The sequence below is a fragment of the Panthera leo genome, chromosome E1 (genome assembly GCF_018350215.1).
Source record: "Panthera leo isolate Ple1 chromosome E1, P.leo_Ple1_pat1.1, whole genome shotgun sequence".
Taxonomy (NCBI): domain Eukaryota; kingdom Metazoa; phylum Chordata; class Mammalia; order Carnivora; family Felidae; genus Panthera; species Panthera leo.
In genome coordinates this window covers 12,957,743-13,201,535 of record NC_056692.1, presented here as the reverse complement: position 1 = coordinate 13,201,535, position 243,793 = coordinate 12,957,743, and the positions used below count along the sequence as shown (strand labels likewise).

Below are 243,793 nucleotides of genomic sequence, written 5' to 3'. Positions count from 1 at the left end.
CAGTTTTAAAGATAACTTCAGGTGCCAGAACTTGGAAATAGAATAAATACCAACGTATCACTTCTGAAGTGATAATAAACAACAGGACCCCATCTCTGATGGATGGATTTTTTTTTCCTACAGTGGCCAAAAAACAAGTTGAATTCTATATACAACAGACAGACTATACAATTAGGATCATTTAAAAATAATGAGACTCCTCTCTTTGCCTTCTTCCAAAGTATATAATATATATTTAACAGCACACATAAGACACCACTTGAGCTTCCCTTGTAGCCAACAGGAAGTATTTTCACATATAAAAATTAAAAATTTTAACTTTTAAATCATTAATATTTTTAAACATAATACAGACTTAAAAATTGTTCAACATTAACCCATGACCCCACCCCTAGCACAAAAGTCCACCCCAAATCCAGAAGTCACAGTTTTTTGTTCCTAAAAATCCCACAGCACTGAACTTGATCTTCACTTCAAGCTGATTGCTACGAAGAGGCCCCTAACAGAAATCCCCAGGAAGGAATGGAAGCACGATCGACGCTGCATCTCTTATCTACCTGGGCGGCACTGGTGCACCTCTGTAGTCAGGTCCATGAGATTCGGCCCCGACACTAGGGTCCTGGAAGGGTGAGCTGGCAGCTTCCCTCATCTTCCCCCTCGAAGGCTGTCCAATAAGCACCTGGGAATTGACTTTTCTTGGGAAAAGGGTGCTGGTAACAGCTGTCAGGGCCAAGGCAATAGTGAGAAGTTCAGTTCTCTGCTCTTTGGATGAACTGTGTAAAACATTTCTTTAAAAGACACAATGTTAAAAATATTAAGAAAAACGTCTACAAAATCTGGAGGGCTGCCTTTCCTCAAAGGGTAAAGCTTGTGGGATAGTGGGAAAAAAGTTGAGGGCCCAGAACTCTAACTCTGCAGCAAAAGATAGATGCCCTTCAAAACACGTCACATTCTTAATATGTCTTGCTGAAGTAGCAAGAGCTGAGGGTGACTGTGTAAGAGCAGGAGAGGTGCCAACTCCTGCAGGGGGAGGGAGGGAAGGTTCCTACTGTGCACCCCACCCTGCACGAGAATGTCAGACTTTAGGGCAGCTGCCATTGGCCCCAAGGGCATCAGGACTCTGCCTCTGAACCAGAGCTGCTTTCCCGACTAACTTCAATCTGGAGAGATGGTAAGTTATCTAACCGGCTCTTCTTTTGGCGAGACTGTTCTTTCTCCTTTATCAGAGCCCCCCATGCCCTTTGCAGCTCAGAGTCGTCTTCCTCAGTGCCCGGTGTTCTGTGATCCACCTTCTTCGTGTTCTTTTCTTTGGTCTTGGGTGCAGATCCTAAGCGAGTCCATAAACTACCTGTTTGGGTGAGAAGGCATTTCAGTTTTGGTGGTCAATGCTGAGAAGCAGGGGCACTGCCAACAACCTAATGTGCAAGAAACACGGGGGAGGGGGTCTGTGGCTCTTGGAACCTTTGTGCAGTGCTGGGAAGGTTATCTCCTTTCCCTGGCTATAGTCCCCTGCCTGCAAAGTGAGGGATCTGGACCCAATGGGAGACTCTCACAGCTAGGGACATGTGCCTCCCATATGCGTATCAGAATCACCTGCAAGGCTACTTATGCTACATCTCCCCTCCCTGGTGAGACTCACCATTCAGTGTAGAGCTTCATTCTGCCGGGAGCGGGCCATTCCCAGATCATTCCCAGCTATAAATTCTGCAAAGTGAGGGACCTGCTACACTGTAAACTTTCAGAGATTTGGCCCAATATCTATTCATTTTTAAAATATACTTTATTAATATCTCACAATAGAGAAATATGCGTTTAGAATTTCATAGCATACTATAAGGCAATTAAACATTTTATTTATAAAGAATTTTAACAACATGTGGGGCACCGGGGTGGCTCGGTCAGTTAAGCCTCTGACTTCGGCTCAGGTCGTGATCTCACGGTTCATGAGTTCCAGCCCCGCATCAGGCTCTCTGCTGTCAGCACAGCTGTCCCCCTCTCTCTGTCCCTCCCCTGCTCACGCTCTCTCTCAAAAATGAACATTAAAAATATTAAAAAAAAAAAAAAAAAAGAACTTAACAATGTGGAAAAATGATCACAATAAAATGAAGAAAGCAGGTTATGTATATGGACAAAGACTTTAATGGAGACTTAAGACTAAAAAGTATTTGTGCTAAACAGAAAGAACCAAGGCTGGTTTTGTTTTTTTCTATTTTCTACATTTCCTATACTGTTATTATTACAATTATGACAATGACTATAACAGAAGAGGAAAAATAATTTAATTTTGACATATGCTATTTCCTGCCTTCAACTAAAAAAGTATTTCTATGCTATAGTCTGCTCTTACCCAATTCCTATCTCCTTCAGTTTTAAGTGTTACCAACCTGATTTCTTCTCCCGAGTATCAGAGTAGAGGCCTTTAACATCTTGCCTGGGAACACCCAGTCTACTATGTACATCAGAAAAAGGCTCTCTCCGAAAGACTGGGTTACTACTAAAAGCCTTTTCTGGAGAATATGGTCTTTTTCCTAACCGCTGGCGTATATCTAGAAGAAGAAAAAAAAGTATTACTGTGACCAAGCTTGTGTGCTTTGTTATTCATACTGTCAACCTGAGATCTCGACAGGACCTAGTGCCAAATCTCCCCAAAGGAGGACAAAGAGCCTGACAAAATCAAGCTTCTAAAATTCTTCTGTGTAATCAGTCTGGATTCCCCTAGGAAAGTGCAGACATAGGGGCTTTCAATGGAAAAAAAGCCTCTCAGCTGACTGCTCCAGAAAGGAATTTCTGAGGCAGAATCAGCTGTTTGGTTTTTTTGTTTTTGTTTTTTTGCTTTTAGTAGAACCAAGTATACCAAAGAATTTCCAAACATCTCAGCTAACAATACTATAAGTTCCCTGAGGGCAGAAGCCAGTCTTTGAACATATAAGGAATTTTTAATAAACTTATTACATTTAACAATAAATGTAACAAGATGGCTAAAAGCCAAAGGATCAAGAGAAGATATTCCAAATCAAATTTGCTTTTCCTCCCTCCCATCCCTCCGAAGTCTGTCCTGTTGAGTTCCCTCTAACAATACGCAGCAGCAGCAGCAGCAGCAGCAGCAGCAGCAGCAGCAGCAACAATAGGTTTATTCGCAAGTCATTGGGGTTTTTACCCATCCTGCTAATTGTCTCACAGAGCAGCATTCCCAACTTTCTGGTTCCTCAGGGCTGAGCCCTTTGGCTCCTTTCCCTTTGCTCCCTTCTTCCCAATGCTGAGTCTTCTATCTTCACAAAGTTTGATGTTCTCATCCATTCCGTCTCTACTTTCCCTGATCTAGTTCAGGTCCTTGTTACTTATTTAAATCTCTACCCTACCCTACCTGGCCACAAAATTATCTTTCTAAAATAGATATAAGATTAGGTTATCTCCCACATCAAAAAACTAGGTTTGCCAACTGAGATCCCACACCACCGCTACCAAGGCCTTGCACTAAAGCCACTTCCTCTGAGAAGCCTTCCACAATTCCCTCAGTAGACTCCCTCCCTCCGTGTGCCCACTGCCCACTGCTTACAGACCTATGAGAATACTTACACTCTGCTGTGGGGTGGGATTACCTGAATATGCACACTCACGTTACTACATCTGAGTCCTAGGATGACTCGGCAGACCCTCCAAAGATTCTAACACTCCCAGCACCTACCCCTGGCACACAGCAGGCATGCCCAAGTACCCACTCTATGTGTATTTGCACATACATACTATCTAGTTCAAATTCTTAACCATTTACACAACAACCCAATTTCTATTATCCTTATGTATGAAGTATATCAATGACATTCAGAGCAAAATAATTGTTTGGGACAAAAATATTGAAAGCCAGTATTGTAAAAGTATGATTATGTTCCATGTCTTAAGGTTCCAATGCCTAACCAAAAATTTAGAAGTGATGAAGCAGGATAACTAAATCAGTTCACTAATGGCAATGTTTTAACCAAGGACTTATCTCTGCCTGAATTCACTTTCTGGAGCTCAGAATGAAGCTGAGAAATGCAAATGAATACTACCTGATTTAGTATTGCTGCCTGGTGGCCGTGGACGTGTGTGCTGACGTTTTTCATCTAACAGATGTCGGACATCTACAAATTTCTCAGTCGGTAACTTGTTACCGATTCGGTTTTTGATATTGCTTGTGGATACAGTATCTGCCCTCATGGAGTTCCTTAAAAAAAAAAAAAAGGCACAATTAACCAACTTCAACTGTGGGACAACGCCTATGCAACAATCTCATATACTTTGGAGAAAACTTAAGATACCCAATTTAATATACCAAATATTCACTCACAAATACCATACACCAATAATTATTTGCTTATAAAAATCATGATCAGCTTGCTACAGAGAGACTAGTCAGGGCAAATAGGTTCCTGAGTTTTCCAGGGTGGTTTCCACAAATGATACCTGTAAACTATCACAGAATGTATAATTACAAGTTCCCTCCCTTCTGAGACAAACATTAAGTAAGGCCTGCAAAGCGCTCAGGGATCTCTGTTCATGCAGGCTGTGATTTCACAGTAGTCAAGATACAAGAGGATCTATAATCTCTTTCTTTAAAGAGCAGACTTCTCTGTCAAAGACATCTGCTACCATGCACCAGCATTATTCTGACAGCATTCAACACTGGAAAGTTCTCTAAAAACTAAAAATAAGGATGTGAACAAAGTCATACAAACAAACCAGATTGAACTGTTTTTCCTTTCCCCAAACACACCACCAAGTACACTTAGGGAGAGCAACTCTAGACCCCAACCAACCCTTTGAGCTGTACATCTGCCCTCAGGAATCTGCTCATCCCCACTAGTCATCAAAGAAATACACATTAAAATAAATTTTTTTTTTTTTTTTTTTTTTGGCCCACAAAATTAGCAAAAAGTAAAGAGTGATAAGTTTGGCAAGTATATAAGTAATAGGTTATAAAGTGAGTAAAACCCTTCTGGAAAGATATTTAGCAACACCACATTTTTAAACACACATATTGTTTTGTACAATAACTGGAATTCAAGAAATTTAATTAGTGCAACAGTAAGAAAATAGAAACCTAAATGTCCATCAATAAGGGACCGGTTAAATAAATCATGCTCCTTTCAAACAATGGACTACATCTGGGTGAAAAATAACAGAGGTGTATATATAATATATGAAATGGAAAAAGCACCTGTAAAACAATATAAATCCAACTTCATTTTTGAAGAAATATATTTCTCCGTGTGTTATGTATACACATAAAATTATTCATTCAATTGCTTAGTCGCTATTTTAGGAGAGATTGAAACCATGGGTGATTTTCACTTAATATACTAACATTTTTATAACAAGGAATCAATTGTGTATTTAAAGAAACAAATCGATGCTTTTATTCAAATTCTTCATAAGACTGAAATTAGAACAGATAAAAGTGACTATAAAATTAAGAGGAGCTAAGAGGAAGTTAGGAATTAGTATTTAAAATCAAATTAAAAGCGAATGGCTCAGTCAGCTGAGTGTCTGACTTCAGCTCAGGTCATGATCTCGCGGTTTGTGAGTTCGAGCCCCACATCAGTCTCTGTGCTATCAGTGCAGAGCCTGTCTCAGATCCTCTGTCTCCCTCTCTCTCTGCCCCTCCTTCTCTCTCTCAAAAATAAATAAACATAAAAAAAAATTTTTAATTAAAAAAATCAAATTAAAAGCTCGCATTGATAAAAAGAAAAGGCTTTGGGGCGCCTGGGTGGCTCAGTCGGTTAAGCGTCTGACTTCAGCTAGGTCACGATCTCGCAGTCTGTGAGTTCGAGCCCCGCGTCGGGCTCTGGGCTGATGGCTCAGAGCCTGGAGCTTGCTTCCGATTCTGTGTCTCCCTCTCTCTCTGCCCCTCCCCCGTTCATGCTGTGTCTCTCTCTGTCTCAAAAATAAATAAAACGTTAAAAAAAAAAAAAAAAAAAAAAGAAAAGGCTTTTACCTAATATTTTTCAACTGAGATTCCACTTCATCAGCGTACATGGTCATTTTCATGCTTTTCTTTGGTGAAGGAGTGGAAATCATTTTCAGTTCTAGATCATAGTCCATTTCATCGGAGTCTGAACTGCTTGCACTGGACTGCCTCGATGTGCTCCGCTCCCGGGTCTGCTTGAGAGCTGGGAGCTCCTCGTGGTACTCTACCACCACTCTGTCATCTGCATCCATGTCCTGGTCTTCCTCCTCCTCCTCCTCCTCCTCTTCCTCCTCTTCAATGGGTTCCTCCGGAACATTTACTAGTCCTAAGAAATTTAACCAAGAAACATTAGGAAAAGTATTAAAACTAACAAATCTGATTTTCTGCTCTACACTGGTGGCCTTTTTTAAAAAGGTGGGGTTCCCACGCCTGAGATCTTACTGGAGCATTATCTACATTAGTGCCAACCCAGTTGCCATTCCGATATCTACAACAGAAAAATGGCTAGGTAAAGTATGATCTAGCAAGCTGACGGATATTATAAAATTACCTACAATCTAGTCGACTGTCGTTATTCATGAGTTCTATATTTGCAAATCTGCCAAATTTATTTGTAACTCCAAAATCCACACTCACAGTGCTTTCATGATCATTTGTGGACACATGCAGAATGGCAAAAAAACCAGACAGGCATATTCCCAGCTGAGGTCAAACGAGGCAACACTCTGCCTTCATGGTTCAGGTCTCATACTATACACAAGTATCCTTTTTGCAGACTATTAAGTGTCATGTTTTTCATATTTTTGAGGCTTTTGTTGGTGATTTCACTGTTGAAAAGGGCTTCCAAGTGTAGTTCCAAAGCTGTCTAGTGTTTCTAAGCTCAAGAAAGCTGTGATATGCCTTATAGAGAAAATACGTGTTAAATAAGCTTTGTTCAAGCATGAGTTAAAGTGCTGTTGGCTGTGAGCCCAATGTTAATGAATCAATAATATGTATTAAATGTCTTTAAACAGAAACACACATCAGACAAGGTTATATATTGATCAGCTGATGGAAATGGTGTGACCAGAGTCTCTGAATGGTTTAGTATTCACTATATCAATTGTCACAGTGACTTTATAGCACATAACCACTGTGAACAATGAAAATGAATTCTAACTTCAAAGTTCATGAGAAGATGCTCATAAGTGGAGGACTATAAAATATATGTTCGTAGCGATTATATTTATTATGAAGAGACAAATAGGAAAAATGTAAAATTAAATCAGTTGTTATATTAGAGTGCTAGAATTATGGGCAATTTGCTTTTTAATTTCTTTAGTAATATATACATAAAGATTATAAAAATATCTTAGAGTAACTGAAATTAGAAGCCTATAACTGTGTAATAGAAAAGTATGTGCATTTTTAAGATGCAGATTTCAAATATACAATTTTGGATATACACATAAAATAAAAACGATAGACTTCACCTCTCCTTGTCCCTGTCACAATGATAAACATGTATGCATGTTATCCCATGTTTGTATGCTAACTTAGTTCTCAAAGCATGTAGAAGATTTCACATCTTTAGATTCAAAATAAAAACAAATCTTTATAAAACATAATGAAAATGGTTCTTCTATAATAAGCACCAAAGAAAGAAAGGAAGGAACAAACGAACAAACGAAATGAAACCCAGGTCATGATATCTCATTTAGCTGAGGCATTCGTGTGCATGAGCCAATAAGCATAAAACACCAGACACAGCAGCCTATTTTCATCATCAGACAAAAAAATAAAATCAAGTCATCTGATAAATTTTTTTCATTCAGCTTTTGATATTAATAGTAGAAAAATTAGATTCTTACAAAAAATTTTCACTTTTTCCTATGTCACATTTGGCCTTTTTTTGTTAGAACAGCTTTCATAAAATCATTTGACCTCTTTTGTATGGGCAATTTAAAATTAATTGTGACTTGACTTACTTTCCTATATGTTGGCAGAGGGTGAGGGCAAGGAAGAGAGGATGATAAAGTTTGGAACCTTAAAAGACTGTATTAAGAATAAGAATATGATTTCGGGAGCCAAACATGTGTCTACCCAAGAGCTGAGCAGGCAACTACCGGAATGTCGGTGTTTATAGGACGTCAAGCCAACGTCATCCCCAATCAGGGCTCTCTTCTTGATCACATCCCGCTGAATGCGACGGGAATGATACCTTCGCTTCCTGCAACGTTCCAAAATAAGCACATGATCAAAAACCAACAAGAAGGACTCTGAAATCCACTAATTGAATTCAACTATACACTGATGAAATGTTAGGTACTGAAACAGAGACATTTTACATGAAACTGTAACTCAGCCTTTCATACCATTTACCACAGTTAAGAATCCTGACTCCTTCTTGTCTTCCTTCAAGTCCACACATGGCACTGACACTGCACTGCAGAAGACCAACTGAAGGATTAAGGAAACCTTAAGTACTATTTAAACTACTGTATTTTAAAGTTTTGGACTCACCAAGAATTACTAAGAATTCCTTTCATGCCTCCGTAATTTGGATTCCCGTATTTCATGTAATACTGACTTCTTCTGGCTGCTCCAAGTTCCTTTTTGTCATCTAAAAATTAATTACAACAGTTACCCAGGATTTCCCACTGGTGTGAAGACAATGTTGAATGGTTTAAAAAAATGTCTGCCGGGGAGCCTGGGTGGCTCAGTTGGTTGAGCGTCTGACTTCGGCTCAGGTCATGATCTCACGGTTTGTGAGTTCGGGCTCCACGTCTGGCTCTATGCTAACAGCTCAGAGCCTGGAGCCTGCTTTGGATTCTGTGTCTCCCTCTTCCACCCCTTCCCCCGCTCGCTCGCACTTGCTCTCTCTCTCTCAAAAATAAATAAAGGTAAAAAAAATGTTTTCTGTAGCTGGGATCACATCAGCACAATTTGCCAATAAAAGGGAAAGATGCACTACAAACATTCACTCTCAGTGCCTATAAAAGCACTGCAGTGTTCAGGGGGTGGGGCAAAAAACAGAGATGAATGAGGTTAAGCTGTTGTTAAGGAGCTGACTGACCTCACAGAGAAAATACTATTAAAAACAACAACACAGCATACAAGGTTCCAAGAAGCATAGGAGAACTTCAGTCACTAGAGCTGTTCAAAAACTAAAAGGCTTTCTAGATGAGGTAGCTTTTTTACTGGTCCCCTGAAAGGTATTTGTTTCTGAATGACAACACCATAACACAGAATCTAAGTATTAAAGAAACAGATTATACATAATTCCATATATTTGGTAAACCAGTTTTTCTAATTTATTGTTATGTTCCTCAAAATGGCTTAAAGAAAATAGCCTAGCACCATTTATCTAGAATGCACTCCAATAAGCCACTCAAATGAACACAGAAAAGATCACTTCTGTCAAGTTAAAATGCCAGTTAACAGAAAGAAAAAGTGGGCAGTGATCTTTCATAACATAAACATCTCTGATGGCTTTCATAACATAAACATTTCTGATGTTTTTACCATAAACATAACATAACATAACTTTCATAACATAAACATCTCTGATGGCTCCTAGGGCACTCACTGACTGCAAAGGATGAAAACCAGTGCGAATGTATCCATCCAGTACTACAAGTAAACAGTGGCACAAGCTAGTATGTACACCCTTCAGAAAGACATGCCCACCAGCTCCTTGGAGAAATGGCTGATTCCAGATCTGGGACAGGAAAAGTACAAGTTGAGTCTGGGAAAACAACATGTTTCACTGGGCCACAAAGTAAGAAATTGCTCAAAGAATCATGGAGGCATGTCAAAATAATGTAACTTGAAGGGACTCCTCTGGCCCAATTCAAGAACATTTGTAAATCAAACAAATGATACGAATGAATGATAAACCACTGAATAAGACTCATGAGTCTAACTGATGTAAGTAAATAAACAAATGGGTACAAAAAGAAAGTTCTTCCTTGTAGCAGAATGCCAACTCATAAAGAAATGTAGAATTAAAAAGTCCTCAATGGGTGATAATTGGAAGTATGACGAGCAGAAAGAAGTTCACATAATCTCAAAGTACCTCCCTACAAATTTTAGATTTACAAATGGAAAAACAGGAGAAACCTGACAATCATTACTTTAACCAAGTGAGAAAAGTTAACACCTCCAGAAATGGGACAAATAAATATCATGTGCCTCCTGACACGATGCACTGAAAATGATAACAGCAGCACTTCCGTGGTACTCTTGCGAACACGCACAACCTGATTTAATCATGAGGAGGTAACAGACAAATCAACACTGAGGCAGAGTCGATAAAATAATGAGCCAATACTTTTTTTTTTAATTTTTTTGTTTTTACATTTATTTTTTTTTTTTCAGAGACAGACAGAGACAGCGTGAGCAGGGGAGGGGCAGAGAGAGAGGGAGACACAGAATCAGAAGCAAGCTCCAGGCTCTGAGCTGTCAGCACAGAGCCCGATGCGGGGCTCAAACCCACAAACCGTGAGATCATGACCTGAGCCGAAGTCGGATGCTTAACCAACTGAGCCACCCAGGTGCCCCATTTTTTTTTTTTTTTTTAAACTAGGCTCCATGTCCAGTGCAGAGCCCAACATGGGGCTTGAACTCACGACCCTGAGATCAAGACCTGAGGTGAGATCAAGAGTCGGATTCTTAACTGACTGAGCCACCCAGGCACTCCAAGCCTATACTCTTAAAATATGTCTCAGTCAAGAAAAACAAACCAGAGTACTTCATATTCAAAATTCTTACATATTTTAATGTACACCAAAATCACTGTGCATAAAGAGACTTGCAAACTTAAAAGGCTTGGCGTGACTGAGTGGCTTAGTTGGTTAAGCACCTAACTTCGGCTGAGGTCATGATCTTGCAGTTGGTGAGTTCGAGTCCCACATCAGGTTCTCGGCTGTCCATGCAGAGCCCGCTTTGGATCCTCCATCTTCCTCTCTCTACCCCTCGCCCCCACATGCTCACATGCACACTCTCTTTCTCTCTCTCAAAAATAAATAAAAACATTAAAAAATTTACGAGGCTTTTAATTGGACTCCTTAGAGAATTAGAGCTGAATGGCACTATTAGCAATGTCCAGGAGGACACTGCTGTGATAAATTTAAAAGTATAATTTAAAAATGTTTTCAGGGGGGCGCCTGGGTGGCTCAGTTGGTTAAACCTCCAACTCCATCTCAGGTCATGATCTCACAGTTCATGAGTTCCAGCCCCACATCGGGCTCTGTGCTGACAGCTCGGAGCCTGGAGCCGGCTTCAGATTCTGTGTCTCCCTCTCTCTCTGCCCCTCACTCACTCACGCCCTGTCTCTGTCTCTGAGAAATGAATAAACCTTAAAAAATAAATAGATAGATAGATAGATAGATAGATAGATAGATAGATAGATAGATAATGTTTTCAGGGACGCCTGGGTGGCTCAGTCAGTTAAGCATCCGACTCTTCATTTTGGCTCAGGTCATGCATGATCTCATGGTTCATGAGTTCAAGCCCTACATTGGGCTCTGCACTGACAGCATGGAGCCTGCTTGGGATTCTCTTTCCCTCTCTTTCTGCCTCTCCCCTGCTCACTCTCTTTCTCTCTCAAAAATAAATAGAAACTTAAAAAAAATGTTTTCATAGTTCAGATGATAATTTGGCTGAAAAACACAGAGGGCAAAGTAGCTTTAACAGAAAATAACTTCCTTTAGGCAAAAATCACAAAAGTATACAAATAGCTAACATTCACTTTCAAAGTCTGAAATTTAACTTAGGCAGCAAGCCATCATTTTACAAGTACAGAATATTATACAGTTTGAATGGACTTTGAGATTACTTGACCGAACTTCCTATTCAAAAGAGAAGGATGTCACTGAAAAATAAATGACTTTGATTAAAACTAAAAATCAATGCCAAGAATCACATTTACCTTTTGTAGCAAATCTCATGAATAACCTATTTCCTTTAGCAAGTTTGTTAGCTGGACGAAGATCGTTTCTTAGCAGAGACTCTTCTTCTACTTGAGACAATGTGTCCAACTTAAGAAAAAAGAGCATTTTCAATATAAACATTAAAGCTTCTTTAATATTTATTCAACAGCAAAGTCACCATTGATTGAGAAAGCATTCTTCAACAATTCTCAAAGCATGACAGCACTGTTCCTCTGAAGCACTGCTAAGTCAGATGTTCTCCCTGAACATTCTAAGAGTCTCCATCATTCTCTATCTGCTCACCCTTCTTTACTTTCCTCCATAGCACTCCTCACTTCCTGACATTATATTACATATCTGTGTATCTGTGCATTCTCTGTCTTCTCCACTAGAATGTATGTTCCAACAGGGGAAGGACTTTGGCTTGATCTATATCCATAGCACCTAGAATTTGGTATATAGCAGGTACTCAATAAATGTTCTTTAAATGAATACACTTTGATATTTCCAACAAAATACATGCTCCATCAGGAAGTAGTCCATCACTTGCTTCTTCTTAATTTTACGGATTAGACAAGTAACACTTCAAAGTATTTGTCAATAAAACCATTTTCTTTTATACAGAAGTATGAGTACAATTCTATGATCTCAAGAAGAATCACTCATTACAGCCACATGAACTGAAAGGCCAGGCACCTGGTGCACCCTCCAAAGGTCTAAAAGTGAAAGCCAGAGGAAGAATGCAACGCACTAAGTCTTTAAGACTTATATAAAAAGACAGCTTTTGCTGTCATATAAAAAGACAGCCTTTTGCACTCAAACCTTTAATATATCTTTGCCCTATTACTAACCTCTATATCACTGGAGTTCTCATCTTCAACTTCTCCTTCTTCGGCCTCATCATCATCTGAACTGTCTTCCTGCTTGTCTAAAACATAATGCAAGCGACAAGATGAACCTTAACATAACTCCATCTCATGTAATTTAAAAGTTCAAGATTTTCTCCCTCTTTGGATTATCATAGCTTATTTTAGAAACAACTGACAATGAAATGCTATATAATGCTCTGCACAGAAACCCAAACTAACTGTGTAAATAACAGGACTTTTAGCCCAAAAGTCCCTCCTTTGTGTTACCTTTTTTACTTTTCTCAGATGACCTGTCCTCATTGGCATCCCTGCTTCTTATCTTATCCAGGGCTGGCAAAGAGCTCATATTGATAAGGGCTCGTGTGGCTGTCATTTCATCCAGCCAGACAACATTACCTGAAACAAAATGTAAAATAAAACCTGACATCGCATCTAAATGGTAAGTTTTTTAAAAACAAAGACTGCAACATGTTCCTTGCTATGGCCTCATCTAGCTACAGATCAGCATCAGTAAATGTACAAACCAACTAATGAAAGAAGTACAGAAAGTGGTAGTAAAACCTCCTTGATAAAATCAGCCTATAGCTGCATTCCCAAATGGGGTTCCACAAAATAACTGTCAAGTATTCGATGAAAATGGGTTCTGTGTATTAAACCTGCCTGGCTCAGCGAGTGTTACGTAGTGTTAGCAGTTCTGATGATGATGATGATGATGATGACGACAAGATGATAACATCAAAACAAATTTGGATTATCCTTCATACTACTGTCCCCTACAGGGAAGCCATCTGCTGTTCCTTATCACTCAAATGTGCTGAATGACTGTTTCCCACTGTAAAGTATGAGTGATGATGGCATCCACAGAATATACAATGGAGGCATGACAGTCACTTGGCTTTGTAGCAACTACTTTAATCTGCTTCTTTAAGCAAGAGAATTTAGCAAGAAAAAGGTGTTGAAAAGTCTTGTAGAAAAGAAATCTGTTTAATTTTGTTTAAAACAGCATTTCTCAAACTAAAGTTACCCTTACATCTTACTTACATCTCAGTTTGGGAAATGAAAGGCTACAGATTCTTTCTCACTTTTGTTATAAATATGCCATGTGGCCTTGGGTAAACAATTTCCCTTCTCTGTTTTTCAGTTCTGATGTACAACATGAGTTAGCAAAACTGTGTAAATCTAATAAGGGTCCCTCCAACTCTAATATCCCTTAGCTATAGTTTTAGTGACTTAGATCAGGAGTTAGCAAACTACAACCTGTAGGCCAAATCCAGTCCACCACCCGTTCATTTATTTATTTGTATTAGTACCAGCTTTATATAGGTATAATTAATGTAAAATAAAGTATACATCCCCCATGTTTTTGTAAAAAAAAATTTCTATGGAAAACAGCCAGGCTCGTTCAATAACATATTGTCTATGGCTGCTTTCATGCTACAATAGCAGAGCTGAACCAACACAACAAAACAAAGACTGTATGGCCTACAAAACCTAAAATATTTACTGTCTAGCCCTTTATAAAAAAAGGTGTGTCAACCTTTTATTTAGATGGTGTAAGTTAAGCAAACGGAAAAATGGAGAAAACTCTTCAATCATGTTTCTTCTTTCAATGAAAACACTGAATCAACATCTTTAAAAGCTTTTTTTTTTTTTTTTTAATGTTTTATTTATTTTGGAGAGAGAGAGAGGGGCACAGAGGATCCGAAGCAGGCTCTGTGCTGATAGCGGTGAGCTCAATGTGGGGTTTGATCCCAAAACTGGGAGATCATGACCTGAGCCAAAGTCAGACACTCAACCAACTGAGCCACCCAGGTGCCCCTGAATCAACATCTTCTAAAGAAAGCAGCTGGGAAACCCAGGCAGCTATCCAGGGTACAACCTAGCAGATCAGCAAGCTGATAGTTAAGTAAAGCCAGACTAGAAGTGAGTTAAGACAAGAAGCTGGCAGAGTGGTTACCACAGGTCCTGCCAGGCTTGGAGTGGGCAAGCAAGTAAAAATTACAGCTAGTTCACAAGTTAGAGCAAGCAGGTGAAGTTCCAAAGCAAGTACGGGTGAGAGGTCTGATACAGTGTCAGAAGGTTCTGGTTCAGTTCTAGCTCAGATACTAAGGCAGAACCAGACATGTGAGTAGCTACATGGGAAGGTGCACTGACAAAAGCTAAAGCCCTGAACACACAGCCCAAGTCTATACAGTTGGATCCACCCTTTTATTGGGAAATTGTGGGAGTTAAGGAGGCCTCGGTCATGTACATATGACTTAGATGCCAGCAAGTAGTCTGAACCATAATCATTCACCATCTGACATGGCAAGAACTCCTAAAATCATAAACAAAAGCATATTCAAAAAAAAACTTGCATGTACTTACAGGAGGTATCATCCAACCATTCAATGTGAGCTGGAGGATATTCTTTAAAATAGGAAAAGATATCCTGGGTACTCATCTCATCTACTCCGCAAATGTAGATTGTCTCCAATCTCACTTTGGGGATTGCTAGAAAAACAAGACACAAAAGAGATGATAGAATTTTCCCACCCACTATTGTACATCCCACAAGTAGTCATTTATGACAGTTCAGATAACATATATTTAGAAAAGAAATATGTTAAAAGAGATGACAATTATTTCAAAAGAAAGGAAATATGACAGAAAGGTAAACTATTTTAATTTTTATCACAAAGCAAGAGCATTAAACAAATGATCTAATTCAGAACAGGCATATTAGGCTGAAAAAGATGAAACAAATGGTGTTGGTAAAATACATGATACCGCTCCCCAGATTAACCTGTAATAATTAAAGCAATACCAAATTCAGCAGGATTACTCCTTGAACTTGACAAGCTGATTCTATAATTTTTAAATGCTTGTCAAAGAGAGATGTGCAATAATAAAGACAATTCCAAAGAGATGTTGCCTCTGAATATAAAGCAAAGTATCAAACTAAAGAAATCTTACAAACAATAATAAAATGACAGCCCAAGATAAACATGGACATGAACAGACATTTCACACAAAAGGAAATATAAGTGGTCAATAAACATATAAAAAGGTTGATCTCACTAATGATCAGGAAAATGCACATTAAAAGAATACACCAGCTTTCATGGCCCATCTATTGTTTGGTGTAGTCACCTTCATTAATTATCTTAGCTAGATCTTCTGGATTATCTGCTGCAGCTTCTACATGCTTGCTGCTTCACTTTGTGCTTTTAGATTACAGAATTGGATGGCTTCTTTCCTTAAACCTCATGACCCAACCGCTGCTGCCTTCGAACTTTTCTTCTGCAGTTTCCTCACCTCTCTCAGCTTCACAGAATAGAAGAGAGTCAGGGCCTTCCTTGCTCTGGATTAGGCCTTGGCTTAAGGGAATAGGCTGGTTTGATCTTCTATGCAGACCACAAAACTCTCTCCATATCAGCAATAAGGCTGTTTCACTTATCATTTGTGTGTTCCCTGGAGTAGTACTTTTAATTTCTTTGAGAACTTTTCCTTTGCATTCACAACTTGGCTGTTTGGCACAAGAGCTCTAGTTTTGGCCTGTCTTGGCTTTGGACATGCCTTCCTCACTAAGCTTAATCACATCTAGCTTTTGATTGAAAGTGAGGGAAGTGGATCCTCCTTTCACTTAGACACTTAGAGGCCATTGTAAGGGTCATTAATTGGCCTAATTTCAATACTGTTGTGTCTCAGGGAATGGGGACTCAAGGACAGGGAGAGAAACAAGAGACCAGCCAGTTGGTGGAGCACTCAGAATACACACAACACTTACCAAAGTTCTCCATCTTATAAGGGAGTGGTTCGTGGCATCCCCAAACAATTACGACAGTAACATCAAGATCACTGATCAGGGATCACCAAAACAAATACAATAATAATGAAAAAGTTTGAAATATTGCAAGAATTATCAAAATGTGACACAGAGATACAAAGTGAGAAACCACTATTGGAAAAATGGCACCAACAGACCTGCTCGACACAGGGTTGCTACAAACCTTTAATTTGTTTAAAAAAAAAAAAAAAAAAGAGCAACATCTGCAAAGTGCAATAAAGTGAAGTGCGATGAAACGAGGTATGCCTTGCAATGTGACGACATGAAAAAATTAAAATATAAACACCATCATACACTTTCTAAGGGTATGTATTTGTGAACACAAAGACCTAGAAAAAGGCTGGTATAATTCACACTGATAACAGCTGTTACTGCTGGGGAAGAAGAAAGGCTGACGGCTATAGTCAAGAAGGAACCTAAAGACCTGTATTCTGAAAACTGTAAAACACTAAGGAAAGAAATTCAAGATGGCATAAAGAAATGGAAAGACATTCCATGCTCATGAGTTGGAAGAACAAATACTGTTAAAATGTCTATTAGCCAAAGCAATCTACAAATTTAAAGCAATTCCTATCAAAATAACAACATAATTTTTCACAGAACTAGAACAAACAATCCTAAAATTTGTATGGAACCACAAAAGACCTCAAATACCCAGAGCAATCTTGAAAAGCTAAAAAACAAGAAGTATCACAATTCCAGATTCATTTACATTACAAAGCAGTAGTAATTAAAACAGTATAGTACCAGGCACCTGGGTGGCTCAGGCTCTTGATTTCCACTCAGGTCATGATTTCATGGTCGTGAGATCGAGCCCCACGTTGGGCTCCATGCTCGTTGGGGATTCTCTCTCTCCTTCTCTCTGCCCTTCCCCCGCTAGTGTGTGCACGCTCTCTCTCTCTCTCAAATAAACAAACATTTAAAAAAAAAAAAAAAAAGAGGGGTGCCTGCGTGGCTCAGTTGGTTAAACATTCAACTCTTGATTTTAGCTCAGGTCATGATCTCACAGTTCATGAGTCTGAGCTCTGCATCCAGCTCTGCACAGGCAGGGCAGAGCCTGCTTGGGATTCTTTCTCTCTTTCCCTCTCTCTCTGCCCCTCCCCTGCTCATGCGCTCTCTCTTCTCTCTCTCAAAATAAATAAACATTATAAAAAAAAAAAAGAGTACACGTATCATGATGAGATAAAATAAATTAAAAGCCAGAACCCCCTCCCCCCCCGCAAAAAGGAATCTCAGCTTTACCAGGATCATGTTAATTTTTTACTAAATACTTTAAACACTTAATCTTCATAGTTGTGAAATACACAAACATATCAATAAAAATTTTTTAAATACCTGTACATCTACCACCTAACCTTATGCTTAATTTCCTAAAAAGATGAGGCACATAAAACATTACATATAAAATTGGGGCCTGTGTAACTCCTCACCCTTCTCTCCCTCCCATCTTTGAAGTAATTCGTCAAGAATTCAATGTCCATTACTCCCAAGTACGTTTTCATGTCAATTTATTTATTTATTTATTTTTTTGAGAAAGAGAGGATGCAAGGGAGAGTGGCAGCGAGTGGGGGAGAGAATCCCAAGCAGGCTCCATGCTGCCAGCACAGGGCTGGATCTCATGAACCATGAGATCATGACCTGAGCAGAAATCAAAAGTAGGATACTTAATTGACTGAGCCACCAAAACCCCCCCCCATATGTCTGTTTAAAACAAATGAACTTAGGGGCACCTGGGTGGCTCAGTCGGTTAAGCGTCTGACTTCGGCTCAGGTCATGATCTCGCGGTCCGTGAGTTCAAGCCCCACGTCGGGCTCTGTGCTGACAGCTCAGAGCCTGGAGCCTGTTTCAGATTCTGTGTCTCCCTCTCTCTCTGACCCTCCCCCGTTCATGTTCTGTCTCTCTCTGTCTCAAAAGTAAATAAACGTTAAAAAAACAAAACAAAAAAAACAAAAAAAAAACAAATGAACTTAAATACTTAAAAGTAGGTGAACACTTTCAGATTAAAAAATAAAATGTTTAAATACTTGTTGTTCTGTCATTTTGGTCTTGTTTGTTTTTTAAATGTTTACTGATTTTTGAGAAAGAGAGACAGACAGAACATAAGCATGGAAGGGGTAGAGAGAGGAGACACAGAATCCGAAGCAGGCTCCAGGCTCTGAGCTGTCAGCATAGTGTCCGACGTGGGGCTCAAACTCACGAACCATGAGATCACGACCTGAGCGGAAGTCAGGCACTTAACCGACTGAGCCACCCAGGCGCTCCTATTGTTCTGTCCATTTGAAGAGTACAAGCCAGGTTTAACTAGAAATCATGTAGATATGGCCAAACTAAATCAGGTGAGTGCTTTCCTGCCAGCCAGATTCAGGAAGACAGAGATATCAAGACTTATAAACTCTGGCAAGTCCTTATTAGTGACCAGCAGTTCAACAGTAAACAGAGGCGCCAGGATTACCTTGATTCCAAAACCAAAGACCCCACAAAAAGGAGAATTACAGACCAATCTCCCTGATGAACATGGATGCAAAAATTCTCAACAAGATACCAGCAAACCAAATCCAACAATACATTAAAAGAATTATTCACCATGATCAAGTGGAATTTATTCCTGGGCTGCAGGGCTGGTTCAACATCCGCAAATCAATCAATGTGATATATCACATTAATAAAAGAAAGGGTAAGAACCACATGATCCTCTCAGTAGATGACAGAAAAAGCATTTGACAAAATACAGCATCCTTTCTTGATAAAAACCCTCAATAATGTAGGAACAGAAGGAACATACCTCAGGATCATAAACGTCATATACGAAAGATCCACAGCTAATATCCTCAATGGGGAAAAACTGAGAGCTTTCTCCCTAAGGTCAGGAACATGACAGGGATGTCTACACTCTCACCACTGTTGTTCAATGCTGTGTTAAGTCCTAGCCTCCGCAATCAGACAACAAAAAGAAATAAAAGGTATCCAAATCGCCAAGGAAGAAGTCAAACTTTCACTCTTCACAGACCACATGATAGTCTATGAGGAATACCTAAAAGACTACACCAAAAAACTGCTAAAACTGATATATGAATTCGCCAGAGTTGCAGGATATAAAATCAATGTACAGAAATCATTTCATTTCTATACACCAATAATGAAGTAGCAGAAAGAGAAATCAAGGAATCAATCCCATTTATAACTGCATCAAAAACCATAAAATACCTAGGAATAAATTTTAGCAAAGAGGCCAAAGATCTGTATGCTGAAAACTACAGAAAGTTTATGAAAGAAATTGAAGAAGATACAAAGAAATGGAAAAACGTTCCATGCTCATGGATTGGAAAAACAAATATTGACTTTTTTTTTAAGTTTACTTATTTTGAGAGAGAGAAAATGCATGAGCAGGGGAGGGGCAGAGAGAGAGAGAGAGAGAGAGAGAGAGAGACAGAATCCGGAGCAGGTTCCGTACTGTCAGCACAGAGTCCGATGCAGGGCTCTAACTCACAAAACACGAGATCATGACCTGAGCTGAAGTCAGACGCTTACCTGACTAAGCCACCCAGGCACCCCAGAACAAATACTGTTCAGTGTTGATACGACTCAAAGCAATCTATACATTCAATGTCAATCCCTATCAAAATAACACCAGCATTCTTCACAGAGCTAAACAACTCTAAAATGTGTATGAATCCAGAAAAGACCCTGAACAGCCAAAGCAATCCTGAAAAAGAAAACCAAAGCTGGAGGCATTACAATTCCAGACTTCAAGCTGCATTACAAAGCTGTAATCATCAAAACAGTACTGGCACAAAAACAGACCTACAGATCAATGGAACAGAATAGAGGACCCAGAAATGGACCCACAAATATATGGCCAACTAATCTTTGACAAAGCAGGAAAGAATATCCAATGGAAAAACGACAGTCTCTTTAACAAATGGTGTTGGGAAAACTGGACAGCAACATGCAGAAGAATGGAACAAGTCCACTTTCTTACACCATACACAAAAATAAATTCAAAATGGATGAAAGACCTAAACATAAGACAGAAAACCATCAAAATCCTACAGAAGAAAACAGGCAGCAACCTCTTTGACCTTGGCCAGAGCAACTTCTTACTAAACAAGTCTCCAGAGACAAGGAAAATAAAAACAAAAATGAACTATTGGGACCTCATCAAGATAAAAAGCTTCTGCACAGCAAAGGAAACAAACCCCAAACTAAAAGGCAACTGACAGGATGGGAGAAGATATTTGCAAATGATATATCAAATAAAGGGTTATATCCAAAATCTGTAAAGAACTTATCAAATTCAACATCCAAAACACAAATAATCCAGTGAAGAAATGGGCAACAGACATGAAAAAACACTTTTACAAGGAAGACATCCACATGACTAACAGACATGAAAAGATGCTCAACATCACTCACCATCAGGGAAATACAAATCAAAACCACAACGAGATACCACTTCACACCTGTCAGAATGGCTAAAATGAACAACTTGGAAAACAACAGATGTTGCCGAGGATGCAGAGATAGGGGAACACTTTTGCACTGCTGGTGGGAATGCAAACTGGTGCAGCCACTCTGGAAAACAGTATGGAGGTTCCTCAAAAAGTTAAAAATGCCCTATGACCCAGAATTGCACTACTAGATATTTATCCAAAGGATACAAAAATGCTGATTTTAAGGGGCACATGCACCCCAGTGTTTATAGTGGCTCTAGCAACAATAGCCAAATTATGGAAAAAGCCCAAATGTCCATTGACTGATGAATGGAGTAAGAAGATGTGGTATATATACACAATGGAATACTATTCAGTGACCAAAAAGAATGAAATCTTGCCATTTGCAATATGGATGGAACTAGAATGTATTAGGATAAGAGAAATAAGTCATTCAGAGAAAGATAAATACCTTATGATTTCACTCCTATGTGGAATTTAAGAAACAAAACAGATGAACATAGGGAAAGGGAAAAAAATATGATAAAGACAGAGAGGGAGACAAATCATAAGAGACTCAATACAGAGAACAAATACGGTTGCTGGAGGGGTGTTGTGTAGGGGGATGGGCTAAATGGATGATGGGTATTAAGGAGGGCACTTGTTGGGATGAGCACTGGTTTTATATGTAAGTGATGAATCACTAAATTCTACTTCTGAAACCATTATTACACTATATGTTAACTTTGATTTAAATAAAACATTTTTTTAATTAAAAAAATTAGTGAACAGCAGCCAAATGCAAATGAGATGGATGTGCACATTGGACAGGAGCCTTCTCAGTTCTTTAAGCTAAATCATGACTTTGAAGAAACAATCCTGAGAAACACAGACATGGTTCTGAAGAAGGTAATGAACAACCAGGAGATCTCCTGGTGATGACAGAGGGAAAAGCATTAAGATCAGGGAGAAAATACCTTGTAGGAGACTTGTTGATCTGGTAATAAGGATTTAATCACAAATGAGACAATCAGAAAAAATAAAGACCAAAAAAATGACAAAAATAAACATCAAGAGTATCACAGCACTGTTCTATCAAAACCTTAACATTAAAAAAAAAAAAAAAACAACCCTACATGTGAGGAGAAAATAGCTTAAAAATGAAAGGAAAAGAACATAAAGAACAAAGCTTCTAGCCTCAGATGTTTGTATTTTAAAAAAATTTTTTAACACTTTTTGTTTATTATTTTTGAGAGACAAAGAGAGACAGAGCATGAGTGGGGGAGGGGCAGAGAGAGAGGGAGACACAGTATCTGAGGCAGGCTCCAGTATCTGAAGCACGCTCCAGGCTCTGAGCCGTCCGCACAGATGCTACATGGGGCTCAAACCCACCAACTGTGAGATCATGACCTCAGCCAAAGTTGGACACTTAACCGAATGAACCCCCCAGGCACCCCCAGATATTTTAAAATAGAGAGAATGATATACAAATCTAGAAATGGACAGTGGACAATCTTGCTCAAAAGAAGCAGGTAAAGATGCAAAAAAAAAAAAAAAGATGCAAAGTCGTATCATTGCAGAGAAAAACTACTCTTAGTCATCTGGAGGATAAGAAAGGTTCATTCTCAAAAGAGAACCAAACTGACTGACAGTGGGAAGACCCACTGGAAATGGAAACCTTAAGCTCAAGAGTTGACGGAAGACTGCCAAAGGAGAATGCTCAATACTCCCTCACCTTGCTGACAAGGTCACTGCTTAAAATAAAACAACAAAAAGGCGCCTAGATTTATGCCCAACCTATGAGAAAGGGCTAACTGCTGAAGTGGCAGTGAACAGATGCACTGGGGAATGAGGACTGGACACGTGAGTGCTAACTATAAGCAAGGTGGCGAGGGGCATCACCTTGGATTTTCTAACAGGAAATAAGACAATGAATGACAGACAGTAGGACACAAAACTCAAGGAAAATCCAGAGAAAAAGTATCCAATTCTAAGACCTCAGATAAAAATGATTAAAAACTCTGGAAGACACTAAATACAGTAACTTGGGAGTATGAGAGAGGCAATCTCCAAAAAACAAAAGGCAGTGGAGCTTAGGTGAGCACAAGTTGCCAAACAACAAACATGGAAAACAGATAAAGAGTAAATTACTAATGATTAATGTAAGAGAATGAACATCAAAAATATAAAAATCTAGAAGACTAACATCAGGCATGGAAAATGTCGATGATCAGCTATCAAGCAAAAAGGAAAAAATCAATATGACTACAAAGGGAATAACAAAAATAAAGTCCCTACCCAGAAAGGATTAGAAGAAAATACACAAAATGTCAAAAATGACTGAGTTTAGGTGGTAGACTGTGGGCAACCTCTTTTCTTACTCTACTTTGCTAATTTTCTTTGGTGAATATAAATTGTATAAAATCTAATGAAGGAAAGGTTAAAGTCCAGAGTAAACGGGCTTATCAAAAATGCTAATGGCTTTGTTTTTAAGTGTTTGGAGCAACACTGCTTTGGGAAGAGAAGCAAGAAAAAGGACAGAACTGTTGCTCTTTTGTGCTATTCTAATAACTGACAGTAGAGCAGCTATTATTACATAAGAACTAAAACCCAAGAGGGCACCTGCGTGGCTCAGTCAGTTGACAGCTCAGAGCCTGGAGCCTGATTCAGATTCTGTGTCTCCCTGGCTCCCTGCCCCTCCCCCACTCACACTGTCTCTCTCAGTCTCTCAAAAATAAATACACATTAAAAAAAATTAAAAAAAACAAAAACAAAAACCTAAAACCTAAAACCCAAGATAGATGACAACAGCGAGAATCAGTTTTAATAGACTTAAATCTTCTAGTCCAAAATTACACCTGGTTGCACTGGACTCATACTCAGCTATGAGTTCACACTTAAACAATAATCTCTAAATCAGGTAAGCTCTAGAAAATTGCAGGGGAGTAAAGTTCCTTAAAGTCTTGAGAGGGACTAATCCTGTGCTGATTTTATAAGAGGAAAAGAGAATTTCCAAACCACAGATTAAAAAGATCAATGTTGGGGTGCCTGGGTGGTTCAGTCGTTAAGTGTCCAACTCTCGATTTCAGCTCAGGTCATGATCTCACAGTTCAATTCGTGAGATTGAGCCCTGCATCAGGCTCTGCACTGACAGCACAGAGCCTGCTTGGGATTCTCTCTCTCCTGCTCTCTCTGCCTCTTCCCAGCTTGCATGCACATGCTCTTTCTCTCTCTCTCAAAATATAAATAAACTAAAAAAAAAAAAAAAAAAAAAAAAAAGGAAAGAAAGAGGAAAAGATGATCAATGTCATTCTCTGAAATTAAAAACAAAAACCAAAAAACTTCTCAGAATCTATGATCTTTTAAGAAACTAAGTCTTTCCCATAAGAAATGACAAGAGCTTACACTAATCTCTTTCTTTTTTAATAGGGTCACCAGACCAAGAAATTCAAAGAATACCACAGACGGTGTTCTACCTCAAGTTTATTTATTAAAGCATATAATCTAGTTTCTCATGACAACAAAATTAAATGTGGACCTGAAAACAGAATAAGACTAATAATTCATGGATTTTAAGATTTACCAACAAGATAAGGATGCAGAAGCCATGCATACCGAAGTGAGGAGTATAGCTAAAATGTTTAAAGGCAGAGTTAAGATAAAATCAACTCAACAGGCTGAAATAGTCTTGAAACCAACAGGATGTAAACTGATAGGGACAAATAAAAAGGTAACTTCTTTAAAGTGCCTCAAGTACAAGATGAGAAAGATTGTTTTGACGGGTGCAGTTCGTAGGAAAAAGCCCCGGATAGTTAGGTTGACTAGAAGAGTAATACAATACTATGAAATAGCTAGAACAGAGACTAGAGTAACAGTCCTGCCATACTCTCCATCTGGAATCTACACCTCACCTTATGTAGGGCATTTTGAGACTGGAAAGAATCTAGAGGACGAAGACCAGAAAGTCATGACACATAAAGAAAGTGGGCATAGGCTGCCCATCCCTTCACCAGAAGGTTCACTGTGTGAATAAGGAAAGGACTTAATGTTGTTCTAAGAGGTACACAGTAACCAACAGAAATTACTAGAAAGCACTTTCTGCTCAACATGAGGAAATATTCAAACACAAGACCGACCACTTCATAAATAGTTCTTGTGCCATCACTAGGAAATGTTCAGGCAGAGCCAAATGACCATTGGAAACTTTGCCAAAAGGCCTGCAGCACTGGGCAGGAGGTTGGTCTAGATAACCTCTAAGGTCCTCCTTCCAACCACAAGAGCTTTGAACTTGGGAATAAGGAGACTGAAGCTGCTTACGCTGAATCACTCAAGAATAGCAAGAATTCTTACTGAAGAATGGTCTAGTACAGCATATCCCAAACTATGTTCTTGAATGCTGGCAGAGGGATTAGGAACACAGGCCTCAGTTAGACTGGCCTTCAAATCCCAGCCTTGCTGCTTACCTAGCTGTGGGACCCTGGGCAAGCTTCTCAACCTCTCAGCACCTTAGTTTCCTCATCAGTAAAACAAACGATGAATATTCTTCCCTCACAGCATTGTTCAAAGGGTAAACTGACTACCTAACAGAATGACCAGCACATAATAAGCATTTATCAAGTGATATCTTTTATTACTGTTGGTATTAAGAAGAAATAACTTGACACCTGGTATAGCTCCAGGAGTTAAGATGCTTATTACGATGTGCCCATTCTCCCAAGAGGCTAGGCCACTTAGATGACTACCTGGAATATGGAGAACACCAGATAATGATAACAACACATTTATTGGGCACTTAACTATATGTCAGTCATACCACTCTAAGAACTGTAACATTTTAATAAAGCTTCTCAATAACCCTGTAAGAAGTACTGTTATATGCCTTTCCAGAAGACGAAACGGAGGGTTAGAGGCTAAATAACTTGCCCAAGGTCACGCTTCAGAAAGTAACAGGTCAGGCTTCAGAACCCATGCTCTTAACCATGACTATAACAGCTCTCAATCCTGACTGTACATGTTTAGAATTACCTGCAGAGACACAAAAGAAAGAATGATCTCTGGGACCTTTATAACCCCCCCTCCCATTCTGACTTCAATTGATCTGGGATAGGCAGCAGGGTTCTCCAGAGTTCAGCAACACTATCCTAGGGCATGCCACCTCCTAGAGGAAAAACAAGTTGTAATGAACAACTTGCTCCGGCTGACATCCCAAGCAGATCGACTGCTTTTTAGAAATATCTTTAGAACCATGAGATCAGGACTGCTTTTCCAAAAACAAACAAACAAGACAAACAAAAAACAAAAAACAAAAACCACCCACGGGGCACCTGGGTGGCTTAGTCAGTTAAGTGTCCGACTTCAGCTCAGGTCATGATTTCACGTTCATGGTTCGAGCCCCACATCAGGCTCCGTGCTGACAGCTCAGAGCCTGGAGCCTGCTTCAGATTCTGTGTCTCCCTCTCTCTCTGCTCCTCCCCCACTCATGTTCTGTCCCTCTCTCTCTTTCTCTCTCTCTTTGTCTCAAAAATAAACATTAAAAAAATTAAAAAAAAAAAAAAAAAAAAAAAACTACCTACAACTTTTTATTTATTTATTTAAAACTTAACCCTGAAAGTGATCCTTTTCAGGTAGGTGTCATTTTCCTACTTTATAGACAAGGAGACAGACATAAAAAGATTCAGTAACTTGACCACATTCACAAGGAAATGAATACTGAATTCTAGGAGGGCTTAGGACCCTAAAGAGCTCCAACAGAGTTGGGAGAGAAATTTGAGTGGATGATTAGGGCTGCTTTACGGAGGAAGTGACATCTGAGCTGGACAAAGCATGGCATAAGAAAGGGTTAATCAGCAGAGTGAAAAGCATGAATAAGAGACAAGATATCACAAGAAATGTTCACAGGACTATAAGTAAACAGGTGGTGAAACTATGGTGCTTAAAGGTGGAATTGTGAGAGCAGCCGCAGAGCTCTACTTCAGCCCAGACTGTACATGCACATGAATTCCAGGCTGCACAGCTGTCCTTGGCCTTCAAAGGAGTTTTCCTAAAACAGAAATCCACTCAAGCGGATGCCTGGAAACCCAGTCGACAAGGGAAGCAAGGTCATATTTCCAACTTGAACTCATGATGCAGAAAAAGAGTAAAGCAGTATCCAAAGTTGAGCTCTGCATCCAAGCTACGGTGTCCACTGGGATGGACTCAGGAGGTTTGAGTTTATGGCATCATACATATTATAAGGCAACAGAGCAGAGTAATTAAGAGCAAGGCTTTAGAGTCAGAGAAACCTGGATTCATACCCTGATTCCACTTATCACTAGCTGCGTAAGCCTGGGAATTTATTAAATTTCTTTGAGCCTGTTACCTTCTTTGTAAAATAGGGATAAAAATATATTCCTTAGAAGGTTGTTGTGAGAAACAAATAAGAAAGGAGTATGTAATATGCTAATTAACATAGTGCCTGGTAAGAGAGCAAGCTCCCAAAAAATAGTAGCTATTCTTTCATTCATTCAACATGCTTTTATTAACCAAGTAAACCTAGAGAAACTCTCAGCAAAGTGGTGAACTTTAAAATGCATCCAGAGGGATGTCTATTAAGCCCTTCACAAATACCCAAATTTGCAAATACAAGAGAGGGAAACTTTCTGCATTGAGTGGAATAATACAGGTTGCGAACTAAAAAAGTAGTACTTTTTCCTGTTATTCATAAATTGCTTTGGAAGACTGGGGCAGATTACTATATATAATTCATGGTGAGTTTTAGGAAGCAAAATATTTACCCTAACAAAACATAAAAATAGAATTACAAGCCTGTATCAACAGATGTATTAATGGCTTTCCCTACCAATCCCAGTATCCCTCTGACTCCCCTAAAAAAAAAGTGGCACTGTGATACACTTCCACTACATTTACAGGCAAGGAGAAGTTAACACTTCTAGGATAAAAGCAGAAAATCAGTAAGAGTCTGTAGAAGTGTAGGTTTTAATCTCAGCTCTGCCATTAACTGGGTGACCTTCACTGGGCTTTCTCAAACAAGATCATCTTTTTTTTCCAGCTATAACATCTGAGACATAGCTAACAGCAACTCAACTTTAAACAGGTCACTTCAGACACGGAGCTTTCACAAGTCCCTTCCTTTGGGAGTGTTTGGATGAGGACTGGGCATGCAAGGCAAGGCCAGAAGCACAAGGCCATGACAGGGAAAGGTCATTCTCTGGGGAAATGCAGAAAAATGCCCCCCAAACACCGTGTACCTTTCTTCATCATGTCTCGGTCCAAGGCTACATTTCTTTGGGCAAGATTTACTTCTGATCGAAAATGGAAGCGCTTGGCTCGCTGTTCTTTCTTTTCAATTGCTTCCTACAAGGTACAGAAAAGGCCAAAAAAGTGACACGTGGAGAAGGAAAGTTAAATCACAAATGCAACATAACGATTCAGTGACAACCCTGAAGTAAATCAGAAGAAATAAGCAACATCATGCCTTTAATAATTTTTGCAGAGAACTGGTTATTGACAATGACTGGGAGAGTGTACGCTACCACTGCTATAATTTGCAATCACCTCCATGATTCAGTGCCTATCACTATGTCTGGGGCATAGTAGGAATTCAGTGAACATTTGACTCAATGAGTAATGAATGTTTTAGTTCTCTGACATTTTATTTATTATTTGGAATCATGCAAACAAATTACAACTGAACAATCTCCCTCCAATCTTCCAGGTGCAGAAACTGAGGTATAAAAAAGTCAAAAGGTTTGTTGGAGATACTTTGGCTAGTGGGGGGAATAGATCTGATGTTGGTTCTATTTCTAGAGGCCCCACAACCACCACCCCCATTTCACATCATCTGTGAGCATGGTAATCACACCTATCACATTATGTCTGCCTGAGCAGTGCACTCCCTAAAGCATTTTCCCTGTTTAAAAATAACACCAAAGCAAAGAAACTCTCTCCTCTATTCTAGGCTTGTGTCCATGGAATTGCCAGTTTTCATCTGTAAGTGACAAGCAGCACTGATACTTCACTGAAAAGCAAAATAATCAGCTTCATAAATTTTTCTCCAAGAGCTAAAATAAATCCAGATCCAGGAACTCTTCACTCATTGTATATTGACTTTGCCACCCTGGCTGAAGGTCTGACTACAAGAAAGCTTGTGGGGATTGGTGAAGCAGCAACACTTTGTTACTCCCCAATAGTTATGCTAATTTTCTTCAAGGGCTGCAAACAACTAACCTATCTTCCCTTAGTAACCTTAAGTACCAATTCTGGGGCTACCATCTTTTCCCCCACACGTTTCACATAATGGCAAACTGTACAGGAGCAAGAAGAGCACAGTCTACCGCTTTTTCAGTTACAGTAAGAAAACACTTTAGTCTATTTTCTTGCCTGTCTAAAAGATGATCAGTTCCTTCTTTTGGCCTTTAAGCAATCTGAAACAGATTGAGACCCAGATAAAATATAAAAAGGTGAGCATGACATATTTATTTTTATTTTTTGTTTTTATACAGCAAATATAGTTAAATAGTACTATTATTTAGAATTACAATTCAAAATTCTATTCTAAACTTAATTGCACACATTAAAATCAGAAAGAATGTCTAAGTTGGATGTCACTAATTAAAGTGACAGATGTGTACTGTTTATAATAAGGAAAATAATAGGTTTGGCTCGGTGAGGAGTTATAGGAAAGCTGGTAATCTAGTAATAGTAATCACCAGATAAAAGGCAATACTCCCAGGTACTGAGTAATTCGGCTGACTTGGCCTTCAAAATTTAGACAGCCACATAATCAGGAAATCCTATTTTTCTAAGCCTGCAACCAGTGAAAGAATAAAGACATTTACTAACGGCCTACTATATGCCAGGTACTTTTCATGTTTGTTTCATATAAAGTGGAATCAGTATACACATTTTTAAAGAGTGGACAAAACACAAAAAAAGCATTCCCAGAGCAGAACTTTTTCCAGACATGGTTAAGCATGGGCAACTAGGTACATGGATTTTATCTTGTCATAAATGCCAGAACACAAATGCTACCTGGATGTTTTCAGGAGGCATGAAGGCATCATTGTGCAACACAAAATTTAAGTTAAAGAAATGTTTTAATCCACCAACAAAAGAAAAAAGGAGGTAAAGAATAACTGCTGTTCTACAAGTCCTGGGGACCAAGCTCATGGAGTTCACTTGCTTAGCAAAATGAATAAATTATGGTCTGTCTTACCTTGGAGGTGACATCAATTCCAGTGATGAAGCTGCCAGCCTTGTTTTCGTATCTTCTGCTTGTGTCCTAACACGAGGGGGAAGGGTGAGAAATGCTAACAGCAATTGAGGAAAAACTCATGATAAAAGATAGTTCCGCGGGGCGCCTGGGTGGCTCAGTCGGTTGAATGTCTGACTTCGGCTCAGGTCACGATCTCGCGGTTCGTGAGTTCGAGCCCCACGTCAGGCTCTGTGCTGACAGCTCAGAGCCTGGAACCTGCTTCAGATTCTGTGTCTCCCTCTCTCTCTGCTCCTCCCCAGCTCACACTCTCTCTCAAAAATAAATAAAGATTTAAAAAAAATTTTTTTTAATTAAAAATTTTTTAAAAACACCAGTTCCGCAACAGATTCCTTTGGGATAGTCATTCCTTTCAGCAATCCTTCCTCACCCTGACAACCCTTTATTATGAGGAAGCCTGTCTCAGCGACTCTGGGTAGTAAGCAATCAACCCCTCTAACAAGAAGTCTTTTCTAGACCAGATCCTGTCCCAAACCTTAACTAAGTCTATCAGCTGAAGGTATTTAGGTTAAAAAAAAAAAAAAAATCTACAGGCTTCCATGAAAAATGTCCAAGATAAGTTAAGGCATACTCATTCATCTCCCCAACCCACACAGGACAAATTCATCATGTCATGCCACCAGGTGGAGCACAACTCCTCACCAAAATGCAGAAAGTCCAGACTCCCCTAGATGTCCTGGGAAAACAGTACAGTGCAATGAAAAGAGGATGGGACATCAAAGCCAAAGACTCAAGTCACAGCTCTGACATTCACTGATTACATGACACTGTACAACTCCTTTGGTCTCTCTGGGCTGGGTTTCCTCCATGGTATCTGCCAACCTTCCTGAACTCTTTAACTGCTCTCCCATTTGCTCTACAGAACTTAATGTTTCTCCAACAAAACAATCTTGTTCCCATCTCAGAGCCTTTGCACCTACTGTTGCCCCTGCTGGGAACACTTTCTTCCAAATCTGCACACGGTAGGTTCCTTTTTTGTCATTTAGGCTTCAGCTTAAATATCACTATCTCAGAGGAATTCCCTGACCATCCTGTCCCGTTGGCTTCCCACACTGCACACCCTCCCTGTCTTCTGTATACTCTGTCCCATTAATATGTTTTACTCTCTTCATAGCACTTACCACTGCTAGAAATTCTTTGTGTCCTCCAACTGAAACATAAAGTCCAGTAGAGAGTTTAATAGGGACACAAGAATTGCATGTTGCACTGAATGAGTAAAGGGATGATACCTACTTCACAACTGCAGTAATATTTAAACAATACGATATAGTAAATGGTAAAATGCCACTACGTTGTTACTAGAGTCATTATCATTTGCTGTCTTTAGTGATTTCTATCTTCACCTTTTTCCATAATTTCAGTTTAAAAGCCAGACTTGCTGACATGTGGTAAAAAGTAGTTCATGTTAGATGAGAAATTAAGTACAAGAGCCATGCAGGACTGAGACCAGCCCTAAGAACCAGACCCACCAAATCAAAAGCAAAACGCCTCTCACCAACCCCTTTGTGATAAAAGACGGACCACTGCTGGTTCGTTTACGTTTTGGTCTCACTAAGGGTCACATGCTGGGGCCACGGTGAAGGTGTTATACAGAGCAGCTGGAATGAGGACAAGATGCCTCTGAAGTCACAAAAGAAACACTGAGTTTCTGCTGCCGACAAGTCCAACCCTCCAAGAGAAACCGCGAGTGCTATGTTTAACAAATATCAGCTCCACCGGAGCTGAACTCAAGGGAGACCTGGACACCGGCGTCACTCGACAGTTCCTTCTGTTCCCGCCTGCCCGCCCCCCCCCCCCTTTATCTCAAGCCCTCAGACAACCCCAGCCCCTCCTCACTCACCCCTTTGCACAGCCTGCCTCAGAGAAGCAGCAAAGGGGGTGTCCTCAACTACCCCCCTCCGCTCCCCCATCTTCTCCAGCCCCCTCAACACCCATTTCCGGGCGCCCTGGGGTCCCTTCTCCCGCTGCCCGTCTCTCCTCGAGCTTGGCGCCTCCGTCCCCTGAGCGCTCGCTCCCGGTGACTCCCCCAGCCCAGGCGCCGGCCGCCTCCCCCGCGGGACACTAGCTTGGCGACCTCCTCCTCACCCCCGCCCCCCGCCCGTACCGGGATCAGTTCTTTCAGTGAGCGCCGCACCGGCACAATCTCCAGCTCGCCCTCCTCCACCTCCATGGGCTCCGGCTCGCCACGCTCCAAACTGGAGTCCGTCTCAGGCGACGGGAGGCCCAGGGCCGGCCCCGCTGGGGCCTCTGCTTTCACCGACACTCGCAGGCCCCGTACGGCCGCCATAGCCGCCCGCCGGCCGCACCACCGAGAGCCCGCCTCGCACACCCGCCGGCTAGAGCGCCGCCGCCACTGGCCATAGAGCAGCCGCTGCTGCTCCCTAGAGTGTCACCTGCCTCGGCTAGAAGCCCCCCCCACTTAGCGCTGCCGCCCCCTGGTGGCGGGAGAAACCCAGGACAGATGGAGCGGGACCTGGTGAAGAGAAGGCGGGCTCGAATGAAGACGTGGGCGGGGCCTGCTGCAGGGGGCGGGGCCTGAAGGAGATTGGTGTAGTCCGCTCTGAGAGAATAGCTATGCCTTGAGCAGTAAACCTGTTAGAAAAGGCAATTTTACTGAGAGAGCATTACATGTCAGTGTTCCAAGTGCTTGAAATCATACAACTCTGTTGAATAGGTGCTATTATTACCATTTCACATATGAGGAAAGTGAGGCATAGAAATTTACCCAAGGGTTTATTTAAGGAATAAAACCTGAACCTGAGCCTACCGAGTCTGGCTCCAGAGCCCAGAGTGAGCCTTGGTCTATCACTTCTGGGCAATATGTAGGTTTACAACATACTTGTCTTGAGAACTTTTGTCTCTTTCAAGTCTCCCAATAATTGGTCCATTTTACATGCATAAAAATTGAGACTCCAAGAGGGCAGTGAACTGCCCAAAGCCCAGAGCTTGACCCCCAATTTCTTGACTCCCCAGGGCTCAGTCCACTGTAAATTCCTGAGCATGGTTTCTTGCAACATTTCTAACAGCCTGGTCGGGAGACAGGGAGAGTCCTCTAGGCTTCCAGAGGGCACCACTGGTCAGTTTTTGCTTTGAGTCCTGATTTTTCACCTTTCTCCCTGTGTTACCTTGGTCTAGTTCTGGCCCCTAACTGGGCCCTATCTTCCCATCTGAAGAGGGCGTAGGTGGACTCCTACGGTCTCCCAGGCCCTACCAGCTCTGACGGTGGAGGAACAAATAATTATAAACCAAGGGAGAATATGATCAGCATCAGACACACCTGGGTTCCAAACTGACTGGCTCTGCCCCTTGCACCATGTGTGACTTTGGCCAAGCCACTTAACCCTTCAAAAATCTTCAGTAAAATGGGACAATATTTCTTACCTCCCCTCAAAGGAGATTGTGAGGGTTAAATGATGTATGTAGATGCAGGACCCAACGGAAGGGGTACACACATCAAAGTTTTTCTTAAATGTGGGCTGTATCGCAGCACAAACACAAGGTGGGGCTCTTTAGAGGGCTAGTTTTGCTTGGTGACAATAGTTACAACATTGGATTGAATGCATGGAATGCATATGCATGCATTTTTAAGAACATTTCAAAGACATTTTTTGCTTGGAGTGGCCAGCTTTGGATGACAGTTACAGACCCCACCGTTACACTTATTTTTAGGCCTGAAGGGGAGAGGGATGGGGAGAGGAGAAAGCAATCCTTCCTCAACTTTGGCCTCAGGAGGCCAGCACATAAAGCTGGGTAAGCCCTCCCCCCTCAGCATAGGAGTCTTCTTGCTTGAGGATCCAGGCATTGCAGTTCAGCACAGTTCAGAGGAAAACCAGTCCCCTGGCGGAGCTCTAGCTGGCAGGAGAATTAGGAATCCAGAGCAAGCCAGGACATCAGGTAAACATCAAGTTCCTAGACTCCTACCAGGAAAGCCCTTTGTGCCTATCCTTTTTGGGTTCACATAATTTATCCCCACCTCACCACCTTCACTTCTGTCCTCAGTGTTAGCCTGCTGTGGTGGAGCCACAGAATTAGGAGGGGTAAAGAATAATTTTCAAAACAGTCAAAAAACATGACTTACGTATAAAATGAACACATGTCAAAGTTTTTATTCACTGGTTAATGAATGAGGACATCAATAAGATATTAAAACTAGTTCAAAAGAGAATTTGAGAATGAATACAGAGTTGGTCAAAGGAATACTGAAATGAACTTAACAAGACAGGTTAATGCCCCACAAGGCAAGAAAGTGCAACCTTTGCGGTTCCATTTTCTACCAGGCAGAAAATATCTATATTGCTATTGGACAAGAATTATTTACTCATTATAAGTCTCCTATAAATTAGCCTCTACACTTACAGAGTTGTAAAATACCCTAATCAAAAGTAAGTCAGAAGTCAAGCAAAGATACACATCCCTAGAAAATCAGATGCTCGCCAGCTGGAACTGGCAGGTTGGACAACACCTGACACTACACTGAGAGGACATCAGCGTAGTTCTTTTTCCTATTCCTTTTTCCTATGTCCAAGTCTGGATGATTTTTTATTGACAGAGGAAACCAGGGAAGTGGGACATTGGGACAGACAGGATAGGGAGTTCCACGAAGGAAGTGATCAAGTGGCAAATGTGGTGGAACTTGGCTTGGGTCTAGAGGTTTGTTGACTGTTGGTGACCTTGAGGAGACCAATGTCCATGAAGGGGAAGGTAGATTAATGGCGCAATGTGAGAAGTTATGGACGACTCTTTTGAAAAGTTTGTCAAGATGGAGGCTAGGAGACAAGGGAGGATATTAACAGGGTCTTCTATGGAATTCACGTTCTTTTTTTTCTTTGACTGAAGTTGGCCACACCCTTTCCTTTCTTTCTCTCCCATTCAGGGATGAGGGGAATAAAAATAATAGAAGCATACCTCTCCTAGGGTAACAAAAGGAAGAGCCATTAAAAGGCAATATAAGCTTCTAAGGTGAAATCAAATGCTACCCGAGAACTGGTAACATGGCCCACTGACCTGATGTGATGCCTATTCAGAGATGTTCTTTAATGCTGTTTTAAATTGGGCAAACATAACCTCATGCTCCACACCCCCAAGTTCATGTCTATCCTTGGAACATGTACAGGTCGTTAGTTAAGGAAAAATTTCCACGGTTAAAAGAAAGGTCATGAGGCAGCTGACCCTGGTGACAGGGTTGTATCCATGTCCCCCAACCTGCTACACAGCTAAAGTCTTGAAAGGACTATCATCCCTCATTTTCTCCATCTGACTTGACCATTCAGCCTCATGGACACTGATGGCAACTCCCTAGTTCTTGAAACTGCACACACTCTTCCATTATAAAGCCACACTTGGTTTTTCTTTTTCACCTTCCCTGCCCCTCCTGCTCCAATGCCTTTTTGGGTTCTTCCTCTGTATCCAGTCCTCCATGGGTCAATCCTAGACCCTCTTTCTTCTCACCCCATGCTCACACTCTAGGCCATCTTATCACATCCATGGCTTCCAATTCCACTGCCAACCATACTCCAAGGACACCCACATCTCCATCTCTGGTTCTCCCCTCTCCTCCAAGCTCCAGATCCACGTGTCTAACTACCTACCGCACATCTTCCCTTGAATATCTTAAGGCACCTCTGCTTCCTACGTCTCCCTCACGTCCGTCTGCTTCTTTGCATCCTCTTGGCTACTGCTCCTCAGCTTATTTCCATCCCAGCTATCATTGTATCCTATCTTGTCTGGACACTGCAGTGGCCTTCCCCCCTCCCCCCCCCCTCGATTTCTCCGTTTTTCTGATTTCTTCACCCTCATGCCTCCTCTACACTGTAGCCAGACTGATCCTTTCGATACACATTATCCAGGTCTGCCTCCCCTCCAGCTTCACTTTGCACTGTTCTCCTCACTCCTAACATCTCCACTTCAGTTGGTAAGCACCATGCTCCCTCTTACCACAGGATTCTTGCACAACCGGATCTCTGTTTGGAGCTTTCTTTCCTCCCCCTTGGCCTAGTTAGTTCTTCCTCAACTTCAGATCTCAGCTGGAACCTCCTTTTCTCTGGGAAACCTCCCTAACTACTCTTAGAAAGCCACCACCACAAGCCTTTCCTATACAGCACTCATGTCAGTTCAAAATCATCCACACACATGCGTGGCAACTTGATTAATGTCTGTTGCCTGCAACAGACTGTGAGAGCCATGAGAGCAGGAATAGTGTTGATTTAGCTGAGTGTCTAAGTCAGTGTCTAGTTATAGAAGGCCCTGGACATATACTGAAACGATGGATGGATTGATGGATGGATGAATGGGTGAATGGATGGACATACCTAAAGAAAATGAGACTTTTGTCCACATTATATTTAGAAGCATGGAGCAACAGATCTACTACCCATCTTTACCAAATTCTAGACCAGGGCTATCCATGTGAACCATCACTGTTTGTTAAAATCACCTAGGTAAGGATAGATACTTGCAACTGGTAGATAAATAAGTGTTGGAGATGTAATACACGGTACAGTGATTATAGAAAACAAAACTATTATAAATATTAAACTTTCTAAGAGACTAGATCTTAATTGTTCCCACCACTAGAAGAAATGATAAGTATGTGAAGAGACAGAGGTGTCAGCTAATGCTACAATGGCAATCGTATTGTAGTACAAATGTATCAAATCAATACGTTGTACACCTTAAACATACTATATTAAATGGCAATTACATCTCAATTAAAACTGATGAAGAAACTTAAAAATCAACTGAAAAGATTGGAAGCTAGGAAGCTGAAAAGATTACATACTGTATGATTCCAACTCTCTGAAATTCTGGAAAAAGCAAAAGTATGGATACAGTAAAAAGACAGTGGTTGCCAGGGGTTGGGGATTTGTAAGGGGTGACGGTGGGGGGAGGGAGGGATAGACAGGTGGAACATGGGGGATTCTTAGGGCAGTGAAACTATTCTGTACCAAACTGTAAGGATGGAGACATGATATTATACATTTGTCAAAACTCATACAATGTACAACACAAAGAGTAAACTCTCAACTGTGGTCTTTAGTTAATGATGATGTGTCCGTACTGCCTCACCATTTGTAACAAATGTACCACACTAAAGCAAGATGTTACTAACAGGGGAAACTGGGAGGCCAGAGAGGAGGTTGAGAGGGTATAACAGGGGACTCTGTACTTTCCTTTCAAAGTTTCTGTAAGCCTAAAACTGTTCCAAAAAATAAAGTCTATTAATTAAAAAAAAAAAAAAAAATCGTGACTCCCAGACCAGTTAAATCAGATCTCTGAGGGTTGAGCCCAGGCATCAGGGTGTTTTCAAAGCTCCCTAGGAGATCCTGGCATGTAGGCATGTTGATAACTACTATCTAGACTGAATTGGGAATGGGAGGGGGAGACGGCAGCTGGGAGCCCTCTCTCAGCTCTGAGGCAGGTTTCCCAGGAAGGTGGGTGGATATTGGCACGCCTTGCCTAAAAGGAGATGGGAGCAGGGAGGGGATCCTCTTTTGTGAAGGCCCCAGAGCCTTAGGGATGGTCCCTGGACTCTGCGGGAGACCAAGTGTACAGGTTTAACCAGCTTCTTCCTGTGTTGCAGCTCCCCATTGTTCCCTTTCTGTTCCTTCAGCATAGAGCCCTGTCCAGGCCATGGGGGGTGGGGGGGGGGTGGCTCTTGAGGAGACCAAAGGTCTGCGGGCGGGGGGCAGGGAGGGGAATGTCACAAGATCCTCAATGCAGACAGCAGCAGCCAATTGCAAGGACCACGGCTAGGAAAGTGACTGATCTTGCAGGGGATGGGGCAGAGTGAGCCAGTCAGTAACAGGAAAGAAAGAGCCACAGCAGAGGGCATCTGAGAGAGAAAGCAGGAGGGGCTTCCTCCCACATGTCCTGGAGAGTGGGGCAGTAGCCTTTGGAAAGCCAAAGGGGTGGAAATCTGGGTTATAGCTACAGGGGAGTCCTGAGCTAGTTTGCTAGGCTGAGGAGCAGGAACAGGGAACTGGAAAAAGCCAGAGATATACAGGCCAGAGAAAGGCCTCATTACAGATCAGGTGGAGAGAATGGGGCTCCCAGAGGGAAGGCCCCATCTTGTGATTCAGCTGAGAGATGCTTTTTGAACGATCTTCATCATGGTGAAACAGTCAATGGGCAGATATAAGTTGAGAAAGTGACTCAGCCAGTGGGTGAGGTTGCAATTCCTGGGCCCTGATTCCAGTGTTGTGGGAGAAGGACTGGACACCAGACCACATACCAAGGGTGTCTCAGGGGCTATGGACCAGGGATGGATTCCTAGAGGAGGTGACTTGGAGATGGTGGGGGCCCAGGCAGTGGGGAAGGCAGGGAGGCTGACCACAAAGCTGGGATGGGCTAATGACAAACTGGTCAGCTTAACCTGGGAGGGGATTGGCAGCTGCCCTGGAGAATGAGAGGATACGGACTTTGTTGCCTGGGTTGTCCTAGCTGGAGAAATAAATGGGTCTGAGATCCCAGAGGGCAAAGCCAGGTCTGTGTATGTATGGGGGAGGGGACCTGGGAAGAAGATGGTCATTTAAGCCATGGCCACCCAGTCCACCAGGGGGCTGGAGTGGTGCAGGGAGTCCTTGCAGACCAGGGCTCTGTACTGCCGGTGAGATGGAGAACAAGCCTTTCTCCAGACCCTTCTGGGCCTCAGTTGATCCCCAGAGTCCAGTGCCACCCACTGCATGGCTCCCCTGGCCACTCTCGGCAGGGTCCCAATGGCCCAGGAAGCAGGCCTGCTTGTTTGCCCAAGGGGTGTGCAGGCATGTGTGTGTTTGTGTGTAAGAGACTCCATTATCTGTGGGGTGTTTATATGGGTCCCAGTATATGTCTGGGTGTCCCCCTGGGAAAATTGGAACCCGCAGTAGCCTTGAGCACCCCTCCCTCTTCTACCTTAGACTGAGACCACTTAGGATAATAAGTATTGGGGAGATCAGATACCAAACAAAGTGCCCATGGGTTCCAGAGCCCAAAGAGATTCTCTGCAAGTAATCAGGGCACTCCAAGGGCAAACCCCAGACTGGCCCCGAGCCTTCAGTTGGACACCACTGGCCTCAGCTCAGCTCCCCTGTGTTTAGGCTTGGAAGTACAGCCTCTGTCTCTGGTTTTCCTAGATGTCCTTACCCTGTGCAGCGTTCTCTATTTTCCTGGCAGCTGATGTGGGAAGACCTGGGTGGGGTAGGTGGGCTGGGGACCTGGGCTCTAGTCTGGCTCTTCCCTAGCTTGCCATGTGATGGAGCGAGACACTATTTCCTGAGCCTCAGTTTCCCTACCACGGTGTGCCTCCTAGAGTGGTTGTCCTTGTGGGGAAATGGTGTCATGCAACCTGTGGTCCTATTCAAAGCTCTTATGCATGATTTGGCCTGTCATACCCAGGCCCAGGGCTCGGTGACCAATGCCAGGGATGAACCAACCCCTTGAAGGTGGGACTGACTTTGACAAGCAAAGGCAGGGATGAGGGAAGGCAGTGTTCTAGAGGAGTGGGTGGGTCTGGAGAGCTGTGGGGAGTAAGGACTCAATGGAGTGTGGGGCATGGCTAGGAAACCATCCAGAGAGGGTAGCAGGGTTGATGGCAGGGGCCTCAAACTGGAGGAGCATGGTAGGGTTCTGAGAGGGAGGAGTATGGCCAGGTTGGTGCCTGAAGATTGCTCTGGCAGGCAGTGAGAGGATGGATTGGAGTCCTAAGGACCAAGGCCAGATCAGTGAGGAAGTGAGAGATGGTGGGGAAGAACTGGGAACAGATCTACTTACTGGTCTCGGCATTTGGGAAACTTCTGCCTGGCTACCAGTGTCCCTCTTGTAGAGGGCTTGGTACAGTCAGTCCCTCATGGGACCTTCACAGGATGACCAGGAAACATGCAGGAGAAACTTTGGTATCCATTTCTCAGACGGAAAAACTGATCCCCAGGCTGGGTAGCCTTTGGCTTGGTCTCCTGGTGGGGCTCGTTTTACCCAGCTGGGAACTCCACAGACGGGTAAATACCAATCATGCAGGATATGCTGAGCCCATAGTCATTAAGGCTGGTTCTGGGCAGCTCCAGAGACAGAAAGTTCTTTTTAAGACCCTCCCTTGCTGAGTCCTTACTAGATACACAGCACTGTATCAGATGCTTGGCACCAGGACTTCATTTAATGTCACAAGAACCCCCCGAGGAGGTGCAGCTGTTATCCACATTCTACCAATAAGACAACCGAGACTCCTCTCCTCCGATGGCTTGCCAAAGGTCACACAGAGCTATTAAAACAAAAGCTTGGATTCAAGCTCAAGGCTGTCTGGCCTCAATGATGACTGTTCATGATGGCCATGGGGGGCCTACTATGAGCAGGGGGCTGCAGGGTCCAGAGAGCCCATAGCAGTGCTCAAGGCCAAGGGGCCACAGTAAAGACACTAGGCTCATGCCACAGAGACTCCGTGATGCTCCACTGGGACTTTTGCCCTATGAGGAGTGGGATGGCTCCCAAGGACCCGACCTTGGGCTCCCTGGGCCCCTGTGAAACATGGGCAGCCCATTGGCTCCTAAACATGGTGTTCTTCCCAAGGAGGGGCCGCAGAACCTGCTCCAGAGCCTGAGCCACATCCTGGACTGTAGCTCCTCACCCTCCAGAGCCAGTCTTTCTCCCTCCCTCTCCCTCCTTTCCCCTTTCTCGCCTCCCTCCAGAGCTCCTCTCACCACTGTCCTGTTCAGACCCTTGCAGAAAAACTAGAAAGCCAGCGATCCAGCTGGTGAGAAAGAGCACACATCCCGATGTTGAAAATGTACACACAGTTTGTTGTTGTTTTTGTTGTTTAACTCAAGAAAGGGCTTTTATTGTTTTTAACTCACTTCCTGGGAAGTTAATTTTTTAAACACTCTTATGGAGTTTGTTCATCATTTGTGCTACATTCAAAAGCAGTAATGCCAACCCAAACCTTCAGTGATGCGGTAAGCACCCCATCCAGGCTCACGTGGGCAATGAAGCCAGGCCCACTTTTGAGGTCTGCGAGGGCAGGTCCAATCGATGTAGGCCCCTGAAACTCCCACCCTCCGGGCCCCAGTGTAGAGATGCTCAAGGAAACTTGTGGATCTGTGATTAGCCTCCCATGAACTCTGAAAAAGTGTTCTTAAAAACAGTATCGAATTATTGTTTAAGCCCTGGGTTACAATGCCTTAGTGCAGAGGGGCCAGGGAGAAATGTGGGCCCATTGACAATGGGCCACATTCTGCTCATAGCCTTAAAGACACATAGAAACTATATTACAGATGCACGTGCCAGTGCAAGACATGCAGGTGTGCTGTGTGCAGCAGATGGGCACGCACATGCGTGTGTGCGTGGAGGCGCGACACATACCCACAGGCACAAAGATGAACAGGACACAGACACTCCTCCAGCCCAGCCTCCCTTTCCTTCTCAGTGCCCGCCTTCCTGCAGTAGGAACCCCACAGAGGCAACTGAAATCCCGTGTTTAGCCCATGTTTTCAGGGGAGGTATCTGAGTCCTGCTTTATTTTCCTTTGGGGTCAATCTCTTGAGCCATTTGGTCAGTAAGTGCCAAGCCAACCAGGCACAGATCCCAGGGAGAAGATAAAGTCTGCCCCAGCATGGCCAGGTCCACACACATGCTCCAGCGCACCAGCTCTGAGCAGGCCGAATATCAACCGTCTTTGGGGTGAGGCAGTGGCAGGAGGCCCACCTCTCTGTGGCCACTTGCCAGCATGCACACCCCACCAGGGTCCCGCTTCCAGTGCTGCCTCCAACCTGGGCAGTTTGTCCTTCATTGTAGGAACGTGAGGGCAGCTTCTGGGGCCAGATGGGTAGGCCAGTGTAGGGTCGGAGATTGGATTCCAGTTACATCAGCATCTGCAAGGCCACAGCCCTGTGAGTCCAGGGCCTTTGGTCGGCCAGCCCCTGGTGTCTCTCCTACAGGGGAGCCACACGGGGAGGGAGTAAAGTGGGCAGGGAAGGTGGGTGCTCCTGGCTCAGGCCCCTGCCGGAAGCTTTCATTTAACCCATTCTCCCGGTGGCGCCGAGTGTGACAAAATCAAGGAAGGTCAGTCCATCCCACCTGGCTGCCAAATAATGAGGAGTGTGCCGGGAACCACCCAAAGCTGTAGGAGAGCTTTCTAGGTGTTCCCAAGCAGGCCTTTACACCACTCCACTCCTGACATTAAAAACAAAAGTAAAAGACAGCAAAAAAGGAATCTGAATTCTCCAATGCTGGCCCCTGCCTCCCTGAGGCCTAGGAATACCCACTGAGGGCTCAGAGCCTCCATGTCAGCATTCTCAGTAGACAAGAGCTCCGGCAGGACCCCCTCTGAGGTGGGCAAGGTACAGCTCTCCATGCGCATGAGGCAGTGAGCCAGGCCCGCCTGGCTCCCCGTGGGCAGTCTCTGCTATGGTGGTAAGCCAGGACTCCACCTGCTACCTTGGTTTCCTACCTCCTGCCTTGCCAAGCAGCCAGGTGGCGTTTCTAAGGCACCATGGGTACCTCTCTTTCCCATAGGATGGATCCCATCAGGGAGAGCCAGGACAAGGAGAAAGGCCTTATGGGAGCCCTGCCCCCCAAACCCCAGATGACAAACATTCCAGTCCTGTCCCTGGACTTGCGCGCTGAGGTCATGCAGCATGATAGAAGGAGGAGGGCCGGAAGAGGGGCCACAGTCCTCAGCCCCCTGCCCGCAGGGGCGACTGTCGGCATGAGGGCAGTGGGCCTTTGGAGGCGTGGGATGAGCGTGCTGCCGGCGGCCCTGGGCGCATGCAGGGGCTCAGGATGCAGCCTCATCTTCTTGAACGCCGGGGAGCTCCAGGCTCTTGCCCCCTTCGCCACACCTGTCTTTCCTGTTCAGGGGACACCACGGGCAGAGGGACCTCAGGGGTCAGAACACGCACTCAGGAAGACACTCTCACACATACTCACACAGCCATTCCTTTTCACAATTTCTCAGCCACGTCCCCCTACCCATTTCCCCAAGCTCACCTCAGCCTCACCCCACCCCCCCTGCCACCGCACTGTGGCCCCTTGCTAGTCTCCCTACCCCTAGCGTCGGCCCACAACCTTCCACCATTCCTTGTCGCCTGGAGATGAAGTCCACACTTCCCAGCCCGGCTTTCAGAGCTTCTCACAACCTGACCCGGCTGGCTCACAACCTGACCCAGGTCACAGGCTCTCCATGTTGACCTAGCTCAGCCCCCATGGTCCTGGGTAGAGGAGCTTTGGTTTTGAATTTCCTTTGCTTTGTTCACAGGGAAGAGTCTACCTACCAGTTTTGGAATTTTGTCATGTAGCGAATAGGTTCCTGTATCTGATTATTCCCCTAAGATCTTTCTTTTTAAACCACCAATGAATAGGTTCTGATATTAAAAAACAAAAAACAAAAAAAAACAATCCCATTTAACTCTACTATGGAGTTTCACCAGTTATCCCAAAGCATAAAAAACAGAGTCTGTCGGGGTGCCTGGGTGGTTCAGTTAGTTAAGCGTCTGACTTTGGCTCAGGTCATGATCTCACGGTTCAAGGTAAATTTAAGTCCTGCGTCGGGCTCTATGCTGACAGCTCAGAGCCTGGAGCCTGCTTTGGATTCTATATCTGCCTCTCTCTCTTAAAAATAAAAATAAAATAGGGGCACCTGGGTGGCTCAGTTGGTTGAGCGTCCAACTTCAGCTCAGGTCATGATCTCACAGTCCGTGGGTTAGAGCCCCGCATTGGGCTCTGTGCTGACAGCTCAGAGCCTGGAGCCTGCTTTGGATTCTGTGTCTCTATCTCTCTCTGCCCCTGCCCCGCTCATACTTGTGTCTCTCTCTCTGCCTCTCAAAAGGAATAAATGTTAAAAACATTTTTTTACATAAAATAAAACATTAAAAACAAAAACAAAAAAAACACAGAGTCGGGGCACCTGGGTGGCTCAGTCGGTTAAGCGTGCAACTCTTGATTTCAGCTCAGGTCATGATCTCACTCACAGTTAATGAGTTCGAGCCCCACATTGGGCTCTGCACTGACAGAGCCTGCTTGGGATTCAATCTCTCCCTTCTCTCTGACCCTACCCCACTTGCTCTCTCTCAAGATAAACTTAAAAATAAAAAAATAATAAACTTAAAAATTAAAAAAAAAAACAAACCAGAGTCTGTCAAGGATAAATGTTGGGACTCTATGATGAAGTAAAACCTACTTTTCAAAATTCAACTTGGGTCACAGAATTATAGAATTTTATAGCTGAAAAGGATTAAGCCCAATCCTCTCACAGTCCAGATGAGGAAACGGGCCTTTCTCCCCATTAACGTGTCCATAAAAGGACAATGATTAGTACAACGTTGCTCGGTTGTATTCCTGGGTCCCAGTTCTGTGCCAGATATAGACTAGATGTCTTTAGCCTGTGACTGCCTTTTCACACCCCTAGGGGGCACTGAATCACAGGCACTGAGCTAGAGTTACCAGACGTCCAGGTTTGTTCATTACGGTCGTACTTATGCCTTTTGTCCTGCCATAATTAGTAACAGATTCCTCTTTCACTCTCAAAAGTGGCTCCATTTAGATGTTAAATATGTGATCCCCTACACTAAACCCAATTCCAGCCTCGAGGCCTGCAGACCTAGAGAAACCCAGGGAACCCCTTCTTCCAGTCCTGCCCACCTCACTGAAGAGACAGGGAACTGAAAATAAGCTCAGTACCGTCAAGGCCTCTCCAAAGCCCCCCCAACCTCAACTTCCATTGGCCAGGAAATTTGTCAGCTGGAGGGCAGGAAGTTGGTATATGGACATTACTGAGTGCAAGCAACCTCTGGCTGGAGCAGACCCCAGTTCACCCACTGTGATGGGACTTGACACTTCTGAAGAGCCCACTTACAAAAGGGTGGCCTCACACAAAGCCAGCGTGTGGGCCCCTGCACAGCACAAGTGGTGCTACTCTTTCCGGACAGGCTGAGGTACGTAGACAACATCTGGCACTCACCTCTCTAGGGAGCACGCCTTTTCCACACAGCAGGTGGAAGGGGCGGAAGATGGGGGTGGGGGTGCACAACGTCTCCTCCCTGCAGCATCCTTCATGGGCCAGAGGAAAGCAACCAATGTCCCAGGACCACCTTCTGGTCTAGGACCCCTCAGGGTTTTCTCTGTGCAGGTCTGCGCACAAACTCCAGCAGGCCTTGTTGGCATCCCAAACTGACTTTTATTTTAATGGAAGAAGGCGGAAAAGCTGAGGACGAGGCTCACAGAGGTTTGGGGAATTGCTTCTCTGACCTCTCCTAGGAGGTGGTGAATGCACATGCCTGGGTCACAGTAGGGAGCCTTCAACAAACGGGAATCTCTTCCCTGGCCCTATCAGCCAACCCATCCATACTTGCTGGACAAGCATTTACAAAGTGATGACTGAGCACATGGCCTCAGCAATGGCTGGAGGTAGCATGAGCCACTCAGGAAGGCAGCTAACAATCCCCCCGGGGCCAGGAAGAGTCAGCAGAAGTGCCCCTCCTTCCACAGACAGGCAACCTTCTACAAGGAGCAGATACGAGGCCTATCCGCAAACCTCTACCAGGCTGCTATGGGCTGAGGACAGAGGTGTAAACAGGGCCCTCCTCTGAGACCTGGCGAGTCCCCAGGCTCCAGGCTCAGCCTGCACAGCCCAGTGACAGTGAGAATCTCGGGGATATAACACAGCCCCCACTCTACCCCAGGGAGCACCCTGCAGGCCTCAGCCCACAGATACTTACGACAGTAAGTTTCCTGGAGCAGACATAGATCGCTCTTCCCTCCGAGCTTGGGGCTCAAATGGGTTCCCAAAGGAACGCTTTCTCAGCATGGACTTAACCAGGATCTGGGGAGGACACACATGTCAGAGTGAGGAACACAGAAACCCGGCTCCCAGACACATTGGCAGCCTCTACTCTGATTCCCTAAGGGCACAGCTTCCAGGTGGCCCTGCTGAGGCTCCCTTTCAGTCAGCAGAGAAAGGAAGAGAATTCCAAGCAGAGGAAATGGCAAGAGCATGAGCGGTGATGTTGAAAGGTGAATTCTGGGAATGGTGAGGAGCTTGGCACAACTGGTGGGGGTGCCCAGAGGCCAGGAACAGACTACGAAGGGTCTGGAATGCCAGGCTGAAAGGGGGCTTTATCTTGAAGACATGGGGCGTGCAATCAGGAAATGCTTTACAGCTAAGGTGGGGAGCATGGAGTGAAGGAGAGGTTGTGCCAGGCAGAGCAGAGAGGAGGCACACAGCAGCCTGGGGGAGATGCCTGGACAGGTAGAGGCTGCTGCACCCCAGCTCTCTGACTTTGTCCCTCCTCCTGCAGCAAGGACAGTTCTAGGCTGCTGCCTACACACACACACACACACACACACACACACACTCACAAACACATGCCTGGCATGGGGGTGCATTCGTTTATTTCATTCATTCATTCATTCAATCAACAACTATTTATCAAGTGCCTAGCATATTCCAGACACTATTCTAGGTGCAGGGGCCACACTGAGGCAAAAATTCTTGCCCTTTATGGAGCTTATGTTCTAGTTAGGGGGACAAGCAGTAAATAAGACAAATCAGTAAAATACGTGAGTTAGTGATACAGGCTAAGGAGAAATCGGTAAAACAAGGCAGGAGGATATGGAAGGACAAAGAGGAGATAGGAACTTTTGATAAGGGGCCAGGGAAGGCCCACTTCTCACTGAGGTGACTTTGGAGTAAAGGTCTGAAGGGAGTGAGGAAGCGAGCCCTGCAGATTTCTGGGCAGGAGCACCCCCCAGGAGGAAAGGGAAGTGCAAAGGTTCTGGAGCAGCAGCTTATGCAGCACATGGTTGGAGCTGAGCAAATGGAGAGAGGAGAGGAGAGACGAGGTCCACAGGGAGATGGGGGCGGAAGGTACGCGGACTGTGCAGGCAGTCAAGGTTGTGGCTCCTACTCCGAGTGACATGGGAGCCTACGTGAGCAGGGTAGACATGAAAAGTGACATGAATAGTCACTGGGACCCACCCTGGCTGCTGAGCTGAGCACTAACTGTCATGCGGGTGATGGTGGAAGCAGGGGACAACTTGGGAGGCTATTCCAGTGGTTAATGGTGGCTAAGACAAAGGAAGAAACAGAGACCCTATGGAAGCTGACTGGTTCCAGAGACCACAGAGCCCTGGAGCTCTATGGAGCACAGGAATAAGCAGGACTCTGGCCACCTGTCCCTAGCCGGGCCTGGACCAAGCAGGGAGGGCTAATGCACACAGGCCTGATGTACCCACAGCACAGGTACCAGCTCTCTCTTTGCCTCGTGCTTACTCTGACTCGCTGTGATATCTCAATGCAGGGAAGGTCATGGTTCTCAGTGTCCTCCACAAAACCCCATGTGGCCACGAGGGGCTACATGAATAACTTCCAACAGTTAACATGGAAGATGTCCAGAGAAAGATGAGAAAAAGTAAAATGTGAGAGGAGAGTGGAGGGAGCACATGGGTGCGGTCCAAAGAGCTCAGGGCCACCTCTCCAATTCAAACGCTTCCTATGCCTTCTTAGCGTCATGTCCTTGACACAAAGTACAGTGCTTGGAAGCAAGGAGGGAAGGAGGGAGGGAGGGAGGGAGGGAGGGAGGAAAGGAAGGAAGGAAGGAAGGAAGGAAGGAAGGAAGGAAGGAAGGAAGGAAGGGGGAAGGAAGAAAATATTTCTTCTAGTCATGGTGAAAGATACTCGGTGAGGGCAGTATATTTCTTTAAATCAGTCACTCTCCTCACCAAGTCTCCTGTTCTCCCTACTGCGAGGCTGAATAACATGGCCTCTTTCCCCACTGCCTTTCAGCAGCGCCCCAGTAGATCAGCATTGGGGATGACTGACCAGATGGCCCTCTGTCCCCTGACAGGGCCCGCATAGAGCTAGTCTCAGGCAATGACCATGCCCTCCTCAGGCCCTCCCAGGATAAGGGAGTCTTTGGCCCATCACCCTCTTACCACCGTGGTCCAGCTGGGGATGAGCTTGACCGAGTTCTTCACTTCCTCCTCGGTCACCTCCACCACACTGCAGTGTTCCTCCTCTGAGGGAAGGGGCTCCTCCCCACTCTTGGTCACCCAGGGGTGCAACTGTGGTGTGGGAGGACAGAGAGAGGTCAGACAGACACCCAGTCAGCAAAGAATACCACGGGCATTCTATCAGCAATCGCCTTGAGGGGACCCAATGCCCATAAACCCCCAATCCAAACCCAATATATATATGACTTGGTGTAGGGCTCTCTAGAAGGAGATACTGAGGCCTGTTTGCTGTGTCCAAGGCCAGCCCAGCTCAAGACCTCTAGTTCCCCAACCTTGATGTCTGGCACCCCAATCCTTGTTTCAGGATTCTTGTCTAGCATCTTCAGAATTAGGTCCTTGAGCTCCTCACTGATGTTTGGCCTAAAAGTGGGGAAGGAAGGAGATGAGGGAGAGACAGTCAGTGAGGATTCTTTCTTGCCCACCTCTCCATCCCCACCTGCTCTGAGATTCCCTGAATAGTACATGCCAGGTCAGAGACACACCCAACCCTCACTTCTCAGAGAGCAGGAAGGTATTGAGGCAGAAGGAAGGAGTTTCAGAACAAGTAGATGGATATCCTTCTTTCCTGAATAGGAAGTAAAGCCATCTCCTCCAGAGGCAGGGGCCACAAATACAAATGCGGTCCAGGGGTACTGGAGACCCTCTCAGTGCAGAGATGGTGAGGATAGTGAGAAAAGTCATTTTATGGGACACCAGGGGCCTTCACCCCGCTCACCATCTTATCCTCTCCTCTGCCTGGGAGGTAGCCAGGAAATACTCTCATTTGACAGAGGAGGAAACTTAGGCCCAGAGAGGTTAGCGGGTTGGCACATTGCTACCCACAAGAGTGAGGGCAGGGATGAGAGATTCAGGGGAAGGGGGAGCAGGACACTCAGCCCCACATTAGCCTGACTGTTTCTGCCCAAACTCCAGGCTTCTTTGCTACCAACATTTTTGGGGAGCCCATCCATCCAAGCCTGCAGAGAAGGAACTCACTCTTGGGACTGTTGACCTTGGTTCCCTCTGCTGTCCTAGATATTTAATCCCATTTACAACTCTTGGGATGGGAAGAAAGAGGGAAGAAAGAGACCTCCGGCAGGGGGTACAGCAGGAGGAAAGGTACAGAGACAGGCAAAAAGGGGTGGAGTCTAGTTGGCTAGTGCTGTGGGGGAACAGGTGGCAGAACCCAGATGTCCTTGAATGCCAGGGTCAGGGAATGGCCTCTTCATGCAGGCTTTTGGGAAGCCTTGGAAAAACTTTAAGCAGGAGATATGGTGAGATTTGTTGTGCTTCATCAGGGTCACCCTGGCCTGACTGGCGGCTGGACTGGAGGGAGGCTGGCAGCAGGGAGACCAAAGAGAAGGTAGCTAGATAAATCCAAGGACAGAACCAGTCAGGGGCGCAGGTGGCAATGGAGTCAAGAGATACAGAAGAGGTGGACTCAACAGGGCTCGGGGACCAGACAGGGAGTGGGAACGAGGGAGCAGGAATCATTGAGGACAATGCCCAGTTTGGTTTCTGACCTTCCCAGGGCACTTTGATCAGATGGCAGAAGGGCCTGATAAATAAGGAGCCATGGTAGCCAATATCATAACCAGAAGAACCACAGATGAGCAGGGAGACCTCTCCAAATAGTCCCTCTCGGCTCAGAGACCCCAGTTACAAATGAATGGATGGGGAGGAGGGAGTGGCTTCAAATCCCAGACCCACTGATAACTCTCCTCTGGAGCCTCCACTTTTCCATCTATGAAATGGGGAAGCAAACTGGGATCTTGAAGGCCTCCTACCCCATGTGGGGAAGATAGGGGTTCCCCATGATTCCAGGGTCCGTGTAAAGTTGATGCCCATTGACCCCACACAGGCTTTTAGTGAAGGAGTAGTGTGAATGTGTGACCTGGCGTCATTCTTGCCCAACTCCCAGCCTCAGAGTTCCATTTGTACAGTGGAATCCGATTAGATGTCTCTGAGACAGTCCCACCCCTCCATCTGCTCAGGAGCCCCTCCCAGGGAACAGCACCCCCAGAAAGTTGGGGTGGGGCCTTCAAAAGGCAAATGCTCTGCTATAACTCAGACATGCCTCCCTGGGGGTGGGCAGGAGCCCCCTTTCATGGGCAACTCACTCCTCGGGAAACACCACGGCCTCATTCTTGATCTTCCTATGCAGGGCCAGGATGTAATCATCGATGAACGGGCACTGTGGGGTGTAAAAACAGACAAAGGATGCAGGCCCAGTGCCTCAACTTGCCGTGGGGGACTGACCCCATTTCTCGGTGTGGCCAGAAGTGGGGGGCAGCTCTGGGCTCCTTAGTAGAAGGGAAGAACCCTGTCTAACTTGTTCAGGGCTCAGCATACAGTAGGTGCTCAAGAAACACTAACTGAACAAATGAGTCATTGAGGGAACTATGAGGCTGGGTGTACCCACTGGCCATACAGCCACCTGCAGAAAGGCTTCCACTCCCAGGGCTTGGAGTTTGCGAACATGTTCACTGAGATTCCCTCCTGGCTCTCAGTGCAGTCACTAGAGTAGGAGCACCTGTGGACAGGGATTTTGGCTAAGTCAATGTTGAGTGTTCCCAAGGCCCATCCTGACCCAGAGCAAGAGTCAAGGACAATTTGCAGAATGAATGAATGAATGAATGAATGAGTGAACATGTGAATGAACAAAAGAATGAATGGCATCAGGGCCAGAAGGACAGGGAGCACTCTGGTGGGAAGATGGCAATACCGCCATCTACACCTCCCATTGGGATGTCTGCTGTCCGGGACTCCTTCATATGGATCTCCTTCCAAGGGTCAGGAGAAAAAAGAAAAAAGCCTCTTTTCCCTCAGTCTTCTCTGGGTCAGGTGGCTCCTTTCAAAAGTCACTTTACTTTAGGACACAAAGGAAATGACAGCCTGCAGCTATCATTCATCCTGGTTCAGCTTGGCCCCGCCCATGGCACCAAGGGGCTGGGCCCACCCAGCTCTGCCAGCCCACCCAACACTCACCTTGCCATAGACAAAGCAGTATAATGTGACCCCAGTGGCCCACACGTCCAAGGCCTAGGAAGAAACAGCTCGCATCAGTTCCCCAAAAGGAACCAACACCCCTTGCTCACCTAGCTCCCATGGGCTATGGGAGAGGGCATGCTGGGAACCTCCTTCCTCAGTCATACATTCACTCAACAAACACTCCCAGGCACTCGTTCCATGCCTGACCTGTGCTGAGCACTAGGGACACAGGGCTGACAAGAACAAGGTCCCGGCCTCTCAGGGTTTCCATGTCCCCTTGTCACAGACCCAAACCAGATACAGTTCCAACTCAATAGGTGCAAAACTTCCTTCACCTACAGGGTCACATTGCTATACCTGTGACACAGATGCACCCCAGAAACCATGCTATGTATTGACCTTATACTCACTAAATTAGCTCGTCATCCCTTTTCCCGATATTCCATTGGAGAAGCCACCATCCACCTTCCTTCTGACACCAGAAACAGCCCCTGCCCACCCCAAGGCCCTGGCCCTTGGCCACCTCCACAGCTCCTCACGGCTCCCCCATATCCTGGGTTCTAACATGTGCTCTCTCTACATCTTCCCCCTCTGGAACCCCACCTCCTCTCCTGGTTTCCACTTTCTCTCCTATGTGAATGATTCTCAAATGTCTACCTACATATTCCTGCCACAGATGATTCAATCTGAATCCAACCAGGGAACGCCAGACGAATGCAAACTGATATCATTCTGCAAAGTAACAGGACTGTTCTCTTCAAAAATGTCAAGGTCAGAATAGACAAAGAAAGGCTGAGGAACTCTTCCAGATGAAGGGACCCCAAAGAGATGTGACAAGTGAACGCAGTGACTAACTTTGAATCAGATCTTAGACCAGAAAAAAAAAAAAAAGGCATTAAAGAACAGTATCCAGACAACTGATGAAATCTGAATAAGGTCGATTAGATAACAGTCTTTTATCAATGATTAGTTTCCTAATTTTAATAATTGTACTGAGGTTATGTAAGAGAATGTCCTTGTTCTTAGAAAATACCTGCCAAACTATACTGTGATAAAGGAGGGTAAGGTCTCCAACTTAACTCTCGTGCAGTTCAGAAAAATGCAATACGTGTATAACAAATATAGGGAGAGACGGTGAAAAGGTAAATGGGATAAAATGTCAATAATTGGTGACATAGGTAAAAAGATACATGGGAGGGTTTTTTTTTTGTATTATTGTTGTAATTTTTTGTAAATTTGGAATTACATCAAAATTAGAAATTCTTGAAAACAATCTCTATCTACATCCCTGACCTCTCTTGAGCTCCACACCCACACACATGTCCAAATGCCTCCTGACCATCGGCTCCCTGGCAGAGGCACAGTGAGGCAGCCAGCACTCCACAGGTGGGAACAGGCATGTGGCCAGGGGAACAGACGGAACCGCAGCCCTCTGCTCAGAAAGCTTTGCCCACCGCCTCTGTCAGTTAGGAGGAAGCACAAACTTCCAGGCCTTCTAAACTCTGCCCAAGACCCATCATGCCCCCTTCCCAATGCTCCTCAGTGCTCTTGTACATTCTGTGGTCTCCATCTCATGCTCAAATCCTCCCCATTCTTCAAGGCCTAGTTCAAACCCTGCCGTCTCCAAAAAGTCTGAGAGGAAGCTCCAACTTCTTCCCAAACATGAGCTCTCCTGTTCTTTTCACCATCTCCAGAAGGACAGAGAACTGGGCCATCTGGGTTCTGTCTGTTCCACAGCCCAGCCCGGTGCTCCGTACAGAGAAGCTGGCAGGAAATATCTGCAGTGGAGACCCGGGGCCATCCTGCTGGAAAATGACAGGAAGCCAAAGATGGGGAGTTTCTCAGACTTCAGGAGGCAAACAGGAAGGAGAGGACTGTGTTCAGTGTTCGCGCCTGAGACATAAGGACTCTGATACCCTCAGGTTGGAAATGAGGCTCCACTGCAAACCATTCCACCCCTCCACCTGAATGCCAACTCAGCCTAGGTCCTAGAAGCCACCTTCCCACTGAAGCTCTGGCCGGAATCAGAAATGGCTTCGGGGGCCATGAACGCTGGAGTCCCAGCAGTGCTGGACAGCTGAGCGTCGTTCCCCTCAAACTGGTTGCTGACGCCAAAGTCGGCAATTTTCACATGCCCATCATCGCCCAGGAGCAGGTTGGACGGCTTGATGTCCCGGTGGATGATCTTCTGGCAGTGCACTGCAGAAAGAGGCAGCTTGAGTGCTGGCCTGGGGGGCCACTGCCTGGAACCCCCCCCACCTGCCCTCGCCTGGCCAGGGAAGCCCATCTTAAACTCTAGGTGAGAAGGAGCGGGGCTATCCTAGCCCATGCACACACTCATCTCGTGAGGACCTCAAAAGAATTCAGGGCCCTCTGCTCCACTATGCAGTAGTGACATCACAGCCAGTCCAGGCTGTCAGAAGCAGAGCTAGGACTGGAATCTTTGGACTCCAAGTGCAGTGCTCCCTGTGGCAATCAAGACACCTTGTTGCTGAAGGGGCTGTCAGAGGAAATTGGGAAGGGAGCCTCTCCAGAGGCCATCTCTGGCCCTCCCCATGTTGTCTGCAGTCCCAAAGCCTGTCAAAACCTTTTCTCAGTCTCTTCTCCCACCCAGCCAGGTCGGAAATGTTCCTCCTCCTCGGACTTAGGGTGGAATAGTGGGGTATCCTGCAGAAGTACTGCCTCGGGCTTAGGGATTCTGGGCTGAAGAGCATCAGGGGGAGAGGGCATCCCAAGCCTTGGGACTGCTGGGATGAACATGGCTGGGGTAAGGGTCAGCCTTCTCCAGTGGACTGAGAGCTCACCTTGCTTCCTGGGTTCAGCAGTGCCAGGAAAAGATGGGAAGCTCAGGCTGAGATGGCCAGAGACATCCCAGCTTAGAGAAGGCACTGACTCTACCCCACAGTCACCCACTTATGGGCTCTACCTCAGCAAATACTTTCCTCTGGATCAGCAGTCCCCAAGATGTTGGAGAGGAGGGAAGATGGAAAGGGCAGGAGGAAAGAAGAGAGGAGAGGCGGAGATGAAGGGCAAAGGGAGTGAGTGTCACACAACAATAACTACGAAACCAATGTTCCTCTAGTGACTGCCTCTTATGTGCCTGATGCACTCAAGAGATTTGACACATACCCATCAGAGTCCAGAGGCTCAAGAGACTGTGTATTTGACCACGGAAAGTGGTCTCAAATTCTTATCTCAAACCCTGGCCTCTCCCCTGAACTCCGGGATATTTATCCACATGGATATCCGGCAGACATCTAATATATTTCTCAAAATTTCTCAACAACACATCTAATTCAGAACTTGATTGCACTGTCTGCAACCCCCTCCCCATCCCTCACCAAACAAACAAAACAGAAGACCTCTGCTTCTCCTCTAGTCTTTCCTATCGGGTTAATGGCACATTACCAGTTGCTCAGGCCAAAAACCTCAGGATCATCTCCAACTCCTCTCTCTTTCAGACACCACATCCTATTCAATCAACAAGTCCTATGGGCTCAACTTCTAAGATATATTCCAGATGTGACTGCTTCTCATACCTGCATTGCTATACTTGCCCCATCTACAAGAATCAGGTCTGGGCCCCCTGACCATGGAGCCTTCCCCAGGCAGCCTTCATCTTCCCTTCTGAGGACCAGAATGACAAGGAAGGTCTTCAGCACCTGACGCCTCCATTCATCTGCCTGTCCAACCTGTGGTTCTGACCAGTGGGCTCTGGGAAGCCCTTCACTGTGATTAGCTGGGTCTTGACAAGACTTTACTCCAAAGCCAGATGGATTAGCTTGTTTTGGGATGGGGGAAACAGAGGATGGGAAACAAAAGGCACTGAGCTGAAGAGAAGGGCCCAGGACAGGAAGGGGTGGAAGCCAACCTGGTACAGGGTTGTGCCCACCACTCATCACACCCAGGGTGAAATGCCCCCTTCCCATAACTCTAAACCCTTGATAGAGAGTTTCTGCAAAGCCCTCCTCTCTGTGTGCCTCAGTTTCCCCATATGTGCAAAGAGAGTATTAGAGGGCAGTGGAGTGGCTCAAATGAGATAAAGACAATCCTGGTATCTGATACCTCAGATAGGTCCTCACCCTGTTCCCCTAGGAAGAGAATATGCTCCTGATAAATCCAGCTAAGATTTGAGAGAGATGGGCACCACTCCTGTTCCCCAAACCAGGCCAGAACCCTCAATGTCTGAGGAACCTCCCCTCCCCATGACCAGCCAGTCATCCAGTGCTGCCCCCCCTCACCTCCTTCATGTCTCCTCCCCACTGCCACTGCCCTAATCCAGGCCTCACCATCTGTCGCTTGGGCTGTAGAAAAAGCCTCCTTCCTCACCTCTTGCCCTTCATTCAGCCACTACACAGCTGCCGAGCTTTCTGAGATGCAAATCCTATCGTGCCCCTCCCTTCTCAAAGCCCTCATCGGTTTACAATGCTGACAGAATGAAGTCATGAAAGTCCTCTGTGGAGGTATTCCCAGCCCTCCTGGTATGGCCTGAGTAGCTTTCCAGCTTTGTGTTTCACCACTCTCCACCCCATGCTTCAACCAGATTTTACGTCTCCCCATTCTTAAATAGAACATGTCCACTCCCCTCTGTGCCCCTGCTATGCAGTTCTCTCTGCTTGACATACTCTCTCCCATCCATCCCTCAAGCCTGGCCGATGAACTCCTACTTATCCTTAAGGACCCTGGTCACAAATGGTCTCCTCTGGGAAGCCTCCCTTCAGTATCTGACAGCCCTGTGCCACCCCAGCCTTAGCCAGCACTGCACTGTATCTGCCTGCTTAGGTTCCTGTTCCTTCTGCTACACTGAGATTCTCGAGGTCACATTTGGGTCTTTGTCAATCTCCTGGCGTCTAGCTGGCGCTTAGTAGGTACTCATATATGAAAGAAGCAAGTGAAAAAAAAGAAGTAAATGAATGAGTAAATAAGTGAATTCCAGGGACAGAGGCTAAGCTAACATCCTCCCTCCTGAGCTCTCATCACCTTTGAGCCCTCACAGTAAACCCACCCTTCCTCATCTACAGGACGCATGACATGACAGACTATTCTTCAAGCAGCTGGACATAAATCTCTTCCTTCCTACATCTCTTGAGGCCCTGCGGAAAGGTTAAGCTTGACTAATAACTCAGCAGAAGAGATACAGAGAACACCCAAGGCGCAGCTCCACTTGAACAACCTGGTGCAAACCCAGCGAAACCGGCCACCACTCCGTTCCCTTTTCCAATCCGGGAGGTTCTGGCCCCTCCCACAGTCCACACCACGCCCCCAAACGAAGCTGATTGGTAGATCAGCGCTGACTGATAGGACTGCTAAGAGCTAGCTCAGCCCGGGCTCTACCCTTCCGGTGCCCGCCACCCCCCCGCCCCCAACCCCGTCCCCCGTTCCAAGGGGCAAGCAGACCCTCGCTCACAGTACTCAAGGCCCAAGATGACGTCCCGCAAGTAGAGGCGAGCTTGCTCTTCGGGGAAGGGCTTGTCGCTGGGCACCTCCATGACCGGCCTACAGAAAGGGAGGGGAGGAGGGGTGTTCAGCTGAATCATAACGAGTAAAAGCAGACAGCTGGTAGGACAGGGGCTGGGCCATTTAGGCCCCTCAGGACTTCCCGGGAGCCCTCTATGCTCAAACACCTCCCCAGAACTCAAGACATTAGCTTTTTCTCCCATATGATGAAACATTGAAAACACATAGACACAAATATCCCCTTACAATCATTATAATTTCAAATTAGCTTTATCTTAATTTCTGATTGGCTTGGTATTCCTTCTACTAAGTACTTCTCTATAACCAAACTGTTGCAAAGATGCCATTTACCGCAGTGTTTTTCAAACTGTAGGTCCAGACCTAATAGAGGGTCATGAAATTAATTTAGTGGTTGGCTAATGCTTTTTTAAAAATTTCTAATGAAGTAGAATTTATCAGAGTACATCATATGTGATAAAGACATGTAATGTTTTGTAAAACTTTGGTTTCAATTACAGAGATGGATGACAATGTGAAACTTATATTTCTTACTTCGATGAAGGTCAAAAACGTTTGAAAAGCTCTGAGTCTTAAAGGGATACTACTCCCAGCCCCCTCCTCCCCGCAGAGAGGCAATCACAAGCCATACCCTGTATTTAAGGTCTTGACAGTTAGGGCCTATGGTCCACCCAGGCCTATGCCCACTACCCCAAGTCTGCTGCTTTGCTAATACTGTGAGAAGGCCAAATAGAGCAGACATGAATTAGACTCAGTGTGTGACCTTGGACAAGCCACTTACCCCCTCTGAACCTCAGCTTCCCCTCTTGTAAATGGGAGCAAATGGAGTCCCACCCACCCAACTCATAAACTTGTAAAGCTGAAAGAACTCTTTGTGATTTGAATCCAGGTGAGAGCCCCATCTCTACATATTTGCTTGAGAAACACTCCTTTCTTCTCCCACTCCTCCCTCAAAATCTTTCCAGTTCTTCAAGGCCTGGCTCAAAACCCACCCCCTCTTCCAGAGAACTCTGAATATTCCAGCCTCACTGACCCCCAGCAGACTTCAAAGAATTGCCCTATTTGTCTCTCATTTCCCCCCAGATCAGAGCTCCCCAAGGGCAGGGCCTGGGTCTCCGCTTTCTCCTAGAGTAGCTGACCCTGGGACTAAGGGCACAGGGAGGGAAAAGAAGGCCTGGATTAGACTTGACCTGCCTGATTGGGATGGGGAACTCACCCCTTTCTCAGGAGGTCAAACACTGAAAGAAAAGAAAAGAAAAGTAAAGTAAGTAAGATGCAGCCAGGCTTGCAAAGCAGGTGATGCCAAGGTCCCTCCCTGTTCTGGAAAGTAGGAGAGGGTCAGGCATCCAGGCATACTTGCAGGATGGATGGGACAAGGGTCCCAGGGTATCAGAGGAAATAAATGGGTGAAAGTATGGTCTACTTTGGTCTACTATGGATCTGCCTCATCCTGATTCACCATGGATTCCTTTCTTGGGAAGGAGGTGGGTAACTGAGGCTTGCAGAAGGGGCAGGAATTTCCCTGAGGGTCACAGCAGATAGGCAAGTAGGACAGGGAGTGAAGACTAAAGCCTTGACCTTAATTTCTAAGCCCAGTGTTTTTTCTGTCCCGTTTCTGGAGGGCCTCTAAACTCATGAATCAGGCACCGTGAACTTAAATAATAACAACATTAATAACAATCTTGTATATAATGACTCATTTACTCCTCATATCAACCCTATGAGTTAGATATATTATCCCCCATTTTACAGGTGAGGAAACTGAGGCACAGAGCTATCATACAGGGCCTGGGAACCCATATCACATAGCCTGCTTCCTGCACGTACTTGATCCACTGTCTCTCTGATCAGTGGAGTGGGAGCTTGGGAATATTTATTGAATCTATGTGGGTATTCTAAGTTTGGATTGGCAGGGCTGGGCAAGGGAATCCAGGGCTTGAGAACATGCTCATACAGCCCATTTGAAGGTCACATGTGTCCCTGGGGAGCCCTTGGACTGACCCTAGGTAAGCTGCTTTGGGAAGAGCTGGGTCACTCACCTAAATAGAGATTGTCCTCAGCTGGGTCATCCAAAACCTAGTCAGAGGGAACAGACATGGTGGTAGGGCTTGAGGACCCCCAGTATGCTGTGCAGCCTCCCTGGACAATGGAGCAGGAACTATGTAGGCCCCAGACAGATGAGGCCTCGAAAATCACTGACCCCCAACCCTGGCCCACCAAGTGACATCCAGCTGTTCTCTCCTCCTGCCATGACTGGGGGCTCACTTCTTGCTTCTGGGCAGCCCCTTATCCTCACTGAGACCTTGAGAATATTGCAGACCAGCCTGAACTGAACCCTAAAGCCTCCCTATAGCTGCCACCCCAAGTCTAGCTCTGTCTTTGGAGGCCTTAGCCACAGATACTTTGGGAGGAGTATCTGGTGGGAACCCTAGGTCTGTGCTGAGTGTCCCCAAGCACCACAGGTTTCTTCACAGGACTTGAGTTCCCACCCACTCACCACTGCCTCCTACCTCAATCAGCTTGACCACATTCACATGGTCCAGCTTCTTCAAGATGGCAATCTCCTGGTACACTCGCTCCAGTGGCAGCAGCTGCTTGGCTGGTCCTCCTTGGGTAGCTTGGGACCCCCTTGGGGGAGGGCGACCTGTGACCAGGAAGGGGAGTCGAGCCTCTATTGCAGGAGGCTGGGCCTCACCTTGGCCCCACAACCAGCCTCAAGCAAGAATCTTGCAATGGTCTTGTCCCCAACCCACCAAACACATCCCCACTACCAAGCCTTTGCTCATGCTTTCCCCACCTCTACCCCCAGTCCTAACAAAAATAGTGAGGGACTGAAGTGTCCTCCTCTTCTGCCCCCAAGCAGGGAGCTCCCAAGCATAGGACCCAATAGATACATACGTGGAAAGCCATACTGCTTCAGTAACTTCTTTTTGGAAAGAACTTTCATTGCCTGAGGAGGGAGGGGTAGAAATGTCATTTGTGTGCAGCCACCAGGAGCTAGAACAGGCTGGTTACATGTGGATGGAGGTCCAATCACTAGTGGGTGACTGCCACCAGAACTGAAAGTATGGCCTAGGTGTGGTTAAGCTGGGTTAGGAGGTGGCCATATCTGAGTCTAAGCCTTACCCTATTTCCCCAACAAGCCTTTCTGGAGCTCTCCTCTCAGAAGGTCCAGCCTCTGCTTGCATATTCTCAAGAAGCTTACTCCGTTTTCATTCCCTCAGGGACAGGAGCCCACTCCCTCTAGAGGCAGCCTTGTCCTCTGTCTTCCCAGCACAGCCACTGCCCACCTCCCAGGCTTCTGGGGCCTGGCTGGGGCAACACCTCCCTCCCCTCCCCAGACTCACATAGTGCCTGTCTTCACTTTCGTTGTAGGCCAGTCTCACCACGCCGTAGGCACCCTGGAAATAGGCACCAGTCAGCCCTGCCTGGACAGGGCAACCTCCTCCAGGACTAGCTCAGGGAATGGGGAGCCTGAACAGCTCCGGCTCCCTCCCCCCTCATCCCATCTCCACCCCCACCAGCTGGCCACCAGCAGGCATACATTTCAGGCAGACAGAAAGAGGGCTGCTGTTCCTGGTAATTGCCTCTGCTTGGCTCAATGCAGCTCTATGCTGCCTCAGACCCTCTTTGTCTTCCATCAAAAACTAAGGAATCAGGAATGGAGAATCATTTCCCACCCCACCTTAGGTATTTCCTAGAGGACAAAACTTTCTTCATTTCTAAGCTGGGGCCTTCCCGGCTCTGCCTTACATTCCCAGGGGAGAAAGAACTGCCAAGCAGAGGATCCTGATAGGCTGCCTACCCAAAGCCTCAAAGGAACAGTCCCCACTGCCTGTCCCAGTCCTACCTTGCCAATCTCACTCTGTAGCTTGTATTGGTTCAGCTGCACACAGTCCTGGGGGGGGGGGGGGGGGCAGGGAGGGGAAAGGGAAGCATCAGATGAAGCTTAATCCAGAGGCAGTATTGATCCCACCTCAGCAGCCTGCTCAGGGTCCAATCCTGGCTCTGGGCCCCTCAATCCCAGACCCCCCCCCCCCCATCTCATCAAGCTTTCATGTTTGGATGGGGAAACTTGGTGGTCTCTATGCCACGAAAAAGGACAAGAGGCCTTGCACGCTCATGTCTGCAAACATGAATGGTGAGCCATGGCTGTACTTTACTCCCTAGGAAGTGGTGAAGGAAAAATACACTGATTCCTGCCTGGATGCTGGGGTCTGGGAGACCTAAATCTGTGAGAAATGCATAAGCAAGTATTTATAGAAGTAGCTGAATGCAAGGTCTTGGCTGCATGGACAAGAAAGATGAAGAGAGCCTTGGGGACAGGAGACCACAGCCCTGGCTCAGGCATAAGAAGCTCAGCCTGTGCAATCAGTAGATTGCTCGGTACTAGGGTTCACTGTCAGATCTAAGTGGAAAACAGAGCCAGTGGGATAGAGGCGCAGAAGTAAGAACAGAGACTGGAAGCGTGCTGGCAGCTTCTGAGTCAGAGGAGACTCTAAGAAGCAGGATTAGAAGTGGGGGCTAAAGCTAGGTTTGACTTGTTATGGGGAGGGTGGACATACTATCGATCTTCAAATTTCTAAGAGAACTTCTTGGGGGACAAGGGGAGGGCCTATTTCTGAGGCCTGGCCTAGGGACAGGAACGGAACTTAACAGTGATTGGCTCAGAAGGAGCTCCCTGGTGGGAAGAGCCATATTGTGAGGTAGCAGGCTCCTCAACTCTGGGGGTATGCAAAGCAAAGGCTAAACAGCTGTGCAGCAGGGGCACAGAAAGAAAAACATCTTCATTTAGGACTATTAAAAGCTTGTGAGCACCCCCTAGCTCTGCCCCACCAACCTCTGTATCTGAGATAGCCACATGGTGGGACTCAATGGTGGGCCTCCTCCAGACCCGTGGGGAGATGTGGCTGGCAGGCCCTGTGGCATAAGGCCCAGCCTGGGCCTCCAGGCAGCTTCCTGCTGGCCGCTCTTGCAGGGAGAACTTCCTGGCTGAAAGGCTGGGCCGGGCTAGTGGGGGTCTTGAAGCACCACCAGGGATCACAGAGGCAGCTCTGGTCCTTGGCGGAGGGTCCACGCCATTCCTGGCAGGCTCTGGACCACCACCTGCCTCCTCCAAGTGGGCCACATCAATGGCTGCCACTCGTTCCACCAACTCTGCCCGAGGGTCCTGGCAGCAGACTGCTGGGCCCCCTTCCATTGCCACAGTTAAGGGGGTCCTCTGTGCAGCCTTACTGGGAACCTGAAAAAAGAGGACAGAGAAGGCTTCAATCCTGAGCATGGACTAAGGAGGTCAGATTTCCAGGCCCTTTGGTCCCACCTTCATGACTTTGCCCTCCCTGTTTCCCCTGCCTGAGTTGCCAGCATCCGAAGTCAGGTCTGCCCCTGCTAACTGAAGGAGTTCCAGGAACTCATGTGGCTCTGCTGCACAGCAGCCCTCTAGACCTCAGTATCCCCATTGGTGAAATGGGCATAGTCACATCTGCCTTGCTGGCTTCACAGGGAAGCAGGGAGAATCCGAGATTCTGGAGTCAGGACAGACTGACATGGGCAGAATACTGGAGGCCCAGCAGCAATGGGAGAAACAGAGTCCAGGGTCAGCTCAGGCCCCTTCCAGCAGACAGTCCAGTGAGTCACCAGCCCCACCCTGGACTGCAGAGCATTCCAGTGCTGCTGCCTGGAAGCTGAGCTGGGCACTGGTAATGCACAGGCCTCCCTGATACTCCAAACCAGTCACTTACCCTCCAGGAAGGCCTCTCCAGGACCACAGAGCGAGTTTCCCATCCCCCATTACTCCCTTCCCTGCCTCAGCAGAGCCTGAAGCCTAGGAGAGGGTCCTTTAGGGGAGGGGCTGCTGCTTTGGTGGCTGTCAAGAGAGAATTCACTAAACTAAAAGGTCACTCCCGGGGTGCCTGGGTGGCTCAGTTGATTAAGTATCCAACTTTGGCTCAGGTCATAATCTCACAGTTTGTGAGTCCGAGCCCCACTTGGGGCTCTGTGCTAACAGTGAGGAGCCTACTTGGGATTCTCTCTCTCTGCCCCTTCCTTGCTCATGTGCACACACTCTCTTTTTCTCTCTCTCTCAAAAATAAATATTTAAAAGGTCACTCCTTATTTTTCCTGGTTTTTCCTTCCAGTTTATTTGTGTGCCCCAAATATTTGTCACAGCTACTCAGACTGAGATGTTCTCCATGGCCTGACCTTACACCCACCCTGACCCCACTACATTCTGAGCCCCAAACCAGGCTCGGGGCCAAAGGCTGACCCCAGCTTGAACCCCAAATTGACCTCTAACCCAGCCCTCACCTTCTACCACAACCCTGGGCTGAACCCTGACCCCAGGCTAAACCCTGACCCTCAGACTGGGCCTCCATCTCTGATCTGCTCTAGGCTGAGCAGTGGCCCCAATCCAGCCCAGTGCCCTTCCCCCTTCCTGGGCCAGACTCAGCATCTTCTCAGGAAAAGGAAGTGAGTGGACTCCTGACCCTCTGCCCTTCCTGTTTGGTGGTAACCTCCTCTCTACCCACACAGTGACTTTAAGAACATAAGTCACCCCTTGTGCCCCCATCATCTTGCTTTGAGAGATGTCAAGCAGGTAGGGCTCACTGGAGCCCACTGGCCACAGAGGAGCCTGGGCTGGGTTCTAATCCTGCCTGTCAGCCTACTGTGGCATCCTGGGTGGGCTCCTTCCTGAGTCTGAGCCTCAGCCTCTGCATCTGTACCATGGACGCAGGATCTTCCCAGATTCCCTAGGGCCAATGCAAGGCTTAGAGATGGACTGTGGGCAAGGGTGTCATCCAGAAGCCCTGTGCTTGGTACGGTGCGCTGAATGAGTGGAAACCCAGAGGTGGTATCACTGATGCTGACATGCAGAAAGGAAGGGGGAAGGGAATCCAGACTGGCAATAGGAAAAGACATGAAGGTTGGACCTAGAGGAATGAGGAAGCAGTTGGTGAGCCCAGAGAATCAAGGATGCCTCCCTGGAAGAAGTGAGAGAATGAGTAGGACTGGAACATCAGGGAGACTTCCCTGGAGGAGGTGAGGGAGGCAGGTAGCACTGGAACATCAGGAAGGCCTCTCTGAAGGAGGTGAGGAAGGTGAGTAGGGATGAAGCGTTAAGGGGTCCTCCCTGGAAAAGATGAGAGGGACAGTGTATGCAATTGAAGGAAGTATCAGGGAGGCTTCAGGAACCAGGCCACTTGTGGGAAGGAGGAAGCCAAGGATGAAAGGAGCCCTCCAAGCTTGGCTGGCCTAGCCCACTCCGTGTAGATGGCCCACTCTGTTGCCCGTCACCCTCACCCTGTAGGCCTCTTTCCTCCTACTAGAATATAAAGTCCATAGATGAGGGCTCTTGTCTGCCTCATCTCCATGAGATCATCGGGATCTGCAGCAGTGCCTGGCACATGGTAGAAGCTCAATAAATGTGTGTTGAATGAACGAGGGGTAGCCATAGGGATCATTAGAGCGCTGTCTCCAGTCGACACGGGAAAGCAGCGTCAGAAACGGGACCCCAACAAGCCCGGGGCCCCAGTCTGTCGTAGGGAATGAATCAATGTCAGGAGCTCAGGCTCTAGGTCTGCAGCCCCCTGAAGAGCAGCGGCCACAGGTGGCCAGGGCCCATAAAATTTGCATATGATTTCCCTGAGGCTGTTATCCCAGCAGGAAGCCAGCTTCCTCTAATGCCCTTCCTTTTCTTTTCTCGAGGGGAAAGTGAGGTCCAGCAAGGGCCAGGGAAGGGCTCACACAGAAAGCCAAGGCAGAAGTCTTTCTGCTCCACCCTGGGGCCCTATTACCTGGTTAAGGGTCCAGGCTCTGATGCCAGGCTGCTGGCCCCATCTCTTCCTGGTCTGGGTCCACAGGCAGGTGACTTCACCTCTGTGCCCCAGTTTTCCTCATCTACAGAATGGGGCTAATAGCAGTCTCACCTCCCTGGGTAGTTGTGAGGCATAAACGTGTGAATCCTGTCCGTACCGGTCTCAGAACTGAGCCTGTCACTGCGGAAGCTCCGTAAAAGTGAGTTGTTGTGCTGCTGTTGTTGTGATTGCCTAGGACACTCTGTGGCCCAGATGGATGTGCAGGCGGCACAAGGCGGCTATGAGGGCTGACGTCAGGCCCTCCACCCTCCCTCCTCCCTGGATCAAATTCAGGTGACTAAGCATGTCTGCGCAGGAGGCACTGGGGAGGCCCCAGGTTCCAGCCTCATGTCCGGGCAATGGCGCCTGGCACCTGAGGCTATGCATCTGAGGGCATGTGTCCACACGTGAGAGAATGTGCGGCCACATGTGAGAGAACTTGTACGGGCAGGGATGTGGGCTGGGGTCATGTGTATGTCTGGGGTGGGTGGGGAGGGAGTCCACACATAGAAGCACATCTGGATGGAGATAGAACTCTACACAGGTGGATAAATGTGTTAATGTGCACTGGGTGCCTTTAGGTCCTCGTGTACGCGTGCTCCAGAATTGGGGTGGGGGGCGGTGGCTGCACGGGGACCATGGGAACCTGATCTTAGAAGGTCAAGTCTGAACTTCCCACACGGTCACCTGTCCACCAGGCTGGGCTGTGTGTCCTGGGCAGGCACCACCCCTCTCTGAGGGGCCACCGAGAAGGTCTCTCAAGGCCCTCCCCAAGCTGAGGCCTCAGTAGTCACTTTATTGCAACTGACTGTGGAGGCAAATGGGGGCTATGTGGGCAAATAGAAGGACAGACATGGGCGCCTGGGTGTCTCAGTTGTTAAGTGTCTGACTTGGGCTCAGGTCATGATCTCCCAGTTCGTGAGTTTGAGCCCCATGTCGGTCTCTGTGCTGACAGTACAGAGCCTGCTTGGGATTCTCTCTCTCCCCCTCTCGCTCTCTGCCCCTCCCCCACTTCTGTGTGAGCACAAGCACACCCATGCTCGCTTGTCTCTCTGTCAAAATAAACTTAAAACAAAACAAAACAAAAGGACAGACAGGCTAGGACTGAGGTCCAAGGCCCAGCAAGGACTCTATGGGCATGGAGAGTCCCCCAGGAACCAGCTTAGTCTGGTAGCCAAGAGTGACTAAACTCAGGCCCTCTCTCACTGGGAAAAGCTACTGTAATCCTGTCCTCCCAGACTTGGGTCATGTTGCCTTGGAAAAGTCATTGAGACTCTTGGAGCCTCAGTTTCCTCATATGTGAATCAGACAAGAGGCTGCCATCCTGCCAACTCCCAGGGCTATAGAAATAGATGAGATTGTGGCTAGAGAAGCAATTTGTGCCTGAAGATGTATCTACATGTAGAAGCCGCTGAGAGAGAGCCTTGATGTACAATGTACAACCCCATATCTGCCCCCTGGCTCCAGGAGGGCCTGGCACATAAACCCCTCAGGGAATCCCCCCACCCCCAGGCATCTGGCTACTTCCAACATGCAGACCCTGGCCCCAGATGCCTACTTGGCCTGGCTTCCTCCTCAGGATGTTCCCCGTCCACCTGGGTCTCTCAGACGAGACCCAGAGTACCAGAGAACGGGCAGATCCCGCCTTTGTCCAAATGTTCGAGCAGCCCCTCTTGGGATGACTTCAGGCACCACTCAGACCTCACTGTGAGTTCTGGAAGGCTGCTGAGAATCTCAGGGCTAGGTTGAGCAGCCACCATGCAGGCAGAGAAGACACGGCCCTGGCCATCCAAACACTGCCCAGAAAGGAAAGCTGCAAGGAGGTGGTCAGGCCACCCAGGCCAGACTCAGAAGGTGGCCCTGACATCGCCAGGCTGCCTCACAGGAGCCGTGTTTATGCTCCTGACAAGTGTCTGGATGGCCCTGGCAACGGGTGCCCTCTGCAGTTCCTGCCTCCGCCCGGGATGACTCAGTCCTCCTTGAGGGAGGCCCAGGCATCTAGTGCCAAGTCATGCTTGAGGATGCCTACCGTGAGGATGCCCCCTCCCATCATCCCCGGAGAAGCCCCAAGCACTGAGGTGGGACCTGCACCCAATTTCGCACGGCAACCCTCAGTGCTTCCTCAGCACATCTTGGCTGATGGTCTCCAGGCATCACCTTCTATCTCTGCCCCTCCTCATCTTCCACACCAGGTCTGCACCTCCAGCCCCACTCTTTCCAGCCAGCTGCCTCCTTCCTGCAATGTTCTTGGGCGTTTCAGACCCACAGAGTCCCCATTGCACTTGGCACTTCCCCCAAGTCTGCTCTTCCTCTGTGCCTGTCGCAGAGGTGGATGCCATCATCCTCCCAATTCTCCAGAAACCCGGGAGCCCTCCGTATCACCCATCTTCTCCCTTTTGCTCATCCTTGCTCCCTTAGCCCCACACTTACTCTCTCCTCTGGCTTCACCACACCACTCGCGGCTTCCCAAACTGCAGACTCTGTTCCGCTGCCAGGGCTTTGTACAAGTTGTGCCTTCTGCCAGGAACACACCTCCCTCTATTTTGCTGCTGGAGGATAGCTCAGATATCTCCTCCTCCGGGAGCCCTCCTTCGTCTCCCCACTGCTGGGTGAGGTTACTAAGTCGGACCCCTTACAAAATCAGGATTTAGATCTCTGCTTTTCTTTCCCACTGCTTCTGCCACACAGTCTCCCCACCTCCAGGCTCATACCCTGAACCCACCCCAAGCCCTCCTCCACATCAGTCGCTAGAGGGAAGATTTCTAACATGCAAATATGGTCACAGTTCTCCCACACCTGGCCTTCCAGGAACTTGGAATCTGGAGGACAGAAGAGGAGGAGACCTAGCCTCATACTGGGGGCTCAAAGGCTAGGGAACAGCCAGAGACACAGACTTCTGGGATCCAAATCCAGAGTCACTCATTCATGCAACAAATATTCAATAAGTACCTGCTATATATGTGTCCAGGGACTGTGCTAGGTGTTGGGAGATAAAGCAGTGAACCATAAAGTCCATGCTTTCATGCAGTTTAATTTCTAGTTAGGACAAGAAGCAACAAACCAGAAAGGCAATAATTAACAGATGATATGTCAAGTGGTATGTGCAATGGAGAAAAATACAGTCATGTAAGGGGGATCAAGAGTGAGGGGCTGGGGGGGGTACTATTTACAGTGTGGTCAGAAAGGCCTTTCTGCAGGATTTGAGTAGAATCTGAAGAAAGTGAGGGAGCAAGCAGTGTGCACATCTGGGAAGGGCATTTCTGGCAGAGAAACCGGCCACTGCAAAGGCTGTGAGGTGGGATGGTGCTCGCACTGTCTGAGGAACAGCAAGAAGGCTAATGTTGCTGGACCGGGATTCTGCATGTGAGAGGTACCCAGGCGAGCAGAGTTACACCCAGGGGAGAGGGCCCAGCCATTTGCCGTGCCTGGTCCCAGGGATGGCTTCCTGGAGGAGGTGGCATGTAAGCTCTTTCATGACCACTGAGTAAGGATTTCAGAGGGGGAGTGGATGGAAGTTCTCACTATGCATGACAGAAAGCCATTTTCTGGCTGAGACTCAGGGCTTGGCCTTGGAGGGGTTCGTGGACAGAGACCAGGAGGCCTCAAAAACCGGAAGATGCTTTTGAGCAGGGGAATGACTCAGTTGGATGAGGTTTAAAATGATCCCCCTGCCTGCTGTGGGTACTGAGAGAGAGAGGCGAAGGAGGAGGCAGAGGTCCCCAGAGTCTGTGGGCCTAGGACACAGTCTGACACACAGTGGGTGTTCAATCTGTATCTGCTGAATGAGGAGTGAGGGCCGTGTGGGGGCCAGTGCATCCTCAAGGACACAAGCTGCGTGCTCCTCCCAACTCCCCAGCCCATTTGGCAGATACACAGCCGCATATGCACCCACCAAGACATAGTCCTGTGACCTGGGACACAACCTTTTCTACACACCTCTGTACCCTCAAGGCACACACAGACGCCTCCCCAGATAGGCGCACGCCGACGTCCACGTCCATGTGATCGGCCCTCACACACCACTCCATCCAGTCATGCACTCCCCTCACACACACAGGCACACTCGTGTCCACGTGACACACACACCCACCTCCAAACACCACACACAGGTCCCTGCGCACGTGTGCACCCTTCCAGCCACCAGTTCTGTGCCTATCAGGCCCCTGAGGCCGCAGCGCCCGCTTTCGCCGCTCCCCTCCACCCCGCTCCATCCAGGGGAGGACTGCGCAGCTAAAGCCACCCGCCACATCTGTCCCATTCATCCACCCCCTCTCCGCCTCTCCCCAGCTCTTGCAGGAAGACTCGGCGGAGGGCCGTGTAGGAGGAGCACTCAGCGCAGATCCACACGTGGGTGCACAGATCTGGGCCCACTCCGCATAGATACGGCCTCCCACCCACAGCTGGGGCGGGGGTGGGTAGTGCGCCGGGTTATGAACGCAGTCCCGCAGACTAGAGCTGGGGAAGGGACGCAGACGGCGGGGCGCCCGCATAGATGCGGTCCCGGCTGCCGGCGCCGACAGAAGCAGGCTCCGGAAAGCACCCAGTAGATCCGGCCCCCCAAAAGGGGGAAGGATCCCCGCACCGATGCGGTCCCAGCTGCCCTCGTTAGACGCGGCCTCACAGACCGTCCCTCTTCCCTGCAGGCTCCGCCGAGCAGACGTTCAGGTGTTCGTCCCCTCCCGCTCCCTGCCCCTGGTCCCCTCCCCACCGACCCCTACCTCGGCGCCCGGCGACAGTCTCCGCGGCCCGGCGGGCGACCAGGCTCGCTCCCGCGGCTCGCGCCCCGCCCCACCCGCCTCGCCAGGGCTGGGATCGCGGAGCTCAGACTGCCGGCGCCGCTCCTCCAGACAGCGCTCCCTCCCTCGCTCGCCGCCGCGCCCGGCCCTCGCTCATTGGTCCGGCTCCGCCGCCCGCGGCGCCGCCCAATCAGTGCCGGGGACTCCTGCCCGGCTCCTGGAGGGGAGGGGCCACGGCGGGCAAGGGCTCCGGAGGGGCCCCTCCCCCTGCGGCGGGGCTGGACCTCCTCACGCCCCCGTCGCCCCAATTAAGGCCGCCTGGGCTCCCCCCAAATCCCTCCAAGCTGCGGTCTGGGCCTCTCAGCCGGGCCTGCGAGGTCCGAGTGCTTACCTCCCCAAACCTTTTGTCTCCTCCCGTCTCGGCCTGGCTGGGGCATGGGCGCTTCGCGGGTGGGGAGTTGGGGGTGGAGATGCGCGGTGCTTACTAGGTGAGGGGCAAAGTGAGATCCGCGACTGAGGGATGCGGCAGAGGTTGGGCGCCAGGGAAAAAGGCCAAGAATGGGAGACTCAGGACTTGAGCCTTCTGCTGGGTGGGGGGTAGGGGAAACGCGAAGTGGTTTATCACAGAGTGTTGGGGTCATAGTTGGATTCATGTTTGGGGAAGGGCTCTATGAACAGGCGGCAGGAATGGCCTAGTTGAAGCAGACGGGATGGAAAGAACTCACCAGGACGTCCTGACCTTCACAGGGGCAATTCCTGGGGATTCCGTCCACCCCCATACCTCTCCTCGGGATTGCTCAACAATTCTTGGTTCAATTATGCAAAGTTCCCTTGTGAATCCTCTGGCACCTCACCCCACCACCTGCCCAAAACAGAGCCCCATGTCACTCCCCCAAACCTGGCCTCTTGTGTCCCTGCCTCAGTCGGGAGCCAGAAAGCTGGGAGTCCCCCTAGCCTACCCCTCCCCGCAACCAGTCCTGTTGAGGATACCTCTTAAACGTGGCTGGAAACCATCCACTTCTCACTGGCTCTCTGCCTCTATGTTAGCTCAGGCCACCATCTTGCTGCACCTGGATTGCTGCAGCAGCCTCTTTGGCCTCCGGTCTCACTCCTCCTACTAGCCTTTCTCCATTCAGCTCCTGCTTAGGAATCTTCTGTGGCTCACCGGTATTCTAAGAATAGGTCTCAACAAGACCTCCATGACCTCAGTCCTAACCACCTGCCTGTCTAACTCCTTTCAGGGCTTGGTTCAATGTCCCTTCTGCCAGGAGCTCTTCCCTATGACCTCCTCACTGCCCAGCATGGCTTAGCAGCCCCTCCTAGGGACTTCCCTGTACTCAGCATTCGTTTACCTGCCTATTCCCCCTCTGGACAGGGTCTGTGTCTGATTCACCCAGCATACAGTCTGACACATCGTGAGCATGTAGGTGCTCAAAAGATGTTTGTCTAATGAATAATTAGATATGGCACTTGGGTTGGATATGTGAGAGTAGCGTTTAGGAAAGAGGGCTGGACCAGAAAGACACTTTTGGAAGTTGTCAGAAAAGACCCCTCATGGTAAGTAGAGCCATGGAAAAGGGTGAGATAACTCAGAGCAAATAAAGCAGAGGCCAAGGATGGAATAGTTGCTTTTAAGGGGGAAAGATTTCTGTACCAAGTAGGATCAGTTTTGACTTAGGTAACAAAAATTCCCATATAAGCCTCAGAGAAGAGAGTCCAAGGCTAGTATGTCAGCTCTGTTCCACAAAGACCTTCCAGATGTGGCTCTTTCCACGCCCTTTCCACTCCAGCAACCCCTTGGTATGACTCTCGTCCTCATGGTTCAGGATAATGGCTAGAGCTCCAGTTGTCACATATGCATCCCTTGCAGTGGATGAAGACAAGGATGAAGAAGAGGGCAAAGGATCTGCACTAGCTCTCTTTTAAGGAAAGGTCCCAAAAGGTGTCACATGCTACTTCCACTTTTATCCCATTAGCTAAAACAGTCACATGGCCAGAGCCAGGTGCAAGAGGAGTCTGGGAAATGCAGTTTCCATTCTAGGCAGCCACATACCCAACTAAGAACCAAGGGTAGCATCACTGTAGACTAGATATCCAGGGACAACTAGTTGACCCCACTATTGAAAGAGAGGCTAGATGGAGAGGCAGAGCACTACTGGTGTGCGAGGCTCTGTGCTAGGCACCTTACATATCTTATCTTACCTCAACCTGAGTAGAGGCTATTATTATCCCTGCCTTGTAGAGGAGCTTGGAGAGTGAAGCAACTTGCCTAAGGACATACAGTGACCCTTGGCAAAGCTGCAATTGAAAACTGTCTTTTCTTTGTGTACTGGTCTGGCTGGAAATTCAGGAGAGGGTGGGTCCTAGGAGCTGTTGGAAGGAAATCTTTTAACAAAGGAGGGCTTGGTCAACAGTGTCAGAGGCTGACAGGCCAAGCAGGATACGGGCTGAAGTGTCTGCTTGGATTTGGCAGCAAGGACGCTGTTGGTAACTTTGCCAAGGGCATTTAGGAGAAGTGGGGGTGGCCGCTGGAGACCAGCTGCACAGGGTGGGATGCAGAAGGAAGTGTAGAAATGTGGGTCTTTCTGGAACAGTGGCAGTGAAGGGAGAGCACGCAGAGCTGCAGAAGAACAAGGGTCCAGAGGAGGCAGAAAGGAGGAGTAAATGCAGGTATTGGCAGAAAGGAGAGGCAGCCTCTACCGGGAGGCCTCTGGGCTAGATAGAAGGGTTGGATACAAAGGAGGAATCCTCTGCTCATTCAGGAGGGAAGAGGGCAGGAGTTGCAAAAGCAGGTAGGACTGGAGAAGGAATGAAGGGAAGAAGAAAGAGTTCCTGTCTTGTAAAATCTGAGGGATGGTTCTTGGCTGGGGAAGAGGGTAGAAAGCCAAGGGCCTGAAGGACGGGGAAGGGGCTAGCCTGTGCCATCCAATATCATTTCTTACTGCCGCTAGCCACGTGTGGTGATTTAAAGTAATTAAAAGTGAATAAAATGAGAGGCTCCTGGGTCGCTCAGTCGGTTAAGTGTCCAAATCCTGATTTCGTCTCAGGTCATGACCTTATGGTTCGTGAGATCAAGCCCACGTCCGGCTTGCGCTGACAGTGCAGAGCCTGCTTGGGATGTTCTCTCTCCCTTTCTCTCTGCGCCTCCCCCTGCTTGCATGCTCACGCGCACACTCTCTCAAAATAAATAAGTAAACTTAAAAAATAGTGAATACAATTAAAAATTAAGTTCCTTGGTTGTACTAGCCACGTTTTAAGTACCCCGTGGCCACATGTGGTTAGCGAATACTATTTTGGGCTGCACGATAATGTTTCCATCATTGCTATTGGACAGCATGGGTCTAGATAGAGCACGGTGATGGGGGGGTGGGGGGGCGGTTCCCAGAGATGCTGCCTGGCCATAAGTCTAGCGTGCAGGTCTTGCCACAGCAGAGCCCCTGGAGAATCCCTCCACACTACCTCCATTCAAGACCTTCCTCCTCTCTTTGGGATTCTCTCAGACCACCCTCCTGGGACAGCCAGCCCCATTCTTATCCTTGCTGTCATGAGGCCACTTCTGAGGGTATCTGCTTGTCCGAGTGCCAGGCCTCTCAAAGCTGTGGGAGGGGCATACGGAGGACCAGGAAGAGCTCCAATGTTCGGGTACAGTGGCCCATGGACAGAGGTGAGCCGACCTCCAGTACTGCCCCTGCTGGACTGAAGACGTAAATATTGGCTCACCACTGTCTACCAAGAGATGCAGAGGACCTCAGAGATCTCTCAACTCGGCCCCCCACATTTCACAGACGGGGACACCTAGTTTCAGAGAGGGAAAAGTGGGGAAAAGTACAGAAGGCAGAGGTTTGTCCTCATTCCTTTTATTGTACTCCGCCCCTCACTTTCCCCAGACCTTGTGTTCAAACAGAACTGGGCAGGCCTTAGGCGCTGAGGCTGGGACAGGAGTAGGAAGCCCAGGATTTGGCCAGGTCTCCACCCCAACCCGAGGTAGCTGAGTAAGGATTCATGGCTAGAAGGGACGGTCTCAGCCTGACACACTTGGGGAGAAGCATATCCCCATGGAGGTGCTGTGGCATGGACCATGTGTCTGTACTCGAGGGCATAGGTATATTTAGATGGTTGTGTTTGCAGGGCTCTAGCTGTTCAAAAACAGAGTGTGGATGGGAATGGGGTGTGCATGTAGATGAGTGTGTGTATGGGGGTGTGTACGTGAGACACCACGTGGCTTATAAACACACCGCACACCTGCTCAGTACCTGCATCCGCGAGGCCATGCAGGCCCAGGCTGAATCTGATACCTAATCAGAGGCAGTTCTTGAACTTATATCCTGAAAATGGTCTGGAGTTTGCCATCCTTACAGATCTGTGGCCAGCCCTACAGATTCTGGTTGAGGAGGTCTGAGGTGGGCCCAGGTGCCTGCACTGTCGATAAGGTCCCTAGGCAAATCTGGGGCCAGTAAGAAATGGGGCTTACGCAGAGCTGTCCAATGGAACTTTCTGCAGCATTCTATGTGGTTCAATATGGCAGCCGCTAGACACATGTCTATTTAGCAGTTGTGATGTGGCTAGTTTTAGGAACTGAATTTTGTATTTTATTCAATTTAAGTTAATATAAATTTAAATTGTCATCATGGCTAGTGTCTGCCATATGGGAAAGCATGGATCTAGAGACGTGAGGCAGTGGGGTAGCGTGAGGGCCCAGAGAGAGAAGCACACTTCTCTGACACAGGAGTGTGAGAGGAGCCTTGCCCAGCCCCAGTTGCTCTAGACCAGGAGTGGCTGAGGCTGAGTGAAGCTCCCTTGGAGGTTGTGGAGTTGGGGCCAGAGCCCAGAATTGCACAGGTCTCTCCCAGTGTCCACGCTGAGCCGCAGGCAACCTAGTGTCTGCCTGGCTAAGAGGTTGGAGAGCTCCTGAGGAGACCTCTGTGTCCTGGCTGGGACCCCACCAGGGCCCCCGCCTGAAGCGTCATGCTGTGTCTGGTTAGGAGTCAGGGGCCGAGGGTCAGGATGTCTTCATGTTGTCCTGCAGGCCCAGGGTGGAGCTGGTGGCCGCGGGGTCATGCTCCCCCTGTGTAAGCATTGGAGGGGATAAAAAGTCAGCCCCAGGGAAGCAGCTGGCCGCCCCAACACAGACACGTGGGCCTAAGACCTCAGAAAGGCCCAACTCAGGGATTCTCTTACCGCCCCTGGCCCCATGTCCTCTGCATACTTGAACTTCTTCTGCTTGTAGTAGTGCCTCTTGGGCAGGATGTGGAGCAGCAGCAGGTCACAGAGAACCGTGGCCTGAGGGCAGCGAGATGGTGGATATAACATGGTGGCGAGGACCAAGCCCTCCACAGCCCACATCGGTCCCTACTAGCTGTGGGGGCCTAGCTCAGTCCTGCCCTATCCACACCTTAGGTTTTGAAGGGGGTGGGGGGGATGATGCTCTGTTGTTCCCTCAGGGCATCAATATCACCCCAGCCCACCTCTGTCCTGCCCCAGCTCTGGGCCTCAGTTTCTGTGGGTCTGAGGCAGTGGGGTAGGCACAGTAGGGGTGAGAGACTTGGCTGCCACCGAGATGTGGAGGAGGGACTAACCCCTGGCACAGTGGCCCCGTGATTCTAACACTTACCACTCCAAAGATGCCAATCCCAGAGCCGATGGTCGTCATCGTGGGGATGATGTCGAACTTCCCAGCCTGGTGGCAGGGCCCAGGGAGAGAAGAATTAACAGTCAGAAGGAGCCAGGTAGACGCGGCCTTTCTCAGAAACCCTAAGGCCAGACCTGGGGCAAGGGGCTCCCCATCTGCCCCCACCCCCGCCATCAGCTGGCCCCACAGACTGCTCCCCACAGCTCTAGCTCTACATGGGGACCCAGCTGCTGGTTAGAAGCACTGGGTTTTGACCTTGGCTCTGCCTCCCTGGATACAGGGAGGTAGTGGAGGAGGTGAGGTCACAGACTGGAAAGACCTGCCCTCAGCAGGTATCCGGGCCCATCTGTTATTAGAAGTAAAAGTACCGAATGAAGCCCAGTCAACTTCCCGTTGTCCATAACCGTGGACACCTAACAAGCACTCACGGGAACTGAGACTGTGTCTCTGGCTGTCCCTCGCACCGGACACTCACCTTGCCATCCACGAGAATGTCAAAGCGAATCCCAAACACCTTGAAGAGGTGCCGGTGGTTGGTCCCATTTTCCACGAAGTGCCTGGCAAACCTTGGGGAAAGGGTGAAGTTGCAGAAATGAGTGATGGAGAACAGTTTCAGGTCCAGTGTTCTCAGAGCTCAGCAGGAGCCCTCAGAGGTTTGTGAGGACAGTCCCATGCCCCCCAACATTCATTCCAGGAATGCTGTGTTCCACCTTCACCCTAACTCCTGAGGTCGGCAATTTCCCCTGCCAGCCCTGGCCAGGCAGGCCTCAAAGGGCGGAGCTCAGGCTGCCAAGGTCCTGTTCCCTGTGGGCTCCCTGCTTGGCCAGTCCCAGGAGAATGGGAGCTGCCCGGCTTCCTCTGCTTCCTTCCTGGGCACACTTGCTTGGCCTCAAGGGGTTCTGGGACCCCAAGGAAGGGTGCACCGGTGGGGTCCTGCACCTGAAATTGTGTGCACCTGTTCAGGGGGACAGGCACCTGAAATTGAAGCCTGGAGACAGGTTTTTCTCCTCATACAGTCCGTGGAACTCGTAGATGGGCTTGCAGTGCTGTACCTGCCAGTCCAGGTCACAGTTCCAGTCAATGGTGATGCCTACCACGCCGCCCTGCAGGGACACGGGTGTTTAAGATCCAGGATTTCGGGATCAAGAAACTCCTGTCTTATGCCGATGCCAGCAATCTCTTGAGTGGGGCGGGGGGTGGGGGGAGCATTTTTTGTTTGTTCAGGAAGAGACTTCAAGAAGCTGCTTCAGGGTGAAGGTCCTGTCAGTTTCGCTGGCCCCACCTCCCATCCATCACACTTCAACTTTCCGATGGTTTCTAGAACACACCAAGTTCTTTCTACCTCAGGGCCTTTGCACATAAAGTTCCCTTAGTTCCAAAAGGCTGGCTCTTTCTTATCTTGTGGTCACCTTCTCTGAGGGGTCTTCCCTAACCACACCTTCCAGTCTCAAATGTGTGCCTGTTATTCCCTCTGTGTTTTCTCCTGGAACATTTGCCAGTTTGAAATCATATATTTATTTCGTGTGATTATTAGCCCATCTCCTCTAAGACTGTATGCTCCATGAAGGTGGGGCTGGCTGTCTCATTTGTCACTGACTCCTGAGTTCCTAGTGAAAGTCACAGCATGGAAGGCAATCGTGTTGAATAGTGAATCTGTCAAGACCTGGGCTAGGAAGAGAAAACTTGAACAAGTAAAGCTCCTCTGGGCAAGGCAAGAATCAGGGACACGCAGGGTTAGGCTGAGCAACAGGAGTGCTGGGAAGGGGTCAGAGTGAGAGGAGAGCTGGCAACTAAGCAGGAGGCAGGTATGCGGGCATCTGTAGATGATGGGGAAGGGTAAGAAGTGCAGGTGACGGGGAGATTTTAGGGACAGGGAGGTCCAACATTCAGCTTTCGGGTGGCATGTGTTGCTCCAGTGTAACCCCCTCCAGGGTTTGGCAAGCTGAGGCCAGAGGGCCGAGTCTGTCTGCGTATCATCCGTGGCTGCTTTTGCCCTACAGCAGCTGACTTGAGTGATTGCAACACGGTCCATACAGCCTGTGACGCTGAAAATACTTACTCTCTGGCCCTTTAAAGAAAATGTTTGCTGGCCCCTGTGCTAGACGTGTTGTGTGTGTATGTGTGATATCACAGAAAATAAGCTGATTTCCTGCCCTAAATGGGCACCTGCAGGAGAAGGATGATAATGATCACGTGGGAACATGTACGGGGGGGGGGGGGGGGGGGAGGGGGTTGCCACATGCCAGGCAGCACTGAAGTGCTGTCCCACGTGTGAGCTCACTTGATCCTCAAGACAACCCCCCTGAGCCTGGTACTGTTATTGTACCCACTGTGTAGGTGCAAAAGCTCAGTCACACTCAAGGTAAAAGACTAGTCTGAGGTCACATTGCTCGTTAGGGGCAGAGACAGGATTTGAACCCAGTCAGATAGGTCTGCGCTCCTTATAAGGTACTGCTTCTCTTGGAGCCCCAGGTGACTGTGCAAATTCCAGCTTCTGGAATTCCCAGGAATCCTGGGCAGGGTGCAGGATTTCTCAGGGCCATGGGTCATGGAATTCAAGCTGCTTTTATCTAATATTTAAAAAGCAGTGTGACCTCAGCAAACATCCAGGTGATAAGATCTGCCCACATCCAATCATTCTGGGTGCCTCCTCCGTGTCAGGTCCATGCCAGGCTGGCTGAGGACTCAGGCCTGACCCTCAGGAGTGCCCAATATTAGGGAATAGATGCATATATATACTCAGCCCTCACCAGAGAGGCTGGAGGGGGGCACTACCTGGGACTTAAAAGCCTTCATTGACCTGATGATCCCAGGACCCAGCCTTCCTCACTCGCCTGGCACCATACCTTTTCAGCCAGGGTGCTAAAATTCTGTCCTGACTCTTGTACCACATAGCCAAGCTTGAAGACGGGGCACAGTGGGTGCAAGGCCTTGTGATAGAGGCAGGTCCTCATGTAGGCCGCATCCACCTCTTCCACCAGGTTGCGCCTATAATGGGAGTGGAGAGCATCAGTGGCCGCAGAACGCCAGCTGGGAGGTTGCCCACCATGCCCCAAAGCTCTGGGGATCCGTCACAAATTCCACTAAACCCCGCCCTTGGAGACTAAAAGCAGCCCACCCGAGGGGCCCAGCTCAGGCTTCTGTCTCCAGAGTGAAATCAGCAAGAGTAGAAGGTGACAGAGACAGTCAAGACCAGCTGGAACAGCCTCGAGGGGCTCCTGCATTTCTGCCCCCTTTTCCCACAAACCTGTTGACCTTGAAGCGTGGAAAGCTGATGCTGTTCTTGATGAAGAGAGTGAAGTTCTCGGCCTCTTGGAGAAGGGCAGGGCTGGAGGAGACTGCACTCACTCACTGCCCCCTCCCCAGGAGTCCCCCGTGCGCCCACCAGAGTTTGTCACGGGTGTGGGGGTGTGATAACCTATGGGATCTTCCTGTGGCCTTGGCTTTGTGGGAGATGGGTGTGCTGTAATGACCAGGGGCCAGGGGGATCATTGGCTTGGGCCATACAGATGGGGTAAGGGTGGGGTTGGAAGAAGGCAGGACAGATGGTTTCCAGAACTGGATCCGGATGCCCCTCTGTCTGGGTTAGGGAACCTGCTTCTAGCTCCCTGGATGGATAAGGCATTACCGTGGGACGTTGTCGTCCACCTCCACGGGACACCAGCCAAAGATCTCACATGTCTGCACGGTGTCGTTGAAGGCCACACACTTGCCTGTGCGGATACCTGGAACAAGGGAGGAACCCGTGGGTGCTCATCCCAAGCTGGGGATACAGAGGAGGCCCCTCATCCACAAGAGCCCCCAGTGATGGGACACCCAAGAGCAGAAACCTGAGGACAGAAATGTGTCTGGGTCTGGGACAGGGTAGGCCAAGGCTAGGATGGCAGCAAGGGAGAGAGCAGGAAGGATCTGCTGGTGGAGGAAGCTTGGAGCTTCAGGGCTGTGCAGGGGGACAGGAGGAGGCTGAGCTTACCTTGGGCCTTCCTTTCTGCCTTCCCTGGGGTGCAGCCAGTGTCATTTGTGCATATGCCCCCTTCCGGGTGCTAAGGGAAGGGAGAGTTGCTGGTCCTAGGCCCCTTGGGTGGGTTCTAAGAAACTCTCCTCTCACCCCCAGGGCCCTAGGGAAGTCGTGGGGCAATCTTGGAGCACCTTGGGGTGAACTTTGCTTACAGCTTCCTCCTCCCCCCAGACCCCTCCCAGGACCCTTCTGGGCTCATGTCCAGCTGCCCTATTACCAGTGTCAGCTGGCAGGGAACAGGGACGTTAGGGTTTGGGGATTGGGTGAGCACGGAGGCTCAGCATCTTGCTTGACACACAGCTGGGAGGGTAATCTCGGATTGTTACTTTGTGTGAGTCTATGCCTAAAATTTCACCACTGCAGTCTCCTTGGGAATCCTGTCTTCAACCCCCAGGGGGACCTTCTCTTCCATGTTATTTTTCCCTGGGTCCAGGAAGCGGGGAGAGGGGATGGGTAGCAGTCCTCACCTCTGCACAGTAGCCTTGAACCTGCCGGGGCGTTGCAATGAAATTCGTCATGATCACAAAGGAGCTGTCCCCCTGGAAGTGAGGGGCAGGGGAGGGGAGACCAGGGCTCTGAGTTGGGAGAACAGCACCCCCCCAGAACCCAAGCACTGCCCCAACAAGCCCTCAGAATCCACATGATACCCAGCGGCCTCCATAACAGATGATGGCAGAGTGGGATGATATAACAACTTGTTTTTGGTGGTTAGGGAAGCTGAGGCCCAGAGGGAGATAGGAGCTGGACTGGTCCCATCTGTTATTGGACAGAGTCCAATCCTGCTCCGAGCCAGGCCCTGTGGGTGGAAGGTGTATCCCTGAGCCAGCTCACCTGGGCTGGGAAGACGTAGTCTGCTACATCCCAGACTTGGGGGCCCAGGCCTGGGAGCTGTGTCACGGCCAGACCCTTGAGTTTCACAGACACGCTGCTGATGAGGCCACTTGAGGTCTGGTAGCCTTTCTCGTAGACAAACACCCACCTGTGGAGTGTTTTGGGGGTTAAAACGACCAGAGCTGTGCAGAACCATTCAAAGATGGCATGAGGTTACATGGGCTGCTGCCCTTGCTGGCACCAGCTAGACATGTCAAATCCTTTGCCCTCCTGTCTCCAGAAGCATCTCTGAGCCACTCTTTGCTCCTAAAGCTAACATCCTGGGCTGGGGGCAGGAGAGCCTCACCTGCCTCCCTGAGCTGGCCTGTACCTGAAGTTACACCCTGCTTTTCCCCGGGAAAATACTAATTCCCAGGGAGGAGAACCGCTGAAGGACTCTCTCAGATCCTTTTCCAAGAAGCAGGATTTTCTGGGGCCTGGAGGCCAAGCTTCTGAGACCATAATCCTTATGCCAGAGTTCTCCTTCTTTCCTAAGATTCTCCCACTGAGACCTAGCAGAGCATGATGGCTGAGAACCTGGTATTTGGTGCCCAAGAGCCTGCATTGGAACGCCAGCTACACTACCCATGGCTGTGTGATTTGGGATAAACTCTTCAATCCCTCTATGCCTCAGTTTCCTCATCTGTAAAATGGGAATAATAATAATAGTACCAATATTACTTGTTGTGACTTAATGCACATAGATCACTTAGAGTGGGGACTGGCAGGTGCGGTAAGTGCTGTAGAGACATTAGCTATGATTATCTCAGCCACGCTGGGAGCCCCTGGCAAGGGGGACTGGAAGAGAAACAGAGGGGGGCAAGTGGCCCTCCGAAGAGCTTGTGTTATCTGGCTCCATTTGAGGCCTTTGTGGGAGTGACTCAGGCTGGAGGCCTCCCAGCTGTCTTGGGACATTCTGGCCTTCCCTTCCAGCATGAAGAACCCCTGTTGTTTTAGGTTGTTCACTTTCCATCTGGGAGGTTCAATGAAATTTACCTCCGTCCTAACCTTGGGGGCTGGAGGGTGGGGCACACGACCAAGGCTTGCCAATCAATGTTCCATCGCCCTAGCAACAGTGATGGGTCTAAAGATGGACACACAACCTGGGGAGTTTCAGCAATGAGGCCAGGGTTTTTCTGGGAATTACTGGTAAAGAGACATCCTTTCTGCAGGATAGCAAAACAATGTAGCTATAAGACCAAAACTAAGGTTAGGCATTTTGCTACCTCACAGAGAGAGTAAACCTGAGAATGAAGCCAACTTAGAGGAAAGTCAGGCCAGGAGATGGAGAGGGCAGCCTCCTGATAATGGTTGAGCTCCTGGATCTAGCCATACCTGAGGCATGTTAAAAAAATTTACTTCTGGACTTTTCTGTTATATTAGCTAATAAATTCCCTTTATTTAAGCCAATTTGGGTTTGGTTTCTGTTACTTAACAACTGAGGATCCTGGGTATGCCCCATTTCCTTCAGGAGAGACTGCATGGAGATTCAGGGTAACTGTGTGTGTGTGTGTGTTTGTCCATGTGTGGTGCCCGTCAGAGTGTGTAGCTATGTATCTCCAGGGGAAATCTGTAAGCACACCTGTGGCTGTGTCTGACTGTAGGCAGGTATGTTTATATCCCCTTCATCCCTCACCTTACCCTCAGCCCACCTGTCCAAGCAGAGCTCAAAGCCTCTCTCCTGCGTCCCAGAGCTCAGGCCTGGTAGCATTTCTCTGGGCATCTTAGTCCCAGAGTCAGTGCTAGCTTTTTGGGGGCTGTCTTCCTGCCCCAGGGCCCAGAAGTCATCCCACCCGTCCGTCCCTCTCCAGTCCCATAGTCCATTCTTCATCTTCTCTAAGTCCCTCCCCCAGCCTGGCTCTGGAGGTGCCCCCAAGCCTAAGCATGGTCACTGCTGCCCCCTGCAGGTCCCAGATGGAAACAGGTGAGGCATGACAAAGGCCTCGAGTCCTCAGTGCTTCCAGCCTCATCAGGGAGAGTTGGGGACATCACCTACTGCTACCCTCCTTAACCTCTTTCCTCCAGGGACGATTCTGGATTAATGCCCAAGCTCAGAGGAGCTGTTGGGGGTGATGGAGAGTTGCTCCATGTCCTGATCCCCTATAAGAGGGTCACAGGTCTCCCTCTCTGCAGCCCCCATCCAACATCTCAATAGAATTTCTCTCTGGGTCCAATACCAACTCCTTACAGTATAGATGGGGAAACGGAGGTCTGAGGGAGTGTCCTTCCCGAGTCAGGGGCAGACCCCAGGCTTGAGGTCCCGGCCCAGGTCTCTGCCCCTCTCCACTGAACAGCCCAGCATCAGCATGTCTGCTAGGAGGCAGGAGAGTGGAGCCACACCACGGCTGTGGGCAGGGGCTGATACAGTCACTCTCGGCTATGCCCGCCCCCGTGGACTGTCAATCCTGGGGGTAAAATGGTAAAGTCAATCTGACATCAATGACCTCGGTTCTGATAATAATGGATTAACCGTGGCATCAGCCCCCCGCACCCATGCTTACCTTGACCTGGCCTAGCTGTCACCATCAAGGGGGTCTGATGTCAAAGACATGAACATCTTCAGAAGTCCCTCCTTTTCCAGACATTATCTTTCTCATTCTTTCCACCTCATCCTCAGCAATACCCTGTCCTGAGTCTTTTCTCCGACAGCCCCTCATGGAAGACGGCACATAGTGGACTGGCCAAGAGGGACTGGCCAAGTGCCCCCCCTACCCTCATCCCCACCCCCACCCCCAGGGAATAGGAGCCAAGATTAGGGTATCGGCACTGCTGCTTGGCAGCTGTGTGACTTTAGCCTCACCAGGCTAAGGACAAAACCTCTCTGAGTCCTGGCTTTCTCAGTAAAAGAGTTGATGGCACCTACCTCAAAAATGCTGTTCATTCAACAAATATGAGCAAGGCCCTACCATGCACTCAACTGTGGGCTGGGCCCCAGGAAGAAAACAAGTCTAGGTGACTAGGGGATGTTCTCATGAGTTCTCTTTAAGGAAATGACCATGCAGTAGGCATGTGATAAATAATTCTCTTATTTTCACTGTCTCGAGTCAGTGATTTCTCTCTAAATGTCCATCTGCCCCCATGGCCCTGGCTGCCATCCTCAGCCCAGACAGAACCTCGTGCGAGCTGTCACAGATACATTGTGTCCCCAGATTTTTATCCCTACTTCTGCACCTCTCCTGAGAGATCTAATTCCACACATTCATTTAGTGATTCAACAAATACTTATTTGTTATTTATTCACTGTTCTAGGCACTAAAAATACAGAAGTGAACAAAACAAACCAAAATTCTGCACTCAAGGAACTTACATACATGTCTACATGGCCCACTGCTTTGTGACACACATTCCTTCCCTGTTTCTTGGTCCCTCACCCCAGATATCACACAGGCACCTCAAACTCAAACTCAACCCTTTGCAAAACAGGCTGGCAGTTCCTCAAAAAGTTAAACATGGAATTACCCTTGACTCAGCAATCCCACCCCTAGGTATGTGCCCAACAGAACTGAAAATATGTCTGTATGAACACTTGTATACAAGTGTTCACAGCAACATTATTCATAAGAGGCAAAAGCGGAAACAACCCACATGACCATACACTGATGAATGAACAAACCAAATGGGGTATGTCCATACAGTGGAATATTATTCAGCCAGAAAAAGGAATGAGCTACTGATACATGTTACAACCAACATGGATGAACCTAGTAAATATTATGTTAAGTGAAAGAAGCCAGACGGGAAAGGCCACATATTATATGATTTTATTTATATGAAATGTCCGGAGTAGGCAAAATAGGCCGTAGAGAGAGAAAGAATGGAGGGTGATTGCTAAGAAGTGTAGGCTTTCTTTTTTGGACTCGTGAATATTTTGTGGACCTAGATAGTGGTGGTTGTACAACTGTGTGATTATACTAAAACCACGGAGTTGTATATTTTTAAAGGGTGAATGGTATGGCATTTGACTTCTATCTCAAAACAAAAATTCAGTGGGACCAACCTGAATGCCTCATGTCCCCACCGAACTTGCCCCTCTGGTGCCTTCATCTTGGAAGACGGCACCATACCTACTGTATCCCCCTCAAAGCCCAGGTATCATCCTTACACCCTCGTTCTCCATTATCCCCACATTCTTTGGGGCAGATGCCAAGGGAACTTGGGCATGGGACGGGAGGGTAGGTTGTGGCTGGTGGGACACAAGGTGTACCCATGGACTGTAGGCAGCAGTTGACCAGCCCAGGCACATGCTATGGGGCATTCAGGTAGAATGAAGTAGAACAGAAGCCTTGGGGAGGGCTAAGACCAGACTCCAGGCATGAGAAGGACTGAATTCACAGCTGGGACCCATGCTGAGTGTTCAGAGGTTAATCAACCTGCAGTCTGCAGATAAGTCAGGCTGACAATTTGTGTTTTTAAACATTTTTAATGAGTCACCAACTTCTAAACACCAAGAGGTTCCTTTTGCCCATAAATTCCAATCTCCCCCTGCTCTTGAGAAGTCAGAAACTCTGGCTGATCTGGGCCCATGTCCCCCTGCAGCGATGATGTGCGGAAACTAAGCAGTGGGTGCTCCCTCCACACATACCTCCCTGGTGTGGGGCCCACTAGGGTGACCACTTCTGTCTTTCTGGTCACTGCTTCTGCGTGGGCATGGTGTAATCCTCTCCTCTTATCACTGTTGCCTCTTCACAGCTGCCCACTTCTGGCCTCCACCCCCACCCCAATACCTGCCTGCCCTGGGCCTTCCCTGATAGACATCCTTCTATGGCTCCCCACTACCCTCTATGGCTCCCCATGTTCCTCAGCCTGGCGTTCAGAGGCCTGGATCAGTGGCTGTTCTCACCCTCCACTTCCTTTCCCTTCAGTTCTCTCATTATCCACAGCCTAATCCTAGTGACTCTTTTGCTGTTCCTTTCCTGCCCCAGGACCTTTGACCATACCTTGCTTTCCAGCATGAGTGCCTGGACCATGTAGTCACACAACCAGACTCTACTAATCAGAGTATCTCATTTCCTTGACCATAACAATTGGTTTTGTGGTAGGCCCTTGACCTAACCCCTGCCAGTAAGAGTTGGATCTGGGACTTTTGCTGGAACTCTGGAAAATGATATAGTCTTATGCCCCAGGGATGGCTAAGCTGGTGGGACATCAGCCTGGAGTTGTTGGGGGACATTTTGCCACCATGAGGACAGAGAGACTGCCTAAGAATGAAGCCCAGAGGATGGCAGAGTGGGGAAGGGGAGAAGATCTTGGCTTCTTTGGAGAACCTAAGTAGGACCAACCTGAACTCCCCACCATTTCCCTGTGGAACTTTCTCTTCCTGTGCTCTCATCATGGAGGATCCAGCCAGGCCCAAAGCCTGCTTTGATTTTTTTTTTTTCCAGTTATATAAACCACTCAATAGCCCCACTCTTCACTAGGAACCAAAGAAGTCCTGGCCAACTCATTCTTCACTCCTCATTTTTCCTTTGCCTACCCTGTACCCCACCTTTTTCTCATGGAGCCCAACACAGAAATAGGCATAGAGAAGATGCTGTAGAAATGTCCCTGAATGCATTTTTCCCAGCAATAATTTGTATCTATCCTAATCCCTGATTGGTGTGTTCCAGGATTCATATGAAAATCTTAGAAGCATGTGAAATTCTTAAGCACTCTGTGTGGAGGTGCACAGGGGGTTAGGAAACCCAAGAACAGGCTTTCCTGGACTATAGCCCCTAGGCTTCTTTGCTCAAGGCGGTTCCACCACTGTGTTGTCTCTTTCAGGAAGCCTTCCCACACTCCTCTTACCAAGCAGCATTCACAAATCCCACTGGGACTCTCCTGTGAGCTGCAGCCAGACCTCTCTCTTCTCCAAACCAGAGCCCTCCAGGCAGGGACATATCCCAGTACACTCTTGTATGGGCCTGATAGGTCATGGATGATAGCCCACAGCCTATATGCTGAGTTCCAGAGAGCGCATCACCACCCAGGAGATAGTTCTAACTGCAAATTAACCATTTAAAAATATTTTAATGTTTATTTATTTACTTTGTGTGTGTGTGTGTGTGTGTGTGTGTGTGTGTGTGTGTGTTTGAGAGAGAGAGGGAGAGAGAGAGAGAGAGAGAGAGAGAGAGAGAGAGAGAGACCACAGCAGGGGAGGGACAGAGAGACAGGGAGAGAGAGAATCCCAAGCAGGCTCCACACTCAGTGCAGAGACCAACTCGGGGCTTGATCTCAGACTGCAAGATCATGACCTGAGTCAAAATCAAGAGTTGGATGCTTAACCAACTAAGTCACCCAGGCGCCCCACAAATTAACCATTTTAATTTGAGCCCAAAAGAGCAACAGCTTAGCTCAGCCCACTGGGGCCTCAGGCCCACTTGCTCGCTCCACTTGCCATGGATTTCCCAGAAGAGTGTGACTGATAGAGAACACAGCCTCAGTTTCCCTCCTCAGAGTCTGTTCGGGTTCTCAGCATCTCAGCCTCTCTGCCTCCATCTCAGTAATTCTCCATCTCTAAATCTCAGGACCTGTCTCTTCATCGGAATGGTTGTGCTCCAATGTCTGTCCCTCTGTCCAGTTCTGTCTCTCTGTCCGTCCATCCCCCATCTTGTTTGTGCCCTTGTCTCTGGAATGCAGGAGTCTGGCTCTTCTCCCATGCTCCCTTTTGTACCCTGCAGCAACCACAGGACCAGACAGCGGCCTTGGGAAGGGGGGGTAAGTAAAGAAAGGCCATTCCTCCTCAGGAATGCGCCTGTGTACAATATCTTTAGAGGGGATCTCCCCGCCCTTGTTTTGTGGAACAGCTGGGAACTTGAAACCTGAGATAGTAAGACCAAGTCCAGGCTGGTTTCCATCTCCAGCCGAGTGGTTAGCAAAGCAGTGGGCAGTGGCCAGATGAGGGTGCCAGAGACAGCAGGAGTCGGACGTCTGGGCTTGTGGGTGGGGTTGTGGGGGGGTGGGTATCGTAGGACACCCTGCCTTCCTCTCTCTGCTATACGCTTGGGCAAGTCGGTACCCCTCTCTGAGGATGTTTCCTTTCCAGGATCTCAAGGCCAACTTTGGAAACTTGCAGCTGGATTCAGAGCTGGTTCAGCCTCTTTCTAGTTGTGAGATCCACACTAAATCACTCATTGTCTCTGAGCATCACCAACACTGAGGAGGCCACATCCATTTGGAAACTGAGTAGACTGTCCTTGGGAGGGAGGAAAGGAAGGAGGGAAGTAGGCAGGTCCCTGTTACTGGAAGTATGTGTTCAGGACTGAATGGTGGCTTGGGGCATATAGTGCAGCTAGGGGTGGGGTGGTGGGAGGGGAGGACTGTCCCTTTCCCTCTGACAGGCTGTGACCAACACACAAGAGGGTCCTGGTGCTGGTCCCAGTGCTGACCTGAAAGCAGAAATAGGGAGCCACGGGGGTCACAGTGAGGACAACTGTCTCCCATCTCTTTGGGTGAAGGATGGGCTGGGCCTGGGTGGGCAACCTCTCTTTTCCCTGGAGGATCAGGAGCGCAGCTAAGGATGAACTTTTAAGCCTGTCCTGTGCCTGGCATCATAGCATCAGTGCCTCACTGCAAAGTTCTCAGAGCCCGTGTGAGGTGGGAAAGGAGAAGGCAGCACCAAGTCTTGGGGGCAGGAGGTCTCAGTTCTAGCTGGGACCCACTGCTCCTTTCTGGAGGAGCTCACATGACATTGCAGATGTCAAACTGGTCTGTGAGCAGCGGGGAGGCAGAGGCTGAAGGTATCAGAGGCCTAGGTCCTGGCTCTGACTCCATCTGACCAGCTCTGAGACCTTGGGGGCCAGATGGGGGTAGAGGGAAGGCTGTTTTGGATAACAGAGGCCCTGGAGGGCCCAGAGAGATATGGTCACTGTTTGGCCTCCTGGTCAGCCTGCGCTGGGCTCCAGTCAGCAGTCCTGGTTTGGTCCCACAGCAAAAATGGGGATATGGAGAGCAGAGGGGCAGGGCCCTCAGAATCACAGAGCAAAATGATTCTGCCGGGCATCCCTCAACCCCTCAGCAGGAGCTGAAACCCTTTCAGTGGCCCTGGGGCCTTCAAGAACCCTTTGCAGCATCACTGTGAGTGGACATGATGATCTCCCCACCTCCACACACATGCAGGGACGAACACGTAAGGTACCTAGCCACTTCAGCCACAGGACATGCACATGTGGATACCCAACCCCAGGGACACACCCAGTAGGCACATGCCCAGACACATGAGAACACATGCATCCACACAGAGCTTTAGATACAACACAGATACATACACCACACACACACACACACACACACACACACACACGTGCTCACACAAGCACACACATGGGTAAGACCCTGCCAGGCCTGTCTTGGTTTCTGGGACAGCAAGACTGATTTTAAGAAGATGGCCTTTGCACGGTTCCCAGGACAGCCAGACTGCAGGGGACTCCCACCTTACTTCTGCCTCAGCGGGACAGGTCTCAAGATGCCCATAAAGGAGCAGTCATCCCTGCAACCTGACGTGACCTCCAACCTCTGCCTGACATGCCACCGTTTAGGTGCCAGGTGTTCTGAATTTGGAAGTTTCTTTGCTCTGGGGGTCTCAAATATTGCAGGATGCCTCTAATTTAGGCGGGGCAGGTGGAAGCAGGGCCTTTCCCTCTTTGGCCTATAAAATGGGGTGCGGCCTCCATCTCTTAGTAGTGGCCAGCTTGGCTGGGTGGTCAGAAGTAAGACTTGGATGTGGTTTGCTGGGGCCCTGGCCTCCAGCGCCACTCACCACTTGAAAGACTGTTAACAGTGAGTCAGTTCCTTAGAACCCAACGGCTTTGCTTCTTGTTCACCATATGACCCAGAGCAAGGCTTCCCTTCTCTACCTTAGTGTCCCCATCTTGACAGTGAGTTATCAGGCTTCCATTCTTTCCGAATAGCATTACAGTTTGTCACGGAGGATGACAACCGATGGAGAGAAAGAGGGGCTCGTTGGGATCCTGGGGGGCATCCCCGAGCCTGGAGAGAAGGCCCAGTTTGGGAGCTGGTGCAAGAGGGTGGCAGTTAGGGGGCCCAGACTCACCCGATGACGTAGACCAGAACCACGAACTGGATCAGGCGGAAGACGACGCCCACCTTCTTGTTGCGCACGAGCACCATTCGGGGAGTGTCATACTCAAAGAAGAAAGCAGACAGCTCATCCTGGAGCCGCTGTGCCATGGTGGGCCAGGCTAGGGGCTGAGAACTGAGCGCCTTGCACAGCCTTTGCTCTTGAGGTGAGACCACCGTCAACGCCCACGTCTACAGTGGAGCTTCTAGGGGTTTCCTGGTCCCTTAGGAAGGGTAGGGCAAGGCAGCTTGGGGCCAGAGGTCAGGAGTCAGGGGTTAGTTGGAGGCATTTGGATTGAGAAGGAGAATCCTTGGGTGGTCAGAGCAGCTCTTGGCCCCTGGCAGGCAATGGACTGTGGGCCAGCCCTGTCTGTGGACAAATAAATTCCCAAAGATGGATGGGGGCGGGGCTAGTGGGGCCACCCAGGCCCAGCCCCTCTGCCCCTCCTGGCTCCGCCTCGGCCCTGCTGAGCCTCCGGAAACAGAAGCTGTTGGCAGGAAAACCACAGGCCACTCATCACAAGGCAAAGATAAAGCTGTCAACCCCCAACGAACCTGGCAGAACAGAACAGAGCAGGGCCAAGGGCTTGGGTGGAGTGGCCTCAGGCTGAAGCCCTCCCCAAACCGGGGATCCATCCCCATATCCAAACATCCTTCTCACTCTACCTGTGCCCCCAGGTGGGGAGCTCAGTCCCTGGGAGATTTGCGGTCAGGAGAGCAGAAGAGGACGTAGGACATTTCTGGTCCAGCTACCTGATACTTCCAGAGCCTGTGACAGGACCCCCACCTCTGTCCTTGTAGACCACCTTCCATCCACCTGTCCGAGTCCAAGCCTGGCCTGTGCCCAATCAACCTTAGCATTGGGCTGGCATCTCTATAGCTTACCTCTCCTCTCCCATCACCTGCCCTGTCCTGTCCTAGCCAGGCCTCCACCTCCCTGAAACAAGCAGAGGGAGGCAAGTGCCTAGAAGAGTCAAGGGCCACATCAGTTACACATTGCCATTGGGCTCCCTCAGATGCATCCGGGTAAGCCTAACAGCAGACGGCCTTGGTTAATATCCTTGGCTTTGCCACTAGCTACCTGTGAGGGCTTGGTTAATTTACCTCACCTGTCTGAGCTTGTGTCCTTATCTGTGAAATGGGGATGATAATGGATTTCTTTCATAGGTAGAGGCCCTAGCCAGGTGAGTCCCAATAATGCTGAGGACAAAAACAAAAACAAAAACAAAAACAAAAACCAGAGGCCACTATTGATCTTGGGGTACAGCCCCTCTGTACCCCTGTCTTCAACCCCAGCTCAGGGCAGGAATGCAAGGCCCCGGGGACTGGGATGGGGCAGAGGCCTCATGTTCGCTTTTGGAGCCAGAGGCCTCCTCCGACCCCGTGTCTTGTTTTGCAGATGAAGAAATGAGCTCAGAGAAGAGAAATGAATTGCCCAAGCTCACCCTGGGTGGTACTGGAGGCTTCAGCTTGAAGCAGGAAGGCCTTGCTGGCTGCCCCTCAAACCAGGCCAGGTGTCCTTGGGACTTCCTCTAGAGGTGGGAGGTGGAGGCTGGGTGTCCCAGGGGTGTGGGGCGCTCCCCTGCAGTCCAAACTGCCTCACCCTGAGGGCTGATAAGAGTCTTCTTCATGGCTGGGAAATTAGCTGGGAAATTGCTCTAGTCAGGGAACCATACCCAAGGGCTGGAAATCCCAGGTGTGCCTGAGCAGAGCTGCTCTCTGGATGGCAAAGGCCCCAACCGAGGGCAGGTCCGTGGCCTCTTGCAGCACCCTGGGCCAATCCCCCTTTCAGACAGATCAGTCTCGCCAATCTCAGACTCAACTGTGTGTCCAATGCCACCGTCAAGCGGGGCAGGCCAGAACCATGTCCTGGGATTTTCTAAGCAAAAAATCCAGAGATGCTGGGAGCCAGACCTAAGGGGATCACATCCCCTCGGCCTGGTCTTGATCCCACATAAAAGGGCCTATTCTCTTTCCAGCTAATCCCGTGGCTCTTGGAATAGCAGGTCCCAGGACATGAATTGCTTGTGATGAAGAGCCGGGGTGGATGCTGGCATTACCCGAGCCATCTTTGTGTCCCTCTCCTCCCATGATTCCTGGATATTAAGGAGGGCAGCCGGCACTTAGGTGAGGGGAGGAGGAGGGGGCAAGGGAATTCAGGCAGTCATCCTCCAATCTGTATCTGCCCTTTGGATACCATCACCGTGACCTCCTCCACCTCCTCCTCCTTCTTCTCCCCTCTCCCCCGTTCCAAGGAGCCAGCCTTGCTGACAGACAGATGGACCAATGGACAGATGGCTTCCTTTGCCTGGCTAAATTTAGTGGCTGGTGGGGTGCAGAGGGGGCCTCTGCTCATCCTGGAGGCCAGCTCAGGCCCTCAAGGGGTTTCGGTACAAGGCTCCAATGGGTCTCCTTAGCTACTCAGACACCCTTGTTTGGAGCACACACATCTGCTCCTGTTAGAGCCTCAGTTCTGACCCTGACATTCAGAAAACAGACTGTCATGGAGGATTATTTCACTTGAGGTTTTCATATCTAGAGCACGCCCCAAAGAAAAAGAAGTAAAAGCAATTGCATTTCTCTTCCCAGATCTCTTTTTTCCTAGTAACTTTGCCAGAGTAAGAGAGGCAGCTGATAGGATCAATGCATCTTTCACTGGTTCTAAAATGCATCTTTCCATCCCGGACTATGTTTTCCTGCCCCTGCCCCCACTCCAGCATCCCCAGGGACAGACATCTGTGATTGTTCTAGGCATTGTGGGGAGCAGGGGTGGGCAGGGCAGGGGTCAGAGTTTACAGGGGATGTGGTGCTTTCACACTCCACAGATTTTATTTAAAACAGCCCTGTGATGTAAGCACCGAAACCCCCATTTTACAGATAAGGAAACTGAGGCTCTAGAAATCGAGTGCCTTGGCTAAGTAGCTCCCATGCTGGCCAGTGGCTGGAGAGGAGGCTCCCCAAAGTCTGAGAGCTTGGCCCAGAGCCCACCCCGAGACTCCAGTATTTGAGAGCTGCCAGACCTTATAAGCCCAAAGGCCAAGTGGCTGGCTCTGGTATTGGGCCAGACCTTGTAGGGAGACAAAGCAGTGCTGCCAAGCCCTCAGCCCCAAGACAGCCTCCTCTGCCTGGCTAAATTTAGCCGCTCTATGGAGTGTAGAGGGGGCCTGTGTCCGTCCTGGAGGCCAGCCCAGGCCCTCAAGGGGGTCAGCACAGATTCCAATGGTCTCCTTAGCCATTCAGGGTCCCGGAGTTGCAGGGATAACACCTCTGCTTGAAGAGTTCAGGCCAGTCCCCCACACCGGGCCCGTCGGTGTCCCAGGGCTCGCTCAACGCCACTCGACTCCTTAGATGATGGCCAGAACAGGGCCCTGGGCCAGTGTACAGACACTGTCAAGCGGAGGTTGTAGGGGACACTGCCAGGCATTTATGGGGAGGCCACAGCAGGGGTCCTCATGGTTGGCCTCTCCCAGACCTTGCACTGCTTCTCTGGCCTCTTCTAACCTCCCCAGCTGTGGGCCATGACCTGGCCGGAGCCCCTTCTCCCCAGCATCTGAGGCATCACAACCCCCTGGTTCTCCTCCATCCTTTTGAGTCATTTCCTCTTGGTCCCCATCCACTTCCTGCCCCTGGAATATGGGGACTCCTTGGGCCGACCTAGGTCCCTGCCCCCTAAACACTGAGCGCTCCTCGGGAGGCTTGTCTCCTTGCCTCCTGATGTTGCTGAAACTTTTACACCCACATGGCAGCCACGTGCCCACCCACCTCCTCGGGCTCCTACCTCTATCTTTTCTTCTAAATCCAACTGTATTGAGGAGTAACTGACATACAATAAAATGTACCCATTTTAGGCACAGAGTTTGATGAGTTTTGACAAATGCATGTAACCCCCACCCCCCCACCCTGTCATCTGTCACCTTAGAATGTTCCCTCCTGTTCTTTTGCTGTCAATTTCTCCCCAACCCCCAGCCAATTACTGATCTGTTTTGTCACTAGATTTGTTTTGCTTTTTCTAGAATTTCATGGAGGTGGAATTGCACAGTATGAGCTTCTTTCACTCAGCACAAGGGTTTTAAGCTTCATCCATGCTGTGGCATATATCAATAGCTTGCTCCTTTTTTTCACTGAGAAGTATTCTGTCGTATGGACATACCACAGCTTGTTGTCCTTCCCCCGTTGATGGTCATTTGGGTTGTGTTCGGTTTGGGGCTGTGATGAGTAAAGCTGCCACAGACAGTTGAGTTCAGTTCTTTGTGTGGACGTTAGGTCATTTTCTGATTTTGTACCTCCATTTCTCCCGGTACGGCCCCAACGAGGTCTCTCCTACCCCTGTGAGGGGTGTAGCATGGGAGGCATGGGAAGCACAACATGGGCCAATGGAGGGGGCAGGAAAAGGCCACGGACATTTTGGCAGCTGCCATCCCTGAGCCAGTGCAAAGTGAGCCAGGGCTTGCCCCAGAACTCCCTCTTCGGTGAGTGGCTGTGAGGTAGGAAACCTCTGTTTACCTTGGCTGCTCCATCCTGACCTGCCAGGCTCCATGCTGTGGGCTGGCAAGGCTGGGTTTGTGCAGGCTTGGGTGGGGGCAGAGGTGAAGCCAGCCTGCCCATGACCTCCAGCAGCTGATGGAAGTCCTGGAGCTGCCCTGTCTCCTAAGCAAGCCCCCCAAGCCCATCTTAGCTCCACACTCTGCCTATACATCATGAGGAAATCAGCTACATAGTCAGGCTCTCAGAGTCTTGGGGATCTTTTATCCGTAAAATGGAGCCCTAACCCCTGGCTTGGCCCATCTCAAGGAGCTGGCTGGGCACCCAGGGAGATGCAGAGTATGCAGAGGTTTGGGGATCTGAGAAGTCCTAGTGATGGACCACGCAGAAGGAAGCATCCTGCCCATCCTTGGCTCCAGCTGTGAGCCGTGTGCCAAATCTTGCCCTTCCCCCCACATAAAGTCTAGGAGCTCCTAAGGGCGAGTTCTGTCTCTTCCAGTCATGGCTGGCTTCATGGATGTGTGCTCTAGGCAGGTGCACTGGACCCCATGCTCAGAAAGGCCCTGGTCTTGGTTTTAATGCTCTGCTGTCACTGTTATGAAACTCTTACTTTTTAAACAAAGGGCTCCGCATTTTCATTTTGTACTCAGCTCGCAAATTCCAAAGTCAGTCCTGTCTCTGGCTCTGTGGGCAGGGCCTGATTTCCCTTCCCAAGGCAGCTGGGCAAAGGATTAGATACAGAAACTTCATGAATGAATCTTCCCTACAGAGGAAGGAAATCAGGGAGATGGGGACGCACAGCTAATTCCTTTTGCAGAGCCCCTGCTCCCAGAGGGCAGGGTCACTTGGGTGAGTCAGGAGTTAATATCAAGCAGCCTCTCAAAGGCTCTTGGACAATGTGAGCTGAAGGAAGCCATGGAGAGGTGCCTTTGAGCTGGGCTTGGAAGGGTCAGAAATTGAAGGCATCCTTGGGGTTCAAGGAGGGCAAGGAAGCAGAGCGAGAAACCTCAGGGAGAGATTCAGGACCCACAGAATAGTCAGGGCTGGAGGCCCCTGATATTTAGGTTCCAGGCCTAGCCCTGCCCCAGACCAAGTCATAAACCCCTCCCAGCCTGTTTCCTCACTGATGACATGTGAGTCTTAACATGTGCAGGGGGTTTGAACACATGCACCAACTATCAAGTGCTGTCCCTGTGAGGAGCAGAGTTGTGTCTCTGCCATTTGGGAGTGGCTGGGGAAGTCAGTGCCTTATCTCAGAGGAAGAGGGCAATCCCTGGCTGGCAATGTGGGAACCCCAGACCTTGACTCTTGTTCCCAGAGGTGAGGTGGGTATAGCTGGTGACAGCTCAGGTAGACCCATGGGCAGATGGTGGAGCCACTCATTAGGAAAACAGATGGTGATGATCCTCCATTGCCCCCGGCACTCAACCTTTATTTCTCTACCAGCTTCACGTCAACAGGTGGGTTCAGGGCCCTCCCACCGTCCCCCACCTCAAGATCTCCCTTCCCTTCAGCAGGACAAAAGCAGAGAATCTCTGTGGGCTAGTGCCCAGGGGAGCCCCGCCTGACTGAGAGAGGGAGGGAAGAAAGGTGTGGTAAGAGGCCACAGAGCCTGGAGCCCATTTGTCTGCAAGGCAGGCTAAGGGCGCTTTTTGATTCTGGGGACCAGGACAGGGATGTGAGTCTTGATTTACACATAAAAGAATCACTTGGTATACTCTCCAGGAGGGGTGAGGATGTACATTGACCCACTGTTTTCTTCCATGCCTAATTTTTGCCAGAGGGGCAAGAGCCGAATTAAAAGAACATTTATGTCCATCAAACGCTCTTTTCCCATCATCCAACATGATCCACGATGGACACACATTCTTCCAGCAATGAGGGAGGGAGAGTAAGTGCTGTTGGGTAACTAGCCATTCTTAGTGACATCCTTTCAGCTCACGGATATGTGGGGTTGGAGGTGAAGAGTGAGGCCAAGAGTCTAGAAGACTCAGAATCACCCAGCCATGCAGACTGTGGGATGGTGCACACAGGGTTGAGCTGAGAGGGCACAGTGATCAGGTACCCAAGGATGTCTGGGGTCTTAGGCACCAGGGACATGGAGGGCAAATCCAGCCTCTGCTTGGCAGACTGGACAGCAACGACACTTGGCATGTCTCATTTGCTTAGGACAGGGAAATCTCAGTCTGGGAGTGTCCAGAACTGAGGCAGCCAAGCCAGCTGTCTCCTGGGAAGGGGATCCTTACCCAGCACACCCCCCCCCCCCGCCCCACTACTACCATCTCCCTCCCACTGACCCTTCAACCCCCTGCACATATAAACAGTAAGAGGCTCAAACCCTCACGTGCCAACTTTGTGGGAAAAGAGCAGAGTGGAGGGGGGTTGTCTGCCCTCACTGTGCACAGCTGGGCCCAGATGTCCTCCCCTTCACCGCCCCCCGTCCCGCTGACCAGGCCCCAGACCAGGCACTAAGTGAGAGGTCAGAGCTAGCAGGAACTCCAGGAGTCCTCCATCAGTACAGAAGCACCAGTGACCAAGTAAAATGCCCAGCCTCCAAGCAAGGGGGTGCCTGCTCCAGAATGTGCTCATAGATCTGGGGGTAGAGGCCTCTGCATGTCTGGATCTGCTTCCAGCTCTGGCTTCTGGGCAGGCCCCTCCTAGGCTGCTGCTCTGGAGCTGGAACGTCAGGGGTGAACTTCCCAGGAGAGTCCCAGAGGCATGAGTTGCACAGCCCCCATGCATATGGAAGCGAGGACAGAGACCCTCGGCAGGGCCCAGTGAGCAAGCGGTGAGCGTGATGGCAGTGTGGGGAGTAGGAGTGAACGCTTGGGCATCATCAGGCTGAGGTACGCACTGGAGACTCCACTCTGTTCCCAGCACTCACTTCTTGTCCTTTTCTTCTGGAAGAAAGACCCGAGAGTATGCTGAGATGTATGTGTGACGGTACACAGCCAGACTGGTTCTGTCTGGCCCCTCCCACCGTCCATTTCTCTCGGGACAGCTGCATTCTCCCGCGGTATCAGTCAGGGGACCCAGTTCCACTGAGTCTTCTGATGCCGCTCCACGTATCCAGCTGCTGCCCAGGCACATTTCCCTGATGCCCCCTGGGCCTCCTTCACTCCACATGTTCTATCAACACCTCCAGCCCACTCCAGGGCGTATTTTCCTCTCAGTTTTCAGTTTGGGGAACCACTACCTAGCATGACGACATCCAGAAACTGGTGGCATGAACTCTTTGTTCATCCCACAGACTCAGGCTTGCTGAGTTTACCACCGATGTCTCTCGAGTTCTCTTCCTCCTGCTGCCCCGTGCCTCAAGTCCTCTCAGCCCTGCTCTTAGCCCCCATCTTACCTCACCATCACCCTCCTGCCCCTGGCATCACGTTACAAATCCAGCCTGTCATCCCCTTTGATGGCTCTCCGTTGCCTTCAGAATAAAGTGCAAGCCCCCCTCGCATTCTGGACTCTCCCAGATCAGCTCCTCTGGGCCTCCCTTCCCCTCGGTCTGGCCCTTTGGCTTCTGCCTGACAGCTGCTCAGTCACACCTAGGTATGGCCAAGAGATGGGGCAAGAGGACCACCCCCCCTCGCCTACCCCCTGCGGATGACCCGGCATCCGCAATTCTCCCCAGGACACATCCCTCATAAATCATAGGGAAGCTTATAAGTATCAGGCCTCAGTAAAACTTCCCTAAAAGGCCACCAGGCTGGCTGGGAATGTAACAGGGTCCCCTCTCTCACCCCCGCCCCATCCGGCTTTAGAAGGCCCAAGGGACTCTGCAGCCACACAGGGCAGAGCTGTCTGGGCTTGTGGCAGGCACACACCAGGCCACCTCTCAGATGTGGCTGCAGGTGCCCAGCCTGAGTCTTTCCTGTGGGCCCCATAGCCACTCCCTACAGCAGGGTACCGCCCTTTCAAGCCAAGCCTCACCAGAACCGTAGTCAACATCTCAGGTTAATGGTGGAGGTGGAGGTGTTGCCCAGGACCAGTTCGCCCTGGGCTGGGACTCAGTGTCTCCCCCTAGACCAGCTCAACACAGCTCATCAGCCTCCCTGCTTTGACCCTCCCATCTGTCCTCCATGGTTACCCCAGTCCCTTCCATGCTTCTACCCTTCTGTGGCTCACACTGCCATGAGGATAATGCCCAGGGTCCTTACCTTGGCATTCGAGGCCCTTTCCACACTGTAGCCTCACTTCTCTACCCTGCACTCTGAGTCCCAGCCCCACTAGAGACGCCAAGCCATGCTAGCCCAGCCCTTTCACCCCCAAGTTCCATCCTCCCCGTTTGAACCTCTGCTTAGATCTTGTCTCTTCTGGAAATCACCTGCAACCCTTAGCCAGCAGGGATTGCTTCTTGCCTAGCCCTTCCAACCTGCCCTGTCCTGTTAGGTGCCTTCCCTCCTCTCAGGCCAGGAAGCTTCCACCATGTGCCAGCCAGTGCCAAACATAGGCTTTTCCCCATTGGCCGAGAAATTTTCTCACTTCTAAGTTTTCTCAAGAAAATGTGCTGAACTCCTTAGCAGATATGGCTGCTAGGGAAGGCTCTCAGGGAAGACAGAGAAACTGCCCGAGCTGCCAATGAGGCCTGACTTCCCAGGTGAGATAGCGTGATCAAGGCCGGCCAGCAGAATTCCTGGTAGGTCACCTCTGTGCTTCAGCCAGAAATGGAGAAGCCCTGGGCCCCCAAGGGTGGAGTTTTAGGTGACAGTCCTACTTCTCCTTCTTCAGCTCCCTAGGAGTGTCCACGGTGGGTGGGTCAGAAAGAACCGTACTGGGGGCAAAATGCTTTGTCTGGCTCCCGCTACCTCACCCGTGGGTCCCAACAAGGCCTTGCTTTGGCTGAGCACCTACTTCCACCTCTAAATGGTCTGGTCACACTATGGACAGACCTGTGGTGGGCCAGCTTCTCCAGAGAAAGAAGGCCAACTTGTTTTAGCCTCTTTAATAAGATAAAATGTTTACAGCGTCTAGGAGGGTTGGCCAGTGTGAGACAGAAGCCGATTGATCGCCTTGGCCCCTATGGAATGACAAGCACGTGATCTATTTATAGCCCTCCCCCCAACTCCAGGCTCCCTCCCCTGGGGCCGTGACACATTCCTGCCTGAGATGACCCTCAAGGACCCAGCTGCTCCAGTGCAGGCCTTGGGCTATAGCTGGGACTAATCCAGACCCTCCCTAGCAATCTGGCCACGGGGCTACTGCCTTGGCTCAAACTCCCAGGAACAGGGAGTTTCTCATCCCTGCCTTCTTCCATTTCTAGGCAGCTCTGGCAGTGAGAAGATGGTGCCTCCCTTGTCCTTGGGAGGTTAGAATCACCTACTCTCTCAGGCTCCTCCACCAGCAGAAGCTGGCAGATGGATGCCATGCCCCAGCCTCCTCCTCTAAACACTGCCTCCAATGCTGACCCTGCCATTCTTCCTCTATTACTGGATCAAGGCAGACCCAGAGCTGTGAGCTTAGAAACAGAGAACGCCCTCTTCCACCCTCCTACAAGGTAACACCAAAGAGGCCAATCCAGTGTGGTCTGGGATCCTGGAGGTGGTCAGTGGCTGCCCACTCCATGCCTGGGAGACTGCCCTGAGAATATCTGCATTAAGACAGGCTGGGTTCAGAGAAGTCAGAGGCCAAGGCCCAGAGAAGGGCACACTGGGCCTGGCCATGCAGGGTGGATGGCAAGTGAGGAGAGGGAGGCAGCATGGCCCTGACTAGTGATCCTGCTGGCTGTGCCCTTGTAGCACAAGACCCTGCAGGTATCATGAGTCATAGCCACCAGAGCAGAGCCCCTTCTTGTCCTCTACTTGGTGATCCAAGAATACTTCTTTCTCTGTATAGACAGGGAGGTTGAAGCTGGCACCAGCCCGTTGCCACCTGGGAGCAGAGGCAGGCAGGGAAGCGGGCAGGGAAACAGACTAGAGGCAAGCAGGGTGGGGAGGGTCTGGGGCTTCCTACTCACCATCCACGTGGTTCCGGGACAGGTACTTGAGGGCCTCATCAAGCAGGATGACAGGCAGAGATATCTGGAGCACCACTACCCACTGGCGCCCACTCAGTGGGGTCACCTGGAAAATAAGCTGGGGAGTGGGGAGGTTTGGTTAAGGGAAGGACTTCTCATGTCCCCGCGATCCACCTGCTTCATACACCTGGGCTGCAATGGACCGGACATGAGCAACTCCAAGATGCTCCTTGAGGTCCCACCTCCAGATCTTTGTCCACTCTGTTTCCCCTGCCAGAAGTGCCCTCCCCTGCCCTTAGCCAAGGACCAAATCCTGTTGGGCCTGTTGAGAAGTGGGAGGCATTCTGTACTGGGGAAGAGCATAGTGTTTCCTCCTGCCCTAGCCTTGGGAAATTCCCCAGAACAAGAAGTCTGGTCTCCACCTCTTCTGTTCCCCAAGTCTGAGGGCTCCTGAAGCACAGGCTGTGTGCACCAAGCACCTTCAGATCTCCCCACTCCCAGTCCTCCAGGCTTTCCATAGCAAAAGGGTCCACAGAGGCCCAGTGACCAACCCAGGGCCAGAAATGTTAAAGGAAGGTTTGGACCCTGTTGCAGAAGGGGTTTGGAGTCGGGCAGAAACTCACGGGCAGGGGTGGCACCAGCAGGATGAGGAAGTGCAGGGCCATGGACATGGCCACAGCTGCCAGCAGCCAAGGGTTCAGCCAGGGTGGCATCCGCAGCAGCGACTGGTTCTCCGAGACGCTGCCAATGGTACAGGATACTCATCTTGGGCCCGGATGGGAGCAGGCCCTGCGGTGGGCACCCATCCACCCATGTGGAGGTGCAGGGAGTGGCCTGAGCCTCAGAATTTCCCTAATTGGGCCTGTAGGCTGGAGTGCTTCTGGGAGGCCAGTGCAGCTGGGAGGGATGTGTCACAGTTGTCTGCTCAGCCCCCCAGCAGCCTGTCCTTAGAGCTTGAACCTCCTTTCTCTGTCCCTCAGACCCAATCCTGGCCCCTCCGTTTCTTTAGACCCCAGTCTTGGCCCTCATTGTTCCCTAGATCTCAATTCTGGCCCCACTCATCCTCAAAACCCTCTTCTGGACCCCTCTGATCCTCAGCCCCCACACTTAGGCCTCACCCCCCATCCCTCAACCCGCTCCGGGCCCCTCAGCCCAGCCCACCTGTTGAGGGCATTGCACATTTCAATGGTCACCAGCACAGACAAGGCCATGGTTGTGGGGAAGCGTGACTCGAAGACCTCGCAGTCAATGTCAGCAAAGAGTGGGTTGTCCTCGGAGCACTTCAGGAAGTTCCTCTGAGGGCACCAAGGTGGGGTTGGGTGGGGTTGGGGAGAACAGTGGTCAGGGAGGGGCCAGTGTGGGGGAAGAGGGAAGCCTCACTCCGTCCTCAGCCTATATCTGAGGACATAATACAACCAGTGGGCAGGGTGCTGCCATGGGGTGGGCCCAAGGAGGGGTGCCTACCCAGGATGGGGTCAGAGGTACTACACTGTTCCAGAGAAAGGAGAAGCTAGCATTAGGATGGGGAGGACAGCAGACGGCCCTGGGATCAGAGGGAGGATGCAGGCATTACCCTGAAGGTGCTTGGGGAGCCCTGAATACTGGGGATGCAGGACTGAGGGTGGTGATTACCTGAGACCACAGAATAAATAAATGCCTATGAAAACCAATCAGCCAAACTGTTTGAATAGAATTCACCTTTGGTGGGTAGACAAAGGCTGCATGTACTCCTAATCACCATTAAATAAGACTCCACTCATACTTCCCTCCAATTCTGCCACTGAAATTGAGCTCTACCACACTTGCCTTTTGCTTACAACACGGATTAATGAATTGCTAGGTGCAGGCTTACTACACAGCTTCTTCATAATGAAGAAGAAGCTCTCGGGGCTTGATAAGGGAAGTGGCTCTTCCCCCTGCAGTCCCGGGGGAGAGTTTTCTTCCTGTTCATAAACTTTGCTCACAGATTCTTCTGTGATAAGATGCTGAGCTGAGGCCATGTATGAGAATTTCTGGCTTGTTCTCTTTTGCATTGCTGGGATGAGTGTGAATGTTCATAACTGTTAAACAGCTCTGTTCTCTAATAATATAAATTTGTTCTCTGGACTCTCCTCTGAACACAGAGATCTTTTAAGCTAAAGGTTTAGAAACTGGAATCACATGCTGTAAAAATAACCCTCAAAGAGAAGCCTGTAAAATGACCGGCTGTCTGAGCTCCTGTCCAGTAAATACATCCCTGTTTTCCCACACTGCATAAATATGGGTAAGGTGACTTTCAGCCAGAAGGGGCCGCTAGCACTTTCCTTTTCTCCCTCATGCAGGATAAAAAATTACAAAAGGCTAAGGCTTGGTCAGATTTCTTATTTTAACAAAGAGATGGAGGTTCTTATCTCATTTAAGTCAGCAGTGGGATTTTCTCCCCAAATCGAGCTCCAGTATTTGGGACAAATGCATGTTTTTATTTGGCACTGATCATAGAGCAAGAAGACCAAATGCCCCTGCCTGTTGTGCCACTGTGGTCAGCACCCCCCCACTCCCCCGCCTTTCCAGATCTCAATGGCCTGTGTACACATGTACATACAAATGCCGTATACACACCTCCCACTCAGGCATGTGCACGCCTAGATCCTTATGTATGTGCAGAGGGAAAAAATACAAAAAGGATCACACTAAGAGTTTCAATAGATAAATACACTGTCCAGTTTAAACCTTCTGGGTTTTACCTGTGTGCCTCTGCCACATGCGTACATTATGCCCCAGGTCATGGGTCATAGAGTGGCCTCCTGAATTGATTAGAAGGTACATCGGGCTGAAACCTCAGTCTCCTAGTTTCATCATGAGCCTTGTGGTGGTGGGGGCCTGTTTCTTTGGGTGAAGCCAGTGTTCTGCCTATTCCTTCCCTTTGCCTCTCTGGCTATTTCCTATTTACCTTATGCTGCAAGGCCTCCTCTGTGTTTCATTAACTTAATTCATCCGTACATAGCTCTTACTATGTGCCAGATGTTGGTCTAAGCACTTTACAAGCATTGACTCAGTTAATCCTCCTGATAGCCTTATGAGGCTGAGGCAGATCTGTTATTATTATCCATTTTGTAGATAAGGAAACTAACACAGAGAGGTTAAGTAGCCTGTCCAGAATTACACAGCTGGTGTGTGGTGGAACTAGGGTTTGAACCCCGGGCAGCCTGGATCCAGGCTCCATACTCTGTGCTCTTAGTCACTGCTGCGTTTTTGACAGCTTTCTTCAGGAACCAAGCACGTGGGGGAGGGGGAGAAGGCTCTAGTCAGTTCTGCTGAAACCAGCATCTGAAGCTGAAAGTTCTACCTGAGGTCTAACCTTTGACCACCTCCAAGGCTCAGAGACACCTGCATTCTCTGCTGCAGCACTTCTCACCTTAAAATGTGAACGCCCACTGCCATGCTCTTCCCAGCTCTTTCCAGAGACTTTGCCTGCTTGGTCACTACTAATTTGTGCCTGGCATACAGTTGGTGCTTAATAGCCATTTCTTAACCAGATGGATAAATGAGAAATGGAATGACCTGAGGACAGTTGGGAAGTTGGCACCAAGGGGACTGGCGACTAATTCGTAGTGGGCGTGGGGTATGTGTCTACCACGACCCCCAGCTGTCTGGCTGGCATGGGTGACCAGGGAGGCAGTAGAACTGAGATGGGGATGAAGGAAAGGGATTATCTGGGGAAAGGTGATAGATCTGATCTTGGACTTAGTGAATACAATGGGCCTGTGGGACACCTCAGAGGAGGTATCCAGCTGGAATTTTGGGACTGGGGCTCAGAAGAAACATTGAGAGCACAGTGGTGGGAGGATCCTGGGAGATTTGAGATGTATAGATAAAGGAGGTTAATTGAGACAATGCTGGAAGAAGGCAGCAGCTGGATGGTGAGCACGCCCTTGCTCTGCATCTTGCTGCTCCCACAGGAGCTAAATGAGCAGAGGTGCCTGAGGCTGGCCCGAGCCTTCTGCCAAGGGCTTGGGGGCACGAGCCTTTGGGATGAGGGCATGGGCCTATGCTCTGCACTGCTGCAAGAAAGGAGAGCCCATGAGCTTCAGGGCTGGTGGGTACAAGAAAACCGTCCCTGAGCTGACTGCACCTAGATATGAACACTGCGAGAATGCCTGAAATCATCACAGAGCCTCCCCAGGGAGGATGGGGCAATGAGTCAGGTCCCTCTTTTGAGCTCTTCTATCTACAAGAAGGTAATGAAGACAGACACTCTCAGAGGAAAAAGATCCCAAATCCCTGCAGCTCTCAGCTTTACATGAGAATTCCAAAGCTGACATTGCCAGATTCACTGCAAAGGTTCTTTCAAGCAAAGGAGATGCCCAGACAGAGGGTCAGATTGACAGACAGAGCTGAGGGGTCTCCTTGCTTGCTCAGTTCAGAGCTGTGCTGAGCTAAGCCAGCCCTGTGGTGGGCATGTACCAGCTAGGTGACTTCAAGAGGTCAGTGGATCCCTTTCTTGAGAAGCATGTTGTTATAGGGGTGGGGTGGGGAGGGAGAGCCTGGCAGATTCTTCCCTCCATTCTTAATCTCCTTATTTAAAAAGAAAAAGTTAATGTATATTTATTTCTGAAGGGGGGGGAGGGGCGGTGAAGGGGGAGACACAGAATCCAAAGCAGGCTCCAATCTCTGAGGTGTCAGCACAGAGCCCAACGCAGGGCCTGAACTCACGAACCGTGAGATTATGACCTGAGCCAAAGTCGGACACTTAACCAACTGAGCCACCCAGGTGCCCGTCTTAACTCCTTATTGACCCTCCACCTGAAGTTCTACATATCTCTGAACCCTCAATGTTTTGGGGGTTCCCTGATAAAGGCAAGATACTTCTGGGCATTTATGCCCCTTGGCAGCCCCCTAACCAAATGACTGGGAGAAGCAGTAACCGCTTCTCTGGCTCTGGGGCCGGGCTGCTATCTCTAAGTTTCCAGTGGCTTCTGAGCTTGGCTCCTTAGATGGTGGATGTCTATGTATGTGTATGGGGGTAGGGAGGGACAGCCATTGGCCAACCGTGGAGTTCCAGATCCCTTTCCCCTGGAGCTCCAACAACTTGGGCAGTGAGTTCTACCTCAGAAATAACCCCAACAGAGTCCCTGGCCATCCTTGCTTACCAGCTGGTAGAAGGTGACGTGAGGTCCCTCGGCATCATATAGGAACCACCAGGTGGCGGCAGCCACCGTGGCCAGGCCTACGTACACTGCAAGGAGGGCAGGAGGAAGCTGGCTATAGTGGATAGCTGTGGTTTTCTGGCATCCATTTCCCCTTCCTAAAAATGCCCTGAGTTTCTGTCAGGGAACCGCCCTCTCCCTCTCTGAGCCATGTGGTTTATAGCACCTACCCTTAGTGACAGTGGTGGGCCCTGATTGGCAATCAACATCTGCCACACCCCTGGCCATGGTGACTGGCTAGGAGATAAGCAGGTGGCCCAATGTGGGCCAAGAACAGACCTGAGACTTTGATTATATTACTGACGGATACTCTCTCTTCTGCTGAATTGGGGGTTGTAAGAGAGTAAACATGAGGGCTACAGCTGCAGCAGCCATCTTTCCATCTCAAGGAGCACCTGTCCGAGAATGGAGCTGAGGCAGAGCCAAAATAGGCCAGTGATACTGAGGCCTGGATCCAGCCATGCCTGAGGAATGCTCTAGTATTTTCCATTAGATGAGCCCACACAGCTTCCTTTGGCCTATGCCAGGCTGAGTCATACTGTCTGCAGTTTGCAAGGATCCCTGATAGAAGCTCTCAGGAAGCTCCTGAAACCCCACTGAGGGCTGGGGCCCCACTCACCTCCAATAGCCAGATATCGAAAAAAGAGCCAGCCACTGATGAGGGCCTCACGAGGGTTCCGGGGCAGCTTCTCCATGATGTCCAGGTCTGGTGGGTTGAAACCCAGGGCTGTGGCAGGTAAGCCATCCGTCACCAGGTTCACCCAGAGCAGCTGCACAGGGATCAGGGCTTCCGGCAGGCCCAGAATTGCCGTGAGGAAGATGCTGGAACCAGGGTCAGAGGCTCTAGGGCCCAGCAACTGAAGAGCCCGGCTCCTACTCACACTCTAGCCTGGGAAGCTCACCTACTGTCTTCACAGGAGCCCCACCTCACTTTTCTAGCTCTTATGTGTGCACACAAGTGAGACTTGCATATCCATGGCTCTGCTTCACACTGGACCACTCGTGCCTCCTAATCTCAGCTCTGGAGGCTGGATGATTCTGCTCTTTAGGCCTCTCCTGTTTAGGCCAGAGCTCCTCTCTAGGGCATGTACACATGTGGACAATGCATGCCTGAGCACATACAATTTGTTCGCAGACAGAAGTAAAAACAGCACAGGCCATACAATCGCACAAACACAAGCAAACACCTACATGCTTGCCCGGACAAGCAGAGGTGACAGAAGTCACATGTGTCCAAGCAAACATGTGCTCACCATCCCCCACAGGCATCTCTTACACGTGAACCTAAATGTGTACAAATTAGATGCTGGCACAAATCCTCCGTGCTTCTGCTTATGCCTCAAGATGCACAAGAGCACACATGCACATGGCTGCCCACACCTTTCATTCGGGTACACACGCCATGTTTGCACACACCTGTGTGCACACACTCACACACACACGTGAACACGTTACTGCCCCAGAGCAGCGCTAGTTCTCCCATCTTGGCAACTGTGAGTGTGGGGATTATGGCTAGAGGGATGACAGGGACTTTTTAGGTATCTCCTTGGGGGCCGGGATGCACCAAGGCCTCTGGAAGAATGACAAGGCCCTGCCCTCCTTGAGATGAGGTCCTAGAAGGCCGCCTCCAGGGCAGGGCATGTGTTCCTCTATCCCTACAGCCCCATCCGAGGAACAGGCATTTCCCTTAGTGACCTAGAGCTGGTCCAGAGGGCTGGGAACAAGAAATGCAGGGCCTCACCAGACAACCTCGCCGACATTGGAGGAGATGAGGTAGCGGATGAATTGCTTCATGTTGTTGTAGATGGCCCGGCCCTCCTCCACTGCAGCCACAATTGAGGCAAAGTTGTCATCTGACAGCACCATCTCAGCTGCCGACTTGGCCACAGCTGTGCCGGAGCCCATGGCAATGCCAATCTCTGCTTTCTTCAGAGCCGGGGCATCATTCACCCCGTCTCCAGTCTAGGGGCCAAGGTAGGTAGGACCATGCCTGAGAAACTTCTCTTCCACCTCCTTGACTCCTCTCAACTAAGCCTATCCCTAAGCTCAGGGGATGTCCCCAAGGAAGCAGACAGCTGAACAAAACAAATGGTGAGGTTGAGAATGAGCTCAGAGATTGGGCTGGGGTATGAGGCTGAGGGGGAAGCCAAGCGTTGCAGACAAGGACAAATTTGAAGAGAAGGTCAATTCTAAGGTCAGAGAAGATGGTGAGGATGGACTTGGGGATGACAGTGGGTCACTGATGAGGATAGAGATGAAATTCAGGTTGGATGTGGTATAAAATACAAAGCTGAGGTTAAGGGCAAAGTTAAGGTTAAGTCAGGGATGAGGTCAAGGTTGTGACCCAGGCAAAGGATCAGGTGGGTGTTATAGTTAAGGTAAAGGCTGGAGCCAAGGTGAAGGTCAGGGTCACACTGGACTCAGACTCAAAATTAAAAACTAGACTAAGGCAAAGGTCAAGTTAAAGTCAAAGGCCAAATCAAGGTTATGGCCCACATCAGGAGTGATGTCACAGACAAGGTTGGAGTTGCAGTCAAGGTGAAGATTAGACGCCACATAAAGTTGAGGTCTACAAAAAGTATTGGGTTGGAGGTCAAGGTCAATGTCAAGGATCAGGTGAGGGTGCAGGTCAAGACTGCAGCCCATTTAGGGCTGACCCAAAGTAAAAATCAGATTAAGATGGTCAAGGGGCGCCTGGGTGGCTCAGTTGGTTAAGCCTCCGGCTTCGGCTCAGGTCGTGATCTCCTGGTTTGTGAGTTCGAGCCCCACGTCGGGCTCTGTGCTGACAGCTCAGAGCCTGGAGCCTGCTTCGGATTCTTTGTCTCCCTCTCTCTCTGCCCATCCCCCGCTCATGCTCTGTCTCTCTGTCTCTCAAAAATAAATAAACATTTTAAAAAAATTAAAAAAAAAAAAGATTAAGATGGTCAAGTTCAAGGTCAGGGACCAAGTCAATATGAAGGTCAAAAATAAAGTCAAGAACCAGATTATAATTATAGTCAAGTCAAGATTGGTGCCCAGCTCAGTATCAAGGTCAAGACTGGATCACAGGTCAGCATTAAAGTAAAGAACTGGGGGCTGGAGGTCAACAGAGGCCAGGTCAGGGGTGAGACTGGGTTCAAGAGTCAGCTGAGTGTTGATGAATAGGTTAGTAATCAAGAATGAGACAAAACAAAAACTGGGCCCAAACAAAATGTCCATCGAAAGGTGAATGGATAAGTAAACTGACTCACAGTGGAATGCTACTCAATGCTTAAAAAAAAAAAAAAAAGCAATCATTTACTGATACCCAAAGCCACATGGATATATTTCAAAACAAAGAAGCCACACACAAGAATACATACTATATGATTCCATTCATGTGAAAATCTAGGACAGACAATCTATGGTGGAGAAATGGCCTGTTGTGGGACAGGGTCCTGATGGGGAAGGTGCATGAGGGAACTTCATGTCTCCATGGTAATATTCCTTATCTTGATAAGAGTTTGGATGACACCCAAAGGTGTGTCTGCATTTATCAAAACATGTCAAATGAATGCTATGCTTAAGACTTGTGCATTTCATTGCATGTTAGTTTTACCTCAAAAAGGAAAAAAAATAGAACCACAAAGAAATGCTGCTCTCTAGATAGAGTATGCATTCTAAATTATGTGAGGGTGAAGTGTACTGATGCCTGCAATTTACTTTGAAATTTACTTAAGAAAAGCTGGATTGAGGATGGATAGATGGATAGGTATGTGCAAAGCAAATATAACAGAACGTTACTTGTAGAATCTAGATCGCGGATATTATAGATGTTTACTAAAAAACTACTTTAATTTCTTTTTGTGTTTGAGACTTTTTGTAATAAAATGCCAAAAAAATAAGAATGAAGCAGGGGCAGATGTTGTACGGGTTGCTCTTTCCAAGCTCTATGGTCAGTGACCCTCCTCCCCCTCCCAACTCCTCACCACCTCCACTAGGCTCCCATCTTGTGGCCTCACCATGGCGGTGATCTCATTGAAGGACTGTAGGTTCTCTACAATTCGGGACTTGTGTGCAGGTTCCACACGGGCAAAGCAGCACGCTGTGCGGCAGGCCTGGCGTTGCTGCTCAGGGCTGAGGTCATCGAATTCGCGACCCGTGTAGGCCTTGCCCACCACATCCTCTGTGTCCTTGAAGATGCCAAGCCGGCGGCAGATGGCCACAGCTGTGCCTTTGTTGTCCCCTGTGATCATGACCACACGGATGCCGGCCTGGTGGCAGCGTGCGATGCAAGCAGCCACCTCGGGCCTTGGAGGGTCCAGCATGCCCACGCAGCCCACAAAAGTCAGGTCCATCTGTAGGGAGGGCGCAGATGCAAGTGGGGCCTGGGCCCACGCTCAAGCTGCTACCTGCCCGGCCCTGGCAGGGAGACACGTGGCTCCCAGCCCTGGGCCCTGCCCTGGCACGCACCTCGTACTGCGCAAATTTGCTGCAGTCATCCAGCTGCATGTCCTCCTTCCTTGGGGGTGCATCCTGAGTGGCCAGTGCCAGGCAACGCAGCGTGTCTGAGCCGGAGCCCCAATCCCGGATCTTGGCGAGGATCTGCTCCCTGGAGGTGGCGTTCAGGGGTACTGTGCGGCTTCCCACTCGGACTGAGCTGCAGCGCTCGATCACACTCTCAGGAGCCCCCTGCGTCACGGGGGAGGGGAGAGGTAACTCTGTCAGTTAGGACCCCTCCTTTCCCTCTTGCCCAACAGAGGAAGTTGAGGCCCAGAAATGGGAAAAGGCCATCCAAGGGGACATACAGCAAGGCATGGACCAGAATCCATTCTCTGGAAGCTCAGATTGGAAACCAAGGGGGCCCCACTGGGAGAAACCCAAAAGAAATGGGGGGTAGTGGCTGCCCGTGGGGAGGCCCCCTCCCCCCACCAATCCAGAGCTGAGAAGGTCTGCTACAGCATCTGGGGCAGGGGGTGGGAATAGGATTGGCAGTCCTCCTACATGCCCTGTTTCCCTGCCAACCTGGTGCTACCAGGATCCCAATTCTGTAGGGGGGTTCAGCAACGGGAAGCAGGCTGAGCCCTGCCTGGGGACCAGAGACACAGCCACGCTGAGGGGTGGTGGGTGTGGCCCTGGGAAAATGTGACAGGGGTGACAGGCTCCTCAGTAGCCTTGGGGTCTCACCTTGGGTCTCACCCCGGGCCTGGGAATAGCTTCTGGGCCCTTCGTCATGCCTTCTCCCTCTCCCCAAAGGAGAGGAGAGTTTTCAAAGTGGCTAAGTTTTCAAAGTAGCCTGAGATCCCAATACAGAAGCCTTTTCATTTCAAAAGAAGTTAAAACTTCCACTTCAGCATGAAGTTAGGGCTGTGATTCCTACGTCAGGTTGAAAAGCAGTGACAGTAACAGTGCTATGGGCAGAAGTCTGGATGGGAGACTTCCCTCTCTAGGACTCAGCTGCCAAAACATGAAGCACCAAAGATGGGCACCAACTACCTCAATGCCCCTCATCAGAGGTGAAAGGCTTCCGAGACCTTCCAGCTTGATCCTGCCATTTGGATGGGGAGACTGAGGCCCATGGAAGAGCAAAGGTGACCCCAAGGTCATGTGGTGAGGCAGTGCCTCTCAGCCCAGAGCTGCGACCATGGTGAGGGGCAGGCCTTGGTGCCTAGCCCCGCCTTTATCTCCACCAAGACCAGATCCTGCTCCCAGTGCCCCACGGCAGGCTGACCACCCTCGTTCTGGATCCGCTGCTTTGACCGTGGGCCTCACAGCTCCCTTGGTCTCCCACAGCTGCAGTCACTGGCTCTTTAGAACACTGGAGATCGGATCTCCCAGGGACTCCACATGGGCAGCGGCCCTAGGCCAGTTAGGCAGGCCCCACCTTCACAAACATCTTGCTGCCCTGGGCTGCCAGGCCAGGGCGAGTGGGCGTGCAGTACACTGACATGGACTTCCGGTCCCGGGAGAACTCCAAAGTAAACTCCTTCCGCATCAGCTGCTTGATGACCTACGGGGCCCAGGAGGGTCAGGATGTGAGAGGCAGAGCCAGCAAGTCTCACTGCTTTCTTTCCAGCTGTCCGATCCCACGAAGAGCCTCCTGCTCCCTGTGGGATGGTGCCTATCCTCCTCTGAGCCTGGCATTGGAAGCCCCCATCTCCCTCTCCAGCCTGAGAAATGCCAAAAGGTTGCCACTTCCTGACCATGCTGTGTACTTCCCAACTCTGAATCCTCGCCCACACTCAGTCTTTTCCTCTCTTTTCTTCCTAGCGAAGTCTTACTAGCGTCTGAAGTCCCTCCTCCTCCCAGAAGCCTCCCAAGATTTCGCCTTCCTCCCTCCCTTCTCTAGATGCCCAGAAGCCCCCGCTATGAGGCCTGTGGCCAGAGCTCTCACTCTACTCACCGCATTGCAGGCACTGGCTCGTTCCACTCGGGACAGGGCCTGGAGGTTGGTGTCAAACACGTTCATTTTCTCCACCAGGCAAGTCAGGGCTGTCTCCGTGGCCTCTCCCACCTTCTCATATACGCCCTTAGCCTGGTGGGGCCCAGAGTACAGGGCGTGAAGAGCAGGAAAGCCTCCAGTGGACCCCCAAGCCTCACCTCCCACTCACTCCCTGACCCCTAGAGCTCCCTTGGCCAGTTACCTTAAACCTCCTTTGCATCAGGCCTCTGGACCCTTCCCAGCCCAGCTGACATGAGGTCTGAGTAGCATCCGACACTGATGCTTCCCTTCCCTTCTGACCCTTCCCTGACATCAGTGAACATGTGTTCTCCCGGCCGTCTACCTCATGCTCTGCATGCTCCCAGCCTCCTTCCCAGATTCCTCTTTCTAAACCCTGCTGTCCGGTCCCTGCTTCTCCCCTCCCATCTTCTCTCCCTGAGGCCTCCTACGCTCCCTGCTGCCCCCATCTTTCATGTGCTTGACTTCCAGTGCCCAGCCTGGCAGCGACCTTTCCCCTGAACTCCAAGCTGCCTGTTGGACTTGGTTCCTTACTGACCCTCAGGCCACCTCCCCTTCCCCCTGTATTTGCCATTCCAGTGACATTCCCAGCCCGGACACCAACCAGGAGCTATCCTCCGACTCGTTCACCTAACCAGTCACCAAGTCCCAGGAGTTTCGTTCCTAATTCTCTCTCCAACCTATGCCTTCTCCCCTTTCCCTGAAGCCCCAGCCAGCAACTCTCCGACCTGGAGGACCACACAGGACTTCCTGAATCCAGTCTTGCCCTATCTGTTCCATCCTTCACATAGAAGCCTGATCTTTCGTAAATGCAGACCTGACCATTATCACTCTCCTGCTCAAAACCCTTTGGTGGCTCACTATTGTCCTCAGCTCGTTATGGGACCTGACTTGGTGTGGTCAAGTCCTTCCCTCAGGTAGGAGTGTCTTCCTGCATGTTCCATTCTACTGCTCCAGCTGCAGTCAAGGGCATTCAATGCCTGCATCACATCAGGCTGCTCCTGACCTATGGGCCTTTTTCGGGCTGTGCCTTCTACTTTAAACACCCTCCTTAGCCCTGCTCCCCTAATTTCTTCCTCTAGGCACCCTGGCACTACAGTCCCTTACATTACAGTCCCCCACAGTCCAAGAGCCCTAAGGCACTTAGGGCACTGGTTCTAAAGCCAGTCTGAGGAAGGAATGGCAGTGGGGGGTTGTGCAGGGGTGGCAGTGCCCCTGGGGTGTGGCACTCCAAAGGGTAAGGGACTGCCAATCCTGGGAGTTCTGAGACTCAGAGAAGCGTCTGTCCTGGGCACCTGGATACTAGGGAGGTCACGAAAGGGAGCTGGGGCCCACCTCATTGTAGTCCAGCGCTGAGTCGTTGCACAGGGCACAGATTGTCGCCAGCTCCACCAGCCCATCGAACTGCCCACAGCGCACGAGCTGCTCCGCCTGCCTCCTGTGGGGCTGGGTCTCAGTACCGGGGCATTTAGCCCGGCCCCTGGGAGGCGCACAGCTTCTTGATCCCGCCCCCAGGAAGCCTCGCCCACTGACGACTCTCGGAGCCGTCTGTCCGGTGTAGCCCAGCTCACCAGGAAACCACGCCCACCCACTCTCCCTCGCCCAGCACTCACACTTCGCCCTCCGGGGCGTAAGTGGTGCCGGAGATGGTGAACTCGTGCAAACGGCAGGAGCTTGCTTCAGCTTCGGCTACCACGAACATCTGGGGAGCGGAGAAGCATGCTCAGGCAAGCCCTCACCTCTCTCCTCCTTGGGCAACCGGTCTGAATAAAGCCTGATACCAGGGTGGGGTTCTCTGGGCCCCCAGAAAAGCCACTGGCCTTCCCTCTTGCCAAGGTCTGAGATACAGTGTTAAGGGTAGGGTTCAGGCTGAGGCAGGGCCTCTGCTCTGGACCCCTGACGGGTTTATGGCTGGTTCCTCAATGTTCTGGAAGGAGCGGCAGAAAGCCTGGGTCCTTGCCCATTTTGTTATGCGATTCCTGGCTGAGAACCTGAGCATTAGTTTCTCCACCGGTAACATGAGAAGAGAGTGGGGTCACACTAGAGCTGCCCCTCTCTTCCCTTTGAAAGGATGAGTTCCTGGCCCCCGAGGGAGGAAACCCACGGCCTGCTCTGAGGCAGAGACCCTCCTGCCCAAAGGTGTTCCCAGAGAGTGTGCTCTTAGGCCTGCCGGGTCACCCAGCCCCTACCTGTGCACTTCAGGGTCAGGGGGTTCACCCCTCCCAGGGCAGCGCATTTTTTTGTCTGTCAGCCAGCTCTGCCAGGGAGAGCTCTTGCTTTCTGGAAACTGCTTTGCCGTACATTCCCAAGCCAATGGCCAGCTCAGCACCCAGGAGGTGCTCACTAAATGCCCCTTCCTTTGAGCTCTCCTCCCTGCTCCTAGGGGGCAGCCCTCCAGCCAGCGTAACTCTTGAGAAGTCATTTCTCAGCTCCTTGTCCAGCATGTACTGCCTCTACAACTTCCCCATAGTGTGTTTTTCAAATCTTTATTTCAGTTAAGGAACCCTCTGTTCAAATGAAGTCCTACTAGAGATTTTAAAGGTCAGGGGCCTCAGGATATAAAGCTTGCTGGTGCCCCTTCCCCTGTGACAACCTCTGACGGGCTTCAAGTTCTCGGATACAGAGCCTGAGTTTCCCAGTGGGCAGATTATGGAGCAGAGGTGAGAGAAGGGGGATGGGAGAATCTGAGAGGGGTGGGAAGCCCACAACCTGCACCATTACCCCACCCACCCCTCTGCCCCATGGGCCTGCTGGAGTCTCAGCCAGAATCCCTGGAGCATGCAGGCAGCAGGCCCAGGATCTGGGACTGAGTGCCAGGAAATGAATAATTCCTGCCCTGGCCCTTCCCAGGTCACTGGAGCTGACATACCTGGTGACAGGCGTTGACTGCAGAGTCACAGTGGAGCAGGACAGAACCTGGCTCAGATGCCAAGGCTGTACTTGACCCCCTCCCGTGTCCTTTATGGTTGTCTACCAAAGCTTGCAAACCCAAACTGCAGGTGAAGAAACTGAGCTTCATAGGCAATGACCTGCCACAGTGATACGTGGGTCCTAGTGACACGTGTCCAGCCAGACTTAGCTGCTCTGCCCCGGGAAAACCTGGATCTGCTCCCCACCATGGGGCAGCCCACAGGCTCTCTGCTCCATCCGCTGCCAAAGAGCAGTCAAGGGGCAGCCCAAAGAGGGAATTCGGCCAGCTGAACGCCACACGGCAACACCGGTGGGGCCCCAAGCTGGCCGCAACCACTCACCCGGCAGACAGACATCTGATTGGTGGTGAGTGTGCCTGTCTTGTCGGAGCAGATGACCGAGGTGCAGCCCAGCGTCTCCACAGAGGGCAGACTCCGCACAATGGCATTCTTGCGTGCCATGCGCCGTGTGCCCAGAGCCAGGCATGTAGTGATAACAGCTGGGAGGCCCTCAGGGATGGCAGCCACAGCCAGAGCCACAGCAATCTTGAAGTAGTAGACGGCACCACGAAGCCAGGAGCCACCATGGGCTGGGTCAGCGAAGTGGCTGATGTTGATGACCCACACGGCCACACAGATCACAGAGATGGCACGGGACAGCTGCCGCCCGAACTCATCCAGCTTGTGCTGCAGCGGTGTCCGCTCTGGCTCCACTGCCGCCATCTGACTCCGGATCTTACCCAGCTCTGTGTGCAGGCCTGTGGCCACTGCCACCCCCAGTGCCTTGCCCGATGCGATGTTGGTACCCTGGCCAAGGGAGAGGTGAGAAGGGCTGCTTAGCACCCTGGTTAGGGCTGAGGACCCCTGACTCCTTCGGGCTGGCGTAAGGTGCTTACCCCCCTACTAGGCTTTTTGTCTCCGTGTCACTTAGTGCTCTCAGACTTATGCAGCTATGTGGGACCAAGCTATCGCTGTCATCTTGATGACAGTGTCAGCTCTATGAAGGCAAGGGCTTGGTTCAGCACCACGTCCCCAGTGACTAGCATGGGGAAGCACCAGGCCAATATTGACGATAGGATCAACCAGCACAGCACAACATCAATCCCCCAAAATGTGATTCATAAAAAGCCAATGTGGCCATGTAGGAGTGCCAAAGCTGACTGTGATCCTAGGTAAATAATCTGTAAATATTTACTGAAGAATCCAGAAAACAAGTTTACGTCCATCCACTCCCAGGGCCCTGGTAAAATCCTTAAGTCCTGATGTAAAGGCTAGCTAGCCTTGAGCCGCTGTGTCCTCTTTGATAAAATGGTCCCACAAAGGAGCTTCTCTGAGGGGGCTAATAACCCGGTACCCCTTCAGACAGGTGTCCTGGGCTGAGGCTTGAGAAAAGGTAGGTGCCAGTAGCAACCTCAGTTTCTTTTCTCTTGTCCTGAGCAATGCAGCTTCTACTCTCCCATTCCCCTGTCCCCACAGTTTGCAGGCCCTTCAGCTAAGGAAATGACCTGCAGTTAGCCAGAGCGTGCACCTCAGAAGGCTGCTTAGTGACAGCTGCTGATGCTGGAGCATGCCTTGTAAAGTCCCTCCCCACCTCAAAGCAGCTTGTCCAAGGCTTCCATGCATCTAGGCAGGCAGTTCTTAAGAAGAACTCGGAGCAAATGTTGTGTTCTCCATTTCTGTTCACTTCTGGGGAAGTCTTCTAGCCCTATAACTTGGTGCCCTGGGACATGGCCAAATGGCCTGACCTATCGTGGCTTCTGTGTTCAGCTTCTGGCTGTTTCTGGGAGGCCTGTAACCTTCGCTGGTTAAGTACCTCTGAGGCCACAGGGCCATATCATTCCCACCATGGCTGAACCCACCACTCTCCCTGAAAAGAACCACCGGGCCCTGGCATCTTGCCTTAGGGGGTCAGTTTTCCCATCTGAGATATGAACTGTTTCTGCCATACTCCACCACTTTGGCAACCATCTTCGCTCTAGAGGTGTCTCCACTGGGAAATTATAGGCTAGCTCTGTCCCTCTATAGATTAAGGCAGGGTAAAGCCTAGCAGGTAGGAGGAAAATCTCTGGACTCCGAGCGTCTGAGTTCACATCCCAGCTCTGCCATTCACTGGCTGTGTGACCTTGGGCAATTTACTTACCCTCTCTATGCCTGTTTCCTTGCTGGAAAATGTGAAGAATAAGAGTACTCATTTCTTTTTTTTTTTTTTTTGAGTACTCATTTCAAAAGCAGTGTGAGGAATAAATACACATAAAGGGCTTAGAATAGTGCCAGGCACACAGCCTTCAGTAAACACAAGCTATCACTAATACCATAAATTTGTACATATGGTCAATAATCGATGAAGTTCTTTTTGTAGGGCTTTAAATGATTCATCTAAATGTTACTGTTTTTATTAGCAGTGTCCAGCCATCCCAGGGACTTACAGAGAATAGCATGTTCTTCTTGTCCTGGTTCACAGCTCTGGGATCCAGGATAGCATCTGTGTGTTTGGTCACAGACACGGATTCACCTGGTTGTGGAATCAGAAATGAGAAGCCTTATGTGAAGACACCCCCACCCCCTGACCTAGCCCCTGCTCAGCCCCAGCCTCCAGGCCTCACCTGTCAGGATGGACTGGTCCACTCTCAGAGTGGTGGACTTGATCTCGAGGAGGCGGAGGTCAGCGGGCACTTTGTCTCCCACTGTGGGGAGAGAGTTGGCTGAGTGTGGCTTTAGGCACCACCCCCTAGCAAAGCCAGGAGAGCTGCCAGGAACCAAGGCTGGGGCTGAGAGGCAAGGGCCTGAGTAGTGATCCCTGAGATAGGTGCTGCTCCCTGGCCTACAGTCTCCATATCTGTCCAAAACCCCATATCTGGGGTTTTGGCCAAAAAGCTTTGGAGGGATCCAGCAGCCACCCCGCTCTGTGTATACAGCCAGAAAGATGGGGACAAAGGGAGGGATGGGCTCGCCAGCATCACATAATGAAAAGAGGCCCCTAGTGTACCTGCTACTTCCACGATGTCTCCAGGGACGATGTCCCGGGCGCGGATCCTCTGCACGCCCTTGCGGTCCGAGCGGATCACCTTACCCATCTCAGGCTCATACTCTTTCAGGGCCTCAATGGCACTCTCAGCATTGCGTTCCTGCAGAATACGAGGCAGGTAGGTGGTCTGTCCCCACTGGCCCTACCTGGCTGACCCCTTGTAATGACACCCTTGGAGCCTGGGATACAGCTAGAAGCAGAAGGACCTGCAGCGGGACTCTAACACCAAGTGGCGGTCACATCCAGCAGCTGGGACACCCCAGGGTCCAGCCCACCTCTACCTCCCACCTGCCATACGCCCACGATGGCATTGGCCACGAGGATCAGCATGATGACCAGAGGCTCCACGAAGGCTGTTGTGGTCTCCTCGCCCTCCTCAAAACAGGCCAGGACCTATGGAGTGAGACTTGGTGAGCTGGGGCTACGCTGTGTGCCGGGGTCTGCTCACCGTTTCCTTCACACCCCGGATCTCCTGTCTGCTCTCCTGCTTTGGGAGAGATCCCCCCAGGGCGCCCTGGGCTTGGAGAGGGCTGCTCTGAGGCTCTGGCTTAGAACACTCAGCTCTTGCAGTTAGTGACTGTCATGGCCCACATCCCACCCAGCCGACTTTCAGGACAAGGGGCGGTTATACAGCTGCCAGCCTGCCCAGCTGTGGTTCTCCAAGTGTGATGCCAGACTGGCGGCAGTAGCAGCATCTGGGAACTTGTTAGAAATGCAATTCTCAGGGTCCATCTCAGTTCCCCTGAGTCAGAAAGTCTGGGGTGAGGCCCCAACAGTCTATGTTTGAACAAACCCAGCTAATCCCATTGCGGACTAATGCCTGAAGTCCACTGGCCAGAGAAGCATAATTTCAGTCAGAGTCCAGGCCTGGAGGCAAAAGACCTGATTAAAGTCCCATTCCCACCTCTTGGCCCAAGTGGGTACTTGTTACTCCCCTCCACGGGTCTCAGTGTGTCCATCTGTACTATAGAGGAGTATCAGCACCCTTTTGGCTAAGCTGTTGTAGGCACCTGCATAGATAGGGTTTTTTTTCTCTGGAGGAGTCCTCAGTTTCTACAAGGACAGTTGCCAGGAAGGCCAGATACAGCTGGCTGGGCCCCCGCTGCCCTGCACTCCATGTTACCTACATGAGGTCTCCTCCCCAGGCCCTGCTGGGCACAGGGCCAAGAGCAGGAACTGTGTCCACTCCCAGGGGGGCCATTTCCCTGCATTACCCTTGGGTTTCTGCTGCTCAGCCATCAGTGACAATCACCGCCCCCCCCCCTCCCCACAGCTCCACCCTGGGCCCCTGATCCTACAGGTCCAGGAGGGTTTCAGGCAGTGAAAATAGCGGAAGAGTAAAGGGAGAAGCAGCCACAGAGAAGCTGTAAGAGGTTAAGGTCCAAATTCTTCTGTGGGGCATTGGGAACCATGGAAAGGGCTCTCCACCACCAGGGATAATTTGGCAACATAGGGAGACTTTTTTTTTAATGTTTTATTTATTTATTTTGAGAGACAGCACATGTGTGCACTCATGCATGCGCATGAAGGGGGGAGGGGCAGAGAGAGAGAGAGAGAGAGAGAGAGAGAGAGAGAGAGAATCCCAAGCAGGCTCTGTCCTGTCAGCACACAGCCCAATGCGGGGCTTGATCCCATGAGCCTGTGATATCATGACTTGAGCTGAAACCAAGAGTCAGACGCTTAACCAACTGAGCCACCTAGGTACCGCGAGAGACATCTGATTGTCACAACTGGGGAGTACCACTGGGGAGGCAGGCTTTGAGGCAAGCTGAAGTCTGAGCAAGGCAAGAGGTATGTAGGGGTCCAGGGATGCCCATGGCTAAGAAGACAGACCTGGGATTCAGAGCCTGGGCCTCTGAGCACTGCCCCAACCTGGCCTTCCCTTCCGGGAAGACTGATGCTGTGGGACGGGGGCCTTACTTACGAAGGAGACCAGGGCAGCCAACAGCAGGATGCGCACCAGGAGGTCTTCAAACTGCTCCAGCACCAGCTCCCACAGGGACTTCCCTGAGAACCGGAGTACTAGGTGAAGCCTGGATTCCTTACCAAGTGACTTGCCCCCATTCAGAGCTGGGACCGCCTCAGAGACCACCTGGCCCACTCCCTCCATACCACTTAAAGACTGAGAGCCTGAGGCCCTACAGGCACAGGTGGGTGATACCGGGGGGGGGGGGGGGGCTCGGCAAAGCCTCACTCTGTTGGGGAGAGGGAAGGCTACAACCTGACAGTGAATGGCCCAAGAATGTTGCCTGGTGGCCTTGCAGCCCACCCTGGCCCAAGCCTTACCTTCCTCAGTTGGGAGCTCTGTGGGATCCAGGCAGTCACAGGAGCCATGAGGAGACAAGAGATAATCGGGTTATGCAGTGGGGCCATGGAGGAGTCTCAGCAGTCCCTCCCCACTATGCCTACCCAGACCACCATGATGGTCGAGAGATATCCCCACAGCTCTCTGAGGTCACAGAATGGATGGTCTGAGCACAGAGGCTTCCATTGCTCCCCTCGCTTCACCCCACTCTGGCTGAGGAAGATCTGGTATGGCATGGTATGGCATGGCTCACCTTGGGACATGGGTCCTTCTAGACCCTCCTCCACTGCACAGAGAAACTGAGCAAACTGTTGAAGAGAAGGGACCCCAAAGGTCACCAGTGAGTTGATAGCTCCCCTGCACTGCTCTTTCTCAGACGGCTGCCCAATCCTGTTCAATGTCCTCTATGGCCATGGCAAGGTAGCCCCTCCCTCAAATTTAAATGAATGAAAATTAAGTAAAATTTAAAATTTTACTTGATTTTAGCTCAGGCTACTTCTGACTTACCTGCTCCCCCGGGAGTACTTGGACAAGGTCTATAGCACAGCCAGCCTGCTGAGTCCCCCATACCTGGGGGTTCCCTTGGACACAACCTCAGCAGCCAGCACCCCAGGCACCCTGCCATGGTTAAGTTCCTAGAGGCCGAGTCTCACCTTGTCCCCCCCCCCCCCCCCCCCCCCCCCCCGCCCCAAACCCTCCACTCTGGGCAAACTCCATGAAGATCCATCCCACACGCCTGGTCTGTGACCCGTAGAACAGTTTGAGGAGTGATGTTCCCAAACACCACCAGGACCTGCTGTCACTTTACAAGCTCTATTTTTATCTCCTCCATTTCCTGAAGGACCTTTTATTCCAGGCGAGCCGGCTGCCTCAGTACCTGGAGTCTTTGAATCTTCCCAACAGTCTAAAGGGAGACAGGGCAGGAATGCTCACCCTGTTCCGCAGGTACAAGAACTGAGATCCAGAGTGGAAAAGCGGCTTGAACAAGGTCACAGAGCAAGTAGGTAAGTCTAGGGGAAGGGACAGGAGCTGGGACTCAAAGGGTGGAGTCCAATGGGCTTCTCCCTCCAAGGGCTGAAGCCAGGCTCTGTTGAGGCCTGAGGCTCCTCCCAGACTGAGCCTCCCTGAGCCCTGCTACTCATTGGCCTGTCTCGACTAGCAGCGCTGGCATCACCTGGGAGCTTGTCAACAACGCGGACTCTGAGGCTCTAACCTAGGCTGGCTCTCCCTTCCTCTTCTTCCTTCTTGGCACAGGTCCTTGTATCTGTCCACCTGTTTTGAGCTCGAATACCCGCAACCATTCTCCCTGTGGGAGGCCTCTCCCCAGACCACCTGTTCGGAGGATCTGGGGCATCCGGCAGCTGAACCATGGAGAGTATCAAGCAGCCCACTGGGATGCAGAAATCCAGGAGGGAAACACATAACCTAAAAATACATTTTCTGGTCCTATTTTAGGCAACGGCTGACATTTTCCGTGGAAAATGTAATCTCCAGTGTCCTGCGTTGAGATTAAAATCAAACAGACTTTTTCCTTCTGATCTATTTAGCTGAAGTGAACAGGAAAGGCAGGGGGAGGGCCAGGCCTAGTTTTCTGGGCCAGTTCTCCAATCCAGCGGGGTCCTTTAGGGGTCATGTCTGCCATGCCCCAGCCTTGGCACAGAATATTTCCAACCTCATGGCACACCTCAGCCTGCTTCAGCTGTGCTCTACTCAGGAGACTCCCGAACCCCCTGCCTCTGTGGGGATGTTCAGGGTTCCTGACCAATGGGAGCTTATCCATAAGTCTCACTGAATCCCTCCTGCTGTCTCCCTAACCCCTCCCTCTGTCAGGCATGTAGCCCTTAGGCCACCATACTCCTTACGGCATTTTTTCTGGGCAGGGTCAAGGCCTGGGGTTGGGAAGCATTGTCACGGGGCACACGTACCAGCTCGAATTCCCCCCAAGCTGCCCTCTGCCTGCCTCAGTCACCTGTCAAGTTCTCCCCTTCTGCTCTCTGACCCAACATCCGACTCAGGATCCACTCTTTGGTGGCCGTTTGTTCTCCAAATGCTTCTGATTGTCCCCACCTTGCGGGCACATAGTATGACTGCACTTTCTGGCCCTTGTGCAAGTTACAAAAAGAAGGATGCATGTTAGTTCTGGGCGGGGGCATTAAATTGGTGGCAGGAGACTCTCTATTTAGAAGGGTACTGTCTAGTGGAACTTTCTGTGATGATGGAAGCGTCCTCTAGCTGCACTGTCCCATACAGTAGCCACTAACCACATGTAGCTATTGAGCATTGGGAATGTGGCTAGTGTGGCTGAGTAGGTGAATTTTAAATTTCACTTAATTTTCATTCATTTACATTTAAACAGCCAAACAAGGCTAGTGGCTATAGCATTGGACAGTGAAGATCCGGAGCTCTTTGTCCTTCTGCTACAACAACCAGCAACCCGTGAGACGTGTCTGCTCTGTGAATCAGAATCACAGAGTACAGGAGACACAAAGCCCCCAGACGACCTGCCACTGACATACAGATCTACAGCGTGAGCAAGAAATGGCCTGTACTGTTTTCAGCCACTGAGATATGGGGTTTGTTACTGCAGCATAACCTAGCTGATCCTGACTGATACCCCCTTCTCCCCAGACCTGGCCTCTACCACAAGGTTCCCCTTCTAACCTACCCACTGCCCTTGGGGGAGGCTCAGCCAGCCACGAGGTCACAGAAGATGCCCTGCCCGTCCCTGTACATGCAGTGCACATGCTTCTAGTTTTGCCTGAGCAGCTGGCTCCCTGTGGGATCCTGAGCCTCTTTGGAAGATGGGGTACCCACTCCCACCCTGAAGGGCTGCTGTCATTAACATTAGTAAGAACCACATTTACTGAGCACCTATTATGTACCAAGCAGTGTGCCAAGTGCTTTATGGGGTGGGTACTATATGCTGAGTATATAAGAAGGTACTCCACAGCAGAATAATTAGAGCAGAATTATTAGTCTTGGGCGTGCCAAATGCCATGCATCCTCTTGGGCATTAACTCTCTTGTGATGCTCAAACAACCTGAGAAGGAAGATACCATTATTATTCCCCTTTTACAGAGTAAATAACTGAAGCACGGAGAGGTTGAATGACTACTTTATGGTCATACAGCTGCGAAGTGGCAGCTTTAAACTTGGGTAGTCCAGGGGCGCCTGGGGGGCTCAGTCAGTTAAGCATCCGACTTGGGCTCAGGTCATGATCTCGCGGTCCGTGAGTTCGAGCCCCACATCAGGCTCTGTGCTGACAGCTCAGAGCCTGGTGCCTGCTTCAGGTTCTGTGTCTCCCTCTCTCTCTGCCCCTCCCCTGCTCACGCTCTGTCTCTCTCTCTCAAAAATAAATAAGCAAAAGAATTTTAAACTCGGGTAGTCTGGCTCTTGACCACCTGCTCAGCACCTCCTGTGCTGACTCCTAAGCTGCTCTGCCTTCCCATCCCTGTTGCACTGCCTTCGCTAGCCAAAGTCACCTGAAAAAACTTGGCATCCTATGTTCTGATTGTTAGGCTGGGTGCCCTGATTCCATCGGCTAGCTCACCCCTTCGTCGTGATCCCAGAGCCACTAGCCAAAATCGTCCCTGCCCACAAAGGCTCTGCTGTCCTCACAGGTGGTGTTTTGACGGTTACTAGGCTCCGTCTGCTCAGGCCTGGTCTACTTCAAATTCTAATCCTGCCAAGACCCCAGACAACCCTGGGGCTGTCCCTTCACGTGACCGGGTCCTAGGGCCATGGAGGGAACCCAGGGGCTAGGAAAGCACTGTCCCAGCCTCTCCCCAGGCATCTCTGGAAGATGCTGGTTCCCCCTTGCTATCCTCAGGCTGCATGTGGAGGGGGTGGTGCGCTGAGCCCTCAACAGTGTCAGATGCTCCATTTGTTAAATGGGGAGAATGCCCCAGCCCTGCCCACCTCTTGGTGCCATTCAGCAGGCTGCAGCCAAAGACAGTAACAGGAAGTGCTATTCCCTTCCGCATCCCAGCTGGGCCAGCCCGGTGGCATGCAGTCCCCCATTATTCTTCTGAAATAGTGTACGTGGTGGACTCTCCCAGCCAACCCCTTCCCTAGGTCACTACTGTCAGTGAGCTGGCCCACGCCCCCAGATGCCCAATGTGGGGCTGGCCTGAAGGGGCCTGGAAGTTAGCCTGTGGGCCCTGGAGGACAAAAGGGAGCATATGATCAGAGAAGCTTCATGGCTTGGGGCAAGGAGTCTGGTCCAGAGGGCTAAGTTCAAGTCATGCTCTATCTCTTGATAGTTCTTTGGCTATGGACAAGTCAATTAACCCCCTCTGTGCCTCAGTTTCCCCATCTGCAAAATGGGGATAATGATAGTAACCACTTCTGAAGTCACTGTGAAGATTAAACAACACGCACGGCACATGGTAAATGCTCAGTAAATATTAGCTATAATATTGGTTATTAAAACGTAAGCTCCATGCCAGTAGTAATTTGTCAAGTGCAGTGTCTTCAGCACCTAGAGCAGTGCCTGGCACATAGAAGGTGCTCGATAAAGATTTGGAAATGAGTGAATGACCCTGCCTCTGTCCTGCTCACAGACCAATAGTGGCTCCCCTTGGCCTGAGGAATAAAGACTGACCTTAGCATGGCCTTCAGGGCCTTCCTGGATCTGCCCCAAGCTGACCTTTCAGAACCTCCTATATCCTGGACATCTGCCAGCCAAGTGAGATGCCTTAGAATTGCCACTACCTTCCCTGGTTTTGCTAAAGCTTCTTCCCCTCCAAAGTTTTGCTTGGGCCATTCTTTCTGTGCAGAGTACCTTTCCGCAGCTCCTCATCTAAACCCCAGCCTTCCAGGAAGCCTTCTTGGAAAAGCCCGTCCACCCATCCCTCCGCTCTTCTCTTACTAGTCATCAGTATTGCGGTCACCCCCACCTGATGGGAGCCCTTCCAGGGCGGGGAGGGAATGAGTCACCCCTGGGTCCATAAAGAGCCTCACAGAATTGTTTACTCAGTCGCCCCATTGTTCAGGTCAAGGCCCTGGGCCCACAGCCTGGAGCCCAGGAGAAGTGGGGTATACGGCCAAGGCTACCCCAGGCTGCATGATCACCTGCTCCCCTGATCTTCCCTCTTGACTCCTTTTTCTCATCTCAAAACATTGGAAACTGGTATTTCAACTTCTAAATTGTTGATTCCAGCCTGGAGAGGCAAGAGCTCACCAAGGTCTTCCTCAAAAGTAAGTTTACAGGGCAATTAAGTTATCACTTGCAGAATCAGGGAGACGCCTTCACTGGGCAGACCGCACCCAGTTCACCTGGCCCTGTCCGGGTCTCTAGGACCTATCTAGAGTGGGCAACATGGTCCTGCTCTCCAGGGGGCCTTGGGAAGCAGCTCCCCAAATGCAGAGGCCTACAGACTACCTGGCTGATCTGGCAGTAGAAAACCCTGGCAAAGGGTCTGCTTAACATCTATATGCCAGCATGGTGTGGACAGACTCGGTCCTGCCTCAGGGAGCTCCTGGTGTGAGGGGATGCTGTTCCTGGGGTGGGGGCGGGGGAGTGCCAAGGCTGCCCAAGAGGGCCAGTGGGCATGAAATCTAGGGTGGACCTAAGAGACCTGGAACTTCCCATGCCTGTAGGGAAACCACACTTTCCTCAGATCCAAGAATCGTTTCATATCCTGCAAGGCCTTCAGGGGAATCTCAGGATCCCACGTCTGCACTGAAGAGGGCACTGAGGCCAAGGAAGGACAAGTCTTCCTGAGGCCACCCAGCAAGGTGGACCACTCAGACCTCACCCCCTCCTCCTGCCTGGCCCCACACCCCTTGGCCAAGTTTCCTACGGCCACACACATGGGTTTCCTGAGTTCCAGCAGCCAACTGGGGCCCGGGCTGAAGGCAGGAGATAAGGTCACAGCCCAGACACGACTGGCAATAATCTAAATCTAGCCACCCCTCCCACCTGCAGCTCTGGGGCCGTTGTATCCAGTGTACAGATGGAAGGCTCCAGTTCCTGTTAGAGCCCTTTCCCTAGCTCCCTTGAACAGGAACCACCCCAGACCTTCTGGGATCTTGCCTGACTTCCAAATCACTGGGCTCTCCAGGGCCCTCAGGTGTTGGCCTGCTTGGTAGGACATGCCCAACACAGTCCTGCCTCTTGCCTTGGCTCACATCCAGCAAAGGTGATGGGCAGCCCATTCACGGACACAAGAAAATCAAATGGCTCCAAAATACATGGAAAAATGCCCAACATGACTGGTAACCAAAGAAATGCAAAGTAAAACTATGAGAGGACACTTTTCCATCAGATTGGCACAGATCAAAATGTCTGGTGATGCATGGCAATGGTGCAGGGGTGACGAAACAGGCAGGTCAACAGGTGCAACTTTATGGAGAACAATTCAGCAATAGCTGTCAAAATGTAAAGCACACATGCTGTTTTGCCCAGCAACTCCACTTCTAGGAATTTATCCTTTGGCAATATTGACAAGTGTGTGAAGTGATGTGGGGACAAGAATATGCCTTGTGACATGTGACAGGAGAGGCTATGAACAATCTGAGTGCCCTCCAAAAGCCAGGTGAAGAAATACCAGAAGAGCCACATGAAACCCTGCATAGCTACTAGGAAGCCCCAGGATGCTCCACAAGGCACCATCTCCGAGAGTGATTATCACGTGGAAAGCAGGGGCAGAACAGCACTCACGATCCACTGCCTTTCGTGTGAAAAAGTTCATAAGGATCCAAAGGAGTATGTACACAGCATACCTTGGGAAGGAGACACAAGACCCTAGGAATACTGGGTGGCTGGACAGGTCTGGGGAGACTTTACTGTACCTTTTAACCCTTTGAATGTTGTACTGTGTGTACATTTTTATTCAAAAAATAAACTGAAAGGATGTAGAAAGCCCCCCAAAGAAATGGAGTCCTGGGCACCTCTGGGACCTGCTGGGAAGGGCACACTCTCGAGAGGTGCTGGGCCAGGGGCCTCCTGTGCACTCCCCTGTTGGGGTTTCAGAGGACACATCTGTTCACTGGGGTTGGGAGAGGCTGTGTTCTGTGTGTATGGGGCATTCCCAGCTGGCAGACTCACAGCACTGCTGAGGCCCCATCCCCCAGCTCTGAGGAGGGAGGAGTTAGAGAAGGTAGGAGGACAGGATCCCCAGCCCCTGCTTTCCAGCCTCCCTTCCTCTCTCTACCAGCAGAATTTGCAAACTTCAGGACTTAAGCAAATGACTTCCTTGTGGTTTCCAGCACTAACGACCTTGCAGGTGCACAGACTCCTGGGGCGGGGGAAGTCACTTGTCCCTGGGGTGTTCCCCTCCACCTGTAGGTCTAGCCCACCCCACCACCCAGCTGGCCCAGATCCTGGCCCAGACTCTTCTGCTACCAGGAGGGATGGCTTGGTGCACACAAACACTCGCAAGCAACTCCAAGACGTGGATCCTATTATGGCCTCACGAAGAAACCAAGGCACAGAGAGGAAAAGTGGCTTATCCAGGATTGCACAGCTGTGAATGGGGCAGAGCTAAGGTTCAAAATTCTGTCAGCCCAATCCCAGACACGAGTAGACACCACTCCAGGTTACCCAAGAGGGAAAGACCCCCCCAGTGCCCACAGAGACTGCAGAACACAGATGACTCCTCCTCAGCTGGGGCTGGTTGGAGAGAGCATGATGCGGGAAGGGGCAGCTGGCTCCCCTCTCCTAACCTGAGGACTTCCAGAGTCCCGGAATGCTTCCTGAAGAAGAAGCCAATCAGTGATCTGAGGGATCTCTAGGGCCCTGTGAGGGCTGGGGGCATTGCTGGGAGAGCTCCTGCCTAATTGACCCACCTCCTAGCACAGCCACCATCAGGGGCCCAAGGCCTGTAGAACCAGTGACTCCCTTCTACAGACAGAAAAAGGGAGGCTAGAGAGGGACAGGTACCCAGGACCGGCTCCACCAAATATTATCTGACCTTGGGCAAGTTGTCTAACCTTCTGGTGACTCAGGTACCTCCTCTGCAAAATGGGAATGACAACAGCTGTTTTCACAGAATTGTTTTGGGGAAGAAATAAGAGATGAAAAGTGCTAATAGTGCCTGGCACATAGTAAGTGCTCGGTGAACATTACCTTTTATTATTACCACTATCAAAGCACAAGGGAACCAGGGACCCCATCAGTGCCCCCCCCAACTTTTCCTACTTACCACCCCCCAAAAGCACATCCACCTCTTTGTGGACCTACACACCACATCGACATCCTTATCTATCACTTCACACAGATGCTCAGTGGACTGGTCACCCCCAAAGCCCCTCACTAGACAAAATAATATGGGGGAGAACTAAGGCTCCCTCCTTCTTAAGCAGCCTCTCCTCTCCTGGATCAATGAACACATGGGAGCCAGAAAGAAGAGGGATGTAGGCTAGGGTCACACAGGGCTTCTGGAGGCAGAACCAAGGGCTAGGTCTCCAGTTTTCCTTGGGAATCAGGACTCCCAAGCTGGAGGCCACAGGGCACAAAAGAGGCTGTGAAACCCCAGACCTGCTGCCCTGACCCCCATCCCCACCCCCACCCCAGGGTTGGGGGAAAAGTCCTGCTGCCCTGTCCTCTTGCAGCAATGACACCCTCCCTGCCAAGTCACTAATGGAGGATATTAAATAATATTTATCTCCCTAGTTCCTCCCACAGCTCAACTAAATATAGCAACTAATTTTTTTGGAAAAGGATTTCTGCTCCAGAAAGATAATATTTATATAAGAGGTGGTTTTCATAAGCCAATACAAAACCCAAAGCTCCCTTTCTGACAGCTCTTTGTAATTTTCAAGCCATCCCTGAGCAGTAAGACACTCAGGCCAGAGCACCTTCCCCTCTGGCTGGCCGGGATCCCTGAAAGGGTGAGGCCCCAAGTCCTAAAACAAAGTGGGTCCAGGTTGCACTTGGGGGGGTGGGGGTATATTTCCATCTGGATCCCCAAAATTGTGCACAGTACCCAGGGGGTGAATGAAGAGGGTGGCAAGTCCTGACTGGAAGTGACTTGAGGAGGGGACCCCTCCATCTTCCACCTGTGTGCCCGGGCCACATCTGGGTAGTACCTGGTACTTGTGCCTTTTGGCAGATGGAGAATCCCAAACTCCTTAGAAGATAAGAAGAAATGATACCACTTCCACCCAAACGGCAACAGCATAAACGCTCCCTCCCTGCCCAGCGGCAGTCAGGTGCTGCTCCCGGTCACAGTCACGGTCACGCAGGAGGGAAAGGCCTATCCTGGCAACTCCCTGAGCCAGGCCTTGAATCTGCCACCCCCAGGGAGGTAGGTCTCCCGCCTAAGCAGTTCAAAGCCCCCACCGACTCCCTCCCGCCAGCCACATCCGCCTTGGGTTGCAGAAAGAGGAAGACCTGAAGGTGGGGGTGGGGGCACCAAGGCTGCCAGCTGACAAATTGCACCTTCTGGGTGTTTATTGAGCCCTCAGGGGAGACCCTCTGGGCCAGCTGGGAGGCTGGGTCTTAGAGTCCCTGTTGGTTCCTGGTCAGCTGAGGTCGGCGAATGCCTTTGCACAATGGGGGCAGGTTGCAGTGCAGGACCGGAACCCAGCGCTGACCGCGGATGGGGGTGGATTAAAGCTTGCGGGAGTGGATGGGGTGGGGAGTGGATGTGGAAAGCCTGTAAGGTCCGGACAGATCCCTGGGCCTGGGGAAGGGGAGCCAGGGGTCAGGTCTCTAAACCCGGAACCCGCCCTGCACCCCCATGCGAAGGTGGCCGCGCAGCCCGTCCGAGTGCCCCAAGAGCATCTGCAGAAGTTTCTGGAGCCCTCGCTTCCGGCCCGCCTGCGGTAACCGAGGGTTGGAACCGGAGAGGTCCGCTCCCCTTTGCGGCGCAGGGGAGTAAACTGAAACTGCGGGTCCCCGCTTCCCTGGCCAGGCCGACGCTCTCACCGTTGGGGCCGTAGCGCTCTCGCGCGCTAGTCACCTGCTCTGGCCTCAGGCCGCCCTCGACCGTCACCGAGAAGCGGCGCAGCACGTCGGCTGCCGAGAGCAGGTGCGCCGCCTCCATGCCGCCCGCCTGGTTTTCTGCGCGGTCTGCACCGTCCCGTCCGCCGCCTCTCCGCGGGGCTACTGCGCTGGGCGCCGGGAGCTCCCGCCCAGGAGAGCGGCGCGCGAGGTCATGTCCGCGCCGGGACCTTTCCCGACGGCAGTGGCTGCGGCGGCGGCGGAGGCCCGCGCCAGGATGCAGCGCCCCGGGCTCCCTCCCCGGGGCGGGGCGGCGTGGAGCCCGCCCCCGCACTCACACCCCTTCCGGCAGCCCTAGGAGCCCGCTGCCTCCCCGCCCCGCCCCCGCAGCGCCCCGGGGCGCAGAGGCTGGGCCGCCAGCCCATTCTGCGGAAGGGGGAACTGAGGCCTCCTGCGGGGAGCGCGCCTAGCGTGTCCGGGAGGGGCCGCAGCCCCTGTCCTGAGGGCTCTGGGCGCCACCAAGGGCCGAGAGCTGCGGCGGGCTGCGGAGCACGATTCTCAGGGCTGTCCTCTTTTGAGCCTTCCTGGGTCCTGGGGGGTTGCAAAACCGAGGTGTCCATAGAATGGCTTCCTATCCCCGAACTTGAATATGCAAAGGAGGACCTTGGGTCTAGAGAGAACCCAAAAGCCTGTGAATAAGCGCAACTACTGCGGAGATTACTTGATGTTTTCTTCTTTTGATGTCTGTGCTTTCTTTATCTCTTCCAAATGGTCAGCGATGCATGGTTATTCCTCATACAACCGAACCTCTAACAATGAACCAGTGTATGAGAAAGAAAATCAGTCTCATTACCTTAGACTCACGGTCTTACCCCAGCAGGAAATGTATCTGCCAAGGTGGGGGTGGGGCTCCCTAGAGGCCTGAGGGGCTGGGGTAGAGGCCTCTGGCCAGGGTCCCAGGGAGAGTGACCCTGAGTCAGGGATGGGGAGGGACCTAGGTACCCCCACTCCAGCGCTCCCTGAGTTCCAGCCTCTCTAAGGGGTGCCAAGAGAAGGAGTTGCAGGTCAGGGAATCGAGCTGTGGGAAGGCAGAAACCACTCACCCCATCAAAATAAGGAGCAGAGAGCAGTCTACTCCAGGCACCCCCTTCAGCTTAAGAGCCATCCAGTCTCATCCATCTGCCCTCTTACGCCCCACCCCCTCCCAAGCTGGCCTCTGCTGTCTTCAGCCTCTGGGATCCACCTTGGCTGCACAAGGTCATAGATTCCAGATTGAGCCCACCCAGCCAGCTGTTCAAACCCTAAACCCTACAGTGAGTTCCTGTGCAGCCAGAAAGCCTTTCCAGATACTGCAACTGCACACACAAGCCCAAGCTTTCAGCCTGGCCCTGGTTGCTGACCCCTATCCGACCGTGTGTACCCCCCAGCTCCTGATCTCTCCCTGCCAGGATAGAATGTGGTCCTCCTCCTCTGTCTGATCTTCACTATGCCTCCTTAAGCATTGAGACACTCAGTGAGTGTATGCTTTATCTGCACTTGGACAAACAGCTGGTGGCCAAAGTGACATGGTCACAGGCATGCTGTCCAAAGGGCAGGTCTATCCTCCCCACCTCCCAGCTGCCGGGTACTGAGAACTTCGGTCCTGGCATCTGGGCCCAGCTCTTTCGAACTCTCTCACAGGATAGATGGTTGGCAGAATTTACCGCCTCTCTGGCAACAGACATGCCTACCTCACTTCACCTGAGGAGACCAGGCTGGAGCATGGGGGAAAGGTAGGTCTTCCTTAGAAGGACTTAGACACATGAGAAAAAAAGGGTGTTGCAGTCAGAAAAAAACAGCCAGTGTTGAAGGTGGGACACCTCAGCTGTCTGCCAGGGGTAGTGATTCAATCCTTCAGCATGGCTGGATCATAAGGAGCATGAGCACCAGGATTAGGAAGGTAGGTCAGAGAGACAGGGCTATGATGCTGAGAACCTTGATTGTCCATATAATGGCCTGGATTTTGGACTGAAGGCTTTTTAAGCATTAAGAGATGGAGCTTTTGAAGGGGAGAGCAGAGGCTGAAGGGACCCTGTAATCCTCCTGACAAAAAGTGAGGCAGTGTGAATCAAGACAGACAAGGCTGCAATGGACTGAACCTAGTAATGGATTAGATTCAGTGATGAGAGATAGTGAGGAGTCCCAGCTAACCCCCAAGTTTCTGGCATCAGTAGCTGGGTGGGAGAGAGGTTCAGCCTTGAGGTAAGGGAGCAGCAGATTGATGTGGGGAGAGGAATCAAGGGGTATATTTGGCGCCAAGTGGGGTACCAAGGGGTATGAGGGGTCTGGGAGACTCCAGGTAGAGATGTCTTAAGGCAGCTGTGGTTTGGGGCTGAAGAGGGATACCTGGGAGGCAGCCTGAACTGTTCATGTAATCCCCCTTCCCAGCTGAGTGACCAGGGGAGGGCTCTGAGCCAGGAGTCACTCAGCCATAGGCAGGTGAACTGAGCCAATCAAAGTCTCTCTCGAAGAGTTTAAATGTTGAGCCAGAGGTTATATCCAGACCTATGACCATAGGCGCTTGGACTACAGTTAGAGGGCAGGAGTTAACATCATGTGAAGTACAGCAGTGGGAGAGCGGAGGGAAAACCAAGTCTACACAAAGCAAGACATTCAGGCAAGATACCATGTGGTGTCAGAGAGAGGGAGAGAGAGGCAGAGACGGAGACTGCTTAATGGCATCCAAGTTCCTCAGAGCCTCTACCGTACTTCTGCCCTTGGCTCCCCGAGATTCCACAAGGCACAATTCTGTGCACTTTGCATAGACCTGCCTTTATTTGTCACAGTTTGAGCAGGTTTTTGTCTACTGCAGCCAAAGGGCTGTGACTAGAGTCTGGTAGGCTCGGCTTTGAATCTGGGCTCTGCTTCTTGCAGGCTGTGTGGCCTTGGGCAAGGCACTTCACCCCTCTGAACCTCACCTTGTTCATCTGTAATTATTAGGGTAAGTCAACTACTGTAACAAGGTCACTCCAAAATGTGTAAAGACTTAAGCAACATGGAAGTTTATTTCTCGGTCATGTTAAGTCTGAAGCAGGTGTTCTGCTTGGTGGAGTGGCGACACTGAGGCCCAGGTTCCTTCTGCTCTGTGATTCTGCCATCTCCAATGTGGTTCCAAGGTTACCACACTCACGTGCATCCAGTCAGCAAAAGGAGAAAGAGGAAGGAGGGTGGTGATCAGTGTATGAGGCAGTCCGGGAGGTGAGGACCTCATTTTCTCTCAAGTTCCATTGATCAGAATTCAGTCATATGGCCACATCTAACTACAGGGAGAGCTGGGAAATGTAGTCTACCTGTGCTTAGAAAGAAGTGGGGGGGGGGGCCTGGGTGGCTCAGTTTGTTGAGCGTCCACCTCTTGATTTCCTGTCAGGTCATGATCCCAGGGTCGTGGGATGGAGCCCTGCATCAGGCTTGCGCTGGGCCTGCAGGCTGCTTATGATTCTCTCTATCTTCCTCTGCTCCTCTCCCCCACTCGTGTGTGCTCTCTCTCTCTCTTTCTCTCAAATAAAAAATATATATATTTAAGAAAGAAGAGAAAACTAGTCTGGTGAATAGGTAGTCTTAGCCATATATGGAGATAATAATGACCCACTTCCAGGATTGATGAAACCCAGCATCCATCCTCCTTTCTTGGTTTTCTTTATGAGAATCTTCCCTGCTCCTCCCTCATTCCTTGTGGTTCCCTTAGAACTGATCCCATTTCCTAGATCTAGGGGTGGCCTTTGACTCTGTTCTAGCCAAGGAGGGGCCTATAACTCCCTGGCCATAGAGACCGATTGGTTCAGGACAAGCATGTGACCAGAAGTCGGCCAATCAGAGCCATTGACTTGGATTTTTATTAGAATATTAGGGAAAATATTGTTATTATGTCCCTAAAGTGGTGGTGAATCTGGTGCACTGTAAGTTTGGTGTTGCTGGCAGCCATATTGCCACCATGAGAGTAGAGTTTTCCTGCCATGAAATTACCACAAAGAGAAGTAGAGAGATGGAGAAAGGCAAATTTCTGATGACATCTACCTGCAATCAGTCCATCCCTAGTTGGTTTTTTTTTTTTGTTTGTTTTTTGTGTTTTGTTTTTTTTTTTTTTTTTCAGTTGCGTGAGTCAGTAAATTCCTTTCTTAGTAAGGGCTTCTGCCATTTGGAAATGGCCTTAAAGAGCTGTTGTGGGAACTAACTGATGGATGTTGGTAAAATATGGTGTCCAGAAGTAGTACGTGCTCAATAAATGGTTCCTAGCATTACTCTTACTCTTATAGCAGTGGGATAGGGACTTGCAGGGGAGATGGAGAAGGAGCAGCCAGAAACGAAGATGAAAAACATGGGACCAACAGAGGAAGGTTTCCCAGATGTCCCTCCTCTGGGCCTTGTCCTGGAGCCTCATTGGCTGGCCTGAGGTCTGTGCCCCAGCACTCTGATTTGCCTCTTGCCTGTCACCTGAGGTGAAGAGTCACCATGTGCCAGGCCCTGTGCTAAGTTCTTTTCCCATATCATCTCATTTAATCCCCACAACAACACTGGGGTAAGTACTACACAATTATTCCCGGCTACATGGGCATATAAAGTGTATGATTACGCAGGGTCTGGTGCTTGGTTAATGCTCTGCTATCATTGTCTCGTAATTCTGCATAATTTTATCTCTGAACTTACACTTTGTAAATGAAGTCAACAGAGCATGTATGTAAGCCGAGAGGCTATGCCAAATATGCTGTCACATTCAAATATAGAGTTTGTGATGCTCTATGAGCTCAGAATTCTGGTGGACTCATGATGCAGGGGAGTTCAGTGAGACTCAAACTGGGTATAAAGCAAGCGTGTTATGTCTACAACTGAGTAAGTGGGAGTGCTGACCACCCTGATAGGCCATGCTTTGCCTTTGAACCAGAACTTGCTTCAAAAGCAAAAAGAAGGCAATAGTATCCTAAGAAACACTTCCTCACTCATGATACTTCCCAGCGTTTGCCAGCCACTTAAATTAGAAAGGATGCCCTATTCCATGCTGATGGTGCAGAGCCTGCATGGGATTCTCTCTCTGCTCCTCCCCTGCTCACTCTTTCTCTCAAAATGAATAAAACAACTTGAAAGAAAGAAAGAAAGCAAGAAAGAAAGCAAGAAAGAAAGAAAGGATGCCATAGAAGAAAGGGGAAAGAGAGGGCAACCCAGAGTTCCCTTTTCTTTTAGTATATCCTTACTCATCTGTAAGCCCAAGGGCCAGGATTCACCCATGTCAAGAAGTGAAATGAAAACAGTGAGTAAGTATTGTGCAGCATTCCCGCTGTTCTGGTCCAAACCACATATATATGTATGCACGGCAGAGTTGCACAGTGGAAGTGTGCTGGGCCCACATATGCACACACCAGCTATGAAATACAATTGGTGTCATTTTAGTGATTGAACATATGAGTGAAATGCTCTTAATTTTGCCTTTAAAACTGGCATTGCACAAAATAAAGATGAATGGTACAATTCAGGCTAATAATTTAAATTTTGCATTTTCCTTTACTTAGAAGAGTAAATAGCAAATTAAAAAAAAAAAAAAAAACCATCATGACCAGTAAAGCAGAGATTGTAGAAGGAAAAGCTTTGTACAATGTATAATGTACAATGGCACATTCCCCCCCCTCTTTTTTTTATAAAAAATTTTTCTTAATGTTTATTTATTTTTGAGAGAGAGAGAGAGAGCAAGGGGCAGAGAGAGAGGGAGACACAGAATCCAAAGCAGGCTCCAGGCTGTGAGGTATCAGCACAGAGCCCGACATGGGGCTCGAACTCACAAACCACAAGATCACGACCTGAGCTGAAGTTGAATGCTTAACCAACTGAGCCACCTAGGCGCCCCTTCACCCTCTTTTTTAGAGAGGGGCTCCACATTTCATTTTGCACTGGCCCTACAAATTATGTTGCCAGCCCTGTTCTCATTTCCTAGACAAAGAGATGCTCTGAGGGCCTAGGGGACTTGCCCAAGGGCACACAGCTGGATTTCAAACCTGGGCTACTCTAACTCCAGAGCCCAGGCTCCTAAACACCCCACCAGTCTACCTACCTGGAAGCCCCTCCCAAAGCACGAGGTGAATGGAGCTTTGACCAGTGGAGAAGGGTGGTCTCCTGCCTGCTCTATTCTTCCTGCCTCCCACTTTATTATCACTGCCTGAGCTCAAGCCCCACCTTCTCTCTCAAGCTTCCTCCCTGGTCTCCCCGCTTCCAGACCTACCTCTGCACATACAGATTGCCTGACTGAGCTGGTGGTTCCATGAGTTCATCCCTCTGCTTATGAACCTTTCTTAGCTCCCAATTACTTCAGGGTAAAGTCCAAACTCTTCAACCCAGCAATCACAGCCCTTTACCAGTTGGCATCTCTAGGTAAACTGGTCTCAAAATTCCTCAAACTGGCCTTGTGCATTCCAGCTCCACCTCCTTGTTCACGCTGTTCCCCTGGCCTGGACTGCTCTCCTAGGCTCTTCTCCCTAAAATCTCTCTCCACTTGGGAAACTCACTTCCTTAGCCACCTCAGTCCTGTGTATTTGCTCTCCTCCCTGCATACCTTTGATGGGCTCTGAATGAGGCCAGAATAAGGCCTCCCTTTCTCCCTCCCTCCCTCTTTGTAAAATATTTAACAAGGACCCAGCATGTACCAGAGACAGTGCCAGGCCCTGGAGGGATGGCCCCTGTTCTCCCTGAGGTCGCTCCCTCAGTCATTAATCCCAACTAACCACACATAGAAACAGACTGCAGGGTGGCCATCAGAGTCTTGACACATGGTCAGGAGGGGGTTCTCTCAATCAGGGAGCTCAGGGAAGATCTCCCAGAGGAAGGAACAGGGGAAATCTGAAGGAACAGGGGAGGGAAAAGTGATCTGGGCTGAGGGACAGCCTGTGTAAAGTAGGCTTTTCTGTGAGGCCTTGGAGGTGCCTGCTGTCTCTGGGCCTCAGGCTCCCGTCTGTCGCATCAGTGCTGGCTGTGGGAGGGACTGAGGCAGTGCAGTCCTTTGAGAAGACAGAGAGGCCGGGGTTGCCCTGCCACTGCCCCACTTTGGTTTGTAAATGGTTTGACTGAAAATGCAAACAGCCCTAGAGACCTGGGAACCTCATTTCCTCTTCACCAGCGTCATCCAGGCCCAGCCAGCAGGTGTCCCAGGCTCCCTATGACCCTGCTGCTGAGCACCAATTCTAAGTCCACTGTCTTATCCTCCTACCTCCACCTACTTGAACAGTCCCCTCTGGAGGGGCAGGAAAGACTGGCTCCCAACTGTTCAGACCGGGAGATGCTCCTGTCTGCTATCTTCTCTCTGATGCCAAGTTCTTTTATTTTGATCTTTTGGGCTTGGGGACCCCATGTAAGCACGCCCACCAGTCCTCCTGGGCCGGAGCCCCACCTGGTCTGGAGCCACTTGTATAACCTCTCCCTTCAGCCTCTCCCTGTGCTCTAAGATGGGGACCTTCACCGTGTCATCTCCCCTCAACCTTGCCTCTAAGAGGGTATCTAGATTTCCCAGCCCACCATTCAGCCGCACTACTTCCTGCCTCCCATGGTTGCCACACGGGGGCCACATCTAGGTCATTGCACACAATAGGAAGTTTCTTGCCTCTGAATCTTTGTTTATTCAGTTGTCCCCTCTGCTTGGAACACCTGTCCATCTTTTAGTGCTGATCTCTACTAGTTCTTAAGGCTTGGAAGCCACTTCTCATCCGTGAGGCCAACAGGGCTCTGGTAGCCCACATGACCCCATCAGGCTCACAGCACCCTGGTGTCCATTGTCTGCTCTGCTCCCTGGCCTGTTGATACCCTTGAAGGCAGACGTCTGGTCTGACTCACCTTTGTTCCCAGGAGGTGTCAGGGAGGGTGTTTGCATGACAGAGTTGAGGTAGGAAAACTCCAGAACCTCTTCCTGGAACAGGAGCATACCTGGTCTTCAAGGGCACGGGAAGTGCAGACCTGTCAGCAGCAGGACAGAGCAGGCACCCAAGGGCTCCTCAGCCAGGCCAGGACACCTGGATCGTTGCATTTTGGCCTGAGGGGCCTGGACTCCTTCCTCTGAATTTACCTCTACAAGGACACCCTGCACAGGGTGGGGGTGGGGGCTTTGGGCCAGGCTGCCAACTCCTCAGCTCCTTAAGACAACTTCCTGTCCTTGCCACCTTATCTCCCTGGCCAGGCTGAGGAGAGGAAGTTGTCCACTTTCTCCCAGTGGTGGGCAGAGACACCCCAGACCTCAGGAAATGGGGAGCATATCATGTGAGGGTATGCCTGCCTCCTTTTGCTGCTGCTACCAGATTTCTCTTCCTAAAAAAGTCATGCTAACTAACACTCTCCTGTTCAAGTGTCTTCCGTGGCTTCCTATGGTCTTTCCCCCAATAAGATCAACTCCTCAGCGGCGCCTGGGTGACCCAGTCAGTTGAGTGTCTGACTTTGCCTCAGGTTGTGATCTTGCGGCTCATGAGTTCAAGCCCCACATTGGGCCTGCTGCTGTGAGCCCAGAGCCCACTTGGGATCCTCTGTCTGCCCTTCCCCTGCTCATGCTCTTTCTCTCTCTCTCTCTCTCTCTCTCAGAAAGAAAGAAAGAAAGAAAGAAAGAAAGAAAGAAAGAAAGAAATCAACTCTTCAGCCTGCCAACCTTATCTTGTTTTCCTGTCCCCTCAACACCTTAAACTTAATCACATTGGTTTATTTCTCCTTTCTTGCTCCAAGAATTCCTCTCTTTCTGCATTTGCCCATGCTGTTACCTGTTCTGGGAAACTAGCTCGTTCATCTTTACCTATCTGAACCCTCTTCACTCTTCAAATGCCTTCTCCAAGAACTCCTCCTTGACCCCTTGAGAGTCAGTGACCTTGTACCTGCTGAGTGACCTGTTTGTGTGCCCCTCCATGTTTGCCTGAATTCGCAGTTGCAGCATCCAGCTGTATCCCTCCAGAACAGGAGCTGTATCTGAATCATCTCAAGATCTCTAGAGGGTGGCCCAGTCCATGAAGGTCATTATAAAGTTGCCCTCTAGATTGAGAATCTCCTGAGGCCTAAGCTGAGTCTATGGCACTCATCATTGCATCTCAGTGTCTCGTACCTGGTTTGGTACCCACTAGACTTAAAAATGTATGGCGGTTAAATGAACAAGGTTCTAGCCAATGCAATAAGAGATAAAAGTAATGAGGTACAAATACTGGAAAGCAAAAGAATGAATCCAGGTAAAACAAAACAAGTTGAAAGTAAAAGAAAACATTCATGAGCTGTGATATTCTCACGGTGGGATGTATCAGAGTTAGCATTCCCATAGTATGGAAAGGGGTTTAAGGCCCACCAGGGTCACATGGGGACTTGGGTTCCCGCCTAGCTGTATGCTTCCTTCCTTGCTCCACCGTCTGGCACAAATGCATAGTCTCTCAGCTAGTCTTTGGCAATGCCTATCAGCACCTTGGCCAATGAGGCAAGAGGACCTGCCTGGCAAGGAGGGGGCTCCAACTGTTCCAGGCCACGTCTGACCAATCTGCCTGCAGGGACTCAGCTGGTAGTGGGTTGTAAGGAGATAAAACACAAAACCCTTATTTGCCTTGTAAATTGTTATACTCAACCAGGCTCATCAGCCTGAGGCACAAACTTGTAAAGGAATTTGGGGGGCACCTGGGTGGCTCAGTCAGTTAAGCATCCGACTTCAGCTCAGGTCATGATCTCTGCAGTTCGTGGATTTGAGCCCCGCATCCCCGCGTTGGGTTCTGTGCTGACAGGCTCAGAGCCTGGAGCCTGCTGCGGATTCTGTGTCTCCCTCTCTCTCTGACCTTTTCCTGCTCGTGCTCTCTCTCTCTCTGTCTCTTAAAAATAAATATTTTTAAAAAGTTAAAAAAAAAAGACAAAAGGAAAGGAATTTGGAAGCTGAGACCTGCTCCCTGGTATGGGGAAAGGGCGTTGGACTTAGAGCATCTGGGGGCAAGGCTTGTCTTAGTCAGTCCCTTAATCTGGAGTCCTGGCCTTGCTACTTGTGTGCAGAGAGCAGGGACTGCTGGTTTAGCCTCTCCCAGAGGGTATCCCCAGGCCTGGCGCTGAGCTGCGGGGCTAGCCAAGTCCTCAAGCAAGGCTGGGCCCTCCTCATATCATCCTGGCCATAAGAGTCTGAAAAGGCCTCTCTCCCTCAGGACCCTGGGTCTTTGTCCCAATGGGGGTGGGACAGATGATATCTGGAGCTCACAGGAACCCTGGTGGGAACTTGCTCACACTGCCTACCCAGGACCAAAATCAGGACAAAGTGGCAGGAGACTGGGTCCTGCCCTTGGTTCCCAGGCTAGGGGCTGAGGAGAAACTTAGGTCTTTATCTGTGGGCCCCTCACTGCCTGTAGCTGTGGTTTCCATTGCACTCCCAGCCTGTCCTTTACCCTCTCAGGGCCCAGCTGTCCTGGCTTTGTCTCCTCGGTGTGCTTTTTGGGCCTCTTGTCGGCAGTGCCAGCCTCCACCCCAGTGTTCCCTGTGTGGCAACCAGCCCAGCTCCCTGGGGATATCCTGTCATTGTGGCCCCAAGCCTAGGCATTGAATCCTGCCAAGTCAGCCCCAGTACTCTGGGTTCCTTCCAGATCCCCAGATGGGGACCACAAACCCAGAGAGGTTGGGGAAGTTGGCAAAGGCACCCAGATCTCCCGTGTGGCAGAACCGGGCACCGTGCCCAAGACACCTGACGCCTGGGCTGTGGCCAGCCTCCGGGCAGACACATGGGCAAGGCCCACTGCCCTGTCGCAAGCCCTACAGGTGACCTTGGCGTGTCCTCTACTTCTCTGGGCTCCCTCCCAGACCCAGACCAGGCCCTGCAGACTAAGGGAATCTGTGTGAATGGTGAGTGCGGTTACTTCCAAAGGGGCTGGGTATGCTGGGCATACTCTCTGGATCTTGGGCTGACCCTCTGCACAGTGAAAGTGGGAGCATGGGAGGGGAGCTTCAGCTGGGCCCCATCTCTTGACCTCTAACAACCATTCTCCATGAAAATGACCAAATTTGCAAGTGGGTTCCATTTGCGTTTAATTCCCTGAAGTCACACCTGCCTCATTTGTGCAACCAAATCAGTCCAGGCCTTCCTGGGTCTTTCATTCACAAAGCCAGCTTCTGGGGCAGAGGGAAGGATGGGATTAGCTGGGGACCTTTGCCTGGGGCCCCTCACAGCACTGTCTGCACTGGGGCGGGGATAAAAGAACTACCTAACAAGAACTGGCTCGGTGCCAGGCACTGAGCTGAGGACACCATTTAATCTTTACAAGCTGCCTTTAGAGCAGGTTCTTTTTGCTCTTCTTATAAAATTTCACAATGGGGTGAGGGTCACAAAATTGGTACCTGGGAGAGCAGGAATGTGAACCCAGGCTGTCTGGCCCCAGAGCCCAGGCTTTTAACCACTGGACTATGGACAGAAAGAAAAAGGTAGTGTGTTGCCTGCCTAAAGTCCCTAGGCAGTGTAAGGCTGGGGTCCTAACCTGGCTCTTATTCAAAGCCCCTGCTTGTGACTACTGAATACTGGCCTGGTGAAAGCCCCGAGGATGGGCCAGGGACCTCCTTGGCCTCCAACAGCACTCTCTCTGGGGTGCCTGGGATAGTAGTCACTCTTGACTGCAGAACGGACCCCACCTAAGAAGTTCACGGGCTTTAGTTTTTAATCCAAGCTCCACTGTGTGACCTTGGGCAAGTGACCTAACCTCTCTGAGCCCCAGCTTTCTCAGCTGTAAAATGGGGAAGATAGTAGTCCTAAGCCCACAGGTCATTGGGAGTGCTAAGTGAGCCAGTGTATGTGGAGTGGCCAGCCTACTCCTTCTGGACTGCAGATGCTCGGGGCCCATCTTTTCTTGCATTCACTCCCAAGGACCCAGAGCCAGCCTGGTTCTGCCCTGTTCCCCAAGACACACCCCTCCAATCCAATTGTCTGTGACCTGACCAGGAAGCTGGCCAAGGGCAATACCCACCCAGATCCTGGAGGCAAGAGGCCAACAGGCGGGAACAAAGAATTTTCCATGGCTTCATAGTTAATGAGGAACTGACTCTCTTTAGGGCCTCAATTAGTCTTTCACCCTCCTCTCCTTCCCCTAAATTTCCATCATTGGTGATATTTACATTGGAATTCTTCCCGGGACTTCAGGAACCCAGTATGGGTAAATGGAAAACAATACAGAAGAAGAGATAGGTGTATTTTTTAAAGGTAGCATTGGCAAGTTTGCATTCTTGGTTTTAAAACACACGACAAAGCAGCAAGTATCAAAACAAAATAATTTTGTATTTAAATCAATTCAATTAAGCTTCTGTCAATTGTAAGACACTGCAGAAATGCAAAGATGAAGACATGGTCCCTTCCCTCAATAGGGTCATGGCCTAGGGTGATATATACCCAAGAAGCAGGTACCTAAGGGTATACAGTAGATAAGAGCGTGCTTTCAGGAGATAGACCTGGGATTGAACCCCGCTAGTTACCAGTTATGGGATCTTGGGCAAGTTACTAAATGGCTCTGAGTCTTAGTTACACTATTTGTAAAATGGGAACTTAAAAAAGGCCCACCACAATGGACTCCTGTGAGTTTCATTGAGAAGACACATGGCATTGTTAGCTACCCCACAAAGGTGTCCCCTTTTTGCTAACAGAGCCCTGACTTTGTTTCAGGTAGCAAAGTGGCCCAGTGTAGTGCGTGAATCATGACTGGTTTAAGCCAATCACAGTGATGTCCTTCTTCTTTGCCAGATACTGGTTTTCCCAGTTCCCTGGCAGCTGAGGATGGGTACGTGACTCATTTAAGGCCAATGAGGTGTAAGGGGAAGTCGGCAGGGGGCTTCCTGAAAAAATACAGAGGATGAAGCCTTTGCTTTTCCTGCTTCCTGCCTGTGAAGAGTTGGGATGCTTGGAACTGCAGCATCCATGACCATGAGGCATCTTGCTTGAGGATGTGAAGCCCACATATTGAGGATGGCTAAGTAGTAGGATATTGGCAGGGGAGGCATTATCGAGCTATAGAACAGCCTGAGATTAACCATCTACCTTTCTTGTTTTGAGAGATGATTTTAAGAGCCCTTATATAAAGCAGTTGGGAAATCTGTTATCTGCTCCTTTCAGCTGAAGGCACCCTTTGATACAGGATCTTAGCACCAAGCTTAGCACATGGTAAGCATTCAATAAATGCTATCTGTGACCTTACAGACAAGTCACAGCATATTCCACATTCACTTACACGTGCTCTGTAGACAGAGAGGGAAAGAGGAAGGAAGGGTGTAAATGGTGTGAGTGACTCCACTTGCCTTGCCATTCAGTGGGTGAATCTGCTGTCTCCTGAGTATCTCTCAGGACCTCAGGATGTAAAGATGGCCTTGGCTGTGGGATCCACTGGAGAAACCAAGATTATTCCAGGCCTAGCAGGAAAACTAGCAGGCAGGAATCACCAATGAGTGATGGCACCTGGCTCCCCACCCCTTCTAGAAGGGTTTCAAGGGTAATTTCACTCATCTTCAGTTTTTACCTTATGCTCCAACTTCGGAATGGTGGCCTTGTTTTTGAGTCAGAACTGATGGAGGTGCCTGTTACCCCAGCGGATGGAACAGCTGGAGAGAAGCCAGCAGACCTAGGAGCTGACTCCTTCTCCAGAGGTTTCCCAGGGAGAACAAAGAAAGGAAGAGGGAGAAAGACAGCTCACTTAGAACCTAAGTGATTAATTACAGTCTTAATTTATGAATGAATGCTGTACCCCACAACAGGCCTACCTGGGACTTTATGTGACATCCCAGTTTACACGGGCTTTGGAGTGAAACAATTTGACATCTCAAGAGCTGGACTCCTTTCACATGAAATTTCTGTGACGATGGGGACGGTCTGGGACTTGTGATAATGGGTGGTACCCAAGTAAGATAAATCCCATTTGGTATCTTGGCCCCCAAACCTTTCTGGCTAGCTCCCTGGGTTGTAAATACTACAAACTGGGTTTTTTATTTCTATTTGTTTTATTTATTTTTTAAATGTGTATTTATTTGTGGCTGTGTGTGTGTATGAGAGAGAGAGGGAGAGAGAGAGAGAGCACATGCGCACACGGGGGAGGGGCAGAGAGTCAGGGAGGAAAGAGTATTGGAAGCAGGCTTTATGCTGACAGCAGAGAGTCCGATGAGCCGCTCAAACTCACGAACTGTGAGCTCATGACCTGAGCAGAAATTGGACACTTAACCGACTGAGTCACCCATGTGCCCCAGGTTTTTATTTTTATTATTATTTTTTTAAACAGGAGGTGGTGCAGTGTAGAGGTTAAAAACACAGATTCTAGGGGCACCTGGGTAGCTCAGTAGGTTAAGCCTCCACTCTTAATTTTGGCTCAGGTCATTATCTCACTGTTCCTGAGATCAAGCCCTGTGTTGGGCTCTGTGCTGTTAGCTTGGAGCCTGCTTGGGATTCTCTCTCTCCCCCTCTCTCTGCCCTTTCTCTGCCTGTGCTCTCCTTCTCAATCTCTCTCTCAAAATAAATAAACATTTAAAAAAATCCACAGGCTCTGCTCTCTGTTTTTCTGTCTGAGAAATGGGAATAATACTAGAAAACCATCTCAGCTGGTGTTATGTAGCTCTGTGAAGTGAGGTGTCAGCCCTGAGCATAGGGCCCAGCATAAAGAACTGCACCAGGGGCCCCTGCAGGGTTCAGTCGGTTAAACGTCTGACTTTGGTTCAGTTCATGGTCTCGCAGTTCATGGGTTCGAGCCCTTCATCGGGCTTTGTGCTGACAACTCAGAGCCTGGACCCTGCTTTGAATTCTGTGTCTCCTCCCCATGTCTGCCCCTCGCCCACTCGCACTCTGTCTCTCTCTCAAAAATAAATAAACGTTAAAAAATTTTTTTCAATTAAGAAAATAAAGAACTGCTCCAGATGTCTTAAGTGTTAGTGGTGTTGCCCTGCCATCATGCAGGAAAAGGCACTTTGAGCACAGATAAAGAAGGATGTCCTAGGCACCACACCTTCTCTGCAAGGTGTGCTGATGAATCGCTGCCTTAGGGAGGAGGGAAGGAGGCTGTGGTTCTGTCCCTTGCCCCATAAATGACAAAACTGTACAACCCGGGATATCTGACCTGGAAAGGGCCTCTGAGTCATCTCTGCCCACCTCTGCCTTGCACAGGTGAGACATGAAGCCTGGAAAGGTCAGGGACTTTCCCAAGGTGAAATAGTGAGGCCAGGCAAAGGGGAAAGGAATCCAAGTATTGAAGAAAACAGGTAATGTTATCAGCAAGAAGATAAATGAGGGCAAATGAAAACAATGCACTTTGTGTGATGACTTTTTTTTTTTTTTTTGTCATAAATACCAAGAGAACAGCCACAGAACGGGAAGCACATGGGGTGGCAGCAGTTACACACTTTTGCTCACATATGGCAGTGTTGGGATCTGGCACCAGCTTGACCAGTGCCCATACTGGAGGGACAGCCCATACCCTCAGATGCATATGCTGCATGTGGTTATTGGGGGAAGTAGAGAATCTCCCTTGCAATAAAAATGCAATGTAAATCTATTCGTGCAGCTTGAACTGGTGACAGACACTCCCCCTTTGGACTGGATGCCCGATCGGGCCCAGAGTCTTCTCAAACAGCCAAGGCTCCCAGAGTTCTGTGGCCAGAGGTTATGCTAGACCATCCCACACTGTCCCACCCTCTTGAGGCTGACCAGATTCCTCCAGCTCTGCCCTCCGGGAGAACACGTTAATTTGCGTGAGTTAACGATGGGAATGAGGCAGATACCTTGTTCCCCTAACAACTTACCTGAGACCCCTGCCCTGTCCCTAGCTCCCTGACTCCCCTTAATTGTGCAGCCTGGGAGTGCACAGTTCGTACCTCTTCAGCAGGCTGAGGGGAGCCGGGGCCAGCCAGAGCCCTCCAAGCTGGTGGAGTCTTGAGTTGGTCCTGAACCACCTCCACCTGAGCACCCCCGACCCTGCCCAGGGCAGAAGGACACCTCCCCATAAAAATCTTTCCGAGAGGTACCTGGGTGGCTCAGTCAGTTAAGTGTCTGACTTCGGCTCAGGTCATGATCTCACAGCTTGTGAGTTCAAACCTCACATTGGGCTCTGTGCTAGCAGCTTGGAGCCTGGAGCCTGCTTCAGTTTCTGTCTGCCTTTCTCTCTGCCCCTCTGCCACTTGTTCACACACATTAAAAAATTAAAAAAAAAACATCTTTCTGAGGTGACAGTCCCCAGTAGAACTGGCTGCCTTCCTGATGGGGTCTTAGGCTTACCAGGAATCAAAACTCCCAGATGTCTCTTAGTGCAGGATACCCTAGCAGCCACATAGGCCCCATCCAGGCAAGGCAGTGTAGACACCTCCAGCTTTACCTTGGGAGAAATATGCACGTTGGCGTAGAATAGGGTTTGGAATTAGGCAAGGGCCTTAGGCTGCCAAGGTCCAGCTCTCGTGGCCTGGTCTCTGGGCACACATGCCCTGTTCTGGGTCCCTGGCTACCTGTGCAGCTCAAGCATGTGCAATAGGCACCCTCCACCCTGTGTGGGGAAGCCAGGGCCCTCCAGGCCTGTGGAACTCTGGCAGGGCTGAACCATTTGGATAGCCTCCTGGGTAGAAGGATCCCATCTCCAAGGATCTTTCAGAGGTGGCACCTTGAATGTGGTGACAGTCAGTCCCCATTTGGACTGCCTGCCTAATGGGGTCCCTGGCTTCTCTAGCAGTTGACTCCCAGGAATCTCTTGCAAAGGGATACCTTGGCCAGCTGCCCCCTCCTGTCATTGCAAGGCAGTGTTGTTGCCTCCAGACTAGCATTCAGTGGGAATTTGTGCATTTTTATAGGCTGAAGGCTTCTAATGAGGCAGATGCCAGGTACCTCCAAACAGCCTACTCCTGTGACCCAGCCTCTCGGTATAGTTGCCCTGTCCCAGTCTCCCAGCTACTCTGAACAGATGTGTCACCTGTGCCTTATCAGTCCACATTTCTCCACTTCTTTCTTCTGGGACAGTATATACCTTTGTGCAGGTTTGGACTCAAATTAGGATGATGTCCTGTATCTCCGAGTGTCTGCTCCTGTGACCCTGCCTCTCCCTGCAGTTACCCTGATTTAGGTGCCTGGATCCCTTGGCCTACTGGGCCTGACTGCTCATTCTGACCCTGTCCGTCAACCCTGGATAGCCAGGGCACTCCAGATGTGTGGGGCTTGAGCTGAGACCCAACCACCTGCAGAGCTCTTGAGTTGGAGGGAGCTCACCTACCAAAAATCATTCTGACATGACAGCTTTAAACTTGTGACTGTCACTCACCATGTAGACAGGTTGCCTGATAGGTGGCAAGCTTCTTCAGAACTCAAGGCTCCCAGGTGTCTCCTTTGGCTGCTAACCAGGCCAGCGGTCAGGCCCTGACATGACAGGGCAGTTGGAGTCCTCCAGGTCTGCCCTAAGGGGGAATAGGCCCAATAGTATAGGTGAAGTCCTGGAAAAATGTAGATGTCAGGTACCCCCAATAGTTTCCTCCTGTTACCCAGTCCCTCCCCACATTGCCCTGTTCCAGGTTCCTGGCTTCCCTGACCTGTGCAGCTTGTGCATGTGCAGTCTGTACCCTGTGAGCTGGCTGCAGGGGGACACTCCAGGCCTGTGGAGCCAGAGCCAATTTCCAACCACCTGCATGGCTTCAAGGGTGGAAAGAGCCACACTCTGAATAACTTTCTGTGGGCTATTTTACACCAGGGATTGTGAGGCCTCATTTGGACTGGCTGTCTCTATGGAGCCCAGGGCTTCTCCAGCAATCAAGGCTGCCTAGGTGTCTCTTCTTGGAGGTTACCCCTAACTGTCTCATGGGGTCCCACCCTGCGAAGGCAATCCAGATTCCACCAGCTTTGCCTTCAGGGAAAATATGCACATTTGTGTAGGTTAAGTCTTAGAATTAGGCATATGCTAGCTACACCCAGTTGCCTGCTACTGTGGCCTGGTCTCTCCTTACAGCTGCTCTGTTCTAGGTCCCTGGCTCCCCTGACCTATTCTGCCTATGCATGTGCCACTGCACTGTGTCAGCCAAGAGTTGAGCGAGGGCTTTCCAGTACTCAAGGCTCTGAAGTGTTTCCTTAGTAACCTTCTACTCTGACTATTCCTCTTCAGTCACTTGTCCTTTTCCATATCCATGGTTATCTAGACTTGGGGTACCCAGGTATGTGCAGTTAGCACCCTGTCAGTTGGCCTCGGGTTGCAGGTGCACTCTAGATCTGTGGAGTGCTAGCTTGACCCTAACCACTTGAATGGACTCAGGGTGCAGACATATTTCTAAGTCTACTTTTTTTTAATGTTTATTTTTATTTTTGAGAGTGAGACAGAGCATGAGTGGGGGAAGGGCAGAGAGAGAGAGACAGAGAGAGACAGAGACAGAGACAGAGAATCCGAGGCAGGCTCTAGGCTCCAAGCTGTCAGCACAGAGCCCGATGTGGGGCTTGAACTCACCAACTGTGAGATCAAGACCTGAGCTGAAGTCAGATGCCCAACTCAATGAGCCACCCAGATGCCGTTCTGAGTCTACTTTTTAAAATGGGCATCTTTTATTGGATATGAGAAGTCTTGGAATTAGTCATATGCTGGGTACTTCATATAGTTTGCTACTGTGACCCACCCTCTCTCTACAATTACCCTGTGGGACCATGCTGCCCAATGATAGCTGACAATGTGTGCGTGTGTTGACCTCTTAAATTAGCTAGTCTAACTCAGGCCAGTCCCTGACTCTTTTGTGGCCTCTAAGGTAGAGAGATCCCACCGCCAGAAAAATCCGAGGCTTTGTTTTAAATAGGGGACCATTGATTCCCCATTCAGACAGCTACCTGATGGGGTCCAGGCTTTTCCAGTAATTCAGGTTCCTAGGTAGCATGCAAAGGTGGCACAGACCAGGGAAGCCAGGGAACCTGGAACAGGGCAGTTGAAGGGAGAGACCAGGTCTCACAACCTCTCTGGAGTGACTGGCATCTACCTAATTCTAAGTCTTAGCCTACATGAATGAACATGCCCCCCTGAAGGCAGAGCTGGAGGAATCTGGACTGCCTTGTCAGCTTGGGGCCAGGAAAGATGGCCTGGGTAGCCTTTACTAAAAGACACTTAGGGACACTTGGTTGTTGGAGAAGTCTGAGACCCCTTCAGGCAGCCAGTCCAAAAAGAGACAGACAGTCCTGTTTCAAATTTAGGCTCAGAAAGATTTCCTGGGAATGTCCTCTTTCCATCCTGGAGGTTCTGTACGAAATTGAGGACTGGCTTGAGCCCCACAAGCCTGGAGGGGCCCTGCCAGCCAAGCCCATCTGACAGAGTGTACTCTGTACATGCATGGTCTGTGCAGGTCATGGGAACCATGGACCTGGAACTGGCAACCTCTCAGGGAATCTAGGTTTCATGGGCAGGCTCTTGGGGGCCATGGAATCTGCCTAACCTATAAAAAATGCACATATTTACTGTGAAGGTAGAGATGGAGGCATCTGGGCCATCTTGCTAGGGTGGCACCAGGCAGGCTGACAGGGGTGTCCTTCACTAAAAGGGACCTGAAAGCCTTAACGACCGGTAAGCCCAGGACCCCATCAGAGAACCAGTCCGAATCGGGACTGACTTCATGCTAGTTTGAAGCTGAAGCCTCAGAAAAAAATTTGGGGGCGGAATCTCTCCACACAGGAAGCTGTCCTAGTTGTTGAGGACAGGCTGAAGCTCCACAGGCCTTGAGGGCCCGAAATGTCCAAGGCTGGCTTCAGGGCAAGGGCTATCCCAGGTCCTCCAGATCAGGGCATCAGAGGACCTGCAGCAGAGCAGCTGGAAGGGGAGGCTGACATATAGGAGCAAGCTGTGTGGGGCACCTGGCAACTGCCTCACTGCAAGTTTTATCCTGTTCCATAAGAGACACCCAGTTTGAAATGCTGCCTTAAAGAGGTACTTGGGGGGCGCCTGGGTGGCTCAGTCAGTTAAGTGCCTGACTTCAGCTCAGGTCATGATCTCACAGTCTGAGTTTGAACCCCTCATGGGGCTCTGTGCTGACAGCTCAGAGCCTGGAGCCTGCTTCCGATTCTGTGTCTCTCGTTCTTTCTCTGCCCCTCTCCCACTCACACTCTGTCTCTCTCTCTCACACACACAAATAAATATTTTACAAATTAAAAAAAAGAGAGAGATTTGGGAGGTGTGCCCTGGAGGCTCTACAAAATTTGAGGACTGGTTTATGCTCCACCAGGTTGGAGGACCCAGGCAGACAAAGGCCAACTGATATAGCACAGACTACCCATGTCGGGGAGGCTAGGGTCTGGGAAGATGGGGACCTAGAACAGGGAAGCTGGAGTAAGAGGCTGGGTCACAGGAGCAGGTTCTTTGGGGGTACCTGATATCTGCCTCATTTGTAGCTTTGGTTGATACGAATGCACATATTCCCCCTGCAGGCCAATCTAGAGGCAACTGCACTGCCTTGTCAGCACTAGGGAGGAGAACTGACCTGAACAGGGCAAGTGTCCTGAAAAGATGGGTCTTGGGAGTGGGCTGTTGGGGGTACAAGGCACTTGCCTATTCCAAGCCCTATCCAACACAAAAGTGCATATTCTCTTTAAAGGTACAGGTGGATGGATGAGTCTGGTCTGCCTTGCCAGGATGCAGCTTGTTGGGATACGTGCGTATCCTTCACTGAAAGATACCTGGGAGCCTTGATTATTGGTAAGCCCTGGACTCCTCAGGTAGCCGTTCAAAATGGGGACTGAGCTTGGCCAGTTGAAAGGTTCCATCTCAGAAAGATTTTTGGGTGGACAGCTCCCTCTGGCCTGGAGGCTATGCAGGTGGTTTGGGACCAGCCTAAGCTCCACAGGCTTGGAGGGCCTCCTAGATACTCTCAGCAGGTTGATAGGGTGTTTCTTGCCAATGCATGAGCCATGTAGGTGAGTGTAGCCAGGGGTGTGGTATAGGGCGAGTCTCTCTGGAGAGGCTGGTTCACAAGGAGTGAGCTAGTGGGGACACATGGCACATGCCTATTTACAGGTGCTAATCCACATAAATGTACATATCCTCCAAAGGCAGAGCTGGAGGAATTTAGAAGCCCTGCAAGTGCTGATTCTAGTGTGCTGACCATGGTATCCTTAATAAGAGACATCTGGGAACCTTCATTGATGCAAAAACCTGGGACTTCAGCAAACAGTAAGCACTGTTTGCGAACTGACTGCCACCCATCTCAGTGGCTGCCTCAAAGAGAATTTCAGGGGTGAGCACCCTTCACAGTTAAGGCAATGCAGGTAGTTGCAGATAGGCCCTATATCCGTAGGCCTGTAGGGCCCTGGCTGCTCATGGGCAGTTGACAGGGTGTGTCTGTACAGGTGTCAGTTTCACAGGTCAGAGTAGCCAGGGACCTGGAACAGGGCAACGTTAGATGAGGTCCGGGCATATAGTAGCAGACTCTTGGGAGTACCTGGCATATGCCTAAATCCAAGTCCTAACCTACACAGATGCACATATTTTGCCTGAAGTCTGGTTTTGGGGGGGGGCACCTAATGCTCAGACTGCTTATGTCATTGCCAACAGTGTCCTTAACACTGGTTCACTGTGGGAATTACTCCAACTGTTTTCTAACTAATATGAGTTTGCTCCTTGGTGAGTTACAGGTAGAGACTGCACCAGGTGAAGTTGTCACACAAAGGAAACTTTATTTGCAACAAATAAAGACATCCCAGGGATAACCTCCAAAGCCATGACTCCCTGAGCAGGGGCGAGTGGGTTTCTTTTATTTAAGGTTATGGTGAATATTCAGAAAGGGGGCCTTGTCATCATATATAGAGGTAGGCATAAGGTTGCACATGCATCTTAAGGAAACATGCCTATACACACATTGTATGTTATGTTAAATTTTGGACAGAGATTTAAACATTATAATGAATAACAGGTAACTGACACTCCATGATCCACCCCTACAGGTGTGGGTTGGTGGCCAAGCTCAAACTGGTCTAGGCTTGCCAGAGCTCTTTCTGCTGTTTGCCTCTAAAATATAAGGTTAACATTCCTGTGAAGATGGGGAGTAAGTGGGGGTCTTCCTGGAGAACATTTTAACCTAATTAACCCTGAGGCATAGTTTCAGTCCTGCAAAAACAACTCAAGAATGTGCCTTAAGTCAATTTCTACTTTTGAAACAGCACTAGGAGTTTTTTAATTATAAGTTTTATTGATTTCCATTTTGTGTTTTATTAATTTTTTTCTAGTTTACAATTAATCTTTTCTGATTTCCTTTTTTGTTTGTTTGCTTTTAGAGAGAGAGAGGGAGGGAGGGAGAGGGGCAGAGGGAGAGAGACAGAATCCCAAGTAGGCTCCATGCTCAGTATGGACTCCAACATGGGGCTCTATTCCATGACCCTGGGATCATGACCTGAGCCAAAATCAAGAGTCAGATGCTCAACCGACTAAGCCACCCAGGAACCCCTATTTTTTTTTTTAAGTTTTTATCTAGGGGCACCTGGGTGGCTCAGTCGGTTAAGTATCTGACTTCAGCTCAGGACATGATCTCACGGTTCATGAGTTCAAGCCCTGCATCGGTCGGGCTCTGTGCTGACAGCTCAGAACCTGGATGTCTCCCTCTCCCTACCCACCCCCCACCCGACTCATGGTCTGTCTGTCTGTCTGTCTGTCTCTCTCTCTCAAAAATAAGTAAAGAGTAAAAAAAAATTTTTAAAGTTTTTATTTAAATTCCAATTGGTTAACATATAGTGTAATCTTAGCTGCAGATGGTGTATAATATAGTGAGTCAATACTTCCATGCATTACCTGCTGCTCCTCACACCAAACGCACTCCATAACCTATTTCACCCATCCCACCCCCCCACCTTCCCTCTGGTAACCATAGTTTTGTTCTCTACAGTTAAGAGTCTGTCTCTTGGGGCACCTGGGTGGTTCAGTCGGTTATGTATAAATATAATCTCCCACATCTTCTTTATACATTCATCAGTCAGTGGACATTTGGGTTCTTTCCATAATCTGGCTATTATTGATAATGCTGTTATAAACATTGGGGTGCATGTATCCCTTGAATTGGTATTTTTGTATTCTTTGGGTAAATATCTAGCAGTGCAATTGCTGAATCACAGGGTAGTTCTATTTTTAACTTTTTGAGGAATCTCCATACTGTGTTGTAGAGTGGCTGCACCAGTTGGCATTCCCACCAACAGTGCAAGAAGGATACCCTTTCTCTACATCCTTGCCAACATCTGTTGTTTCTTGTTTTAATTTTTTTAACGTTTTATTTATTTTTGAGACAGGGAGAGACAGAGCATGAACAGGGGAGGGTCAGAGAGGAGACACAGAATCCGAAATAGGCTCCAGGCTCTGAGCTGTCAGCGCAGAGCCCAACGCGGGGCTTGAACTCAGGGACCGAGAGATCATGACCTGAGCGGAAGCCAGCTGCTCAACCAACTGAGCCACCCAGGCGCCCCACCTGTTGTTTCTTATGTTGTTGGTTGTAGCCATTATGAAAGGTGTGGGGTGATATCTAATTGTAGTTTTAAGTTGCACTTCCCTGATGATAAGTTATGATGAGCATATTTTCATGTATATGTTGGCCATCTGTATGTCTTCTCTGGAAAAATGTCTATTTAGGGGTGCCTGGGTGGCTCAGCTGGTTTAGTGTCCAACTCTTGATTTTGGATCAGGCCATGATCTCATGGTTCATGAGATCAAGTCCTGTGTCAGGCTCTGGGTGTGGAGCCTGCTTGGGATTCTCTCCCACCCTCTCTCTCTTTTTGCCTTCCCCCATCAAAATAAATAAATACACATTTTTTAAAAGTTTTAAAAATGTCTATTTATGTCTTTTTTCCCATTTTTAACTGGACTATTTACTTTTTGGATGTTGAGTTTGACAAGTTCTTTATATATTTTGGATACTAATCTTTTATCAAATATGTCATTTGCAAATCTCTTCTATTCCATAGGTTGCCATTTAATTTTGTTGACTGTTTCCTTTTCTGTGCAAGAGCTTTTTATTTTGATGTAGTCCCAATAGTTTACTTTTGCTTTTGTTTCCCTTGCCTCACGAGACATATTTAGGAAGAAGTTTTATGGCCAATATCAAAGAAGTTACTGCCTGTGTCCTCTTCTAGGTTTTTTTATGGTTTCAAGTCTCATATTTTGATCTTTAATCCATTTTTAATTTATTTTTGTGTATGGTGTAAGAAAGTTCAGTTTCATTCATTTGCATGTTGCTGTCCAGTTTTCCCTACACCATTTGTTGAAGAGACATTCTTTTTCCCACTGGAAATTATTTATAGCTTTTTCAAAGAGCAATTGACCATATAATTGTAGGTTTACCTCTGGATTTTCTCTTCTGTTCCACTGATCTGTGTCTATTTTTGTGCCAGTACCCTATGGTTTTCATTAATACAGCTTTGTAGTATATCTTGAAGTTTGGGATTTCAATACCTCCAGCTTTGCTTTTCTTTTTCAAGGTTGCTTTGGCTATTCAGGGTTTTGGAGGTTCCATACAAATTTTAGGATTGTTTGTTCTAGCTCTGTGAGAAATGCTGTTGATATTTTCATAGAGATTGCATTAAATGTGTAGATTGCTTTGGATAGTATAGGCATTTTAAAAACACTTGTTCTTTCAACTCAAGCATGGAATGTCTTTTCATTTCTTTGTGTCATCTTCAATTTCTTGATCAGTGTTTTATAGTTTTCAGAGTACAGATACTTCATATCTTTGGATAGGTTTATTCCTAGGTATCTTTTTTTTTTTTTTTTGGTGCAATTCTAAAAATGGTTGAACTACCCTATGATCCAGCAATTGCACTACGAGGTATTTACCCAAAGGATACAAAAATATAGATTCAAAGAGGTACATACACCCCAATATTCATAGCAGCATAATCAACAATAGCCAAACTTTGGAGAGAGCCCAAATGTCCATCGACTAATGAATGGATAAAGAAGATGTAGTAGATATATATACAATGGAATATTACTTAGCCATCATAAAAATGAAATCTTGCGATTTGCAATGACATGGGTGGAGCTAGAGAGTATTATGCTAAGTGAAATAAGTTAGTCAGAGAAAGATAAATGCCATATGATTTCACTCATATGTGGAATTTATTTATTTTTTTATTTTAAGTTGTTTTATTTTTTCTTTTTTCTTTTTTTTTAAATTTACATCCAAATTAGTTAGCATATAGTACAACAATGATTTCAGGAGTAGATTCCTTGGTGCCCCTTACCCATTTAGCCCATCCCCCCTCACACAACCCCTACCGTAACCCTCTGTTTGTTCTCCATATTTATGAGTCTCTTCTGTTTTGTTACCCACCCTGTTATATTATTTTTGTTTCCTTTCCCTTATGTTCATCTGTTTTGTCTCTTAAAGTCCTCATATGAGGGAAGTCATATGACTTTTGTCTTTCTCTGACTGACTAATTTCACTTAGCATAATACCCTCCAGTTCCATCCACGTAGTTGCAAATGGCAAGATTTCATTCTTTTTGATTGCTGAGTAATACTCCACCATATATATATATATATATACCACACCTTCTTTATCTATTCATCCATTGATGAACATTTAAGCTCTTTCCATACTTTGGCTATTGTTGATGGTGCTGCTCTAAACATGGGGGTGCATGTGTCCCTTCGAAACAGCACACCTGTATCCCTTGGATAAATGCCTAGTAGTGCAACTGCTGGGTCGTAGGGTAGTTCTGTTTTTAGTTTTTTGAGGAAGCTCCATACTGTTTTCCAGAGTGGCTCCACCAGCTTGCATTCCCACCAGCAGTGCAAAAGAGATCCTCTTTCTCTGCATCCTTGCCAACATCTGTTGTTGCCTGAGTTGTTAATGTTAGCCATTCTGACAGGTGTAAGGTGGTATCTCATTGTGGTTTTGATTTGTATTTCCCTGATGATGAGTGATATTGAGCATTTTTTCATGTGTCAGTTGGCCACCTGGATGTCTTCTTTGGAGAAGTGTCTATTCATGTCTTTTGCCCATTTCTTCACTAGATTATTTGTTTTTGGGGTGTTGAGTTTGATAAGTTCTTTATAGATTTTGGATAGTAACCCTTTATCTGATATGTCATTTGCAAATATCTTCTCCCATTCTGTCAGTTGCCTTTTAGTTTTGCTGATTGTTTCCTTTGCTGTGCAGAAGCTTTTCATTTTGATGAAGTCCCAGTAGTTCATTTTTGCTTTTGTTTCCCTTGCCTCTGGAGATGTGTTGAGTAAGAAGTTGCTGCAGCCAAGATCAAAGAGGTTTTTGCCTGCTTTCTCCTTGGGGATTTTGATGGCTTCCTGTCTTACATTGAGGTCTTTTATCCATTTTGAGTTTATTTTTGTGTATGGTGTAAGGAAGTGGTCCAGGTTCATTCTCCTGCATGTCACTGTCCAGTTTTCCCAGCACCACTTGCTGAAGAGACTGTCTTTATTCCATTGGATATTCTTTCCTGCTTTGTCAAAGATTAGTTGGCCATATGTTTGTGGGTCCATTTCTGGGTTCTCTATTCTGTTCCATTGATCTGAGTGTCTGTTTTTGTGCCAGTACCATACTGTCTTAATGATTACAGTTTTGTAGTATAGCTTGAAGTCTGGCATTGTGATGCCTCCAGCTTTGGTTTTCTTTTTCAAGATCGCTTTGGCTATTCGGGGTCTTTTCTGGTTCCATACGAATTTTAGGATTATTTGTTCTAGCTCTGTGAAGAATGATGGTGTTATTTTGATAGGGATTGCATTGAATATGTAGATTGCTTTGGGTAGTATCAACCTTTTAACAATATTTGTTCTTCCTATCCATGAACATGGAATATTTTTTTCTTTTTTGTGTGTGTCTTCTTCAATTTCTTTCATCTATAGTTTTCAGTGTATAGATTTTTCACCTCTTTGGTTAGATTTATTCCTAGGTATTTTATAGTTTTTTTGTGCAACTATAAATGGGATCGATTCCTTGATTTCTCTTTCTGTCACTTCATCGTTGGTGTATAGGAATGCAACTGATTTCTGTGCGTTGATTTTATACCCTGCAACTTTGCTGAATTCATGAATCAATTCCAGCAGTTTTCTGGTGAAATATTTTTGGTTTTCCATATAAAGTATCATGACATCTGCGAAGAGTGAAAGTTTGACCTCCTCCTAGACGATTTTGATGCCTTTTATTTCTTTGTGTTGTCTGATTGCAGAGGCTAAGACTTCCAATACTATGTTGAATAACAGTCATGAGAGTGGACATCCCTGTCCTGTTCCTGACCTTAGGGGGAAAGCTGTCAGTTTTTCCCCATTGAGGATGATATTAGCGTTGGGTCATTCAAATATGGCTTTTATGATCTTGAGGTATGCTCCTTCTATCCCTACTTTCTTGAGGGTTTTTATCAAGAAATGTTGCTGTATTTTGTCAAATGCTTTCTCTGCATCTATTGAGAGGATCATATGGTTCTTGTCCTTTCTTTTATTGATGTGATGAATCACGTTAATTGTTTTGCGGATATTGAACCAGCCCTGCATCCCAGGTATAAATCCCACGTGGTCGTGGTGAATAATTTTTTTAATGTATTGTTGGATCCAGTTGGCTAATATCTTGTTGAGGATTTTTGCATCCATGTTCATCAGGGAAATTGGTCTATAGTTCTTCTTTTTAGTGGGGTCTCTGTCTGGTTTTGGCATCAAGGTAATGCTGTCTTCATAGAAAGAGTTTTGAAGTTTTCCTTCCATTTCTATTTTCTTGGAACACCTTCAAGAGAACAGGTGTTAACACTTCCTTAAATGTTTGATAGAATTCCCCTGGAAAGCTATCTGGCCCTGGACTCTTGTTTTTTGGCAGATTTTTGATTACTACTTCGATTTCCTTACTGGTTATGGGTCTGTTCAAATTTTCTATTTCTTCCTGTTTCAGTTTTGGTAGCGTATATGTTTCTAGGAATTTGTCCATTTCTTCCAGATTGCCCATTTTATTGGCATACAATTGCTCATAATATTTTCTTATTATTGTTTTTATTTCTGTTGTGTTGGTTGTGATCTCTCCTCTTTCATTCTGATTTTATTTATTTGGATCCTTTCCTTTTTCTTTTTGATCAAACTGGCTAGTGGTTTATCAATTGTGTGAATTCTTTCAAAGAACCAGTTTCTGGTTTCATTAATCTGTTCTACTGTTTTATTGGTTTTGATGGCATTAATTTCTGCTCTAATCTTTATTATTTACTGTCTTCTGCTGGCTTTGGGTTTTATTTGCTGTTCTTTTTCCAGCTCCTTAAGGCATAAGGTTAGGTTGTGTATCTGAGATCTTTCTTCCTTCTTTAGGAAGGCATGGATTGCAATATACTTTCCTCCTATGACCGCCTTTGCTGTGTCCCAGAGGTTTTGGGTTGTGGTGTCATCATTTTCATTGACTTCCATATACTTTTTAATTTCCTCTTTAACTTCTTGGTTAGCCCATTCATTCTTTAGTTGGATGTTCTTCAGTCTCCAAGTATTTGTTACCTTTCCAAATTTTTTCTTGTGGTTGATTTCGAGTTTCATAGCGTTGTGGTCTGAAAATATGCACGGTATGATCTCAATCCTTTTGTACTTACTTAGGGCTGATTTGTGTCCCAGTATATGGTCTATTCTGGAGAACGTTCCATGTGCACTGGAGAAGAATGTATATTCTGCTGCTTTAGGATGAAATGTTCTGAATATATCTGCTAAGTCCATCTGGTCCAGTGTGTCATTCAAAGCTATTGTTTCCTTGTTGATTTTTTTTTTATTTTAATGTTTATTTTTGAGAGAGGGAGAGAGATGGAGAGTGAGTAGGGGGCAGGGGTGCAGAGAGAGAGGGAGACACAGAATCCAAAGCTGGCTTCAGGCTCTGAGCTGTTAGCACAGAGCCTGATGTGGGGTTCGAACCCACAAGCTGTGAAATCGTGACCTGAGCTGAATTCAGACACTCAACTGACTGAGCCACCCAGGTGCCCCATCCTTGTTGAGTTTTTGATTAGATGATCTGTCCATTGCTATTAGTGGGGTGTTGAAGTCTCCTACTATTATGGTATTACTATCGATGAGTTTCTTTATGCTTGTGATTAATTGATTTATATATTTGGGTACTTCCACATTTGGCGCATAAATGTTTACAATTGTTAGGTCTTCATGGTGGATAGACCCCTTGATTATGATATAATGCCCTTCTGCATCTCTTGATACAGTCTTTATTTTAAAGTCTACATTGTCTGATATAAGTATGGCTACTCCGGCTTTCTCTTGTTGACCATTAGCATGATAGATGTTTCTCCATCCCCTTATTTTCAGTCAGAATGTGTCTTTAGGTCTGAAGTGGGTCTCTTGTAAACAGCATATAGATGGATCTTGTTTTCATATCCATTCTGTTACCCTATGTCTTTTGATTGGAGCATTGAGTCCATTGATGTTTAGAGTGAGTACTGAAAGATGTGAATTTATTGCCATTATGATGCTTGTAGAGTTGGAGTTTTTGGTGGTATTCTCTGGTCTTTTCTAATCTTTGTTGCTTTAGATATATGTATGTATATGGACATATATATAGCCATCTTTTCTCCCCTCAGAGAGTCCCCCTTAAAATTTCTTGCAGGGCTGGTTGAGTGGTCACAAACTCCTTTAATTTTTGTTTGTCTGGGAAGCTTTTTATCTCTCCTTCTATTCTGAATGACACCTTGCTGGATAAAGAATTTTTGGCTGCATATTTTTCTGATTCAGCACATTGAATATATCCTGCCACTCCTTTCTGGCCTGCCAAGTTTCTGTGGATAGGTCCGTTGCAAACCTTATCTGTCTTCCCTTGTAGGTTAGGGACTTTTTTTCCCCTTGCCACTTTCATGATTCTCTCCTTGCCCGAGTATTTTGTGAATTTGACTATGATATGCCTTGTTGATGGTCGGTTTTTGTTGGATCTAATGTGGATCCTCTGTGCTTCCTGGATTTTGATGTCTGTGTCTTTCCCCTGGTTAGGAAAGTTTTCTGCTATGATTTGATCACATAACCCTTCTACCCCTATTTCTCTCTCTTCTTCTTCTAGGACCCCTATGATTCTGATGTTGTTCCTTTTTAATGAGTTACTGATTTCTCTAATTCTTAAATCGTGCTCTTTTGCCTTAATCTCCCTCTTTTTTCTGCTTCATTATTCTCTATAACTTTGTCCTCCATATTGCTGATTCTCCATTCTGCCTCGTCCTTCCTTGTCGCCGCTGCATCCATCCGTGATTGCAGCTCAGTTATAGCATTTTTAATTTCATTCTATTTTTTACTTCTTTAATCTCTGCAGAAAGGGATTCTAATCGATTTTCAACTCCAGCTAGTATTCTTATTATCGTGATTCTAAATTCTGGTTCAGACATCTTGCTTGTATCTGTGTTGGTTAAATCCCTTGCTGTCGTTTCTTCATGCTCTTTATTTTGGGGTGAATTCCTTCCTTATGTCATTTTGAAGGGAGAAAAGGAATTAATGAGGTAGAAAAATTTAAATTAAAAAAATTAAAATTAAAAAAATATTAAAATTAAAAAATTAAAACACACACACACACACAATCTAATAAATGATGCTATATCCTAAGTGTGTTTTGGTCTGGGTGTTGACAGTGGTTTGATAGATTAGAGGAAAAAAAGTGGGGCAAAGGAAATCGTTTGAGAATTTGAAAAAATGAATACAGTGAAGTAGACTAAAATGAGGTGATGGGAGTAAAATAGACTTTGAAAAAAATTACACAAAAGTAAAGAATATAGTAGAAAAAATTAAAGAAAAATATTTTTAATAAGAATTAAAAATAAAAATGAATTTTTTCTCTTTCTGTATTCAAGAAAAAGAAAAGAAACAAAAAAGAAAAAAGAGAAAAAAATCATTTGAAAATTTGAAAAAGTGAATACACTGTAGTAGATTAAAATAAAATGATGGAAGTAAAATAGAATTTGAAAAAATTTACATAAGAGCAAAAAATAGAGTAAAAAAGTTAAAGAAAAATATTTTAATAGAAACTGAAAGTAAAAATGAAGTTGTCCTCTTTCTGCATTCAAGAAAAAGAAAAGAAATAAAAAAGAAAAAAGAAAAAGAAAAAAGAAAAAAAAGAAATCGTTAGAAAATTTGAAAAGGTGAATACACTGAAGTAGACTAAGATAAAATGATGGAAGTAAGATAGAATTTTTAAAAATTTACACAAAAGTAAAAAATATAGTAAAAAAATAAAGAAAAATATTTTTAATGAAAATTGAAAATAAAAATGAATGTTTTCCTGATCCCATTCACAACTGCACCAAGAAGCATAAAATACCTAGGAATAAATCTAACCAAAGATGTACAAGATCTGTATGCTGAAAACTATAGAAAGCTTATGAAGCAAATTGAAGAAGATATAAAGACATGGAAAAACATTCCGTGCTCATGGAATGGAAGAATAAATATTGTCAAAATGTCAATACTACCAAAAGCTATCTACACATTCAATGCAATCCCAATCAAAATTGCACCAGCATTCTTCTCAAAACTAGAACAATCAATCCTAAAATTCATATGGAACCACAAAAGGCCCTGAATAGCCAAAGTAATTTTGAAGAAGAAGACCAAAACGGGAGGAATCACAATCCCAGACTTTAGCCTCTACTACAAAGCTGTAATCATCAAGACAGCATGGTACTGGCACAAAAAAACAGACATATAGACCAATGGAATGGAATAGAAACCCCAGAACTAGACCCACAAACGTATGGCCAACTCATCTTTGACAAAGCAGGAAAGAATATCCAATGGAAAAAAGACAGTCTCTTTAACAAATGGTGCTGGGAGAACTGGACAGCAACATGCAGAAGATTGAAACTAGACCACTTTCTCACACCATTCACAAAAATAAACTCAAAATGGATAAAGGACCCGAATGTGAGACAGGAAACCATCAAAACCCTAGAGGAGAAAGCAGGAAAAAACCTCTCTGACCTCAGCCGTAGCAATTTCTTACTTGACACATCCCCAAAGGCAAGGGAATTAAAAGCAAAAATGAACTACTGGGACCTCATGAACATAAAAAGCTTCTGCACAGCAAAGGAAACAACCAATAAAACTAAAAGGCAACCAACGGAATGGGAAAAGATATTTGCAAATGACATATCGGACAAAGGGCTAGTATCCAAAATCTATAAAGAGCTCACCAAACTCCACACCCGAAAAACAAATAACCCAGTGAAGAAATGGGCAGAAAACATGAATAGACACTTCTCTAAAGAAGACATCCGGATGGCCAAAAAACAGGCACATGAAAAGATGCTCAACGTCGCTCCTCATCAGGGAAATACAAATCAAAACCACACTCAGATATCACCTCATGCCAGTCAGAGTGGCCAAAATGAACAAATCAGGAGACTATAGATGCTGGAGAGGATGTGGAGAAATGGGAACCCTCTTGCACTGTTGGTGGGAACGCAAATTGGTGCAGCCACTCTGGAAAACAGTGTGGAGGTTCCTCAAAAAATTAAAAATAGACCTACCCTATGACCCAGCAATAGCACTGTTAGGAATTTACCCAAGGGATACAGGAGTACTGATGCATAGGGGCACTTGTACCCCTATGTTTATAGCAGCACTCTCAACAATAGCCACATTATGGAAAGAGCCTAAATGTCCATCAACTGATGGATAAAAAAATTGTGGTTTATATACACAATGGAGTACTACGTGGCAATGAGAAAGAATGAAATATGGCCCTTTGTAGCAACATGGATGGAACTGGAGAGTGTGATGCTAAGTGAAATAAGCCATACAGAGAAAGACAGATACCATATGTTTTCACTCTTATGTGGATCCTGAGAAACTTAACAGAAACCCATGGGGGAGGGGAAGGAAAAAAAAAGAGGTTAGAGAGGAAGAGAGCCAAAGCATAAGAGACTCTTAAAAACTGAGAACAAACTGAGTGTTGATGGGGGGTGGGAGGGAGGGGATGGTGGGTGATGGGTATTGAGGAGGGCACCTTTTGGGATGAGCACTGTGTGTTGTACGGAAACCAATTTGACAATAAACTTCATATATTGAAAAAATAAATAAATAAATAAATAAATAAAAATAAATAAATATGCAGTGTTTATGAGCCAAAAAAAAGAATGTTTTCTCTTTCTGTATTCAAGAAAAAGAAAAGTACTGTAAAAGAGAAAAAGAAAAAAGAAAGAAAATTGAATAGATGGACTTGCTAACAGATTTAAATAGGACTGACATTACTTCGTTTTCTCCCAGAAGTCAGACTATGTAGCACTTTATAGTCCATAAACTAAGTAGGCGATGAGACTTGTGTCCTTGAAGAGCGAGGTTGGCCCAGTTGGGTGGGGCTCAGTGTAATGGCTCCGTTCTCCATTAGATGGCGCTGCTAGCCTACTGGAGTGGATTGTTGCCGCGCTCATAGATGCTGTATGCGCATGCGTGGGAGTGGTGAAAATGGCGTCAACCAGCTACCCAGTCTGTTCTCCTGGATCAGCAATCGAGCACCTGTCCTCTGTCTTCAGCCTTCGTCCACTCCCCGCTCTTTCACTCTCCGTGACCAGGCCTCAGGCAGTACCTCGCTCCCGAGTTTTGTCTCAGATGCGGCTGTTTTCCCTGGCCCCTTACTTCTGAAGGACTGCGGCTTTGACCCATTCTGCCCCTCTGCAGGAGGGTCTCACCGAGAAATGGCCAAATGCCGGCTGCACCCAGGAATGCTTGCTGGACCCTGCTGCTGCCAGCTCCCTGAGACTGCGGCTAGGTGCCAGCCTGGCCCAGAAAAAGTTCACGAGGTAGTGTAGCAGCAGCGTTTCAGGGATTGTGGAAAATTACAACACACATCTGCCACTAGGCTTCACCCTTTACAATCTTGTTCCAGCACCAGCAAATGTGGCTGTTTTCTGGGGTCTATTGGCACCAGGTGGCTTCAACAGTCTCTACCAAATGTTCTTCCAGCAGTGGAATCACTTTTCCCCGTGTGGCCGAGAACCTCCCAGACCCCACTCTGTTCCTGGGGATTTGCCATCCCACCAGAGCACCACCAGGTATGGAGCTGCGGAGTTGCAGACTGCGCACCCCTTGTTTACAGTCTTAATGGAATTTAAATCCTCTCCTTTCTCCCTTTTTAGTTTAGTCCCTGTGGCAGTTTCCAATTTTCCACTTTCTCTCCAGCTGCTTTTGTGGAGGGGTGCTTTTCCCATATTCTCCCCCCTCCCACAGTGTCTGTCCTCTCTCTGCCTGCAAAAGCAGCTCTCTGCCCACTGTCAGCTTCTCTCTCCCCAAGTTAACCTCTCCAGGCCACGTACCTGCTGAATTCTGTGGTTCAGGTTGTGCAGATTGTTGTGTTAATCCTCAAATCAGTTTTCTAGGTGTGTAGGTTGGTTTAGTGTTGGTCTCACTGTATTTCATGGATGTGAGACACACAAAAATCTTCCATGCTGTTCTGTCATCTTGGCTCCTCCTTATGTGGAATTTAAACAAGAAAAAAGATTAACACATGTGAGAGGGGAAAAAGAAGATAGAGGGAAACAAACCACAAGAGACTTTTAATGATAGAGGACAAACTGAGGGTTGATGGAGGGAGTTGGGTGGGAGATGAGCTAGATGGGTGATGGGTATTAAAGAGGACACTTGTTGTGATGACCACTGGGTGTGTGTGTAAGTGGTGAATCAGTGAATTCTACTCCTGAAACCAATGTTGCACTATATGTTAACTAACTAGAATTTAGATTAAAATTTAAAATGAAGAAATAAAAGGTTGTTTTCTTAATTTTTCTGTCTGATATTTTATTAATTGGCGTATAGAAATGCAATAGATTTCTGTATCTTGATTTTGTATCCTGTGACTTTACTGAATCCATGTATTTATTCTAGCATTTTTTTGGTGGAGTCTTTCAGGTTTTCTACATTCAGTATCATGTCATCTGCAAATAGTGAAAGTTTTCTTTCTTCCTCGCTGATTTGGGTGAGTTTTATTTCCTTTTGTTTTCTGATTGCTGTGCCTAGGACTTCCAGTACTATTTTGAATAAAAATGAGAGTGAACATGCTTATCTTGTTCCTGACCTTAGGAGGAAAGATCTCAGTTTTTCCCCATTAAGAATTATGTTAGCTGTATTTTTTTCACATATGAATTTTGTTATGTTGAGATATGTTACCTCTAAACGTACTTTGCTGAGGTTTTTTATCATGGATGGATGCTGTCCTTCATCAAATGCTTTTTCTGCAGCTATTGAAATGATTGTATGCTTCTTATCCTTTCTCTTACTGACGTGATGTATCAGATTGAATAATTTATGAATATTGGACCACCTATGCAACCCAGGAACAAATCCCACTTAATTGTGGTGAATGATTTTTTTTATTTTTTTATTTTTTTATTTTTTTGGATTCAGTTTGCTAGTATTTTGTTGAGGATGTTTGCCTCTATGTTTCTCAGGAATATTGGCCTGTAGTTCTCCTTTTTAGTAGAGTCTTTATCTGGTTTTGACATCAGTGTAATGCTGGCGTCATAAGATGAATTTGGAAGTTTTCCTCCCTTTTCTATTTTTTGGAATAGTTTGAGAAGAATAGGTATTAACTCTTCTGTATATATTTGGAAAACTCACCTGTAAAGCTCTCTGGTCCTGGACTTTTGTTTGTTGGTAGTTTTTTTATTATTGACTCAATTTCTTTGCTGGTTATTGGTTTGTTAAAATGTTCTACATTTTCCTGTTGCAATTTTGGTATATTTTATGTTTGTAGGAATTTACCAATTTCTTCTAGGTTGTCCAATTTTTTGGGATATAGCTTTTTTATAATATTCTCTTATAATTGTATTTCTGTGGTGTTGTTATTTCTCCTCTCTCATTTCTGATTTGAGTCCTTTCTGCTTTTTGCTTGGTAAAAGTGGCTAGAGGTTTATCAATTTATTGATTGTTTCAAAGAACCAGCTCCTAGTTTTATTGATCTATTCTATTGTTTTTTAGTTTTTCTATCATTTATTTCTGCTCTAATCTATTATTTCCTTCTTCCTGCTGGTTTTTAGGTTGTGTTAGTTGCCTTTTTTCTACCTCCTTCAAGGTGCAAGGTAAGGTTGTTTTTTGAAATTATTTTGCTTCTTGAGGTAGACCTGTATTGCTATACACTTCCTTCTGAGAACGGCTGCTGCTGCACCAGGAGGTTTGGGACCATTGTGTTTCATTTTTGTTTCCATGTTCTTTTAAAATTTCTTCTTTTTTTTTTAAAGTTTTTATTTAAATTCTAGTTAGGTAACATATATTATAAAATTGGTTTCAGGTGTAGAATTTAGTGATTCATCACTTACATATAATACCCAGTGCTCAATCCAACAAGTGCCCTCCTTAATTCCCATCACCCATCTAGCCCATTCCCCACCCACGTCCCTCCCTCCATTCAACCCTCAGTGTGTTCTCTATTGGTAAGAGTCTCTTATGGTTTATTTTCCTCTCTTTTTGTTCTCTTGCCATATGTTCATGTGTTTTGTTTTGTAAATTCCACATAAGAGTGAAGTCATATGGTGTTGGTCTTTCTCTGACTTAGTTTACTCAGCATAATATACTCTAGCTCCAACCACGTCATTGCAAATGGCATGATTTCATTCTTTCTGATGGCTGAGTAGTATTCCAGTGTATATATATCTACCACGTCTTCTTTATCCATTCATCAGTTGATAGACATTTGGGCTCTTTTTACAGTTTGGCTATGGTTGATAATGCTGTTATAAACATTGGGGTGCATGTGCTCCTACAAACCTGTATTTTTGTATCCTGTGGGTAAATAATTGCTGGGCCATAGGGTAGTTCTATTTTTAAATTTTTTGAGGAACCTCCATACTGTTTTCACAGTGGCTGGCTACACAAGTTTGGATTCCCACCAACAGTGAAAGAGGGTGCCCATTTCTCCACATCCTCGCCAACATCTGTTGTTTCCTGTGTTGTTAATTTTAGTCGTTCCGACAGGTGTCAGGTGGTATCTCATCATGGTTTTGATTTGTATTTCCCTGATGATGATGTTGAGCATCTTTTCATGTGTCTGTTAGCTATCTGTATGTCCTCCTTGGAACAATTGCTGTTCATACCTTCGGTCCATTTTTTAGCTGGATTATTTTTTTGTATGTGTGTGTTAAGTTTGATAAGTTATTTATAGATTTTGGATAATAATTATGTCAGACATGTCATTATAAAATATATTCTCCCATTCTGTAGGTTGCCTTTTAGTTTTGTTTGTTATTTCTTTCACTGTGCAGAAGATTTTTATCTTGATAAAGTCTCAATAGTTCATTTCTGCTTTTGTTTTCCTTGCAGGCAGTGACATGTGTAGTAAGAAGTTGCTAAGACCAAAGTCAAAGAAGTTTCTGCCTGTGTTCTTCTCTAGGATTTTGATGGTTTCCTGTCCACATTTAGGCCTTACATCCATTTTTAATTTATGTTTATGTATGCTATAAGAAACAGGTCCAATTTCATTCTTCTGCATCTTGCTTTCCAGTTTTCCCAACAACCATTTGTTGAGAGACTGTCTTTTTTTTTTTCCATTAGATATTCTTTCCTGCTTTGTCAAAGATTAGTTGGCCATATAGTTGTGGGTTCATTTTTGGATTCTCTATTCTGTTCCATTGATCTATTTGTGCCAGGACCATACTGTCTTGGTGATTACAGCTTTGTAATACAGCATGAAGTCTAGAATTGTGATGTCTCAAGATTTGCTTTTTTTTTTTTTTTTTTTTTTTTTTTTTTTTCAGAATTGCTTTGGCTATTTGGGGTCTTTGGTGATTCCATACAAATTTTAGGATTGTTTGTTCTAGTTCTGTGAAAAATACTGTTGGTATTTTGGTAGGGATTGAATTAAATGTGTAGATTGCTTTGGGTAGTATAGATATTTTAACAATATTTGTTCTTCCAAGCCATGAGCATGGAACATCTTTCCTTTTCTTTGTATCCTCTTCAATTTCATTCATAAGTGTTCTATAGCTTTCAGCATACAGATCTTTTACCTCTTTGGTTAGGTTTATTCCTAGATATCTTATTGGTTTTAGTACAATTGTAAATGGAACCAATTCCTTGATTTCTCTTTCTATACTTTAATATTGATGTATAGAAATGCAATAGATTTCTGTACAGTGATTTTTATATCCTATGACTGCTGAATTCATGTATTGGTTCTAACAATTTTTTGGTGGAGTCTCAGGTTTTCTGCATAGAGTATCATGCTATCTGCAAATTGTGAAAGTTTGACTTTTTCCTTGCTGATTTGGATGCCTTTTATTTATTTTTGTTGTCTGATTGCTGAGGCTAGGACTTCCACTACGATGTTAAATAACAGTGGTGAGAGTGGACATCTCTGTCTTGTTCATGATTGTAGTAGAAAACTCTCAGCTTTTCCCCATTGAGGATATTAGCTGTGAGGCCATCACATATGGCCTTTATGATGTTGATGTATGTTTTCTCTGTTCCAATTTTTTGAGGGTTTTTATCAAGAAAGAATTCTGTATGTTGTCAAATGCTTTTTCTGCATCTATTGAGAGGATCATATGGTTCTTATCCTTTCTTTTATTAATGTGAGGTATCATATTGTATGATTTGTGAATATTGAACCACCCTTTCTGTCCAGGAATAAATCCCACTTGTTCATGATGAGTAATTCTTTTAATGTACTGTTGGATTTGATTTGCTAGTATCTTGCTGAGGATTTTTGCATCTTGGTCCTTCAGGGATATTGGCCTGTAATTCTCCTTTTTAGTGGGGTCTTTGTCTGCCTTGGAATTAAGGTAATGCTGGCCTTGAGAATGAGTTTGGAAGTTTTCCTTTCATTTTTATTTTTTGGAACAGTTTGAGACGAATAGGTATTAACTCTTCTTTATATGTCTGGTAGAATCCCCTAGGAAGCCATTTAGCCCTGGACATTTTTTTGTTGGGAGACTTTTGAGTACTGATTCAATTTCTTTGCTGGTAATGGGTCTGTTAAATTTCTCTATTTCTTTCTGTTTCAGTTTCAGTAGTTTGTATGTTTCTAGGGATTTATCCATTTCATCCAGATTGCCCAGTTTGTTGGCATATAATTTGTCACAATATTCCAATTGTTTGCATTTCTGGGGTGTTGGCTGTGATTTCTCCTCTTTCATTCATAATTTTATTTATTTGGGTCCTTTATCTTTTCTTTTTGATAAGTCTGGTTAGGGGTTTATCAATTTTATTAATTCTTTCATAGAACTAGCTTTTGGTTTCATTGATTTGTTCTACTGTTTTTTGTTTTGTTTTGCTTTGTTTCTGTATCATTTATTTCTTCTCTAATCTTTATTATTTCCCTTCTATTGTTTTTAGCCTTTATTTGCTGTTATTTTTCTAGCTCCTTTAGGTGTAAGATTAGGTTGTGTATTTGGAGACTTTTCCTGCTTTTTGATGTACGCCTGTATTGCTACATACTTCCCTCTCAGGACCACTTTTGCTGCATCCCAGAGGTTTTAGACTGTCGTGTTTTCATTTTCTTTTGCTTCCAAGTATTTTTTTATTTCTTATTTAATTTCCTGGTTAACCCATTCATTCTTCAGTAGGATGTTCTTTAATTTCCATGTATTTGTGGTCTTTCTCAATTTTTTCTTGTGGTTAACTTCAAGTTTCATAGTTTTGTGGTCTAAAAATATGCATGATATGATCTCAATCTTTTTGTACTAGTTGAGGCCAGATTTGTGACCTAGTATGTGATCTATTCTGAAGAATTTCCATGTACCCTTGAAAAGAATTTGTATTCTGCTGCTTTAGGACGAAATGTTCTGAAATGTCTGTTAGGTCCATCTGGCCCAGTGTGTCATTCAAAGCCATTGTTTCCTTGTTGGTTTTCTGCTTATATAATCTGCCCATTGCCATAAGTGGGATGTTAAAATTTCTTACTATTGTATTATTATCAAGGGTTTCTTTATGTTTGTTGTTAATTGATTTATATATTTGGATGTTCAAGTTGGGGGCATAAATATTTATAATTGTTAGATCTTCTTGATGGATAGACCCCTTAATTATGACATAGTGCCCTTCTTTATCTCTTGTTACTCTCTTTGTTTTAAAATGTAGTTTGTCTGATATAAGTATGGCTATTCTGGCTTTCTTTTGATGTCCATTAGCATGATAGATGGTTCTCCATCCCCTCATTTTCAATCTACAGGTGTATTTAGGTCTAAAATGAGTCTCTTAGAGGCAGCATATAGATGGATTTTGTTTGTTTGTTTTTTAATCCATTCTGATACCCCAGGTCTTTTGATTGGGGCATTTAGTCCATTTACATTGAGTAATTATTGATAGATATGAATTTACCTGTAAAGTTGATGTTTCTGGTGATGTTTTCTGTTCCCTTCTAGTCTTTGTTGCTTTTGGTATTTCTTTCCCACACAAATAGTCCCCTTTAATATTTCTTGCAGGGCTGGTTTAGTGGTTACAAACTGCTTTAGTTTTGGTTTGGAAAACTATCTCTCCTTCTATTCTGAATAATAGCCTTTCTGGATAAAGTATTATTGGCTGCATATTTTTCCCCTTCAGCACATTGAATAGATCATGCCATTCCCTTCTAGCCTGCCAAGTTTCTGTGGTAATATCTGCTGCAAACCTGATTTGTGTCCCCTTGTAGGTTTAGGACTGTTTTCCGTTTTTGCTTTCAGGATTCCTTCCTTGTCTATGTATTTTGTAAATTTTTCTATGATATGTGTTGGTGTTGGCTAGCTTTCAGTGATTCTCATGGGAATTCTCTGTGGCTCTTGGATTTCAATGTCTGTTTCCTTCTCCAGATTAGGGAAGTTTACAGCTCTAAATTGTTTAAGTAAACCTTCTTTCCTCTTTTTCCTCTCTTCTTCTTCTGAGACTCTTATGAAACAAATCTTGTGCTTTATGGAGTCACTTAGTTCCCTAATTCTATATTCATGATCCAATACCTTTCTTTCCCTCCTCTTTTTCAGCTTCATTATTTTCCATAATTTATCTTCTATATAATTGAATCATTTCTCTGCTTCATCCGTCCTTGTTGTCATATATCCAGTCAGTTTTGCATCTCGGCTATAACATTTTTTATTTTGGTCTGACAAGTTTTTAGTTCTTTTATCTCTGTGGTAATGGGTTGTCTAGTGTCTTTTATGCTCAATGCTTTCCTCAAGCCTGACTAGTATCCTTTTGATTGTTGTTTTAAATTCTGGTTCAGGCATATTACTTATATCTGTTTTGATTAAATCCCTGGCCATGACCTCCTCTTGTTCTTTCTTTTGGGGTGAATTCCTCCATCTTGTCATTTTGTCTAGGTCTCTATTTTGGTGTGTGTTAGGAAAGCCTGTTATGTTTCCTGCTACTGGGAGTAATGACTATATTAAGAAGAGGCCCTATACTGTACAGGGCCTGGCACTTCAGGAAATGTTTCAGTGTGTGCACTGTGTCGTGTTTCAGCTTTGCTTTCCCTCAGGTCAGTCCTCTGCAGAGTTTCTCCTTCCCTGAAGTGGAGAGTGTTTGGACCTGGTCCAGTGTGTGGTGTTTTAACTAGGTGTGTTTTGGTTTGCTTGTTAAAATAACTTTGATCCTATTTCCACTAGATCTGAAGCTTTGCAGCAGTTTACGATCAGTAGAATTGGTGCCTGCAAAGGGTTTGTGCTGGTCTTCTGGTGGAGGGTCCTGCTGCGCTGGTTCTCAAGCTGACTTGCCCTAGTAAAGATGCAGCTGCAGGCCACAGGAGTGTGAGGCTTGGTGTAAGTGGCTCCAGCCTCCACTGGGGGTGCTGTGTAGCTCACTGAGGTCTGTCAGTGTTGATGAGTGGGGGCAGGGGGAATGCCATCACCCAGTTCTCTCTTCTCTGGAGCAGGGAGTTTGTGGCCAGCCACTGGTTGGGAAGCCCTCACAGAAGAGCAAACAGTCTCCCCTCTTGTGTCTCTGGCTTATGTCATATCCTTGTCTTCACCCTGACTGTGTCTGTGCTGTCTGCCTGCCAGGTGGGTGGCACAGTACATATGTTTTATCTCAGGTGTGGTGCTTGGTTTCAAAACTCATATTTTAGGGACCTGGTGTGGCATGGACCCATGCTAATCCTCTAGGGTATGGTCTTGCCAGGCTGCGGCTGGTGCCAGTTTATCTCAGAAAAGCAGTTGCGTGATCATACAAGTGCTCGGAGTTTATGGTAAAATGCAGTAAAAAGTTGACACCAAGGTTTGCTGCCCTCAGCAGGTGTCTCTCTCTCTCTCTTTTTTTAAATTTTTTTAACGTTTATTTATTTTTTTGAGACAGAGAGAGACAGAGCATGAACGGGGGAGGGTCAGAGAGAGAGAGACACAGAATCTGAAACAGGCTCCAGGCTCTGAGCTGTCAGCACAGAGCCCGATGCGGGGCTCGAACTCATGGACCGCGAGATCACGACCTGAGCCAGAGTTGGATGCTCAACTGACTGAGCCACCCAGGCGCCCCTATCTCTTTCTATGCTAAGGAATGGGGAGCACATTGGCACCTGCTGGTTCTTTTGTTCCCTGAAAAACTGTGCCACCTCTCCAAAATGCACTCTAAGAAGGGGAACTGTCTCTCCCAGTGTGATCCAGGGAACCCTCAAACCACACTGTCTTCTCACGGGCCTCTTCCCTCCTTACCCACAGGAGCACCTCTAGGCCCACCAGCCTCCATCCAGCAGTGGCACAGATTTCTAAAACTTCAAACTTGCAGCACCACTGCTTGTAAAAACTTGTGATAATCAGATGCTCTAGTTTTCCCAATCAATGGTTTTGGGGAAGTGTTTCTCTTGTATAATCCCTGTGGACTTCTTTCTCTCTGTTTCTCTCTTTCTGTTTCTCCTCTCTCAGATTAAAACTCCCTCCCCTCTGCAGCACCCACGATTCTTTTCTCCCCAGAATCTTGTTTCTGCAACTCCTACATTCCATGATGTGGCTTCTTTTCTCCCTCTCATTCTGAGGTTTGTTCTCTCAGCATTCAGATCTTTGATATCCTGGTTGACCCATTTGTTGCTTAGTAGCATGTTATTTAAGCTCCATGTATTTGTGGTTTTCTAGTTTTGTTTTGTTTTGTGGTTGTTGATTCTAGTTTCATAGCACTGTGGTCAGAAAAGGTGCATGGTATGATTTCAGTCTTCTTGAATATGTTGAGGATTATTTTGTAGACTAATATGCGGTCTTTTCTGGAGAATGTTCTGTGTGCACTTAAAATGAATATTCTTCTGTTTTAGGATGGAATGTTCTGCATGTATCTGTTAAGTCCATCTGTCTCAGTGTATCATTCAAAGCCATTGTTTCCTTGTTGATTTTCTATTTAGATGATCTGTCCATTGATGTAAATGGGGTGCTAAAGTCTCCTACTATTATTGTATTATTTTCAATTGGTTCCTTTGTGTTTATCAATTATTTCATATATTTGGATTGTCCTATGTTGGGTGCATAAATATTTACAATAGTTATATCTTTTTGTTGGGTTGTCCCCTTTATTATTATATAGTGCCCTTCTTTGTCTCCTGTTACAGTCTTTGTTTGTTTCAGTCTTTTTTAAAAGTCTGTTTTGCCTTATGTAAGTGTTGCTACTCTGGCTTTCTTTTGACATCCATTTGTATGATAGATGTTTCTCCATCTCCTCACTTTCGATCTGCAGGTGTCTTTAGGTCTAAAATGAGTCTCTTGTAGGCAGCATATAGATGGTCTTGTTTTTTAACCCATTCTGACACCCTATATATTTTTATTGGAGCATTTATTCCTTTTACATTCAAAGTAATTATTGATAGATATATATTATTGTCATTTTATTATTTGTTTTGTGGTTGTTTCTGAAGATTTTCTCTGATCCTTTCCTGTCTTTATTGCATGTTTTGCTGATTTCCTTTAGTGATATATTTGGATTTCTTTTTCATAATTCTTTGCACATTTATTAGTGGTTTTGATATTTGTTTACCATCAGGTTTGTAGATAACATCTTTTCCATATAGCAGTCTATATTGTTGATGGTTGTTTAAATTTGAACCCATTCTTTTCTCTTCTCTCCTCACTTTTTAGGTGTATGTTATGATATTTTATATCTTTTTTTGTGTGAGTTTCTGACTGATTTTTTTAAATAAGAATATTCATTTTTACTGCATATACATCACCCACAAACCACACATATGCCACATACACAAACACACATGAAAGTATATATACTTATAGCACACATATTCCACACACCACACACACACAATACAAATACACCACACAGGAAAACACTCCACACAAACACCACACACACTACATACACACAACGCACAGAACACACATACCACACAGATATCATCACACATGCACCAAAAACACCAAAAATATAACACACACACACACCAACCACCAACCACTCATAACAAATGCACACACAACACAAAAATACACTGCATAGGCAACATTCACACAAATACACCATTCAAACACCACACATATACCACATTCTGAAACACTCAACACCTACACAAGTGCATCACTCATATACAACATATACACCACACACACACCTCATACATCACACATAAACCATAAACATACCACACGAACACACCACAAACACAACTCATACGCCAAACACACATCATCACACAACACCACAAACACAACATACATACATTAAAATTACCACACATATACTACACACGGGTACACACCACTCATTCTGAACACACACAACAAACACCTAACACACACAAAACCACAAACACCACACACTGACCACACATACACCACATTATACCACACACACACCCACACACACACCACACCACAGACCTGACATACACCACAAACAGAAGTACCATAGATATGAACATATACCACAAGTACACCACACACATAACACATATACTACACACATACTCATATATCATACACATAAACACAATACACATACACCACACACACAAATACACACATCAAATTTATACCACTCAAATCACACACACACACACACATACACACACCACAACTCCCCCCAAACACCATACATAAAACAGATACAATACATGCACAAAACTCTTGCCACACATACATCACACACCTATACCACACACACCCTGCACTTACCATACCTGCCACATAAATACCACACTAGCTCCCAAACCACACATACAGCACATACAATACAAACATCACACATAATCACACATTCACCACTCTAAAAACATGTGTACCACACACCACACATAGAACATACACACTTCACACTCACAACACATACACCACTCATATACTGCACTGAAACCATACATACACCACATATCCATGTTGCTTATCTACACACATACACCACATGCACACCAAACACTTACATGTATTACACACACCACACACACCACAAAGATACCTCCCACGCACCACAAACACCCCATATATACCACAGATACACATCACATATGCACTACCCAAAACATACTTATATCAGATAGAAACACCAAACCCTAACCACACATACTTCACACACACCACATATACATACCATACACATACACCACACATACATGCCACACACACCACACACATCACACATATACCACGTATACATGACACATATATTACACACACTCATACCACACATACACCACAAACACACCAAACATATACCATACACATACTCCACAATATACCATACACTCACCACACATATAACACATACACACCACAAATATAGCATATATACCACATATACCACACACATCACACATATACCAAACATACACAATACACATACCACACATAACCACAAATACAGCACACAAAAAGGCATATCACATGCACGCAAAACACATATTACATATATTAAATACACTCTGCACAGGCACCACACTGGGAAACACCACAAACACACACGGTACATACTCCACGTACACAATAATTAAACCACAAAGAACCACACATACCACCTACCTACAAGTATACCACAGACACCACACATACCACACACACATACACACCTACTACATGCAATATTTACACAACACATACACTACTCCCACACCACTCACATATCACACACATTTTATATATATATATATATATATATATATATATATATATATATATATATACACACATACTGCTCACAGACCACAAATATACTACACACACATAGCACACATACTCAACACATATACCACACAACCACTACATGTATAATACCAACACTCACCACACAACACAATTTGCACTCAACACATAAGCCACACACACACCACACACACACATACCTTAGATACACCACAAAATCTTCACATATACACCCCCCACAGACCACACATACACAATAAACTTACCACACATACCATACACTAAAACAAAAAACACATCATATGTGGTATATATACATAAACACACATACCACATATACTCCAAACCCACATAATATATGAAATATACACCACGTACACACCCAGATACCAAACACATAAAGTACACATACACCACACATATTCCATGCAAATAAACATCACATATGCTCCACACACACACCATGTATATACCACAAAGATACCGTGCCCACAAACTATAGGATATAACACATATATACCACACACATAAGCATACACCACATAAACCACACATATAACACACACAACCAGAAATACACCTCACTCACACCACACACATAACACATACCACACATGCAGCACACACATCACATATATACCATATATATATATATATATACATATATATATATATATATATATAATTACCATCATAGACTCCATATATACCTCACCCACAACACAGAAACCATACATTTGCCACACACACATCTCACAACACATGTATACAAAGCACTAAAAACACATGTACCACCCATACACCACATACACACCACACACAGCACATACACACCATATACATCACCAAAATACCAAACACATACACCACATATACCAAAAATACGTAACACACAACCACACATACATATCACACACCACACAAAGACACATACACCAAATACACAACACACACACACACACACACACACACATACAACACACACAACACACACATCACAAACACACCTCAAATATACCACTAACAAATGCAACACAGGTACACCACAGACACCTTACATATGACAATTACATATACACCAAAGAAACCACACACACACATCACAGGTATAACAAATACACGCCACACATACACTGCACACGTAAGCATACAACACAAACACGACACACATGCATACAATACAGACATAACACACATACATCACAGAGATAACACAAATTCCACACATATACCACACTCACAGCACACATTCACCACACACAGATATCAAACATATCACCACACTCTTAATATACACCCACACAATCACATATAGTCCTCACACACGTAAACCACAATACAGCACACATCGCACACAGAAAACAGATACCAAACACACACCACAAACACACCACGCATGCAACACATACATATCACACACACCTGAAATATACTGCCAACACACACAACACAGATACACCGCAGGCACCAAACAACACTTACACAAATACCACATATACACCAGAGAAACACCACACACACACCACACAAATACCAAATACACACACACACCACACACACACAATACATTCAACACAGACACAGCACAATACAACATAGTGAAAATACACAAACTCCACACATACACCACACTGACCACATATTCATCATACATTCACTATATACATGCCATTCATACCAAACATCTGCAATACAAGCTCACACTCACCACAGATATACCAACACACACCAAACATATACCACACACAGACATCAAACATACACTGTATACATACCACACACACACTTCACATACACCAAAAACACAGCACAGATATAACGCACACAACTACCATACACAACACACATATACCACACAAACACCACACAGATACAAATACACATCACACACAACACACAATCACAAAACATATATCAAACATACATCACACATAACCACATGTACAACAAACTCACCACACATATAATGCATATGTACACCCTCCACGCAAACCACACATATCACACACCACACTTGACACACAAATACCACATACACACCCACATCACACATACATTGTACACACCATATGTACATTACACATACCTCATATACACCACACACTTACCATGCATATACAACAAACATGTCTAATATCTAACATGTCTAACATCACACATGCACCATACACCCACACTTACACCCCCTCACACAAACTTACCACATACAACGTGCATAAAACACACATATACCAAACAAAATACCACACATATACCACACAAATGCAATCAATATATATACCACACACACCAAACATATACCATACATACACCACGTATACACTAAAACCACACCGCACCATACTTCACACATGCCATACATATGCCGTACACACACCACAATGCCACACAATACCATACAAACCAAAACACTACACACACACTGCACAAACACCATGCATACACCCCCAGAAACAATTAGCACACACAACACACATACAACATACGTATGCCAACAAAACACATACATGTGTATCACACGAACATACTTCACATATACACCATGCACACCATATACCACACACACACAACACATATACCATACATGCACCATACACTACATATAAACCAAATACATACCACAGTACTTCACATATTACCTCATACACACCACACATCTCACACAAACACTGCACATATACCATACACGAAAAACACACATACACCAAACACTGCACAACAAAACACACACTCTTTACACACATCACATAAACATACATGCCACAAAACACACAACACACACATACCCTACACATATAATGCACACACACACCTCTCATATACCAGATATATGATATTTTATAATTAAAGCATCCTACAAGTAACATCTTAGTTTCATGAAATTAGAGGCTTTTAAAATGTTAGGAGTGTAGGGACACCTGGTTGGCTCACTCAGTTAAGCATCCGACTCTTGATTTCAGCTCAGGTGATCTCACCGTTCGTGAGCTCAAGCCCCACATGGTTCTCTGTGCTGACAGTGCCAAACTTGCTTGCTATTCTCGCTCTCTCCCTTTCTCTCTGTCCCTCCCCCACTTTCGCTGTCTCTCTCAAGATAAATAAATAAACTTAAAAAATAGAATTTTATGAGTATAAGCACTTGTAAGTCCATGTGCTTAAACCTTGAAAGTGGACTCTGTTTAAAGTGTTCTTCAAATAACACTTTTCATCCTTATATGTGTTTTTTTTAATTTGTAAATTTTATTTAAATCCAAGTTAGTTAACATATAGTGTAATAATGATTTCAGGAGTAGAATTTAGTGATTCATCACTTATATATAACTTCAAGTGCTGGGGTGCCTAGGTGACTCAGTCAGCTAAACATCCGACTTTGGCTCAGGTCACGATCTTATGGTTTGTGAGTTCAAGCCCCATGTTGGACTCTGTGCTGACAGCTCAGAGCCTGGAGCCTGCTTTGGATTCTGTGTCTCCCTCTCTATCTGCCCCTCCCTGGCTCATGCTCTATCTTTTTGTCTCTCTCAAAAATAAACAAACATTAATAAAAACCCACCAAGTGCTCATCCCAGCAAGTACCCTCCTTAATGTCTGCCCATCATTTAGCCCATCTCCCCCTCTACCTCCCCCAAGAAACCTTCAGTTTGTTCACTGTATTTAAGAGACTCTAATGGGGGCACCTGGGTGGCTCAGTCGGTTAAGCGTCTGACTTCAGCTCAGGTCATGTTCTCACGGTTTGCAAGTTCAAGCCCCGCATTGGGCTCTGTGCTGACAGCTCAGAGCCTGGACCTGCTTCAGATTCTGTGTCTTCCTGTCTCTCTATCCCTCCCCCACTCATGCTCTGTCTCTCTCTCAAAAATAAATAAACATTAAAAAAATTTAAAAAAATAAGAGTCTCTTATGGCTTGCATTCCTTTCTCTTTTTATCTTAGTTTTCCTTCCCTTGTATTCATTTCTTTTGTTTCTTAAATTCCACATATGAGTGAAATCATATGATATTTATCTTTCTCTGACTGACTTATTTTGCTTAGCATAATACACTCAAGTTCCATCCACATTGTTGCAAATGGCAAGATTTCACCATTTTTGATTGCCGAGTAATATTCCATTGTATATTTATACCATATCTTCTTTAACCATTCATCAGTTGATGGACATTTGAGCTCTTTCCATAATTTGGCTGTTGTTGATAGTGCTGATATAAATATTGGGGTACATATGCCCCTTATAACCAGCATTTATGTAGCATTAGGATAAATACTAGTAGTGTAATTGCTGGGTCATATGGTAGTTCTATTTTTAATTTTGGGGAGGGAACCTCCATACTTTTTTCCAGAGTGACTGCACCAGTTTGCATTCCCACAAACAGTGCAAGTGTTCCCCTTTCCCACATCCTTGCCAACATCTATTGTTTCCTGAGTTGTTAATTTTAGCCATTCTGACAGGTGTGAGGTGGTATCTTGTTGTGGTTGATTTGTATTTCCCTGATGTTGAGTGATGTTGAGCATTTTTTCATGGGTCGGTTGGCCATCTTGATGTCTTCTTTGGAAAAGTGTCTATTCGTGTCTTTTGCCCATTTTTTCAGTGGATTATTTGATTTTTGGTGTTGAGTTTGATAAGTTCTATATAGATTTTGGATACTAATCCTTTATCTGATATGTCATTTACAAATATCTTTTCCCATTCCACCTGTTACTGGTTAGTTTTATTAATTGTTTCCTTCACTGTGCAGAAGGTTTTTATCTTGATGAGGGCCCAATAGTTCATTTTTGCTTTTGCTTCCCTTGCCTCTGGGAACATATTTAGTAAGAAGTTGCTGGGGACATATCTAGTAAGAAGTGGTGAGGTCAAAGAGGTTTTTGCCTATTTTCTCCTGTAGGATTTTGATGGTTTCCTGTCTCACATTTAGGTCTTTCATCTAGTTTGATTTGTTTTTTTGTGTATGGTGTAAGAAAGTGGTCCAGGTTCATTCTTCTGTATGTCGCTGTCCAGTTTTCCAAACACCACATGCTGAAGAGATTGTCTTTTTTTCCATTGGATATTCTTTTCTGCATTATCAAGGATTGGTTGGCCATACATTTGTGGGTCCATTTCTGGGTTCTCTATTTGGTTCTATTGATCTATGTCTCTGTTTTTATGCAGTACCATACTGTCTTGATGATTACAGTTTTGTAATATAGCTTGAAGTCTGGAATTGTTATGCCTCCACCTTTGGTTTTCTTTTTCAATATTACTTTGGCTATTTAGGCCTCCTGGTTCCACACAAATTTCAGAATTATTTGTTCTAGCACTGTGAAAAATGCTGGTGTTATTTTGATACAGATTGCATTGATGGTGTAGATTGTTTCGGTAGTATAGACATTTTCACAATATTTCTTCTTCCATTTCATGAGCATGAAATATTTTTCCATTCCCTTGTGTCTTCTTCAATTTCTTTTATAAGTTTTCTATAGTTTTCAGTGTACAGATCTTTTACTTCTTTGGTTAAGTTTATTCCTAGGTATTTAATGGTTTTTGGTGAAATTATAAATGGGATAAATTCCTTGATTTTTCTTTTTACTGTTTCATTATTGATGTATAGAAATGCCACAGATTTCTGTATGTTGATTTTATATCCTGTGACTTTCCTGAATTCATGGTTCAGTTATAGCAGGGGTTTTTGTTGTTTTTTTTTTGTTTTGTTTTTTTGTTTTTTTTGGAGTCTTTTGGGTTTTCCACATAGAGTATCATGTTGTCTGCAAAGAGTGAAAGTTTGGCTTCTTCCTTGACAATTTTGATGCCTTTTATTTCTTTTTGTTGTCTGATTGCTGAGGCTAGGACTTCCAACACTATGTTGAACAGCAGTGGTGAGGGTGGACATCCCTGCCATGTTCCTGAATTTAGGGAGAAAAAATCTCACATTTTCCCCATTGAGGATATTAGCTATGGGTCTTTCATATATGGCCTTTATGATCCTGAGGTATGTTCCTTCCATCCCTACTTTCTTGAGGGTTTTTGTCAGGAAAGGACACTGTGTTCTGTCAAATGCTTTTTCTACATCTATTGAGAGGATCGTGTGGTTCTTATCCTTTCTTTTATTAATGTGATGTATCACATTGTTTGATTTGTAGATATTGAACCAACCTTTCTGTCCAGGAATAAATCCCACTTGATCGTGGTCAATAATTCTTTGATGTATTGTTAGATTCAGTTTGCTAGTATCTCGTTGAGAACTTTTGCACCCATGTTCATCAGAGAAGTTGGTCTGTGGTTCTCCTTTTTAGTGGGGTCTTGTCTGGTTTTGGAATCAAGGTAATACTGCCTTCATAGAATGAGTTCGGAAGTTTTCCTTCAATTTCTATTTCTTGGCACAGTTTCAAAGAAATAGATACTAATTCTTCTATATGTGTTTGGTAGAAATCCCATGGGAAGCCATCTGGTCCTGGACTCTTGTTTGTTGTGAGATTTTTGATTACCGATTCAATTTCTTTACTGGTAATGGGTCTGTTAAATTTTTCTGTTCTTCCTGTTTCAGTTTTGGTAGTTTATATGTTTCTGGGAATTTATCCATTTCTTCCAGATTGCCCAATTTGTTGGCATATAATTACTCGTAATATTCTCTTATTATTGTTTGTATTTCTGTGGTGTTGGTTGTGATCTCTCCTCTTTCATTTGTGACTTTATTTGGGTCCTTTCCTTTTTCTTTTTGATAAATCTGGCTAGGGACTTAATGATTTTGTTAATTCTTTCAAAGAACCAGCTCCTAGTTTCATTGATTTGTTCTATTGGATTTTTTAAATTTAGATATCACTGATTTCTGCTCTAGTCTTTATTATTTTCCTTCTGCTGGTTTTGGGCTTTATTTGCTGTTCTTTATCCAGCCTCTCTAGGTGTAAGGTTAGGTTGTGTATTTGAGGCTTTTCTTCCTTCTTTAGGAAGGTCTGGATTGCTATATACTGCCCTCATATGGTTGCCTTTGCTGCATCCCAGAGGTTTTGAATTGTCGTGTTTTCATCTTCATTTGCTTCCATGTACTTTTTTATTTCCTCTGTAAGGAATCTGCTTTAATACAGACCTGCTGTGAACTGGATTTGTCTTCCATTGTAGGTTAAGAACTTTTTCCCTTCCCTTGCTGCTTTCAGGATTCTTTCCTTGTCTATGTATTTTGTGAATTTGACTCTGATATGCCTTGGTGATGGTCGGCTTTTAATGAAATTAATAGGATTTCTCTGTTCTTGGATTTTGATGTCTGTGTCTTTCCCCAGATTAGGGAAGTTTTCCATTATAATTTGCTCACAGAAATGAGCTGTCCCTGTTTCTCTGTCTTCAACTTTGGGACTTCTATAATATGAATGTTATTCCTATTTTATAAATTGCTGAATTCTCTAAGCCATGTATTGTGATCTTTTGCCTTTGTTTCTCTCTTCCGTTCAGTTCTATTATTTTCTTTAATTTTCTCTCTGTATCATTGATTCACTGCTCTGCTTCGTCCATCCTCACCGTCATGGTATGCATTTGAGATTACATGTTGGTTATAGCATTTTTTACTTCAACCTGACTAGATTTATCTCATTTATCTCTGCAGAAATGATTCTCTGCTGTCATCTATGATTTTTTTTCAACCCCAGCTAGTATTCTTATAATCAAGGCTTTAAATTCGAGTTCTGACATCTTACTTATATCTGCACTGATTAAATCGCTGGCTGTCATTTCTTCCCATTCTTTCCTTGGTGGTGAATTCTTCCATCTTTTCATTTCAGAGGAAGAAAAAAATAATAAAATAAAATATGAAAATTTAAAAATTTACAACAAAACAAGGGGCGCCTGGGTGGCTCAGTCAGTTGTGTCCGACTTCAGTTCAGATCATGATCTCACAATTCATGTGTTTGAGCCCTGTGTCAGGTCCTGTGGTCACAGCTCAGAGCCTGGAGACTGCTTAGGATTCTGTCTCTCCCTCTCTTTCTGGCCCTTCCCCCACCTTGCTGGTTCTCTCTTTCCCTCGCTCGCTCTCTTTCTCCCTCTCCCCCCCCCCTCAAAAATAAATAAACATTAGGAGTGCCTGGGTGGCTCAGTTGGTTAAGCATCTGACTTCAGCTCAGGTCATGATCTCATGGCTCGTGGGTTCGAGCCCCACATCAGGCTCTGTGCTGACAGCTCAGAGCCTGGAGCCTGCTTCGGATTCTGTGTCTCCCTCTCTCTCTCTGCCCCTCCCCCACTCACCCTCTGTCTCTGCCTCTCTCTCAAAAATAAATAAACATACAAATTTTTTTTGCATAAGTAAACATTTAAAAAATCAAATAAAAGAGCTAGATCCTAAGTGTATTTTGATCTGCTTGTTAAGACAATATTGATAGAAAAGAACAAAAAGAGAAAAGAAAAAAATTAAAAATATAAAAATTTTAAATAATTAAATAAATAAAATGAAATAGAATTAAAAATTTGCTCTGGGTCCAGGAAAAAAAAAAAAAAGAAAAGTGAGGGAAAAAACAGCAACATAAACAAAAACAGAAGCAAAGAAAGAAACAAATGATCAAACAAACAAAAAGAAACCCAAATGAAGCTAGATCCAGTTTCCCCTAGAGCTGAAACATTGCAAAACACTATGATCCTTAGACTGAGTGGGTGGAAGGGATTTGTGCTGGTGGTCTTGGGGCAGGGCCTACTGTGCTGACTCTCAAGCAGACTTGTTGGAAGTCTGGAACCTGGAAGCAGATTTCGTTGGAAATGCGCTTCCAGGTTGCAGGTGGGCAGGGTTTAATGTAAGTGACTCAGGAGAATGGTCATAACTTAAACAGTCTGAAATGGTACTGTGCTTAAAGCAGATATCAATTAGCATTTCAGATAAATACAGTAAGAAGTGTTCTTAACCTTTCTTCAAAGAACTAGGGAGGGGCTTAAGTGTCTGAAACTACGTTGTGCTTATAGCATCACTTATGAAGCCCTCACATAAATATCGTAGGAACTTTTGTTGAAACAGTCTATGTTAGCAATAGAAAATGACCATTTGCTTAACTGCCTAAAACTTCACTGTGCCTCATGCATTCTTCATGTAGTCTTTTACATAATTCTCCTAGGAACTTTTGTTGAAACACTATATTAGCAATGTAAAAGGTCCATATGCTTAAATACCTAAGACTGCACTGTGCTTCAAACAACTTTATGGAGACTTTCACATACATCTAATAAGACCTGTATTTAAAAATTTCATACTAGCTATAAGAAATGACTAAGTGTTTATCTGCCTAAGTGTGCTGTGCTTCAAGCATGTTTCAAAGAGTTTGGGATACATACAGTCATAAGTGTCCTGAAATTCTTGTGTAGAATCACTAAGAAATGGCCTTGTTTTTAAGTATCTAAACTACATTGCTTACTACATCTTTCATATAGTTTGTAACTGACATCTAGTATAAGCTTCTGTTTAAACCCTACGTGCTCATGAGCTTATTTGTAGATGAAACACTGTGCTTAAAGCATTTTGGGGTTAGCTTCTTAGATTTACCCAGTAAGAAGTATGGTTAAATCCTTTAGTTAAGCACTAGGGAATACCTATGTGCTTACCTACCAGAAACACCTGTGTTCTCAGTGAAACTATCCAATGCCTCTTAAACACATGTAGTAACAAGTATCCTTAAACTTGTTTATACCAGCACTAAGGAAGGGTCTTATGCTTAACTGCTTAAAACTACACTGGGCTTCAAGCATTCTTCATGTAGCTTTTCATATTTATCTCATAGGAAATTTTGTTGAAACACTATATATTATCAATAGGCAAGGGCCGTGTGCTTAACTGCCAAAACTATACTGTTTTTCATGCAGCGTTCACAGACGTCTTACACATTTAATAAGAAGTGTTTCTTAACTGTTTTCTATAAGCTTTCTTTTCACATCCATTGTCATGATAAATGTTTCTCCATCTCTCACTTTCAATTTGCATATGTCTTTAGGTCTGAAATGAGCCTTTTGTAGGAAGCATACAGATGGGTCTTGTTTTCTTATCCATCCCATCACCCTCTATCTTCATATTGGAGAATTTAGCCCATTTACATTCAAAGTAATTATTGAAATGTGCATTTATTACTATTTTATTACTTGTTTATTGTTGTTTTTGTTGTTCTCTGTTGCTTTTGTCCCTTGCTGTCTTCTCTCATGATAAGTTGGCTTACTTTAGTGACATATTTGTATTCCTTTCTCTTTATTTTTTGTATATCTATGACTAGTTTTGGATTTGTGGTTACCATTAAGTTTGTATATAACATCTTCTGCATACAGCAGTCTACATTAAGTTGATGGTCGCTTAAGTTTGAACACTTCTTAGGGTCTTCCTACTCTGTCACTTCCCCACAATCTTGGCCTTTCTTGTAACCTTTAATGTACATCTAAGGAACTTTTGTATAAACACTCTATATTAGGAGTAGGGAATGGTCATGTGCTCAGCTGCCTAAAACTCAAGTGTGCTTCAAGTGACCTTCATGCAGTCTTTAACATACAACTGAGAGAAACTTCTGTTAAAACATTCTATAAAAGCAATAAGGAATGGCTTTGTTCTAATTGGTTGAAAAGCAAAATGAGCTCATAGAGGATTTCAAGGAATCTCTGGGAAACATGAAGAAAGTTTTCTTAAACCTTTTTGTGTAAGCACTAGGAAATGACCATGTGCTGAACTGCATGAAACAGCTCTGTGCTCAATGAGGCCTTCAAAAACCTCTAAGTACATGTAGTAACAAGTGTCCTTAAACTTCTATTTATAAACACATGGGAAGGACACTGTGCTTGTCTTATTGAATCTAAACTGTGCTTAAAGCCTCCTTAATGTAGCCCTAATGTATACTCAGTATGAACTATCCATAAACGCTCTATATAAGGTATTGAGATTTGCCATGTGCTAACTTCCTAGAACTAACTGCATTTCAATCCCCTGAATAGACTTATAAGATACATATTATAAGTGTTCTTCAATGGCTCTATATAAACACCCGGAAATGGCTTTGTGCTTAACTTTCTAAACATAAACTATTCTTCAAATGGCTTTCTTGGACATCTTAGACACAAAGTAAGAAGAGTTCCATGGGAGAAGTTAAGATGGTGGAGTAGTAGGGGGACCCTGAGCTTGCCTCATCCCTTGAACAGAGCTAGATCAACATCAAATCATCTTGAACGACTAGGAAATCTATCTGAGGATTAAGAAAACAATCTGCACAATTGGAGAAAGAAAAAGCAGCAGATGTGAATTTCAGAGCCATGAATTGGAAGGGAGAAAAGCCACAGTGCCAAGAAGGGAAGGGGACCCTCTTTGTGAAGAGTGATCAGGATGACAAAGAGAGAACAGGGGTGGGGTAAGGGTGGAGGGAGCAGTGTGTAGTGTTAGCACAAGACTATGGTGTGGGGATCCCCTGGGTTGTACTGGGATAGATTCCTCCCCTTCATGGAGTACATTTTAAAGAGGGTATTTTGCTTCTCCAAGAACAAAAGGCCCACCAGGAGCCCTTGAGTGGCCATTCAACAGCAGGGAACAGAGGTGTGCACAGACATCAGATAACCTGATCACAAGTTTTCACTGTGCACCACAATAGACTATAGCCACTGTGCACGCAGTGTGTGACTGTTTTTCTGGGACAGAATGGAGCTAGGGAAAGAGGCACGTGCAGAAACCAAATAACCTGGTCACAGCTTTTCACTATATACCACAATAGACTCCAGCCACTGTGCACACACCATGTGACTGATTTTGTGGTACAGAACGGTGCCACAAGCCTCTCTGGAGGAGGAGGGGAGTGGGTCAAAGTGATGTGGGAAACAAAGGCAGAAGGAAATGGAAGATGAAATTAAATTTCCTTATAACCTGCAGCCCATTGCCAAATACTTGAGGCAGTCATCATATAACATTTCTCCAGGAACTCCCTACTGTCTCAACGTTAATGCTTTGCTAGAGGGAAAAACAACCTTAGCTTGACAATAGCTGTGAGCTTTCTTTAGCAAACAAAAATCTCTTTTGAAACTTCCTCTTGACTTTACTTCCCCCAACTCTCTTCATGGTCCTAGGGCAGCTCTTTCTGCCTACAAGTCCTGTCCCCATGCTTTAATAAAAATCACCTTTTTTGCACCAAAGATGTCACATGAATTCTTTCTTGACTGTCAACTCTGGACCCCACCACCACTCCAAAACCCTATCATGAATTTTGCCAGGCCACTGGCCAGAGATAAAACACAGAACTGTGGTATTGGGCATGCCAAATTCTGGGCACAGAGGTTAATAACAGGGTTCTGACTAAATCCTGGGACACTTTTCAGTCAGTACCTCCTGAACAGTCATGGTCCTGAGTTCTCTTCCCAGGGTACGAGAGGATGGGATGACATCATCTTCCACCACCACCTCTTCCTGCCCACCAGCAGGGTCAGACTACAGAGAGAAACACAGTGCCACCTAGTGGAGGCTGGGGTCACTTACACCAAAACTCACCCCCACTGCACCCTGGAGCAGCATTTCCTCTGAAACAAGTCAGCCTAAGAAATCAGGCCCCTCCTCCAGAAGACCATCACAAACAACACACTTGCGCCAAGCCAACTGATCATAGAGTGCTACAAAGTTTCAGCTCTAGGGGAAGTAAGATCTAACTTCCATTTTACTTTTAATCTTTTTTTCATTTATTTTCTTATTTTTTCCACTCTTTTAAATTTATTATTATATATATACATACACACACACACACACATATATATATGTATATATATATATATATATATATATATATATATATATATATATATATATATAGTTTTAGACATACATATTATTTAATTATTTAATTTTTTATTTTATTTTTTCTGTTTTCATTATATTTTATTTTTGGATCTAGATTCTTTTAACAAATAGACCAAACACACCAAGGATCTTGTGTTATTTTGTTTTGTTTTGCTCTTTGGAGTTTTTCTCTTTGCCTCGTTTTGTTTTCCTTCCTTCTTTTTGTTTCTGGCAAAATGACAAGGTGGAGAAATATGCCCCAAGAGAAAGAACAGGCAGTAAAATTCACCATCAGGGATTTAATCAATACAAATATAAGAAGATGTTTGCACTAGAATTTAAAAACGCAATTATAAGGATACTAGCTCTGCTTGAAAAAAGCATAAAAGACACAGAGAATACCTTTCTTCTTTTATCTAGAGATAAAAGAACTAAAATCTACTCAGGTCTAAATTAAAAATGCTATAAACAACACGCAAGCTTGAATGGCTGCCATGATGGTGAGGATGGATGAATCAGAGGAGCAAATCAGTGATATAGAAGATAAAATTACAGAAAATAGTGAAGTTTAAAAGAAGAGGAAAACAAAGGTAAAACATCACAAAGGCAGACGTAGGTAACTCAGTGACTTATTAGAAAGGAATAGCATTTATATCACAGGCATCCAGAAGATGAAGAGAGAGAAAAAGAGGCAGAAGTTTCATATGAGCAAATTATAATGGGAAAAAATCCTTAATATGGGTAAGGACACAGACATCAAAATCAAGAAGCACAGAGAAAACTCATTATATTCAACAAGAGCCAACCAGCACCAAGGCATATCACAGTCAAGTTCACAAAATACATAGACAAGGAAAGAATACTGAAAGCAGCAAGGGAAAAAAAGTCCTTAGCCTACAAGGGAAGACAGATCAAGTTCACAGATCTGCCCACAGAAACTTAGCAGTCCAGAAAGGAGTGGCAGGATACATTAAACATGCAGAATGGGAAAAATATGTATCCAAGAATGCTTTACCCAGCAAGGATTCATTCAGAATAGAAGGAGAGATAACAAGTTTCCCAAACAAAAACTGAAGGAGTTTGTGACCACTAAACCAGCCCTGCAAGAAATTTTAAAGGAGACTCTTTGAGTGGAGAAAACAAAACAAAACAAGATCAAAAGCAAAAAACACTAGAAAGGACAGGGGACATCACAAGAAACACCAACTCTACAGACAACACAATGGCACTGTGAGAAATAAGCCCACTGACCCAATCAAAGAAGGGACTCAGAGACTCAGAGCACAGTGAAGTGAGGCTTTACTCAATGTTCTTGCAAGAGTGGGTGTCTGATGGACAGGCACACTCAGGACAGTTACAACAGACAATTTATCTCCTAGCCTGCAAGTCCCTCTCTTGATTCCTCATTGGCCGAGTACAAGAGGTTACCGCCTTACCTGGATATTTCCTATGCCCCTCTAAGCCAAAAAGTACTCTGATTGGAACAAATGTACATTTCCTGAGGTGACATGGAGATTTTCTGTCCCTTTGTTCTTTGACACATGCTCATTGCAAAGCTCACAAAAATAAGCCCACGAAACGGAGAAGGGAAAAAGAACCAGAAGTGAAGTGTCCAAGGGTTTGGGACTCCATTATGGGAGAGGGGAGGTTGTATATATTTCCAAGAGGTTGTAAATCTATTGTTAACTAGATAACACAGTTTTATATGGTATTTCTGAAAATGAATCATCTCCCTCACTTCTCACAATCCTTTCTCTTCTAAGTTGATTCCATTTTTATTTATATTTCCTTTATTTTTTGAGGCCTCACTCAATCATGTTCAGCAAAGTTGTCTCTCCTCTTCACAGTCAGGTGTATCTTCCAATAACAGGTTATTTTGGGCATAGGTACAGACATTTGTTTCTTAAGAGGAACCTTACACCCAAGGGGGTTTGCTGTAATCAGATGCTCTCAGTATTGTTTCAAAATATGTGGGGTTTTTTTCCTACCCAGGGACCTCAGGTCCTAACCTTTCCCTCTTTGCCTACTGAATCCCATCTTTTCCTATCATATCCCCCCCCCTTTGAACACATGACTCCTAACTGCCATTAAGAATTGGGATGATGACTCAGCTTAACTGCTTCCTGCTGAAAGAGGGCCACAACAGGAGTACAGCAGTCAGGGTAGGTTCAGAGGTCTATCCAGAGGTCTGAAATAATGAGAGGGTGTTTGGAAGGTCTAGGCTAGCAAAATTTTCTTGGATGTCTTATTTTTACGGTATATGAGATGGCTTCTACAAATGACATGCAAAAAGAATGTTAGACTAGCAAGCATTAATATTCCCAATCTAATGCCTCCTAGGGAGGAAGTCACACCATGGAAAGGAAAGATGCATTGTAGCCACCCAAAAAGTCCCTGACATGTCTGGTCTTTTTTTTTTTTTAACTATAGTTTTTCCTCCCTCTTCTTGGTATTTATTTGGATCTTGTGATATTGTTGCTTAGAATAATTACACATTTGAAGTAGCTTTTGGTTCTCAATGCTCCAATCTTCCTTTGGGCATCAATTTTTCCATAGGAACAATTCCATGAGGCATATTTAATGTTACAAGAAAAGATTGATCTTAGATATCCAGGTTACTATAAGTTTAGACAATTGTTTAACAGTCCTGTACCTAATAGCACTATAATCTGTAATTCAGTCAAAATGTCTCTTTCTAGAAAGGGAGTGGGGCCTCTCTGGCATTATCAAAAAAGAGAGAGAGAGAGAATGTGAAAAAAGTCTCCCCATATGCACCCCAGTGGCTGAGAGAAAATTTAGTAGTAACTTTTCTGGAGACACCACTAATTGTTATGCTGTGTTTGGATGGTTGCACAGGAGTGTAAAGGAGGACAGAAAACGTGGCTCTGATGTCAAGAAGGAAATTAACTGGTTTTCCTTCTATTTCTAGAGTTACCCAGGGCTCTGTATCTCTAATAGACAGTTGGTTCAGGGGAGCCACGATGAAGAGCCCCAGGACCCATTAGTTCTTTTCAGGGGCATGGTTATCTGAGCCCTTGCACACTGAGGTCCCCAAGGGCATTCAGATTTTTCAGTGACTATCTCCATACAAGGGGCATGCATGGCTTATGGGGTTTCAAATTCGGTTGTCCCCTCCGAGGACATTCTCATTTCATAAATGGTGCCAGGACCTCAGAAGTCTGGTCTGACATAGTAAGTAAGGCCATGACTAAGGCCTTAGTTGTTTGTTTGTTTTTTTTTAAGACTCCTTTCCTGTTCCTTATTCTCCTCTTTATTTTGGTTGTGATATACCCAATTGGCAGCTCATAAAAATTCCTCCACGACCCCTTCTGAGCCAATAGCCAATTTTTGCAGTTTCCTTCAAATATCTGGGGCCATTTGAGTGACAAATTTGTCCTTTAGTATTGTCTCAGCTTCAGAGAGTTCAGGGGAGATAGTCATGTATTTAACCTTAACCTTTCCAGGAAGGCCACCAAGCTGTCCTCCTGTGTCTGTAAAATAGTGGCTAATTTAGCATAATTTAAGGGTTTAACTGTAGACCTCCTTAGTTTTTCCAAAACACAAGTTTTGAAGTGGCAATGATACCATTCCCCAATGGGATTATCATACTCCCAATTAGGATCTTGGGGTGGAACTGCCTGAATCCCAGTAGGGAACTGGGAGTTTGCAAAGGATCCCTAGTCCCATGATAATTAATGAGTTGCTCATCCCCATATTTCTCAGCCACTGACAGAATACCACACTTCTCTGTCTCATTAAGACCCTGATTGAAGGGTGCCTGGGTGATTCAGTCGGTTGAATGTCCAACTTTGACTCTGGTCATGATCTCACGGCTCAAGAGTTTGAGCCCCACATTGGGCTCTGTGCTGACACCTTGGAGCCTGGGGCCTGTTTCAGATTCTGTGTCTCCCCCCCCCCCGCCCCTCCCCCACTCACACTCTGTCTGTCTAACTCTCAAAAATAAACATTAAAATTTTTTAAAAAGAGTTTGATTCAACAAAAGCATCATATATTTCCAGGTCAACTCAAAAACATACCTAATATTCTGGAAAGCCTCTATATACTTATCCGGATCATCAGAAAATTTATCTAGATTTTCTTTTACCTGTCTTAAATCTTGCAATGAGAAGGGTACTTGTAATCTTGGTGGTGCCTCCCTGTGTTTCTCCTTCTGACACTTTAGCTTCTTGTAGGGGAAACATGTCCGTTACATTACAGGGAGTACCTGGACAAGGTGGACAGCAAGGAGCAGAAGTGCACGGGGTATTTTTTTAATGATTTTTTAAAATTTACATCCAAATTAGTTAACATATAGTGTAATAATGATTTCAGGAATAGAATTTAGTGATTCATCACTTACATATAATACCCAGTGCTCATCCCAAGTGTCTTCCTTAATGCCCCTTAATACCCATGTATCCCATCTCCCACCCAAAACCCCTCCAAAAACCCTCAGTTTGTTCTCTGTATTTAAGAGTCTCTTATGGTTTCTCTACCTCTCTGCTTTATACTATTTTTTGCTTCCTTTATGTTCATCTGTTTTGTAACTGAAATTCCACATGTAAGTGAAGTCATATATTGTCTTTCTCTGACTTCTTCCACTTGGCATAATACACTCTAGGTCCATCCATGTTGTTGCAAATGGCAAAATCTCATTCTTTTTGATCGTTCAGTAATATTCCATTGTATGTATGTGTGCATGTATGTATGTATGTATATATATACACACCATATCTTCTTTATCCATTCTTTAGTCGATGGACATTGGACTCTTTCCATAATATGGCTGTCGTTGATATCGCTGCTATAAACATTGGGGTGCATGTGCCCCTTTGAAACAGCATACCTGTATCCCTTGGATAAATACTTAGTAGTGCAATTGCTGGGTTGTAGGGTAGTTCTATTTTTAATATTTTGAGGAACCTCCATACTGTTTTCCAGAGTGGCTCCACCAGCTTGCCTTCTACCAGCAGTGCGAAAGGGTTCCTCTTTCTCCACATCCTTGCCAACATCTGTGGTTGCCTGAGTTGTTAATGTTAGCCATTATGACAGGTGTGAGATGGTATCTCAATGTGGTTTTGATTTGTTTTTCCCTGATGATGAGTGATGTTGAGCATTTTTTCATGTGGCTGTTTGCCATCTGGATGTCTTTGGAAAAGTGTCTATTCATGTCTTTTGCCCATTTCTTCACTGGACTATTTGGTTTTGGGATGTTGAGTTTGATAAGTTCTTTACAGATTTTGGATAGTAACCCTTTATCTGATATTTCATTTGCAAATATCTTCTCCCATTCCAATGGTTGCATTTTAGTTTCTTTGATTATTTCCTCCACTGTGTAGAAGCTTTTTATTTTAATGAGGTCCCAACAGTTAATTTTTGCTTTTGCTTCCCTTGCCTCTGAGTACATGTCTAGTAAGAAGTTGCTGTGGCTGAGGTCATAGAGGTTGTTGCCTATTTTCTCCTGTAAGATTTTGATGGTTTTCTGTCTCACATTTAGGTCTTTCATCTAGTTTGAGTTTATTTTTGTGTATGGTGTAAGAAAGTGGTCCAGGTTCATTCTTCTGCATGTCGCTGTCCAGTTTACCCAACACCATTTGCAGAAGAGATTGTCTTTCTTCCATTGGCTATTATTTCCTGGTTTGTCAAATATTAGTTGGCCATATGTTTGTGGGTCCATTTGTGGGTTCTCTATTCAGTTCTATTTGGTTCCCTCTATATGTCGGTGTTTGTGTCAGTACCATACTGTCATAATGATTACAGTTTTGTGATACAGCTTGAAATGAGGAATTGGACTTCAAAAACAGCTTTGATTTTCTTTTTTCAGGATTTCTTTGGCTATTCAGGGTCTTTTCTGGTTCCATACAAATTTTAAGATTGTTTGTTCTAGGGCTGTGAAGAATGCTGGTGTTATTCTGATAGAGATTGCAATGAATATTAGACTGCTTTGGGTAGTATTGACATTTTAACAATATTTGTTCTTCTAATCCATGAGCATGGAGTGTTTTTCCATTTCTTTGTGTCTTCTTCAATTTCTTTCATAAGCTTTCCATGGTCTTCAGTGTATAGATTTTTCACATCTTTGGTTAGGTATTTATTCCTAGGTATTTTATGGTGGTTGGTGCAATTGTAAATGGGTTGATTCCTTGATTTCTCTTTCTGCTGCCTCATTATTGGTGTATAGAAATGCAACCGATTTCTGTACATTGATTTTATATCCTGCAACTTTGCTGGATTCATGGATCAGTTCTAGTAGTTTTCTGGTGGAGTCTTTGGGTTTTTTACATGGAGTATCATATGTCACCTGTGAAGAGTGAAAGTTTGACGACCTCCTTCCTGATATGGATGCCTTTTATTTCTTTGTGTTGTCTGATTGCTGAGGCTATGATTTCCAACACCATGTTGAATAACAGTGGTGAGAGTGGACATCCTTGTCATGTTCTTGACCTTAGTGGGAAAGCTCTCAGTTTTTCCCCGTTGAGGATGATACTAGCAGTGAGTCTTTTGTATATGCCTTTTATGATCTATCCTACTTTCTTGAGGGTTTTTATCAAGAAAGGATTATGTATTTTGTAAAATGCTGTGTCTGCATCTATTTAAAGGATTATGTGGTTCTTATCCTTTCTTTTATTAATGTGATGTATCATATCAATTGATTTGTGGATATTGAATCAGCGCTGCATCCCAAGAATAAATCCTACTTGATCGTGGTAAATAATTCTTTTAATGTATTGTTGGATCCAGTTGGCTAGTGTCTTGTTGAGAATTTTTGCATCTAGATTTATCAGGGGTATTGGTCTGTAGTTCTCCTTTTTAGTGGAATCTTTGGTTTTGGAATCAAGGTAATGCTGCCTTCATCAAATGAGTTTGGAAGTTTCCTTCCCATTCTATTCCATAAAAACAAGGAGGGAACAAAACATAAGAAAATATAGAGAATAAACAGAGGGCTGCTGGAAGGGTTGTGAGAGGGGGGATAGGCTAAATGGGTAAGGGGCTTAAGGAATCTATTCCTGAAATCATTGTTGCACCATGTGCTAACTAACATGGATGTAAATTATAAAAAAATGAATTATACAAAATTATATATATATATATATATATATATATATATATATATATATATATATATATATATATACAAAAAAATGATCATACCCTTTTTAAAAAGTAGGAATAGAAGGAACATATCTCAACATCAGAAAAGCCACATATGAAAGACCTACAACTAATATCATCCCCAGTGAGGAAAAACTGAGAACTTTCATCATAAGGTCAGGAACACAACAGGAATGTCCACTCTTACCACTGTTGTTCAACGCAGTATTGTAAGTCCTAGCCAGAGTGATTGAAAAACAAAAAGAAAAAAAGTCATGCAAATTGGTAAGGAAGAAGTCAAACTTTCACTATTTGCAGACGATGTAAAATGGATTTAGAAAATCCAAAATACTTCACCAAAAACTGCTAGAACTGATACATGAATTCAGCAAATTCACAAGATATAAAATGAACATACAGAAATCAGTTGCATTTCTATATAGCATTCCAATAAAGCAGCAGAAAAGAAATCAAGGGATTCATCCTATTTACAATTGCACCAAAAAATCATAAGATTCCTAGGAATAAACCTAACCAAAGAGGTAAAACATCTGTACTCTGAAAACTATAGAACACTTGTGAAGAAATTGAAGAAATACACACACAAAATGGAAAAACATTCCATGTTCATGAATTGGAAGAGCAAATATTTTTAAAATATCTGTACTACTGAAAGCAATCTACACATCCAATGCAATCATTATCAACAGAACACTAGCATTTTTCACAGAGGTAGAACAAACAATTCTAAAATTTGTATAGAGCCAGAAAAAACCCTAAATTGCCAAAGTAATATTGAAAAAAAGAATACAGGGGCACCTGGGTGGCTCAGTCAGTTAAGTGTCTGACCAGCTCAGGTCGTGATCTCATGGTTTGTGGTTCAAGTCCTGCTTCAGACTCTGTGCTTACAGCTCAGAGCCAGGAGCCTGCTTTGAATTCTGTGTCTGTCTGTCTCTGTCCCTCCTCCACTCACACTCTCTGTTTCTCTCTCTCAAAATAAATAAATATTTTTTTTTAAAAAAAAGGAAAAGGAAAAAAGAACACAAACCTGGAGACATCACAATTCCAGACATCAAGCTTATTACAAATCTGTAATCATCAAGACAGTATGGTACTGGCACAAAAACAGATACATAGATCAATGGAACCAAATAGAGAAACAAGAAATGGACCCACAATGTATGGTCAACTAATACTCGACAAAGCAGGAAAGAGTATCCAATGGAAAAAAAGATTGTCGATTCGACAAGTGATGCTGGGAAAACTGGACAGTGACATGGAGAAGAATGAAACTGGGCCCTTTTCTTACACCATACACACAATAAATTCAAGATAGATGAAAGACCTAAATGTGAGACAGGAAACCATCAAAATCCTAGAGGAGAAAAAAGGCAGCAACTTCTTTGACCTCAGCCACAGCAAGTTTTTACCAGAAATGTCTGCAGAGGCAAGGAAAACAGAAGCAAAAATGAACCATTGGAATCTCCTCAAGATAAAAATCTTCCTCATAGTGAAGGAAACAATCAACAAAACAAAAAGGCAACCAACAGAATGGGAGAAGACATTTGGCAAACGACATGTCAGATAAAACGGTGAGTATCCAAAATCTGTAAAGAACATAACAAACTCAACAACAACAAAAAAGCAAATAATCCAGTGAAGAAATGGGCAGAGGACATAAACAGACATTTTCCCAAAGAAGACATCCAAATGCAGGTGCCTGAATGTCTGTCAGTTAAGTGTCCAACTTTGGTTCAAGTCATGATCTCATGATTTCTGGGTTTGAGCCCCACCTCAGGCTCTGTACTGACAGCTCAGAGTTTGAGACTGCTTCAGATTCTGTGTCTCCTTCTCTCTGTCTCTGTTTCTCTCAAAAATAAGATAAACATTAAAAAAATTAAGACATCCAGATGGCTAATACACACATGAAAAGATGCTCAACATCACTCATCACCAGGGAAATACAAGTCAAAACCATGATGAGATATCACCTCACACCTGTCAGAATGGCTAAAATTAACAGCTCAGGAAACAACAGATGTTGGCAAGGATGTAGAAAAAGGGGAGCCTTTTGCACTGTGGGGAATATAAACTGGTAAAGCCACTGTGTATAGGTTCCTATATGCAGTATATAAAAACCTATATAAAACCAGTATATAGGTGCCTCAAAAAATTAAAAATAGAACAACCATATGACCCAGCAATTGCACTACTAGTTATTTACTAAAGGATATAAAAATGCTGATTCAAAGGGGTACATGCACCCCAATGTTTATAGCAGCACTATTAATAATAGCTAAATTATGGAAAGAGCCCAAATGTCCATCAACTGATGAAGAGATAAAGATTGGTATACAATGGAATATACAATGGAATATTACTCAGCAATCAAAATGAATGAAATCTTGCCATTTGCAACAAAGTGGATGGATGGAACTAGAGTATATTATGCTAAGCAAAATAAGTCAGAGAAAGAAAATATCATATGATTTCAGTTATATGTAGAATTTAGAAACAAAACAGATGAACAAATGGGAAGGGAAGGAAAGAGAAATAAGATAGAAACAGAGAGGGACTAGAGCACCTCAGTGGCTCAGTCGATTGGGCATCTGACTTCAGCTCAAGTCATGAACTCGCAGTTGGTGGTTTTGAGCCCTGCATAGGGCTCTGTGCTGACAGCTCAGAGCATGGAGCCTACCTCAGATTCTGTGTCTCCCTCACTCTTTGCCCCTCCCTCACTCACAATGTGTGTGTGTGTGTCTCTCAAAAATAAACATTAAAAAATTAAAAAAATAAAAACAGAGAGGGAGGCAAACCCTAAGAGACCCTTAAATATAGAGAACAAAGTCAGGGTTGCTGGAGGAGACATGGGGTAGGTGTTGGACATTAAGAAGGACACTTGTTGGACCACTGGGTGTTGAATGTAAGTGATTAATCCCTAAATTCTGCTCCTGAAACCAATACTACACTATATGTTAACTAACTTGAATTTAAATTTTACAAAAAGAGTTTGATAATCACTCCATACACTTCTAAGGAATGGCCCTATGCTCAATTGCCTAAATGTACACTGTTCTAAAGTGTCAGTCTATTAGCATTTAAATGCATACAGAAATAGGTGTTCTTAAAATTTTCTTTACAAGAGCACCTGGGTGCCTCAGTCAATGAACCTTCCAAAGTCAGCTCTGGTCATGATCTCACGGCTCGGTCCATGAGTTTGAGCCATACATTGGGCTTTCTGCTGTCAGCACAGAGTCTGCTTTGGATCCTCTGTTCCCCTTCTCTTGCTTATTCTGTCTCTCTCTCTCTCTTTCAAAAATAAGGAAATAGACCTAAAAACAAATCTTAAAAAAAAAAGCATGAAACATGTTTACTAACAGACAGAAGTGTCTTTAGTTTTTCTGAATAAGGCAAAAGACAAAAAACAAAACAAAATACACTGTGTTTAGTAATTCACCCTTTAGTATTTTATCTTATGTGAAAAAGACTTAGATGTCCGATGAATTTAACCCAATTTATCACTTAACTCAGCAAAGCTTTGAAGTCCCATGTTATCAAAGATCTGGGAAGCCATTTTAAAAGTTTACCTATAAACCTTTTTATGTATTTAACCTATATCCTCTCAACAATCACCCATGGACACTGTATGAGACAGACAAAATGGAACATCATTTGAAGTAATTTTCCCTGACATACTGCAACAGGTACTAGTTAACTAATAAAATTAAGTCACATAAAAGCTGATTAGGCTCCTCCCTCAGGGATGGATCCAGAAGTGAGTGTCAGGGTAGAACAAGGGTGTATTTGTTAAGGTTGTTTTTTTTTTTTTATACCTCTTGTAAAACGAGGGATAAAACATGTTGTTTTGTTTATAACGGCCACAATTTTTGATAACCACAATTACAGACGGGCTCGGTATTGGGACAGAAGCAAGGCAATTCCACTGCCCACCCCAAAGGCTTGTAATGCAGAGAGTACCAAATTCAAGTGATGATTTTACAACAACAACAACAACAACAACAACAACAAAGAATAAAGCCTGATTATCTGTATTGTGTTTGATGTTGAAAGCTCCAAAAACATGTCTGTTTTAAATAAGCAACCAACCTTGAATGGGATTTAGTACTGAATATGTCACATCTGTGTCCACTAAAAAGTCAAACGGTTCACTTCCCCTCCATCAGGCTCCTGTGGGAAAGTCTGAAGTGGGCAGTTGAAGCCCAGGGGACCTCTTGGCCCCCTTCTGCTGATTTGGTAGGTGCTCCAATTTGAACCTCATCAGGAAGTGGCCCAAAGTCGCCCTCACTGAAGGCCCCACCACTGGGGATGGCTGAGGAGATCACTGGAGCCACACCAAGTGATGCAGAAACAGGAGGAGTGGGGGAGGGAGGGGAAGGGAGAGGTAGCAAGGGAGCCACTGGCAAGGCCCCAGACAGATTTAAAGTTTTGGAATAACATTTTTCCATTTCTTTTATCTTTTTATTGCATCATTTTTTTTTGCACCTCAGCGTCAGCCACCTTCTTCTTCCTCTTCTTCTTCTTCCTTCTCTTCTTCCTCCTCTTCATCCTCCTCTTCTTCCTCTTCCTCTTCCCCTTCCCCTTCTCCTTCTCCCATCTCCCATATCCCATATCCCATCTCCCATCTCTGTCTGTCTTTCCCTCCTGCTAAAGTGGCTTTGTCCCTGGTTGCTTTTCAGCCCTGTGGAAGAGGTGAAGGAGCAGGCCATGGGGTGGGCACCAATTCTGGCACTTGTGCTTGGGGAGGGGGAGGGGTGGGTTTAGAATCACTAGCATCTGCCTGCCTTCCTCCTCTTCCTCATTCTTCTGACTATTGGGAAAGGGTGTGTGGGAGGGGGCAGGTGTGTTCAATTTTTATCTCTCCTTCTCTCTCTGGGCCATCAATTGTGTCCCATCCTGTGAGGCAACTTTCTTATTGGAGTAACATAAAACTCTGAATGTAGAGAATTTCACACACACACACACACATACACACACACACACACACACACACACACACACACACACACCATTCATGTGAATGTGAAAAACATTTGAGTTTGTTCTGATCTTCCTGAGTGTTAGAATGCCCAATGTTTACAAGAGCTTGCCTTGAAACACATTAACGGAGCTCGTTTACAAATTGGTGTTAGCAATAGCATCCAGAGGTAGAGAAAACATCTCACATGGATAACACCTGTGGCCATACCATAGATCCACAAACAAGATGCAAACCAACATCAGCCTTTGTTTCACTCCTATTTGTGGAGAGGACGCGAAAGACCCAATGGTCAAATCTCCCCCTTTTATAAAAACAAATCCAATCGCACGAGAGCATTACCGTGGATGGATCCCATCCTGCAGGTGTTTTCCATTTCCAATGAGCACACAGCCAATTTGGTGCAAAGAAGCCAAAAGCTGCAGCAACCCACAAACCAAATGTGGCCCGGGATATCTCCGTGAGCATTGGTTCCTCCCCAAAAGGTGGCGCTTCGCTGATGGAACCAAAGGGCTTTCTAGTTTCTGGCCGCGTCGTCTCACAGCCAGCTTTCTCTAAGGGAGCACACAAGAAAACTCATTCAGACACCTCCAAAGAACCCCATCTGGGCCATCAGGGACTCAGGTGACCTTTCCATGTTCCCATGTAAGTAAGCACTTGCAAGTATAGGCTCCATATGTCCTATACGTGTAGCCTGCCGAAGTTTCCTTTTGGGGATGGGTGGTTGCTTTCTCCACACTTAGAGCAAGGTTATTAAATGGTGGCGGTCACGGTGGTGTTTTTTCCTCTTCCGTAAAGAGTTACAAGGCGGCCATTTCGTGGGAGCGAAGCGGTAGCTGGGCTGCTCCTGGATCCCTCGCCGCTTCGGGTTCCCTGTCAGGCTTCCTAGCAGCGGCCTAGCGGAGAAATAAGAGCAGGTGTCTGAATGTACTCGGGTGACCAAAGATGAGAATGACGAGCCCATCGAAATGCCATCGGAAGACGATGGGACAGTGCTGCTGTCCACAGTGACAGCCCAGTTTGTTGGGAGCATGTGGACTGCACTACCGGAATCCAGCATCTCAGTGTATGAGAGGTGTCTGGCTGGTGAAAGACATTCTGCACATCCCTGATGCTGGCTGGGGGAATCTGGTACCTGTCGTCAACTATCCCAAAGATAGCCACAGAAAAAGGGACGAGACAGATGCCTGCTTCTTCAGCAGTGAAAGTGAAGAGAGCTGCCCAGAAAACGTCTGATTTAATAGTGTTAGGTCTCCCATGGAAAACAACCAAACAGGATCTGAAAGAATATTTTGGTGGCTTTGGAGAGGTTTTATGGTTCAGGTCAGGAGAGATATTCACACTAGTCGTTCAAAGGGGTTTGGCTGTGTTTGTTTTACGGAATAGGAAACCCAGGTGAAAGTCATGTCACCTGTAGAGACATACGATCAAGGAACCATGGTGTGACTGCAAACTTCCTGAATCTCATCCAAGCCCAGACGAGCTTTTGAGAAGCAGGAAGGCGTTTGTCGGGTGCCTTACAGAGGGACGTGACTGCCTATAAGCTGCAGCAGTTCTTTTGCCAGGACTGAGAAGTGGTAGACGGCTTCATTCAAACAGTTCCCGGACTTTGCCCTTGTTACATTTGCAGAGGATCAAGTCCCGTCTATCTTTTTTTTTTTTTTTATATATATTTTTAAATTTACATCCAAATTAGTTAGCATATAGTGCAACAATGATTTCAGGAGTAGATTCCTTAATGCCCCTTGATGTTTCAGTCCACTGCGCCTCCCACACCCCCTCCAGTAACCCTCTGTTTGTTCTCCATATTTAAGAGTCTCTTATATTTTGTCCTCCTCCCTGTTTCTATATTATTTTAGCTTCCATTCCCTTGTGTTAATCTGTTTTGTATCTTCAAGTCCTCATATGAGTAAAGTCATATGATATTTGTCTTTCTCTGACTAATTTCACCTAACATAATACCCTCTAGTTCCATCCACATATTTGCAAATGGCAAGATTTCATTCTCTCTGGTAGCCAAGTAATACTCCATTGTAGATATACACCACATCTTTTTTTTTTTCTTTTCTAGTACTGAGTAGGCAGTGGAAGCTCAACTTGAACTCCTTATTTTAGTTTGAAAAATATAACATAGGTTATTCAGATAGCATATAGAACCCAGGAAGGTGGGGGAGTCATGGAGGGAGTGACTGTAAACCATGCATTTGAATCTTCCCTTCCCCACCCCTCCTAGAGCTGAGGTCCAGAAAGGCAGAGACCATTCTCCACCTCCCACCCCCATCCCTTCTGTGTCTTAAAGCCTCATAATCTGAGGCTCCCCTTACTGGTCCTACTTTTTAAAACCTTCCTGTAGGTGGAACTTATGAGAAACTAAGCTCAGTAGGATGTTAATGACTGAAAAAGGTTAATATACTGGTTTTCTAGGGGTATTTGAAATGTGGTAAATGCAGGAAGCCACAGCTTAAAAGAATAAATCTGTGAATTTTTAGGCCTCATTAGGCAGATGGAGACATAATTTTATGAGTGTGGGAGAGGCCTTCTTGTTGATCCTGAAATTACATCATGAAAACAGCTGCTAATACTCCCTGTTGTTGTTGGAACCTGCACTTTAGGGACTAGTCAAGATAAGACTGAGCTGTGGAATTCTACAACCTTTGAAAAATCTTTCATGTGAGGACAACATGGGACAAGCCTCCTACCGAAATAGCTCAGAAATCTGTGTCATGCCATTATGGTGAACACCCAAGAGCCTCCCCCTAAACCACAGCAGCCTCCTGAGGACAGAGGGAGGAGAAAGAGAAATAGGGGTTATGGCCTTTGAAAAGAAAGGATATACATAGAGTGTGGAGTTATTTCTAGAGAATGTATTGTAAGCCTTGGGAAAGTGAATGGGGTAACTGCTGAAACGTCAGTGATGTTCTGGTCTCAAGGCTATGGAATGCCATAGCACTGTGAGATCAAGAGCCCCATGATCTCCCAGGAGCCAGTGAGGGAAGGGACCCACTGTCATTGCCTAGCAGTCCTTGAAACTGCACATCTTCCCTGCATGCTTTCACATAAACACCAGATGTGTGTTTGGTCTATGTCTGGAGGCTCCTTGTGTTTTCCTCCCATGCTCTAACATTCTTTCATATTTATACCTGGTGAACATGAAACAAAGACTATGTGTAGTTTGCTCCTGCCGCTATTTTTCTGGCAGAGGCAGCCCTGTACGTCTGCTCAGTCTAAGTGGGAAATTTTTCTTCAGTGTGCAGCTACAAAAGAGGCTATCCAGGCTGGGAGCCCAAGGATGGCAGCATTTTGGTGGGTCCAGCATGTTCTGAGCCTGTTCTTGAGTTGGTCAATTCCTCCAATTTACCTCACTGGTGTATCAGATTTGAGGGAGTCAATGGGGTCTGAAAAATCAGATTATCTCAATTCAAAAGAGACTGTTGTACAACCAGATACAATTGTTTATTTTACAGAGACTATGCTTGGCAAGAGGACATGAATACTAATGGCAATTGGTCACTGCATTCTCTCCCTGGAAGGAATTTCTTTGCAGGGGGCAGCATGATGTAACTTGTCATTCAGGAATTTGATTTTGGTGTCACAGAGCCAGAGAATCCCCGCTTTGCCAACCAGTGTCTATAAGACTTGGGGTATATCAATTACCTTCATGAGCTGCAGGCTTTCACCTATAAAATGGATCTAGAAAGAGTGGGTGAGAGAAGAAAATGAATATGTGGGTGCAAAGTAATCACCACATGATTGGCAACTAGCTAGGTATTTTTAAAAATCTATAATGAATCTGTAAGCAGACCCAAAGGAATTAGGTAGAGAACCTACATGGTGAGTTTCATTGTTTTTATAATCGACAGAATCAAGCCTTCCAAGGGAACTTTCTCCTGTCTGCTGGTCAAGTCCCCATCTTCTTTACAGTGTGCCTGCTCTTGACTTCCTTCTTTCTAGACCTTTGTGCAGACCACGACACATCCTTAAATTTGTTAGATTGTCCACTTGGTTGCAGGCCAGTTTAAGCCTGTAATAGAACCACATTGATTGGCCTTGACTGGCTCCAGATTACTGACAGACCAACACATTCACAAACCATCTGAAGCAGAATTATTTAAGCAGTTAGGTCTGGTCATGGTGTGCTCCTTCTTACTATTCTTACACACCATGTGTGGCTTCATCTTACGCTCTAGTGCTTTACGTTACTGATGGTGGGGCTTGGTATATATTTCTGACAAATTCCATTTGGTTCAGAAGATGGGGGTTTCGTTACCGATAACAGAAATGGTTCCAGCTAGTTTGGGTGGAAAGGGACTTCATACAGGGAATTAGTTGACTACAACATTGTTTAAAATGCTGGAGAAACAGCAGTTAGGCTGAGCCTCTGGGAAGGACTGCAGAATAAGAGTCCCACCAAAATTGCTTTAGCCCTGTCACGGTTATAATCCCAGGAGGTCAGGGGGCTGCTATTCAAAATTCTGGCACCAGTTTCATTCCATCTCGGCCATAACCCAGCAAGTCACTGCTGAATTTGTTGGCTCCAGCTGCATGTGTCTGCTGAAGTCTATACTACTGAGGGACGGTTCTAGGACTACTTTTATCTCCATTTAACACATTTCTAAAACAACTCTTCGGTTGTGCCAATTACATGCAAATACAAAGCCACACTGATAGCCAGATGAACAAGGGTGGCTGGGGGATGTTTTACTTTCTTGCAGAAAAGTACAAGGAGGTTGGAATAGATGTTGAGCAGGCCAGTCAGCTGGACACATGCTAGGCAAGTACCTGTGGAAAGTAATAGTTCTGGCTCTATGGAGAAAATAAAGACGAGTAAGCTGGATTCTCTCTTTGAGAGTCATAGTTTAATAGGGAGAGGAGACCAGTTCAGGGTCTTGATTATTATGGAATTGTTACCTTGAGAATAGGGGAGGATTTCCTTTCCAGGTACCCACAAAGCAGGTTTCTCCTAACACAACTTCCACACACAGGATGGTAATTGCTGGTTATCTCATCTGTGTACTCAGTGGGCTGTGAGCTGTAAAAGATAGGGGCCGTATGTGCCTTGCTTACTGTGAAATAGCCAATGTTTGATCCTATGCCATTAAATATATGTTAAATGATTGGGTAAATGAAAGAATATTTAAGTAGGAGTCAAAATGACAGCTCTAAGAATGTGTTAGCTTATTACAGCAAAAAGTGTTTTCTTCCTACCAGATCTCAGCCTTGTCTGTAGGTTATATCTGAAGACTTGAAACAATAAATTGAACACTGATGTTAGGAGAATATAATTCCTCATTATGGTTCACCAGTCCTAAATTCTCCCTAAAGGACAACTGTATATTTGTGGCTGGAGAAGCTACATTGAATTTCCTTTTGCTATTAGCATGAGAAGTGAACACGGTGCACCCTAAGTGATGCCACTTGCTGGTTGGTATAAAAAATGAGTATCACATTCAAGATTTCCTGCTCTTTAGTTACTTCTTGGGAATGGGCATTCCAAGGTGTTTCTGTATCTGGGATGATGCTCTGTTTATAAATAGTATTGGAAATACCACTTAATGCAGCTGCTACTACTAATTAACATTTGCAGTACATAATGAGTGTGAATCTTAGGGCTTGATGCTTTATACTCATGATTTCCTGTAACTTAAAATCATACCAGCTCATGAGGTGAGTTGCTATTTCACTCCATTTTACAGCTAACTGAGATTTGGAATTGAAATAACTTGTCCAATATTACCTGGTTAGTGATCTAGAAGGTTAGCTCTCAAAGTTAGGTCTGTGTGATCCTAGAGTCCACGTTCTTAACTCCTAAGTGAATTTCACTAATTATTCTGTAAGAAATTTCTTCTTATCACAAATATTAAGAATTTATAGGGATGTACAGCTCCCATGATGCTTTTCTGCATGGTAATGGTTATTAATCCTCACAATATCTGAGAAAAGTATTCTCCTCTCCACTTTACAGATCCTAACACAGAAACTTAGAATAGGTAGAGTTAAATTTTGAATTGAGGTATTTGGACTCCAAACGCTGCTGTTGGGGCTTTTCATGATGTTTCCTCCGGCAATGTGCAGTAAAGACCTGCAGGCTGCCATCTTTTCCATATGGCTCCGTGGGACCCTGGCGTGCCAGAGCTGATAAGGTGATTCTTGGTTACCGTGGTGGCATGGGGAGACTCAGAGAGGGACGTGTGCATTGAATTCCAATTTTTAAAAAGTCCTGCTTCTCTAAAATGATTTGTTGTCTTTTTCATCCAGAGAGGACTCCTTCTGTTGTCTTTCCAGTGTAAAATTAAAAAAGCCATTACTTTAAAGGAAATTTCATTGAAATTCCTCCTATTACAATGGGAACCCTCCGCTATCTTTTTTAATCATTCATTTCTCATTGAAAATAGAGAATAACCAGTCACTTCCATTAGATTTAATGCTCTTGAAGATAACTACCAAACAGACCTTGTTCTCTGGGAATGATTTGTGGGGTAAAACCCACTATTGTCCCAGTACTTTTGAGGATGTTTGGTATATGATCCATCTTCAAAGATTTAGGGTAGGTGGTACTGGTTAGACTAATTGAGTTTTAAGGAGTTGAGGCTAACTCAAAATTTTCTCAGTCAGGGAACTTGTTATATGAGTATATAGGCATGGGACTTCAGAAAGAGCCAAACAAACTGAAAAGAGCAGGAGCCTGAGGGTGGTTCTGGGTTCCAGTGGCTTAAGTACCCCAGCAATTGGGATTGATGGCTTTTCATTCTAGGACTCCAACTTAATGTTATGCCCAAGACACAATGTGTCTTGGCTTTTTCATTATCTTACATTTTACTTTACCATTTACCTTACTCTTTGTATTTAACTTGTATTCCCATGAGTGGCAACATGAATTTCTTAAAGATAGACTTTATCCCAGGTCTGGGACAGATACTCCTCAGCTAAGAAGATGTCTTCTCCAGTATCCTGGACCTGATGGGTGGTGGGATTACATGGGCAAAATATGGTGGTCTCTTCAGCAGAGGTCATGAATGAAATTATTTCCATCAGACAGAACTGAGGATTAAATGAGCTTTTAAATGAAATACATGTAGGGGCACCTGGGTGGCTCAGTTGGTTGGGCATCTGATTCAGTTCAGGTCATGATCTCACATTGGTAAGTTCGAGTCCCACATCAGGCTCTGTGCTGACAGCTCAAGATCCTGGTGCCTAGGGGCACCTGGGTAGCTCAGTCAGTTAAGTGACCAACTTTGGCTCAGTTCATGATCTCACGGTTCATGAATTCAAGCCCCACGTCAGGCTCTGTGTTGACAGCTCAGAGCCTGGAGCCTGCTTTGGATTCTCTTTCTCCCTCTCTCTCTGCCCCTTCCCTGCTCACACTCTGTCTGTCTGTCTGTCTGTCTGTCTGTCTCTCTCTCTCTCTCTCTCTCTCTCTCTCAAAAATAAATAAACATCAAAAAAATTTTAAAAAAAGATCCCGGTGCCTATTTCAGATTCTGTGTCTCCCACTTGCTCTGCCCCTCCCCTGCTTGCTCGTTCTCTCTCTCAAAAATAAATAAACATTGAAAAAACATTTTAATGAAATACCTGTAAAATGCTTATTACGGTGTCTGGTCCATACTGTCCTTTTGACATAGGTGTTTCTGGGCATATATGGTGAGTACGGGGGGTGGGTCCTTTTGACATAGGTGTTTCTGGGCATATATGGTGAGTACGGGGGGTGGGTGTTTGATAGCAAATGCTTGGATGTGCATGTGTTTGTACATGAACATTGTGTGGCCAGTGATTATTAGAAATAGATAAAATGTTCATTTGCTTGGGTTCATTCTCTCAGGTTATTAGAATTACGTTGTATGCCAGAGAAAGTCTATGAAGGAAGGGTATGGAGAGAGGTAAAGTAAGGGCTAAGAGAGAAGCTCCCTGAAATGAATTATTTGTATGACCTTTACTGGAGCCTCATGGATCCTTATTCCTGAAGATGGGCTCATGGTTTGTCTACATTTTTTTCTGAATAACCCAAGTTACAATATGGCATTTATGAAGATGGCAGTGTTTCTCTAAGTAACATTGACTTGTGCAATGTCTGTTACCAACACTGAAATGGAACCTAAAATGTTTATTTTTTTTTTGTTGTAATCTGACATCCTGAATGATTTTCCTTTGATATTAAAATGACATTTTCTTTTAGTGTTGTGGGAAATCATGAAATAGAAGGCTAAAATAATGTGGATTGCCAAGCAGAAATCAAAATTGATGAAGTGTCTTGCTGAATTTATCAAAGTGTTTGGGGGTTGTTACTTTTACCCGTATTAATTTTTAATCACCTAAATAGTGGTGGACCCCACTAAGAGATTGATGTGTTTGATTTTTATACTACCAGGTGTCATGGACTGAATGCTTATATCCTCCCAAAGTTCTTTTATTGAAACCCTAACCCCCAATGTGATGGTATTTGGAGGTGGTCCCTTTGGAAGGGTGATCAGGTTTAGATGATATGATGAGGATGGGGCCCTGTGATGGGATCAGTGTCCTTAGAAGAAGAGGAAGAGATCAGAGTTCCTTCTCTTTCATCCAAGTGAGGACACAGGGAGAAGTCCTGCAAGCCAGGAGGTCCACCTTCCCCAGTGAACCGAATCAGCCAGCACCTTGGTCTTGGATTTCCGAGCCACCAAAACTGTGAGAAATTCCTGTTTGTTTGTTATTAATTAATTAATTAATTTGAGGGGGAGACAGAGAGCGAGCAAGGAAGGGACAGAGAGAGAGGGAGACAGAGAATCCCAAGCAGGGTCCACACTGTCAGCACAGAGTCTGATGTGGGGCTAGAACTCATGAACCACGAGATCATGACCTGAGCCGAAATCAAGATTCAGGTGCTCAACCGACTGAGACACCTTGGTGCCCCAAGAAATTCCTGTGTTTTAAGCCAGCTAGCCTATGGTATTTTGTTATTAGCAGCCTGAGTAGAATAAGACACAAAGGAAACGCCTATCAATTGTAAAAACAGTCTGGAAATTTATGATAACTAGTCTCTAGTACGTTTTCTTAGTATATTAACCCATGTTGCTAGAATTTCCTATATCTACAAGGGTAAATGTTACCTAGTGATACAAGTGAAAGATTTTTCACTAGCCTTTATGGAGTCTATGTTATTACACAGTGTCTGTCTCTTATGTATTAAGCTGTAAGAAGTTAAGCTCTGAGCTCAACAGCATGTTTGCCCTTGTCACTAACACCTTTATCAGAATATTATGAGAAACTAACTTTTAGTTTGTGTACACTTTGGAATTTTAAGTTTACCACCTAGTCGGTGAGTTACTTCAATATGTTTACTTAAAAATTTCACTTAGTGATGCCTGGGTGGCTCAGTCCATTGGGCAACTGACTCTTGATTTCGGCTCAGGTCATGATCTCACAGTTCATAGGTTCAAGCCCCGTGTCAGGCTCCTCACTGAGAGTGCAGAGCCTGCGTGGGATTCTCTCTCTCTCTTTTTTCTGCCCCTCTCCTGCTCATGCTCTCTCTCTTTCAAAATAAATGAATAAACTTAATTTTTTTCATTTAAAAATATCAAGTTTTCTTTGTATAATGACAATGATTTTTTACAATCATTTCTGGTACCCTTAGGCCATTTAGAAGAGGATTTCTGGCAAGCTTTAGAATATGAATATGTCAGTTATATTCCCATCAAGGCTTGTAATACCTGGGCATTGGATGCATTTACTAAAATGGAAATTGGTCTTCTAGACAGGACAGCTACCTCTCACTTAGCTGATAGGATAGCCTCAGTGCAATCTGCAAATCTTATTGAATTGGATTGATTCCATTATCCTCCTCACAAACCTTTAATTAATCCTAGTTATGTAGCAGAAATGTAATTCTCCTACTTCTTACCACTTAAAAAACCAGTGATTTAAAAAGTGAAAATTTCTTACAGCAAAGAGGAACTAAAGAAGTGGACTTCACAAATACTAAATATAAGCTGTGTTCTAACACAGAGCTGAATGCCTTCATTGTGATATTTATTTTCCAGAAGAACACTGTGCCATATGTGTTCTTATGTCCCTTTTGAAGATGAGCTTAGTAAGTGGCAGAGATGTTATTTGAATGGGATTTTGATTCGGCTAAAAGCTCATATTGTAGAAAACAGTGGTTGAGATCAGTCATGTATTAGACAGCTACTATTCCTAATCAGTTAGATGCAGAACTAGGACCAAAGGTGGTCCTAGTATATATATATACACACACATATATATGTGTATATATATATATATGTGTGTGTGTGTATGTATATATATATATATATATATATATATATATACACACACATATGCGCACGTGCACACACACACACACGTATATATATAACACATATATATTTATATTTATATTTCATAATTTGGTATCCTGCATCCAGCAACTGACAATCACGAGACAAATTCTACCTTTAGAATGAAAACAATGGGTACATCACAGGAGTGTTCAGAGAGCAAAAAGAAAGAATAACCAAAACCTTTTATTATGAACACAAGGCTCTTGAAATAATAGTTGGAGGTTGAGTTTGAATCTTTAAATTGCAATTTGAATTTTAGCCTAGAGTTAAGACTATAATTAGGTCTCCTTTTTTAAGGCATTCAACAAATCTTTACTATTTGTTATTTTTTAATAAATGTTTATTCATTTTTGAGAGAGAGAGTGCAAATGGGGGAAGAGCAGAGAGAGAGAGGGGAACAGAGAATCCAAAGTGGACTCTGCGCTGACTGCAGCAAGCCCAATGCAGGGCTCAAAGTCACAAACTGTGAAATCATGACCTGAGCTGAAGTTGGACGCTCAACCAAATGAATCGGCCAGGTGCCCCTGTACTATTTTTTAATATGTGTTGGACTTCATAAACACTAGTTCTCTTTGGCTCCAGGAAGCTAAAGAGAATCTTTATGCAGAAGTTTAAAAAAAATACTTTAAGCATAGTATTGTGCCTCTCCCTTTTCCCACTTAACCTAATTTCATTACTCATTTCACTGTCTCATAAACAATAGAGCATATTTCAGCTGTCTGATGAAAGAAGTTTCATTGACCATCACAGAAGGCCTGATGAGGACTGCTGAATTTGCTCATGTGCAATGACAGTTAAGTGCAGAGGAAAGGGTATTGGACAGAAGCGTGGAAAGCTCATTTTAATTCTTTGTTACTTAAGTCATGTAGCCTATCTGTGTCTACCTTCTGCTTCTACAAAGTCGGAACAGTAGTACTGATAGAGCATTTTGTTGCAGTTGACACATAAATTGTGCTCAGTGGATCATTGTTGTTGGGATTTTTTTTCTGCCCATAAAAAAGAGAGTGTTATTATTTTAAAAATTCAATTTTGAATTTTTAAAAAAATAACACTATCTGCAGTAAATACCTTGTGAATTAATGAACAATGCAAGCAGCTGATTCTACCTCCACCCAAATGAAAGAACAACAGGGCTAGAGGGAATGTCTTGGGGAATTTGCTATGAAGGGAGGGAAGAAGAGTGTCTGAGTCCATTTGGATTGCTATAACAAAAATACCACAGACCAGGTAACTTATACACAACAGAAACTTATTCCTCACAGTTTTAGAGTCTGGGAGTTCCAAGATCAAGGTGTTGGCAGATTCAGTGTCTAGCGAGGACCCACTTCCTGGCTCCTAGATGGCTGTCTTCTTGCCATGTCCTCACATACTGGAAGAGACAAGGATGCTCACCTTCTGTGGTCTCTTTTATAAGGACTCAAATCTCATTCATGAGGGTAGAGCCCTCCCAAAGGTCTCTAATCACCTCCTAAAAGTCCTGTATCCCAATATCATCACATTGGGGATTGAGTTTCAACATAGGAATCTAGGAGGCCACAAACATTCAATCTATGGTAGACATTGATATTTACTGAATGCTTAATTTAGCTAGGTACCATGCTAAATTCTTATGTTTATTGATGTATCTTCAACAAATAATTATCACCTACTGTGTTCTACATATGAAGCTAGGCATTGGAGCATAGTAGTATGTAAGACAGGCATGGTCCATATTCTTTGGTGCTTATAAATTGAGCATTAGGGATAGATACTAAACAAATATACAGACAGTTAATTCTTTATTAATTAAAATTATGGCTATCACTAGAGAGATATAAAATTATTTAATCTTTTCAGCAGCCTTGTAAAATATTATTTGCCTTTTATAGAAGAATAAAATGAGGCTTGAAAGTGTTTAAGAAATTATCTGAGGTCACAAAGCTAATAGGTGGTGGACTTAACATTGCTCAGGCTTTATCCCTTCCAGAAGACTGCTTGTGGGGGTCTCAAGACTGCATGATCTAAAGGAAGTCCACAACTTGACCAACCCCTTTCACCCATTTATCCCTTAAAGGAAGGTTTCTTGAACACTTACCACATATCACCACCACAATGGACATGATACCTGCCTACATGGAGTGCACAGACTAATGAGGACGACAGAGATTAATCACTTCTCAAATACATAATTATAAACTACCACAAAATGAGGAAAAATTACATAGTGTTATGATAGCCTGTGATAGAGACACCCACTTTAGGAGTTCAGGAAGGCATCCATGAGGAGGTGACCTTAAAATAGAGATCTAAGGGATGAGAGGGAGCTAACTGGGTAGGAAGGATGATGGAAGCAGAGGATTTTATGCGGTGGGGTGAGGATCTGTAAAGGCTCTGAGTCAGAAAGGAACATAATGAAATTGGAACAAGTAAATGAAGATCACTGTGGTCAAACTGAAATAATGGAAGAGTAGCACAAGGTAAAGACAGGTAGGAGCTAGAACCTGGTGTTTTAGCCATTTTAAGGATTTTGGTCTTAATCATAGGAGCAAGGTGAAGTCATGGAAGGAAAATCACTTTATCAAATAATTCAGTGAAGAAATAGGCAGAAGACATGAATAGATACTTTTCCAGAGAACACATCCAGATGTCCAATAGACAGACACATGAAAAAATCCTCAACATCACTCATCATCAGGGAAATGTCAGTCAAAACCACATTGAGATACCACCTCACACCTGTCAGAATAAAATTAGCAGAAGAAACAACTGATGTTGGTGAGGATATGGACAAAGGAGAACACTCCTGCACTGTTGGTGGGAATGTAAACTGGTGCAGATACTCTGGAAAACAGTGTGGAGGTTCCTCAAAAATTAGAAATAGAACTACCCTATGACCCAGCAATTGCACTACTAAGTACTTATCCAAAGGATATAAAGACGCTGATTCAAAGGGACACATGCACCCCAATATTTACAGCAGCAGTATTGGCAGTAGCCAAAATATGGAAGGGGCCCCAATGTCCATCGACTGATGAATGGATAAAAAAGATGTGATATATATATTCAATGGAATATTACTCAGCCATCAAAAAGAATGGAATCTTGCCTTTTGTGACAATGTGGATGGAACTAGAGTGTGTTATGTTAAATGAAATGTCAGAGAAAGACAAATATATAATTTCACTCGTGGAATTTAAGAAACACAGATGAACATAAGGGAAGGGAAGCAAAAATAAAAACGGAGAGAGAGGCAAACTATGAGAGACTTTTACGTAGAAAGAACTGAGGGTTGCTGGAGGAAGGTGGGTGGGGGTGGGCTAGATGGGTGATGGGCATTAAGGAGGGTACTTGTGATGAGCACTGGGTGTCTTATATAAGTAATGAATCACTAAATTCTATTCCTGAAATCTTTAAAAAAATAAAGAATTTAAAAAATCACTTTCACAGTTGTGTGGGCATATATCTGAAGTGCAAAAGCAGAACATAAGGATATTATTGCCATCTTTCAAGTGAGAAATGTCAGTAGCATTACCTGGGCTAGCAGGTGTGTATGAGAGACTTGAGTCAATGATGGAAACCTGAAGAAAGCAGTTAATTTTGTCTACTTAATGGAAATACTTCCATAATTCATACAAATCACCTGCTGATCTGAATATGTTCTTGATTTGGCATTACGCAGGCTCATGGTGAGTTGATTCTTACAATGACTTTGATTTTGAAACGCAGTTTATATCTTATCGATGTTGACCTAGCTCTTGATAGAGATGTATATAATACAGTTTGACTCAGTCATAATTCTCTAAGCGTCTACTATGCTACACTCTATTAGCCCCTGCAGGACTTAAACCGATAACTAAGATATTATCCTTGCTTGCAAAAGTAAGTGACCTAATAATGTACATAGGATGATAACAAAGTACAAACACAAGTGACTGTGGTGTACAACGTGCCACAGCCAAGTTTTATTGCATTTCTTTAAGAAGCAAAGATCACATTCTGCTTAAGGATTTAAAGGATTAGCAAAGATAGAGCATGAAAATGGACTTGGAACCATGTGACACATTTAACTCATGGAAGAGGGGTTGTGGAAGGCTTGTTTTCTAAACTATACTTAATCTGGGAGGATAAAAGATAATAATTATATTGATACCTGAGGCTATTAGGATTTATGGAAGTTAGATTATCTTCAAGAAACATATTTGTGATGAAACATTTTCATTTGATTCACTTGATTTCATTTGATTCACAGGCTTCACTATGCACTTCTTAAAAGAAGACTTAATATTTCTAGAGCAGTTTTAAGTTTACAGTAAAATGGAGAGTAAGGTACAGAAATTTCCCATATACTCCCTGGCCCGTAGCTTTACCCAGTCAGCATCACTCACCAGAATGGTACATTTTTACCAAGGGTGAACTCACACTAACACATTATAAACACCTCAAGTCCATAGTTTGCCTTAGGGTTCACTCTTGTATTGCACATTCTATGGATTTGGTTAAGTATATAATAACATATGTTCATCATTATAATATCAGAGTATTTTCAATGCCTTAAAAATTCTTTGTGCTCTGCCTAGTCATCCCCTTCCTCACTCACCATTCACTGTCAATTACTAGTCTTTTTTGCTGTCTCCATAGTGTTATCTCTTCCGGAGTGTCATATAGTTGGAATCATATAGTATGGTGCCTTTTCAGATTGGCTTCTTTTACTTACTAATATGCATTCAAGTCTCCATATCTTATCATGGTTTGATAGTTCATTTCATTTTAGTGCTGAATAATATTCCATTGTTTGTATGGACCACTTTATTTTTTTCATTTACCTAATTTATCATTTCTCTGATGATATAGGATGTGATATCTCTTTTCATACACTGATTTGCCATCTGCATATCGCTGGTGAGATGTCTATTAAGGTGTTTGGCCCATTTTTAATCAGGTTGTTTTCTTATTGATGAATTTTAAGAGCTCTTTATATATGTTGGATGAGTCCTTTATCAGATGTGTCTTTTGCAAGTATTTTCTCCCAGTCTTTGTCTTGTCTTTTCATTCTCTTGATACTATCTTTTGTAGAGCAGGTCTACAAATTTTAATGAAGTCAAGTGTGTCAGTTATTTCTTTCATAGATCTCATCTTCATTATTGTATCTAAAAAGGCATCACCATATCCCAAGGTCATCTAGACTTTCTTCTTTAGGACTTTTATAGTTTTCCATTTTCCATTTAGGTCTCTGACCCATTTCTAGTTAATTTTTGTGAAGGGTGTAAGGTCTGTGTCTAGATTCATTCATTTCATGTGGATGTCTACTCATTCCAGTATCATTTGTTAAAGAAACTTTCTTTGCTCCATTTTGTTGCCCTTGCTTCTTGTTTGTTTGTTTGTTTGTTTGTTTTGTGTGTGTGAGAGAGAGCACAGCATGCTCAGGAGAGGGACAGAAAGGGAGGGAGAGACAGAATCCAAAACAGTCTCCAAGTGGTCAGTACAGAGCCTGATGTGAGACTCAAACTCACAAACCATGATATCATGACCTGAGCTAAAATCAAGAGTCAGACCTGAGCTAAGAAGTCAAGAATTGGACACTTGACCAAATGAGCCACCCAGGTACCCAGCCCTTCCTTATTTGTCAACAATCAGTTGACTGTATTTCTGGGAATCTACATCTGGGTTCTCTGTTCTGTGCCACTGATATATTTGTTGGTTCCTCACCAGTATCACAATGTCTTGATTGATTACTGTAGCATTATTGTAAGTCTTGAAATTATTCACTTTTGTGACATTGACTCACTTTATTTAACAGTCATTATGTGTTTACTGAAAATACAGCAGACATTCATTGATTTTTAGGGGCAATGTTTAAAGTTCTGACAAATCAGCAATTCCTGGAAAGCTTTTCTTGAAAGTGATAGACTCAGTAATTATTTTACAAAGAGCAAATGGATAATGATTCCAAGTAGAGCAGTAACTCTGAGTATAAACATGGTGGAGGGAGATACAGGAAGTTGGCAAAGAACTTTGAGTTCTTCATTTTGATTGGAACATAGAGTAACTAAAAGTGATATTGGGGGGATGAAAGTGGAGGGTCGAAGCCCTATCACTGACGATCCTACGGGATAGACTGCTGGACAGCGGAAAGAAATTTTCAGTTGCCCACACCTAACTTGAAGAAAGAAATTTTGACTGCGTGTTTCAATATATTTTTCTTTTTTCAAGTGACCCAGTATTCAATAAATTTTATGATAAATAACCTGGGGTCTGACAGCAGCATTTTCCACAGGATTGAGATTCCTGGGAAGAAACTGGAGTTTATACTGATAGATCTACTGAGCATATTATCAGGAGAAGAGCTTTCTTTGATGGGCAGTCATTTGGAATCTATTTTCCCTCACTTCAGAGTAGTTCTCAGGTCAAATCACTGTTGTATTTATATCCATGACCTCTTTTCCAGTGCTGTATCAGCTGAGCATTGTAGAAACACCCTTAAAAGAAGCAGTATTTGGGTAAGAAACATCAGCCAAAATGAGTGAAATTAGACAAAATTTTTTTTAAAGAATGAGGGGTTTTTAAGTGGCTTTATCAGTAAATCCTTTAAGTAGTTTCCATTTGAATTGCTAAGCCATTATACAGCCATTAATTGAACCCAGCGAACTTTCTTTGGATCATTGAATACCTATTGTGCCAAATGAATCTCAACATTTTGTGTTGGGGGGGGGTGGGGAGTCTGGGCTAAGACTTATAGTTTGAAATCTGATGGGTAAGGAAATCTTTGGAGAAGTTTATTGCCCTATGGATAGGGTAGAAGACAGAGAAGGAGTATAAGGAAATGGCTGGAGTTCAAGGGTAGGAGTACTTTTATTCTCTTTCTTTTCTTTTTTCTTTTTCTTATCCTTTCAAGATCTCATTGGGTCTTAAAGAAAAGGTGAATATCTGGGTAAATATTGTAGTGGTTTTAGTTCATATACCAGAAGTCTTTGAACTTTGAAAATCATAAATACACCTGAGAATGTGAAAATGTAGATGGCTGGGCCTTATACCTATATTTTGATTTAGTAGATCTAGGTGTGGAGCCTTGGGGATCTCATTTTTAACAAGTACCCTCTGGGTGATTTTATGTAGGTGGTCCTGAATTTTGCATTTGAAAACTTGACAATTCCAACTTGTAGAAATTAGACACAATTTAAAGCATTCAGTAAAACTCATAAAAACCATCCTGCTACTGTGCTAGGGTCCAGGCATATAAAAAGTAAAATACATAGCTAGTAGAGGGAGAATATAAACACACGTGCATGTGTGTGCGCGCAAACACACACCCAACATCAACGTGATACCATGCTAAAGAGAGAAATTTATCCATTGGGTATGTGTATGCCAGTTACAGACTCAGAAGTGGGGAAAGAAAACTTGAAAGTGAAGGCTTCCTCTTGAGATAGACTTTGTTTGTCTACTTTGTAGTGTTAGGAACATGCCCTCCAAGCTGTGTAACCAGTGAGGTAGAAATAGTTCTTCTTTATGAGACATCTCCTTTCAAAATAATGAGCATATTCATGTGGTTTTCAAGGCCTTTAAAAAAGAGTAAATAAACCTGGTTTCAACCCATCTGCTGATTCCGGATGTCTGAGGATAATCAGGTGTGAATTTTAAAGCTGTAGTGGGGAAAACAGTCCATGGGTAAAAATGACAGCTGACTTTAGGAGCACAAACTTTTATTTTCCTGAGATTGTGCAAAGAGTCGGTGTCTGTATACAGAGACTCCTCTCTCTGAAGTGCCAGTTTATGACAATGCCAAGTGAGAACGTACAGTTCCTTTGTGACAAGAGGTAACATCCATAGAAAGTTAGAAGTAATATGGGGCGCCTGGGTGGCGCAGTCGGTTAAGCGTCCGACTTCAGCCAGGTCACGATCTCACGGTCCGCGAGTTCGAGCCCCGCGTCGGGCTCTGGGCTGATGGCTCGGAGCCTGGAGCCTGTTTCCGATTCTGTGTCTCCCTCTCTCTCTGTCCCTCCCCCATTCATGCTCTGTCTCTCTCTGTCCCAAAAATAAAATAAACGTTGAAAAAAAAAATTTAAAAAAAAAAGAAAGTTAGAAGTAATAGAAGGTTATTTTAATAACCCATCACACCTTCGTTCTTATTGCCAGTGAATGCATAAGGACCAGTACAGAGTGCTAGCCTTTGCAACATTAACTCATTAAAACATCAAAATTCATTTCAGAATATCAGACTTTGACATCATAAAATAGGACCCTATAATGAAAGTGCTAATATTGGATTGACTACAAGGTGATCTGTAAAAAATTTTTTAAAAACAGGGTAATAATTTTGCTTTCCTGGTAATCATTGCATAGGAAGGGGATAAATACATAGAGATGAATTACCAACATACTGTCTGATGAAAATGAATGTGCTAAGGAGGTGGAGGCTGCTTCTTGGCCCTGCTGTGGGAGATTGAGTTTCTTCTTAGTAGTAGTTACTGTTCTATCTAATCCCAGAAACTGCTGTCCCCAGTGGTGTGACAGTGGTGTCCCCTCCTTTAGAGTTGTGGTGGCAGGGTGTGGCAATATCCAAGCTGCTGCATTCTGCCAGCCATCACTTGTGAAGCCTCAGTTTTCTCCCATACATCTGGTACTGGTGAGTGATATACTTTCACACCCTGGTAATGTCAGGTGGAGTGCCTACAGAGATCTGGTTCATGGTGTCATAGAGGTCTCATGTGATGACTGAGGATTATGCCACCTTCTCAGTTGCAGCAGAAAGAATTAGTGGATGAAGAGCCAGTGGAGAGATGAGAATCCTGGAGAAGAAAGAAATGAATGAGGAGGTAGAGGAGAAGATGAGGAAGGGATGTTCAGATGAGACATGGTGCAGAAGACTAAAGTGGCAGAGGTGAAGGAAGTGGGGAGGCCCTGAGCCTTGAATGTGATCTCTCCAGGGACTTTGAGTGTGGAGTTACAGACCATGGATGCTCAGGCTGACAGGGCCTTCCTCCACCTCAATCCCAAGTTGGGGTGAATGCAGCGGCACTTGGATGAGGACAGAAATTTCATCAACCAAAATATACCTGCATTGTGGGACCTCACCTTTTGAACCAACCCCCACCTAACAAGCACCCTAATGCAGATTTGCTAAGGTGTATACCAGTTAGGGATGAAAGAGTTCAGACATCCCAGGACGGCTACAAGTTGGGGGTCTTCTTTTGGACGAACTCTTACTGCAAAAACAGGCGATCAGAGAGTGTGATGAGGTCAGATCTTCTGGACAGATGTCCTTTCTTTCCATTCAAAACATTGGATCAGGACCCTATGCCCCCTGTCCTTCATCTACAGGAGCAGGACACCACTTGTAGCTTCTTACCTTCATCACTGCCTCAGACCACAGCCTCCCAGAATCAGACAAAACTATTGTTATTACTATTTTAGTATATGTGCTGCCCAAGAGAGCATGAAACTATTGTTATTGCTAACAGGGAACTGTAGTCCAGTTCCTACAGGAGTAACTACCATGTGAAGGGAAACCAGACTACTTTCAGCAGGGCAGCCCATGGAGATACTCAAGCTCTTTGGGTACTAGTGTGGTTAACTCCTGCCTTTGGAAATTGTTCTTGCCCCAGATTACTTGCCAGCAGTTGTTGGACCTCTGCGTGGCCAACAGTGGTGTGCATGTGCTGGCCTCTCTTCTCTGTCATTGCTGTCATCATCACTAATGTAGCTTTTGTTGGACATGACCATGATTTGTCTAAGCCAAGGAAATGATAATAAAGACAGCACTGCCTTCATCTCCATTGCTTGAATCTTTGTTTGTGTCAAGGCCTTCCCACCTGCTTCTGATGTAGGTACTTAAGAGTCACATTGGAAGAGGAACATTGTATCTTCAAGCACCATAACTACAAGAACGTTGAAAAGCTAGATTCAATGTTTAATGTCTGTGGCAAGTTGTTCATCTTCCAGTGGATAACGTCACGACCCTAAGACCTCGGCTTGGCCATCACCATCTGAATTTTCATCTTTGCCCAGGAGCCCATGTCACCCACCCTGCTGAGTATCTGGAAAAACAAGGACATAAGCAGTAGAGTGCTGCTGAGCTTGTATGAGGTAAAGGATAAAAGTAAGGGACTTCTAAATCTACCAAAATCCAAAATTTTTCAAGTAGCTTTTTTGCTGCTGATAAGTCTTCATGAAGGCCTATGCCATGCTCTACCTTTTCTATTAGCCTTTTGGATAATCTGTGTACTGAGCACCAGCAACCCCATTTTCTGGTTTCTAGGTGACAGGGACCTTCAGAACCACCCGTGGACTCGGGCTTCCTACCAACCACTGGAAAGCTCCTCCACCTACCCTCCTTTCATTGTCACTCAGGAACCATACCTGATGTCAGAGAGGTGATTAGGCTGGCAGGTGTGGCTCTATAACTCTAAACAAGGGTGAATATGGTATCCTTTCTGGGCATCATGTGTTCTTAGCCACATCCAATGAGCCCATGGAGAATTTGGTGTGTTTCTCAGCCCCTTTTTGCCTACCTGATCATGACCAGATGACAAAGTGCTATGTGAGATGTCAGGAGAGAAAAGACACATTTTATTTATAGACTTCATCTGTCTGCCTACAACTCATTCCAACACCTCTCTTCTCCTTTCTGTGCCTCTCTCACCTTTTCTCTCCTCTTTCTGTTTTTAATGACTTTAGGGACCAAAACAAGAAAGCAAAACAACTAGAAAGCAGACTCCAATTTGCTTCTCCTCTCGATGATATCTAGAAAGAGAGAGGGAGGTTGTCCAGTAAAATAGGCTGCCAGAGCTCTCTGACCCTCTATTTTATGCCCCCCACCACCACCTCACAAGCTTTCTTTTACAAGTCCTAGAAAGTTCAAGTGAAGACAGACAAAGGATTGTGGGATTGAAGTACTGAGGTGGGTGTGAGTCTGTGGGGCAGGGATGATTCATTGCCCTATTATACACAGTATTCTTTTAGGCTAATCCTAGCCCAATATCACCACCACTACCCTTCCCCATAAGACATGCACACTCTTTTCTCCTTACTGTGTCCAAATTTCTAAGAAACCTTGTAGATATTTCTTCAGCATTAACCTGGAGGGGATGAAGAAGAATGTTACAGGAATGAGATTCTATTAGGAATTAAATTAACTCTTTTAAATGATTACTTTAAATCTAAAATAATGTAAATAAAAAGGAAGAGTGTACAGCTCTGAGAAGTTTATCTACACCTCCTTTGTTTCTGGGATAAAGTGAGGGTTTTTACTAGCAAGGACTGAAAAGATGATATACAGAGATGGATAAATTGTTTTAGTTTGATAAAAGCATCTATAATAAAATGTGAGGCAACAGTCGTACATAATATTTTTAGTTCAGAAGCCTCCTCTTCTATCTTCAGAAAAGGATGCAAGCACTATCTTTTCCATCTCCATGACTAGTTTAGCCATCTTTATTCTTATCTAATATCATTCAAGAACAGGCTGGAGATGCCAAAAATAAATGAAATGCAATACTTTAGGTAGTGTTTGTTGTACTTAAAATTGTATATAAAAAACACCAAGGCAAATGTAAAGGAATTCAGAACATAATCAACTTTTCTGGCAGTTTTTTTATAATATTTACAATTTCCACTTGTTTATCTGGTTTAACTCAAGGACACAACCTTAGGAGCAAACATAATTGATATATAACGTTTTCACTTTTTCTGCTCCCTGTAAAGCGAAATTGACTAATGTTTTTGGAGGGAACCCATTAAAATTTGCATATATATTTAATTCTGCTAAACTTGCGTAGACCAGAATTAGATGAAGGGAGAGAAGAATAGAAATTCCATGGAAAGATGCATGACTAAGGTGGTAGCATTTTGACCAAGATTTCCAGGTTAAGATGCTGAATATATCTGTAAGGAAAGAAAAAAAAAACATCTTACAGATATATTACCTGTACTTTCCAGATATCTAAGTATTTGAAAACCTTTAAGCTATTACCTATTCATACATGTACATACAAGTGCTACTCACCAAATATTTCTGAGTCGTGTCTGGGCAGAAGGGTGGTTGAATTTTCCCATCCCCTTTGCACTGATCATGGTCATGTGACTTGCTTTGGTGGATGAATCTTGAGAAGCTCTATGTGTCACATCTGAGACAAAGCTGTAATGGCTAGTGCACAGTTTGTCAGAACCTCTTTTTCTGTGCCATGGCAACCAGCCCCAGGTGGGGAGGTTCTATTAGCTTTGTCCTAGTGTAGAGAGACACAGCACATGTTCCTCCCCTTTTCTCCAATCCCTTAACCCACATGAATTTGTAGCATGAATCAAAAACAAGCCTTTGTTATTTTGGGGCGTTCAGATTTTGAAGTTATATTGTTATTGCAACACAATCTAGCCTAGCATGATGAAAACATCTTTTAGATTTTTTTTCTATATGTTGGGTGTTTATGAATAATTGTGAGAATTGCACATCTTGATACAGGCCATTATTTTTTGATGTCTATTTCTTGCCTAGTTTTTTTTTAAGTTCATTTATTTATTTTTAGAGAGATAGAACACAAGCAAAGGAGGGGCAGAGAGGGAGGAAGCAGGGAGGGAGGGAGGGAGAGAGAGAGAATGAATCCCAAGCAGGCTCCATGCCATTAGCGCAAAGCCCAACATAGAGCTTGAACTCATGAGCAATGAGATCATAACCTGAACCAAAATCAAGAGTCAGATTCTTAACCAACTGAGCCACCCCAGGCGCCCCTTGCCTAATTCTTGATCCTATTGTTTCTGACAGGTAAACAGACTTCAAATATTTGGAAACTAAATACTATAAAAGCTTACATGATCACGTATAGATTTTCATGTGAATTTGTTATATTGTGTGCGCATTTATCCTGCACTTTCTTGGAATTCTGTGTCATATCCATTGGCAACTGACTGGTCCATATCCATACTACATTACGAACTTATAAAAAAAATTGCAACATATAACTAATCTGTGTTCTTATGGTACAAATTCTAGGAATACACATTTAGTGGAACTCAATAAACTTTAGCTGAAAATATAATGGAGATTATGGCTGATAAAGAAGAGGAGGATAGGGATTTCAAGAAGAGATAATGCTTCAGGAACATGCATGTTCACAGTTTACTGTAAAGCAATTCCATTTGTACAAATAATTTACTGCCTATGTGTTCTGATATCTGAAAATCAGAATTTAGTTTCAAAGTTCATAGCTCACAACATGTAGTATATACATACAATGGAATATTACTCAGCTATAAAAACGAACGAATTCTTGCCATTTGCAACGATGTGGTTGGAGCTAGGGGGTATAACGCTAAGCAAAATAAGCCAGTCAGAGAAACACAAAAATCATATGATTTCACTCATGTGGGATTTAAGAAACAAGCAAGTAAGCCAAGGGGAAAAAGAGAGAGAGGCAAACCAAGAAACACACTCTTAACTGCAGGGAATACACTGTTGGTTACCAAAGCTGGGGTGAGTGGGGGGATCAGTGAAATAGGTGATGAGGACCAAGGAGTACACTTGTGATGAGCACAATCATTATATTGTACACTTGAAATTAATATTACACTGTTTGTTAAGTGGAATTTATATAAAATTTTTAAAGTATAGAGAAGCACAAAAGGAGGAAATTAATATGAGGATTAGCAGAGGACATTGTGTTTCTAGGGGAAAATGGTAAATTGACACATTTTACACATTCAGTATTTACTGGATGTCTTTCTCAGTGGGAATTCTTTGGGGGAAGTATATTTCAGTCCTTGGAGTAAAACCTTTGCCAGCTCACAATGCATTGTCTTTCTTTTCTTACCATATGATTTTATTTCCATTTTTCTGGCACAAGAAAACAGGTGAAAATGTCGAACTTCATGATAGGTCTGAAGGTATTGGGAATAATTTTTGATGCATATTTTCTGAGAAGATTTTGGTGATCAAGTGATCATTTTGGTGTTCCTCATCTCATGATCTTAACTGTTCTCATTATATTCCCTAATAAGCACCAATAGAATTTAATGCAGTACATTTTTAAATGCTCTATTGTTAAAATGCATTCACACAAAAATCTAATTATGTCTACTAAATCTTAATAGTATATTTTGTAAATTTTGGTAATTTATGATAGAAGCATCTCCAATCGTTCAGAGGTAATTTTTTTTTCTATACACACCTATGTGGTGCTCATGAAATGAGCAGTGAACACGAGCACACTATTAAAATGATTTATTTTAATCATGATAAACATGGTTGATTTATTTGTTTATTCATTTGGTAGATATCTATTAAATAGCTATATATTTTTTTGTATGGTTATTTTTTATTATTGATTAATGTAGTGTCACAAGATTATATATTTCTGTGATATGCAAAAATATTCTGTACTTGATAAAGACATTGGGAACAAGGAAATGGCAAAATATGGGAACATTAACATGAAATGAATATATAAAAATCATTAAAAATGGAAAGATAATACCATAAATATTAAATATTTTAGAATTACCTAGAATGAAATTTTAAAACATGCAAAGCATTCATTGCCATGATTGTCTTTGTTTTGTTTTTTTTTTCTTGACAGATATTCTGGATGTAGAATTTCATTCTACATTCCATTTCATTGAATTGTTAAGAGGGCATCCAATATGCTTTGTATTTGTTTTTTTAATATCAAATTTATTGTCAAATTGGTTTCCATACAACACCCAGTGCTCATCCCAAAAGGTGCCCTCCTCAATACCCATCACCCACCCTCCCCACCCTCTCACCCCCATCTACCCTCAGTTTGTTCTGTTTCTAAGAGTCTCTTATGTTTTGGCTCTCTCCCTCTCTAACCTCTTTTTTTTTTTTTTCCTTCCCCTCCCCCATGGACTTCTGTTAAGTTTCTCAGGATCCACATAAGAGTGAAAACATACGGTATCTCTCTTTCTCTGTATGACTTATTTCACTTAGCATAACACTCTCCAGTTCCATCCACGTTGCTACAAAAGGCCATATTTCATTCTTTCTCCTTGCCACGTAGTATTCCATTGTGTATATAAACCACAATTTCTTTATCCATTCGTCAGTTGATATACATTTAGGTTCTTTCCATAATTTGGCTGTTGTTGGGAGTGCTACTATAAACATTGGGGTACAAGTGCCCCTATGCATCAGCACTCCTGTATCCTTTGGGTAAATTCCTAGCAGTGCTATTGCTGGGTCATAGGGTAGGTCTATTTTTAATTTTTTGAGGAACCTCCACACTGTTTTCCAGAGTGGCTGCACCAGTTTGCATTCCCAAAAACAGTGCAAGAGGGTTCCCGTTTCTCCACATCCTCTCCAGAATCTACAGTCTCATGATTTGTTCATTTTAGCCACTCTTACTGGTGTGAGGTGATATCTGAGTGTGGTTTTGATTTGTATTTCCCTGATGAGGAGCGATGTTGAGCATCTTTTCATGTGCCTGTTGGCCATCTGGACATCTTCTTAGAGAAGTGTCTATTCATGTCTTCTGCCCATTTCTTCACTGGATTATTTGTTTTTTTGGGTGTGGAGTTTGGTGAGCTCTTTATAGATTTTGGATACTAGCCCTTTGTCCGACATGTCATTTGCAAATATGTTTTCCCATTCCGTTGGTTGCCTTTTAGTTTTGTTGGTTGTTTCCTTTGCTGTGCAGAAGCTTTTTATGTTCATGAGGTCCCAGTAGTTCATTTTTGCTTTTAATTCCCTTGCGTTTGGGGATGTGTCAAGTAAGAAATTGCTACGGCTGAGGTCAGAGAGGTTTTTTCCTGCTTTTTCCTCTAGGGTTTTAATGGTTTCCTGTCTCACATTCAGGTCCTTTATCCATTTTGAGTTTATTTTTGTGAATGGTGTAAGAAAGTGGTCTAGTTTCAATCTTCTGCATGTTGCTGTCCAGTCCTCCCAGTTCCATTTGTTAAAGAGACTGTCTTTTTTTCCATTGGATATTCTTTCCTGCTTTGTCAAAGATGAGTTGGCCATACTTGTGTGGGTCTAGTTCTGAGGTTTCTATTCTATTCCATTGGTCTATGTGTCTGTTTTTGTGCCAATACCATGCTGTCTTGATGATTATAGCTTTGTAGTAGAGGCTAAAGTCTGGGATTGTGATGCCTCCCGTTTTGGTCTTCTTCTTCAAAATTACTTTGGCTATTCGGGGCCTTTTGTGGTTCCATACGAATTTTAGGATTGCTTGTTCTAGCTTTGAGAAGAATGCTGGTGCAATTTTGATTGGGATTGCATTGAATGTGTACATAGCTTTGGATAGTATTGACATTTTAACAATATTTATTCTTCCAATCCATGAGCACGGAATGTTTTTTCATTTCTTTGTATCTTCTTCAATTTCCTTCATAAGCTTTCTATAGTTTTCAGCATACAGATCTTTTACATCTTGGGTTAGGTTTATTCCTAGGTGTTTTATGCTTCTTGGTGCAATTGTGAATGGAATCAGTTTCTTTATTTGTCTTTCTGTTGCTTCATTATTAGTGTATAAGAATGCAACTGATTTCTGTACATTGATTTTGTATCCTGCGACTTTGCTGAATTCATGTATCACTTCTAGCAGACTTTTGGTGGAGTCTTTCAGGTTTTCCATGTATAATATCATGTCATCTGCAGAAAGAGAAAGTTTGACTTCATCTTTGCCAATTCTGATGCCTTTGATTTCCTTTTGTTGTCTGATTGCTGATGCTAGAACTTCCAACACTATGTTAAACAACAGCGGTGAGAGTGGACATCCCTGTCGTGTTCCTGATCTCAGGGAGAAAGCTCTCAGTTTTTCCCCATTGAGGATGATATTACCTGTGGGCTTTTCATAAATGGCTTTTATGATGTTTAAGTATGTTCCTTCTATTCTGACTTTCTCGAGGGTTTTTATTAAGAAAAGATGCTGAATTTTGTCAAATGCTATTTCTGCATCGATTGACAGGATCATATGGTTCTTATCTTGTCTTTTATTAATGTGATGTATCAAATTGATTGATTTGCAAATGTTGAACCAGCCCTGCAGCCCAGGAATGAATCCTACTTGATCAAAGTGAATAATTCTTTTTATATGCTGTTGAATTTGATTTGCTAGTATCTTATTGAGAATTTTTGCATCCATATTCATCAGGGATATTGGCCTGTAGTTCTCTCTCTCTCTCTCTCTCTCTCTCTCTCTTTTTTTTTTTTTTTTTTTTTTTTTTTTACTGGGTCTCTGTCTGGTTTAGGAACCAAAGTAATACTGGCATCATAGAATGAGTCTGGAAGTTTTCCTTCCCTTTCTATTTTTTGGAATAGGTTGAGAAGGATAGGTATTATCTCTGCTTTAAATGTCTGGTAGAATTCCCCTGGGAAGCCATCTGGTTCTGGACTCTTATTTGTTGGGAGATTTTTGATAACTGATTCAATTTCTTCGCTGGTTATGGGTCTGTTCAAGCTTCTATTTCCTCCTGTTTGAGTTTTGGAAGTGTGTGGGTGTTTAGGAATTTGTCCATTTCTTCCAGGTTGTCCAGTTTGTTGGCATATAATTTTTCATAGTATTCCCTGATAATTGCTTGTATTTCTGAGGGATTGGTTGTAATAATTCCATTTTCATTCATGATTTTATCTATTTGGGTCATCTCCCTTTTCTTTTTGAGAAGCCTGGCTAGAGGGTTATCAATTTTCTTTATTTTGTCAAAAAACCAACTCTTGGTTTCCTTGATCTGCTCTACAGTTTTTTAGATTCTATATTGTTTGTTTCTGCTCTGATCTTTATTATTTCTCCTCTGCTGGGTGTAGGTGTCTTTGCTGTTCTGCTTCTATATCCTTTAGGTGTGCTGTTAGATTTTGTATTTGGTATTTTTCTTGTTTCTTGAGATAGGCCTGGATTGCAATGTGTTTTCCTCTCAGGACTGCCTTTGCTGCACCCCAAAGCATTTGGATTATTGTATTTTCATTTTCATTTGTTTCCATATATTTCTTAATTTCTTCTCTAATTGCCTGGTTGACCCATTCATTCTTTAGTAGGGTGTTCTTTCACCTCCATGCTTTTGGAGGTTTTCCAGACTTTTTCCTGTGGTTGATTTCAAGCTTCATCGCATTGTGGTCTGAAAGTATGCATGGTATGATCTCAATTCTTGTATAATTATGAAGAGCTGTTTTGTGACCCAGTATATGATCTATCTTGGAGAATGTTCCATGTGCACTCGAGAAGAATGTATATTCTGTTGCTTTGGGATGCAGAGTTCTAAATATATCTGTCAAGTCCATCTGATCCAATGTATCATTCAGGGCCCTTGTTTCTTTATTGACCATGTGTCTAGGTGATCTATCCATTGTTGTAAGTGGAGTATTAAAGTCCCCTGCAATCACCGCATTCTTATCAATAAGGTTGCTTATGTTTGTGAGTAATTGTTTTATATATTTGGGGGCTCCGGTATTCGGCGCATAGACATTTATAATTGTTAGCTCTTCCTGATGGATAGACCCTGTAATTATTATATAATGCCCTTCTTTATCTCTTGTTACAGACTTTAAAGTCTAGTTTGTCTGATGTAAGTATGGCTACTCCAGCTTGCTTTTGACTTCCAGTAGCATGATAGATAGTTCTCCATCCCCTCACTTTCAATCTGAAGGTGTCCTCAGGTCTAAAGTGAGTCTCTTGTAGACAGCAAATAGATGGGTCTTGTTTTTTTTATCCATTCTGATAGCCCATATGTTTTGGTTGGAGCATTTAGTCCATTTACATTCAGTGTTATTATAGAAAGATTTGTGTTTAGAGTGATGTCTGTAGGTTTCATGCTTGTAGTGATGTCTCTGGTACTTTGTCTCACAGGATCCCCCTTAGGATCTCTTGTAGGGCTGGTTTAGTGGTGATGAATCCCTTCAGTTTTTGTTGTGTGGGAAGACATTTATCTCTCCTTCTAATCTAAATGACAGACTTGCTGGATAAAGGATTCTCGGCTGCATATTTTTTCTGTGCATCACATTGAAGATTTCCTGCCATTCCTTTCTGGCCTGCCAAGTCTCAGTAGACAGATCCATCACGAGTCTTATTGGTCTCCCTTTATATGTTAGAGCACGTTTATCCCTAGCTGCTTTCAGAATTTTCTCTTTATCCTTGTATTTTTCCAGTTTCACTATGATATGTCGTGCAGAAGATCAATTCAAGTTACATCTGAAGGGAGTTCTCTGTGTCTCTTGGATTTCAATGCCTTTTTCCTTCCCCAGATCAGGGAAGTTCTCAGCTATGATTTCTTCAAGTACACCTTCAGCACCTTTCCCTCTCTCTTCCTCCTCTGGAATTCCAATTATGCGTATATTATTTTGTTTAATTATGTCAGTTCTCTAAATCTCCCCTCATACTCCAGATTTTTTTTTTTTTATCTTTTTCTCAGCTTCCACTTTTTCCATAATTTTATCTTCTAGTTCACCTATTCTTTCCTCTGGCTCTTCAATCCGAGCTGTGGTCGCCTCCATTTTATTTTGCAGCTCATTTGTAAGATTTTTTAGCTCCTCCTGACTGTTTCTTAGTCCCTTGATCTCTGTAGTAATAGATTCTCTGCTATTCTCTATACTTTTTTCAAGACCAGCGCTTAATTTTATGACTATTATTTTAAATTCATTTTCCGTTACATTGTTTAAATTGTTTTTGATCAGTTTGTTAGCTGTCGCTACTTCCTGGAGTTTCTTTTGAGGAGAATTCTTCTCTTTAGTCATTTTGGATTGTCTCTGGAGTGGTGCGGAACTGCAGGGCTCTTCCCTTGTGCTGTCTGGAGTAACTTGCATTGGTGGGTGGGGCCACAGTCAGACCTGATATCTGTCCCCAGCCCACCGCTGGGGCCACAGTCAGACTGGTGTGTACCTTATCTCCCCCTCTCCCAGGGGCAGGACTCACTGTGGAGTGGTGTGGCCTCTGTCTGGACTACATACACACTGCCAGGCTTGTGGTGCTGCTTCGATGCGATTTGGTGTATTAGCCAGGGTGGATCCGCAAGGTGCACAGGGGCGGGAGGGGCAGGCTTAGCTCACTTTGTTCAGTGGTCTGCTTCAGGAGGGGCCCTGTGGCACCGGGAGGGAGGCAGACCCGTCGGAGGGATGGATCCACAGAAGCAAAGCATTGTGTGCTTGCACGGTGCAAGCAAGTTCATGACGGGAACTGGTTCCCTTTGGGATTTCGTCTGGGGGAATGAGTGAGGGAGATGGCGCTGGCAAGTGACTTTGTTCCCCACCGAGCTGAGCTCTGTCCTCCGGGGCTCAACAACTCTCCCTCCCATTGTCCTTTAGCCCTTCCGCTCTCTGAGCAGAGCTGTTGACTTATAGCATCCTAGATGTTAAGTCCTGCTGGCTGTCAGAACACACTCTGTCCGTCCCCTCCACTTTTGCAAGCCAGACTCCGGGGCTCTGCCTTGCTGGGTGGGCTGGCTGCCCCTCCACCACCCCGGCTCCCTCCCACCCGTCCATGTAGTGCGCACTGCCTCTCCGCCCTTCCTACCCTCTTCCGTGGGCCTCTCATCTACACTTGGCTCCAGAGAGTCCATTCTGCTAGTCTTCTGGCAGTTTTTGGGGTTATTTAGGCAGATGTGGGTGGAATCTAAGCCATCGCCAGGACGCGGTGAGCCCAGCGTCTTCCTACACTGCCATCTTCCTCCACCTTCGAAAATCTATACTTATTCTTTATTCATTTTTTCATACATCACTTTTCCATCTAAAATATTTATCAAGATACTACTGTGTGCTTGATACCAGATCCTTAAAAGGTATAGAAAACTGCAATTTACTGTATAATTTTATCCTATAAATAAATCCATTATGATTGCATTTGGAGAGCATATATGACTTTATATTTTAAATTAAAACAAAGGTTTATTATTTTTTTGTAGACCTACATTTAATTGAATATATTTGTGAACTTTTATAATTTTGTCTTGAATATTATAAAAATGCTTTTCCACATCTCTCTTCCTCCTCCCCCCATCTTTTTTCTCTTAATTTTTTATTCAAGTATAATTAACATAAAGTATTACATTAGTTTTGGGTATATAACAAAATAAAAAATTCTATGCATTACTCAGTGCTCATCACAAGTGTACACTTAACACCTTTCACCTATTTCATCCATCTCCCACCCACCCTGCTCATCAGCCTATAAATTACTTTTTTGGAAAATAAGTATTTCAGAAAGCATTTCAGTGCTAAAATGTAACAGATAATCTTAGATTACAGCCGTCTGTGATTATTCCAATTCTGAATTTTCCATTTCTACCTTATTTTTTTCTCAGGGACTAAATTTCTACACATAATTTTGTAGCAGATAAATGACCTAGAGTAAGGATATTGTTTTTTATCAAATCTAGTCTGTATTTTTCTACTCTCTTTTTACCCTATCTTAGGCTTTATTCTTATTGAGCTTCGGTTAAGAAATGATTTCTTTATCCATTTGCCTTGTTCACAAATGAGCCCACCGTCTCTTACTTTCTGCGATGAGAAAAATTGTCCATCCTTGTGTCAGAGCTTGAAGAATTTCCTGCTCCCAATATTACTTTTTCACTAACTCTAATCCCATTAAACATTTCATTGTTAGGGCTAACATATCTTATGCCTTTCAAGGAAATGCTTCATCATCATTATTGTGTAAATATGTTGTTGGCAGTATGGAAAGGCAATTATAATATTTGATATTTAGCATTTTTAGGTTAAATATTCATTAAATATTTCATTTGTCATCAAACAAATTCAGCAAAGGTGGATAAATGTCTTTTGAAGCTAACTGTGTGTACATACAATCGAAGAATGTGAATATAAAAGTCTATCATATTAATCAAAGGAAGTTGTTTAGCCATTGAACGAGTGACTGTTCTTCCATATCACTATAGAATAATATGCTTGGTTAAGCCATTGTAGAAAATAGACTATAATTATTCATTCTATCTGTTCCAGAAAGATGACTTATGGGGATTAAAGATGTATATGGGAACAAGATTACAATCTCGAATATGAAGCAGACTTATAAAAATAATTAAAGTACAATGTGATCGATGAACTAGTTGAAATATATAGAGCGCAGTGGTACTAAATGTCATGAGAGAGAAGGGTTCAAAAGTTTGGTTCCTTTAGCTGGATATTGGAGGAATGTGGAGGGAAGCTTATTCCAGAGGAAAGAATAGTTGTGAGAAGCCATCAACATGTTTTCAGTCTTTCAAGTCCTGCCTTAATTAATTGTGATGATTCTGGCTGGTATGATTTCCTCTAAGTTTACAAAAAGAGTTAGTTCATCATTGAAGGAGTCATTTTTTTTCCTCTGCTGATTTTACAATGATTGGCTGGCTTGTGTCATTGTAGAAAACGGTCTCTACTTAAAATTTATTGAATTTCTAAAGGGCAGTTTCCACTACAAGACTGCATATTCCGTGCCCCCCTCCCCGCCCACCACCTTTGGTTTCCTCAGCTAAGTGTCTCCCTATGACAAAAGTAAGACCTTTTTACTCAGTTTCCTGGCAAAGTTGCTTGTTTGCAAAGTCACACACCCAGCCCAGAGAAATGAAAAGTTATCTTAGTCAGTCAGTTGGCAATGCTATTTATACAAATAAGTTAGGAACACTACAAGGATTTGAAAGATAGCCAAAATCTGAAATTGCAAAGCTCAGAGTTTGCATTGTGTAGTGGCAACAGTAGACAGCAAACCCCACTAATCCTTTCCTCCTAACTTCAACTCCCATATCTAACTTTTAAACAGGTTTTTAAAAGAGCAGAGGTGGGGTGCCTGGGTGGCTCACTCATTTAAGCATCCCACTTCAGCTTAGGTCATGATCTCACAATTCATGAGTTTAAGCCCCACGTTGGGCTCTGTGCTGACAGCTCAGGACCTGGAACCTGCTTCAGATTCTGTGTTTCCTCTCTCTCTGCCCCTACCCTTCTTGCACTCTGTCTCTATCTATCTCAAAAAATAAATAAACATTTAAAAAATCTTTAAAGAAGAACAGAAGCATTTTTAAAAATATGAATTTGTGGTACTATGAGGTTTTCATTTATTTGCTTATTGTATTTCCATTAGAATGCAGATGCCATAAAAGCAGAGACCTCATCTTTTTGTACTTATTCCTGTATCTTTAACACATAGAACAGTGAGCAGCGTATATTAAGAACCCAATAAATATTTGGTATGTGAATGAATATATAGTGAAATAGATCAGTACTGAATGAAGTAAATCATTTCTCCAGCAATAATGCTTTTTAGAAATAAGATGTGGTTGCATTCTTCTCAAAACCAGGGAAGAAGGGAATGAGCATTTTGTGATTTTTTTTAAACATTGCAATTGAATTTCAGGTATCTGGGTCATTTATTCATTTAAAATTTATTGAACATTTACTGTTTCTTACACAAAAATGGACATGGTCTCTCCTCTCATAGAATGTAGACTTAGATGGGGTAGCAAATATTTAAACAAGTTAGTGCTATCATATTGATCCTTGGTATTTATAAAATTTACATTGTCAGTTTGAATTGTTCACTAGTAAGTACAGAGTAGTTATACACCATAAATAGTAATTTCACTTAGGCATATATTTATTTAAGTTGTCCATGCAATAGGAGTTAGGCAGGGAGCTAGTCAATGAGTTTAGACAGGTTTTCACCATCTGCACATTCACATAGCTTATGTTCTGTCTCCTTCCTAAAAAAACATTTTTGGGAGAAATTTATGATGCTGTGGCATTGTGAATTTAGGGATTTCCAAAGACTTGTCTGGATTGCCAAAGAAATGCCCTCTTCATGTCTTCAGTAAAAAATTTTAGAGTCTAGTATTATTTGTACATGCTAAAGTAGAGGAGTGTACAAGAAACCAAGATAGCAGAGGAGATGGGATGATAGACTATGGCTGGCGAAGGGTGGGAAGAGGGAGGTCAAGAAAGCAGGAGAGTCTTTATTAAGAGGGAATTAGAGATGAGTGTTGAAGATTAATAGATTGAGTATGAATTTCTCAGGTAATTAAGATAGGGAGGACAGTACAAGCAGAAGAAATAGTATATCCAAAAGCCCAGAAGTGTGGAATTATTCTTTGAATTTAGAAAATGAGAAAGCATATGGTGTTTTGAGAGGAGAAATTATAAGGAGTGTCCGGTGAAATGGGGCCATGGGCAAGAAGCCAGGCCATTAAAAAACATGGATTCCTTACAAAGCGGTCTGGATATTATTCAGGAGGAAGTCAGGAACCATTGACAGATTTTAATTGGGGAGAAACCTTTTCAGGTGAATGTTGTAGAGCCTTTTAGAAAGTACCACCTGGCAGCTTTGTATTGGAAGATTGAAGAGGAGCCAAGCTAGACACAACACAGGTAGACAAGCTGGTAGGTCAGGGTGCTACTCCGGGTAAGAGAGTGACAGCCCCAGCTAAGGTAGGAACAATAGGGATGGAGAAGAGAAGTCAATTAAAGATTTTCTAAGTGATTTCAGTTACTAAACTAAGTCTAGTTTATGAATACGAGCTGTTTTTCTTTTTAAGAGGTCTGTGATTTTTTTTTCAGAAGTGTTACAGTATTTTTCTTCTTGTTGAATTCTTTCTAAATGACTGGGGCAAAGGAGCAACTCAAAAACGTGAACTTAGTGCCGTATTTAGGAGATTGAAAATTCTTCTGAGGCTTAAGAAATTAAGAATGTCTGTGGTTTCCTTCCCAGATCAAGAGACTGAAGTTATCTAATTGAGAAGCTTATGTCCTCCGTTACATGTTCTCATCTTGCACATATGGGAAAATGCCAGTGTCTGTATTCTTCTTGCCAGATTCGTGAGTCCGGTTCAGGGAACTCTCAGCGGGGAAACTCTCCAGATGGGTTGACTCTCTCGGGACACCTCTCAAATTTGGTCTCCCATTGTCAGGATGGGTCTCTGAGTTTCTGCTTACTGCAACATGGATATCCTTTTTGCCTACTTTCTTCTTGCTCCAGAACTTAGGCAGGTTTTGTTAAGGGACTCACTCTTGTCCTGACTGGTTTTCTTTACGATGAAGGTCCCCTTTTTTCATTGCCTCAAACTTCATTCCTTGCCTTCTCATGCATCGCCTACTTCTTGGTTTTGTCCTGCCATTTTTGCCCTGATCTACAACTCCTACCTGTGTCTGCTCTACAATTTCACTCTTGACTTGGATTCAGAACCTTGGCTTTACTTTGATTATAAATCTTTTAAATATTTTGTTCCTCAAGATTATTCACCCAGCTGTTTTTCTTTCTTCCCCCATGTTTCACTGGTCAATCTGCCAAAGACACGGCATGTGGAACCACTTCAGAGCTGATTTTTCCCATTCAAATATAACTTACATTTAACACTCCCATTCAAATGTTCATCCCACCCAAAGGAAGGCATTCTTTCTCCTTTAGCCCTTATTTCAATCCATGACACCCAGCATACTAATCCAGAGTTTTTGGGCTTCCTCATATTTCTTCTTTTAACCTTACCTGCATTTGGTCACCAAGTCCCATCAATTTGCCACCTAAATGTCTAAGAAGGTTCTTTCTCTCCATCAGCATTACCACTCATATTCACTAAGAACTCCTTTAGCCTACCAATCTTTGTTGCTCAGCCAAAAGCCTAAAGTCATTTTCCATCCTGTCACCCATATCAATACTCTGAATCAAAAATATAATCTGTTAATGTACAACTTAAGTTTTGCTTGTTTACCTAATAAATTTGTAGCAATCACCTATTTGGAAGACAGACACGCCTGAGTCTCACGCTCTTGATAGCTTTCTGAATCACATCAAAAGTCCTTATAATGCTTAAGACCCACAGTCTCTTCTTGCCTGCCTATTGGGGGGTGGGGGAGAAGGGAGTCATACTGTGTAAGATTTTTTTATTTGCTTCTCACCCCGAAAAAGTAATGCATAGTCCATGCATGGCTATATGAAACAAACTGGTGTGAGAAGCTAGGGTCTACTGGTGTCACTGTGAAAGTCATTAGAGATTCAGACACGTAATTAGACATGCACATGTCTGTTACTGACTACCTCTTAAGTTCATAATAAAAATTGGTATTTTGCCATTTCTGGTGTTTGGTTCAAGGTACTCCAAAACATTTCTAACTCCTTTTAATGAGAATATACTCTTTATTAATATTGCGACAGAAGCAAATTACATATTGAAATGTGTTACTTTATACTAAAGAATGGTAATCTGCCATGGCTTGATTTTTGTTCTGATAATACCCTTCCCTATTTACAATCAAAGTAGTTGGTATAATTTTGTTAATTGTAGGATATATATGTTCTGTTCCATATGCCAAATAGATATCACAGCTTGATATTTCAGTGGCTAGTGTCAATAAGAAAGTGGGAATTGGCTTCATTTTGCTGTGTGCCTGGCTCCTGGTTACAGCTCTCACAGGTAACACTTAGAGAGGTCCACTCAGCAGGTAACACTGCTCAGACACAGTAACTTAACCTGACTCAGTTTCTTCTGTTTGTTCATGTGGTTGTTTTTCACTTGGTGGTAGAAGAAGTAAAATGAAAAGACATGGAGGAGTATCTTAGGCAAGTTTCTGGCAAATTATTCTTTACTTAAGTCTGTATTTTAGGATATATCTTTTATGAAGAGGAACAGTTGAAGAAAACAAAACACATTTCAAATATCTAATTCAGAAGGCATAGTCATATTCTGAGGTGTTTAAAGAAATGCCTTATTCATATTTCACTTCAATATTTATTGAGCCACTACTACGTTCTGGTAGGTGCTGAGATATAACAGTGAGCAAAACAGATGCTTCCCTTGTTTTTCCTGAGATTAGCACCATGCTGTGAAGATAGATAATGAGAACAAATGAACAAAATGTAGTGCCTGTTAAGGGAAATGCAGTGACTACAATTCATGCCTATCTTCCTAATGAAAGGACACCTATCTTCCTAATGAAAGGCTACATGGAAGAAGTGATTTATGAGCTGTGTTCTGAAAGGTGAGAGGCCATCCAGGTAGGTCAGGGAAGGGGGAGAGTAGAGAGAGCAGCTTAAGCACAGGCACAGAACACTGATGATGGCCAAGCTGGGTCTCTGCAAATGTCCCCCAGGCAAGTGGTGGAAGGGTGTCAAATCAGGTAAAAAACAACAACAAAGGCCCAAGGAAGTAAAGCAGCATGGTGGTTTTAGGAATCTGTAGGTGACTTGGCACCATAATAAAATATGTCAAAAGAAATGTGTAGATTTTAATGGTTTTATAAAGTCACACATTAATAAATAAAAAGTGAGAATCAGAAATCCTTTTTTAAATAGAAAAAAAAGGTTTGGTTAAAGCTACCGAGTTCTTATCCCACATTTCAAGTGCTCAGAAAATGGGGTCAAAACAAATCCGTACACATTGACTCTTCTAGGAGTTCTCTGTGTGAAAAGATTCCTTAAAATTAGCATTGTGTATGTCACACACACACACACACAAAATTGGTCTTTGACGACTGCTCTGTATAAGTTCTTCATTTATCATGTTACCTGTTTAAAGAAAAAGGTTTCCTGCTTTTACAAAGTTCTGGGATGATGTTCCTTTTTTGCAAATATTGATGAGAGATACATAGGTAAATAAGTATCCAGTGACTTGAGTGGTAAAAATATATATAATGCTGTAAATATTTAGAGAAAGGGAAGGGGTGACATTTGTGCTCAGCATAGAATTTCCTGTGCGCAGCATAGAATTTCCTTTTGTTCATTTTTCTGATCAGATCACTTATTCAATCAACAAACTTTTTAAGATTGTATACTAAATGCAAATTTTAGTGGTAGATGTTGAAGATAGGGACATGATTTGAAACTGAAAGGTGTATTGAAATGGTTCTCAAATATTGGGGTATCCATGGCTCCTTTGAAAATATGATAAAACATGATGGATCCAACATAAGGCCTTGAGATTTGGGAATCCTACTTAATGATTTCTTAATTTCTAGTTTTCTTCATTGTTTGAATTTTGCCTCCCAACCTAAGGTTTACTTAAACTTTGTTATGGGGTTAACTTTGTTTTCAAACAATTTACCTTTGAAATTAATACTGGACCAAATCTTCCAGAAACATCTCCAGTTGAGACATCTATTGGTGATATTACGAAGCCAACCTGCTCATTAAAATGAGCATGAGCACCATCTAATGCCCAAATGGAATAAATGTTAGTAAACATGACTACCATATGTAACACTTGTAAAGATTTTAAAACCTTGGAAAATGTGTCCTTTTATTGGTGGAGGAGCATATGACTTACATTTTAAAATGTACTTTTTATTTTATAATAGTTTTCAATTTTCAGAATAGTTGCAAAGTGGGACAAGGACTTTCCAAATAGCCTACATCAATTTTTCCCCAAACAGTAGTGTGGCACTATTGTTATAATTAATAAACCCACATGGATGCATTATTATTAACTAAAATCTATATTCAGATTTCCTTGGTTTTCCCCTACTGTCCTTTTCCCCCAAGACATCATAAAGGATAGCACATTGTGTTTAATAGTCATGTCTCCTTAGGCTTAGTTATGATGATGGTTGTTGTGTTTGAATTTTATTGTAGGTGTTAGTTTGCAGAATATTTTTAAGAATTTTTCAGAAAACAATTTCCCTTGGTAATGCTGTATAACTAAGCAGATTTTATGGAGGTTTGTAGAAATAGAAATTATAATTCTGCATTTTCCTCTCTAGTAATGAAAAAAAGAATTAAGAAAGAGAAATACCAAGTCGTTAGGAGGCAAGGACCAATTTGGTAGAAACCATAAGAATTATGTTTCCATTTGGACTCTCATCCTTACTAGCTGCGTTCTTTAGCCGGCCATTTACCCTTTTGTTTAGGTTTCTGTATCTGTGGAATAAGGTCTGTCAACCTGAAAATTCCCCAGCCCTTGCACTATGAGAAGATTAAAAAATATTTTCCCAGTACAAGTTAATAACCCTAATGTTTCATGTTGGATACGAGCCAACACTTATTATGTATCACCTAAGCTGGACAAGATGTAGAGAAGTAATTTGCTCAGGATCATTGAGCAAGTATGTGATGGGTCAGATTCTGGTCTATGACAACTTCCAAAGAGACAACACTCCTTTCAGCATCCACAAGCCTACAGCGCCCTCCATCCCAGCCACCATGTTTGTCCTAGGGTTGCTCTAATGACCAACACTCCCAGATGAGGTTGTTTCTCTTGACAGTCCTATTGGCACAGCCATATAGACTCTATAAAACGCTATATGAGCCTGGGTTGCCACCCACCCAAAAACAGATGTGCTGAGGTCTCAAAGAAAGGTTTGTCTCTAACCAAGTGAAATGCATGAAGTCTGAGGAATATTCACAGTTCTACACGATTTGCTAGTATTTTAATTAAACATATATTATTTCAAAAGTCTTCAGGAGACGTACAGGAATATTGTCTTCTGAGAGCAAGAGGGAATATGTGTGCTTCCTTCTCAAAATTGAAAGGTGTTATGTATTTGTGAATGCATATGAAAGTATTTACACAATGCTGGCTAAAACCATTTGCTGGGAAAGGGTTGGGCTATTTAAACTACTTGGCTCCTGCAGTATTGATACTTTGTTAATAAATCCATGAAACTAAAATGATGTTCCATACTTGGTGGTTCTCACCTTTGGATGCACATTAGAAACTCTAGAGAGAGTTAAAAGCCCCACATCTCATTCCAGACTCATTAAATCAAAATCCCTGGAAGTGAGAACCAAAACACCAATTTTAAATCTCCCTAGTTGATTCTGATGTGTGGCCAAGAATTCTCCATTGTAACCCAAGAATTTAATTTTGTTACTTTACTTTCATTTGTGAGATAAACTTATCCATGCTATCAATTCTTACAAAGGAAAAAAAAAGATAATGGCTTAAAGAAGAGGGTAATTATTAATCTTTAATAATTGAACTCACTAATTTTTTTTTGCTTACACATCTATCAAGTGCATTGTTTTCTGAAATATAGAACTTTCGAGATGTGAAATGAACTAAATTTTCCCTGAAGAAATTCAGTTAGCAGCAGTAAGCATGGACATAATTTTAATATATGCCATTTTCAAATGCTTTTAGGAAATGGTATCAATCACCTTCTTAAATTAAAAAAAAACATTCTAATCTTTTAATTCCGCTATTAATCTTTATTATAATGAGCAGTTCTATATGTGTTTAAAGTATTTAAAGTAAAGTATGTTAATGATTTATCAATGTCCATATTTCTGGCACAACATGCTGTGTTTTTCAACTGCTAAATTATATGCTGGTTATTCCTAAATATATGCATATTTAACTCAAGTAGGTCAACTGCCTTAAATCAGTTTCTTCCTTTCAAAAACAATTCTTAACACATTTTTTTCTGCACAAAGGTAAACTTCAGATTCCACTTAAAGGCCTTAGTAATAACACTCCTACGAGTTCAGTCATATTTAAATCTTTTAGTAGCTATTGAATGTATTTAAATAATCATGTACATGGTTATCAGTGCCCTGTGAGAAGGTGAAGGTGAACCAACCCCTTGCAGTCTCTGACAATATTTCCGTGGTATCCTTTGTAGGATTCCAGGCATGCCTTCCTAATCATCTTTTGTAAGGTCCTATCCTTCCCCACCAAAACACCATAAACAAGATTACGAACTCACTTTCTCCCCTAACTCTAAACTACCAAGTATTTAAACTGTCACCATTTTATTCTATAAAAGTCACCATGTATCTTGTCTCTGAAATTATGTTACCATACCAGTTATGAGAACCATTTTTTTTGGTCAAGTACTTTCTTTAAATTGAAATTTATCTGAGTGGTACTTCTGTGGAGTTCACAGTAAACACAGGGAGACATTTTGCCCAAGCGTATTACTTGAGACTATGACATATTGACACCATCAGTTGGAGGCTGAGTCCCCTGACAGAAGGGAAAATGCCACATATTTACAGAGATGATTTCTCCCTGTTTTCCTGCACATGGGGAAAATAAGGAGAAATTATAAAAAAAACTACAGAGGTTATATGAGTTGATTGTATTCTGCCTAAGAATCGTGAGGTTTGAAAATTAGAATTTAAAACATTAAGTAATATTTTCTTGTAAGGGAAATATTGATTATTAATAAAATAAGACCAAAATGTGAAAATCAATTTCATTTATTTCCTTTTATTAGTGAAAGAAATATTTTATGAGAAACTTATAATGCATGTTAATAGTGGAAGAATAAAGTATTTGTTTTCTTCCCTGCTTCCTAACAAAGGAAGTAATGATTTTAGACTCCTGGCTATTATAACAGTTAGTTAGCAAAAAACAAAACAACAACCAAAACAACCAAAACACCAAACATAAAAAAGCAAAAAGTTAATTAGCTATTTTTTAAATAATTTTTAATGTTTACTTTTGAGAGAGAGAGAGACAGAACACAAGCAAGGGAGGAACACAGAGAGAGGGAGGCACAGAATCCGAAGCAGGCTCCAGACCATGAACCTGAAATAATGACCTGAGCCACCCAGGAACCCCAATTAACTAGTTTTAAAAGTTTAAAATCTCAACTACATTAGTCTAAGAATGATATTTAAATGCAAACATGAGTACATAGATAATTGGCTCTTTCCACAGAAGTCTTTCTTTTTTTCTCTACTATAGACCTTCTATTTTAATTTTGAAATTCTGTCTTGCTCCAGCAGGACTATTTCAACACAAGTTGGTGTTTGGTTTTAATAACTTGCTAGTTCCTAACTCCTGTTAATCATGGTTTCAGTTTGTTTCAGATATTCGGGAATTAGTCCGTCTATTTATTTACAGAACTTTTATAAAGTTCAGTAGCATTGTCCTTGACATAGAAGCTGCACAATGGGTGCCATGAGGTATGGGAAGGGAACTCATATTTGCATGAATGCCCCCTGTGGGCTAATTGCTCTTTTCAGTGTGCTCCTCTGGACTTGCATTTATTTATAAAATGGGGAGCTCAAGTAATGAATCCGTGCTGCTCTCCCAACCCAAAGATTCCTTCTTGATGAAACCAGGGAGTTTTGGCTAACTGAGGTCTAACCCTATAAGCCTTTTATTTTTAGGCACCGTGGGAGAAATGTTATCTGAAAATGTGCTTGTTTATGTGCCTTAGCAGATGAATAATCAGTTGAGTGTTAGGAGAATAACTGCATCATTTGATAAGTGGGGATGCTGATGCTTCCCGGAGCTTTGTAGTATTTCACACATTTCAGATAGATAGAAGAGATTTGGTAACAGGTATCCTAACCTCAGGATAGATCCAAAAGTTACTGTGTTTTCCAATAAATCCCTAGGATGAGTACTTTTTTTTTTCATAAATTTCTGTAAAAAGCGAAGTCTAGTGTTACACATCAAAGCTTTGCTCTGATTAAAGCATTTATAATTTCATGTGTGTGCTGGTCTACTAAGTATCTACAGGATGCCAGAAGCCTGTGTAGGCCATGGTTTCTCATATTCTGCACCAATGATACTTTGGACTGGAAAATTCTCTGTTGTAGGGAGCCTGTCCTGGGCATCTCTAGCTCAACTGAATAGATACTAGAGGCAGCTCCCCATCCCAGTTGTGAAAATTAAAAGTGTCTCAAGACATTGCCAGATGTTCACCAAAGGGCACAAATGTCCCTAGTTAACAGCCACTGGTTTAGTGCAAAGCGACCTTCTGTAGTGGGGACATACAGGGTAGATGGATGCCAATGTTTCTGAGTGGTTACATTATTTAAATGATAGCAAATCTGTATGTATTTTGTCTAACTGCTCGATGTTCCTGACACAAGTGATGCAATCATTCACTTCCTTACATAGGCAAACAATTCTTGCTACCCTTCCCAATTCTTGGGAAATCTCAGTAAGTTGTCAGAAGAAATGCAGAAGAGGGGTGCCTAAGTGGCTCAGTTGGTTAAGCATCCGACTTGGGCTCAGGTCATGACCTCACAGTTTGTGAGTTTGAGTCCCACATCAGGTGAGGTTGGGCTCTGCACTCTCTCTCCCTCTCAATCTGCATGTTGTGGGATTCTTTCTCTCTGCCCCTCACTCACTTGCATGCTTTCTCTCAAAAAGTAATTAATTAATTAAAAATTAAATAGGGGTGTCTGGGTGGCTCGGCCAGTTAAGGGTCCGACTTCGGCTGAGGTCATGATCTTGCAGTTTGTGAGTTCGAGCCCTGCATCAGGCTCAGTGCTGATAGCTTGGAGCCTGGAGCCTGCAGCCTGCTTCAGATTGTGTCTCCCCCTACCCTGCTCATGCTCTCTCAAAAATAAATAAATGTTAAAAAAAAAAAAAGAAAATAGATATGGATCCTTCTCTTATAGGACAATCCAACATTTAAACAAAATAAACAGAAATATAAATATTTAATGTATAATAATGCTTAATTTTATGAAGGAAAAAATAGGGTTGTATGTGAGAGTAAATGGAGGGAGAATAATAAATTTTTATGTATTAGAATGTGTACAAATGATTAGACCTGTAGTATAACCAGATTTATGTAGCAAATTAAATAGGTTTTTTCTATAATTTATTTACTTATTCCACAGTATTCATGTTCACTGCCACTATAATGGCCCAGATAGCAGGCTCACAAAAATGACCAAGAACAACTTCCTGTCTTTGAAGAGATCCTAATTCAGTGGTTTATTACATAGTTAGCATTACCTCTCATTAAAAGAATTGCATACCAAAAGAAAAACATAAAAACATAAATATGTCCTTTTCATTTTTCTTTCTTTTTCTTTTAGATGAAGATAGGCACTCACTTGGGTTCTGTGCTCGCTGGAATTGTTAGGATAAGAATGCCATGATATTGCCTGTTTGGAAGTAATGTCGCTCTGGCAAGCAAATTCAAATCAGGAAGTCATCCTCAACGCATCAACGTCAGCCCTACCACTTCCACTTACCAGTAAGTGTTCTGTGACCACCACCCTCTCCTGTCT

General features: G+C 45.5%; 4 protein-coding genes across 11 annotated transcripts; all 4 read right to left on the bottom strand.

Moving 5' to 3' along the window:
* Positions 1-210: 210 nt before the first annotated feature.
* On the bottom strand, positions 211-32,554 carry NCBP3 (nuclear cap binding subunit 3). 3 transcript variants are annotated; one of them, XM_042914523.1, is made up of 14 exons: positions 32,363-32,554; positions 30,202-30,267; positions 28,235-28,340; positions 15,096-15,221; positions 12,996-13,124; positions 12,711-12,787; positions 11,859-11,967; positions 8,450-8,549; positions 8,053-8,156; positions 5,975-6,272; positions 4,050-4,204; positions 2,385-2,546; positions 1,186-1,348; positions 211-720 (listed from the first exon to the last, which is right to left on the bottom strand). In XM_042914523.1, the coding sequence occupies exons 1-14, from the start codon at positions 32,543-32,545 to the stop codon at positions 612-614; spliced, it is 1,887 nt and encodes a 628-aa protein (XP_042770457.1). In that variant the 5' UTR covers positions 32,546-32,554; the 3' UTR covers positions 211-611. The 3 variants fall into 3 exon arrangements, with proteins under 3 accessions (XP_042770457.1, XP_042770458.1, XP_042770459.1); XM_042914525.1 differs by lacking the exon at positions 211-720 and adding an exon at positions 1,640-1,720 and having other exon boundaries at positions 1,260-1,348; XM_042914524.1 differs by having other exon boundaries at positions 647-1,348.
* Positions 32,555-40,940: 8,386 nt separating this feature from the next.
* On the bottom strand, positions 40,941-69,345 carry CAMKK1 (calcium/calmodulin dependent protein kinase kinase 1). 2 transcript variants are annotated; one of them, XM_042915555.1, is made up of 17 exons: positions 69,245-69,345; positions 61,514-61,915; positions 60,524-60,571; positions 60,021-60,074; positions 59,572-59,623; positions 59,184-59,317; positions 58,713-58,749; positions 57,890-57,911; positions 56,606-56,694; positions 53,198-53,397; positions 51,196-51,249; positions 50,328-50,401; positions 48,501-48,588; positions 48,151-48,279; positions 45,936-46,039; positions 45,179-45,267; positions 43,014-43,070 (listed from the first exon to the last, which is right to left on the bottom strand). In XM_042915555.1, the coding sequence occupies exons 2-16, from the start codon at positions 61,871-61,873 to the stop codon at positions 45,183-45,185; spliced, it is 1,530 nt and encodes a 509-aa protein (XP_042771489.1). In that variant the 5' UTR covers positions 61,874-61,915; positions 69,245-69,345; the 3' UTR covers positions 43,014-43,070; positions 45,179-45,182. The 2 variants fall into 2 exon arrangements, with proteins under 2 accessions (XP_042771490.1, XP_042771489.1); XM_042915556.1 differs by lacking the exon at positions 45,179-45,267 and having other exon boundaries at positions 40,941-43,070.
* Positions 69,346-73,084: 3,739 nt separating this feature from the next.
* P2RX1 (purinergic receptor P2X 1) lies at positions 73,085-89,730 on the bottom strand. Of its 2 annotated transcripts, XM_042915649.1 has the most exons (12): positions 88,808-89,341; positions 79,741-79,888; positions 79,377-79,448; positions 78,865-78,934; positions 78,520-78,616; positions 78,139-78,219; positions 77,738-77,879; positions 75,867-75,994; positions 75,367-75,457; positions 74,874-74,939; positions 74,441-74,542; positions 73,085-74,327 (listed from the first exon to the last, which is right to left on the bottom strand). In XM_042915649.1, exons 1-12 carry the CDS (start codon positions 88,942-88,944, stop codon positions 74,262-74,264), a joined length of 1,200 nt encoding a protein of 399 aa, XP_042771583.1. In that variant the 5' UTR covers positions 88,945-89,341; the 3' UTR covers positions 73,085-74,261. The 2 variants fall into 2 exon arrangements, with proteins under 2 accessions (XP_042771583.1, XP_042771584.1); XM_042915650.1 differs by lacking the exon at positions 78,139-78,219 and having other exon boundaries at positions 88,808-89,730.
* Positions 89,731-95,607: 5,877 nt separating this feature from the next.
* On the bottom strand, positions 95,608-129,284 carry ATP2A3 (ATPase sarcoplasmic/endoplasmic reticulum Ca2+ transporting 3). 4 transcript variants are annotated; one of them, XM_042914853.1, is made up of 21 exons: positions 128,986-129,284; positions 119,093-119,110; positions 118,731-118,813; positions 117,095-117,199; positions 116,768-116,906; positions 116,385-116,465; positions 116,208-116,293; positions 114,124-114,588; positions 112,486-112,574; positions 112,208-112,310; positions 110,816-110,947; positions 110,297-110,422; positions 108,886-109,104; positions 108,435-108,770; positions 106,196-106,416; positions 105,074-105,276; positions 104,398-104,483; positions 100,430-100,563; positions 99,892-100,009; positions 99,269-99,386; positions 95,608-96,215 (listed from the first exon to the last, which is right to left on the bottom strand). In XM_042914853.1, the coding sequence occupies exons 1-21, from the start codon at positions 129,101-129,103 to the stop codon at positions 96,196-96,198; spliced, it is 3,000 nt and encodes a 999-aa protein (XP_042770787.1). In that variant the 5' UTR covers positions 129,104-129,284; the 3' UTR covers positions 95,608-96,195. The 4 variants fall into 4 exon arrangements, with proteins under 4 accessions (XP_042770787.1, XP_042770788.1, XP_042770790.1 ...); XM_042914854.1 differs by having other exon boundaries at positions 95,608-96,212; XM_042914856.1 differs by lacking the exon at positions 95,608-96,215 and adding an exon at positions 96,941-98,917.
* Between the last annotated feature and the right edge of the window lie 114,509 nt (positions 129,285-243,793).

Bases quoted from the DNA above. Each gene is read 5' to 3' on its own strand.
- NCBP3 (XM_042914523.1), bottom strand. From the start codon at position 32,545: ATGGCGGCCGTACGGGGCCTGCGAGTGTCGGTGAAAGCAGAGGCCCCA. The intron at 8,550-11,858 runs GTAAATGTGATT...ATTAATTTTTAG, and splicing joins CATGAGATTTGCTACAAAAG to ATGACAAAAAGGAACTTGGA. The intron at 4,205-5,974 runs GTAAAAGCCTTT...TTTTTTTTTAAG, and splicing joins TCTCAGTTGAAAAATATTAG to GAACTCCATGAGGGCAGATA.
- CAMKK1 (XM_042915555.1), bottom strand. From the start codon at position 61,873: ATGGAAGGGGGCCCAGCAGTCTGCTGCCAGGACCCTCGGGCAGAGTTG. The intron at 60,572-61,513 runs GTTGGTGGGGCA...CCCCCCCCCCAG, and splicing joins TGGCTATCTCAGATACAGAG to GACTGTGTGCAGCTGAACCA. The intron at 46,040-48,150 runs GTAAGAGGGTGA...TGTCCTCCCCAG, and splicing joins TCCCCAGCTGGACCACGGTG to ATCCTGGTTAAGTCCATGCT.
- P2RX1 (XM_042915649.1), bottom strand. From the start codon at position 88,944: ATGGCACAGCGGCTCCAGGATGAGCTGTCTGCTTTCTTCTTTGAGTAT. The intron at 79,449-79,740 runs GTGAGCTGGCTC...CCTCACTTCCAG, and splicing joins ACTACGTCTTCCCAGCCCAG to GGGGACAGCTCCTTTGTGAT. The intron at 78,220-78,519 runs GTAATGCCTTAT...AGTCTCCTCCAG, and splicing joins GTGGACGACAACGTCCCACG to CCCTGCCCTTCTCCAAGAGG.
- ATP2A3 (XM_042914856.1), bottom strand. From the start codon at position 129,103: ATGGAGGCGGCGCACCTGCTCTCGGCAGCCGACGTGCTGCGCCGCTTC. The intron at 109,105-110,296 runs GTGGGGCCTGCC...CCCGTGACGCAG, and splicing joins GCAGCAAGATGTTTGTGAAG to GGGGCTCCTGAGAGTGTGAT. The intron at 105,277-106,195 runs GTGAGGCCCTGC...CCCTGGTTCCAG, and splicing joins AATGTCGGCGAGGTTGTCTG to CATCTTCCTCACGGCAATTC.